Here is a 284044-nt window from a genome sequence, read left to right as displayed (position 1 = left end):
CTTCCTCGTTGGTGATATGACTCCTGTGGTGCCCTTGAGTGTACTGTATCCTTGATTTTTGAAGCCAAAGACAATCATTCTGTTCCTCCTAGCTCTTCCTAAACACCACTCTATTCTTATATACAATTAAAAATGGAGGACGTTATGAATTAATGCTCCAATATATTTTTAAATGCCTACTGCGAAGTAACATAAGCTGAGATACAGAAGGAGATATCACAAATGACAACATTATCAGCAATCAATGTCAGTTCAGGAAGAGACTGTTATTCAGGGTAGAAGAAAATATATTTATCTTTACCCGACTCAATCTACCAGAATGCTCTTTTAATTCTCCCTTTCATGTGTGTTGGTTTAACACGGTTGAGTAAAATGCAGCCTTTTCTTTTTCAGTGACACATTCACTCTCACACACACACACACACACACATTCACAAAAGCACATACAGATTATGGAACACGGTGTCCTTGCCTATATCCAACTCCCGGGATTCAATCCGGAAGCTAAATGACCAACAGAGGAGACGCAGCTCTCAACCTTGTGGTTTCAACCAGACATTTCTTAAACAAATGTCAGATTACAAAGCCTTTTGGACTGTAGGAACGTCAGCACACACAGTACAGTGAGTCAGCTGCAGTATATTGTCCAAGTTACACTAACATTTACAATTATAATTTAAATTTAAAGGTTCTCTGTACTAGTGATTATCAAAGTGGGATCTGTGGCACTGTGTCAGAGGGTCGGCAAAATAATTTGCTTTAAATTATGAACTTGTGATGCATCATTAAAAAGAACATATCTAAAGACGGGGATCATTGTGCCCATTACTCCCAGTAATATTTTGGACCAATAAAAACAGATATGCACCAAGAATATCAGAGAAAAACAAAGTGGTCTTAACACGATCCAAATAGTGTGTTTCTGTTTATCACTATCAAACAATAATTAGGTTGAAAGCCTTTAAAATACAAATAGTTCCAATGGCATCTAAGAGTACAAATGGTAGCAAGCATAAGTTTAATTACTGTTACGATTATGAGGGGGTCCTTGGGAAATGTTCTTGTTCTCCCTCTGTGTGTGTTGTAATCTGAACTCCTCCCTGCTATATTTACAGAGCTCTTCCGGCTACGCGTGCGTTTTAAGTGCATGTTACTGCATGTTAGTGCACGTGAGCGTGCCCCACTGGTTAGCTCACAGCCACTGCTCTGCACCGCGCTCATACAGCTGATCATCCTTCCGATGGTATTGTTGAGAGCCGTGTGGAGACGATAGAGATGCTCTGAATTTTGCATTCAGCACCATTCGTCGTGAGCTCATTCATTTGACTTTGAGAAGGGGTTTTCCATTCAGGGACACTTCAAGGAGTCGTTATTGATGGAAAAGGATCTGCTGTTTGCGGGAGCTCTCAAAGTATCAAAGCAACGACGAGGATTCAGCTGAGAGAACTAATTAACATATATGAACAAAAATTATAATCTGCAAATTAACAAAACGTTCATCACATAAGGAGGAGGTTTCGGTGGCAACAGCAAATGGTGTCAGCATGAGCGTAATTAGCAGATAATAGTGAAAAGTGCACTTTGCACCTACATGAATATGACTGGCTGTTACAAACCGCGCAGCTATGAATGACACAGTGTGACTTCTGACTAATGCGATGCTTCATTTTTGTTAAAAACTTTAATGGGCAGAATTACATGAAAAGAGTTTGTTCAAGGCCTTGAAATGCAGCGTTACCTAATAGTGGTTTACTTTGACCGAGAGTGGAGCCGTGGGGATCGTTTTAATTCTATTCGGATTTTAACTGTTCCAGTTGACAGTGACGGAAATAAGTCGATCTTCGCCGCAGCAGTGAAGAATAAAACAAAGGGACTCTCAGAACACACTCAGTGCCCCTGTTGCCAATTACCTCAAATGCCACAGTGATGTGTGTTTGTTCTTCAACTGACTCCCTGGAAATGTCACTTTCTGCGGAAATAGCAAGTAAACAGCATTTGACACAAACTTTTGCTTCCACCACTTTCAGTAATGACTGCAGGCCTGTTCTTACTCATAATGTGTTTCACTGATGTCAGGACTCCTTATGTGTACCTTGCTTTTTTTATGATGCATTGTCTCATGTTGGTTTGTGTTGTTTTGTATTATGCTCTGTTGTCATATTCTGGATTCTGGATGTGTGTCACGTCATTTTGTGTCAAGCTGTGCTCCTCACGCTCTCCTTGTGTGCCCTGAATACCAGCAGGACGCTGACAGGTCAACAGCCTCCCAGCCAGAGGCAAGCCGAACCTCGTCTCTAAAAAAAGGAACCTCTACATACAGTAACAAAGAAGGTGGCGGTGACATTGTGGGGTGCGATCCCACCTACAGTCGGTTGACACCGCTCTCATCGGCCCCTGTGGTACTAGAAGTCCATCTTCCTCGAATGTGGATTCACAAAATATTACTGTTTAGATGTCAAAGGTTTACATTCTTACCAGCATTTGCAGATGGTTTTCTTGGAATGCTTTGCACGTAAAAGGCCAAAACAAAAGCAAGGCCATAACTGAACGGGGAGAAGTGCGTTTTAAAGTTTATCTGCAGGAGTAGACATGGTCTTAAGAGTAAAATCCTCTGATCCTGCTCGGTGTAAACATGACCTCAGTCCTCTTTAGCAGAGGTGGAAAGAGTACTAGAAAAGTATAAGTACTGTTCGTTAACAAAAAATGTACTCAAGTAAAAGGTACTTAAGTAGGAATGTACTTAAGTACAAGTTTAAAGTAGGTATGTCAAATGTACTCGGAGTAGAAGTTACTGTGTCACATTTAATTATGGGGTGCAGAGAGATACTGTTAAATCAAAGAACATATTAAGTTTATAAAATAGATGCATGTGCATTAAATGTCAACTTATGAGTGGAGCAACATCCGCAACTAGACTCCTTATGATCACACCAACAGACTGGCAGTATGCAGTCTGTGCATTCAACTGATTATCTATTATATAAATAGCCTGTGTAACGGCCATCCTCAGTGTAGCCCCACAAGAATATAGCAGAAAAGAGAAAAAAACTCAGACAATTAAACCCAAATGATCGACAATAATAAAACCAGCTATGGACACCACGATGCCTGACACTTATTTTAGTATCGGCTGCAGCCACTTACACTAATATTACAGCAAAGGAGAGACTGCGCAGTTTTTACACACCGCGTAGCGCGCGCATATCTACGTTGTTGACGTTGTCATCTGGAGAGGCCAGCAGTGTGTTTGTTGTACTGACCTGTCTGAACGGCAAGTCCCCCACGATCTGCTCAAGGTTCAACTTCTCGTTCATTCACAAAGCACATTATCCAGTACCCGGGTCCACTCAGCCTCTCTGGTCCCAGTACAACCGGTCCACTCTCTGGTCTCACTGCGCTCCTAAAATTCAAAGCATTTAGAGCTGAATGAGGCTCTTTATCATATCAGGGATTAACAGTCTCAAACAGCAGGAAGTCCTCACACACCTGACTGAAGGTGAGAGTGAAGGCAGAAGTCACTGCAGGAGGATGATCCACCAGCATGTAGCATAAGCTTGACCCAGCCTTCTACTTTAACGTTACAGGTCCACAAACACTGTATCCCTAGCGTGTTCCCAAAGTGGTGCATTAAATCAGTCAATGATTCAAATACATTTGGCTTTTTTTATTTTATTTTATTTTTGCCGAGGTACAATTATGCTAATTGTCCACACCCACTATGTGAGCCTTCATTTGATTGATTGTGCTTAAGGTGGTACCGGCCGTGAACTCGGCCCCTGCGCATTTACAGCGTATCTCCGTGTTCTCTGCTGCAGCGAGAAGGGTCCGACTGCGACCTGTAGCGCCCACGATGCTAACCCTAACCCTAACCCGTCACCTTAGACATAGGTGGCACAGGCCGCAGCTGGATCATATTGGTCATTGTTGGCATATTGAGATCTGAGCCAAATCAAGGAAACTGCACCAAAATGAGCACTTCCACATGTACAAGGAGACATGTGGATATCTAAGCAGCAGCTCCTGAAAACAAACCTGTACTTTGGACTTCAAGATTTTCTTCATGTATTCTTCATTTGTTGGTCAAAACAGGAACTTCAAGCAGAAATAACAGTGTGGTTTCTTATTGTTTGCTATTATTATTGCTATTATTTTCATCATATGCCTTGTTTTTTGAGGTCTTATGTCAGATGAATGAAATGAAGGGCAAGCCACAATCTAAACTGATGGGATGGTGATTCTAGAATAACTAAATTAAAGTTGAATTTAACTTTATTTTAATTTATTACAGTGAATAATGAAACATTATGGAACTAATAATGTCCTTTAGAATGCAGAGAACCAGGACTTCAAATGTGAGTCTTGACATATTATTACTTTACAAATATGCCCCACCCCCTTTTTTAAACAGTGCCCTGTTCAAAGGTTTTTAAAGCCACCTCACCATATTTATAAAAATAAGCTGCAATTTAACAGAGTGTTATCCAAAGAGAAGTTTCAGCCGTAGCTGTTCCAACAATGCTGATAAGCCTAATAAAGCAAAGTGCTGGCTAAAGCACATAGCTAGTGCTTGAAAAGCAGCACAAATCCAACAATCAACTATTAGAATAAGTGTAACCACTTATTTTTCACATTCCGTCAAGCAATTATGAAATTTTAATGTGATGCAGATCTAATTTTGAAATTGTGTCCGTATGCTTTTTCTTGAAAGTCTCTCCCTGCTGTGCGTGACCTTCGAGGTGTGGTGTGATGCCCAGCGTGGTGTTTAGCATGAAGACGTGGGCTGACTCATAGAAGTCCACTTGCATAAATTAGTCCCACTCTCTCCCTGTCAGTGTTTTTTTTCTTCTATCCTTCCACAGAGTTAAACATGCAGGAACTCGACACTGTGCTCGGCTGAGAGGCTGGCAGGGAATGCGAGAGTCTTGGTAAACAGTACCGGGAGGTAACCTCTCCAGGGGACTGAGCGTGTGTGTGTGTGTGTGTGTGTGTGTGTGTTACACAGCAGCAGTGAGAAGAAGGTGTTGCTGCTCTGTGGTCCTGGGTCACAGTGGCAGTGTGGAGGAGCAGGATGAGAGAGCTGTAAACGGGGTCAGGGTCCCTGACAGAAGAGGAGATGTAGCTCAAACTGGTGTAAATGGGACCTCGGCTCGTGGTTGTGTTGTCTCCTGTGACGTAAAGTGTCGTAAAAGCCAATGTAGTTTTACAGCAAAATGGCTTTGTGTTGTTTTTTCAGTCTCCTTCTCCCAGGTCTGCTATGAAAAGGGTTTTCGAGTGGAACAACAAACATGCATCCTGTCTGAGCTTCGTCTTCATCCATGGAGGGCTACTGTGGCTAAGTGGAGAGCGGGGCCATCATTCAATCAGAGGATCGGCGGTTCAATCTCCAGCTCCGGCTCCACTGCTCGATGTGTCCTTGAGCAAGACGTCACTCCAAAATTGCTCCCGTAGCTGTGCCTACGGTGTGATAGAATCTGAATTGTAAGTCGCTTTGGATAAAAGCGTCTGCTAAATGACTGTGATGTAATGTAAATGGAGGTGCCTGTTGATCACTGCATACAGATAGACTTGACTTGGTTGTACTATTAGTTTCAATGGAACACACCCACTGTTAGACAATATAAATAAAACTAACTAGGTTAGTTTAACATGTGTGTCATCCAGTTTTCAGTTGGTCTGTCTTTCTGTTGATGAGTCTTTTAAGTCTGAGCTACACGACTGTGTAAAACTAGGGAAGGAAGAAACTGTATTTATGAAAGTCCCAGTTTTCAGTGTGTCTCCCTGTGTGAATTCTTATTTAGATTTTAATGACTCAACACAAAAACACATTTTGCTGCAGAGAAGACCGGACCATAAAAAAATACAGCTGCAGCTTCAGCAGCATATTTTGATGAAAAATGTCTTTGTCTTTTCTCTAACTTCAGGTTTGATTTCTGGCATTTTAAAGGGTACACCATTCAGGCTTTCAGACAGGCTTTCTTTTCTTTTTGTTGGTCTTTATCCAACATGCATTGGAAAAAGAAAATGATGATTCCTTTCAGGGCTATTTACAGCCTCTGTGTAGGGAATTGGGATATATGCTGCCGTCAAGTGCAAATGAGCATACAGTATGTGATCCTATTTCCAAGTCTGTTTCCTTCCCTCTAATTGTTGGTGCATTTGAGTTCATTTATTTGGCTTCATAACAGAGTGAACATAATTAATGTCTCTCTTTTCGGATATCCAGCAGAGCACTAACAGAACGAAATTGAGACAATGTATAGTTGACAATAGAAAGTGTTCCATTACAAGACAAGTCCTGCATTCAAAATTGTACCTAATTAGAAGTAAATCTAGGTATAAATGATATCGAAAGGACCATAACAGCACATTTGTATGATTTAGCTCTAAAACTCAGACTTTACATTTCAGCTAACAAATGTGCTCTATCATGCATTCACTGGTTTCCATTCATTTCCATAAAAAGGTAGTTGCAGAGCATAGTTACTTGCTTAAATAGTGTAATCTATGGCAGTGAACATCAACTTTCCATACATTTTTGTCAACATTATTGTTGAGAGTTGATGCAGTGCAGACCTCTCAAATCAATCGGCACCCAAACTAGATGGTTGTCCAAACCTTGTGGAACTTTTAGAAGCACATGGATACCTTGAATCACAAAGGGACACATACGATTTAATATGCTAAGTAAGCTGTTAAATACATTTGGAGAACTGCCCAATTCCCCATCAAAACTATCAAGATGAAAAGAAAAATAGACCAAAGACTGTTATTAAAAACAAATAGCCTATAATCTCAACTGTAAATGCAATTCTGCTCCCATGAAAGTGGATCTTTAACAAACAAAACCGGGTGACAGCTTGACTTCACCGTCACTTTGACACCAGTATTTGAGTATTAGACAGGTCTCCGCCCACTCAGCGTCACTTCTTCGCAGCTCAGCTGTCAAAGAAAATTCCGCTTGAATTTTACTTTGTTGAATCTCCCGGACTGGAAGCATCCTCACAATTACGACAGCACCTGAAGGCAGCAGTGGGTCCTGTTGAGAGCACAGGTGGAAAAAGACCGTAACATTATTTAGCCTTGGTCTGGCATGTAAGACTTTCCTAAGTGTTTTTTTAATATATATTCAACTTAGAGCAGATTCAGCAGAGTTTTCTTTCTCTTTATTTCATTTTTTAATCCCGACGTGAGTGGTCCAGTGTCACACATGGCTCCCCGGGCGGTCTGGCTCCTGGTCGCTCTGTCCGGTGTCCTGAATGTGCGCTCCTGCTGGGCTTATACCTGTCCCGCCATCTGCCGCTGCAGCGCCGACACTTTTCAGTGCAGCAGAGACACTCAGCTGGCCTCTCGGGCAGGAGCAAGGTTCGTGCCTCGACTGTAAGTAATCCAACTTTCCCCAGATTCAGTGTTGATTGTCGGGGTTAAAACCTCTGTAATCAGAGGGTCTGTGGGAACTTTTAACATTTTTTATCACACTAAAAAAACAAACTAATTTTAGGATGAATGTAATGTTTTTAAGGACAACCTGAATTGTTAACAACTTTACTTATGGATCTCACAGATGGCTCAAACATCTGCCCTTGAAAGAAGTCCCCACTCATGCCTTTACGGAGCTGATCAACATTACAGTAATGTAAGTCCCTTTATCTTTTTTTATGCTTTTGTTGGGTGAAGAAATATGTGTTAGGTCAGTTTAAAGTTGGGTTTAACTCAGGAGACACTTTAGCCTTGATGAAACAAGCAAAGGAGAATGCTGACTATTCAAACTTGAGTGAAACGTTTTAAAATGATCAGATAAAATGATCAGAGACATTGACACAGTGACACAGTATTGTTAAAGTTTGACAATGTTTAGACATTAAATTCAACTAAAAACATTTGACTGCCCCTCAATGAACATTGACAGATATATTATTAGTAATATCACGTGCTTTCCACTCTGAGGAAATGTAATGAACTGGACAAAAGAACAAAAAAATCGATAGGCCTTTCACGAGTCCTTGGCAAATTAACCTCCAAACACAGTTAAAGAATGCTCTCCCTGTAGCGCCACCTGTTGGTCTGTGTGTGCAGAGCATTCACAGGATGTCCATTTCGGATTAAAGAGCAAAACCAAACTACTGTAGCCTACAAATGATAAGATCAGATAATATATCCAATTACGCAGAAGCATATTGTAGCACCAAAATTTCATAAAACATTGTGGTACTAAGTATGATGTTTGTATATATTTTGCTATTAGAGAGTGCTCTTTAAAACCCATAAGTGTTTTATTTTCCACTGTTCCATTGTTTTTGTGATTTGATGTCCTTTTAAAACGACTCAAATTGTGTAGTGTCTAATGTTAAATTGTTAGAAACGTGGCCTCGAGCAGTGATATTGAACAATAAATAATAATAAAAAAATAAAAACAAGGTTTGAGAGTCATTTTTATATTTGAAACATATTTCTTTCAAATACATATATTTTTCTGTTATGACACAATGAACTCTGACTAATAAAGAATATACTATTACATCAGATATTTGCTAGATGCTTGTACAGAAATAACAACAATGGAAGAGGTGAACATTTGTTTGGGACTACTTATTATTCCCGAATATAATTGCATTTCACTGCTCTAGAGTCTACTTCCTATGAAGAATTACGTACGAATGCCAGTTATTTTCTTACAGTACTGTTTATTCTGCATGAGCAGCCTGCACTGTAGGTATTAGTCCCATTCAGTAATGAGAGACATAAGGTGAAAGTGAATGACCCCCCGTATCCAGGAATCAGATGGAAATTATTCATAAACATGATATTTTTAAAAGAAGGAAGCTGTAAAATACATCCCACAGCTGAATGATGTATCTTACTAAATAAACCGACAGTCAAGTGAAAACACAACCTCTATTCATCTTAATAGCTGATCTCATCTTTATCATGTTTAGAGCTACTAAATACTGAGTCCTAAAGCCAGCACATTATCCTGAATGGGTTTCACCATTTAATTAACATATCACTGACAGTTTGACGAGCAGATAGCGTGTGCTCGCCTGTGGTGGAATAATTTTGAGGAGGTTCGTGTTGAGTGTGTTTGACTTTGCTCCACTCCTCAGGGACAAGTCTTATCAGTCTCAGATACTCACAGTACCGACATAGTGTGTTCGTTAGGTTCAAATCTTGCCTGTATTTGCAAAATAGTTTAAAGCGATAAAACACGTTTGGGTTTAAATGAGTCCTAAAGTTGTCATCTCTTGAGCCCCTTAGCGAGTTAGTCATAACTCTTGTGTCAAGGTGGAAGGACATGCGTGTGTGGTTTGTCCCTGGTGACGCAAACCAGAAATCACTGCACAGCTTCATCTAGATGTAAAAAAAAAAAAGCTTTTAATGAGCTGTAAGTGGTAATTATGACACTATACATAATGCAATCAGAGGAGGGCATGAGAGAAACAGAATTGAAGCAGTACAGATGGAGTCATTTAATTGTCTGTTTTTTTGTTGTTGTTGCTTGAGATGGAAGCAGGGCGACGTTAACCTAAGAAAAGTGTGCGCTGATTAGGCCCACAGTAGAGTGGGAGAAAACGATGATTACAAAAAAGAAGATGGACAGCGGCTCGGTGAGGGAAGTCAGCCATGCCTCACATCAGAAAACAAAGTGTTCAAGGACGAACGGAGGAGTCTTGTTGACTTTGTTTGTCTCTGAACGTCTTTGTTTAGTCCTCCTTCTTAAACATCTTCACTTAGTCTCCCTGACCCAGATGCATCCCTGATGTATGTTTGGAGCTTCTCCACACATGAGGTGAGTCATATTGGTGTAGTGCCCTAGAAGTTTTTAATATTCCCCACATGGTTCGTGTCCCGTTATCAATCATCTCTGTCCTATTTCTAAAAGAAGTGCATTAAAAAAAAAGTTGGTAAGGAAGGAAATCCATAACTTGTGTCGCTAAAGCTCCATGTTTGCTAGCTTGATCGGAGACAGTTCAGGGGTAATTTGTTTACAGGCTGTTATTAATCTGTTGACTGATGTGGAGCCAACTCTTTGTGCCACAGTGAGATCTCCCAGAGCGACTGCATCACACAGATACATAGACATGCCTTCCTCTCCCTCCACAGCCTGGCTCAAATGTAAGTGATGCTTTACCTTCCACCATACGTCCAATTCAAGCAGCACGATGAAACCAGTTATTCATGTGAGCAGTTGGTAGGTGCACTCAAGTTTCACGGGATTTAGTCTCTCAATCACAAAGCTGTGTGTTTAATCCTTGACTCCCAGAGCGGCTGACGTACCCATAGGCTTTACCGTGTTTGATTGTTGACAGCCACTGACAGTAATATTGTAATTACTGATGCCTTTCCCTCAATTTTTATTCCCACAGTTTTGTGCGGAATATCAACAGTCTGAGGGTTATTGAAAAAGGAGCCTTTACTGACCTCCCCAAGCTGGAATATTTGTAAGTCATTCTGCTTTACATTGTATCATTACTCTATCTATCTAAACCCCACTGACCAGCAGGTGGGTCAGTCATTATAATGTGCTTCTCTGCAGCCATGCATTGTTCAAACTCACACAGCTTTACTTTAAATCTAGTGGACCGTTTAACCGTAATCCTACCAACTGGTCCCCAGAGGTATACGTTCTGTCGTATCTCACAGGTGCTTTATTTTTTATCTTTGCAATTCTTTTCACGACTTCCTTATGACTTCATGTCATTGTTTTCTGTTTTAGTTAGTGCTTTTTAAAAATACCAATGTATTGGGGTCCCGGGAGACTCCAGTCAAAAGCACCCAACTCCGCCAATGCAGTTTTAATAGATAAACAATTTATTGAGTTCATGTTTGCCATGGATCCTAATTCAAAGTATCAATCACTGTCAGTATTAGGGGCACTCAGATGTAGCACACATCTCTCATGTGTCTATTTTCATTTCACACAATATGCAAATTAACTAACTTTCCTCAAATAATACTCATGTTTTCTTTTTTAGATGACATTATTTGCTTTACTGTTTTGAGAATAAATAATTGGTTGTTTCTGACAGTAGTTTGGCAGTCCTTGTATGTGTAATATATTGGTAGTAAGGATCAAGCTTAGGCTATAAATGCTGCTGCATGTTTGTTGGCCCCTACTATGTACTTAAGCATCAAAAAGTAGTAATGAAGAGTTAGAAAAAGCCAATACAGAATGAATATGACACCGTCAGACAGAGTTGAATGAGATATTGTATAAACAGGGAAATTAAATGAGGAAAAGTGGATGTTGAGGGGTTAAAGGGGCACCCGAGCCAATGATGTCATCAGGGTTATCTTGAGTTTATACCTAAGACTTCAAATATCTGACAAAAAACCTGCGAGGAGAAACTGGGGTCATGGAGTTTGAAACATGAGCGCATTTAACAGGCAGGGAGGGTCTAGAGGAAAATGCTGTTGAGTTGCATTCTGGGATACGTAGGATCCAGCATTCCGAGTCGTTCAACCTGGAAATATTGTTTGATTTATCTAGCATTCATTGCTGCAAACGAAATGTGAAGAATCGTGTTAAAGGTCACGAGCAGACTGTGAAATGATGTGATAAACAACATTTAAGCAGAACTGGAAACATCTCTTACCAACTCTGACAATCTGAAACCCTGTGACATTCTGTGGGCACTTTGAAGATTTGTTCTTATCTGCTCACGATCATCTGTCTCTGCTGCTCGTCCCCACAGGAGCATCTCCAACACAGGGCTGATACACTTCCCAGACTTCACAACTATCTCTTCCCTGGTGCCGAATATTATCCTGTAAGTAATCATATTTAGGAAAAAGTGTGTTTCTAAATTGGATTAGTGTCTTCCTGCATGTTGCAAAAACGGCATGTTCTTCATGTTATAAATAATAACACCAAGTGGAGCTCAAGTTGTTTATTCTGAGCCTGGTTTTACTTTTATCTATCAATGTCATGATGCCACCTACCCCGCCGCAAACCCTTCGACTGGGTCACAGTTCATCAAAGTGCTCTTTTTTTGCGTGAACGTGCATCATTTTGTCTAACTGATAATTAAGCCAGACAGCCCGGGTGAATGTTATCTCCTCTGTGTACAGAGAAATGGCAGAAAACATGAGGATTGACATCATTCCTGCCAACTCTTTCCAGGGTATCACAGAGGAGTATGTTGTCATGTGAGTACAGGAGTCAAATTCTTTTTGCCACATTATCAGAGCTAAGGGCAACTATTTGTCACCATTTGTTCAAATGTTGTTGATGTGTCTCGATATGGTTGTGTCAGTCCTCAGACCTTGGTGCTTTTACAGCAAGCGTGTTACATTGTGTCCTTGACAGGAACCTGTTTAGAAACGGCTTCAAGAGAATCAAATCTCATGCATTCAATGGAACCAAGCTCAACACACTGTAAGACTTTTCCCTCATAATAAACATAATCAATTAACAATAACACAGCAGGTTTGAGGATGTTTCTTTTTCTAATCATAAAAAAACGGAGTGTACCCAAACGTTACGTAAGACCAAACAAAGATTGGATGCCCTGTTGTTTTCTTGCTCTGCCCCGTACCGCTCAATGTGGGACGGGGGACAAGATATGTGCAGACACCCTGTAGTCTAAAAATAATGCTCATCTTCCTCAGTGTCACGCTGAGGAAACAAAAACTAGATGAAAAATGGTTTCAGGGGCATTGTTGGCCATTAATGTGTCATCTTACATTTTCTTTCATAGTGCATGTTAACTGCCAAACTGCTGTTGGAACTGGAGGTCACTTGTTTTACAGTTGTTGTTTTTTATGTCTTGTAGGATTTTGAGAGACAACTGGTACCTCAGTGACATTGAAGAAGACGCTTTTGAAGGAGCCACAGGTCCGAGTTCTCTGTAAGTGGCAATAATTCAAGTTGATAAAACCAACAAAACTAAAGAAAATGTCATGACAACTAGCCAGAAGTCAGCTTAAAAATCTTTTTAGTTAAAGCTGCATCTTTGGGCTCATTGTTGTGGTTGTTATGACCAACAACTTTGCTGTTTTGGTTAACTCTCTGTGTCGATTTCGGCCACAGCAGAGCAACAAAATGAGCAACTAGCTAATCAACATCGTGGAGCATTTAGTAGCTAAAGGGACATTTATTTTATCTCAGGAGCTGGTGGAGAGTAAAACAGAGTAGATGTAATTAAAATGTTAAATTATTATATTATTATATATTATTATATTATATACTGTTGGGCAGTTTAATCTGTAGTAAAAATACATCATATTTTAGAAACTGAATATATGATTGACTATAAAACCTTCACTTGCAGAGTAACTAGAATCTGTTAAATATATGTAGTGGAGTAAAAAGTCTAATTTATACGTGAAAAGTATAAAAACGAAGATGCTGTTGTAAAATACTTGTACCTGACAATTGCACTTGAGTAGATTTCAAAATAAAGCAGTCCCAAAGCTAAAGAGAAGAGGTTCTGGCAAAGTTAAATACGAGAGAGGGCAACCATACATTTGCTATCTTTTGTTGTTTCAATCAACAGCATTTAAGGCGACCATATTTGAACTGGGACAGTGAAGCATGGTTAATATTCATAACAATGTTTATCATTTTATTGTATAAACATTAGGACGGTGACAGCCTGTCTGTGTAAACAACCAACAAGGAAGGCAGGACTGATGAATACTGATGAGTGAGCAAATAGCCCAGTCTGCTGTAGCTGCAGCTCACAAGGTCTCTGATTGCCGGCAACTCTGTATTGTAGATATGAAATGTCCTCTTATGAATTACAGAAGCATTTGTGGTATTATTCACTGACACGCAGGAAAAGACGGTCTTCCTTTTGTATGTGCGGGGTTCCACAGCGGTACTTCTGAATATTTTCAGATTTAATGAATGCCAGGTTACATGTAATGCAATCAAATCAGGGCGCAAAGTGGATCCTGAATGTTATTTTTTATTTTGGATCAAATATATTCAGTCCTTAAGAGTCAGTAATTATAACCTCCATTCTGTGATGAAGTATTCTTGTTGTGAATGAGCATCTCTTTAGAAACGCCTTGAATAAGAAAACTTTTAAATTTGCGCTTGGCTGCCACAGTCGCGATTCAGCAGATTTGCCAGAAGCAGCATTTCTTACCACCATCAACAAAACACCTAATGGTGGTAAGACTGACTTTCTATCCGTCCAACGGTTTAAATCACATGTGAATGGACTAAAAGCCGCTCCAGTGACTAGTAGCAGTCCAATGCCTTATTGATTCTTCACTAATCTTGACTGAAATATATGCCCGTGTTCTCTGCGTGTGTGAATCAGGGATGTTTCCTCCACCGCTCTGAGCTCCCTCCCCCCTACTGGGTTGAGGCAGGTGAAGTTTCTGAAAGCCAGCTTTGCCTTTGCTCTGAAGACCCTCCCTCCACTGGAGAGCCTGGCTGAGCTGCTGGAGGCCGAACTCACGTACCCAAGCCACTGCTGTGCCTTCCACACATGGCGCCGGAAACAAAGGTAACTGCTACCCAGAGACGTAACAAACATATTCACATCTGCATAAAGAAAGAAAGCTCTGTCCGGTGTCGTTTGGTAATTAGCAAAGAGTTCATTGAACTTTTGTGAGCTCTAACCTTTCCCCTTCTTGTTTCTTTAAAGGGAAAGTGCCTTAAAGAACTTCACAAAGTTGTGTGATCTCAGCGAAACTGAATTGTAAGTCACTTTACTGCGCACTGTACAAAATGATTGGTGTGTGTGTGTGACCGGTGGATTTCTGCTTTGTGCTGGTGAGATAGGAAAGACACTTTGACACCGGGGTCTCTTTATGGGTGGCTCTGTTGATCCTGATAAACACATAGGCAAACACAACCTCCATATCTACAGTCCGATCCTACACAAATAAAATGAATAAAACACGTATAAACTAAATATAAGTTGGCTTAGTTTACTGTAACTTTAAGCTAGCAGCACTCACTCTTTAAAGTATTTTTAAGTGCCATTACGTTAAAATGAATATATTGACGGGTTGGGAGGAAATTGTAGGAAACAAAAATGTAAACAAAACAAAAAGATAAATAATGGGATGGATTGGAGAAATAAATGTGTCAAAAGAAATGACACCCACCTCTCCCACATGAAAATTGTACGAGAGGGGACGGGCCTAAAGGAATTCATAGTAGGGACCACAGAAGAAGAAATAAAGGAGGTGTGGCTCTGAACTTCGACACATATTCTAACTTCTAAAATATAGCTCCAATACAGACACACAATATTTTTGTACGTAAAAATAACTCTGGGATTCATCCAAAGAAAAAGTAATCCCCCTCCAAAGAATATATGTAAAATGCAACATATATAAACCTCCCTTATTCTGGCTCCTCTCCTTCCAATCATTTTCACACTGTTCCTTACACAGATAATTCCCTCCGATCAATTGCAATTGTTCTGTGATTTTTATAGTAATCTCAATATCTGTGTATTCTTCAGAGAGCCCACTGCAGATGGCGAGGACCCAATCGATTACATCAACTTTCAGTACCCGGACCTGGAATTTGATTGTCTTAAAAACCCATTCGTCAAGTGCACGCCAAAGCCGGATGCCTTTAACCCCTGTGAGGACCTGCTGGGCTTCCCCTTCCTGCGCTGTCTCACCTGGATAATCACCGTGTTCGCTGTGACCGGCAACCTGGCTGTTCTCGCTATGCTGCTAATTAGCCACCACAAGCTAACCATCTCCAGGTTCCTCATGTGTAACCTGGCCTTCGCCGACCTGTGCATGGGACTCTACCTGATGCTCATTGCCTTCATGGACTCCCTCTCCCGTCACGAGTACTACAACCACGCCACGGACTGGCAGACGGGGCCCGGATGCGGCATAGCAGGGTTCCTCACAGTGTTTGCCAGCGAGCTATCGGTATACACACTGACTGTGATCAGCCTTGAACGCTGGCACACCATCACCAATGCCATGCATGTCAACAAGAGGCTGCAGATGCGCCACGTGGCGGCCATAATGGGGGCAGGCTGGGCCTTCTCTCTGCTGGTCGCCCTGCTCCCTCTTGTGGGGGTCAGCAGCTACAGCAAAGTGAGCATCTGTCTGCCCATGGACATCGACACAGTGGGCTCTCAGGTGTACGTGGTGGCTGTGCTCATCCTCAACGTCGCCGCTTTCCTGGTGGTCTGCTACTGTTACATATGCATATACCTGAGTGTCCACAACCCGGAGCACTCTACCCGTCATGGCGACACCAAGATTGCCAAGCGCATGGCCGTGCTCATCTTCACAGACTTCGTGTGCATGGCCCCAATCTCCTTCTTCGCCATCTCGGCAGCCCTGTGTGTGCCCCTCATAACCGTGTCTCACTCGAAGATCCTGCTCATCCTGTTTTATCCCATCAACTCCCTCTGCAACCCTTTCTTGTACACCCTCTTCACACGCGCGTTCAGGAAGGACATGTGCCAGCTGCTGAGTCGCCGCGGCTGCTGCCACGCCGACAATGACTTCTACAGGTCACAGGCTCTGCCGTCACACCTCAACTCTACCCAAAAGATTCCCAACAGGAATCCTCACTCGCTCAGCTTCTATGCCTATCACATTAAGATGAAGGATTGCTTTCTGAATAAGGGAGCCACATGACCACCAACACCGGGAATTGTATTCGGAACTTAAAGGCGGCATCTGCTGCTGGAGATGTAGCATTTCTTTAAAACTGTAGGTACATATAGGTGAAGAGTGTCTCAGTCTTGTACATGGCAGGCGTCAGATCAGATTTGATCTAGGTTAGTTTACAAAGTGAGAAATGTATCAGTCTTGACCAAGAGACCTCAAATTGAAGACAGCGAGTGCTGCAGCCTGTATTTATGCACAATAATGTGGCACAAAGAAGCAGATGGATGGAGCAGAGAATGGGGAACAAATAAAACAGCCCAGTTTATTTGCGAATCTATTCCGAAGCACTGATGGTCACTTGTGTTATCAAGATCCAAATTATATACAGCGGCCTTTGTGTAAGATGCTACAAGAAGAGACATTTAGTTCTGTTAAAGATCAATAAGTGGAGTTAAATGTGATCAAACGGAAGTCTTTGTTTCAGCCCGTCAGATGAGTTTTAGTGCCATCTATTTGGTTTTTGTACTCAGGAGACTTAAAGACTGAAGACATGCCAGAGCTAAAGAGTACTGCTGTTCAAAATGGGATTTGAATAGAATTTTAAGCGTTTATCAGCGTTTTACTTTTAACACTACTCAGCACCATCTTTCCGTCATCACGGCCGATTCCTAGAAATACGTTTGTGTCTACAATGGTCAACGTTATTAATATCTCTTTCTCATATCTGAGAAATATGCTGAACAGACATATTTGGATGATTTCAGTGTTCTCTAGGATCGGTGTGGTCATGCTCACCTTATTGATCACTGGCATAAAACGGCATCTGGTTTACAGAACCTGGTAAACAGAGATCACACTGAGGTGGTGCCACAAATCCTCCCACTGTGGCAGCGAGTTTTCATATTTCAAAATGTAATTTAGTATTTTCTTTTTCTGATTTCATATCCTGTTCATAACCGCCCATGTCCTCAGATTGAAAACGCATCAACCCTCAGGGGGTCCCCACTCCCCTGTTGGGAACCACTGCTCTAAAGCACAGTATACTATGTGAGAATGTGCACACTACACTATTTTGGATGTAATATTTGAAGCAGTTGTATATCAAATCGACTTTACAGTTTAATACGAAGGAAACAACAGAAGGACTGCAACAAAGACTGTCACTAAAAATAAATAAAAAACACTGACAATGTCAAAATCATTTTCCAAGGGTTTGTCACCGATTTGTTTTTGTGAATTGTTGCTGGAGCTGTTTCACCTCCCACGTGTTTTCTCTCCAGCTGCGAGTAGCTGCTTGAGTGTCTATCCAAAACAGTCAAACATTAAATCGAGTTTAGTGTCCATGCTGGCATTCATAAATGAATTTTGTCATGTTTCAGTGAATTTGTCCCGTAGTTTGGTTTAAATAGTGAAACGATTTAACCCTCATTAGAAAAACAATATGAAAACGACTGGCTTTGTACGGGCTTGCACAGAAAGAAAAGAGTACATTGAATGCAGCACAACAGTGCAGCTCGGTGTATTTGAAGCAGGATTAAAGGCAAGACATTACAACGTTTGAAAAATCAAACAGCACATTAGGTACCCTCAAAGCAACATGACCATGACAGAAGAAAACACATTCCAGATCAAATTATGTTTCGCTTCGGTAATAAAGAAAACTATTTTCAGCAAAATATACAACATAAATTCATGCCGTTTGTCTCAGCAGACTGGATTCACGAGCAACACCGTTAGTAATTGGTTGTAACATCGTAAACGACTTGCAGTATTGCTCTGATAATTACATAATGAAAGAAAATAAAAGTATCCGATTTTGCACAGAGGTGCTTTTGCAGGTGTTTTTAGACAAATTACACCACCAAGACGTCTAAATTCCCTCATTATTTTTCCTTTTTAAATCAGTTTCCTCTCTTTCCACATGATTATCTGATGCATTCAAGGGAACTAAAGCTCATCACCACTCGGCTTCCCCAACAGCTTTAGAGAACACATAGTCCCTGCCTCCGTAACACATCACTCCATCCTTCAAATGAAACTTCCAGCGGTTCTTACTGCGGTGAATCTGCAACAGAAAGAACATTTTACACAACATTAAGAGCCAGTAATCAGCTCATGTTGAGAGGCAAACAATGACCGACATAGAGGCAAAATGTTCTCACTTTGTCATACTGGCAAACAATTACGTTGTCAGTGTCAAAGAGATCTGGGATGTCCTGCTCAATCACATCATCACCCGAGTTCAAAGGGTCCTGATTGATAGAAGTGTGCTGTTAAAAACGTGGATCAAAGACATGCTGCAAAACATGACTGATAAATGTCATTCACACACAGATCAGATGGAGTTTTCCACACACAGATGTTTCAGTGGCATGACAAAATGTACGTCCAACTCGCTCTCACCTCATCCTCTACGTTGGCGAGTTCATCTGCTCCGTCGCTGTCGGAGGAGATGCTGTTGCCGTCACTGCTTCCGTCTCCTTCCTGCAGGGCCTTTATGGCCTCTGCGTTGATTATACCCAGGAAGTCGTTGTCTTCCAGGGAAACGGCCTCTTCCTCTTCCATGTCAGAGTTGTCTGCAGGACCATCCAGCTGAACGATGTCCGAGAGTTCGCTGTAGTTGTAGTCCAGGTCCAGCTTAGCAGGAATTGTGAGAAGAAATGCAACAGTTATGTCATGATCGTGTTCAGAGAATATGGAGCATGTGACGGTAAAATGTCTTCTTTGAATTGACCGCCTGAATTGGCTACAGCAGCCGGTTTTACAGCATTTAGGCATTTGAGATCTTGGGGACTTCGTGATCAAAAAATGTTATTGCGAGAAAGTTTGCCAACATGAATGCAGACTTCATCATGAATGGAAACAGTTATTTCAGACAAATTAAATTACCTTGAGACTTTTCGCATCGGTCCAAAAATGCAGGATCCTACACTTCCCAAAATGCAACTCAGTGTTTTTCATTATACCCTCTCTACCTGGTAAACATCCAAGTCTTTTAAATTCCGCACATTTCCTTTAAAGGGGCACTGGTAAAGTGCCCCTTTAAAGGAATAGTACAACATTTTGTTATATAGTTTGGCAAATCTAAGGCTAAATGGCTGCAGCAACATATTTAGTGTTCAGATATGAAAGTTGTTTTTCTCATCCAAGTCTCAGCTTAAAGCAAATAAGTCTATTTCACCAAAACTATTCATTCAACAATGGACATCTGCACCTCAACATCTAGCCTTTTCTGTTCGGGGTATTTGCTTAAGGACAGAATATTATTTTCAAATTACCCCAAGAACAGCCTCAGACTGGTTGTCAGTCTTAGCAGGCGCCAGATTGCGGGCCATTTCTGCCTTCTCTCTCTCCTCCTCAATCACTTCCTTCAGGATGTCATCGATGTCGCTGGTCTTTAACTGTCCCGTCTGTGTCAAAGCCTCCTCGGTGCTGCTCTGGAAGTCTAATAACTGACTCAAGGGTGAGGCGCTCATACTGAGGTTCAGGGGTTCGGGTTGTGGACTCGGCTCATTTTCTTCCTGCGTGACCTCCGGCTCTGGCGCGTGGGCCCCCTGAGGCTGCGAGGTCTCAGCAGGAGGAACTAGCGGCTGCTGGGGGAGGCTGCTCTCCTGACCGGGGGGGAAATCGGTCTTTGGATGTGGCGGCTGCTTGTCAGAAGTAGCCGGGACAGAGGGTGGCTCCGCCTCCTGAGGAGGACGGGAGGTATTTGGTGGGGCTGCAGCTGACTGAGGGACAGGAGCTTCTCTCCGCTGACTGACCTGTGTGAGTCGGGATAAAAGTGGCTGACCCAATGGGGCCTGAGTGACCACAACAGGAACATTGACCTTGTAAAGTTGACCTCAGGGAGACAAAAGAGGAAGAGGGACATGTTAATTCAAACTATTGGTGCACGCTGCAAACTAAAACAAAACGGAGGCCAAGCTAAACAAGTCATTGTGTACCAGAAGCTGTTTGTAGAGTGACTCCAGCTGGTATCTGCACAGGGTAAGTTAACCCAGCAGGTAGAGAGAAAGTAGGAAGCATCTCTGAATTGTTCTGCAATGAAGGAAAATATAACCCACCATATCAAACAGTAATGACTGCAAAATGTTGAGCTTATCAATTAAACATTGTCTGATAGTGCTTGATAGAGTTTGGCCTCATTAATGCACTGATAACCCTGCGGTCATCAGGTCTGTCTCACCGGTATCATTGTAAGCGTCAGACAAATTCAGTGAATGTTACTAATAATAGCCCTTTATAGCAATTACGAATTATACTATGACAGCAATCTAACTGAATATATGTGGCTTGAATTACCTGTTTTAAAAACACACAATGCATTTTCAAAAGTCATTTTTAGAGCTCACAAATTGAGATAGAAACTTGTGTCTAAATATATTTAAAAAGAAAAATCACTATGCTAAAAATGTGATTGGTTAAGTTTAAAACGTGAACATCCAGGCGACCAAGAATAAAATCTGCCTGCACGTCAACAATCAGACAGTTTGTCATATCAATGCGTTGATATAGTTTAGCTTTTTTTTTTTTTTTAAATCAGGAGAGGATGAAGTAAAGCCTAAGACGTCTGAAATGTACAAATCCAATTTAAACAACTTTTTTATCCCGAATGCAAACAAAATCTGAACTTTAAACAATAACTTAAAGTGAGGTTCTTTAAATTGTACCAGTGCTGATTTAATTAAGCGATAAGAAGTTCAGTTCCCTTCAAGATTGAAAGTATTATGTGCCCCTTATGTAAAGAGCCATACGAGGTCAGGGAGAAGATGTACTATAAGTCTCCATGACACTTGCCTTCATGGGGAAACTGTGGATATTCTGACTTGCAGGGATCACAATTGAGGCTGAGAGCAAAAAAAAATAAAAATTTAGAGCAGAGCAGGTGATCAAACAAAAATCAACCAAGCATGAAGCAGTTCATTTCAAGCAGAGCTGCATCACCTGTGAGTTCTTGATCGGTCCGACTGTAGTTGGCAGGGAGCTGCAGTACAAAGTTGGATGAGTTGATGTTATTTTTCCGGAAGTCTTCCATTGCTTTTGACTGCATCATCTTTGACTCCCAAAGCTGCACAGCAAGAAGACACAGCAGTCGGTCTTCCTGGTGTGGTGTATACTTCCTCACTAGATGGGTCTAACTTTGCTGTAACCGACGCCTTGAGTCAAGATGTGCACCATATCCATTTTTAAAAGATGAAGCAGGGCCGTGTGACTCACATGTCTTAAATCGTCCAGGACGCGGTCTTCAAGCCCTTCATCCAAGAAGAGCTCCCTCATACTCTCAATCACATCATCAATTATGGACAAGTAGAGTTTGGCCTGCAGTTGTTTACAGACACTGAACATCAGAAGCTGTTGAGCTGCTTGTTTTACAAGCAACATACACCATTCAAATATCGGCCTTTTCTACGTTGCAGACTGTTGGAAACTGCAGACTCATAGTGTAATGTTAACTCAGGATATTTTTCTAGACATATTAAAATCACTCTTCATTTTGGGTTACACGTCAGTAGCCTACAGTAGTATTTTTTAAGCTAAAATGTCATTTTCAGAATAGATTAAAGATGTGCCCAACACTGTTCATTTAAGTCAATTTAATCAAACAGAAATTCAAGTTAAAATGTAAGTGAAATAATATTTCTTTGCAGGCTTCTTAAGGTGACAAAACCATCGTTCAACTTAATATTAAGAGTTGGCAATATATAATGCCATGTGACCCAACTGATCGATTTTTTTTTTAATGACATTTGTCTTGACAACATGATTGATTAAACTGCACGGAGCTATTCCAAATGAATACCTCGAGGCTCAGAGTAAATCTAACATATTTGAATAGAAAGGGTGCGTTCAGGAGCACATTTATTAGGCTAGTTTACGCACAACCCGTTGCAGGCTAACTCACAGCACAAGTAGTTAGTTAGCATGTAGCAAAACAAGCTAAAAGCGGCTTTGCTTACCACCGGGCCTGTGTTGGTCAGCATGATTCAAGGCAGGAATCACTGCCGTCCGGTGGCGATGGACTTTGGGAACATAATACCGCGGATGTACTAAGCAAAAATACCTCCACCTAAAGGTGGTGAAGTCAGGTTGTTTTGCACCAAATTCATGGAAGTGGACACACAGGTGATAGTAATCAAGCTGCACGGAGAGATGTGATTGGAGCTGAGACCTTCATGTTTGTTTGGATGCATTCTCAGAAAGTAGAGATAATAGTCATTTTTTTCTGGATAATGCCAAACTTTAAATACGTTTGGAGTGGACATGTAATTTAATTGCTGCTAAAGCAAGTGCGTTTTTGCATTGTGCATCTCATTTATTTTACCATCAAAACAATTATGTGACTCATTTTGCATATACATGGCGTTAATCAAACGTTTGATGGCGTTGGTCACATTTCAATAAGGTGATGGTGAGAATTTCTCCTGCAGCTTGAGAGGCATCATGGCCGAGCTGGATGCCACCTGTTCAAGGATAGATAGTGTCCCTGCGGGCCACCTTACACCCACCCACAACTGTGATCTCCAATACATCCTCTTGTTGAATATGGCTTCAGTACCTTAGTAGTGGCTCAAATATCTCTGTCCAACACAGCTCTAGTTTTCTGGTTACTTTCAACAGAAAGGTAACACTGATGCACATTTTCCTCAGTGTCTGATCCCAAGAATGCACAATGCCAGGAGTTAAAAATATTTCACCCTTTACAAAACACTTTATTTTGATCTCTGTGTTCAATACACATCTGTAGCAGCAGCAGCAGGGACTGTGATCCCTGCTTCCTCAGAGCATCTGTTTGGTAATGCTGGCACTCTTTCAACACTGTAGGTTGACTCCCGTGATGAGGATGAGAGAGCTGTGGTTTAAATTCAGCAACATGAAAGTATCCACCTCTGTGAAGACTGCAGCCAATGACACCAACGGGCCCACTCAGCACTGCCCCCTATCGGGATCAACAGAACTAACAACTAATCTAAAACCGGCTCTAGTTACTGATCATTTTTGAGTTGAGAAATACAAAAAAACATCATTTGTGAAACCATTTTGATCAAAGTGCAACTATTATCTTTTTCGATAAAACTTTGCACTCACTTTTAGGGTTAAGAATCTATATTTGTGTGTTTAAGTGAAACGTCCTAAAGTATAAACCTCCAAAGACCATGAAAACTAATAGACATACAATTAATAACAAGAAACAAGCTAGTGAAGAGCAGGGACTCAAAGGGCGCAGGCTGCGGCTTCGTTATATAGCGTCTCATCACCCCAAAAATAATTGGATTTTATTCAACTCGTATGAACTATCAGTTAATCAAATAAAACAAATAACACAGCATGCAGCACCAGCTCAAAAATAGTTTCCTACCAATCACATGTCATTTATTGAGCAGCAGCAGCAGCAGCAGCCTGTCATTACTCACTGCTGGATGTCGCTCAACAAAACTGAGATGATGGACAACACGGAGTTCAGTTGTGCTGTTTTGACACTCATCAAGATGTTTGTTTTGCTCCTTTGTTAATAACTAATACATGGTGTTGTGTTTTGCAGTAGCCCTTCATTTAACACGGCATAAACGTCTGAAGAAATACCACGAGACACACAGCTTTAATTCAATTTTTACTCTTGACGTACATAATATCCAGCTCAAGCCAGGTACCTTATACATTAAAGTCATCACTGAATGCCTTGTTGTTCCCTATGAAGCTTCACCAGTCTTTTTTTTTTTTTTTTTTTTTTAAATCCAACCTATTCACAACCCAGAGGCAGAAAAAAACACATAATAAAGATTTGTTTTTTTGTTTAAATAAAAATTACAGTCCTCCAGAACACAACCTTAGTATAAAGTCAAAGGTCAATTTGAGGTAAGCAGCACAAGTAATGAGTTGTATTCCATGTGAAATAAAGAAGAAATATTAATTTCTCACTTTACGTAATAATAATAATAGTACCCTATGTTGCACAGTAAATTTCGGACCTGATGAGTTTGAGCATAGCTGCTACTGCTCTACAGCTTTTTGAAGAAACGCTCCAGTCCTGTTGGGTTAGTTTCTCACTGACACTACCGTCTCATTCTGTAAAAGCACATCATTTGTATTTGGCCAAACCTTCAAATATGACATTATTTTGTAGCCTTTTGGGACAAAGACGTTGTGAGGAAAAATAATATAATTATCGGTTTCTCTCATGTTGCTTTGCACCTTTGATCAGAGTGTCTTCACTGCTGAGAAATGGCTGCTAATTGGCTTTGAGCCGGAGTCATTTTAACCATAATTAAATGGGACACTTCAGACAAATGCTGATGGGGCGCAGCATGAAGTGACCCACCTTTCAATCAATGTATTTTTGTTCAACTATAATCGCATCACTCAAGTCATTTCCACATTGTTTTTGCACATTTGTTGTGACGCTTAATGATACAAGGGGTTACCTACATGGGGGCTGCAAAATACTGCCATGCCACTGCCACACAGAACTTAGTACAAATGTTGAGGATTTCAATTAAATGAATACGTTTGGAAGTATGTTAACTTTAAACGTTGCCGGGCAACAAAAGGACCTGACCCTAAACATCTGCTGATAATATTTATGTTTTTCTCAAACTCTGTGAATATTGCTCATTACTTAAGCCGTTTATCTCATGCAGCCCGTTCGGCGTACATTTATTAAGGCTGCGAATCATTCTGGAGGGCAGTGCAGATGACGCAAATGCAAGCTTATATACAGTACTCATATAAACTGTAGGCGCACAGTTAATAAATCTATTAAATGTAAAGTGCTAGGCAAAAGGACCACATTATTTTTTTTATTAGTTCTAGACTAATTCAGTCTCAGTTAAAGGATACAAAATCAGTTAACCTCCATGAGAAATACTAACAGGCTATGAGTAATTACATGAATTTGATACCAGATATAAGCAGAAAGTCCCTCATCACCCTCGTTTTTGTTCATTTTTTTTTGTCATTCCTTTTCACCGCTAAGAAGATTTTGGCAAATGTCTCGGACCAAAGGGAGCACGTCCTCGTCGGAGCTTCTTTGATAATCACTGTGTCATGCAGCCCGACTGCTTCTGTGACTCCGTTTCAATCCATTTCTTTTCCACCTCCACCTTAAAAACAAAACCCACAAAATGAGGTTAACTGCACTATGTTTTCTCACGAATTGACCAAGACATTATCACACTGGTGGGCCTTCCTTACCTGACAATGGTAGCGCGTCCAACTGGTTACGTGTTTCTGCGGCTGGATGTCGTTGGCAGTGCCCAGTGACTTCACCCTGGTCTGTGACACCACTGCGCCCATAATTTCACATTCCATGGTGACAAAAGGGTACCAGTCACTTGGAATGTCCTGGTCAGATCCCAGCTCTAGCTTGCAGGAAAAAGAATGGGGATGATCCACTGCTGCGTAGGAGAAAAACAAAAGGTCACTTGTAGTTAAAGAGTGTCACACCACTGAGCAGCAAATATACTGATAACATGCACAAGAAGCCGAGGCCGACGTGTTACCCGTATTCTTCGCGGGCAGCCTGTCGATCCTCCACACGACGGCTGAATATACATTCTCATACTTCACAGTTCCGATGGTCACCTGCATGACGGGCTGCGAGTCTGGCGCGCCGACGGCGCCCAAGCAGGCGTTTCTGTTCATGCGGGCCTTCAGCGACCTCTGCCGCAGCAAGGCCACCGTCTGCGTCACTTTGACCCAGTCGCCTGGCACCGGCACGCGGATCACCACATTCTCACACAGCGGGGACGTGTCAGACACCCTCGCTGTAGAAAGGAAGGTGGCCGACATGTTAAGAAAGGCCTGGAGCTCCACATAGGCACCTTGAACCGTGACGACAGCTTTGATCGAGAAGGGGATATCTGTGCAGCCCAAAATCGCCGTCTTGTAGCGCATCAGCTCCACCCTGCAGGCCTCGGGAGGCGAGAACTTCACCAGCCGGGTCCTCTGAAACTCTGTCTCGTTCACAGATTTGTGAAAATGGCAGTCTGCGATCTCCATCCAGAGTTCACCGTCCTCCTCGGACCCGTAGCTGGAGTCGCTGCGCATCAGCCCGAGGTCGTTGAGGGCGAGAAAACAATCCCCGAGTCCGTTCAGGAAAGCCAGACAGTGAATCTGGGTGAGGGCTGTCCGCTCCACGACTTCTCCGAACCTATCCAGCTGTACCCATATATGATCGGTGATCTGCAGGGACAGCTCCTGCTCCTCGTAGTGCCGCCTCTGCTGGTGGTGCAAACACAATTTGAAGATCTCCTCCTCCATGGAGACGACCAGGTCCTCCATGTCGCCGTGCACCGTGGAGCCGAACTTGAGCAGCTCTTCTGCCTCCGCCTCGTGACTGACCTCCAGCTTTGGGTGGTAGCGCTTCTTCTCCGTGTACGAGAAGTGTTCCACCTTCACCGAGAGGACTTTGCGGGACTCGCCGTAGCTTTCCAGTTTAAGGTTCGAGAGCCTGCACTGGGGGAGGAGCTGTATCTCCTTGTACGGCTTCTCCAGCCCTTTCTCGTAGTACATCTGCAGCACGCCTCCCGGCAGCAAGCGCAGGTAGATCGGCCCCCACTGTCGCGAGGACATGCGGTTCTTTTTCTCGGGAATCCTGAGCAAGACGGACCAGCCGTCTCTCTTCTGGCTACGGAACAGACCCCGGGGAACGAACTGAGACGCGCCCTCGCTCAGCACCTCGCTTTTGCAACTCAGCCGCCTCTCTCCATCTTTTCCCGTCTCCGTCTCCTGGTCCGATTCTGCTCGCAGGCCGTCCAGTTTGTGGCAAACGTAGGCGAAGGAGCTCTGGAGGTGGTCGCGCGGAGGCTCACTGCCGTCTTTGGTCCGAATAAAGAAACGCGGTAGGCTGTTGTCAGCTTCTGAGGAGTCTGAGGAGGAGCTGTCCACATCCGCGCTGTGTCTAGATCCATCCCAGAAGGGGTTATAGTGTCCTGAGCTACCTTGGAAAGAAGGGAACGGGCTTGGGCCCTCTGAGGTTTGATGCAGGCCCTCTGGTGCCGGCGAGGGCACAGAGGGGGTCGACGTGCTGGAGAAACTCCGGAAGAAGTCGTTCTTTTCGACCGCGGTGGAGTGGAACGGGGACGCGCTGTTAGGAACCCCGCTCACAGGAGTGCAAAAGGGCGTGTTACACGGTACACAGGAACCTCCACTAAGACTGGAGTGGCTTTGAGGGGATTCCAGGGAACTATTGAAGCTCCGGGAAGTGTCTCTGATTGGAGGAAGGACTAATTTCAGGCCGTTGGGACGCGGTACCGATGCTTTGAGAAGCCCCGGTGACTGTAGGGGCTTTTGAGGCGACGGGAGCGGCGTGCTGTCATCTTCAAATGTGACCCAGTTGGAGTGGTTTGTGGAACACATGGCTGGAGAGGGCTGATGGCCAGTTTCAAGTCAACAATTCCTCCTTTGTTGGGTCAACTGCCCCCCTGAGGCCTTCTCGTCTGCAAGAAAACAAATAGGTACCATTAGAAAATGTTAAATAAATGTCTTAAAAGATCAACGGATCAGTTTCCTGAAAGGCTGAGCAAGAGCTCCTCCTGGGAATATAAACGAAAGATATTTCCTTAAGGTACGCCATTAAACCGTAATGAGAGAGTGACCGTGAAAACCTGGAACATGTTTACTTAATTAATTATGTTAGCACCACAATTAACTGAGGCTCGTTTGATGTTAAAGCTGAGGCAAGCACTCTGCCATGCAGTGTCAAGCTGCAGCAGATTCTCCCTCAGTGACACCGCGGATTACAGCTTTTCTTGTTTCTTTTGCATGTGTGAGAAGTTTGACTAGATGCCAGCTAAAATATTTCTCCCTTTCCTTCATTTGGATCATTTTTGCAAGAACTACAGAGAAGGATACAGCACTGTGGCCTTTATTCTATACTGCGTTACTGCTTTTGTTATCGCGATACATGGGTGATAAAACAGCGCTGTGATTCTTTAAGATACTTTGAGATAATCTTCTCTTTAAACTTTGGAAAACAAAGATTAGTCTGAAGGAAAACTTTAACAACTAAATGTACTCAACAGGGGAACATCTTTTGTATCCATACATTCTGACAAGTTTGACACCGGGTTTCTCGAAGGATTGTGGTACATAAAGGTGAAGTGTTTTTAGAAGCTCCCTCTGGAGCCGAGGAGGAAATGCTCAGAGGAAAAAAAGGAAATATTCCTGTTTTCAAAAAGGGAAAAAGTTCTGGTGTTCAAAGGGTTCGTATTGGAAATTGGTGAGCTAAAATGTTATATTTCAGACGTACCGTGGCTTTGAAATGAGCATAGTCTAAATATTTCATCGCACGCCTGCTCGAAAATGCGTGTGAGAAAAGTTAGCCATGGCGGCAGAGATCCCGCCTCATTAACCAGCATGAAGTGAACCGTGAGAAGCAGGTATGATGTGGCACAGCAGCTGGTGCTGTGCGACGCTTCAGAGAGGAACAAAGGGTGGGGGGATATCGCTCAACAACAATGGCATTCAGGCTAATTGGCCAATGGGCGGAGAGTGAACACGCTGTAATATTTACACTATTCTTCTGTCAGTCCATCACAGAGCGTCTTTTGATGTGCTGGCAGCTCTGCTCTCACCAACACCAGGCTCACAGGCCACAGAGAAGAAGCCACTTTCAAAAATGTTGAAGCCTCATCTAATCCCCCCCCCTCCAATACAAATCTTGAAAAAAAAATAATTGAAAGCAGAGAGCCTCAATTACAGCCTTCACATGAGGGAGACATCCAGCGGCACGTTCCTCCAGCTATAGATAAACAAGGACGCGGGGGTTCTGGTTCAGGGTGGTGCATTGACGAGTCTTCAGTCAGACACTGGAGAAGATCTTTCTAATGAGGGGGATGTTCGCAGTGGCACACAGACACTCAATGGATTCATCCCGCCTCAGCGACTCATTGAATCCCTCTGCTTTGGTTCAAAGGAGTCGGGCACTGAGGAGATTGAGCGCTCCGCGGGGGGGGGGGGTTACCGACAGTCTCTCAGACGCATTCCCAGCCTGCCGTCTCCTCCAGCAGGCAGTACGGCAGCGAGACGCTGCTAAATCTACACAGGACCAGAAATTACATTCCACACATTCCTCGGGGACAAGCAGCTCTGCACACAGGAAATACCAGCCTGCTCTGTCCGTGTGAACTGACAACAAATATTATCTTAATGTCATTTTTAGCAAATGACCCCCAAAAAATGATAAATTCTGGGTCTTTCTGGTTGTTTATCACTATCAAAAAGAAACATAGGGAGGAGCCTGGGGAAGAAGATGGGCCTATTACAGTAACTAGGTACTTTGTAAACATATAAAACCAGTCTGAGGAATTATTTTTACAAGTTTAACATTACTTTTTATTGTTATTATCATGTCGAGACTTGGGGGAGGTGAAGACATCTCACACACCTCTAACTTAATGCAAAGACAAGAATAATCATGTCTCTCTTACAAACACTGATCCCACGCATTAGGCCCATCTCAGGTTTATCATTACTATCCTTACGGAAACAACTACCCTCCTTCACCTGGGGGTAGGCAAAATAATGTACACACCTCACGGACTATAACTTAAAGGTCTGCAGTCACTTCATTATAATGATCGGGTCAGAATTTGTAGTCAAATAGATGCATTCATCAGCTTTAAAAGAGGCCAGTCAGCTCTTTGACATGGGAGCTTATTCTCCAAACAGATCCATTTACAGGTGCAACTGTCCAAACTGCTGAAATGTAATAATGTGACAACTTATCACAAACACGCAGACATGTCCCTCCACAAAGAGGAACAGCAACCAGAAGCTGATGCTACTCAACGGGGATATGAGAAAACATATTCTGGGTATTCAACCTAATATGTATAATATCTTAACTGAAGCCATTTAAAGTCCATCATGAGGCGTTTTTGTTATTTGGCCTTTTACTGTATTTCCTGACTCCTGTGACAGAAAGGACAAATCCCTTGATGCCAGGAAGCAGGAACAGACGCCTGACAAATGATGACTCGGAGGAAACTATTGTGGTTTAAGAATAAAACTGCTGAGTAAAGAAAAACCCATTTGAACTTTAACTTAGCAGACAGATGCTTCCTGGTTAAATGAGACACGGTGCTGTAGGACACTCGAGATACATCCTGTGTGTTCACACTATAGTGGATGGCTTTCCTTGGGAAAGTATATAAATAAACTAGATGAGACGCAGTCTCTTTTTCGTTTGACGGGAGAGTACTACTGTTGTGACCACAGCGATTATGTGACTGTGTAATCTAGTGCAGAGCTGAAAATGTGATGACCCGTTTGCAGTGGCAACACTGGCGCTGTCTGCAGAGAGAGCTCTGTTCTCCCGTCAAAGCAAAGCAGGAGAGGACGTTTGGCTGCTGCTTTTGTTTCCTCACACCTTAAAACAAACAAATCAATAAATAAATGCTGCGTTAGTTATATTATATACAATCATTCCAGGGAATATATTTTGGAGTTTTTTGTTTTTTTCCCAGTTCAGAAAAGCAGGACTGGAAAAGAAATAAGCAGGAATGACAGATACATTTGTGTCAGCTGAAGCACTAAAAATAACACGTTTCCACTATATGCAGCTTATTCTAGCAGAACTGATTCATTTTGATCTCAGACACTTCCTGATAACTAATAATAAACAAATGGAAAATGTGCATTTCATTCATATTTTAGAGCACACTAAAAGCAAGACTTTTGACAGAAGTGATAACAAGAGTCTTTCCTAAGCAATACAATACACCATTACTTCATTCAAGGGGTTTTGCTGCTGCAGCTTTACTTTACATGGTCTGGCAGCTTTTGGGTTGTTAAATGTTAGCACACTTTAGCTAATCACTTGTGGCAACAGTGGCTAAGTTTACAAAGTCTCACTTAAGAGAGCAAACCATCGCATTGTTTCCTAATAATATACAGCACATTAAAATGTCCCGCGAAGAGCAACCAGTGTGCGTTTCCGATGAATGTCCTCTACAAAACAAACATCATTGTAGTTGAAACATTGTTGCGGAGCATTCTTGCAGCGCGGGGTCAGTAAACACCAGACAAACCCACGAGTCGCCGGTGGAAACGACTTTTTTTGTTGTTGTTTTTTGTCACCCATAACAACTCTGGCTGGAGAAAGAAAACAGTAGCAGCGTGTTGTCATCCACAACAACACAGAGAGAGAGAGAGAGAGAGAGAGAGAGAGAGAGAGAGAGAGAGAGAGAGCCAGGCCCGTGTCCCGGGACAGAGAGGCCCACTTCTGGGATCACTTCTACGCCTTTGTGCTCATGCGAAGTCTGCGTAAAGTTGTCACTCACTCTGCTTTGTGGAGCCAAACACACGCCATTCAGCCCCGAGATTACGACTGACAACACAGTCAACATTGACGAAGAGTACAGACCCCAAAAACGGGTTTAAGTCGTTTCTGACAGACATGAACTATCTCGGCTCTCTCGAAAAACAAGAGCTGAGCGCGACCAGAAGAGAGAGAGAGATACTCACACGTTCACAGTGGTGGTTCACTCATTCAGGTCATGACTTCTGTTTCATGGACGCGTCTGTACTCTTGATGTCGGCCGGTTTTCCTCAAAATGGCAGAGTGTAAATCCTGGGAGTTTGAACAGCGCAGCGCTTCCCCTCCCCGAGTTCACACAGACTGTCCTGCAGCGGGACACTTTGGGAAAGAGCAGCGCAGTGACGCGTTCACAGGCTGTGGGAAATGTCGCAATCAGGAGATGGGCGCGCATTTGCACACAGCAAGTAGCGAGTGAACTATTCAGCTTAAGTGATAATTAAGATAACAGGCCTACTGGTTGTATCCCCGTGTTTGGAAATAAACAATGCGCATACACTTTCAACAAATTAACCCATGTTCTCTCAAACGAATGATCAATTTAATACATTTCATTGTTTAGGTTTTGTAGGCTGTGTGTCAAAAACTGGACATTTACCCATAAACATTACATGTAAATCAAAGAATATGAATGCAGTAAGGAAGCCCATGGACAACATCTAATTACAACGTTGGCCGGATGGCAGTGTTGCAATTTTACAGATTCAGCAAAGGATGGATTTGAATAAAAGTGTGAATCACAGTAGCAACAAGAGGCTTTAAAATAAAAGATACAAGTTGTGGAATAAAAGAGGTTGTGCAGGAACCATCTGTTTGTCCAATCATTTTGTTGACTTACGCTATTTGTAGCGTCCTGTTATCAGTTTGCCTACCTTTAGAAGCATATATTTCAAGCTGGATATTTCAGCCGGCCACTTTTCCACCACTCTGTGCTTCTTGAATGGCAAAAATGCAAAATACCAAATTTGTATCACCGTCATCACTATAGGCCAAAAGCTCTTGAATGCACAAATAACATGACACAACATGGTTTTCCTTCCAAATAAAGTGACGGAATCAAACAGTAATCTTTCAGTCCTCACATGTCTAGTTCAGTGGTGCTGCCTCATTTCCCCGTGGTTAGGGTGTGTTATGGGCCGCTTTGTTTGTTTTTAATTACAGGCAATTTAAAATCCCAGTTTCCTCCAACTCCCAGAAATGCAGCAGGAAAAGATACAACAGGATCATCGATAGCAAGGAGACTCTGAATACATGAAGCATTTAAATGTTGAACAAGCTTTTTATTTTGTTTCACATGTTTATATGTGCTTTTGAAGAGGTTACATTGTGAGAATACAAGTGTTATTGTTCTTTAAAAAAAAAAAAAATCAGTTTATTGGTAAATCTTTCATGATGAAACAGTTTGCTGGCAGGTGTAGACTGGTGAACGGGGGTTGGAATGAACTGCTCATAACCACTGCTGGGCTTTTCTTTCCTTTTCCTCATGTCACTACGCGCCAAAGAACTTTGTACTTTACTGTAAACTTCAACTGCACCCTTCCGTGACTCATGCATCCGGTTATCTAAGCACCAGTTGCATTGTGGGTCAACCCCTCCATATGACACTTCCCCATTATCTAACCTTACAGGAGAAAAACCAGCTGAAGACTCAGTTTTCCAAATTTGGGAGAAAACCTCTGAATAAATGCCTTTGTATATATATATATATTAGAAATTATACAGTACAATTATATCATGATTTCAAATGAGTGTATATTCACATTAACCCTTTTTGTGCATACATATTACAACATGAATTTAGAGACTGCTGTGCCACACCAGGCTTCTGAGTGCACATCCACACTTACTTTGGTGAAAAAAAACGACTATTGTTACAACTTCACAGAGACAGACTGACACCATTTTACGAGCTCCGACTTGTCCATCCCACCCTTTCTCGTCTAGGTAAACGCAGTTAATCAGTGCTTCAAGGCAGACGTTTCTTCTCACCTTTTCTCCACTCTCACAGGACTGGACAACTTACAAAATGAGGAATGAATTCAAGTTTGTCTTTGTTAGTTCCTCATTCCGGTTTTAAAGCCCTTCTTTACAGAAGCTCTTGATTGTATTGTGCTGCATGTACACATACAGGCCCGTGGAATCACTTGCGAAAAATAATCTCTAATTTGATGTAAAACTAAATAATAAAATGTCAACGGTGTAAATCGATACTCGCGTGTTGTGAAGCCTGGTGCCACAGTCACACATACAGCCACACCAACGTTTACTCTGCTCCCACAGAGAAGCAGTAAGAGCGCAGTTTCATTTTCTTTTACACGTACGTTTAAAGCAGGGAAAGCACACACGCAGTTCAACAGGGTTTGGTCTTCAAGTCTTGACTTCAGTGAGCGTTGCCAACTTCGACTGTTCCCACTGTTTATCTTCCTCTGTCCCTTTTTTTTGGGGGGGGAACAGGGGATGTTTCTCCCACTCTGCTTTGGCCAAAAAGGTCAAGCAGCAGCTTCTTGTACAGTTTCAGTAAAGCATTTGTTGCAACTCGTGGTGTGTTATAACGGTGCTGTGACAAGGAAAAGGGTCAAAAACAAAGAGAAGCTTCTTCAGTCAAACATGTTCAAGCCTCCATACGAGTTTGTGTTGCCACTGCCTGACAGTGGAGGGATCTGAGGCTCGTGTAGTCGTCCTGTGGTTTGGTGACAGTGCTGGGAGGCTCCACAGACCAGATCTTCTCTCACGGTGCCAAAATGGAGCCAGAGTTTAGAGGGCAGCTCTAGCGACCTTTGTTCTTTTTTGCATTTCCCTAAAGAAAACGGAAAACAAGAGAAAACACAAGCTCACTTCTGCAAAGAAACAATCAAGTTGTTTCCAGATGTGGCACAAAACTTTAAGAACGGTGTTGCGTTTAAGTGCAGCAAGTTAAGATCGCTCAGATTTGCTCTACAGTCCGTTTCAAAAATCTAAAAACATGCTGAGGCTGGTCTCTCGCCTTCAAGAGAAAAATCACTACCTGTAACTCACAAACATGTTCTGTCCTGCAACTTCCCAACACACGGCCATCTGCGTGCACACAAGCAGGAACATGCGCGCTTAAAAAAAAGAAAACGGGCCTCCCCATTTCTGCTGCCTTAGCTTAACGACTTCTTCAGATGGCTCCAGCAGGTGCTTTTCCCATCAGGCCCCCCGATGGCAACCACAATACCGCCGATGACCTCACGGTTCACCTCATAACTGACAGAATCTTTACAATGTCACATTTCACCGCCAAACCTGAAATGATCCTTCACGCTCCCTGAAGCCACTGGATTTATTTATCTTTTTATCACCACTCTTCAATGACGGAGCTCTTAAGATTTATTCATATGGAGACTGACGGCATGAGACAGCTGAAAAGCAAGAAGAATAAAAAGCGGACACAAGGACAGGAAGGCGTCGTACCTTGCTGCCCAGCTTGAGCGTGTCGATTTCCTCCCTCTGCTTGCTCAAAGTCTCGTTCATACTACACAGGTGGTCGCTCATCATGCTGAGCTGGTCTTCGTAGCTCCTCTTCGTTGTAGTCAGCTCGTCCTGTAGGCGAGACACCACAGTTACAATGAGCAGGAGGCTGCCGTCTACACTTAGGACAGGAAGCTCTTTGGTAATGGCTCCGTCTTTTTACCTGCAAGCGTGTGACGTTCTGATTCGCCAGTTTGACCTCCTCGCTCAGAGTCTCCCGGGATTTCTCTGCAATGGCTAATCTCTTGGCCAAAGCTCGACACTAGAAAGAGGGGAGAAGGAGAGTGAACAACGGCATGTCTGGCGTACTTAACAGATCTTTTTCTAAAAGCTGAAAAGAAGGGAGATATTTCTCAGAGTAATGGGGATATTTGAGGACGGTGCCAAAGTTTTTTTTTTAAAAGTGACAGTTTAATTCCAGAGACACCGACTCGAGATCAGGTGCGTTGCTGTTGCTACGATACAAAATGTTGATGACTGACATACCGGCTAATCACAACCCGACCGGATGTCACTTAGAGAAGAATCTACATTCAGATCAAGCTTCAGCGTAACGCTAAAAATATAAGGTGCCAGTTTCTCACTTGGTGATAATGAATCTCAAAAAAACATTTCCAGAGCACAAAGAGGAAAGAAAAGAGAAACAAGGTTAACTTCCTGGTTCAGTGTCTTTGCCCTCCGTCTCTCAAATTAAAGAAGCAGACAAAAATAGTACACACGAGGGAGCAGGGCAAGTCACTGCTCTGCACTGAATGCATTTGGTTGTAAGAGTTTTTCCATATCTCTTCCCAGATGACATGCAATGTTAGGGAGGCTGTGCGCGATGAAAAGGTCAGTTCTTTGCTGTGACAAGCAGTGCAGTTAGGGCTTCACCTCGGAATGAAAATGCACAGCTTTGCTGTCTGAAATCTGGAGCTGGGTGGTGAGCTCTCCCACTCTGGCCATGTAGTGAGTCTTTATCAGCTGCTCCCGGGACTCCTCGTCTCCCCCCTGCAAAAAACACACACACACACACACAGACACAACAGCCAACTAGATCAGACTTGTTTCCTTCTGGAATTTAAATATGTCAATTGGTTAAATCTGTGACAACTCACGTGCTCAACTGTCGGTGTTGTGCACAGCATGCCAACCTGGAGACAAGGCAAAAGAGAGAAACACGTCAGGAGCTCGATCATAGACCGGATGTTATTGCAAGAGACAATAAGAGTAAAAGCTAAAACACGAGCCGTACAGAGACCAGTGAGTTAAGCTGCCCTGGATTGTGACTGCACTGTGAACTCTGCACCGACTTGCTCAAACAACAGTATTCTTCTATTCTGCAACAGTGTCTGTACCAGGCTGGTGCACAGCGCAGACTCTCTCCCCTCAGCCTGCTGCTCTTCCTCCGCTTCCTCGTGGCTTTCTGAGAGCGTGCCGGCTGCAGCTGGTTGCGAGTTTGGACTCCCCCCCAGAGCTGCTGCGAGCTGCGCTTCCAGGTCCGCAATGCGCTGGTTCTCCTTTTCCAACCGCACCTTCCCCAGCTGGGCCTCCAGGAGCCAGTGCTCCTTCTCCTGCTCCAGCCGAGCAATCTTCTCCTGGCTCTGATGCACCTGCAGGGACGAGAGAGGAGAGAGGACAGTGAGCCGATGAGGTAGGTCAAGACATTTATTAAAACACTTTTTAATAACAGAAAAGGTGTGAAAGATGAGGTCCTGTGGTCTTTTCATGTCATTGTTATGAGCAACTCTTCCATATCCCCGTCTTTCTCAGAAACCACTGACGGTGCTGTTCTGCAGTCACAACAAACATAATTGCGTGTGGAACCATTTTGGGCTTAACCTCCATGTTATTACATCACCGTCTCTAAGGCAACCACACCTGGCTGGCACAATGACTCACACATGGTCTAATTGTCCACATAACACTGGGTGTCTCTTTGGAAAAAAACAATCTTTTAATTTATGCACTTTCAATCGACAAAAATGGTTTACAGAAAGACATTTGGAGCCGAGTGTCCTACCTGCTGGGTGAGACCTTCTCTGCTCTCGGTGGAGCTGGTGAGTACACGGCGGTTTGACAGAGCGTCTCTGTATGGAACGGACTGCGGCCTGCCCTGGGAAAAGAAACAGGAAGTATAGTGGAAAAGCGGTCATTTATAAATAAAAATCTCTTCTTTTACTGCAGCAGTGTTTGACAGTCTGTCGCACTAAGTCCTGGTTCTGGTTCTCTTGGGCCTCCCTTCCCCTCGAGCAGGACCGGCATTTCGGCCTGGGCCTTCCGCAGCGTGCCGTCGGTGTTGTTCGACTGCAGTAAAATGTGGCAGTAAAACCGGACCTGGGTCTGTCCATGATTTCATGCCGACCCGATAGCACCGATGACGGGCATTATTAATAATAACTATATAGAAACAGCAAATCTTCTCGCTGATGATCTTGTTTACTCATGTAGGTCATAGAGACGCATCAGTATTAAATTGAGACCATTTCAAATGAAAATAAAAATTAAAAATTAAAGCAAAGCAAAAACAAGAAAAAAATGGCAAAAGAAGAGAATTAAAACCAGAGGAAAAGTATGAAATATTCACAAATTCACAGATTAAAAAGACGTTACAGATATCGGCTTTGTAATCTCAATGGGCACAATATTCCAGAGTCTGGGGCTTTAACTGCAAAGGCTGGGTCACTCTATCCTGAGCAAAGACCTGGAGATAAGCATTCGATTGGAGCGGATACTGACCTGTTTGATAGCATGTATATAGGCTGCTGCTTTCTTTTTGTTGGCTAGCATACTCTCTGCCTGCAAAGGGTTGAGTGCTACTGTGCTGCCTCTTGGACTGTAGCCCGATGACGTGAAGAAGTCCAAGTTGTTGCTGAAGAAGGTGGCAATCTGCAACAAAACAGTGGCATAATGTCTCGTATCATTCAAAATCAGAGAGATCCTCGCAGCCTCCTTATTTAAAGAAACACTAATTACGCCCGCATGTCTCAATGCAGATACTCAGCATTCTGTTTCGCCTCCAATTAACCAGTGTGTTTACGACAGAGATTATCAGACCACCAAGCGTCTAGGATGATAAACGTCGGAGCAATTAAGCTTTCGCCTGCAGAGATGATCACTCTCAAAGCGCAGCTCACTCCACACATCACATGCCAGCGTGGTATTCAGAGCGGCAACCCACCGGACTGTGCCGCCCATCAGCAGACACACCTCAGCCAACGCTTCACTTGATTCACAAAGAGAAATCTGGGTTTCCCCCCCCCCCCCCCCCCCTTTACTCTGACTGGGGAGCAGCTGTACACACTGCGAGTTGGACGGTATCTTTGAACATTTAACGGCTGCCCACCTGAGTCCTGTCGTTCTGCGGTGACAAAAACTACCGATTCCAGTTGCAGTGAAATCTCACCGCTACTTGCAATTAAGCTTTTTGTGCTTCACATCAGCAACAAATAGCATGCGGTATAGGGGACAATAAACCTGGCTGCAGCCTGCCCCCTGTTGGCCATACCTTGCCGGTGCTGCTGGTCAGAGAGCCCAAAGATCCCAGCAGGCACTCTGTGGTGGTGCAGAGCTTCTGGGTGATGGTGGGGAGCTCCTGCTCAAAGCTGGCCTTCTGGTTATAGTGCTTTGATATCTCTGGACACGGGGGGAGGGGGGACACAGAACAGCAGGGGAGAGCATTTACAGCATCTGTTGGCTCGATGCGATTGCATTTCATATCGTAAAACTGCATGACTTTAATGTCTGTTTGACCACAATCACTGTCCCCACAAGTACCAAGACAAAGATCCTCATTTCCACTCAGCCAATGTGTCACCTGAGAGCACGAAATTATACTTCCATGTCCCATCGCAGTGTGGTAGGCGCTTTTTGAATGGCAACAGCAGCGAGGTGGATACGTGAGGGAATCGCTGTGCTGCAACACACTGGTTGTGAATGGCTGCGGATAAAAAAAATAAAAAAATAAAAAAGGCTGGCGGTGCTGCTCACCTTTAATGACATCATGAAGACTGTGTAGGCAGGCGGCCAGCTGGGTGAAGACAGCCGAGGTGCTGCTCTGTGGCATGGCATCCTGCCGAACACCTGAGAAACATCGCACACATTTGTAAAACAAGCATATCGGATCACTTCACAGCAGCAACCGGTCTTTCCATAAATACAAGCTACTTTAAAATACTGCCACCGTTTCTTCTTTTTTTTGTAACCATTTAAATTTGAATGTTACTTTTCTAATCCAGCATTAACTGTGATAGTGGACAGAACGTATCAAATGTTCACCGGGTCCTGAGTAAAGCTCAGGGCCTGACCTGCTAAAAGCTAAAACAAGTCCCGCCCTCAATGCTTTATCACTGTTGACCTACTGGGTAAGGCCAAAAGCTTAATGTAGCTCTGCAGCTTCTCGAACACAGAAGTCACTCTCTTCATGTCACTCTGCAACTCCTGGTTTTTCGCAATCAGGGCAGCGGTGCAGAGAGGTGCGTTGCACTCTTCTTCTAGGCTGAAAAGAGAGGAGAAGATCAATAAAGCCTTGCTCTCACATTTTTACACAAACCCCCCCCCCCACACACACACACACACACACACACACAGAAGCACTGACCTTTTCAGCTGGTAGGGAAGAATCTTTAGCAGGAAGCCGGTGTATGAGGAGAAATTATCAGCAAAGCCCTTCAGCTTGACCACAGTCTCCTTCAAGTCAAGAAAACAAAAGGACACAGCTGGTGGTTGGCTGTAAGCGAGCATCGTGAACGAGCCCTCACAGTGTCCCTGTCCAAAAAACCCCACTCACCAGTACTGTGACGGTGTCCTCTGTGATGCTTTGGTGTAGCTGTAGAAAGCCATCCTCCAGGGGGCGCACATAGGCTGCATTCTCATGGAGATACTGAGAAAACTATGTAGACAAGAGGAATCATGCAGTTAAGCTCGTCTTCTATTGTTGACGTAAATGTACATCTGTTATATGATGATCTGTCGGCGGCCTCACCTTCTGGTTTAGGGGGGAGATGGGCTCAATGGAGGAGTCCAGGGGATAGATGTGCACTCTCTGTTCTGTGTACGAGTGGAAGTTCAGCAGAGCCGCCACCAGGTCCTGAATGAAGCTCAGGGCCTGACCCGCCACGTCCCGGGCTTTAAGCTGAAACCACAGGAAGAGCACACTCTGTTTTAATGGGGGAACAAATGTGTGACATATGGTATCAAATGTATTTCTGCCAAACAATTAGGTGATTAATTGATGAGTCAATCTAAAAGACAATTAATCTGCGACTATTTTGATAACCGATTCATAATTTATGATCAGCAGATGATTTAGCATCCCGCTGAGAGCGACGGAGACGAGGAAGAACGGTTCAAGTCGAACCGCAACGAAGAAGACGAGCGGGTTCTGAAGATATCAGAGAAAGAGGAATCCAGCGAGAGATGGAAGAGTGAGATTCAACGAACTACAATCATCCAACCAGATGCAGACGTTCAAAGAGGAACAGCGGTCTGCCCATCAGAGCCGTCAGGTGAAACAACACCATACCCAGATGTTGCCACATGAAATAATCTTAGATAGAAATATCTTAGACCTAATGATCATTATCGTTATTCATTGTACTGCTCGTCATATTCATTCAATATTTTTGTCGATCTTTTTGTTTATTCATTTATTTTCTGTTTAGTAGTTTAGTTGTGTAGTTAGTCTAATAAATGTTCCATTAATAAATAACTTAATCATTTGATTTGTGTGTATATGAAATAATAATAGGTCTCTGTACACTTTGAGAAGGACTCCGTAGCAACCCTGAGATTAAGATTGAATTGGTTAATATCAAATCTTGAAGTTTTACCTATTTTTCCAAAATTGGGTGGCGTCCAAAATTGAATCTTCTTTTAAATTCTGTTAGTTAAACTAGATGTGGCTCATGGCGTAAGCTGAGTGCCATCATTCCTTTATACTAATGTTTGGGTTTATAGCTTATAATTGAATTATTAATAATAATTACATATCTTGATATTAATTAACTATTATTTATTAGATCTGCTACCAGCAACAAGGCTACACTTTTATCCAATGGAATGCATGTGCACTCTAAACCAATCTAAAAATGGGCTTTGTCTTCTCCCTCACCTGGTGCCTTCGGTTGTGTGGTGGCACATTTAGGCTGTTGTAGTCACCAAATTCTGCAGAGTAGAAGAGAAAGGCAGTCAGACCGGAGCAGAACTTTATTAACACGACAAATATAGCTTTAGTAGTTCAGCCTCCTGCCTCATAGCGTGCAATATTACAGTTTGGTGCGTTTACTCCTGGGCAGACGTGAATGTTCTCAAATAGATGTCTGCTCTATGGCCCATCATGTTTGTCCAAGTGGCTCAGAGATACTCACTGGTGTCATTGAAGGGCACTTTCTCCTGGATAACACTGCTGCTTTGTTTCACCTGTCTGTTCAGCTCGGACTGGCACCGCCTCAACTGCTGCTGGCTGCAGAAAGAGAACAAAAAAACAACAACAGATGAAATGATGCATTTTACTTAGAATGCTGGTACGTGATAGTTTCACAGGTCTTTTTTTAACACTGATGTAGTGTTTTTTTTTTGCATGAATCCACTTCTGGTTCTCTGACACCACATTGGTGGATTAAATCTTTCTCAAACCGTGAATAAAAAGAATGATGTACCACTCTTCTGTTCGCATTCTGCACTCTTTGGCTTCCCTCTCCAGAGTCTGAGCTTTCACCTGTCAGAAGACAAAACAAAAATACACACATTGTAATAAACTTCCGTAAAACTTAAAATGACATAATGTACATCCTCCTCCTCCTCTTCCTCCTCCTCCTCCTCACCTCTAAGCGAGCCTTGTCACTCTGCAGACGGTCGATTGTTTCCATGTACTTGGTGGTGAGTCCGTCCACAACAGCCTGGTGCTGCCCGGAGTCTGTTTCCAGCTCCTGTAGTCGAGTCGTCAGCTCAGCCTCCTGCTTCCTGTGATGCTCGTCTGCTTCATAGAACTAATGCGGAGACGGCAGAAAACACACCCATCACATGCACGGCCCCACCAGCACATCAACCTTATATACAGAGCAATGAAAGACCGATCTAAAACAACGCGGCCGCTTACTTGGATGTGAAGTCGCTCATTTTCTTCGATCTTTTTCTGCAGGTCCTCGTCAAAAACACTCTGAGTCTCCAGGCCGTGCTGTGACGGAGAGTCTGCTTTGCTCTGGAGGAGGTAGAGGTAGTGTTAATTGTGATCTTCTGGCACTACAAAGATTAGGGTTTAATGATAATCATTATTGAGTTGGTGAATTTCATAATCACTCGTGCTTTTTGCTATTTCCTGTCCACATGAGTACATCCCGTTCCCTCTACCCAACTGTGTGGCCTCTCCCTTATTTCCCCTCGTGTTCACCTTCCCCTTTTTGCCCTTGGATTCACTGACAGCGAGCTCCTCTTGGAGCAGCTCCACCCTTTTGGCCAGCTGTTGGTTCCTGAAGCTGAGACTGTCCATCTCCTGCTCCTGCTTCCTAAGGCTCTGGTCCCTCTGCTTGAGCTGCTCCTGAGGAGGATAATGACAAACACATGTCAGCGTATCAACGTGCGGTACATTTCTTCACACCAAACAGCACACTGAGCAAATCACTAAATCGTGATAATATTATCAAGGAAATTCTGTCATGAGAGAGATTTGATGATGATTTTTCCAGAAAAGCTTCAAGTTTTCATTTGAGCAACAAACCAAAACCGCTCATGACTTTGTGGGAGAGACAGTTGGTCCAGACCCTCGTGGAGGGCTGGTGCCTGAAAGTTGGAGTCAATTTTGTCACAAACTGTGCAGCGTAGCAAAGTGCCAGACTGGACTGAAATAAAAATAATACTGCACTCGTGTAGAGCGTATTGTTCAGGACGACAGAAACCAACAAATGAAACAATCCAGAACAACAGCTGAGAAGCTTCTGATGGTTCAGCTGGCCGTTTATGCCCCACCTGGCAGAGAAAGAGGCCGAACCAGAGGCCGAAGCATAGGGCTCAGGTATTTTATTAACTTCACTTTCACAATGTCAATCTATGCAAAGCTGATATAAATAAAAAGGTTCCTGGCAAATATGGCGAAGCTGACATTGTGCAAGACAAGCAACACTGCAATAAGTACTCGTAAGATTAGGTGAACATCTGGATTTGTTTAGCAAATACAAAAATGTTGTTATTTACAACACTTCTCATTTAGACCTAAAGATTAACATGGCAACCTGATGATGGATCACACAGTTCATAATATGATCTGGAATCTCCAAAGCATTATAGTTGTGGCTTAATTATTAAGCCTGCATCAGGAGTAAATCATAATTAGGATTTTCTGTTGTTCTGAGTCACTTTACCTTAAATGAGGCGGAGTTGGCCTGTTCATCTACAACTGCCTTCTTTAGCACCTGGTTCTGGGCACGGAGCTGTCAGAGAAAAAACAGAGGATGAGACATAAGTTCAACATATGTATACATTTAATGTATGTCTTATATCTCAATATATACCAAATATCAGTGGTATATATTGAGATGCAAAGGAAGTTTTCAAATAAATAACATGTATGCTTAAAACACGTTTATCTTTACACAGAAAATCTCTGTCATATGCTTGTGTGAGGTTGCTGTTTATTCAGCCAACTCTGCCGAACACGAAGAGAAAAGTCACTAAAATAATTAAAACTCCGCGCTCTTCACTGAATGGCTCGTGGCCTTTAAACACAAACTTAACTAAGCATAACAGCAGTGTGTGTGTGTGTGTGTGTGTGTGTGTGTGTGTGTGACAGCTGCATAGTCAGCACTTCCTGAGCAGGATATGGTGCTTGGCTAACGGGGAGATAGAGTCAAACAGGAAGCAGCACAAACTCCCCGTGCTGTCAGCTGACACAGAAACAAAGGGCGCAAACAGCAAAGAGAGAAAACGCAGACTCACAGGCTTTACTGTCACTAGTTAACACATTAACCACATGTTGATAACTTGAACGCAGTGTGATCTTTAGCTGTTCAGTGTGTCACATTCAAGCTTAAACACCACACGAGAACCATCATCCTAAAACACCTGGTCTTGTGCTTTATCACAATATGAAATCAGTGTACACATACGTTTACACCTCTACCTATACCTACAGTACCGTGTCCAGTCTTTGTTCACACTGTGTCAGAGAGTCCTGTTGATTCAATTGTTTGGTGCATTTTGTAGTTTGCAGTTTTTTGCGTGTTGCATTCTATTGTATTATACTTATAGGTCCAAGTCTAAGAAAATACAATTCAACTCCACCACAAAGTGCATCTCCAAAAATGATCAAATCAACAGCTCTTTAAAACAATAGAACCTTCATGAAGATGGGATGTATAAGGTATTGTATTAACTAGTTTATACAATGTATTCGTTTCAGATACGTGTAATTAACTCAATGTTGAGTGCAATTCCGTGCACTGACCAGAGCTCTGCATGTTTAGCTTCAACTATGGATCGCACTCCAGTAAAGCCCAGTCTCGTATATGAGTAAATACGTTTAGGTAGCATTCGTCATTGATTACAGGTGCATATTGATACAGCATTAGAAGGTGGCTAATGCTAATGCTTCTGAGTTGCAGCCTTGTCAGTAGTTCAGCTAACTGTGTATTTAACAATAACATTAAATGTTTTACCTTGGAGTACTCCTGTGCCAGCTTGCTGTATTTTGTCTGGAGGTCTGTAACGTTAGCCATTGTCGTTGGACACGTTCACGTTATCGATAAAACGTTGACGCTAGTAAACGGTATCCTCGCTAGCTGATGTGTGTACAGTTAGCTTGTACTCTGGTGAGCTAGTTCACAGTTCTCATTCAGGACTTCAGGGCGGCTTGTTCCGTTACTTTGATAAACTAACCTAGAAAGCATTGTCACAGAGGGACGGACGTGAGTCCCGGTGAAAGAAGTGGTCGGTGGTCATCTGATTTACGCTAATTTCTAAAGCCGGATGTTATTCCGACTTGACAGCAACGGTTTTTTTAAGTTAGCACTATCGCCGGTAGCCTGCTAGCTAGCTGACTGTCTTAGCCAACAGCTAACTAGCTTGTAGCAAAACAAATCCCGACACCGAGTAACACATGTAGGTCATAACACGTGACAGCAGCCGTATAACACGCTGCGTCCGCAGATCCTATTACCGAGTGAGTGTATCTGCTGCTAAGCTAATCAAACAAGCATTGACAGCCATTCATCTGAAGGAATACATTCATTCTCTAAGAAGCAAATAGCTTCCTCCAACGAGACTCAAGCTCAGAGGTCAGAGGTCAGGAAATAGAAAAGGGGTGAGCTGGTGTAAACAGTGCGCCCTCTAGCGTTTGAATGAAGAGCAAATTAGATGGACAGACAGAGACAGATAAATAGACAGACAGACAGATATATAGACAGACAGACATATAAATAGACAGACAGACAGACAAACAGATAAATAGACAGACAGACAGACATATAAATAGACAGACAGACAGAGAGAGAGATAAATAGACAGACAGACAGACAGACAGATATATAGACAGACAGACAGACATATAAATAGACAGACAGACAGACAAACATAAATAGACAGACAGACAGATAGACATATAAATAGACAGACAGACAGATAAATAGACAGAGAGACAGACAGACGGACAGACAGTTCTTCATAATGAGTACTTTTTGTGTTTTTGTATACTTGATAACTTATGTACTTTGACTTGTAAAACTGTATATTTGACTTAATAATAAAGTATTTAATAATAAAGTATTTCAACACTGGCATTACTAAATATATTATATTGATTAGTGTGAGAGAAAATAGAGATAATATTATCTATGAACATCCTTTCCTCTCCGTGTAACTAGAACTAAGTGCAGTGACGTCACAGCTGAATTATTTACTGCTGGCTTTGAGTGTGGTATGTGTTGCATTAACAAAAACAAGGTCAGAAATCACAAGCGGGTTGTATCTTCTGTGAAAGACCCTTTAAAACGCACATGACCTGGTTTAGACTAGAAGTGAAATGACATGTTGCTAATGCAGCCATCGCAGCTCAAATCCTACAAGATTAATTTCACCTAATCCATAATAATCTCTTTAGATGTATTTCTCCACATACTATAACCATTTTCTTCTCATTTCTAAAGAAGTTATAACTGCCGACTTCTTATTTTATCAGCTGTTAAAATTGATAACGGGAAAATATTCACAAAAAGGCTCATTTGCTTGAATGTTTTGCATCAAAGAAAGACGTTTCCTCTGCTGCTGCTCCACTATTCCCGATCAGGCAAAAACACAAACTCTGACACGCACACCGCAGCCAGTGGCTCCAGCATTGTCTGGTTGCCTGGCAACTGTCGGCGTGGCGTGGTTGCTAGGGCCGTGTGGGAGGGGGGGGGGGGGGGGGGGGGGATGCTGCTCTGATTTCCAGCTGAATTGAGGCAGTCAGTAGGGAGAAGCCCCCACCTCTTCCACTCCACACACACACACACACACAGGACTCTATTGAACAATAGAGCTGTGCCAATGGGCCCGAGGCTAGTCAGACGAGCCCTTGTTCAGGGTCACACTGTGTTCATCCCACAGTCCTCCATGACTAATTAACTTACAGCGCGGCGTTGGGACATCTGATGATGCATCCAGCACTGGCACAGCCCTGGAATTTACATTAATGTGAGGTGCATTTCTGGCAGTCGGCCATGTTGGTGCAATCAAAAGACACAGAAGATGAAGAAGTGTGGATGGAGCCGCCACACGTAGTGCCGAGCACAGCTTGTGCAGTCAAAACAGCTCCGAACCGCTGGTGGGAAATATTTGCCAGCTGTAACATGGTTATGAGAAAAGCAGTCACATGGAGAGGTAGTTATTCTAAAGAATATTAACAAGAACTTCAATCTGGTGGCCTTCACAGCAGGTGGCAATGTTGATCAAAAGGTGTACTCGTGTAGGCTACTAATGTAAAGCGATGGCTGTCTTGTGTTGTGGAGGAGAGTTTGGAGGGCAAGAAAATGTGTCAAGTCTTATTTATTGTGATAAAGTGCTGCTGCTCTGACCAGAATAAAAAGACAGTGGAAACAAGAACAGGTTTTTATTAATATTTTGTAATACCATATATAATGCAATTGCATATCTTTGGCGAAAATAAATCTTATAAACATTTTATCAACAGAGGTTAGCATACAAAAACCAAAAGGTGTGTCGGTCCAACAGACGTGGCAGACAGCTGACACAAACTGATACTGGGTTGGCAACTTTGTCGAATGCAAACGAAAATGTTCATCCTACCCTTCAGGAACTGCAAGAGAAATTTTGAGAATCACACAATTATTATTCAAAAACAGCTGTGGAGCAGTGGAGGAGCTGGTTTCTTGTTAGCGTTGGACGCCTAAATGTTTAGGTGGCTCATCCACAGAGTCTGATCCAGTTTGTACTCCACATCCCGTAACAATACCCGGAAGCATGAGTCATGAGTGGCAGTCGGCTTTTTTTTTCTTTTTTAAAGACTCTAATCTGTGATGAGATCGAGAGCCAAAATTCAATTTGTGACAACTTAGTCACAATAACATTAACATGAGAGAAATGTAATAAAAAAAATAAAAAAAAGATTCAATCTTCGTCAATGAACTTCTGCAGTACGAGGGGAAAGAGTCCATCTTACATTTTACACCCCGGCTGTGCATCAATTTTGGCAACAAAAGGTTTTTCAGGATTAATGTTAATAAACTATCCAGCCTAACAAAAAGCAAAACAAAACATCAAGAGAACCTGGCAGTCATGGTTAGATTGAAAAAAATAAAGCACCCGCTCTAAAGACAATAGACATTGGCAAAAATACTTAATCACTATAACATAGTGAAAGAAAACAAAAGTGTATTGCTGTAAAATAAGACGAGGAGAAAAACAAAATACTTATTAAGTGGAGTTCAGAGGGAGAAAAATAAATGTGCCTAGTCACTCGTTTCAGATGACCAGTGTTTGATGGACTCTGCATTCAAGAATCCCATAAATTAACGTCATAAATAAGGTGATGATTAATGAACAATAACTTGTTCTGTTTTTTTTTTTTCACAGCTAAACAAGACCAGTGTATGCAAGTATTACTTCTGAGAACTGAAGCAGTTCCCACTCTAAAGCTACAGAAATAACCCGAGAGAGAGAGAGAGACGGGCTCAGTCACTGTACTGACCCGCGTCCTCTCTCTCTCCCACTTCCTGTCCCGATGATTCAGAAAACTGGAGCATTGTTACTCTCACGACTGTATAGTTACCATGGCCCTTTGCACTTCTACATCAGTGGCACAAGAACATGTTTGGCACTGACCACGCATGCTCTGCTAACAGTCACCGTGACCGTGTGATCTAGTGCTGCAGGAAGAAATATTAGGATTTTCTGTTTGTTGCCCCCCCCGTGAGCGTCCATGCTACCTTGTATTGTACGCTGCCAGTACACAGCCTTTAAAAAAAAACAAAAAAAACGCTCCAATGAGAAACGTGGCCTTTTACACAAGCGGCTCGCAACTTCCCCTCAGTGAACTGCATGCAATCAACTGACAATAAACTCCGTTTCACAGCTTGAGAAGAGAGCGCGCACTTCCTTATTTTTGTTCTAGGAGGAAGAGCGAGGACGAAACACTTGTGGCCAGAGCTGTGGGCACAACGTAAGAGCAGCGCGGGTCTCCAACTCCTCCGGTTCTCTCTGGCCGGCCCCTTCTCGGTCTTTACACTTCGATATGCACCAAACAGACACACCCTCCCTCAAGTTGTGAATTCACTTTGCCACAGGATCAGCAAACAGAAAATCAGCTGTGTCATTTTCTAATTTTCTAAAGTACATGGTTTAAAAACAGGAGATCTGCAAACCCAATTAATGGAGCGAGAAGCTGTGTGAGTTTACTGCCCGCTCCTTTCTGTGATTATAAAACAGCTCTGCATTCAGAAGCAAGCAGAGCACCAAGCAGCCCCACAACACAGCTGTAGCAAGGAGATCGGTCACGACACCGAGCGCACGAATACTTTGTCAGGAGAGGAGAAAGTGTTTGGCCATTTCAAAACTCTTTCAACAAGACCGTCATATCTCAGGTTTAGGCTGACATGCACTATGATACACACACACACACGAAATAAAATTAAATCTATGGAGGATAACCTATGAACAGGCAGTGAACATCTGGTGGCAGATGTTCCCTTTGCATAGGCTGTCACCAAACATGTGAATATATGTCTGCAAGATAAATGTCAAAAACACACCGATGAATGAAGGGGATGGACAGGATGAGCGGTTGATTTGCAAAAGAAAAAGAAAGAAAAGAAAACTTTCGTTCGTATAGCACTGTAATGGCCGCACCGAAGTAGTTTAGCGAACTTTGCAACTAAATTTGGCAGTGGCAGAGTAATACTATTTCCACATAATCCTGAAATAGAGCCAGAGCTTGTGTGTAATACGGTTATCGCAGAACAAGATAATAGTACTACTCCATTCATTTGTCTTAATTGTAAAGTTGAACTAGCGTACTCAACTCTGAAAAAAACGCCACCATGAAATGAAGAAAAGTTAAGGTTGTGGATAATTATTGCATCTCTCTTACAAGAGGATTCATGGTGCAGGGACTCCTTTCAAAGCATGTGGCATTTCTTTTTTTCTTCAGCACAAAAAGGAGAGAATGGTAACACCAGGAGGTTCGGTTTTGTCTGTTACAAACATGCACTCATTCGCTTCATAAATAGATTCACTTGGAAGAGGATACAGGTTTGAGGAGGAAGCATGCAACGCTTTGAGTTATAAAACCTTCAGCTTTTTCCCATCTTTGTCTTTTTTTGAGGAAAAGAATCTTGAATCACAATCTTCTAATCCAACAGAAGCAGGCAGGTCATTTTGGATAGGGGGTTTCTTGATGGTTCTCCATAAGCCCAAACACCTGCCCCCAGCAGTCACCCCCCCCCCCCCCCGAGGTACAGAAGTCTCTATATGGCTTTGTTCTCCTGTGTGAACGATACTATTGCCATTTGTTTTGTTGGACGGGGATATTCCCAAACAAAAAAAAAAAAGGCTCAAAATGGCCAATGAACGATCAGATAAGGAGAAGGAGGCACACTCGGACACACGATCAGGGGTCAGAGGTTAGGGTTCACAGGGTCCGGAGTCTGATGAGGGGGAGGGGGGGGCAAAAATAATCTTCATTTCCTGTTCAGTTTTGTGCTCTTGACAGTGCGTTTGGAGCCCTCCGTGCAGCTGCGTATACCGGCGAGGTGCAGCAAGGACCCGGCGGCTTCCTTCAGCTCCTCGTCCAGCTCCGGCTTGACCTCGCGCCGCGCCCTCTTGCCGGCGGGCCACTTGATGGCGGGCGGACGCCGGGACGTCTGGTGGACGCCCCTCTCGTCCCAGAGGTCGGAGTCCTCGTCGCTGTGGAAGCCCTCGCTGCCGGCGCGGTGGGACTGCCCGCGGTCGCAGCCCCCTTCGTCCAGGGAGGAGAGAGACGAGGAGGAGGAGCGGGAGGAGCAGCGCTGCAGGGCCACGCTGCTGTAGTTGTGGTCCTGCTTCGGATCGCTGCTCACCAGCACGGAGTCGGGTCGGGAGAGGTCCAGAGGGCCGTCAGAGTTGCCTGAGGAGAGTGTAGGATTAAGAGAGTGATGAGTACACGTTCAAATGCAAAAGCATATATTTTATATCTTAGTTACAGAATGGCTAATGCGCTAAATATTGCATGTCGTGTAAAACTAGATTAAAAGTTCCACGCTTTAGTTGACAGACACCAGGAAAATCCTGTCCTATGAAAGTTCTTATGTAACTTTACAGTTAACTAGGTTTTGTTTGTTTTTAAGTTACAGTGAACCATATGCTGTAGCTTTGGCTGGCTTTGTTTACAAATATAAAGCAGACGTGATACTTGTCACAGCCCAAGAGGGAACATCCGGATTAAAAATATATTCTCGTTAAAGCAGAACATTGACGGGGAAAGTAGAAATATTAGCAAAACCCAACCGCACTGAAATAATCCTGAGAGGGCTCCTGCCGTCATTGAAACAAGTTAGTTTAGTAAAGGTTCAATAAAATTATGATCTAATGTAAGATATAAGCAACAGCAGCCAGTAAGTTTGATTAAAAAGAGCCAGACGATCCGTTTCCCCCTATTTCCAACCTTTATGCTAAGCTAACTGGCTGCTGTGTCTAGTATTTCCCAAATGTCGACCTAGAGTCTGCAGGAGAAATTGTATGCAATCATGCAATCATGTTCTGGAAACAACATTTTGCCTGTAACAACAGGAGACTTGCACACAAATTAAAGCACAACAAATAAAAAGATGACATAAGCAATGGCAGGGCGGTATGTCGAGGGTAGGAAGACAAAGAGTTGGAAGTATGAAAGTATGGCTGCTTGTGGATTCTCTTACATGGGTCAACGTGGTGCCCGGGGGCAGAGTTTAAGAGCATCATGGCAGTGGCAGCATCAATGTCAGACTCTGGAAGAGGAGAGAACATGCATGATGGTCAGTCCTGAGCTGTGAAAGCATGCTAGCATGGCATCTCTACTCGGACCGGGCTCCTTTCGATCATTTTAAACCGGGGGGGACAGAGCGGCCCAATCAAACGCTCACAGAATGGACTGGATGTGCAGGAGGCTCCCCCGAAACAAACCGGAGGATGAATTGAAGCCACTGATATCGCATCCGACTCTTTTTCAGACCTGACACAAGTGTCTAAAAGCCTTGTAGCTCACTTCTGGGGCTCTAAATTATTAATGATTACAGTGAGACTGAGTGCTCGACTCAGCACCAGCAGAACCTCTGCCTGTCGTCAAGGTTACAAATCCAAGAGGCAGAGGGGGGTGGGGGGGGGGGGGGCTGATGCATCGACTGGGAGCTCTCTCTACATTATGGTCTACATGAGGCATCAATGACTCGAAAGCAACAAATCAAACCAAGAGTTGAGGATACAAGCACGGTGATGTTGAATGTTCTGGGACTGAAATGTGAAACAGGCGACACAATCAAAATACCACACAGACACAAGCTAACAGAGACCGCAGTGATTGGAATTTCTGCTTTTAATGTACATGTGGAAACTTAAAAACACCGAGCTGGTTCGTCTTCCGCCCTCACCTTTGAATGAGCAGCCTTGTAGAAAGAGATGGCGAGGGGGCGAGGAGGCACTGCAGAATGTAAACAAAGAAAAAAAAACACACACAAAAAAGGTCAGATCTGGAGTTTGTGAAGGAGATGTGAAGAAAATGAAAAATGTCACCCTTTTATTTAAAAAGGATGAAATGTTGTGATATGCCTCGCTAACAATGCCGAGTCCAATAAATAAACCGAGCACGGTATTACCGACACAAATATATAGTTCACAACGTCCAGAGGGTGACTGGGGAAGGTTTACCTGGGTGGGGAGGCGGGTGGTGTGCAGAAGGCATGTGCGGCAGGGAAGTGCTGCTTCTTAAGGGCTTGGATCAGGTTGGGGCGGTACTCGGGGTCAACACACCAGAGAGAACCTTTTCCATTGGCCTGTGGAACAGAGCAGGGACATCAAACCTCTGACCCGGGATACAGAGGCAGACACTTTCAGCAACAAACTGTGAGAAGAATTGTGATTTTGTAAATCAATGATGGTCTTGTATAGTTTGTCTGGAATGTATTCCGATTGGTCCTTTGATTGTGTTTAAACAAAGGTACCCTGTGGATTTTCTTGTAAACAAACAAAAGTCATGTTTAATTTGAGTGTTTCTCACCAGAACTTGAAACGATGGGAACATTTCTCATAATACATTTGCAAAGCAGGATGTATTATTTGAAATCATGCATTCTTTATATTCACGTCTTTTGCACATTGTTGATACGCTTCTTTGCACGTTACCACTACTAGTAAGTACACATTTTACTTTCTATGAATTCCTGAAAGAATCCTCAGCTGACAATATCAGTGAGCAGTGCATACAGCAGCATAGTAATGTAATGAAGGTCTCCTTTCTCACAAATGGCAAAGAATGTCAAGGCGACAGCTCTTCGAGGAGCACGACATCACAGACAAAGCACTGGAAACAGCAAACGCATAACTGAGAATTCCTCAACGGCCTGAACAAAAGGAGGAAATAACTGCTTCTTCAGCGCCGTGCGAGGAACAAATGTGTCCGTTAGTGATGTGTGTGTGTGTGTGCGCGAGTGTGTTAAAGTGTCACTTTATCTGATGGCGGCGCATTGCCCAGTCTGGGAGGAGAGTAGAGTGAGGGAGGGAGGGAGGGAGGATAACCTTGACTCAGATTACCAACCAGCCCTGATGCAGGAAGAAGGAAATGTCTCCATGGCAACGGAAACCACCAGCCAGTGTCATGTGAAACTGGTCTCTCGGCAGATGACGGGGCTCACGCTGTGCACCTGCACACGCTGAGCGGGGCCCCGCGCCGCACCGCGTTGCTACTCGCCGAGCGCTAACCGCTACCGCCTCCCACGGTGGGAGAATACGAGGTCCTAACAGGCACGAGCCTCGGCACCACAGGCTCCACCGGTCCAAATGCATATTGAAGCTCAATATGGCTGCCGCCGTGTCCTCTGGATCAGCAGCATGCAAATCAGGTTGAAGTGTGACGCAGGACTGTACTGGTGGAAAACCTCTCTGAAAACTTGAGCAACAAATGCAGGCTGAACTACACTGATGGCAGGAACTTTATGCAGGATGTGCAGTATGCGTCTGTCCTTTTGTCACGAGCATGAGCACATGAGAAGGTCAACTTCTCTCTTTTCTCCCCCCCCCCCCCCCTTCCTATACAGGAACAGGAATGAGTCACACGTAACTCTGCCAGGAGCAGGCGGACAAAGATTCCTCCAACAAACCCATCTTTGCACTGCAGGTCACGCTGGCTTCCTTTCTCGCGAGTGCGACGTTGAGGTCTTCCAGAATGTGGGATGCTTCTCTCCTCTGCTTTTTTAACAGTTGCACTACCTTTGCAGTGCTTCGTGGAGATAACGTCCTAGCTCAGTGTGCTGTGTTTGCATTTCCTCAGAAGGAATATGTGTGACCTTCACTGTATTCCACCGTTATCGCAGCAGCAGAGTCAGAGGTCCCTGCGGCTGTGTTACACACCGTCACATGAGCCACAGTGCAGCTACAAATCGTTACCATCACGTCATCAAACAATGCGATAACAGTTTCCTAAGCTTAAATCTGTGTGAAGTGCATGAAAGTTTAGGAGAAAGTTAAATAACCCTACCTTTCCCAAACTCCTCTCGACCTTGCGGAAGCATTTGTTCAGGGACAAGTTGTGACGGACCGAGTTCTTCCAGCCGGTGGGAGCGTTGGAGAAATAAGGGAAGTGCTCGAGAATCCAGCCGTAGATTTCTTTCACGGGCAAAGATTTGCTGGGAGACTGCTCGATGGCCATGTAGATGAGGAGAGAGAAGGAGAACGGGGGCTTGGACTTCAACGAGTCCCGCTCCCGGCCTCTGCCGTGTGACGAGGAGGAGGAGGACGACGACGACGGGCCCTGGCTGGACCCGTAGTCTCCCTCTATGTCGAAGAGGGGGCTGCCGCTGGGCTGAGCCTCCGGGCCTCCCAGAGCGAAGTTCTGAAGCAGGTTCTCGTGCAGCCAGTTGAGGTTGGTGAGCTCCTCGTCCTCGGCGCCTATGGCGCGGTCCACGCTGGTCGCCAGCGGACTAGACGCGCACTCCGCCTCGGGGAGCGTTCCCACGCCGCAAACGCCTCGGAGCCCCGTCCGCTCCTCTTGCATACCCGGAATTTCCGTTTTCTTATCTGGTGACATCCCAATGATTGGACCCATTAAATCAAAGAGGTCTGGAGAGAGAGAGGAGAGGTTGTTAATGTTTGACAGCATGGAGACAACAATCACAGTTTTTGAACTGATTTCATCACAAAGTTGGCAGTATGAAGTAACTGGATGCGACATGACGGAATGATGTGCTCTTCCAAGCGTTGACCTGGTTTTCTTAAGTCTTCCCTGGAGGCTGAGCTTGTCTGCCTCTATTGCACCTTCTCACTGCCCCTCTCCCGCTCTCGGCTCTCCTCCTCCTCCTCCTCCTCCTCCTCCTCTCGACTCCGGCCGAGGACCTTCGAGGAGGTCCTCTCAAGCAACTGAACTGACTTAAGGCTCCACTCCTCGACGCCCACCTCGGCCCCAGCTGCTCATTACGTGTAAATGAGCATGAAACCGCCCGACGACTGCAGGAATGAGTGGAAGGCCTCCATCTTTACAGAGTGGATGGCTCTTCTAGACTGATCTGCATGCAGCCAGGATCAAGTCTCAATTTGTCACATGCCAGATTAAGTAGTGTAAAGAGGCTACAGGCACTAGGACATTCAATATTGCCAGAAGCCCTGTATCATTAAGTAATCCCACCCAAGTACCATTATTAATAAGACAATCATTACTGGCATGTCATCAGCAATGATCCTGTCAAAGAGTTTGAATTGAACCCAAAGCTGAGCAACGGTTTCAAGTACAGGCACAGAAAAACACACTAAAATAAGTAAATATGAAATCAAACGGTGTCCAATAAATCTGAATAACTGTAAAACCAAACAACACAAGCTATGGCTGGTGAGGCCAAGAGCACAAAGAGATCTCACAACAACAAGCTTTATGTCCTGGGTGTCACCATGACAACCATGCCATCCCTTCAATAAGAGCAGAAAAAAAAATCCCCACAAATAAGATCCATAGATACAATAAGAAAAATAATAATCCACGCTGGCTGGCTCCGCCACAGACGAAGCTCCCGCTGCAGCCGGTGGGTGGACACGGGGGGGGGGGGGCAGAGATGGACGCATAGAGAGATGGACGGACAGGTAAAGGAGCACAGAGAGCGGTGGTGGGGGGGCATATCTTTTCATTTCTGCGATAAGATAAGAATTAGGTCAAACTCGAGTGTATGCACAGTGGGTGAGACAGGAGAAGGAGTGTGCGCGCACACACACACACACATAAGTTTGTCAGAGCCAGTGAGGACATGAGGGGGAAGGCGGAGGCATCAGTTACAAAATGACCACTCAACCCTCAACGAGGGGATAAACATGTAGCAGACGGACCCTATTGTGGTTTAGATTGACTTTGAACATCTCGGGTTGTGATTCCTTTAGACTTTAAAGTATATTTGTTTTAGTTTTTGTCAGAATTGTACATCCCGTCGGCTCTATAAGTGACGTCACGCCAATCCTCCATTGTCTGCGTTTCAATTCGTCAGCACCATTGATATTTACTTGTGAGCCGCATATACAGTTTGCGGCAAGAAGGAAGTAAGGGGACAGGCAGAGTGGACATAGGAAGGGACATATCAACAGAGACATCCTTTTATGTAAGGACAGAGGATGCCGGAGAGAGGACCGGAGAGAGTGAGCCAGCGGTAGTGCGCTAGGCTACGTAAGTTATCCTCAGTCGAGGATGAATCACGGCTCTAAGCGAAGCAGAGCAATCAGACTTGTCAGGCAGCGAGAGAACTGCCCATTTGTGTTCAAGGGAGATCTCTGCTCAGGAGACCAACACACAGAAAGAGATCTCTCGACATGACAGCTTCCTACTCTGAATGAATTTAAAAATAGAAAGAGAGACTGTGCAGAGAGACGAGCCTGCAGTTTTTGAAAAAAAAAGAAAAGAAATGTAATTTATCCCTTCCAAATATCATTTCTGAATTAGGCGAGCTGCGTGCACAGGCCAAATATCCAATGCTTTTAAAAATGAAAGCGTTTTTGTATTTGTGTTGATGCCAGAGAGAGGAGTGGAGAAGAAAGTGCTGAGGATCCCAGGCTGTTCTATGAAGACCTACTTTAGGCTGTTCTTTTGAAGTTTAAGTCGAGATCAATGACTGCGTTGGCCGATAAACGCTGATGACAAACATCCTGGACTGCATCGGGTCTTTGGTTTGATTAAAAGGTGTAACTGTAACACATGGCTGTCCTGTCTTCTTCAACAGGCCACGAATGACTGCCTGCAAACTTGATTCTGTTTTGTGGCGGGAAGATGAGAAGAAGTCACCGCCTGGCTGAAGTGTCCGACCACTGATTAACCTTCAGCGTCACCCCAGTCTCGTCTTCACAGCCATGACCTCTCAGCTGGGCCCTCGGACGCTCATCCTCTTTTGAGCATCTCCTCCAGAAGACCGGTCATGTGAATACCAACGGAGGGCCGGGTGCACCATCGCGAAGGCTGCCTCGCATCCAGCCAAAACACAGGAAGTGTTCCACCATAAATGCAGCTGGTCAATTACCACCGTTGTTGCAATGATCGCAGCCGTCATTGGTCTTATGAAAAAAAAAGGCATCAAAGAGAGGCGGCAGGGACCGCCACGAATAATGGGACACTAGTGTGCAGAGGCGAGAGGGAGCTAATAAGCCGGACCGGCCTGTTGACTGCAGCATCCTTGAAAAATACACCAAAGCTGCAAATGGCGCTGACCTGGTGTCTCATCTGCAAGTTAAAATAGCCCCGCGTACCGCCAGCCTCATCATATTCATGTGCAAACAGCCACTAACAGCAGGTGCCAAACACCCCCCCCCCCCCATTTCAAACTGCTCTTTTATCCTGTTAAGCACTTAGCCTATTCAAAACTACACAAAGACATATGGAGATAGATTTAAGTGGCGAATTCAAGCCGTTGATGTGTCAAATATATACGGGTGCGGATGTAAAGGAGACGATGAAGAGGTGTACCGCTTTGAGATGTTTTCTGGGGAGTGCATCTCACCAATCTGGACTCAGTTGCCACGGCAGCCAATGTTTGTAAGGGAAGCAATTGTGCTCATGTCTGTGCATGAAGAGGGAGCTAATGTGGGGAGATCAATACAGGCGGAAAAATGCTGAGGCCAGCAGTCTGCTGCTGTTCTTCACAAACCTGTTTGACAAAGAGCAGCGGTGGGAAAGGCCACCACGGCCGATCTGGGTGTCACGGCCCCGCTGACTAAGTGCCACTAAGGCGTACTTCACAATACTATGCGCCAAGAAGCTATTTTGATCAGTAAAAAAAAAAAAGAAAAAGACAAACAACTTATCATGTCGATGTAAACAACAGATTTCAGAACAAAAATGAAAGAGGTTATGTTTTTAACTGCCGTGTGCGTTCATGCACAGACGAACTCCCGCCACACCCTCTTCACGAGAAAACAAACCAGTTTGACACAAACCAGTTACACCTCTGTGTCATACATACACAAAGGTGTGTCGCAACGGCCCCGTGGCCAGGGGTGTTATTTGAAACCCTAACTGATATTTAGGTGACTACCCAGGCTGGCTGGAGCTCTAAAAATGTGAATGAGACAAAAAGGGGGGGGGGGGGGTCTGAGTTAGAGAGAGAGAGAGAGAGGGAGAGGGAGAGGGAGAGAGACGCTGATCCAGAGCACCAAGTTGCAGTCTTCTTCTTTTCTTTCCACTGGGAGGGTCAAATTATGTCAGAACAAAATAAAGCATCCATTAGCGTCAAAGCTAATCAGGCTACTGTTAAAGCATGTCTAAATGAAACATTTTCAAATCAAACTACTTCAATGGATTAAAGCGATCTCGTCAGAGCCCCGAGGTGAAAGCGAAGGGACAAAGCTTCTCACAAAGCGTTACGATTGGCCCCACACTCGGCTAATACAAAGGAGCAGTTGTTTTTTGCTCTCGTCATGTTTCAGGAGTGCTCAGTATTCACCTCACAGTCTCAAACAGAGGGACCGGGGAGGGAAGGAAACACCTCCTGCCTGTTGAGGAAGTTCATTTTCAGAAAACAAAAAATTCAGACAGTCAGTTAGCCCCGCTCGCCACCACAACAGTAGACTCGAGAGGTAACGCTCATTCGAGCAGCAGCGGTGTGTTTACTTTGGCAATCTATGAATTCCACCGGCATGAAGCTTATAGACGGCCGACAAACAACCGGGCCGAACCCCGACGTATTGACTGATGCAATCACTGGAACAGTCAGGGGGGAACGAGTAAACAAAACACGGGGTGATTATTGTGATGTCCGTCGAAGACATTAACTTCAAACTCAAACACACGGGACTGCACTTTGACTGTCAACAGAGGTGAGGCCTTCAGAAGTCCATGCCGGCCAACGCTGAAACCTTATCTCTTGGGTCATGTGGCCTTAAGTTCAGTGTGCACACACTGACCACCAATCAGCGACGCACCAACCTCGTATACTGTTGAATACCAAAAAGCAGCATTGACTGACAGTTCATTTGATGGTACACTTCCAAATACTTCTAATAAATGATTAAAAAGGGGGATATTTTTCAAGTTTCTTCATCTTTTAAAGGCACAATGTGCCTTTAAAAGTTCAGTTGAAGTTTCGACATAAGCTCTACCAGGAATGTGCTCTGTCTGAGATTACTTTCCAAGTAAATACTACAAGTATTTGCAAATGGGATTTTGTAGGAACACAGAAAACACCAATGAGGCCTTACAGGAGAGGCAAACGACAGAAGCCGTCAGTTCTGAATTATAGGGACTCTAATGGAGTCCTTCACAGGTATCCAGGTGAAGTACAGCGAGAGAGACCAGCACGAGGACTCTAGTAAACACATTTACTAGAGCTTCTGGCTAAAGTGCATACACATCAAAAGCTGAACATGCTTTAAGTAGCGGTAACGTTTTCTTCTTCTGGCAGCACTGAAGGTTCAGCTCCCTACACCGTTGTTTGCCAGGAGTTCACCACTCGCTGGCTGTTGTTGTATTCCCTTAAATGTGGGTAAAGGAGGATCTCCTCAAAACAAGCCATTTTGTTATCTTCTTCTTCCTCGCGGACATGGGTGTATGGCGACTGTTAAATCCACGCGGAGCAAAGCGGACCCTCGTGGACATGCGGAAAGTATGAATGGGCTTCTGGGTAACAGCCTTTTCTAATTTGTCTTTTACTCACTTATGTTGGTTCAACATCAGCGGCTCCTACAACTGGAGGATTACCGTAGAACAAAAATCAACCATCATTTTAAATCTTTCTTTGTTTTTTTAAGTCTAACCCACAACAACATTTCTTGTTGGCCCATTTGTACCAATTCTCAGTAACAATCAGTGAAAAAAAAAGTAGATGTGATAGTACTCGTATAGTACTCCACAGACCGGAGAGAACATGAGCTGTAATTATCAGAACACGTTTTAGTTTACCATAAAGAATTCAAACACATTTTGGTCCATGGCCTCCGTTACATCCTCTGCTCGAATTAGGTTGACTTTAAATCCACTTTAAACTTTTTGTTTTTCCCCCAACATATCACCATGGTGATCTGATGACAATGTAAGACTTTTAAAAATAGCAAAGCTCTAGACATGCTCTAGTAAACTGAGCTGCGTGCTTATTCCTGGACTGAGCTGCTTCAAGTACAGCGCCCCGTATAAAACATTTAATAACACTGTGTGATGCGTCAGTTACACTTATATTATTATATATTATATATACATCATGGACAAACAGCTCACCGGCCCTTTACCAGCTACAAAATGTTGGTGAACCGACAATACAATCTGATGATTTGCACACACACTGGTCAGCCCGTGTCGTCGCTGTCACACTGCCATCAATTAAATAAGTCCCTGTTAACTCAGCCAGGGGTGACGGGACAAAGACCCATTGTGACACGGGACACAGGCCCACTTCCCTTCTTCCCTTCCCTCAGCGAGGAAACGGTCGCATCGGTGTCTCCTTCGCTGAGGCCGGCCCTAATGGGCTGCGTCTTCAGTCCAGTCCGTCACAAATGAGACGGGCACAGTCAGAGGGGGGCGGGGGGGGGGCTGCTCACTATAGAGTCAGTGCATAACCACTGTGACCAATCACGAGACCTAAAACAATAACTGGAGCAGACGGAGGGGCGCCACAACAGGAGTACATTTCCCATACACAACTTCTGTAAATACACACGCACACACACACGCACACACACACGCACACACACACGCACACACACAGGGGCAGGCATAAAGAGGAAAAAGTGAGGCACTAACTCAAAGCATTCACATTCAAATTATGTAATTTTCAGATTTTGAACCGAATGTCAACCTGCTCTGCCTTTTTGTTGATGTCATGACATTACCTACAATAGTTGGCCACAGTTTGTAAAATAGGGACAGCTGTTAAGTGGGAGGGGATATAAATAGATGCCAATTAGCTGTACCCTTATCTCTAAATGATGTGAAACGTCACCGAAAAAAACAACAACAGACAGACAAGTTGAGAGTCAGGAGAGTAAAACAAAAGAAGGGCGGTGACGCATGCCTCGACTGAAGTTTACATTTGCATCTCAAATTCAGAGCCACCACCTCTGTTTGATGAGCAGAATGTCGGGGATACCCCTCCTTTAAAACACGGGCGTGAGCAGGTGATGAAACGCACATGTGCAGCTTTAATTATTCAAGCAAACCACCACAAAACTGCACGAAGCAGTAAACTCCAGCAGACGGACGGGACCGATGTCAGCAGTTAGCGCTGGAGCTCACTGATTGGTGACTGATCTCAGATAGATATGTGGTTGTTCAATGTAACCACCTCCTTCCACCAGAACGGGAGGTAGAAGGAGACCAACATGTTCTTTATAGAAACAAAAATACTTTCTTTGGCTGATAATACAAACAACACACTGGCTAAACTTAAGTAGCACAGACTTGTAGACTTTATTTCCACATGCTGTTAATACATTTTAAAATCATTTTCCAGTTTAAATGTGTAAAAACACTGCAATATGCGCACACCATCCTAATTATGGGAATACAGTTACCTCAAGGGAACAATGACTGCCGACTACCGTATCCTGCCAATCATGGAATTATTCAACCTCTGCCATTACGACGATTTTAAAATAGTCAAATCGGCGTCACAGAGGACGTGGTAATCACAGGGTGTTCGGGAGAACAGTAGGTTAGAAAGCTTTGATCTTTTCTGTTGAGCCAGTCCATGAGAGACCAGGTTTAGACTGCGTTGAGCAATCCCAAAACGGTTCTGCCACACGGGTCAGCTTTCGTAACAAATTTAAAACCCACAGTCACCCTTATGGCAACAAGAACACGCTGGATTTTTTTTTTAGAGGACGCAACCTTTCCATTTGCTCTAGGTCAGAGTACACAACTCCGAGATAAGACTGATTACACGGCAACAACCACCATTTTGAAGTGCAGATTCTTCACCACTGCTTAGATAAGGTGTCACAGTAACAGCTACGAGCTACAATGGAGCACCATGCCACTTCCTTGTTACGGTGTTTTACTTTACATTCAGTCTGTTGTGCTGTGGTGGTCTCTTTCTTGTCACGTTGCGTCAGCGTGATCGTACATCCTCGGAGGAACATCTTCCTGTTCTGTCACCGGCACACAGTGAAATGGAGCAACTTCTCAGAAAAGTGACACCTATGTGTTTGTACCAAGTTGTAAAAATGAAGCGTGGCATTCAAGGGAGTTCTAGAGGAGCTTAAGATGCATTTGATAGCACTGTGTCTATTGGTATTGAACATGAACATGGAGCAATGTAAAAGAAGTGTGTGACTGTCAGGGCATTACTCTTTTGGAAATTGTTTGAATGAATTTAAAAAGCAGGCCAATACTTGATGGTTAAACGTGAACGTAAACTATACTGTGACTGTAATCAATTGTCAAATTCACTAATTGTTGTGTCAGTTTCAAGCTATCGTCAGTAAACGCATCTGATTCTCTCAAGTCTGCCAGTAACATTTTCAAACATCATGCACTGTGAGCTGACCCAGAAAAATAAAAGATAATGATATTCACAAAGACTGTGCAGTGTGCCTCCTCGTTCACCTGTACTTCACCTCTTCCTGAGGACGAAAAGAACTTCAAACCATGGAGTAATGCTTCATATGGTAACTACAATGTCTTAGTCTTCTTCCAACAATTCAAATAACCCGTATGATGGTGCACAACTAAGTCACATTCAGCTCCACTACAATGCTTTCCATCCCCGTGTTTATGAACGCGGTTTCACGTCGGCAATAACAGCATCAGTGGGTTACGACAGGTCTTATTTATAGTAATGAATGTCAGTAAAGTTAGAAGACCCAGGTCTATTCTGGGAGGCAACAGTACTTCCCCTTCAGAGGCTCCTGTACATACAAACATGTACAGGAGCAGACACACGCTACACGACCACAAACAACAGCAAAGACAACAGATGGTTTGACCTACAAACATGACTATGGAGATTCTGTCCATAATAATAATGGCAGATTGACAACATCTGTTTCTTTTTTGTCTTTTTCTGCCCCTTAAGCTCCTGTTGCCTTTGTCTCCTATTTATCACTGGGGCTTTAACAACTGTCAAGCAAGAAGAAAAGGAACGTCAGCCTACATTAATGTCATAACCTCACGAAAGATAAAGACATTTTTCCTCATCACTTTTTCCCAAATACACACAGAAATCTCAAGAGCACACAACACATTTTAGATGAGGTTTGTCCAGTAAATAAAACGCCAACAGGCAGCAGGTAGAGAGACCACAAGGGCACCAGACACGTGGAATAACATAAAGAACATGAAGACCTATTCAACAGCAACATATAAACTATATCCAACTGGATTAAAAAGGGATATTTTTCCTTCCCTCTGACAATGTTTGTGGAGCACTCTGTATCTGGGACAATCTTGTGATAATCCATTACATCATGTGCTTTAGCTAGCCAGTGTAGCCTCCCAACCTCTGGTACCGTCGATATATATATATATACACACCATGAAATATTCAACAATTTATGAATATGAGGAGGAGACATGCGTCTTAAATAAAACAACAACTGATACTGATTTAATATCGCCGTCCACTAACATACCACTCGAGAACTACGCGACAAGCAAAGGCACTGAATGGCACAGAGTCGAAGCGAAGTGGAAAACGTAAACTGGAAGTGCTGTTAGCAAAGAAAACTAATATGCTTTGTAGCTAACGCCGTGTAGACGGTGGCATTAGACAACACAACCACAGCCAGTCACACAATGAGCAATACAAAGTTACACGTAATGGGCAGGACTATTGCACAACACTTCCAGACAAACGGGACTCGTTACAAAGTAACGCATCTCCCGGTTAGTTACACATTTGATTCCGCTTTAATTAAAGTAGGTTTACGAGCCGTAACGTGACGTTAGCTCACACAGCAGCACAACCGTGAGGCAAAGTAGCGTTAGCAGTAGCTCCGTGGGTCAGTAAACCTACTGCTAGCGTTAGCATAACATTTTAACTGTGTAGAATGTTATATATATTTCCATATATCAAAAGACAGCCCTTCTTTGGTGCTATGAATACGAGCCCATAGAGCAGAGAGACGCACCGTTCATATGAACTAGCTAGCTGGCCACATGCTGTCGCTGGCTCTGCCATGCTGGCTCTGCTCTAAGAGAAGTCACTTGACCACATTTACTTTTCGCGTGTTCCACACATATCCACCCAAAACATATTCAATTATAAATACATATTTACAGGTTTAAATACTCACAATCATGCACGGCACGTGCCTCGGTGCGGTATGTTTATAGACACGTCCGCGCGCAGTTTTATTCCGATATCTGTCTCGCACAATGTCAGAGATCAGATCAGCAGCTGCTTCCTCCATACACGCAGCGCGCGGATCACACAGCGCACGGGCAACGCTACCAAACCCCTTGCCGTCGCCATAGCAACAGGCCCCACTTCAGCCAATCAAAACCCCTCCCCTCCTATCTCCCCTGGCAACTGCCGCAGCGCAGGAGCTCCCGTGAACGCGCACGCCATCCTGTTTTTGCATCGTGTCAGTGTGTGCTTTCACTTTTTTATCGCCAGCTGCTTGTAACGTAACATAAGAGGAGGGAAATACGTTTTGTGAAAAACATTTTATGAATGATAGGGTATGCAGTGAAGCAGTGATGGGGTTTATTGCAATTTGATAAAGTGTGTGTGTGAGTGGATCAAGCCGGACGGGTCCACAACACAACAATCCCGCGTTATTTAGGCTACACAAACACCTCGGGGCGGAGAGAAAGGATGTGTCACCACACCCAGCCTCGTGACGATGGCGGACCTTCAGCAGGGCCCCTCCCAGAGTAAACGATGATACAAGGAGCTAACGTGACGTGTATACACACACACAACAGACACATGCTGTTTGAGGCCTGAGCATTTAGACAAAGCAAAGACAAGAAATGGGAAGAAAAAGAAAAGCACGATTATGTAGCCTACTTTCCAAGTTGCAGATGAAACTCATTCTCTGTGAATGTGTTGAAAATCAAAAAAAATGCACAAAAGGGTCTTTCACGTGATCGTACAGATGTGCTTGTAGAGCCACGGGAAACCCATGCAGGCTATCTGTTGTGTGCAGCTTTACTGGCCAACTGACTTCACACCAAACTGTAACTTCTCACATGGCGGTGATACCTTACTCATCTCAGCCACTCCATTTCATAAGCGTACACGAGTAGCTCTCAGTGGACTGATCTAATAGCCTCTCTGTTTGCTTTTACTGTGTCTAACCAAATACCGGCCATGCAGCAAGGGCTGTTCTGTACTGGTGTGGATGCACACCTATGTTTTCCCCCTCTACTAACTGGACAAACAGGCTTTGCAGTGGCGCAAAGGTGGCTTTGTGTCAGAGTGAATACCTGAGTGATACTCTGGAAAGTATTTTTCTTGATCTGTGGCTTGGTACTTATCATTAACAGGCTGCTTCAGTGACTTCCTTGTTTATCTTGTCTACATTGCATGGAAACAATGTATATTTTATGCCAGAATGGTATTAAATGTTGCAATATTCATTTGTCTAACAAAGAAGCACATAAAGTGATTTATCAGTGGTGGCAAAGCACTCTGGGTACCATTACATTCATTCATGATTTTGAGCCTTCGCTCAGGTTTCTGTGGCATAATTTTCCTGCACACACTGAGCTATTCTTAGGGCCAGCACGATGCGTAGACTCTGCCCCATTTTTCCTTCCAGCATCACTCCTAGGGATGGTGAAGTTGCAAAGCTAGCAAAAGAGAGAGAGAGAGAGGAGAGCAAGATGCATTAATAACAGGTAACCGTGGATGCGTTAAAAAGACAGACCCATTAGTCTGTGTGCCTGCAATGTTGCTAATCTGATTGTAAAAGCTGTTAAGCTAAAAAAAAAAAAAACATGCCCCGCTGACCACCATCAGAGATTTTCTTAACAGAGCGTTTCCTGGTCCATATAATGTGTTGCCTGCACAGAGTGCTGATGACTGACTTTAGGAATGATCCTTCTCTGTGACATGAAAGGATGACAAAAAAGTCTTTGTGAGAACTGTGTTAACTTAACAATGGGGGAGAATAATTACAGTAAACAGCTCACTTTGTATCAAAAGGAGTGCGGTGAAGAATAGCAGGATTACAGACTATGAGAGGAGTTCATGTGAGGCAGTAAAAGTGGTCCTGATGGAAGGGATGAACAATGAGGAAGCTAGCCTGTGATGGAGAGTAGTGGCCGAGCGTGAATGAGGGTGCAGTGTGTCTTAGCAGCCAGCCTATGGTGGCACGGCGGTCAGGAGGCCTGCTGCTTTAATGGTCCATAAATCTGTGTGGACTGGCTGGTCTGATGCCGCCCCAGTGAGACCCTCTCATGCGGAAAATGAATCAGACCGTTTTTTTACGGAGCGCAAGTGTGGAAGCTCTCACCCTCCCCTTACTGCCAACGAGCCGATAAGAGCTGCTGCACACGCACGGCACTCCATTTCAGCAGGTCTGGAGCTCATAAAACTCTCTATTAGTGACAACCCCTGTTCGTATGCTGCTCTTCATTCAATGTGTCCTCTTGCCTTTGTTGTCCCCGCTCCGTTTTCTTTTCTCTCATTACAGCTCGCTTTGGTTTCTGGAGTGGGAAACACAGATGTTGACACTTTGGTATGCAGCCAGCAAAGAGGTAAAAAAAACTGTAAAGATAAATCACATTCCAGAAGAAATTCAAAATAATCTCTCTTTTTTTTTTGTCACTCTGTCATACACACACACACACACACGTACACTGAATAATACATTTAGCATATTCATTAGAACTATGCCAGGTATCTCTGCCTCTTTCTTTCTCCTGCTTACTCTCTCACATACATTTAGAACAATAGATACGGTTGTGTAACGACGTGCATTCTGGGACTATGATGTTGCACAAAGTCATTTGCCATGCAGACTGTATCAAGTATTTTCTCTGGTTATTTCAACTTCATGTATACCTCAGACAGGTGAAGACATGGCGTGCACTGAACGTCGCTGTCCTGGTTTGACATGTTGGAACAATCACCTGCAGTTATTAAGGGACTGAGACCTACAGACAGCCGGCACTCTGACCTAATTAGTTTGAACCTCCTTTGAAATGCGAAGTGGAAGAGTCATCGAGAGAATTGTGACGTAGATTAAAGAGTGCTAACACACATGCACATATGCATGCAGAAACACGCGCAGACGCATGTGCACACACACACATGACATGCACTAAGGCTCTAAGGCATTTAATTTTCCCAGATACGTATAGTCAGTGGGGTTAGTGTTAAACAGGTAGTATTTGCATTCTCTCCAGGACGAGACGACAACCTTAACTGTGGGTGAAGCTGTTGTTTGAGAAGAGAGAGAGAGCGCAAAACAAGCACGACAGACATCTTATTTCTATAAGTATTCCTAAAGGCTGTACATTAATGTCTTTGCAGTCAAAATAGGGTAAATGTTACTTGCACACACCTCTAACTATTCGCAGAGCAACCAGGCGTGGTCAACTTGTTCCAAATGCAACACTTTCTTTGTTCTCCAGGTTTGTTTTCCCTGGAGGTTCTCCCGGCTTTTGCCTGCAGTTATCCTCAACTGAAGAGCGTGTTTGCCTCCAGAAGCCTTTGTTTGACAATCCTTTCTGCTGAACGGGTTTCATGAATTGTGTCAGCAGTGTGCTGATTGCCTGTTATCTGTCAGCTGATAAGTGCCTCCTTTAATGCACAGGCAATAAAATGCTCAACATGTAGGGCAGAGGAATGATCCTTTCAACAGTCAAACAAATATCCCGTAATTCTGTATTGATTCAGTATATTTGTTCAGGTTGGATTGGGCATACGCTTGTATAAACAGGCCCAAGTGTCAATTTGTTCCAGCGGAGGATTAAGCATGCCAATATGAACTAAGGACAGTAAGTTAAATTTTACTAGGGCTTAATGAAAAAGACCTGTTTAATGAGACAGGACTGTGTAACTAGCTGCTTAGTAAATATATTTTTACCTGTTTTGACATATACATTTTAGCAAGCAGCACTCAGTAAACAAAGAAGTTAACATTTATGTTGTAATAAAGACAAGACTCCTATTCACTACGCAACACAGACATAGCCAAAAGCACTAGTTTCCCTCATGCGACACTGCCTCGCCCACAAACCTTGCTTAACAAAACATTATAAAAGGGCTGGGGAGGAATGGACTACCCACGATGCATATCTGCAGTAATCTGGCATAAAAGAATGATGGTCACACGGTTCATCTCTCAAAAGGTCAAATAAAGCCAAAAACTCCCCACGTGATAGAAAGAGTCATCATGAACCTGCAAAAAAACAGTCCTTCGCATTGTCAGTAAAGTCTGGAGTTTGAATATTTCAATCTAAAATAAACAAGACATTCTTCTGTTTGAGTTACTGATTGTAGTTTTAAGCAGACATTCAGTAATGTGTAGGTCATTTTACTGTATATATGCAATGACAGCACTTTACCAGACTTGACTGTATCAAGCGAAAGAAGGACTTCCCTTTCAACCGTCTGTATTTACCTGACTAGTTGCCACCAAACACAAAGCGCTGAACTTTGATCTTTTTTTATGTCGTTCCCTTCAGTGCTGTGCTTTTCTCTCTTTATTGACCAATATCCATGCTATCTCTTTGCACTTTTAAGCACACTAAAACTGTATGACTCCCTTATAAAGGACCTTCAAATGGCCCTGCTTTACAATACACCACATGCAGAGGCAATTGAATTAACCCATTGATCCCTGGCGGTTCTATTGCCAAGCTAAATTTTGTTATTCAACCTTAATGACTGTTCCTTGCAGGCAAATGAACACTTGTAGTCAATTAACTGTGAAGCAGGAGGAGGATACAGGAAAGACAACCCACTCCGACATGCACCTATAGAGTTTAAAATCAGCGTTGTGGAGTCGTGGCGTCTGTAGTAACATTCAACCGATGACTTCTTCACTGTAAACAACAACACGACACCAAAAGCTTTGTTCTTTGACACTCCCTTATCTTTTCACAGCATCTGATCCTCCCCGCATTGCCTCGGTCACAAACGCACTTTATCTTGTGGGACAATGGTGGTGTTGTGCCCGGCAGTGTTGTCTGGCACTACCAGCTCCGTGGTGGGCTATGACACGTATGAGGGATTGCTGATGCTCTTCAAGCAGTTTGAATAAGCGTGTGTTGGGTTTTTACATGTGCACACACTCCAGTAATCAGCCACCCGCTGTTTTGTAATATTATACACAGATAAACAATTACACACAACTGTTATCTACAGTTTCAAATGACAATCTGGCAGTTGAGCTGTGAACTTCCATGAAACCACCTTTTGGTGTTTGGGGCACTTACCTTATCACTGATTCCCATCACTGTACCTGCTGCAGTTGCAAAGGGAACATTGGGAATATTTGGATGTTGGATTTTGGAGCTCAACTGATTTAAAATAAATAGAATTTACAATTACATTTTTAGAAATATGTATCCTATATTAAATCAACTGTAACACCTGAACAATGTTATGATCAAGATGAGTGGAAAACCATATGGTGAAAATAGTTAGCAAGAAAGCAGTTTAGTTAGCTACATTTTCGCTGTTAGCTAAAAGTAATGGATAAAGTGTTTGAATACATAGCTGAAATAAATGGATAAACATAACAAAAAACCTGTTCGCTAACAGGATATTGATATTTATTTGAAATAAAAAAACTAGAATTAAGGATAAATATTTAAAATTTTGAGCCAAAAGTAATGGATTCAATGTTTAAGTTATGATAAATAGCTAGCTAAAGGGATGAATGGCTGAAATACATCAAAGTAACTGATATATGGTTGAAATAGTTAGCTTTAACTAGCTTTTGCCAGTCCTGCCAGTAGTATGAATGCAAAAGTAGACAAACTCACCTATACATTGACAGTTTAATTGTATGAAAAACGTATTGTGAACATCCGCTATTATGTCCACTTTTCACTTTCATCTGACAAAAAAAAAGGTTGGTGTATGATACCAGTGCAGACCTCCCAATGTTGTCTCTGCACTATGCATTTAAAATGAGTGTGACCCGAGGCCTGAGGGGCATTTTATACCCGGCCTGGGTCTGCGGGGAGCCTGGCTGTGAGCGGGCACACGGCTGTAGTGTGGAGAAAGTGGTGCAGTGCCTCTCTGTGCCTGGCTGAGCACTGTGTAATGAAGCGTGGCAGAGGAGAGAGGAAAGGAGTGTGTCTGCAGGGTAGGCATGGCCCTCGTGTTCCTATGCAACCAGGGCGGATGGCGAGGTGATGCAGGACCGCCTCTATTCTGCTTACTTGTCATGCTGCTGCCACGCTTTCTTTCGCTCGTTCTGGTGAGTTGTCCTTTTTCTCCCTCTTCTCCCATCCCTCTTCCCTCCCAACACATACATGTGATGCTGTCAAACAGCCTGCCCCGTTCCCCAAGGACAATATGCTAAATGTCCCAAATCTAATCTATCCAACATTAATTATCACGGCAAATGACAAGGAATTAAGCAGATTTCTGTGTGTAATCTCAAATCAAACTTTGGCAAAACAACCATTCAATACGTGTTAAGTATCTCTATGCATTTCTTATTTACTTAGATTAGACTCTCTTGTTTTCTTAATTGATTTCTCCTCCTTCCTGTCTGTGAGACAGTTGGCTGTTCTCGACCTTTCAACCTTATGTCAGAGTCATGTTGGGATTTTGTGTGTGTGTTTGTGTGGGTGTGTGTATCGTTTTAGAACTTCCCCATGTGAGGAATGACCAAATTGTTTCCATTCATTGTTTAGGAAGTAAAAAGCAACAGTAGAGAAGCAAGATACAACCCGTGATTATCCTTGGTGAATGATTTTCATCCCGGGGAGAGCATTACACTACTACAAAGACAAACTCTTGACATATTATCATCTATTGTGAAGCCACACATTTCCTGCGGGCAACAAGTGTGGATCTATTCTTATGCTTCAGCCCTTTCTGCTCCGGCTCCTCATAGGTTGGACAGGAGGAGGTGTGATTCAGTCCTGCCAGGTCTGACTGTGTCACTGTAGCCTACTGTGTCACTGTAGCCTGTGTCCAGCTGTAGAGACGTTGGGGCCCATCGACCATCTGTCCCCGACCAGCAGATTCAAGGCTCGGTCCCCAGAGCGGGGAACAAGGGGGTGGGAGCGAGATGAGGTCGGATGGGGGAATCAGCTTTGTGTTGCCATAAAGCTGTCTTTCCTCTCTCCTAGCAACGGCCTCCCATTTCCTTGGTTTTGGGCGGCATGGTCCTGTTGGTCGGTGTGCACGGCCCCCTCACTCACTCTCTCTCTCTGTCCTATTTATGGTAATGAGCCATCTGCCCTCTCTGTAACAGCCGCCCGAATAGAGGAGAGGCTGGGAGGAGGGGGGGGGTCTCTGACAGACAGGAGTCTCTGAGACAAAGACGCTTGTCCTGTTGTGTCTGCCTCTGCCCCAGTGGATGCCTTCAGATGTGGATGGAGCTCAATGATGGCGAAGAGCGGAGACAATCCTGAAACGTGTTTTCATTTGCATTAGTGGAGATTATGTAAAGCAGAGATGTTGTTTGAAATAAGGACTTAAACATAAACTGTGTTTGTATTTGTATGCATCTGATAGAGAGACAGATAAAGTAACAAGAGTGCTACAGCCTGCAGGCCAGTAGGCCTACGTTAAGTGGTTGAGCACAAAGAGTATTTGTAATATCAGTGCTTGGATGACCCCTCCACGATCACACGCACACACACACACACACACACACACACACACACACACACACACATTATTGACTCCTGAGCTGAATATTACACAACCCCACTATTATTCAGAGCTGCTACATGGATGTGCCTCTGTCACTTGGTGACACAGGAGAGTGGTGGGCACACCAGCCAATACAGAGCCACCCAGCATTCAATAGACCTCTGTTGCCACTGGATACTAGATTGGTTACCAAGCCAACACATGTGCCTCACTGTCATATCTCCAACAGATTACTGTTGAAAACAACGGATATCTTGACAGTTAAGCTCCCCATGCTCCAGGTTTAGGGAAAGTCATATTTATTTAGTGTATTATTCTAAGAGGACTGGTGATTCAGTATGAAAAATAGAACTTACCTAATGACTTACCGAAATAAAGATTACATAAATGTTCCTTCTGGCCATGGCAACATTGAGTCTAACCATTTTATCATCACAGGACAACCGCTAGTGCATTACAAACACAGAGCCTGTTTGTTTGTCATTCACATTTAACGCTGACAAAACACGTCCATTCACAAAAAAAAGGATCAGCTTGATTCAATATTTCATAACCACATAACTTCAGATTTAACATTAAAAGACACAAGACTAAAACCAAAACAAGAACTCCTTCAGTTGGTGGCAAAACAGAAGCCAATGTTGGCTAGAGGTACTAAGGGTTTTGTTCAATTCAATGTCCGACACGAGACTCTCAGCTGACTCCTTTCATGAGGTCAATCACCATTAACCTCATCAGGCAGACAGACGGACAAAGTCACCGATGGGTCAATGACCACGGCGCAACAAATCACAGATGGTCCTGCTGATTGGCCTGGAGTTGATTGTAGGCATAAAACAATCCAATATGACAGCAAACAGATGCTTCAACAGTTATTATTAAAAACTACAAATGTGTAGGAAAACTAAAGATGTTGCATCAGTTGGGATGATGCTGCCACCTAAAGGCAGTTGCAGGGTAGTTTTGCAGCTCAGTGTGACTCATTCACTGTAGGAAGTTAATTAGTCTGTGGAACAGTATTCATTTAGATCAGCCAAAGAATATGCTTATTAATTACCATGTCGTCTTCACAGGCACATATTGGTATCCTACAAGGGAAATATTTACACAATCACAAGGTTCAGCAGTGTCAAAAAGACTGAGGTTTGTCAGAGGGGAGATTATTCTTCAGTGCATTTGTGGCAGTTTGACACTTTTAAGTATGACAAACAGCAGCATCCTGGGGCAAGGGGTGTGGAAAGAAAAGATAGTGACTGCTCAGAATGTATGTGAAGAAAAAGTCATATTTTAGCGTAAAAAACTGTGAAAGGTGAAGCAGCGTTCAGACAGGAGAGACAAAAAGACAGACCAAAGGCAAAGTATCATGGGAAGCTCATCTTCGCACAGCATGCAGTGAATACCATGAGGTAGAGATGAAGAGACATCTAGTGGTCAACCAGGCTACTGTGCAACAGTATGCTCATTTCATGTAAACTGAGGAGAGCAACAATAAACCCAAACTTATCATAAAAAATAGAAAGATAACAAAAATACTCTTCTACATACACATCTTATTTTCTCTCTTTTTTTAAAAACGTTTATCACAGAAGCACAGGTGTAAATAATTACATAATAGTGACAAAATTCCATCAATTTCTCATATACTGTGTGTGGTGTTTTTGGTTAAGATGTGACGCCAATGGGTCTGACGAAGCGTCAGTATGTGACGAGTTGGAATGAGAATGTGTTGGTGAGGCCCTTTCCAGTGTATGGTGCTGAACAGCACCACCATCATATAAAATACCCAATTTTCAAATTGCAATAAGTCAGGTGTCATTTCACCTGCAGTTGAAACACGTTTGTGAATTGTCAGATAAGATAATTTGCTGCGTAGGTTTGGTATGTGTGGCTATATTATTATTTCCACATTTACACTCTAGCATTTGTTCTGTCAGATCAAAGTGTTCAATTTATTCACTTCATGATTGTTTGCACCAAATCATAAAAACTGGGAACTGAGGGGTAAAATGTTGACATGCTGACTTGGGAGGCCATGAGGTTTATTCCTCCTCACAACCTGAACAAGGACTCTGAAAACATGTTTTTTTCTGGTACCGTTTGAACAACGAAAAGGAGGAAATATGTGAAGTTTTATTCTATACTCAGCCGTCATGAGAGAAACGTCTCAGCATCCAGCTGTCAATTCCACTAAAAAGTGAGCATCACTACAGTCTTCTTCTTTGCTTGGTGTGGAACACACACACACAGACTCCTCCCAGCCTGTTGTAAAACCTCAGAGCATCCTTAACAGGTGCCAAATCACTTCAACAGACTCTTCTTAATGTGACAGAACAGTGGATCAATACTAAGGTGACCTCAAAACACTGAGTTTCTCATTTTCATTCAACAATGTTATTATCTGAGACACTATGCAATTTAAGATTACGTGATTGACAGCTTTGCTTTCTAACCAAGCCCGCTTCTTATCACTTCATACAAAGTATGCATGAAAATAATAATGAGACACTTTATTGATCTCTGTGGAGAAATGATCTTCTTAATTGCCTCTTCTCTCAGCTCAAGGAACTTTCAGTAGCCTAGTATGGTTTTCGAATTGGACAAGGACAGCTTTCTTATCACTGAGGGACCGATCTGTTCTCACAGATCAATCTTGTATTTTATTTTCAATGTATTTTTGCAGATTATGCTGAATTAATTATGAATCAAATGTTATTTTATAGGTCCCAGATCAAGCAACACACACATCGTTTAATAAGATATACATTTTGTTGGATAAAGAGTGGTCAACTCTATCATAGCATGACAAAATAATAATATGATGTGTGCTATTAGGTATTTTGGTGTCACTGACAGCAATCATAAATAGATGTCAATCTGTTAGATTAAACAATGTGGGAAAGCTCACATTCCTTGATCAACTGGGAGATAAGTAGGATAAGGTTTGTCTTCCTCTACAAGTAGGAGACTGCCAATGTGCCCTTTAGCAAGACACTTTACCTCCACCTACCAGGATTATTATAAGGATTGTTCAGCTCAAACGTGTAGGCCTAAATGTGAAGTAGAGTGCTGCTGCGACGGACAGCTGATTCTCCCATGAATGGTTCAGATCCTGTTGAGTTTCAAACGTAAATACAAATCACCGTTGAATAGACCGCCGTGAACGACTTGACGGCGAGAGGTCCTCCCATGTGATGTGACTGAAAGGCCTGACGGACTGTGCCTGTCTGATATGGCTCCTCCTGCTACAGTAGAACGGGGCTAGACGTAACACCAGTGCAGAGGAACGGGAATAACACACGGCGATACGTTGTTTTCTCCAGGTGCCACGGCTAAAGATGGCAGATCGTGCAATACTGAAGAAAAATACATAGATGATGTGCTTAGAGTCGCCTCTTCTGCTGTGAAGGCTTCGACGTTTCTTTAGGATTACCAACACCGCAAATGAACTCCGTCAGAGCAAGTAACGTTAGCAGAAGACCTAGACGAGTCTCGAGGCCGCGCCCGGTACAGCCGGAGAGGAACCACCAGGAAAGAGGTGATGTTAGCTTCGTTTAGCTAGCGTTAGCATTGCGGAACGGCTTGTCAAACAGCTAGCTTTAGGGTGGAATTGTGTTATATACTTGAACATTTATATGTAACGTCATTATTTATGTTCGTATGCAGTGTGTGCACCCCGCCAACGTTAATTGTTGCAATACAACACTATGGGGTTAACGTGAACAGCAGTCTTAACGGGTCTCTTTGCAGTCAGGAAACGCCGATGCTTTTATGTTTGTCCCTAGCACTGAGGCCGCGCTTTGTTTTGCTTGTTTTTTGCTCCGAGACGGCCTTTCTTTTTCTTATCTGACCTCATATCTTTGCTGAATTTCGTTTTTGGCAGCTAATGTTACATTACCGGTGAAATGACAGGCGATAGACAATGGTTAGCTACATTCATGGGTGTCAAACGCGAGGAAGGGTACACAAAGTGGTTTCGCCAGTTGTCATAGCATGCTAACTGGACCTAGCCTGTGCTAACATAGCTGTTATTATTAGCATGTTTGGCTAGCTATCTGCGCTCTGGCGTGTTTTATAAAAGCACCAGCCCTTAACGTTGTATTTGGCAATATTAAAATGAAAATGCGTGGATATCATGCTTCTTGTTAATGTAACCACGTCACTGTTACGATTCAGTCCCATTATGTTTTTTTTCCCTACTGAACCGCTGTGTGACAGCAGACGGTGCAATGAGAGCGATTGACTGCAGTGTTTTAAAGTAAACACTAGCTAAGGATGCTCTGCAATCATAGTTGCTATCTCAATCTGGGGAGCATTAATCGGTTTGTTGCTGAATCTGATTAAACGATATTTGGCGGACAAGTGACAGGTTGTTCTGTTGGATCTTGCATTATTGAATTGCAATTAGCAGCAGAGGGTTATTAACTCTTGTTTCTCACAAAAGTGATAGTAAACATAACAAAACAACTAAGGTAATCATGTGATTATGTTGCCAAAACAATCTATTGGAGAATGACCTGTCGTCCAAATAATGATTTATCAGCTTTTTTTTTTTAGTGCTTCACCTTGCCTCAATTCATCTATCAGTCATGAGCTGCCATGGGACCTTTCCCTCTGCCCAGATGTCCACAGTATAGCTGAGTTGTCATTTTAAGGCGACATTCAATAAATAAATGATATTGTGGTCGGTAACAGATCGACAACAGTATCTTTGTCTATTTCTTATCATATGGTGTAGACTTTGATATACACTTCTGGTCTTAAATGTGTTTGTTTTGGTTAAACAAAGCAGGAGAACCTATCCGTTATTTCAGTTTACAGCTACAGAGTTACGTCGTTTGTAGTGGTTACTGGCCTCGTAGCCGAGGAGAGTCATCCTTGCAACCAGAGCAACAAGAAGACAGAGTTTGTATCTCCTATTTGGGGTAGCTGTCCACTCAGTATGCCATGGTGAACAGCCTTATAAATAGAGGTCTTCTTTAGCTCAGGATTTATGCTATGGTTGTTCTGTTGAGTGAATCCTCTCTTGATGGGATCTGTGATCAAGTTGTAGCATACAGAGCAGGTAATAAAGAAATCTACTTTTTTTTTTTGTACTTATGTTCTGTGACCTGCTGTCAAATACTGTTTATGCAATTGCCTCTGGTAATGTGTTGTTATAGTGTATTGATTATTACTGACACATTTGTCTTTGAAAGCTCTACATCTAATCAATGGCAAACACAACAAGTTGATTGTTAAAATGTCTTTTGTTCAATTAAAGTACTGAAACATACACACAAGTAAACAAACATTATTGCAAATCAAGCTATGCTTCATGGGCTCCACAGCAGTGATTATAGGACACAAGTGAATACACACTGTGTGTTTAGACATAGTGCTTTCTAGTGTTAGCTCAGGAATATCCAGTTGCTGTTTTAATAAGCATATTTGAAATGCTACATCATGTGTAAGTTGTTGGCAACACATCAACAACATGTTTTGTATTTCCCACTGCTGACTATCGTACCATATTTTAGATTGATTAAATTAATAGGATTGGAAATTACCTTTTTTTTTTTTTTTTTTACCCTTTTTACGCCATTTGCAGATGAGGACGTTCCTGCAGATATGGTCGCAGAAGAATCCGGTCCAGGAGCTCAGAATAGTCCCTACCAACTTAGAAGAAAGTCTCTACCCAAGAGAACAGTGTGTCCGACAAAGACTAACATGGAGGTACATCTACCAGGAATCCTTAAAAGATCGCCTAAAGATAATGATCTATTTTAAGAAAACACAATAGTTAAATGTTTAAATGTCTCCACTGACTTTTTTTTTCTATCTGCAGGGTGCTTCCACTTCAGCCACAGAAAACTTTGGACACCGACCTAAGCGCCCAAGAGTTTCAGGAAAGTGTCAAGACGTACCAGGTAATTAGGAACACGTTATTCGAGAGGTGGAAGGCTGTGTATCTTCCTCAAGGGTGCATTCATTGTTGTGATTTCCACAGGGTGTGAGGGGCAGGTTAAGGATTAATTACTCTTCCTTAAGTACAATGACGGCACTGAGGTGACCCATCAAATATCAAATCGGGGACATATATATTGGACAGTTATGCATTATACAAAGTGTCTTGTAAAGACCTGTTTTTTTGTTCAGTTTTCTTGCAAAATTGTATGTTTCGCTTTCCTTTTTACAACATGATAGCTGTCTATTGCATAAATCCTATTTCTGTAATGTGATTTGTATGCATGTTGATACAGTGTTGCACACGGTGGTGTGCAGCAGGTATCAGCAGCACGGCCCTGTGATGCTGTATTCACTCTGTAGTCCAGGCGTAGCTTTCTCTTAGTGTCGACTTCTGGGATGGAAACCTGGGGAAAGTAGAAGTGTAATGGATCTTCTCTTTAAAAGCCTCGTTGGTAAAGACATGAAGTAGCACCATGAGTTTAACAAAGTATAGTCTGTTATTTGTGGCGTTTGGAGTCTTTCGCGTACGGTGCAGCGCTTGCCAAAGCATCCGAAATAGATGTTTGTCTAGGTGGCATTTGGTTGTGGCTCTCCTCTCATCATACATGGCTTTGTGGTGTCCGAGTAAACGGTCACATCGCCTCATGTTGGGCTCTCCACTCAGTAGTTCAATGTGATCCGTTTCTAAAACAAAAATGGCTTCCTAACAGCAAATATGACTTTTTTTCTGCACATTGCATCTTTTTGTTTCATCTTCTTTAAAGTTGGAAACAAAAAGCGACACAAATATCAGCGTTTTGTTTTGTTTATGTACGTACAAAAGTAAAGGCCTCCATATAGTCCGCACAGCCGGCACATGTGTGAGGAAGTAGTGTTTTTGTCCATGAATTGAAACAAGCGGGTTACCCCTGAAAGAGAAATGATAATTATATGTAATATACAAATAGCATTTAAAAGCTTCACTTATTGAAATGCGTCTCGTCGTAGAATACAGTATTCAGTGTTTTAATTACACACCCTGAACTTCACTAGGAAGCAGGACTAAAACGTTGTTCATTGATTCATGTTTCTGTAGCCGGGCTGGTAAAGCAATGCTCACTCTGGTGGAGTAAACGAAAGAATTGTTGTAATTAAGCTGTGACTGAGGGTCAAGTGTTGACTTTTAGCTTTTATGGTCTTTGAGGGGGTTTACATCAACATTGGATCAACACTTTGTTTGTACTTGTAGCCTTGTATATACATCCTAACCCCCCAAAAAATGTGAACAATGTATTCGGACAAAGCTCGGGCAATTCGGATTGTTATGCGCATTCATCCTTTTTGCAGAGATTCGTTGCTATTGTGACTTGAGGGTTAGTTCTGGACCTTGCTATAAATACGCTCCTATGGTTGCAGCTTGTCTAACCCCACCCAAAACCCCGTTCTTTATTCTAATTCCACGGTCCTCCTCCTCCCAGCAGCTCCAGCAGAGCAGTATTTGCAGGAAAAGCTTCCAGACGAGGTGGTGCTAAAGATCTTCTCGTACCTGCTGGAGCAGGACCTGTGCCGCGCAGCGTGTGTGTGCAAGCGCTTCAGTGAGCTGGCCAACGACCCCATCCTCTGGTGAGACTATTATATATATATATATAAATATACTCTATATCCTCTGGTGAGACTATTATATATATATATATATGAGTGTACTGTGCAAGAGCTTCTGTATGTTAGACTGAGACAGAAATGAGAGCAGGATGGTGTTAATTGTCGTTTTTTTCACCTTCACATTTCAGGAAGAGGCTGTACATGGAAGTGTTTGAATACACGCGTCCCATGATGCACCCTGAGGCGGGGAAGTTCTACCAGATCAACCCAGAAGAGTACGAGCAGCCGAACCCGTGGAAGGAAAGCTTTCAGCAGCTGGTATGGATCCTCCTGTGGGCTTACTGAGCCACTGACAGTCTGAAGTCTTGCCCTGTTGTAACTTTAACAAACACATTTGTCCTCCGAACCATCTGATGTCACATTTTATTATCACTACTCTTTATAGATGTTATGGTCTTTATGTTAGATATATGTCGTAACGCTGACTCAACACTAGAAGAAAACCTACTCAAACTGTTCTAAAGTGCTTTGAAACCTAATGATGTGAAAAAGAATCCAGAAGTTGAGAGATGTGGGGTGGGACCATTGAGCACAAGTTGCTTCTGCACTCAGCAAATTACAGAATTGATCAACTTTAAAAGGCAGTGTTTAGGAGACAAGATCCACTCTGCTTTCGTTTAATCTTTACATTGATTTTTTTGTTGTTGCCAAAAGTTCCTCCAGTGTGACTTTAAATCCTCGTGTGTACAGAGAGCTAATGTCACGTGAAAGGGCAACACCACAGGCCATAATGGTGACATTCAGTAAGCAGGGGATGGAGGACAACTACGTTTTTAAACTGTATTCCTTCGTGATATATTGACCTTTTTAGTATTGTTTTCCGTGGACAACATTGTCTCAGGCATTTTTCTAGTGATGGTTTCCCCGTCTTGTCCAAAATTCCACATCAGTGCAATTTCTTTGTCTCTCTAATTGCTCAGTATGAATTATTTTGTTCTTCAGTGTGTGAATAATCATGTGAATATTCTTTATGTTTTAGTATAAAGGAGCACATGTGAAGCCGGGCTTTGCAGAACACTTCTACAGTAATCCTGCCAGATACAAAGGGAGAGACAACATGTTTGTATGTCCACTCTTTCCACCATTTTATTTTGTCCTTTTTTGATGCTCCAGTCATTGATCTCAGTTTCCATGTTTTACTCCAGTACTATGACACCATTGAGGACGCTCTGGGTGGGGGTCAGGAGCCTCACTTTGATGGCCTGATATTCGTCCACTCTGGCATTTACACAGACGAATGGATCTACATCGAGTCGCCCATCACAATGATTGGAGCCGGTATGTGTGTGTGTGTGTGTGTGTGTGTGTGTGTGAAGTCGTGGTCACAGATCCATTGTGCATTTGTTTCGTCTCTAACTGAACCTTTCTGATTATTTTTGCAGCTCCCGGTAAAGTAGCAGAGAAGGTCATCATAGAGAACACCAGAGACTCAACATTTGTATTCATGGAAGGCTCAGAAGATGCTTATGTTGGATACATGACCATCAGGGTGAGCGGGCTTTCTCTCTCTTCTCTCTTTCAGGGTTACATAGCCAACATGTGCAGCACTGTACGTCCATCCTTTTGCAATTGTCATCTTTAGATTCAGTGACTATTGTCCCAGTTGTTGAGAGCCGGTTTGTTTCTGCTGCAGTTCAATCCTGATGACAAATCCGCCCAGCACCACAATGCACACCACTGCTTAGAGATCACAGTCAACTGCAGTCCCATCATCGACCACTGCATCATACGCAGCACGTGCACAGGTAAGGCAGCTGCTCCTTTGGTCCACTTCAGTGGTTCCCAGCCTTCAAAGGGGCCACAGGACGCATAAGAAGAAGAAGGTTGGGAATCACTGCTCTACTTCTAAACACTGAATATGTTTGAGCTGACATTAAGTTTAGAGGAATGATCGTGTTTGTTGCTTTTTGATGGTTGCACATTTTGACGTGGGTATCGGTGCACTAATGCGTCTCTGTCCTGCTCGTTCCAGTGGGGTCGGCTGTCTGTGTCAGCGGCCAGGGGGCGTGTCCCACGATCAAGCACTGCAACATCAGTGACTGTGAAAATGTCGGTCTTTACATCACTGACCATGCACAGGTAACGCACGCATTTCACCCACGGTACAAAGCATGACACTGAGACTGATTGACCAACAGCTGCAGAGCTCATCGTGATAGCATGATAAAATAAAACAAATTGGTAAAAAATAACTGTGAAGTGGACATGAACGTGTTCAAAGCTTTAAACTGTGTTTCGTTGTTCAGGGAATATACGAAGACAACGAGATCTCGAACAACGCTCTGGCCGGGATCTGGGTTAAAAACCACGGCAACCCGATCATCAGACGGAACCACATCCACCACGGCAGAGACGTCGGCGTCTTTACATTCGACCACGGCATGGTGAGATAGAAAATACTTGTTTTTCTTTGTGTTCAACTGTGTTCACTCAGGTATGATTAGACAGCGTATGGTGTAACGACGCAGCACTGCAGTTACTGTGGAAGTATAAAAGGGTTCTTGTTCTTTGGAATGCAAAGTATTCTGATCGGACGTACAGTAATGTCGTGTTCCTCTGTACACCTCCAGGGTTACTTTGAGAGCTGTAACATCCATAGGAACCGCATAGCCGGCTTTGAGGTGAAGGCGTACGCCAACCCGACGGTGGTTCGTTGTGAGATCCATCACGGTCAGACGGGGGGCATCTACGTGCACGAAAAGGGCCGCGGGCAGTTCATCGAAAACAAGATCTATGCAAATAACTTTGCCGGGGTGTGGATCACCTCCAACAGTGACCCCACGATAAGGTCAGTGTGGCCCGGCGGTCAAAGGTCAAACACTAACTTCAACGTGTCATTTAAAACGGTATCAATTTGGGCTCTGGTCCATCCACAGTTGTGTGGTGTCCTAAATGAGTTGTTTTGTCCTAATACAGGGGCAATGCCATTTTCAATGGCAACCAAGGTGGCGTTTATATTTTCGGGGACGGCCGAGGCCTCATTGAAGGAAATGACATCTACGGTAACGCCCTGGCAGGAATCCAGATCAGGACCAACAGCTGCCCCATTGTCCGACACAACAAGATCCACGACGGCCAGCATGGCGGCATATATGTGGTAAATATAAACCCACGGAGTCACAATGTTTTTTTTCTGACATCTTGGACGGTTTTCACTTGTGCAGCTTTCTTCTGCTGCAATTTGGAAACCTAGCAGTGATGCTCGGCTGCTTTGTGTCACACAGCATGAAAAGGGACAAGGCGTCATCGAGGAGAACGAGGTGTACAGCAACACGCTGGCAGGAGTGTGGGTGACCACGGGCAGTACGCCAGTCCTGAGGAGGAACCGGATACACAGCGGGAAGCAGGTGAGATGACAGGCCAGTCACAAGTCAACTGATGAGAAAGGAATGTAAAGTGGAAAATACACCTTCGTGAGGTGTATTCTGGTATATGGTGTGATGTAGTCACACTGGCGTATTTATGTCATACTTCATATATGTCACCACAAAATGTCAAACTGGCTTACTTGTCTATAATTTTAAACTTATGATCTGATGTTGGTAGCTCCGTCATATTGAAAGAAAATAATAATAAAATGCATTTTGATACCAGGAATAAATCTGAGCTAATTCATATTCTCACTGTTATTTAAACAGGTCGGGGTCTACTTCTATGACAATGGCCACGGCGTGCTGGAAGACAATGATATCTACAATCACATGTACTCTGGAGTTCAAATTAGGTTCGTGAAATACTACAGTAAAAAAAAATCACCTCAATGAAACAAAGTTTGCATCATTGTGTTTTTGTCCTGGTGTTGAGTTCAGCAGTGAAGCTAACTAGCTAGCTTTGGATCATCTGTCCCTCGTGTGCCCTCTTTTGACAGGACCGGCAGCAATCCCAAGATCAGGCGGAACAAGATCTGGGGAGGCCAGAATGGAGGCATTTTGGTTTACAACTCAGGTGAGAAGCAGAGACGTCTTTTCTGTTTGTTTGTTTTTTACCCACATCGCTTTACAACAGTTCTTCCCTGTTGCCAACATGAATGTGTTTTTCAGGCTTAGGCTTCATTGAGGACAATGAGATCTTTGACAATGCGATGGCGGGAGTGTGGATCAAGACCGACAGCAACCCCACTCTACGGAGGAACAAGATCCACGACGGGCGGGACGGTGGGATCTGTATATTCAACGGAGGACGAGGTAACTCCGTTTATTTAATGGATACTCATCACAGTCTGCGAAACAAAAAAAAGTTGTGTTTACATTTAGTGTTCCTCTCCAAAACGAGAATTTAAATCGTTAAATAGATTTTCATAATCCTGACAAATAACGTCAGTTACGCACTTTGTACCTCTAAGACATTCGTACGGTTACATTTTCACGTCAGTGGTTTGTGTTTGTCTTCAGGCTTGTTAGAGGAAAACGACATCTTCCGAAACGCCCAAGCAGGAGTCCTAATTAGCACCAACAGCCACCCCGTGCTGCGGAAAAACCGAATATTTGACGGCTTCGCGGCAGGTAAGTAACACCTGCACCCCGTCTGTAATCTGTCATCACGTAAACGTCCTCACAAACACTTCTTAATGAGGTACAGTATGCCTCGCTAATGGGGACTCTAATATGAACTCTTTCTTTTTTTTACTGCTAGGTATTGAGATCACCAATCACGCCACAGCGACCCTAGAAGGCAATCAGATCTTCAACAATCGCTTCGGCGGATTGTTTCTTGCATCGGGTGTCAATGTTACAATGAAAGGTGCTCTCTTGGTCACACACATTTTTGACAAACCCTGTAAACGGATCACAACGTACCAATTTCCTCCTCTGCTTTCTTTTCTTCCAGATAATAAAATAATGAACAATCAGGATGCCATTGAAAAGGCTGTGAGCAGAGGTCAGTGCCTGTACAAGATTTCAAGTTACACCAGCTACCCAATGCACGATTTTTACAGGTAATTTATGTTCATACTCGCAATCTAGGTGACTCGCGGTCAACTGTTTGCCTGTTTTTGCGATCGTGAACAAACACAATTTTGGGTCCCCCCCCACAGGTGTCACACCTGTAACACAACAGACCGCAACGCCATCTGTGTGAACTGCATCAAGAAGTGTCACCAAGGGCACGACGTGGAGTTCATCCGACACGATAGGTCAGTCTAATTGACCCACATTAGTAATAACCAATGATGTGGTTTGGGTATATTGTTTTTTTTCCCCTCTAAATGGAGTTTAACTAACATCATAATTTGTCCTCTTGCAGATTCTTCTGTGACTGTGGAGCGGGGACGCTGTCAAATCCCTGCACATTAGCTGGAGAGCCGACTCACGACACAGACACACTGTATGACTCCGCTCCTCCTATAGAGTCCAACACACTGCAGCACAACTGAGCTCCAGACCCGAGCTCCTCGTGCGCTTCAATGGACAAAAGACACTTTACGTTGTGCAGTGGAGGAGGAGATCCAAACTACAATACAGAGCATATTAAGCGACTTAGAGAAAAAAAAAAAAAAAAAAAAAGACTTGGACATGAATATGCTTAAAGGAGACATTTAAGAAAAAACAAAAAAGTCTTGATTTTGGACACCTCGCTTTTTTTCTTCAATTATTTGACTTTAAAAAAAGACATCGGTGGGAGAGAGCAGCTGACTCAGGGTTTGTGGGCGTGTCGGTTTGGTGAAGCTGGTGAGAGATGGACAAAAAGCCGCAGAGGCTCACCTGCTTTTAGGAAACAGAACAAAATACTGCAGCCATGTACAGACGCTCCGTCAGAACAGGCACAACTTTTCTCACGAGGAGGCAAAAAAAGGCCCCAAATACAACAATGCTTCCATCACTGGGCAACCGACGTGCTCGTATGATATGTACGGCAAAAATGACCTAGCACTTCAGCTTTTTTTGTTTTCATCAAGACAACTGTTGAGATTTGATTTTAATGCTTTTTGTGTAGTTTTGTATTTTCATGCAAAAATCTTACTGTACTTGAATGTCTTTATTTTATGTTTTTTTTGTTATATACCTTTTAGAATAGCTGTAATTCTACATGTCGCAGTATCCAACTTCTTTCTGTGAAAGAGAAAAGAGGAAAACACTAAACATTTTCTCCAGCAATGTTGACTCATTTACATTTGCAATACCGATGCTGAAATGTGCTTTCACCAGACTTGTATATATATATTTTCTTTTTGTTTGGAGTAGCACCATAAATGTTTGTCTGTATGGGAGCTGAACAGGTTTCTGTTCTTTTACATAATCTATGCATATTTTGTTTATTCTGTTCGTATTGGCCCGTCACGTTAAACCCAACTTACAGGAAGAGAGACGTTGTTTAGCCACATGACCACATGACATTCTTCTGAAGATGCAGCCTTTTTCTTTCCTCTCTTCACATAAGAGAAGCATTATTATGCAGCCGTTAAACATTTGGATGGTTGTAACTTCTGTGGTACATTGACTAACTATAAAATCTATATACATCTTAACCTGTTTTAGAATCAATGTGGTTTTATTTTCTTCTTTTAATAAAAGGCACAAATGCTGCTTCTTGGTCTGTTAAGATACTTTGAGTTATGTCAAAGAAGCGGAGACGAGTCTTGTGAAAGCTCAGCTCATTTTGATGTTTTCCCTTGTTTACCAATGTTGCTGGAGAATTTCAAAGGCTTTCACTCTGCTGAAGCTGAAACAAGTATCCATACACAGCGCTATATGGTTTCATCGCCCCTCCCCACTCATGTGTACTGGTGATTGTGGGTTCTCATACAGACTGAAATGTATGCATGTATCATAACATCTAGACTTAATATATTGTGAAGTATTCAATAACCGTTATGTAGGCGCTAGCGTGAATTAAAAGGGTTTAATTTCCTAGATGAAACATTGTCATTTTTTTTAAAATAAACTTTATTAGATCATTACAGTAGTGTTTTTTCGAGTGCTGAGGAAACAAACATTCAGCGAGAACAAAGCGTGTTTTTAAGCTACAGGGCGTTGAGCATCTGAGCGAGGGAAGAGAAGTGTGTTCCTCCCGGTGTGGCGTCTTCAGCAAACTGGCAGAGCTTCCTGCAAGACAAGAGGCGAGGGAGGAAAAGCTCGTAACTAAGCTTTCTGCATTTATTAAGACCCCCCCCCCACGACCCCAAATACCAAAACATACTTGAAGAGTCGGAGGCTGACGGTGCTCTTCTCAAACTCTCTGGCCTTCCTGTGTCCTGATTGGATGACCGCCTCTGGCAGGCTGGCGAGTCGAGCGGCGTTGAACCCGTAACTCTTGGGACAAGCGCCAGTGATGAACTTGTAGAGGAACGTGATGGTCTCTTGACTCGGATCCTCACATTCGTTCTCCACCATGCACGCCTGAAAAGGGACGACACAGGGACGTCATCCTCAGCACCAGGGCTCATGGTTTACACTCAGGTTAAAACAGACAGGATGCAATGTTCAAATACAAGTCTAATGATAATTGTATAATAAAAGCTTTTTTACATTTTAACATTCCAAAGCTGCCTGTGCAGTATGTACTCACCATGTGGCCCAGCCGCACAGCGGGGTTGTTGGCGTAGTCCTCCACCAGCGAGTGGTAGTGTGTGGAGAAGAGGGTGCGACAGCAGATCTTCTCAGCGAGCTCCTTCACGACAGCGCTGGCGATCGCTGTGCCATCATATGTGGCTGTGCCCCTCCCTGCAAACAATCACAGCTGAATGGCTGCACTCCGAAAAACACCACAAAAACAGTGCAGACTGCCCATAACGTTCCCCCGTTACTACGAATAAGCAACAGAGACCAACCTAATTCGTCCAGAAGCACAAGCGAGTGTTTAGTGGCGTGGTGCAGGATGCTGGCAGTCTCACTTAGCTCCACGAAGAAGGTGCTCTCTCCTAAAGAAGACACAGATAGTACAAGCTTAGACCACGAGATGAGAGCTTGAGACGTATGCGTTACATTGCAGGAGTTCATGGTGTTACCAGCCATGATGCGATCGGAGGCTCCCAGCCGAGTGAAGACCCGGTCGACCGGTGTAAAGCGCAGGCTCTCGGCGGGAACATGGCAACCCAGCTGAGCCAGGATGATTACAAGTCCACACTGTGCAGAGAGAGCAGCACAGTGTCTTAATATGAAATATAGATTGGGTCTATCACTTGCTCCTGTAGTTTCATACACAGCATATAGATCCATAAATGATTTACCTGTCTCATGAGAGTAGACTTTCCGCCCATGTTGGGCCCCGTGACGAGGACACAGGAGGCGTGCTCCTTACCCTCGTCGGTCTCACTGCTGCCGGGGCAGCCGATGAAGACGTCGTTGGGGATGAAGTCGTCGCCGAAGAAGGTCTTGGTGACGCAGGGGTGGCGGGATCCGGTGAGGTCGAGGAAGGTCAGCACCTGGTCGTCCCCCTCGGGGAGCACCACCTGTGGCCGGGTCATCGGCCCGTCTCCGCCCTGACTGTAGCGGGACAACGCCAGCAGCACATCTGGAAAACAGTTGACGATTCATTAGTAAGAGAAGGAAGAGGGGTTAAACAGAGGCACTGAAACACTTGAAAACTACTTTTTTTTTGTAAATTAGCTACCTGCTTTCTTAATATTTTATGGCATGATTTTGCAGCTCTGCTCATAATACTACATAAATAAAACCAAACATAACCCGTGGCAGCGCGATGATCTAGTGGGAGGAAAAGCACACTACAAAGCACATTATCTCACTGCACCAGAGATCAGTGATAAACTACACAATCATCTCTCATTCTGTCAGGACAAAAAAACACAAGTGCACAATTTACACAAGAGCGAAAAACAAACTAATTACTGTTAAATTTGCCAAGTTTCAATAATGGAATAGTTACTCGACGACAGCAAGCACTCCGACTGGTGCATCAGCAGCAGGTTTAGTGCACATTATGGAGGCACATCTGTAACATCTGTAGGAAACTTATTCAGAGCAGAACACCTGCTACGCAAACTCGTTATCTAAACCCCCGACGACACACTTTCTTTCCTGAGAAACAGTTTGTAAGACAAACAATACTTTGTGTTTTGTACTGCAGTAATGTAGCTGCATCACTTGAGACATTTCATTGATGCATGCAATAAAAAAATAATGCGGATTAACAATAACAAAAAGAATGTAGTTACCAATCACCGCCATGCACTCCACGGCGGTCTTCCAGTCTTTGTAGTTCTTGTCGAAGTTGAAGAAGAGCCTCCTCATGCAGTCCTTCAGGGCCGCGTCTCTCTTCTCCTCGAACCCTTGCAGCTCTGAGAACAGCCGCTCCGTCTCCTTGGTCACGTAGCGCTTCCAGCCTTTCTTCGTAGACTTCACATCGTACTCCTCGGGAACGGTGCTCTTGGAGAAGCCGTCCGGCACCTCCATCTGGAAGCGGTTCCGCCCGGTTCCCCAGTACGACATGTTCTTGCAGCCGAGTCTCTTCTTCTGTTGGTCCAGGTAGTCCTGCAGCTCTCGCTCGCAGCTCTTGATGGAGGCCAGAGCCTGGTCGAACTCCGGGTCAAAGCCCGCTTTGGGGGTGATGACCCCGGTGGTGCGGGCTTTCTGGTGGTCGAAGGCTGTCTCCCAGCGCCTCAGTTCGGCAGAGAGGTCGGGAAAGAGGCCGTCCTCCTCACTTTTCGGATGGCCGACTTGACGGAGCAATGCGGATTGAGATTCACCCGACACTGGAGCGAGGACGGTGATGATCTCCTGCATGGTTTTGAAACCTTCCAGGGCCGAGAGGAAGTCCGCTATCTTGCGCTTGCTGTAGGTGACCTCCTCGTAGAGCACCGCCCGGCTGTCGGGGTGATCCGGGCCCTTCAGAGGGGTGCCGATGCTGTGGATTTTACTCAGGAGACGCTCCAGATCTGGGAGCTTCTTCAGCAGGTCTGAGACCTCGGTGGCCTGAGCCGGAGCGCTCATCAGGTCTTCCACCGCATCCAGCCGGTCCTTGATGGACGTGGGGTTGCACAGAGGAGCGCAGAGCCACTGCTTCAGCAGCCTCTTGCCGAACGGGGTCGAGCAGGTGTCCAAGCGCTCCAGCAGCGTCCCTTCAGTTCCTCCCGACCCGTTCTGAAAGATTTCCAAGTTGGCCAGAGTCACTCCGTCGAGGACCATCCGCTGACGGGTCTGGGCAAAAAAACTGGCCGGTCCGGCGGCTTTCTCCAGCTCCACATCGACGGGGACGTATTCTTCAAAGTTGGCCAAAGAGAGCAGCTCTTGGTCGACCAGACACTTCTTCAGGTAGAAAATGCATCCGCCCAGTGCCGACAGTCCCAGCTCACAGCCCTCTTTAGGAGTGAGGCACAGGGAATCGCTCTCAGAGGTCATCGTTCTTAGAAGAGGGGGTAGGAAGTTGGTCCCCGTCTCCTGATCCGTGCCAGTAGCCTCTCTAAAGTAATCTTCTTCTGAGAGGGTTTTCAGAGTCTTCTGAGCGTCCCAGAACTGGGTGCCTGCATTGAGTCCTTCCTGCAGAGCAGAGGACAGAGAGGCCTTGAGTATTTTGCGCGTTTCGACGGATGGGTTCCCCTTTTCAAAGAGCACTTCGGCCGGGGCAAAGTGTGCGATCAGGGTGCGCAGGCGGGAGCAGTGACGATCGTCTGGGAACTGGCCGATGTGAAAATAACCCACGGAGGTGTCGACGAAGCAGACTCCGTAGGTGCGGCAACATCCCGAGCTTTCTTCTTCGGCCTTTTCCTTTAAACTCAGCAGGAACTTGCTCTGACTCTCGGAGGGAGCGCCGTCCAACACGCTGTAGGTTTGGGTACCGCGAGTGATAATTCGGCACACTTCTCTTCTCACCACGCGGTCGAACTTCGTGGGCCTGGCCATGCTCTTGCAGCGTGCCTCCATCATCTCTGGAGTCTCCGTCTGCTCCACGCGGGCCACCTTGTAGCCTTTCTGCACCAGGACGTCAGAGAAACGGCCAAAGCCGATCTCCGGGAAGCCCGAGTGCGCCCAGGTCCCCTTCATGAAAGTCAGTCCCATCTCATTGACTCCGATCACGGCGTCCATGTGGTAGAGCTCGTAAAACTTCCCCACCTTGAAGAAAACGACCGTGTCGAACATCTGAGATTTGAGCTGCCACCACCGCCGTATACCGGGACTGAGTCTGTTGAGGAAGTCTTCCGGCACATACAGGGTGGTGGGGTCGTAGTCGTCCTCGGTCTGCCGCCGCCTTCGGCTGTCCTTCCTCCTGCCGTCCTGACACCACTCCAGCTTCTCGTGGTCCCAAACTGTGGCGCCTCCACCGGTGCCGGATCCGTTGGCCTGGCTCTCAAAGCTGTCGGGGGCCGAGAAGGCCGACAGGCGAGACTTTGTGTCGAATGTGACGGCTGCTGGAGCTCGTTTTGGTGCGCTGGACGGGGTAGCGGGCGTCTTAGGTTTGGCAGCAGCGGGCTTTTCTGCCGGACGTTTGCGCTTCACAGGCTTGATGGGGCTTTCTGCTTCTGACTCGTGTGTGCTGCCTTCTTCACTGCTCACCGCTGCTGCTGCTTCCTCCTCCTCCTCCTCCTCACTGCTGGACGCAGCCTTTTCTGGTTTGAACTCCTCATCTGATCCATCACTGTCGGAAGCTACGATTATGCGGCGGCGCTTGGCCTTATTTCCCTCTTCTGTTGAAACACGGGATGAACGGAGACTGACTTTGGATGACTTCACTTTCTCATTTTTCTGTTCTTCCTCATCACTGCCCTCTTCATCACTCACCGTTGACCCGTCAACCTAAAACAAACAACAAAATGGAGGTAAAAATAAAATAATCCAACCTGTAATACTGACCTTTTAACTAGTGTTGAAGAGTTATTACACTGACTATTGTAATTACATAGTAAATACAGACTTTTATGTCCATATTACTGACATAGACATCAATTATTATCACAAAGTTACCTCCATTTCTTCCTCATCATCTTCCTCCTCCTCCTCCTCTTCCTCATCAGACGGATCCATGCAGACAGGCATCTTCAGTCTTTTTTCAGGGCTGTCAAACATAACTCCATCAGCAAGCTCCATTGAACGACGGATTGCAGGCTTGCCGCTGAAGAACACCCCTCCTGTTTTAGCATCGCTGCTGTCGGAGCCTGCAGAACCGTAAAAAATGACAACTTATCATTAAACTATAGCAAATACTGTCATGTAGCTGACTGTGAGGAAAAGCACATCTTAGTTACAGCGTTAAGATTAGAATGGTCATTGATTAAGGGATGAATTGTAGCCCACCGTGGTACTCTCTGATATACTTGGTGCTGACCCATCCTCTAGTAGTGGGTTCATCAAAGAAGTGGACGTGTATGCGCTGGTTCCGACCGCGGCCCCTCATCTGCTGTCCAGTCAGAGGTTGGGGTACCACCATGCACGGCCACCAGGGGTGTCCCTCGAGCTTCGCCCACACAAGGGCACCAGCACTGAATGTGCATGTGTTGCTGCTGAAGGAAGGAGAGTCAGTCAGTACATTGGTTTACACCAATACGTGCATATCATAGTCAACTAAGTAAGAGTGTCAACCCATGTGTAGAACAGTCAACAGCTCGTCTTACTGGCATTCGTCTAAATAATCCTCAAACTACTCCTGCTGGTCATCGACATCTACGGTAAGATTGTGTCAAACGGACATAACATTGCAGCTCTGGAAAGATGATGTGTGATCAACAACTGTTTATGAAACTGGAAAACATCTGCACTTCTACCAGTAAAATTAATAAACTACTGTCCTTTGAATATCTCGACTAAACTGATTTATGACTAAAGAAAGCGTAGACTATGCACGGGAATTATACGGGAATAAGTGATACAACATTTATTTCAAGGTGCCAATTTAAACCCCACAATATAACTTAAAAAAGCAACAATTTATAAAAAGGTAAAATGGTGATATATAGGAAACTTCAAAGCGTAAGTAGGCTTAACATCAAAAATATTATTCACATGCTTTAAGTATACATTTGTTTTTTGCGGAGTTATTTTCCATTGATTGAGTTGATGTGAAGCATGATGTTACCTAACATGCTGGGGGGGGGGGCAGTAACCACCAGCATTAGCTCATGTGGCTTCAGACAGTCCACATTGCCACACTTTGACAAGTGACAGTCATTGGTATGTTTAACATTTCATCTCTGCATCCTGCCTTGTTAAACTGGAGACATTAGCAGAGATTTAAGCACTAAAAGAACACTCACGCGAGCAGAGTCTGCAGGACTCATCAAGTCGTCTGTGATTAGAAAGAAAGTTTAACTTTCAAGTACGATTGAAAACATGACCAACTTAACCTCTCAAATGAAAACAAAGGAAGTTAAAGCTGATTCTTACGATTAACCAAACGCATGTTTTGGGGCCTTGCAGGATGCAGATAATCTTTAGCAGAAAGTGAACACAGTGAAACACGTGTCTCCAGCAATTACACGGCTCCCAGCCTTATCACGGCTAACTCACCTTTGTTTGGCTGCTGGGGCATTGTCGCCAAATAGTTTGTTGAATCCTCCTTTCGAAGACTTGTCGTTGCTTTTCGGTTTGACTTTGCTGGTCTTGGTTGCTCGCTGCGGTGTCTGATTAGCTTGCTCTTTCGGAGAGGAGCTGGACTTCTCCACGGAGGAAGGCAGGTCCGCCTCGGTCGGTGAGGGGCTCGGCTTCGGCTTGGAGACCGGCGGCGGAGACTTGGTGAAAAAGTTGAAAAGGGAGCTTTGCTTCGCCATGTGTGCGAGTTCGAAACCTGCTATTACTGTACTGTTGAGATAATCCGGACGGCGACACCTCCGTGCGTCTTCCAACAGCTAGCAAGACAGCGTCAGGGCGCGAGAGCATCCACCAGTTCGCGGGAAAGATACACGAGTGTTGTGTGAGTGGACACGAGCCTCCGCCAATGACAAGCGAGTACAGTACAACGTGAAGTCACGTGGTGTCAACATGACTTCCTTAGCGTTCAGGGCGGGGTACTTTTTCCTCAAAACTGTATTTCTAATACAGAGGATACATACATTACAGGGCTGTTGTTGCATTTCACATCACGTCAGCCTCTTTCTGACCACTCAGTGTTTCTTAAGCTGCATTCATGGTCCAAAAAACGTATCTTGTTCTGTTTAGTGTTGCTTCATATTGAGAAGTATATATAGTAGAGTAACAGTCCAACATTTTGAGAAATTAACCACATAAAGCAGAAATATACACATGGCATGGCTTGATACTAGTAATATTATTTTATTCTAGTAATATTGTGTCTGATGAAGACAAATGTTCATGCAAGAGTTTGGATAAAACTGCTGGAACTCTTCTCTGGCTGAAGGGAGGAGGACAGCACACACACACACACTGTTCACTTCATCAATCTCTATTTATTTACGTTTCCACATGTGTCTTCTTCAGGGGGAGCAAGAACACTTCTTCTTCTTCTTCGTCTTTGGGGTTTACGGCATCAATTACGTGGCATTGCTGCCACCTCCTGGATCTAGATCAATACTGTGCTATCTGCATACCACAACTTTTTTTAAATTAAATCCGTGTTATCTTCACACTAATGTGTATGTGCACGCCGTTTGTTTGTATTTAGTATTCTTTCCTTTTCGTTTATTCAATACTAGTCATCACACAGCAGCAGGATCGATGTGTCTCCACATTGAAAGAGGCGTTCTGCGCATTTTACGCACGTGGCACAGCCTCGTAAACTTCATTAATTAGGCCTTCATTAATTGTTAAATCTCTCATCAAGATCAGTGAGGATCTAACGGTAGTGACTTGAGCGTAAAAACATCTGGAAGACAGCAGCCGTCCTCAGGATGAGTCCATCTCCACCAGAGCTGTCGGGACATTTTGATTGTAGCTATACCTAAAAATACTCAATTTGCTATGGATAAAAAAAATGAATGTTATATCCTGCCGATTGTTGTTGCTGCTTAAATTAAAAATCGTTCAATATTTGCAACAGAGACAACACTTTTACGTGTGTTATTTTACCACACGTGCTACAGTATGGCTAGTCGTCTCATTACACAGATGAGACGATCATTACACACAGACAAGAAACACTGAAATTCATAATTCAATTCACTTAAACTGAAATTGAAAAACACCATTAAATCAACACACAAGAAACAACAACTGAACATGTATTATTATAGTTTAAGATACTCAGCAGTATTCTTTAAAAGTAGCTCCACGTTTAGCTGCAACATTAACACATTATTGCATTCAAAAATAAAAAGTTTATCATTTTGAAATGAGCCTTTCTGCATAATGACAACTTTAGGTATTATTTGATGCTTGTACTTTTTACGTAAGTAGAATTAACTTGTAACAGATTTACTCTACTACTTCTACTAAAGTACTTCTTCCAGCTGGAAACATTTGTCAAACATCAACATAACTTCCTCCGTTTCATTACAAGCAAATAACTTCTTCTTCTGCTTTAAGCTCAATATATAAACGCTGCCATAATAAAGGTTCCTTTTACTAAAACACTCGAGTCCTTTACGGTCTTCCATCTCGAAGAAATCCTCAGAAATTAAGTTTATTTTACTATAAAGTTTCACCCCTCAAATCATCATATAATGAACATTAAAATATGAAATATAAACACCAACAGATTCAAGTTTTTGTGCTGCAATGAAAGGTATTGAATGAAACGATAAAAACTTAACTACAGAAGCATGGTACATGATACTTTCAGTGCCGGGGACTTCGTGGTAAGAAGTACTATTTGTTGCGTATGTATTTACGTACTCGTCTTTCCTTGCAGGGGTCAGAGTGAGCTGCCGTCTCCGGTGGTTCGAGACGAGTTGACGATCGCTGCACGGAGGAGGAGGAAGAAGGTGGCTTGTATCCTTCAGCTGGGGGAGAATGTGTGTGTGTTTAACTTCAAGTAGGATGTAAAAAGTTATTTGAAGACGTCACCTTGTGTTTATATATTTCTTTCTTTACATTTTGTGTTCTTTGACTAAAAAATTGAATGCTCAAATACAACAAAAAGTATTTCTGTGTGGTGGAAACCTAGCCCAAATATTCCCTTCCCTTTTGTAGTCTCCTGGTCCTTCTTTGTATAAATTACGGATGCACTGTGTATATATGGTCGGTTACGACAATATACATCCTAGTCTTTGATTGCACTATGTATATGACTGTACTATTTTTATTTTCTATTATTTTTACTATTCTGATTGTAGGCCGACTATTTTAACTGTTTGTTTCACGTCATGTTTTTGGATGTTTTGTATTACGTTTTGTCCTTTCTGTGGACCCCAGGAAGATTAGCGGCCGCTAAGGCGTCAGCTAATGGGGATCCAGTTAATAAACTAAACTAAACTAAACCACCAGCATTCATTAATAATATCAGAGTTGTCAGTGTTGTTTTTTTCCTGACTGTTTGTCTCAGTCCTGTCGCCCGGCGGCAGCCCCGTCCTCTCCACCGCAACACCAGCACGCTCGCTGCTGAGGAACACTCCGGCTTCACTGTTCAGACAGGCTGGTACGACACACACACACACACACACACACACACACACACACACACACACGCACACACACACACGCACGCACACACACACACACACACACACACACACACACACACACTCTTAGTTGTCATTTTTAAAACTGTGTTTATTAATCTTCTGTAAAAGCTCCCAGCTGATGAGATGTAATAATTTAGTCACCTAAAAAATATTTTAAAAAACTGTATATGTTGCCCTCATCAGACCGCAAAGATCCTTAAAATAAGTTTAACAAAACTGAAATGTATATATACATATATATATATATATATATATATATATATATATATATATATTACAGTAAGGGAAGCATCCTACTTGGCTCTGTAATCTGTGCTGGTCTTTTACCACCAGCAGAGTGCAGCAGAATACTGGAAGCTTTCTGAGCTCGATCTTAAAATACAATTCAACTTTGAGATGGCAGGACACATACTCCAGTTTCTTTGCAACATGCTTTCACTGTTACCAATTAGAATAGCAAATAAATGTTGATTTGGCCGTTTTGTAAGCATCAGAGCACGAGTCCTCATTTAATATATACAGTGGTCTTGTTTCAGCAGAAATCTTCAGCTAAAACATTACAGTGTACCTATCTAGTAATGTTCTTCCCAGTTGTGCTGGACAAAAAAACGTACAATGGCTAATTTATGTTACTCGAGTAAATAAATCCTGCGATAAACACCGGAAAACGAAACAACCAAACATCCACCCACATACAGTATGACTTTTTGGCATACGGTGTGTGGGTGATCGAAAGCATCTAATTAAGACAGCATTATGAAACCTTACAAAGCAGTTGTTATGAGGAGCTTCTTTTATTTCAGTCATTCAGACTAAATTCACCATCATTAATAATCAATGAGTAAACATGAGGTTATCATGGCCTCATTAACATCCAAAGGGTACACATTTGGATGGTGTTAGGTGTATCAAATATGCATGTACATATTAAATATAAATACCTATGTACTATAAACAGAGTATCTCTTAGCAGAATCAATTCAGTTACATATGTTTGAAGTACATATAATTAAATATCTTTTACTTTGGGGAAAACATGGCAATTCACCATCTCTTCACTTAGTAACTCTCGTCAGCTTTCAAGGAAGCAGCAGTCTGCTGAAGAGCAGCTAATTAAGAACGCCATAGCAACAACGTAGCAACTCATCAAGAAGAAAACAAGAAAAAAACCTAGAAACCACCGCAATCTTCATTTGTCAACTTGTAACAGCTAGTAACCACCTGGCAACACCTCAACTATACCACTAGAAATGTTAGCAACCACCGTTAGCGCAGGCAGAAACACGTGTAAACAACCTTTTTACACAGCAGACCTTGTGACATGTCATAGTATGTAAAGCACATTAATAACATGAATCTGTTCTTTTCAAGTGTCCCAGTAAGCCATGCTAGTGGGACAGCGTTCATTCATTCGATTATTTACATCTCTCTTTTATGTTATCGCTTCACAAATGCAAAATAAAAACGACAAGAAAAGACAATTTTCCGACCAATTAAATGATTTCTTCCAACAATCTACTGCATCCTTGGCCCCTTGTCCCTGCAGACTTCTTGCTTTGCATGTGCATCCTCCTCTCTGTGGTCCACAGTGTGTCAGAGAGCGATAGAATACAAGACACAAAGTATTTATATTCCAAGGACCTTCGGATGTGTCCTTAGATGACAATATAAAACATTTTAACCTTCATTGTCATCACCCGGTCTTAAACCTGCTCCAGCCAAGATGAATGTGTACAAATACACCCACCTCAAACCTAAATCATGAACTAGGGCTGCAAAAGGGACGGTCCACCCACCTCATTGAGATGCTTCAGATTAAAGATCTTGTGCCGGGAATGGTTCACTTTGTAAGCTTTTTTTGTACACGGAAAGTGACAAATTGAACCTCGTGAGCAGCAACACACAGCGGCAAACAAGTCGGACTGTGCATTGGCAGATAAACCTGCAATACAATTTCATTATTTCCATGCATATGGATTAACAAGAAGAGGATGTTGAAATATCAACTCTTTACTGTCCTTCACTACTGTTATCGGCTGCTGTCTATAGGGGACACCAAATTACAAAGTTGTGTAGTGCAGCTTTGAAAGATGAAAATGTTTTTTCACTGTAGATTTCCTTCATCATTTTTTAAAATGAGAGAAATGGGCTGATTAGCTCTCTTGCCAAGAGTTCGAGGAAAAGTTTCTTATCTAACGCTCTGCAGGAAAGCGTGTTTCTCAAAATGTTGAGCTATTCTTTAAACAAAGTGCTAAATATTATGATGACCTGTTATTACCAATACTATAACTGGGGATGTAAAATGGAGTGCTGTTCTAGTCTTTCTGTTTTTATCATCAACATTAAGGATCCAGCACCCGGTGTTCTCACGTAACACACTTCCCATATATTCTCCCAGGGTGTGAGTGGCAGATCTCAGTGGGCACCAGTTTACTGGGACGCTACAGTAACTGACAGTGTTTGAGTGGGATCCTGTTTGTTAGCCTTCATTGCATCATTTTCATCGGTGCAGGAAAGGCTGTGAGGAATTTATCAGACACAGTAATGTTAATATTGTACATTAATTCAACAACCTTCTCTATGGACATCTCTACAGGGAACCGAGCAAAAGCAGCAAAGCTGATCAGTGAACAGAGACTCTCTTTACATCCCTCTTGTTTTTATTCCCATTTACCTTTAATGGGCTGCACCGCCGACACCTTACCTGTTATTTCTTTCCTTAACCTTTTTCGTTTCTCCTGGGTGTCTTTACTCCTCTCCAACCATTCCTGAAGCAGAGCTATTACAATGCAAGTACTATGGGACTCCTCTCAGCGTAATGAGGAGGGCGCATCAGGTGTGCAGGGTGATTCCCTAAGCACTGCCGGGACTGTATAGAGAGACACAACATGAAATAACAGCTCAGCCCTTCTTCTCTTCCTTCCTTCTTTCTTTCCTCTCATCTTCTCTGCCTCGGCTGCTTACTAATAGGGCGACCACTTCTCTCTTTGTTGGTAGTGTTACACCATCATAAGACAGACTTTATGATCACAGAGTTTTCCTTTTTTTCCTTCTTCATTGTACAGACCAATTAAAAGCCCTCATGCAAATGTGTAATGCCTCTTGCCAGTTCGCAGCTATCCGTTCAGTGTGTCCCTCCACTGCTCTATTCTGCCACTGAGGCTTAAAATACCATAAATGTGTAAGGTTCAGTCACATTAATTCAGCTGCCTCTGGGGGAGCTGGAGTGGGGGCAGCCACTGATGGTGGAGTGATAGTGCAGTCAGCAGAATAAAACTCCAACTGCAGAACTGCGGTATCTATTTCTCTAGATAGAAGGAAAAGAGAGGATCTGTGTAGATGCGAATGGGAAAACGAGAGAGAGATTGAGAAAGATATTGTAATGGACAGTGTATTGTCCCCCCCAATGGTGCAGTATGAACAATTCTGTCTATATTTAGATGCATTTAGTCACTGAGTCTTTGCAAACAAGGTTATTTTCTGAGCGCCCACACAAATAAAACATGCAAAATGTAAAAGATCAAGAAGAAAATACCTGGTGTTATCGGGTTTTCCATCATCTCTATAATTTCTACTCTCCTTGGGATGCACCAAAGATGTGCACACTGATTTTCAATTCAAAAGCAATTTAACCACCCCCTATTTAAAATCCAGTTTGTTTGTTTCCTCTCAAGAGATTTAGAAATACTTTACTGTCCATCAAAGTGATGGAGATTTTTTCTGCGCATCTTAAATAAGTAAAAACCCCAGAGTACACACAGAGGAACGTTGGTACGTATCCTTCCCAATCCCAAACTACAGCGTGTTCTCTCAAGTCCATCATTTAGTATTGTTCATTTTGTATTTGTGATATAGCTTCTTATAGCTCTTGCTGGAGCTGCATGTGCATCTGCAAATACATGATAACTTGGGGTCATTTCCACATTTATTTTAGACATAAATGTCATCTTAACTAACTAAACTCTTCAGCTTCATTTCTATTAATTATTGTTGTCCTAATTACAAAATTAAAGTCATGCATTGTTTAGTAATATGTGGGATCTGGTGTTTTCTTTAATGAAGAATATCATTTTCTTTGGCCACCTTCATTTGGAGCCAGCTGATGAACCTCTCTTTGCTATGTTTTGGTCTCCACCAACTAACTGAACCAAAACAATAGAGTTGCCTTGGGAAAAACCCAAATAATGAGCTGAAGGAAGCTAGAATGCTTCAGAGTGATAATTCTGTGTGGGTTTGACACTTTCACATCAATCCATTCCACAAATATCAATCGTAGCTGCTTTAAAGTCTTTGACTGCCTTCAGACAGACCAGCAGGAAGATCTCTTGTTGAAACCAAAAAGTGAACAAAAGTTTATTTTCTAAAATGAGCTGCACCTGCAGTGATATAATGAAGGTAATCTGTAAGCAACATCTCTGTTGAATTTGCATAATCTATTATTGTGCTGTCAGACTTTCAAACACAGACACTCAGAGATCAGATGTTGATTTTACGAGCTCAAACAGTTTTTCTTTTGTGTACGAATATAGTGAACTACACAAACTTCAAGCTTTTAAAGTGCTAAAACATTTACTGTCTTGGGCTGACTCCAGTTTTGCCATTTAGGGTAATTTGTATTTTCCCAAGGAACTGCTAACATTTCACAAGAATTTAACCCTCTATGGCATGGTGTTGAAAATTGCTTTACATAAAAATATATGCACGAACATGAAAGAAGTATGTTGGATTGTTGTTGTTGTATATTTTGTTTTTATATATATAAGAAAAGTGTCTTTTCTGTTTGTTGCCTCAGGGCAACGTTGTGCACTTCGACCACTTTGTTCCGGTCGATATGCTGGAGTGTGGAGATGTGCTCGGATTATGACCATAGACAATGTTTTTACTTTACTGATACTTACAGAAAATGGAATATTTTATAACAAGATCGAGCAGACAGCGTCCTTCCCTCTACGGACAGTAAAGAGAGTCGGGAGGAGTTGATACCCAAATCCCGTTTGAGAGACAGTTCGGATGTCAGGGGGTCAGTGGGCAGAGTAACGTATGTGTGCTTGACTGTTGACAACGAGACTGAGGAGGAAGATGAAGACGTTGCTGTTCCACGAGAAACCACCTTGCACACTGTGAACCACTCAGTGACCCTATTGAGTGATTACACTGGAGCCCACCCAGTCACCAAGGTTTAGAAGCGGAAGATGATCACCAAAGACCCCTGCACATGCTGTGGTGAAAGAATACAACAATAATATGTGTGGGTGTGGATCTGCTCGACTCACTGATTGCACTGTACCGGAACAAAACCGGATGAAAGAAGTGTTTCCACCAGCAGGTGTTTCACTTCCACTTTTGGGGACTGGACTGTGTTGCATCTTTTGTTGATCTGTTTTTTTCACGTTATTCATTCATGTTTAATGTTTCCTGCTTTTGCTTAGTAAGTTCACTCTGTCCCCGTGTCATGACTGGTGTTTTACTTCCTTGCCTTTGTGTGTTTTCCTGCCTTTGTTAATCGTCTGCCCTGATTGGTTTCACCTGTCTCTCGTCAGGCCTGCAGTCACCGGAGCTCCTGCTCACCTGTTCTTCCCCATCCGTCCGTCACTACATAGACCAGCCTCTTTGTTCTCTCTCGGGTTTGTCTTCATTTCTGTTTGGAGCTCTGTTCCAGTTTGCCGGAGTTGCTGCCTGTTGTTTTATTTCCAGCCTGTTGTGTTGGTCTCGAGCCTGGAAGCTGTATACAAATAAAGGATTGCAGTTTCTGCTGCCTCCTCATCTGTTTCTGCATTTGGGTCCATCCCCTGTTGCCATGCGCTGCCACCGTGACGATACAGGAGGTGGTAGTTGTAATTTTTAACATTTTAGAGCTTCTAATTGTGATTAATTGGAATTGTTTGTGGTTGATGTTTTTGCACTGCATTTACTGCTTGCTTTTTCACTTTCCACTATCGTATGTAGATAAACTTGGTGTTTCAGTACCTCCAAGCAATAAGACAATAGCTAATTATCAGGGACACCGAATCTCTCCTAAAAAAAGATTCCCCTCCTCCCCACCAACATAAAAACTCAAGCCACAGGTTATGTGTACCAGGCTCTTTTTATTTAACTTATGTGAGTATTAAACCTGGATGCCACTTGCTGTATAGATAAAAACACTAAAATCACTCTCTTGGTGCACAGAAGGAGGTGGATTTGCCGTAGAGTTTGGACCCATTTCTTTTCCACTAATGATAATGAAAAAACATTCAATGTTTGCTTTATATCTCCACTTGATCTCAGTCACCGAGGTGTTCAAAGCTGAAAGGTTTTCTTCTCACCTCCAGCTTGATGAGTATTCGTCTAACTTTATCTGCTGTGAATGATGTGGTTTCTTGCATTTAAGCAAGCTGACACTGAATAATATCTGTAAACACCACTGTATTCGAATCTGAAGAAGAGATCATATTAAACTTCATTAGCTGAAGTGGTGAGTTTCCCTTATCTATTAACCCCTCCCCCCCTCTCTCTCTAGCTCTCCTCCCATGGTAATGGAAAGAGCAGATGTTATAAGGTAATTGCCTCATCACTCAGGCTGCTCAGCCCCTCTACATGTAAATGTTGCATTTCCACAATGACTTTTGAATCTCACACTCTGCCTTTAATTCAGATACGCTCATGGTCTCTTCAGATACTATTAGAGCACTGCAGGCTATTTCAGCAGACGTCCCCATGTGCATTCTGAATAGATTGATGGAACAGCGGCCACTCGACATGAAAGGCATGTATGACAAGAGGTTGCTGGGTCGAAAGTGGTTCTGAATGCGACTAAACGTATTACGTCTCCAGGTTAAGACATGAATGAGTTAAGAGACTGGACGATATTGAAGACTAAAGCAATTAACTGCCAGTGGTTATTCAAATGTCTAAATTTAAAGACGTACAGGTCAATTCTCTGATATAAACCTTTCAAGAGTCCTTCGTTTATCATTCAGTTATTTCAAACAGTCAATCACTATAAAGAGTCATTTCAGACAACATTATATATTTTTGGACATCAGTATGTCTCTGCTCAGCTGTTTTGTTTTCACTCATTAATTCTGAGAACATCGGATTTATTTTTATCTCCTAAAATCTGAATCTAGATCTAAATTCTGATTTTAATGACTTAAGTTGAGCACCAACTAAAATGAAAAAAGCCCTAAATGATTTGCTGCCTTATTTCTGATTAAAGGGCAAGGCTGATAATTTGTTATTGTCAACAATAACTATTGTTCTTCTGACTTCTCTACCCCAACTGTAGCTGTAAGACCCAACTAAGCCCATTCATTCCTACTGATTAATTAAAAGATTACAATCATTTTTATTTGATACAGTTAGTTTGTCCATTTGAAAATAAAGGCTAAATAATTTGGTAAAACAGCCGGGCACTGTATGTGTCAGCAAAGGTTACACAAACAGGAGGAAATTGTATTTTTGTTCGGGACTATTTTCAGCTGTGGATGTGGCGTGCTAGTGTTTACCGCTGCAGGATATGTGGGATTGACGACAGTGCCCAGGTTCATCATAATGAAGGGACAGGTTAGCCAGAGCCAGAGTGGCTCACTGATGTGTTTTTTTTGGTGTTTGGAAAACAATGGAGATCTATCACAGAGGAATAAGCTATGTATTACATAAGCTATGTTATGTAATATTATTTACCCTTTTGTTAAAATGTCAGGCTACACAGACGAGGGATTTTATAACAATAAAGAAAATATTGAATGTCAGACTTATCCTTTACGGTAGTATTTACGTCAATAACTCCAATTACAGTATAATCTTTCTCTTTATTTGAGCCGGCCAATCTTTTTTTCCCGGAAAGTTGAAAAAGTCGTGATAACTCTTAAACGACCCTTTTCCACAGATCTCACTCTGACTGTATTCATGCACACTCTCAAGACTGATTGAACAATGTATTCAATTTGACACGGTTTCAAAGAGAAGCATATTCTCAACTGCTTGCTAACCAAATCACTTGTGACAATCTTAAAATGAAGATAAATGACATTTCAACAGTGTGTCTGTTGGGATTTGGTGGAGTCCAATTTGTCTCTATGTCTATCTATCTCCTGCAGTTTCCAGAAATCAATGTTATCTGATTGCAGTTGCAGAAGGAGTGTTTATATTTAGTTAAGTGAAGACTAGGTGAAAAAAGGGAGCCAGATGCAAAAGGAGACAGTGAGAACAGTCCCTGACAACAATTAGAAGTTTCTGCCGCAGTGAAGGAATTGAGTCACATGTCTCTGACCAAGAGGAAACACTTCAGCCTGCTGCTTGAAGTTGAACTGCAGTCCTGTCTCCCTCTGGGACAAGCACGCTCTTCACACTGTACCGGTGCAACAGAGAGGTTTATTTTAAAATGCCTAGCAAGGGGAAACAAAGAAAATATTTAAAAAAAAATCCCCTCATAAATGATTAAATCAGGGAACTCTTTTATGTGTCAAAGTGTTGCAGTAAATATGGACTTGTTTTTTAAATATTTTTTGTGGGAAACAGACGCAGTTCCATTTATTTTGTACAAGCCTGGCAACATGCAGATATTCCAGCTAAACTAAAACTCTGGTGATCAAAAGTAGTCCAGCAGAAGGAGAGGACAGACATTCAGGTGGGTGTTAATTCCCGCACCAACAATATTGGGCTGTTCAACGTCCCTAATGATAGCAGAAAGCCGGCTTCTTGCTTAACAGAGAATTACTGATGAGCAAAGACTTTGTGGCACATTTCCTCCACACAGACTCCCATAACCCCCGTGCAGTGAGATAATATATGTTGTTTTTCAGCATAATTTTCTGGGATCAGACTCATCTCAATAATGAATGCAATTACAGGTCCAGCTTTATGACTAACATCCTGATTGACCCATTACTGAAGAGCCACACTGTTTCAAGGTCCTTTCAGAAGGCTGTATGTGTTCTGGTGGAAATACATGATGCATGATACAATTTGTCATACATGCTGAGGACCACTTTTAATTAATTAATTAATCAGAAATGCGATGACGAGACAAAGCAGGTCTGTAAAAAGCCAAAGGGAACATTGGCTGCTTTTCTGTTAGTGACTGTTTTGGAGCTTAACAGACTTTTTGCAGTTTTGCAGCATTGCTTGAAATTTAGTTGTGAATTTTCACATCGTCTGCACCTTAAATAAAATTGATTGATTGATTGAAACAATGTTTCTACCAATTTTGGTACCACTTTCTATGAAGTTACTTTTTTATTAAGGGCTTACAAGTTGGATTTATAAATGGTTAATAAAGAATTCACTGTAGCATTATAGATTTGTTAACAACCATCAAATAGAACAAGTTTGGGGTTGCCAGGTTGTGGAAAATATCTCTCTGACTGGTGAGTCATTAAACAAACATTTCAATGTTTTGGGATATACACTTATTTGCTTGTTTTTGGCGAGAGTTAGATGAGAAGATTGAGACCACTCGGCCTGTATGCTAAATGTGAAGCTACAGCAAGCAGCCAATTAGCTTGGAAATAAGGGGTATTTTAGCTCTGTCTAAAGGTAATAAATTACCAGCACCTCTAAATCTCACTAATTAAACCGTCACATCTTCTTTCTGAAATAATCACAAAAGGCAAATCCGCAAACATTTCAATTATGAGTCATTTATGAGAATAACAATTAAGAAAATGAAAGAAATATCAGTAAATATCAGTGTTTAATGGAACCCTTCTTGTTTCATATAGGTTTTACTTTTAATTACATAAATATAAAAGTACAATCATTTGTATAAATGTGCAACTTGCAAACAGAATGACTTTGCATACATTAACTGCATGTTACACCACAATGCAAGCAAATTGAGACACACAGCAAGGTGTATAATTATGGTGATGTTGATAGAACCAAAGGTCAACATAACTGTGGATCACAGTCACCTGAAGTAACTTCCAAATTGAGATCTGAATTAGTTTGTGTCTCCAACAGTCTTCATAATACAACAAACATCAGGCACACGTTCTGCAGATTTGGAAACCAAGCTCCAGATCAAAACCAACAATGTGATCAGAAGCAGCCAAGCAGAGAAGTCATCATTCTGTTACCAAACCACTCAGCTGTTCACCGCTTGTGCTCCAGCAAAATGAGTGTAAATACATTTTGTTCCTGAAACTAGCGGCTTTAACAGTCTTAAAATACAAAAGCAATCATGCAATCGTCTTCAGATGAAACCGGAGTGTTATGTATCGTACTGTGATCACAAAGAAATAATGCCATTAGCACCGTCGACAGCCTCCAAGATTAACACTAACAACATCTCCAGTCTCTGCTTATTTAAAAAAAAAAAAAGTTTTATTATGGGCCTTGTAGTGGCTGTGGAGCATGACATTTTAATGGGGCTATTCAACAGTCACAGTGTGCTTGACTACAGGGCAGATTTTCCTGTGTGAATACATTACATTATGTGTTGACTGGAATAAACACCGGCGGCGTTGATTTGAACAATTCAAGATTAAATTAACAAAAACAACTTAAACTGAGAATCATGCAGCGCTGTGATCCAAGTCTGCTATGTTCACCCATATTATGTACTAATAGTGTGGGCTTGAAAATGTTCAATCTAATTTTGAACATTACACAAATAAATTACACTAAAAGAAAAGTCATTGGTATGACATTTGAGTGGCATTTCTGCTGATAACAAGTACAAACATACAGCAAATCCTAAGACCACCTGTCTCCTCTTACAGAAGATACAGAGGACAGCGGGACAGTTAAAACCATTGCAATCAATGGAGATCAATTTTGCAAAATGCAAAAGGATTGTAATGTACACCACACAAACTTTACACACTAAAATCTTTTAAATAAGGAACCTTTTTATAATAGACAAGGACTAAAGTAAGGCAATTGATTTCAAGCCACACATGCGTTTTAGGTGAGCAAACATTACTCTAAATATTATAATCAGTGTCGTCTTAAAAGCTTGATGTGTTTCAGTCTTAAGGAAAATACATTTTAATCTATATTATATTGAGTCAAATACCTTCTGGGGGACTTATATTTAAGGAAGCATTTAAGATAACATATCACAGTCCTTTAATTCTCAGTCCTTTACACACACCGGTTTGAACACACAAATGCACACACATGCTCCTTGTTAAGGATAAGGTTAAGGATACAATGCAGCCAGCTAGACCCCGACGGCTACAGGAGCTTTTAATAATCAGTCAGCAATCCTGGAACCTCTTCCATTGTAACCTCAAGCCTCAGAAGGAAAATGAAGGTTCACATACAGCATTATGGCAGCAAAACGTTTCCCCAGGTATATTGAAGCAAGGGGGACATCATTGAATTCACACCATAGTATGTCATTTGCTACAGCATGCCCATACTAATGCTGAAATGTCCTGGGGTTTGCCACTTTTCTATGCCTGCAATGAGACTGCTAATAGTATGGCAAATCCCCCCCCCCCGACACTGCAAGCTTAACCGTATAATCGTAAAGCCTATTTCTTGCTGAGCGTTATCACTCTCCCATCTATGTGGTAAATATGAAGATACAAACAGCAGCTGCTTTTCTTAGCTTTGCATAAACAGGTGGAACCGCTATTTGTTTTACCTCTTGGATTTAACAAAGGAGATATCATTTGTTGATTAGTGAGCTTTAGACGTGCCAATCGATAAGCTAGAGCCAGCAGCTAGTTAGCTTAGCATAAAATAAAGACTGTAATAGGGGGGATACAGCTGGCCTGGCTCTAAAGCTTTCTAATTAACCTTTTACAACTCGACAATTCGCATGTTTTCAGGGGGTAATGTGGCAGACTATTTCTTTAGCCGGCATCAGTTGCAAGGTAAACAGCAGAGACTCCAGGAAGGTACTGGTCCTGTTCAAGAAAGATTAGCCAAGCTAGTTTTGCTTAGCATGAAGACTAAACAGCTAGCCTGGGCCTGCTCAAATGTAACAGAATTCCAGCACATCTAAAACTCAATAAATAACTTGTTTTATCTTGTTTGTTAAATCTGTACAAACCCCACAGATTAAACAAGTATTTGAGGGTTTTAACAGACTGCTAGCACCACTCGAAGCTAAGCTAAGCAGCTCCAGCTTCATATTTATCTTGCAGTCAATCTTCCCATCCAGCTTTCCGCAAGAAAGAATACCGGTATGTGTATTTTCCAAAACAGCAAACTACAAAGTGTTCACATTTAACCCTAGCATCCACGTTTTGAGAGGGTAGTTAAGTTCTGTATGGTGCAGCTTATTAATCTGCTGACTGGCTGTGTAGTAGACATGAGACGATGACTTATTCAATCATCCACATGTACAAGCTATATGTAGAAAAATAGACTTTAAAGAGTCCTCTGTTTTATATACAGCTATCTTGTATGGCTTTACTATAATGGCATGCAGGACAAACTAAGACAAGCCTGAAGATTTAACTACCTGAGTCATTTTCTCTATTCCTCTTGGTGAGACTGGGGAGTAAAGGAAATTATTCAGATCTATGCACGAACAGGATGAGAATCAACAAAGAAAAGATTCAGATCCAATTCACGCCTTATTGTAAAAGCGCCTTTTAAGACATTCCAATATATATATACTGTATATATCTACATCTATGGCATGTCTCATCGTATTCACAGTGTAAGGGTGATGAGCGTGAGGAGAGAGCCAAGATCTGTGGGGAAATAGGAGGCAGGATGGTTCTGGTGCAGTGTGTGTGAAGTGAATGCAGAGATGACAGAGAAAAGGAGGTGAGCGGCCAGGATTTTAGATGTTGAAGATGGACGCCAAGAAAAGTTGAGCCCTTGGCTGAGATCGACCTTTTTATTTTGATTGGCCATGAATTTGACACCACCTTCTCTACCTGTAGGCCTCTCTATCTAGTTCTCTTCCTTCATGGCCGTCTCCTGGACAGGTTAACTATCACCGACTCCTCCTCTGTCGCGCCGTTGACGAAAATCAAACCCACATTACACGGCTTTAAATCTTTAGATGCCCTGGAAGAGATAGTTACCGGCAACTAGGACATTGATCGCGTGGCTTGGTACCACTGCATCCTTCGGAAACACCGTCTATCCAAACTTTGGCTACACATTTACACCAACACCGAGGAAAATCAACTTGTGCAGGCTTTTGGATCATGCTTTGTTTCACAGAGAGAACCATGTCTGTGAAGAAGTCTCCCTTAATCAAAACAGAAAATCCCTCCAAAAAACAAATCGATGCTCAACAGAATCCTTCGGGGTTTTGTTTTCAACTCCAGCATCTGAGATTAACCCGGCTACTTTCAATCTGTATCATTTAACATAATGTACCTACAGGATAAAACCATCCATCATTTGCCTCCTTCTCCACCTCCCCTCCTCTCCCTTATATTTCACTTCAAACAAACATAAACTTACTCCTCATTTATTCAGTTTTTACAAATACATAAGTCTACATTCTGCATTCAAAGAGTAATTAATACATTGCAAGACGTTATCATTTGTTTTCCTCGCAGACAGCTGTAGGTTTGAAAAAAAAGAGAGAGTGGGTGGTGCCTTCTTTTACCCTTCAAGTCAAAGTCTTTGGCCACAGAACCATTTTTTGGGCTGATAAGAAGGCCAGTTTCTCTCTCACAAGAAATGGATTTTCATTTTTCAACTCTGCTCTCTTCTCCATCTTGAGCAATAGGAAATTACTCTCTGTAGCCCATTAGTGTGCTACACTCACCTCTCACTACTGCCCTGTCGAAATCAGCTACATCACAGCCATGCTTAGCGAAACTCTACCGCCCCCAGAAATGAAATCAATCACCTGAGGGTAAAACTTGACTCATGTCAAGAAAAACATGGGGTTTGCACAATCAATGGAAGGAATAGAAATGGTGCAAAAAAAATGCATGAGACGTATAATGCATAGATCGGTATGTGCCATGTCATTCAGTGAATACACTTGTCTTGTTTGTATCAGCACTTAATATGTACATTCGAATAAACTGGCCCAAAACAATGAAGATTGCATTGTATGCCTCCCTTGGCTCTACAGCACATTTCAGTCTGATATATTGAGCATATATAACAGACCTCTGCAGAATAACTGACATTTCAGTGATTTGTTCTGGGTTGGGTTTGAGGTTAATGCAATGGGTGATGGATGGTGCCCAAGCTTCCGGATGTTTTTATGTTGACTTTGCGGTTCTCTCTTCATACCATCATTGCCAAATCATCACTGAAACCGTCGCCATCATTACCGTTATTATCTCCACAGCCTTGTAATTCCAACCGAAAGTATCCCAAAAAATCACGTGTGTCATGCATAACAAGTTACATTGCCAATCCATCTCAGAAGCCGTGTATTTTTTCCATGGCCGTCAACCTCAGCGTTTGTTTCGCAGTATAAGAATCAAGAGATCCCACACTTCCTGTCTCGCTGTGTCCTCTACCTGGAGTTGCTCGTCTCTGCCAGCCTGTTGTTCATGATACCGAGTGCGCCAACCCCCCCAGAGAAACCATTATGGCGTGAGCTGCCACAGACTGTCCTGGGATACCCGTTGGCCGACTCAGACAGCTGCTTCTGCATGATGGCCAGCGACACCTTGTTAGAGGCTGCCAAGTCTTTCATAGAGATCATCTCCCCTGATAGTCTGCGTCCCTCAGTATCACTATCACATGGTCCGTCTGAGTCGGGTTGCTGGCCGAGTCGACCCTGGCGACCCTTGGAGCCCGGCCGGATGGCATTGCGTCTGCCCAGGAGGACGTTGGCCTTATTGCAGCGCTGGCAAAACAAGCAGCTCATTTTCTCCAGAATCCAGTTGAGCACCTGCTTGATGACAATAGAGATGACGTTGAAGAGCGAGTAGATGCAGCACACTCCCATTAGCATGAAGAGGAAGTTGGCCACCCTGTAGAGGCTTTGATATTTGTAAGCTGCACCCTGGCTGCTGACAAAATCCCCAAATCCGATGGTACTGAAGGTGACAAAGCAGAAGTAGAGTGAGTCTAAGTAAGCCCAGCCCTCCACTGGGGTGTACATGGCTGACGCACAGCAGGAGATGGTGATGGCTGAGAGGCCGAGAATCAGCATCACGTGGTACACGGAGGGCTTCCAGCCGGGGAGGGAGTAGGCTGAGAAGTCATGGCGGATGCCTGGCGGGAGTATACCACTGTTCCTGATTCGCCGCTCCCTCACGGCCTTCATCACCACGGCCAGCAGTGTGATGATGCGTTCCAGGAAGAGGTTAAAGAAGAGGATGGTGGCAGCACAGCCCAAAAGCCCATAAAAGATCAGGAACACCTTGCCTGCCACTGTCACAGGCGTTGTCATCCCAAAACCTGCAGAGACAGAAGAGAGATATCAGAACACCGAGGCCACGTTTTCACCTACAAGATGCAAAATAAGTTATATCTCTGATTCTGAAACAAGTGAAGCGATGCCTGAAAGTAAAACAACCTCAGATCTAAATGTTGCGGGGATTGAGTGCACAAGTAATGTGCAGAAAATAGTGCATAATGATTTGTTATGATGCTGATACAAGACTGTAAGCTTTCTCTGGAGGATGAGACTATCTTAAGTCCTTCTGATGCACAGAGAGGACGATAAAAAAGTGACTTTGGGATAATTTAAATAAACAATGTTTTGCATTGCAAATGAGGTTGCATGTTGTGAAGTGGAGAGATAATAAGGGAAAATAGCAGAATTAACACAAATGTGTAATCAGCATTACATTTATTAACAATAAACCAGTATAAAAAAATAATAACAACAGTCTATTTGCACTCGGGTGAAAATAGTCACATGGTAGCTATTTGTTATTTACAGCCAGCCAAGTTGAATATGCTATTTAATTTAGCAGTAGCTAGCTAGCCTAAAGGCTTTCTGCCAGAGAGAAGATTTAGGAGTAGTAGTACAAGGTAGTATATAGTATTATAAAGAGTGACGATGTATGTTTAGGGAAAAGGTTGTGGAGGATAACTTTCACCCTTGGAAAATGGGGTTTGAAACTTGTGAGAAGCCTACTTGCACACTTATTAGTTTCTTTTTTTTATTAATCGGATTTTCAGTTTTCAGTAACAGTATCAGTGTGCAAATAGCATTGTTGACACCTTGGTGCTTGTTTCTGCCATGCTATATACACCATGGTGTAAAAAGCTAAATAAGAAATTGGCTATTCTGCCTGCGTGCAAATAGCATTGTTGGCTTCTGACACCTGGGTGCAAATAGCATTTGCCAAAAAACACCATCTTTTGATGAACGCATAGATTTAACTGTGTCTTATGTTATCATCATTTATTCAGGAAATTAAAAAAACAAGGACATTGAGGGGAGGGGAATGCCAGGAATAAGCTTAGGTAAGCCTTCTGAATATTCTTTCTCTCTCTGCTGTGTGGTTTGGCTCCCTGCTCTCTTCTGATTTCTTAGTCAATTAGACTGAGTGTTCAAGCTGAGGAAGGGGTTATGAGAGGAGAGGCTGTTTATGGATTCTGCCTCACGTTGAAGGACCACTTCTCAATCTCGACGAGCATCACAGGTGCAGCACTGACTTTGCAGCTACGGTGTAGCTCTGACATTAACATGTCTTGGTATTTCAGCACAGAATTGTTTCCTCTTCAAGATCAAATCTTATAAATTCTGTCAGCACAACAACTGGTTATTTGTGTGCACACAGTCGTGTTTTTATGATTTTTGAGGACATTCCATTGACTTACATTCATTTCCAGAGTACTTATGGCGGCTACCAGCCTAATCTTATCCCTTACCTTAACCTTAACCGTAAGCTTACCCTGACCTCAAACCAAGTCTTCATCCTAAAATGATTTATGTTAGATTTATGTCCCCAGAAGACTGGTAAAACACACAGACAGACAGACACACACACACACACACAAAGCACTCATACTTGTATCCCAGGGCCAATGCAAGCACACACCCTTGAACACACACACAGTGTCATTCCCCTTATCCACAGAACAGCAGATGGTAAATTTGTCAACAAATCAAATCGTGTTGAAATATCAACCAGTTCACTTCCAGGCCAAGGTTAATTGATTGTTCCATCATGGCTATCCTCCATTTCAGAACATTAAGGCAGCGCTTTTCCACCCTTTTTTCACCAACCCGTCTATAACCATCCATGTCAGGTAATAAATGACATCAATATCTAGACAATACTTCCTTTATGACACCCAAAATGGCTTTTTTGACCTTATCTCTCGCCCTGAAAACCACTCTCCTGTGGGTTTGCTGTTGACACGCCAGGTCATTTAGATCAACACTGATTGATACAGATTGTTTTATAGAGACAAGAGGGAATATCACCCACACATATCCACACATGTATACACACCTTATGGCCTTACACACACAGAGACATACGTGTTTAGGCTTTATGCGGTACCGCCAGACGCTGAATTACCGGGCTTTGTCAAAGATAGACAAAGTTCAGTAACAGACAATGAGGGACAGTTGGGTGACAGGAAGGTGATGTGGTTACCCAAATTAAGCCCTTTAGTGAAATCCTATTTCAGTGTTTCATGGTTAATTAATTAGCAGACCAAGTCTTTTTAACCCGACTGAATAATAAAAAAAACAGATTACATCTACAGAACGCGCACAGAGACAGTCTTCCGCACCGTCTCTCATTACCAAGTAAATTACCTAAGAGAGGAAAAGGAACCCAGCATTGATTCAGTGTAGCATTTCAGAACCATTACTCCAGACTACTGTGTCAACATGCATTAGGGAAAACAGAACAACAATAGAAAGCAAAGGACGGGCAAGCTAAAACCAAACAGTGTGACTTTACAGACAAAGAGAATTTAAAAGTCTTAATTGTTAAGAAGTCTCCAATTCAGACCAATGAGCCTGCTGCTGGCCTCAGTTTAATCTTTCCACTGTGTCCGAGCCAAGATGAGTCATTTAATTCAGCAGAACTTGATAATGCAGGAAATCATAAGTGTGCTAATCCAATTAAATCAGAGCCCTGGGAGACTATTTAATCATTAACATTAAATACAGTATGCTCAACTCTACATAAAATGATGCTATATGCTCTAATGGCTAATGATGCTTGCACACATAATCACACACTAGAGCCTTAACGAGAAGGAACGTGATGGAAATAGGGGCATTGGTATCCATTAATTACCACCTGACAGTTTTAAGAGAAGAAGAAGAAGAAGAAAATACTCTAATGGTTATCAGACTGTGGGAAGATGAAATGTGGGGGAGATGAATATAGATTGTTACTGACCTGCAGGGATTGAAAGGTTAAGGTGAGCTTTTATCTCCAGCGGTCAAGTTTACATCACATGTACTCAGCAGTAATCACAGAGTTGACACGATTAAGACTGAGCAGCTCTCATTACAGTCCAATGGCAAATTACTATGGCCCATTAAGTTGTGTAGTAAAGTCAGCAAACAAGCAAAGCACAAATTACTGAGAGTGTTGCTAATACAAGTATTGATGGTCTCTGCATTTGATTTGCTCCACTCAGTAGACCACTCGGCTCTAAACAGTAATCAATCATCAGATTTGACACCAAAGAGCCGCTCTGAGATAAGGACACCTGTTTAAGATCTTCACCTCTCAGTAGGTATTATCTAAAGCACAAAGGAACTAATGCAGCTATTATATCTAATCCGATAAAGTGCACTGTTCAACCTCTCCTCGGCTGGCATAGGGACATTTTCCATTGGCAAGATATATTGAATTGTACTATTTTATAGCAGTGAAAACAAGGAGGCACTAGAATTTCTTTCACAAAAATCATATTAACATACAACAGAACCATACTGACAGATTCTAAGCCATTTTTATACGTGGAAACTAAGTAATCTATGTTTTTATTATTGTCGAAAAATAATTCCCTTGACATTAGACATTAGAAACAGAGCAAAAAGAGAGTGAATATTGGACTTGCGTTCCCCAGGTGGCCAGAGACACAACTCCAATTAAATCAAAATGATGCTCTGTGTCGGCTGGATGGGTAAATAAGTAAGTGTCGCATATCAACTAAAAAAAGTCATAATATGTCAGTGTTCTGTTCACAGTTTGTTTCTGCTGTCCCCGAGTGGCCCAACAAAAATCTGTCACATATAAAAACAGTAATTTAAGCTTTTAAACAAGCTAACTAATTACCTTAAGTGTGTGCTAGTGTGGGATTGATTCAAAATAAACTACAGTGCCCATGTTCCTAGTAACGGTGTGTGTGCAACAGTGTGGAATCATTAATGTGTTTTTTAAGGTGTTATAAACGTTATTCATAGTCTGAGCCGGGATTTTCTGCACACGGCTCTCACCTCTATCGTCACAAGTTTACGTGGAGGTGGCTGAGCTGAAATGGTGGTGACTAGCAGTGCTAATGGTGCTAACGGCGCTAACAACGGCAGCAATGCTGACGGAGCTAACGGAGCTACCAAAACAAAGAACAGAGAAGCTCGGATAACAACGCCCACAGAGGGAGTGTGACTTCATTCTCTGCTCAGGGCGCCATCACTCCACCACATCTTACAGCAAATAGTTGTTCACTGCTATATTAATGTTCTGAATGTCGTAGTAGGCTCCTTTAATTAATAGATTTTGGACAACACTGGAGCTTGATGGCACACAGGAATAAGCAACATCAGGCTTTGGCTACACAGACAATGCAGTTTAGTGGGACCTTTGCACAGGATTTTCTGATCAATTTATCCGACAAATTGAATCCATTATTTTTCTATTTAAAAACAAAACAAAATCTATTTAATGCTTGGTATGTGTAGTAGAGTCATTGCTGTTTACAAAGAGCTCACTCTGGAGCTGGTGGCAAAGCCAAATTGACACCTTTTGCAAGACAAAGTATCCCAAAAAAGACATATCGATTCACTTTCCTGGAAAACGGCCTCACAAGGCCAACTGTCATAAAGCAGAGCACATTTCCGTCATGTTGGAGAAGTCTGCTCATAATGTGAGTGAATTCATCTGATAATTGAGGGAAAATAAGGACCTTCAGAACTAATCTAAAAGAACACAACACAAGAGAAATATACAGGGGGGCCAAATCTCTAAATGGATACCCACATGAGAATAAGGGGCAACTAAAAGCACTTAGTCATGTTCCCGTTTCTGAAAGGACATGGGCAGTATGTTCACCTGTCTCTCTGAGCAGTATTGAATCTGAAGGTCCCCGTGTGTCCTTGAGGACAACAACATCCCCCCCTCACAACTCCCAGAGGGCCTGAAAATGGACCCAAAGATCCATTAAGTGACTGTTTTGCAAACCAAAGCTCAAATCTCGGCCTCCTCTGGCCTCCCCATGTCCCCAATTATGAATGCAAGCTCCACGTCAAACTAACTGCATCCCACTAGTGGGAATACACTTAAATTGGCCTGATAGGAGCGGCAGCAGAAAACGCCACGTCCCTTTGATGACTGTGTTTCTGTGACGAGCAGGAAATAATTTGTCATGGGGTGGCGTGGCGGGGGTCTGCGGAGGAGAGGACAGAGGGCCGAGGAAGCAACAACATGGCCAGACCTATCACAACAACATTTGCTGAGAAGCTGCCAGGATTACTGGCAGACTGGATAATAATAGGAACGCTCACGCTATTCTGCCAGTTTTACACAAAGCAGATGATAGAATAGGTCACATACTGTACATCATTGATATGCAGCTATATTGTTGTATCCGCGCACTGTATGCACAGTGTAAACAAAGGCCAAAGAAATACTAATAAAACACTTAAAGCCTGCACATGCAACAATATATCTATATGTGGCAGAAGCAAAATAATGTGGCTTTGAATTTCACACACAGTATAAGCGGTATGTTAATGGTTTATCTGTTCTGCGTGTCAAAGCATTGATAATGAGCGTTTTGTGTTAATTGTCTTACACATCGCTGTGCAATAATTAGAAATAATGGACCGAGGTGACACGTAAAAGTTGTTATAGCAAAGTCGGAACAGATATAAATTGCGAGAGAGAGCTCAGTCGTGCACTGTTAGAAGTAACAAGGTAACATCTACAGAGCAACACAAACCTGTGCAGCAAAACACAACTTATAATACCTATTTTTTTCAGAATTTGTGATTCGTTTGGCTCCTCCGTAACTGAATCGAGTCTAGCTGTTTAAATTGTATCTCAGTACTTAATTCACTGGCAAAGAGAGCCGGGAGGATTGATGGTTCTGCCGCTGTCTGTATTGATTTATTGTCAAAAAAATATGCTGCATTGTCTTTGGATCTGCGCCAACATTTATTATTTTTCTCTTAATTTTTCGATCTGTTTTTCATCTTTGCAGGGTTTAAAAAGAACTGTAAAGACTCAGACATGCATGGGGTCCACTATTGTGCAGTTTGTAAGAGTCAGGGCTTCAATGAGCAAAATTAAAATGAAAAGATTCACGTGGTTTCATCATCCATCATCAAATGGTAACACAGATTTTGTCCTTTCATGTCACTGAGGAGTCATTCTCTCATCAGATTAATAGCTTCTCCATGAATGATCTAAAGGCTGAATGTCCTTGTGTTTCCTCGTGTCTTGCTCTGTATGAGTCAATGTTTGAGTAAAAGCTTAGCTACATAAAGCCCTCTTGTATTATTCCCAAAAGTCAACACACCTGTCCAGGTGGAGCTTTTGAAACACTATCACCCTCAGATCAGTGTCATAAGCCATGTTCACCATAATAGATCATACAGATTTGGCGCTCATACAGTATCATGGTAACGCTTCATTAAATGTACGTCTTCAGATCATGTGTTTCATCACATGAAAACAGTCAAATCAGATGCCGGCAGGAAATGAATGCTTGAGGCTCAGCAGATATTCAATTTAATGGCTTTTCATTACTGATAATGTAAAAGCACAAGTCACTAAACCCGATTCCAGACTGCTAAGTAAGTGACAACTGCAATAATGATCCTGGATAACACATAGACAAAATCACAGCAAGCTGCCTCAGAGAAATGAAGAGGCAATGCTTTGTTAATCACAATTAAATTATGTTTTACATTCTATTGACTGAATGTGCCTACTATGAGTCTGAGACTCTGCCAGAGGCTGCCAGCCTGGAGGTAGCTGAATTGTTTGTGGATGCTGGCATGACGACAAAATATACCGTATGCATTTTGACGCTTTCAGCTCCGTGTGATCCTGGTGTTTTCCTGGGATAACCATTATTTCATAATTGTCCAAGTGGCAAGAGGCTGAGTGTTGGAGAAGTAGGTCTGTTTCTTGAATGATTTAAATTCTTGTGCTGGCAGCTGAGCTTCACAGTGGCCAGTGTGTGTGTGTGTGTTCACAGACAATCTCACACGGTTTTGCTGAAATAAAGGAAGGGATCAAGAGTGCTGTTTCCTCTAATCCAAACAGATTGTGTGAAAAATTCCAACATGACTGAAACTGCATGTAGTCCAATTTTAGACAAGCGCTACTGTTTGAATTCTCCTTTCTCTCGAAGGCAGATGTGCAATACGCAATGGCCGTGACTCCCACTAGTATGCGGCCCATGATCTCAAGCTCCACGGATGACGTCATCTTGTAATCCGATCATGATGACCAACCATCTTAATGATTCAAGGTCATGCTCAAAAGTCACTCATGAGTTACGCTGTTGTTGTGTTTCCTCTCTTTTGACCGAAAGCAATGTGATTTTATCAGCAGGCGTGAGAGGATGTTGATTCATCTCAAATCTGAAATGTAACTTTTTTTTTTGCAAGGAATACTATTTCAGCATGCTGCTTTGCACGTAAGCAGTTGAAAGATACAATAGTGCAGCATGTCCTCCTGTGTCTCTCTGCTCCCGCACAAGTAGCCCCTCCTTCACACAATGAGACGGATGGACGGCTGCCAAATCACGCTGTTCGTTAACTTGCTGTTAGCTTATTAACATTGAAAACTATTCATATACATGACCCCAAGATGCAGATAAACGGTCTGCTGGTGCACAAGTGGAATCTGCTATGCAGGCTATCTGCAAACATGGCGACACTTTTTACTGGGGCTTCACTGCGTCAAAGGTTGCCAACCAACACAAAAGTTTCAAGAGAGGGACTTTTCTGCTTATGGGGGAATTTTAAAGTCTCAGAGCTGTGAGTCAGCATTGACGTCAGCGCCAGAGCAAATTTGGTCAAACTGATGATAGTCAAAAATATTAACACCAGAATATAATCTAACGTGTCTGTTGAAATGAGCTCTGATAGGAAGCAGGGCAGAGGACTGCAGGGTGCAAAGAGCACACAGAGAATAGTGTCTCTTTGCCTTGGCCGGTGCAAAGAGCAGAATCAGTGAAATGCTAATCAGGTTGGAGGAGGAAGCCCAGCAATTCTGCTGCGTCCTCTGAAATGATCTCGGTATCACTTGGCCATGATAGCTTGAGTCTGTGAGTTGCTGTACGTAGGCGAATGCGCACCTTAGCAAGTCAGGGCAGATTTATGACCCGCTGTGACAGAGTGCAGAGGTGTACAGCCATCCTGTACAGCAGTAAGTATGATGGGGATTTATTGAAGCCAGTCCCTCACAGCAGGTTTGCCCAACACACACACACACACACACACACACACACACACGTTTCCGCTCCACACCAGGAAGCACCCAGTGAGGTGAAAAACTGGGAGAGGGGGAGAAATGGTGGGATAAAATGTATTTCAAGCAGCTGTGTGTTATCTGGAGAATAATATTTAAATTTTTCCGTCTTTGAAGTCAGGCAATTTGAGTGAGTGATTGTCTATGGTCTCAATTATTTTGAAGTCTTCTTCAATACAGCATGATGTTCGTTTAGTAAATGATGGTCCCATTTAGAGTAACATTAAAGCAGGGTATGCTTTAGGGGGTGGCTACCTTGTGATTGACAGGTCGCTGCCGTTGTCAGGTCTGGGAGATTTCCATGTTTTCGTCTTACATTGTTAACTCTTTCACAGCGTTGTTTAATTTCATGAAACATGTTTGGTTGCCTAAAAACGTCTTTTTCAGCGTTGTGTTTAGCTCCCCGCTCTTGTGTCACTTATGGTTGCAAAAACCAAGATGGCGACGGCCAAAATGCCAAACTCGAGGCTTCAGAACAGCAGTCCACAAACCAATGAGAGACGCCACGGTTACTATGTCCACTTCTTAAAGACATTGTGGACCGTAAACCTAAAAACAATGATTCGAGGACGCAGAAGCGCAGAATTTGTGTGGGTTTGTCATTACGAGTGACACCTTCCGCCTTACAAATAGTCCTTTTTACAACGTTGATCTAAAAATAAATTTGGTATATTGCACAGCAACACGATTCATTTAGACACAGTCTTCAGGAACGTCTATGCAGCAGCGGTGCAGTTTGGCTCCACTTCCTCATTGGGGACACAATTTTTGTGCTGAGCATCCGGACTGCACACAGTCCAAAGAGACCTCCAGTGCCTTTCATGTGACTGAAGGTCCTCTGTTTTCCATTTTTAACAGTGACATTTCCTCTGAGTCTGTGATTTCACAGAGCAGCCTGGAGATCTAAAGAGAAGAGAGGGGAGGTAAGGAATAGAGAGTCATACTGACCAGCTTCAAATGGTTCTGTAAAATAAACTGTAAAGTGATCTTCTTCTCATTATGTAATGCACTGCTTGTGTGATATGAGCAGACTATTTTGTAGCACACTGTATAAGGAGATCAAAATGATTGAATGAATGAATGCAAATAGGGCATTAGAATTAGTTAGATTTGAGATGGATGTTAGACAGGAGTCCACACGTCTTGGACAGTGAAACAGTGCTGAAGTGAGACACAGACAGCAAAAACAAACATCGCTGTGCATCGAGGAATCTTATTACATAGATTTCAAACCTTTTCCACCCACCTCCTGTAAGCACACTCGTAACATACACCAACAGTAGCAACAACACAGATGTTTTGTTTTTTTTCCCAAGCGAGGCAGCACCGAGCGCCTCATCTAAATACTAAAGCACGACATCAAAGCAAAAACACAGCCAGCCTCCAGGAATCCACGGAGTCCGTCATGTGACATTTCAAACTGCTTAAATGCCAAATGCATGCTCTGCCAGACTGAGGTGATATTGTCTTGGAACCTCGGAGACTCACAAAATACAAGGGGCAGTAAAGTACAGAGAACATATTTGATTTGCAGTTTCATCCAGATGCATGGGCCCTGGTCATACAAGCGTGTAATAGGCCTCACAAGTGTTCCTCAGTGAGACTCCGCTGCAAAATCAGCACTTTTTAAATTGGCACGAGAATACAAGGAAGATAACACTAAACTAAACCATTAGGCCTGATTGTTTACTATCACAATGACGGAGAGGACATGGGCAATTACGATTTCTCAAGATCATGACATAACAAGCTTGCAGTTTTCTTCAGTTAACAAAAATATAATTTCTTTATCACAACACACTCACTTTAGGAACTGAAAATAATGTCAGAATGCATTAATAATTACTTTTTTTATGACAGCAAATATGTGCTAATTCTAAAAAATTATTTTGTAATAACGAAAATACAAAACCTGACAAACAATTACGTGCATGTCTTCTCTGGCCTTCTGATCTATTGTTCATTCAAAGGACTCTGTAGTATGTCTGCTGAACATGAAGCATCTGTAGGGAGACACTGTGTGGTATCGAGGTTCACTAAATTCAGCAGATGGTGCACCTTCACTGTGGGGTAAAATGGAATTGCCTGATGTGGTAGCTATAAAATTAAATCAAATTTGACACATAAACTTGATCTTTTTGACATAACTGGACAAAGTCTGCAAAGTTATAGCTTTTGGCCCTGTGTCTTGGCTTTTACAGTAGACTGTGTATGATATTTAAATCTCAAAAGTACTCTCCCTGACACTACTAGCCCAGATTTGGCTCCATTTGAAGGGAAGTTACACTCTTGCACTGTGATCTGAGGTTATAAACCGTACATATATCAGCCTGATGATGTTGCTATGGTCAAAGGTCAAACTAGGCTTCTGTTTGACAGACTCACTCCTCCAACTCGATCTATTTAATACAGAACTAAATGGACAAATCCAGCCACAGGAAGTGTACTCAACAACACCTGCACAAAGATACCATAAAAGCTATATGTTTATGATGTTAATAATGTTTATACTGTATCATTTTATGAAACTGGTTATGAAACAGTCTCAATTTAATACTGATGCCTTTATAGCTGAACCAAAGTAAAGCTGTGGGCTGTAAAACCAAAACAATGAGCTGAAAGATGCTACAACATGCTGTAGAGCTGAGAAGAAATGCAGATTTAGGTGAAAATAGTTACTTCGAGTGACTCCTTTCACACTACACATAGTATAAGTTGAAGCCATTAGTCTAACGAGGCCACTTTGATTAAAATATCGACCTGGAATCAGAGGTTGGTGAGGGAAGAGACGTCGCTAGAGCGCCCTGTCATTCTGCTGCAGCACAGCTCTGTACAGCCAGGGTTGAGCATGATTTTTATCTTCTCTCAACTCCACTGAAATGTACCCTCATTTTGCAAGTTTTGGACTGCATGGAGGTTAAATCAGGCCTCATTTAAACGACGAACTGCATGAGGGTCTGGATTGTGCTGTTTTTGTTCAACTGTCCTATTTGCCTTGTCTGCCTTCGTGACTTCTCTGAGTGGGTGGTTATGAGTGTGATGGAGCTGGAAGCCACAGTGGCTGCCAGAGGCAAAGAGAGGCAGGACAGAGTCTATCCCCAGGAATAAATATCCCTGAATATTATAACTGCAGAACAACTGCTCCAACTGGCCTGTCCCACTCAATCTCAACAAGTTGAAAGTCTTAGATCAGACAGCCATCACCAAGTACACTCGAGCCACAGACAAGTATTACCCCTGTGAGCGCTTCAAAGCTGACAAAAGTATTTCTCAAAAATGTCACCGTAGCACCTTAGAATGAGACCTACAGGCCCACAAACAGCGACAGAGAGCTGTCCTAATTGGCAGTTGGCAGCTATCAATCAGCCTTGGGGGTTATGAATAGCTTTCCTATTAATAGAAATTCTGTTTACGGAGCAGACTCTTGTGCCCTCTTCATTGAGCATGCAAACAGTAAAGCTGCGTCTGCAAATGTAGGGCAGGACAACAACACCAAGAGTTGGATGTAGACAAACCTAAACTTTTCAAAGCTTTAACAAGATGAGAGTCCACAGCCACACTAGCGGCTCTGTGAGGCGGTACTTAGACACAGCGGTGTTTTGATCTAGATGCTCACGTCAACATGCGGACACGGTCACAGAGACAATGATAATGCTATGCTGTTGATGCTTACCCATGGCTGTACTGGATACCGGACTCAAAGATGGTACCCACTCACCCGTGTGAAAATTGATTGGCAAGTGCAACTGCCAAAAAAGTTACCTATTGACTTTCCATTGGAATGACATCAAAAAAGCTTTTCTAGGCTCTGGGATATTTTACAAAAGAGTAGTAATAGACCTTATTTGCAGTTTGTGTTTGATTGTCCACCTTAACATTTGCTAATTAGCATTAAACACAAAGTACAGCCGAGACTGATGGGATTGTCATTCGTTTTGCAGGTATTTTGGTCAAGTGTTGAACAATTAAAGTTTGGCCAATCGTTGTTGGAACATTTCAAACGTTAAACTGCCATTTCAAATGTTAACCACCGACAGATCAACATTGCCATCCATAGAGCCACGCCACCAAGATGGCTAAAAAGTTGAGGTTATTCTGTGACCTCGTAAACAGCTGAAAACTTTCTATGTCAACTTTTAAGCCAATATGGACAAAAGGACAAGAAGAAAATTTTTTTATTGAAACAACTACAAATTCCTGACAATGGGGCAACTTAATTTGCTGAGGAAGATCCTGTGATATGATGGAAAGCTTGAGACCAGCTACTGATAAACCTTGTGATGAGGTTGTCTTTGTCAATAAAAAAGTGCTTAGGATGTAAAGAAGAAAAACATCAGAAATCGGATGCATGATGTTGTTGCAGTTGTTTACACCACGAAAAAGCTGCAATGTACTATTTGTTTTTCCTGCATCATTCCCAGAAATTGGGAAACAACACGGTGAGTCTGGCCAAAACTTTAGGTAAACAAGCACCTCAAGTGACCACGGCTTCACTTTTGTTCTTCAAAGTGATATTGTGGAGGCACATCAAGAGGAGCACAGTGTCACTGCTGGTTTGAAGCCTCTGCCACAGCACTGAGGTTATAAGTGTTTGGGAGGAGTGTCTCGAGTGCACAGGGGGATGCCACTCTGAATTGTGTGGGGAGACCCCCAAATCCCTTTTATATCAGCGGCTCACAAGCATGCAGAAAAAGTAGCACACGAGCCGGGAGGGAGGGGGGGAGGCGGTGGAGATCAAAGCGAGATGGAAATCTAGAGAGAAATCCAAGCAAGCATATGAAACCGACAAATACTGTAGAAAGATATCACCGTTTCCTACCCCCCCCCCCCACCCCCCCCCCCCCCCCCAAGGAGCTGAGTCAGTGTATATGATCTTGCTTGACATGACAACTGGAGCACAAGAGGATTTCAACCTGCCAGACATGTACACAAACACAGCTGCTGTGTCCCCCTCCTGTGACTAGGTGAGCTGGGTACGCGGGTTGCCTGAGAGCTGGAGGTGCTGGAGTCAGTAAAGCTCTCATGACAGGTCTACAGTTAATAAACATTTGACAGGTTTCCTGCTCGTATGGATCCAATTGTCTGTGCCGATGCACAGCCATCAGTTTTTCTTATCGCTCTCCTCGCCACAGTTTTCAATTAATAAGAAGGCGCTGGAGGTATCACAGTGTACATATGTGTGTGTTTGTGTGTGTCGAGGGCAAGGTCAGAGATAGACAGCAGCTGTCAGCTCAAATGACTACATGGAGTGTCTCCGTTTGCTTGTTCACCTGTTCACACTCACTCACTCACTCACTCACTCACTCACTCACTCATTGTATGCTGTGGCTCCTCTCTAGCCATCAGTGAGGAAGGGGCAGAGGCGGTGGAGCCATCAGGCATGCAGTGCACCACGCCGTTGGCCCTCGGGGTGCCCTGCGAGGGACACTTGCTCTTTTCTGACCTATCGCACGAGTAAATGTTAAATGAGGGGGAGCAGACGGTGCTTCTCATTGACATTCCTGTTGGTTTGAATGGGAATGTGGCAACAAAAAAAAAAAAAATAGACTGCACCCATGGGTGCTGTCCTATAGCCAGGGATGAGTGTGCCATTCCTGGCAAGCGAGTCAGATGTCGCCCCCCATTGCCAAAGTCCCTCACAGCCAAAAATGTAACACATGACTGGAAAAAAACCCCAAAAATGTTAATCTGTTATTCTGTATGTAAGCCAGTGGAAAGATAGCAGCCTGCAGGGATGGCAGCTCCTTTTAATGTCCAGACTGTCAGTAATTATATGATTATTTAACAAGCAGAGGCCGTATTAATATTAAACATTCTTCAACTTATTTGTCTTGATGTAGCTTTATCAGGGCAGTAGGTGCCAAATGTGTTCAGTATTTAGCCTCCAATACCTCCTAAATAGAGCCAATAATTACTGACTTAATGGTGTGAGCTGACTGCATTCACCTGCTATTTGTAAGGCTCGATGTGGGCCTGGCTACACATGGTTTTACTTGGAATAATGTATGCTTTTTTTTTCAACAAGTAGAGGACACCGTTGATCCAACAACATGGACGCAAAGGTCAGTGAATGCTGCATAGATCACCCACCTATAGTCGACACCACAGTTCCAACAAAATAAAAAGCCCCTGTAAAATCCCATCGTGGCCTCAGAGCATCAGCCCGGATCCCGGCGGCGATGGCAGCCTCGTACTCCCGCAGGAAGGAGTTGAGGTCCTGTAGGCTGATGTTGAAGGTCTCGCTGAAGTTGAGGAGCGTCCCGTTCCAGCGGCCGTGAGCCCGCAGCTCCGACGGCCTCTCGATGGCCGAGAAGACCGCAGCGCCGCACAGTAGGTAAAGTATGATGAGGACGGCGAGCAGCGCGAAGCGGCCGTTGTCCTCGTTGAGGTGCAGGGAGCGGCAGCCTTGCAGTCGCTGGCCAGGCATCATCCGAATTTCAGCACCACGCGCGCGTCGGACAGCGACAAACTCCACATCGGAGGCGGCATTCACTCGTCCGCAGGTGTCCTCTGGAAGTCACTGCCTTGCACTCTCACCGCACTTCTGCAGGCAACATCTCGTCCACTTAGCCCATCACGTTGTCCCATTGTAGTTGGGAAGTGGTTTTATCTGTAGCTGAAAGGCAGAAAAACGCCCCACTTGTGGATGGAAGTCTGTAGAAGCACGAAAGAGTTCATGAGAAAAGCTGCCGGCGCATTGTGTCATGATGGACACATTCTCTCCCACAGTTGTGGCAATGCAGTTGGCGTGAAGTGGACTGCAGCTTGAATCCAATCGGTACGCGCCGAACGCTTGTTTGTGTAAGTGCAAGCAGCAGCAGTAGTAGTATCCTCTGGGTCCCCTGCACCAAAATGTTCCTCCTCAGAAAAAAAAAGACCACAATCACGCTCGAAATTCTGCAAGTTACAGCTGATCCGCAGGAAAAGCCCGCTCTCAAATAAAGTCATCTATCGCAAGGCTTGCTTGGGCTGGAGAAGTGCGGAACTGCATCAGCTTTCCTGTGGACGCTGTAGTGGAACATTGCACATGCATAAGCATCAGTGCATATATGGTGAGATCACTCTCCGCTGCAAACCAGAGACTAGGCATCCCGCCACAATAGAAGAAGGACGGCAGATTAAATTAGACTTTTAGGTCGTGCAGTTGGCTGAGGTAAATGAGCGTCCCCGTGCGTCTTTATCGAGTCCTTACACAAGATTCACATTTTCACTTGAGTGCAGCCGTGCTGGCACGTGCCATGCGCACTGAGGATGCTCCACTCACTAGAAACTGTTACTCACTTTCTGCAACGTGGGAACGGGTGACTAAAGGTACACTCCTGAACTAAACTGCTAGAAAAGTTTATAAAAGCTTCCACACTGAGCCAAGGACAGTGTAACACATTCTCAAGAACAAATTATTCAAAGTATTAAAAGTAAAAGTACTCCTCATGCGGTAGAATGTCTCCTGATGGAATTATATTTTCAATTGATTATAAATTATCACTGCCGATACTTGTAAGAAATAAGGTTTTAGCTTGCAGGTGGAGGCAATTGTATGCATTGCATTAATTGGTAGGCAATTTAATACCAATGCATAAGGTTTTGGGCTGAGATTATTTCCATTGATCAAAAAATCAATAACCTAATGGTCTGTGAAATGTCAGAAAATAGTGTTGGTGACCTACAATTAAAAAGACAAAGATTATGTAATTAACATTGATATAAAACTGGGGAAAGGAGCGAATCCTCACAATTGAGAAAATGCAATTAGATAATGTTGAGCTGAAAAAATGTAGATTTACGGATAACCAAAATAGCCATCAACTAATCTATTTCACTCCAAACCTATTGTACAGTGGTCACATCTCAATCCTTTTGCTGCATCTCTCTCCCCTTTTCCTGTCTATCTTTAAAAAAAAGTTAAGAAAATGGAATGCAAAGAACCTCAAAATTGTACTGAAGTAAATTGATTTAACATACAATAATATATACACACAGATATATACCAGAGCATAATTCTAAGCATTTATGTATGTGCCTGTTGCACATGTGATACTCAAAATGCATTAAGAACACAGTTGGAGACAGACATGATCTCACTTTGCTGTCATCGCTTGATTTAAATGAATAACGACCCACTCTGCATGCTTTTAAGATCCAACAGAGGACATACTGGTAAGACGGAGAAATGCAATGCACTGACTGACTGCCAGAACACACAAAAAAGAGATTTATCTTATTTCTGCTGCATGTTTACAGCAGATCAAGACTTCTTATTGGCGGTTCTCATAACTATTAGGACATGGTTGAGTGATATTTACAAGGCGCGTAAGGCTAAATTACTGTTTAGAAAAAAAAAACAGCAATATCCTTTTGGGTTGTTGGACACACAGTGGAGATTCTAACAAAATCAAAGACAATCTGGAGCTGCTGATCCATGAAAACACCTTTTAAAAAATTGACGGGTGCTTTAAAAAGACACATTATCCAACAGATGAGGAACCAGTGATTCAATAAACTGTGACCGTCAGAATGCTTAGTTGCATGATTACACTTTAAACACTATTCCACAAATGCCTAAACAAATAGTGGGCCTTAAGAAGACAAGATTTCCTATGAGAGTGGATTGAATCCACATTATTGAGACAGGCAGTGGATATTATTTTTCTCAAGAGAAGGCAATACCGGGCTGCACAAAGTGGCTGTATTGATTGTGCTTTCTAATCGGGCTGATTGGCTTACAAATATCAAGTCAGAATGTAGAACAAGGGCATGCTCAGCAGAGTCCTCTCAGCTGCACACAGTCTGTCCTTGTCAAGTCTAATAATGAGTTCAGAATGTAAGAAAGCACGGGACGCTGACGTAATAGAAGAAAACATCAATGAAAAGTTGTGTCTGAGGCATTGGCAGGCGGCCTATCCATTTACTGAACTGCTTGAGCTTTTTGTGTTTGAAAATGTGCGCATGTACCGTGCCTGAATGCCCAAGACGTTCAGAAATACATGAGCAGAATTCAATCTATCAGAAGCAACATACACGGCACCAGTGATGGTGATGAGCAGCAGCATGGGGGAAATACTGATCAGTGGAAATGAAGTGAAATATTCCCCCTTTTCAAATATTTATATTCTCCAACCACTTATTTCAGGATCACGGGGGAAGACTATCCCAGCATGCACTGGGTGGAGGGCAGGGAAGACAGTGCCGGTTTCAGACACATTCATACCTCGAGGTAATAGAGTCTCCAGTCCACCTGTCAGTGGGAGGAAACCAGCACTGCTGAAGCAGAAACTAATCCTGGGTTCATTTGCTTTCAGGCAACAATGATATTAACCTGAGACACTACATCGAACATTTTTAAACACCAGCATCGCAATTGGATTTTATTTTAACCTTGCCTATTTTAGATTCATGCGCAGTAGATACACATGTAATAATAACACTATAACAAAGAATAATGTAGCTGTAAGATAATTTAAAGACATTTTTCAATGTATTTTTCAGCTACTTTAAATCCTCATATCACCCATTTACACTGTTCACCTATAATTCATGATGAGCAACATAAAGAGTTTGACAATGTTTGATAGTATAACATGCAGTCATGTTGCAGTAAGTGTTAAATGGAGAAAGCACTCCAGCCACAGCTCGGCACACACCTTAACGGGCCTATTACAGTAGAAACAGAGGACGTGCGGGCATGACAGAGGGGAGACAATCCTTCAGAGTGCAGCAACAAGGCCTCCTGCGGTGAATAAAGATGAGGAGACAAGGGAGGACACACATCCGCTTACAGTGAGAAATGAAACAGCCAGGGAAGCGAATGAGGGATTTCCTCTCAGCCTGCTGAGCAAGCGCTGATCCCAATGATTGAGAACATATGGTGAAATCAATCCTTTTGTCATTTGTCAAAAAAAAAAACACTCTGCACACAGCCTTTTAAATGGTAAATGTGACCTGAAGCGTCCAGTTCTTGTGCGTGATGTTGACGTGAGAGACACGATAGTGTTGCAGGCAGTGAGGGTGTATTGATTTAGATCTGGCTTGACAAGGACAATTAAGCCAACGCAGTCCTCTGAGATTTCTGAGGATCCCTTCAGAAAACTTCTTTGTTGTGAAAGGGTCTTAAGTGATTGACAACACTTAAATGCAACACCTGCACACCGGGTCAAAGGTCAGGGCAGTTAGATTTGTGTCCATAATCATTTTGTTTTAAAGGAATAATTCAAATGAAGAAAAAGGAGCAGAAAGTAAACAAGCCAAGAAGGTAAATCCCATTTAATCCCACTAGTTTTGTCCAAAGTGCCGATCTGACTATACATGCTGAAATGCAGTGGTTCTTCAGTATGTCTGCAGCTTTAAAAGTACAACTCTCTCTGTTAATTAGAAGTTTGAATTTACCTTTATAACATAAAATAATGTGTTTAAGTCAAAGCTACATGGAAAACCGAAGCTGCGCGTAGCTTTACTCTCCCATTCTGAATCGGAGGTTTTCTTTTGAAATAAACTTCTGTTGCAATCTCTGACACGGGCACTGGCAAAAGTGCACGTCAATCTCTACGTCTGTCCCGCAACTTTAATCCACTTTTTTTGCTATTCTTCAGCCTACTTGATACCTTCATGCAACACATTGATTTTACTCACTCTGCAGAGTGAGACAAACACTCTGTATGTCCTCTCACTCGCAGCCTTTTGAGAGGATCCTCTTGTGTAGAGTGCATTTCTCTTGGTGAGAACAGCCCTGGCAAAACCTGGAGGAGGCCCACAACAGGTGGTTGGAGTTTGCTGCACTTATTATACCTTTCAAATCCACACACCTTTACAGCAGCTTGCAGCTCTCAAGGGGCTGCCAGAGGAGTGGAATTAAAAACTACAATATCACAACTTTCCGACAAGCCAAACGGTACAGGGAGGAGGGAAGCAGACTTTTTAAGCTTCCCAGGGATATTTCAGCCAACACATTGCCGGTTCTTATACTGTCATACTCTTCTTATCAAACACCACTTCAGAATGGAAAGCTAATGTGCAGTGCAGAGTGCCTGACCGTAGTTAAGCCTGCTTTGGATGCTTATCTCCCTGAAACATGCTCATGTTAGTAATCACTGTCGGCTGCAGTGTAGTGCTGCAATGCTCCCGACTTTAAATATTCAACACACGAATCGTCGTGTTTGCCTTGTGTGTTCATGACTTCAGTAAAACTAACTATAACAAGTGAACGACAGCCAGCACCATGAGACATGTGTATTGTTTTGTTTTTTGTCTTTATTCTTTTAAAGAACACAAAATACAAACCTACAAACCTGCAAAAGGCGACAGTAGTGTAGCGAGGGTCTGTTAATTACTGCTTGTATAGGCTGATCAAACAGCCTCACGCCCCAACAGGCTGCATCCCTGGTATCTGCAGATCCCTTAAAGCAGCAAATGTCACTGTTTAGTAGTTTCTTTCAAGTGAGCTCTGGGAGCAATCCAGCATTTCAGAAGGGTCCCACAACGCATCTTCACTGTATGTTGATTTACCCACCAATGCCAGTTCTCGAAACCCATATAAAAGATATGAGTTATGGAAACAGCAATAACAGCCAAGACTACAGCAGTTTTTTTACAAGATGACCATGCCCTATCCACAACAGAATAAAAAAAGAATTATCAATTGATCCCAGGATAATATAGTTTCCTGTTCATCTTAGAGCTCCTTTAAAGCTGAATCCCAGTGAGACTTTACTGCACAGTAAAGGAACTCTGACTCTCCCCACGATTCATTCATCATGGTGACAGCCGCCTATGGGTTCTCCCTCTCTCCCTGCGGGCTCTATCTCTCTGCTCGACCATTCCTCTAACTTTCTATTTAGATGTGCGGCCATGATAGCGCCGCAGCATGATACACATGAGATACATCGTGTTACATGCCTGCATATAAAAACATATACTGCGACACGTTTATATTACACTGGAGACATTTTGGTAGACAAGAGTGAAAAACCTAATGGACAATACAGACACTTAAAGCTGCCTTAATCCCTGAAGGAACAGGCACACAAATAATGCCTTAACTATGCTTACACGCCAAATAAAAGCAACTTGTAAATTTTAAAAAATGTGGCACTGACTGTGTTTTTTTATGAATATTTTGGCATTTCACAAAATGACTCATAGTGACCCCAGCACCTCAGAAACATCACTGGATGTTCAGCAGGTGTTCGGAGGCGTTGGGAGAGTTATACAGCATGTTGAATTGTTGTGGAAGAGCGACAAAGAGGAGGAAAAGTCTTGTCGCAGTGTATTAAAGTGATTAGATAAGGTGTGTTGCATTCTTAGCAAGTATCTTAGTCAGCAGATTGTGGAAGTTTGTGCAGGCCCACAATGCTGTTTATAGAAAAAGGATTGGAAGCCTCTCTTTCAGACAGTGGGATGCTTTTATTACACTGTGTGTTGATGTTATGGATCCAGCCTCCTATAGGTCATGGCCTAGTGATGTGTGAATATCACACGCCCACGCATATCAAAATAAATGTTTTCCTCCAGAGTTTATACCAGTGAGACAGGAAATAAACACCAGCATTATGATGCTATAATGTAATGGCGTGAACCAAGTCACTGAGCACATTGAAAATAATGATCCAGTTCTCATGCAATGCTGAGATAATGTGCATGTTGATACGCTGCTGAAATAGTACTTGAATGCCTAAAACTGTCATAAGAAATGAAACGTAAAGCACATTAACGCTCCTCTGGACAGCTTCTATATCCTCATCCTTCTCTGCGGATACCGTGACTACTGGTGAATAGTAATGTTGATAGTAATGTGACATATAGTAGCGTTAGTAATACAATTCTTTATTAATTTTTAATTAAGTTGTCGCATATCATAGGAAAGTACATTAACAAAAAATATTTTTAAAAACTTGAAGGAAAAAGAAGATGAATCATTTTTATTACATTTTCAAAGGGCAACAATGTGGAAAAATGTGATAAAATGAAAGTTATGGTTATGGGATCATCATCAGCACAACTTCTAAACTTGGAAAGCCTACTTTTAATTATTTTGCCCTGAGATATGGGACTGTTTATCTTGGCGACGTGCACCTTACACTATTATTGTTTTTTTTAAGCCTGGGTTCAAGAGCGCAAACCTTTTCACATTTGTTTGCCTAGACCCTTATTCATAATGCAGGAAGTTGTTTTAAAGCTATGCCCTTGATTCAAGTGGAGAAGACAATCATGGTAAAAAAAAAAAGAAGAAAAGTTATTTTTTGTCAAAGCCACTGACTTCTTTTCAAATACACTTGGAAAATGTATCGGGAAGTGTTCAGGAGTGGTGGAGTTCCAAAACCTGAACCTATAAATTATATTGTCAAATATGGATTTAGAGCAGTACTGGAACCAATTTAGATAAGCTAAACACAAATGGACGAACAGCCTAGTTTATAAGTGACGCCTTTGTTTTGGCACTCATCCAGCATGTAATTCACTTTGCGAGCCTAACCATGCGTTTCCCTGCAGTCAGGTGAGTAAAGACATTATCGTAAAGATACAGACACCAGAATACGACAAGAAATGCGCAGATGTCATCTGTTGTAAACACAGAACGAACAGGAAATTTATGTTTGCTCCGAGGCAGAAGGTTGACATAATGGCACATTCGACTAATGCCGCATCTGTGCCTATACGACATGATCAGATTATTGCCTCTTTCTTTGTCTAATGGCCTCTCTGTCTTAGGCCGACCTCCAGGGGCTCAGGGGGGGAGGAATCCCAGCTATCAGCAGGGTTGCTTTTATTCTCTGCCACAAAGCAGCATTTTATTACCACTGACATGGTGATGAGGGGATGGACAAATAACCCCTCCTGCCATTACCCAAAAGAAGCTTGTCCCTGCCAGTGCATTATGGGACTAAACCTGCAGCCCCCCCCCCCCCTCTCTCTCTCTCTCTTGGATTTATCAAACGTTATTCACGGTTGCCACAGTAATGGCACACTGGAGACATTGTAATAGGCTAGATTGATGTTTGTCTGATCATTGTCAACAGATGAGCTTCTATCTGTGGTGCCAGATGCCTTGTAGTATTCCAAAAACATAAAAGTGTACCTAATTCGACACATAGTCATATCAGCGTAGAGGCTAATTGGAACTCACTTGATGGGATTCACAGAGATACGTGTCAAGTTTCAGCTCACCGGTTATTATGCAATGCTGCTTCCTCCTGTCTGATATCCATACACAGCGGTGCTTATTATGTCTGCATAATAAAGTTGTAAAACAAGCGGAGCCATATATACATACATATAATATAAAATATGGTGTTTGACTTTATGAAAATATTAATAATTCTACATTTAAGATCTAAATTATGTTTCCAAGACTTCCAAAACTACATATCTCGTGGGAAAATATTGAACTTTTAGTAACCTTATAGTCAAACTAGAAAAGTGCACTCAGTAGAGTGCAGATCTCCGCCAGGCGTATTTGCAATGACCACTGCTGTATTGTGTTAAGGTTAGGTTAGTGGTAATGAGCTGTATGGCTTCGTAAAACACGCTTCATTCAAACTCAAAAACAAGTGGCGATGTAATCAGCTCACAGTCGTCGTATAAGACACTTCATACAGTCTTGCCAAAAACAAAATTAAACTCCCCCAAGCAGTCTGCTGGCTTAGCAGTGTGGAGGTACAGCAATAAATGTATTGGTCATTCTTTTAGCTGTCAGCTGTTAGAAATTTCCCGAACACACCATCCAAAACATGAGAAGTGAGCCACAGAGCAGTGGTTGCGAGGTACTGAGCATTGTGTGTACTGGTAGTTCTGTTAGCTTTTTGCCATTCACATCGTCCATTCCTTTAAATGTTCGCCAAACACATGCGATGCACTCAGCTGTATTATCACTAGCAGCCCCTTGAGCATGCAGCCATGACTGGGCACCCAAAATAGTATGCGGTTTGCTGCAGCAGAATGCAAGATTAGCTGTGGACAGAGCCATAGGTGCACACTTACTCACTCACGCACACATGCAGCTGATGGCATGAACCTCCTGGCGGAGATAAATGTAATGAATGTAGAATGCAAACTCCAGCTGGGTTGCTAAAACCTTCAAAGTGGTAGATGAGGGCAGTATCTCAGTTTCCTCAATGGTTACTACAGCCCAATGTACAAACACAAAATATTATATGCAATAATAGGGATTTGCTTTTCACTATTTCTGCCCTTTCAAGCAAAAGTAACGAGAAGTAAGCATTACTAAGCTTTGTAGGTGCGATAAGACTGAGATGAATATTCTGTTTTATGCACCAGGGTGTATTCATGCCATCTGGAAATACCAATGGCTCCAACCACAGAGACTGATGGAAATCCAACTGCTGAGAGATTATAATATCGGGACCAGCGCAGCCTTCTGGAAAGATATTCTTGTTACATAAAACATGTTCATCCAGGTGTACCCTCCTCCCCTCAACAGAGGGGACTCATCAGGCAAACACAAATCCAACCAGTCCCCAGGTGGAGTGTCACAGAAGCCTGAGCAATTACCAGTGCACCTTTCATCATCCTTCTATTTTATACCCCGGTGTTCAATTTTCCTTTTTGTTGTTTATTCGTGTCATAGTAGTACGGCAGCAAAACAGTTTGCAGCCGTGGAGTCAACACCTCCAATGAGTAATATTCATCTTTACTTTCTTCCCGAAATAATTATGAAGAAAGTTACGATACACTGAAACTGAAAAAGCAATTATATAATCGACGGTGGAGTGTGTAGCTCTGTGTGAATTCCCAACTGTGGGAAATCCCTTGAAAGACTGCAATTTAACTGCCTAACATTAGATGTTTGGAACTAGTATTCATGACCACACCGAGAGACTCTGGCTTGTTGTGCAGCTGCCTGTTATCTATGTCGAATCCCATCTTAGACATAACTCATGAGGTGAAAGAAATCTGTGGAAAGTTATGAGGGGGGAAAAAACATAACTTACCTTGAGAGTGAGACTTTCAAAGGTCTTTCATTGGCATGTTTATCACACTATTCCAAGATCCCACATATCTTTTTGTTCACGATTTATAAGCAACCTGCGCTGGCAGAAAATTAGATTGAACTGTGTAAATAAATACAGCTTTTATTTCTTTAAAGTAGTAGTCTGGAAAAAATCTGTAAAATGTCAGTACTGCATGAATTCATCACTCATATGGCAACGGTCTCGTATATGGTATGGTTCAAGCCTGGGAAAAAGGCCACCATGACCTTTGTTCTGTTATCATTAAAGAGAGAGCAGTGCAACATTTGCTGTAGTGGCCAATGTTAAAAAGTGACAATTACAGGATAATTCTAAAAGTAAGTGTATTGGATCGAGAAATGCTGTATTTTACTGCTTAAGAATTTCACTTTTCATCTATAAAAGGAGGAATGTGTTATTTCTTCTTTCAAACGTTAGACTTGCTTTAACCTCTCATGTCACTCCCTGCATAGCAGTTCTTAGTGTGTTCTGCTCCCAACTCCCTAATTAGCCTGCTGAGTAAGGTGGGTGTGTTGCAACGCAGGGGTAGCTCCATCTAGTGGATCCACTAGATTACATTAAACCACAGCAACAATATGCAGCAACGTTCAAAAGATACCGAGATTATGGGTTCACAGAATTACCAGATATGCCACATGGCAAATGGCACCAATGCACTCAATCCACTACCAGAACAGACAAAAAATTATTTTCAGTCAACTTCAAATGACATTTTGAAGAAGAAAAAAAAGTGTTTTTAGTACTGACTGAACCCTAACCCCTATCATCACACCTTCATCATTATCAAGTAAATTATCAAGTAACTGCTAACCTAATGCTCATTAAAAGGCTACATGAAAAGGGTTGCAAATCATCATGTACTGCTGTTTTGGACAGGGCACGAACGAGAGACGATGGCTGTGCAATGCTTTCCCCCATGCCAGTGACAAAGCACATGGAGCTGCTTCTGAGGCAGTCTGGCAACACCTCACTGTGACAGAAGGCACGGCACAAAACAACCAGATGATAACACCACGGGAGGTGGGAAAGGATGGCCAGAGCAGTTGTTACATCAACCTCGGCACAATACCGAGACCATTTTAACGTACAAAAAAGGGAATATAAAATAATGCTTGGCCAACTTTAAACATATAGTGTAAAAATAAATAAATAGCTCATTAGCATTTTTGACTAAAAACTGCTACATTTACATCTTGTTGTATTGAACATATGCACACACACACACACACACACACACACACACACACACACACACACACACACACACACACACACACACACAGCATGGTAAATCTGGCCCGGGAGGCAGATTGTTAGTGGTTTGGCAAATTTATTGCACAACTTAATAAACTGCCGTGCCATGTGGAAAGATATAAATCTATACTGTATGTCAAGGCTGGGCTGCCCAAACAGTGACAGTCAGCTAGTTGTCTGTGGTAAAATCTGCTTGAATAAACTACATGGACATCATCAAACATCTGTTTAAAAGAACATGGGCACAGATTTTAAATTCACGTCAGTCACTTAAATAGAGACCCTCTATGAGACTGTTTTTAAAGACACTTTGAACAAGTCAATTGGTCTTTGGTAGCATGGACACCAGTTGGAGTCATTCAAATTGTAGTGGGGATTTTACCACAAGTAAGCCCTTGATTACCAGCTTGACCCCTCGTAGAGGAAGGCAATGCTTTACTATAATGTTCTACCTCACAATTCTAAGGAAGGAGAAATAATGAGGAGAGAGAGAATGAGATGTGAGACCTCAGATGACCGTCCTTCAGGCCGGGAAAAGAGGTGCAGCCAGAATCCAGTCGGCATTGTGCAGAGGATTTTGGAGAGGAAGGAGGTGAGAAAGAGCCGTAACAAGCAACGCCAATTCGGGAAGTGCATCAATATTTTATCAGTTTGGCCCATTCTGTCAGGAGGGAGCCTCCCCTAGAGAGACAATTATGTGTGCAAATCACGTCTTGCTTGTAGTCTTCATTTTAATGGATTTAAGGCCCAAAATGGCATGCCTTGGATTCTTTCTGCATCAGTCAGCAAAGTCGGATTCAGAAATGGTTATTTCAGATATCGGTACACCGCCAGATCCCAAAGAAAGGAAAATACCACATATTTGAACCATGACTTACATCCACAGTGTTATCTTTTCTATCAACTTCTGTCTGTTAAAGTTGTCATAATACCCAAGGACACTATGACTCACCCTGATGAAAAGCAAGCATGCAGACTTTATTTTAGATATGCATCGTTATAGAACACATCAGAGTCCAGGGACTTCACCACAGATCATCACATAAACAATAAACAAGAGCATATTGATCTTTTTATTCTACAATATGTGTTATTGTATAATCACTGCGGCTCAGTATGGGCTCAAACAAAGGTTCCCCAAAGATGATATGTGTTGGCCCCTACACGATGGGTTCTTCATCCCCTTTGCAGCAGAAAATAAACCCAATAAAATATTTTCTATTGACACTGGAACCGTTAAGGTGTAGCAGCACAATTAATTACCAGAGGAGCTAAATTGGCAACACTGTGTGACTCTGCAGCTTTTCCCTGTGACATTCAGTTTTAGGGATGCCACCAAAGAATGAAGGGAGAGTAATTAATTGTCTTTTAGCAGGGGAACGTAGTACCGACTATAAAAACTGGATAGCACATACAGTATGACACATTATGTAAGTCTTGGTATTTTTGCTTTGAACTGGCCTGTAGCAACTTATTAAAACGCATTGAAACAGTGTCCTCTTCTGTCCAAGTAAGGACCCTGCAGTAGTTTTTATTTAGCTTTCATATTCATTATTGAGGCATGCAGGGTTGTTTTTAAAGTTTAAAGACTTGCAGGTAGGTACTAAGACAAATCCGATGAAGATAATAGAAGGGTTAAGAAAGAGAGGTATTTGAGGTATTTTAACTGATATCATGATATACATATATAGGCATGTAATATACATCCTATACAATTTTGCATGAGTACAACAAAGTATGTAGCGCCATCACTAAACTTTTGAAACAGGATCTTTCTGAAGCCACTGCATTGAAAACTCCTGTAACCAGTTAGGTCAACTATGTTCTAAGTTTCCCCCATATAAAAAAATATGTTATAAAGGCATGTTCATACGATACTGATGTGTAACAATATTTTTCATACCAGCCTATGACATCAAGGGTTTTCAGGAGTTGCTTTGCCTTTAGTAAATAAAGTGCCACTTCAAACTACTAATGGGCAGCAAAATATAAAACATTCACTTATGGTAGGCTAATACCAGTAAGCCAGTTTCCTGGAAAATCACAGGAGCACTTGTCCTCTCTAAGGGTGGCGCTGTAGCTAATTTAGCCCGGACTGACCCTTTAACTCTGACGTTTCAGTTTTCCTCCACGTTGGCCGCACATGCGCAGAGAGCTCCGTCACCTGCTGGATATCAGAAGCGAACAAGGAAGTCTAGCACTGAGGACTTGCTGTCCGGCTAAGCTTAACAAAATACATCTCCGCCGGATAGAAGTTATCGGCTCATCAGCTGTCAGCTACACCAGCGTGACAAGATGTTTAAAAAACTTAAACAGAAGATAAATGAGGAGCAGTCCCCGCAGAGGAATGCGCAGTCGCCCCAGCAGGCCCAGGTTAGTTGTTGTGTTGATAGGAGCTAACGAGCTAAGCTAACGTCTGTTTACATTGCTGAGGGGCTATCGAAGGAAGCTAGCTGTCGCTTCGCAGACGTCATGGTTCACATTTAGAAACCGATTCTTTGTAATATCTCATTGACACATCTTAATAAGGTGTCAACGATCGTTTAACAGTTACTTATATTCTCAGTTGGCCCATTTGTTCTCCTCTAAACGTTAGCGCCATGCTAAGTAATGTAGCATCCCAACTTAGCTGTCATCAGCTGCTGTTAGTAAGGTGCGTTCAAGAAAACTTGTAACTGGTTCACCACGTCATCTCGGGTAGAAAATAAAACAAGTCAGCCAACTGTGAACCTCGTTGTGGCCAAAACACGAGTCATGATTTCTATAATAGACACAGGCAGTATGGGCGGGTCTGTTTTATGTTGCTTGCATTGGCTGAAAGTGGATGTTTGCTTGCAGCTTTATTTGACATATGCAAATCCAGCCAGTGCCAACACCAGAGAAACGAGGATTCAACGTAGAAGTTAAAGTAAATAATAATTGTTTCCTGCTTAACTGCAGTTTCCAGTATAACTTACTCTGGGTTCATCAATACCCTGCTGGTCAGGTTCAACCTGTCCTTAAATGCAACTGCAGCTTGTCATTATTTTGCATATAATGACACAATTTATTGAGTATTCCTCTGTGTTTTGAACAAAGATTATTTGGCCTCTTTAGAGGTATAGTGTATGATTTCAGTGTTTTTTAGTGGCATTGCTCTGTGGACTTTCTGTTAACGGTTTGGTTTGCTCTTTATGCACCGTGTCCCCTGTGTGGACTTCAGTTTGCTGCTTGTTTTTGTCTGCAGGTCATCACACTCATTGTCTTGCCGAAAAATGCAAAAGCAGATTGGGTTCAAAGGTGAAGATAGACAATCAGTTGGGTACACTGACAAGAAAAGTTAGATTAGGCAAATATAAAGGGGTCAATCAAATAATTGTATGTCAGGGAGCCAGAAAACTTGATTTTCTCAAAAAGAGCATAGATGTGAGTGTGTAGTTTGGGGATAGGGATGCTGTGTTTTTAATACCAACACTATTTTATTTATTTTAACAGATGGGCAGTGGAGAGCGGCGCGGCAGTCAAACCCCCCCGTTTCATTACGATGGCTCTCCCTCTAGCGGTGACAGAGAGGTGAGCATGGGGTCAGCTTCTGATAGATATGTTTTAATATCTTTGAGCTCAAACTGCAGCCCGCAGAGATGCCATGTTCTCTCCCCAGCTTATATTCTAATTTTCAAAAAGCAGAGTCATGTTTCTGTCTGTCATGTGTTTTGTTACGCTGAATGCTCCCTCAATAACAAACCAGTCCTTTAGTGCAAGTCAGTGACCTTTCAGTTTTGTAGGCTTGTAGGCAGAGTGTAGGCTACTAATGTCCACTATTCGTTATCTACTTTCAAATAAAATACTCTCAGCTCTCTGTTCCAGACTGAACATAATTTGTTAATATGACAAAATATGCACATTAGTCAACGCACTAATTCCCTGAGCGCATTTCCTGAATCGCAGCTGTTGGAATTACTTCAGGCAACAAATGACAATCTGTCCACACAGCGTTCTTATGAGCCAGAATAACATCGTGATAACGGCTTTTGTAGAGTGATCAGCACTGCAATCTCATCATATACAGGTATGGTCTCATCATTACATGCGACAATGACTTTGAAATTTTGATAAAATTCAGGACATTTTGCTGTTCATCTTTAAGAGCACACACACACATAAATATAGATCTATATATATATACGTATATATACGTATATAGCTTTTATTTAATGACACCCGAGTCATTTTTCTTCACCGTACTGTCAAAAGAGATTCTCATTTAGACATATTGGGAACAGCGTTTTAATGGTGGAGGGCAGACCATAATGCAGCATGTGTATGAATAATTGATGTAACATTCTCTCCGTGTTTTTCCTTTCTCTGTTGATTTGTTGTGATATGTTTCGCCAGTGGATATGGCCACGGTTATACAATACGTCTTTGATTCACCAGACGGAGGTAGACTGGCACTGAGTTACCGACCGTGACCGTAAGATTGATGATGCAACAACCGTGAATCTATTTTACAGCTGAGATATGGATGTTTACAGTCATGCCCGTTTGATCTTCAGATTAAAACAAAAAGGCCTTAATTACTCATCCATGACACGTTTTTTTACATTTCATCACTGCCAGACTCCGAGCTGGAATAGTGCCAGTGCCCCTTTATATCTCAGGTTTTTATCCTCTACTTTCTTCCTCATCCTTTGGAGGCACATGTGTGTTGTTTGTAACTCGGGCCCATGATGGGCCCTCAACTTCTTATCACCGCAGCATATTTCTTCACCTCACAAATCTTTAACACTTTGACATCTCTGAGAGTGTTTATTTGCTTATTAGGGGCAGATTTGGCAAATTTTTTTTTTTTTGACAACATCATAACTTACGTCTACATGCAGAGATGTCAAACTGTTATTCACAACATTAATGTTGATTGAGTGTTTCACTTTCCCACTTTTCTTATTTTTCTTCCTATTCCTTGTAGTCTCTCTCTCTCTCTCTCTCCATCTCTCTCTCTCTCTCTCCCTCTCCCTCTCTCCCTCTGTCTGTCTGTCCTTCTCTCTCTCTCTCTCTCTCTCTCTCTCTCTCTCTCTATCCCTGTATTTCTCTCTCCTTCTCTCTCTTTCTCTCTCTCTCCATCCACCCATTCATCTCAGTCTCTCTCGGCCAGCCTCGTCTGGGCCGTCTGGCTGGACACTCCCTTCAGCGCTGTTTCACACTCATGGTGTTGTTTTTCTCATTGCTCTCTGTGTTCCTCTCCTTCCCCCACCTTTCGTCCCGTTACTGCACTGACGGGGGTCAGATGCTGGCCGGGATGATAGCCGAGCCCGCTTTTCTCTCTGAGTATACTATCTTTGCTCTGGACCATTCAAAACAACCCCAAACGGCCCAGGTAGCCAGTGTGGTGAGTTTGTCCTCACTTCGTGTCTCCTCCTCCTCATCCTCCTCCTCCTCCTCCTCTTGCCCCGTTCCTTCCTCCCGTCTCCATGCCTCTGGGGACTCGGTAGAGGACTGTGGCCCAAGTAGGAACAGCTTGTTCCCTGCTCTCTGTCTCCTGTTTCCTTTGGATTTAGCAACAAGAAGGCATCTCATATCTAGGCTAACCGTGCATCCGATGGGCGTTCTGGTTTACATTGTGGGATAGAAGCTTGTGTGCCTTCTGCTGTATGTTGGTGTATCGCCCTACCTTTTAGTTCTTCTAATCTGTCACAGAAGGAAGTATTGCCCCCTTGTTTTTAGGTGTCCTTAGTTGCTTGCCTTATAGACCCCCAACACCCTGTTATGTTGCCTGATGGCCTTTGTTCCCTCGCCCCACAAGTCTGTTTATTTGGAGAGTTGCCGTTTTCATTTGACAAGCTATGGGCAGGCAATTTAAGCAGTTGAAATGTTAAATTGTTTGTAACTTTTCCAAATAAACAAAAAGACCAGAGCACGTTTTGTAGATGCGCTTGTGGAGCTCTAAAACTAGATGATGTGTGTTCATATGTGGAGGCAGTCAGAAGACTAGAAGAAAAGAACATTTAAAACAATTCATCACATTCTAAATGCAGACACTAAAATCATTTTGCTAACATTTCATATGTCTATTCAAATGTCCAAGATATATTCAATGTAACTTGTAATATGAAGTGTAAAAGACTTTAGAGATCAAAGGATTATTGCTCTGCAGTCTGGAGAATTTGAATGTGTTGCAGCTACAAAAACCACCAGTGTCATTATTATCACCACAAATATCTTAAATATGTCAATGTCTTTGTCGTGGTCCATCTACATCTTATTCAGGTATTATAAACATGTCCTCACTCCGTCCAATGACAGTAATCCCATCAAACCATCCCATTCATTCACTCATTTTGTTGGTTTTTACATTTTATTTTGGAGGCACAAACTTGTTTTGTCATTTGACGAGCTAAATTTAAGGAATCTCTCTGTCTCTTGGGATTATGTTTGTGTTGGTACTTGATCAAGGTTGTAGTAGTCGTAAATACTATTGTGAGTAACATGATCTTGGATCCACAACCACTTTGATTTTAATCAGTTGATTGTTGTCTGTGAGGATTGGGACGTGGTGTGCTTGGTACTGAAAGACAGCAGAGAGATTCAAGTCTTCTACGTAGGATTAGACGCGTAATGAAGTAGTAGCTATTCACATAAACCAGTGAGAATGAAGTGAGCAGTGAGGTATAGGCTTGTTTAAATAAGGAGTTTACTTAGAAACTTCATCAGTATTTACCCTTCTAGATAGCATCACTTACAGTGAAATGAGCGCTTCCTTTGTACTCATTTATCTCTATTGACACACATTTACACGCTCATTAAACCAAGCAGCTGCCCCTATACACAGCAGAATGAAAATACGTTCAATCATTTGCTTTTAAATCTAAATCCCTGACATAAGAAACACTACAATGACCATTGCTGCTTAGTAAGCGAAAACAGATCCTGGACGATACATCTCATCAAGAACTTTTCCTCAAGAAACAGGACAGACGTGTTGACTGCATTGCACAGTAATCCAGAGGAAGGAGTAGCTCGGAGCTGGACAAGGGAGGAGAACATTTGCTTATCCTGATCCTGCTTCTAACAAGTCGACTAAACCAACTAAGCTGCTAAACGTCCACTTAAATTACGATTCTCTTGTAACACAAGCTGCACACGGCACTGCCAAGCATCTTTAATTCAAACACCGGCTGTCCTTCTTGACTTTTAACTGTCTTGTTTGTTCTGACCTCATGGCTGTTCTGTAGTCTAGTCTTAACCCTTTTTGTTTGATGTACGGTAGAGATGCCTTCTTTTTATGTATTTAACCTCTCTGTTTTTTCCAAGTTGCATGAGGGTACCCATTGCCCCTGCATTGCTCCCAGCAATTCTAATATTGCTTCCTCCAGAGTAATCAGGGAGAGCCCCGCTGGGTGTGGATGACTAACTGGTCCAGGACAAGCCCTCTGGCACGGTTGTCCCTTTGTCTCATCATGTACTTTATCTGCAGAGCACCCCTAAAGGAGCAGCAAGATCTCCCAGAGGTAGCATCAACGGGGATGGAAGTGCTTCTCCTCATGTGCGTTTGTCACCCATATGATCTTCGTTAATGTTCTAAGGCTCTCGCTCGTTCTTTGTTTTAAAATTAGCTTTGCATGCGATGTCTTGATCCTCCCAACAGAGAGAGGAGACGTCATTTGCCCAGAAGCTACAGTTGAGGGTTCCCTCGATGGAGTCGTTGATTCGCGGTGGTGCCAGTCGGGCCGAAAACCTGTTCCGCTCTCCGTCTAAAGAAAACCTGGTCCGAAGCTCGTCGCGTGAATCCCTGACACCTTTGGGAGAGAACGAGTCCCCGGGCGCCCCCTCGTACGATCCCCCCTCGGATATCGAGAGCGAGGCTGAGGAGCCACCAGGAAGTGCAGAGTCCCTTTCCAAAGAGCAGCTGTTGCACCGACTGCTTAGAGTGGAGAGGAGCCTGGGGAAGTACAGAGGGAAGTACTCGGAGGTGAGCGGCTCCCAGAAGACTCGGATGTTAAGTTGTCAACCTCTTTATCGTGTAGCCATAGAAGTGTATAACTCTAGTTACTTTGATGTATCCTCATTCTTTCTTTCTCTCTGTTTCTTCCCCCTTTTTACTAACCTCCACTCCTTAACGGCACAGCTGGTTACTGCGTACCGAACGGTGCAACGAGATAAAGAAAAAACGCAGGTAATTTCTTCAGTTACTTCCACGTCGGCTTCTATTTTATTTTTGATATGATGTTCAGGGGATTGAAGATATGTGGCATCCTGAACTGATCAGATTTCTGTTTCCTTCCCTTCAGGTCATCCTCAGTCAGAGTCAAGATAAAGCTCTCCGCAGGATAGGGGAGCTGCGGGAGGTAATGGCTCTATGTTGTCATCTCTCTAGGTCGGTATCTGTGAATCATTTACGCGTTAGTGAGCATATTGAATGACTTCTAGGAGCTACAAATGGACCAGCAGGCCAAGAAACACCTACAAGAGGACTTTGATGCTGCGCTGGAGGAGAAGGACCAGATGATCACTGTGCTCCAAACACAGGTGAGTGGTGAGACACGGATGGAGGCGTGGAGGTGGTGATGGTTTCTTACGAATGTATAATTATTATTCTTTGTATGGCCTCTCATGTGATTGTGTTTTTCAAGCTCAATAAAAAACAGTGTTGGAAAAAAAGACATGTACAAGACTTTGATTAAACATGGCTGATTAACGAAGAGATAGAAATGTTAAAGACGTCAAAGAAATTAATTGCTTTGAAGGAATTCCATATAGTAATTTTTCTGCAGTGATCAACTAATAAATGTGGCAACACTTTACATTAAATCCCAGACACAATTTAACTTAACATTATTCTTTGTTGTGACATAATAACTTAAACCATAGAAATTGGCTCGGCCTCTTTTGTGCACTTGCAATATTTGCAAAACAGTACAAATAAAAACATAAACGACAAAGAAAAAATAAGTGGTGTTATGTGTATTAAAAGTTACATTTACAAAATGAAATTGAATAAGACCGGATTTGTTCGAATTCAGACAAATGTTTATTTCACTTACTGTTTTTTGCTCTTTCTAACAGGTTGCTCTGTTGAAGAAACGAGCCACGGTGGTCTCTGACGGTGCTGTGCCACCCGAGGGTGACGTCCCTCAATCTGAAGATGCAAATTCAGACTCGACCTCCTCCACACAAAGTCCTCTGAAGGAGCAAGGAGTAGAGCCTGAAGCCACTGAAGGCAAGCAAACTCTTTATGTAGATCAGTATTTTGGTTAGAAGTAAGCGCACAAGTTAGTGTTTCTGAGAATTATGTCAGAACTATTTCTGTGTAGGTGTAGTATTATTTCCTTTTTTTAACGAGTGCATTTTATGTTCTGGGCAGGAGAGGGCAGCAGTGATCCAACCAAACTTATGGAGACGTTGCAGAAGCGAGTGAAGAGGCAGGAGAACCTGCTGCAGAAGTGCAAAGAAGTGATGCGAACACACAAGGAGCGCAGCGCCCAGCTGGGCATCGAGAACGAAACTCTGCAGCAGCAGCTGCAGGAGAGACTGCAGGAGCTGGAGAAGATGAAGGTGGTTAACCCGTGTTCAACAGCAATGATACTGGAGTGTTGACCATAGTCATGCAAGACAGGGTTGATCAAAAATGAGGCTGGGCTGAGAACACTGTCGTTACTGTTCAGGGTAATTAATGTTGTGCTGCAAAAGTCTCTGCTGGAGTCTTAACGGTCCACTGATAATGCGAGTCAATTATCTCAGGGACACAGAGGCTTGCTCTGGTCTCTCAGAGTCCGAACATCCAAATTCTCTGACGGAGCTCCAGGGCCGGCGGTTCATGTCATGTCAGCGTGACTGAACCGCTGTTTTCATTGATTTCAAAAGATTTAGATTCAGCAGTATGTAGATCTGGCAGCGTCTGATAAGAAATGTTTGTTGTTCCAAAGACACGGTTTGTAATAATAGACAGCTTGCCCGTCATGCGTGACGATCGACTTGTCGTCATTTTTTTTTTTTTTTGCCATAATTGTTGCGTTGAATGTGCTGTGTGTTTGGGAACAGAGCCTTTCCTGTGTCAGGAAAAGCAGAGGTTAACAGGCGTTCAGCCCTCTTAAGCAGCATGAAGGCATCCTGGAACTGCTGGGTGGTGCTGTGCTCATCTCCTTCCTCAGACAAATATCCCATAAAACAGACCATCTGTCTTAAGATTCCAGACCTTCAGCTCAGGGACTTTTGAATGTATCGTTTACAGTCTGGTTGAGAGAGTATTGTACGCTGTATTGTCTTTTTGTTTTGTATATTTACAGTAAAACTTCATTTGTGCAATTCGTCTGCATAGACACTCATGCCTTGCAGCACACACGGATCAAACGACGGAGAAATACAGACAGTGCAGCGTTTCCTGTTCTGTAATCATTGGTTACACAGCTACTACACGCCGCTGCTGCTAAAACTGGGCTGTAATTTGGGCCGACTTGTTGGTTTAGCTGGGCTTGTGTGCACTCTCTGGTTATTTGGCTTGTGGGTGAGGCATCCTGGGTGGTAGAGAAAACATCTCATTTTGAAGTTATCTGAGCAAAAAGCCGACGCTGGATCCGAAATGGCTCTGCGTGAAGTTCAGGACATTCTCATTTGTAATTTTGTCAAACTGTTTGTGTTTCTAGGAAGTGCACACAGCAGAAAAGACGAAGTTGATCACTCAGCTGCGTGATGCCAAGAACCTGATTGAACAGCTGGAGCAGGACAAGGTGAGTGAGCGGTTGTTCAGGCTTTAGTCACATCTTGATTGATGAAGGTCCTGCTGATTCAGACATGACTTTTATTTTTTGGGCTCTGCCACGAAGTAAAGAAGTCAGACACTTTGTCGTCCAATAATGTTTCTCTTAAACTTTGACCCCAGCTCTGCAGGATGGACAGCAGCTCATGAGATCTGTGTGAGGAATGCTGAAAGCACTTGAAGTCAAAAACAATTAGAGACACTTGAGCTTGCGTTCGAGTGTAAAATACCGAGATAGCATTCATCAAATCAACATCAATATCGGTGTGTCAGTTCATTTGCTCCGACCGTACAGTTGATAATGTTTGATGGCTTTCAGGGAATGGTGATCGCTGAGACAAAGCGCCAGATGCACGAGACCCTGGAAATGAAAGAAGAGGAGGTTGCACAGCTCCGCTCCAGGCTGCAGCAGACCACCGTCCAGAAGGAAGAATTACAGGAACAGAAAGAAAAGGCTGAGAAATCAGGTGAGTGGAATCCACTTCTGTAAGTGAACATGTAAAGGTCTCGTCTGGAAATGCTGATGATATATATTTTTATCAAAGCATTTGAAGAACTTGAACGAGCGCTGGGCGTGGCTCAGAGGGCGGACGAGGCCCGAAAACAGCTGCAGGTTCAGCTGGAGGAGCGAGTGAAGGACGTTGAAAGAGCCAGTGAGGAAGAGAGGAAGAGTCTGCAGCAGGAACTCACACGAGTCAAACAGGAGGTCGTCACCATCATGAAGGTCAGAGACTGAATGTCATTACCACATCAGCTGTCGTAGTCACTTAATAGAAGTGTTTACATCAGAAAAAATAATAGGAAACAGCAAACGCTTATTAAAAACATTCAAACTTCTGCTACTGACATGGAGGAAACTGCAAGGCAAATGTATTTTGATTCATTTTATAATGTATGTTATGCTGTAAAGTGTCTTTGATAACACAGTGAAGCACATATAAATCCGATTTATTATTATTGGCATTATTAGAAATCATCGGAGGAAACGGTCGCCAATATGGAAAAACTCCACAGTGAAGCTTTGGCTGCTAAAGAAGAAGAGACGAGTGTCAGAATCAACAAAGCTGTGGTACGTGCCAAAGGTTTTCATTCATCTAATTTCACAACATAGTCAACTAAATCAGATGATAATCACTTTTGAATGTTGATGTGATCTGTTTGTGCTGCTTGTGTGTTCAGGAGCAATGCAAAGAGGAGTTTGCCCAGTTAGGAAATGAGCAGGAGCAGCAGTCCTCTCTGGCTCTGGAGGATGTAGAGCTACAGAAGGTAGCTCTGAGGACTGAAGCTGATAACAAGGTTAAAGAGATACAGCAGGAGCTGGAAGCTGCAAAAACTGTGAGTTGTTGTTGTTACTCAAATCTTTGTTAATTTCCATGTTAATTGTACAAAAATAGCATATATTAAAAGTATTTTCCCATGAAATAGGGGTAAACACAAGTGCTATAATACTTTAAAAACTGTGTTTTTTTGTTATGTACACACCTCCCTCATTGCCCTTGAAACTTTTAATATTGTACTGTTAATAAATACTGTTTAAAATATCTTAATTATTGACTATTTGTTTTTATAGTTTAACTGCAGTGACTTCATCGAATGATCTTGTGTGCTTGCAGAGAGTATTGGAGCTGGAGAGCACTCTGGAGAAGATCTCACAGGATGGATCAAGTCTCTCCCAGGAACTTTCCAGTCAGCTGGACGAGCTGAAGAATAAACACACAGAGCAAATCTCTGCATTAAAGGAGAAGCACCGGGAGCAGCTGGAAAAGCACAAGGGCACCCGAACCCAGCTCAAGGAAACCCACAGAGTTGAAGTGGAGACCCTTCTGAAAGATAAAGACCTGCAGCTCCAAGCACATGTTGAAGACATGAACCAGAAAACTTTGGAGAAACTGGATGCAAAGCAGGCCGAGCTGGAGGCAGTATCCGCTGAACTTTCTGAGGCTTTGAACAATAAACAGCTCCTGGAGGGGAAGTTGGTGGCAGCTGAAGATGCTCATAGTTCAGCCCTGCAGGAACACGAGAAGAGTTTTCAGGATCACGTGGAGAAGCACAATGTAGAGCTCGCAAATATCAAACAGGAGCACGAGCAGTCGCTTGGAGGTATGGAGAAAACTCTGAAGCAGGAGCTTAACGCGTTGAGGATTGTTCTGACAGAGAGGGAAAAGGAAATCAAAGAACACATGCTCAGAGAAAAAACACTAAACAAACAGTCGAAATCCACTGTACAAGAATTAAATGTCAAAGTCAAGGAGCTGGAGGAGCTGCAGCAGTGTTTGTCACAATCCCAGCTGGAAAGTGGGAGCCTCAAGGAATCTAATGCACAGTTAAGTAAGATGTCCGAGGATCTTGATCAGTGTCAGAGGGATTTGACAGATATGGAGCATGAGTTTGAAGTAGCAAAGAACGATTGTCAACAAAAGGAGAAGGCGCTTCAAGAACTAAAGGAACAATTTCAACAGACCAAAAAGCAGCTTTCGGAGCAGAAGAAGTCATTTAATGCAGAACTCGACACTAAGCAGGAAGAAGTCGCTCGCCTCAAGAAACAGCTGGATGACGAAAAAGCTGCCCTCGAGAAAAAGATGAAAACGACAATTACTGAGTTGGAAGACAAGCTGAAAACACAGGAAACAAAAATGGAAAAGATCAAACACAAGGCCAAAGAAATGCACGAGAGTTATAAGAAGAAGCTGCAGCAGAATGAAGAAACCATGAAGAAGGAACTCGCAAAGAAGGACCGAGAGCTTCAGCAGACGGAGCATCAAGTACAGGAGAAAATTGTAGAGATGTCCCAAAAAAGTTCCCAAGGCCTCAGCAGTGCGATGTCGGAGCTGCAGGCCAACCACAAAGAAGAAGTGGAGAAGCTCAACAACACGCATACGCATGAGGTTGAGGAGCTGGAGCATCGTTGGCAGGAGAAGTTGGGACAGCAGGAGGAAGAGTTAATGGAGAAACACTCGCACATACTGCAGGAGAAGGCTCAGGAACTGGAGGACGTTTCTCAGCAACTCGGCAGAGGCAAGGAGGAGAACGAGCAAGTGTGGTGTGAAATAAAGGATTTAAAGGAGGGCCTGGCTATTCGAGAAACCACTGTGCAGAAGCTGCAGGAAGAGCTTAACGAAGCGGCGGTGAAGCTTGAAGGTTTGTCTCAAAGTGAGGCGTTGCTCAAGGAGCAAATGGAGTCAGTGGAGAGGAACCTCAACCAAGCTCTGAACGAGAGAAGCTCCCTCCAAGACGAGCTCAACGCGACAAAGGAAGAGAACAGGGAGAAGGTGAAGACCTTGTCGGGAAAGTTGAAGGAAACGGAGAAGCAGTGTAAAGCTCTGAAAGGCTCCAGATCTAAGGAAAGCAAGGACTTGCAGAAACAAATTGAGGGAACTGCGATTCAGCTACAAGCCAAGGAGGCAGAGTTCCAGCAGCAGTTAATTACGATCACAAACCAAATGGAGCACTACTGCAAGGAGGTTCAGTCCAGAGTGGAGTGTGGATCTAATGAGCTGTGTCAAAGAGTTGAATGTAGGTTAAAGCAGCTGAAAGACGGACTGCTCTGCAGTCAGAAGAAGGTAGTGAATCTCAAAAACGTCATCCTCACCAAAGTAGATAGAATCCGCACTTTAGAGGAGAACCTCCGCCAGCAGACGGAGGAGAATAAGAATCTATGCATTTCACTGGAACAGATGTCCGCTCAGGTAAACGCTCATCTGGAGCATGTCAAAGCCTTAACACATGACCAAGAGAATCGTTCTCAGTCCGTCCACGAGAAAGCTCTGCAAATTGAGGAGCTGAGTGAAGCAAACCGACTCATGTCGGAAAGTATGAAAACAAATGAGTTGCATATCCGTGACCTGGAAAGCATCGCCGGTGACTTGAAAAATCAGCTCGCAAGTAGTGTAAAAGAGAAGGAGGAAGCCATAAATCAGCTGAGTCAGCAGTATAAAGAGGAGAGACAACAGGCGGCTGCTCGAACACAGGACGCCGTTGAGAGGTTAGAGCAGGAGAGAAAGTCTGCTTTAGAGGAGGCAGAAGCACTCAGGAACAGTCTCTCTGAGTATGAGACCACGTTCACCCAGAATGACAACACTATCGCCTCTCTGCAGACCAGGCTCGACGAGCTGGAGCGAGAAATCTCTGAGAAGAATGAAACCCTGCGGGGGCTCACGGCGAGCATCGACAATCAGTCCATCAGCAAGTCTGAGATGGACCAGGCGCTGAGCGAGAAGGAGCAGAAGGTCAGCGGTCTTACCTCGGAGCTGGAGGGCAGCGTCCGTCGACTCGGCGAGCTCCAGGAGCAGTTAGCCTTAAAGACGAAAGAGTGCGAGCAACTCACAGCTGACCTCAAACAGCAACACGGCGTCAGGGAGAATGAGAAGAGAGAGCTGGTGGAGCAGCTGCAGCAGACCCAGATGCAGTGCACTCAGAATGGCAGTGTGGAGCAGGAGATGGTCGAACAACTCCGCTCCCTCGAGGAAGACAACCAAAAGTGCAAACGCCAGCTTGAAAGTCAACGGGAGGAATTTGAGAGGGTGAGAGATGAGATCCTCAAGAGCAAAGAGGAGAGCGTGAAGGCAGCTGAGGAGAAGTTGTCTGCAGAGAGCGCCCGGAAAGTATCGGAGCTGAAGAAGAAGGCCGAGCAGAAAATCGTTCAGATTAAGAAACAGCTGACCTCGCAGCTCGAGGAAAAGGAGCAGGCGGCGAAGGCTCTTCAGGCCATTCTGGAGGAAACCGAGAGCAGCGTGGCGTCCGGCAAGCAACACGCAGAAACGTTGGAGGAGAAAACGAAAACACTGGAGGAAGCTCTCGTCAAGCTTAAGGAGGAGCAGCAGCAATGGCTTGAGCAGACTCTGAGTAATGAGAGGCTCGAGAAAGAAAAGTCTTTAGAGGAATTGAAAAACTCGTACGAAGAGAAGTTGGCGGCGCTTCAGAGAGATGCAGCGCAGGAAGGGGAGCTCAAAGGAACTGAGTCGGCGCTCCACGAAATTGAGGCAAAGCTGAAAGAAGCAGAAGAGCGGAATGGAAACCATCTCGCAGAAATCAATCGCCTGAAAGAAGAAATATGCGAGAAGGATGCCCAGCTTGAAGAACATCAGGCCGCTATTAAGCAGCTTCCGAATCCGTCGGGAGCCGAGGCTGAGGTGAGGGTGGAACGTAGCAGCGTCCAGGAAACCAAGAGCGTGATGCAGACCGAGACGGGAAACCACTCATCGATGCAGGAAGTGGACGGCGATTCTCCGGAGTCTCTCAAGAGCGACCTGAGTCAGCTGAAGAACGAGAAAGAGAGAATCCACAAGGACTTCGTCCGGCTACAGAAAGACATTCGAGCCCTGAGGAAGGAGCACGAACAGGACCTCGAATACATGAAGAAAGAGCTGCTCGAGGAGAATGAGAAAAAGCTGAAGTAAGTCTACGATGACATGTTATTAATGAATTGTATTTAAGCCTGTGGTGCCCAAAATGATTTATTGCATTTCCTTTGCTCTCCGCTCTAATAGACTGGAGCTGGAAGATGTGGAGATGAAGCACAATTCTGCTCTCAAGCACTTAATGAGGGAGTTCAACACGCAGATGGCTTTGAGAGAGCGGGAGCTTGATACGGCAGTGAAGGAGACCATCGGTGAGGCGGCAAGAAAGTCATTCTGTTTTCATGACATGAACCTTTACTGCTGTGTCGTAGAGCATGGGACATAAGTGCTTGAGACCGCTGTGTTTTGCTGTGGTGAAAGCATTTCAGTATACGACCAAATAACAATGGAAAATCTAAGTGAATATGATTAACTTACGTGTATAACAGCAGGGTGGAATAACTACACGGACACATGATGCATTTTTAATCACCACACTGGGCGGAAAACAAAAATGAACGGATCATTGCATCTGAATTGCCGTGTTTCCTTGTTTCCTTAATGGTTTGAATCGTGTTTTTTTTTTAAGTGCTAACTCTGGCTTTCTCCCCCCCCCCCCCCCTTTCCTCGAGCCAGCGAAGGCCCAGACTGTAGAGGCAGAGCTCATGACGAGCCATCACGAAGAAGCCACTGAGCTGAGGAAGGTGATTGGCGAGAAGGAGGATGATTTGCACAGAACTGTTCAGAAATATGAAGAGGTTTTACAGGTACTCTAAAAAGATGAAGCTGGAAAAACATTTTATACAGTCGGCTTACCCTGAGAAATCAATGAACCCCACCAACCATTTAGAAGCTATCACTGCACTCGTCAGCAGTCTAAAGCAGAGGTTCCCAACATCTTTTTGTCAGACATTTTTATTCATCTCAACTGTTATAACTCCACTTCTCATGTGCTAACTAATTAAGATTCTTAATCACGTTGTTAGGATGTTTTAGCTGAATTAATATGTGGTTATTAAATTAGAAATTAGATAATAAATTCCACTACTTTACAATCTGTCTACATTTCCTCTGGCAGCGGCCTCCTTGGGGGAGTCACTGGTCTAAAAACTTGACTCAATCATCAATGAATGATTTATATTTGGAAACTGGTCAAGTGATTTCTGAAGAACAGCGTCTGGTATAAAATTGTCTCCCGTACTGTCTCCAAATATAATTCGGGCTGGGAGGTCTGAAACAAGGCAGTGGGCGATCAGACCGACATGCTTGAGCTGTGACGCTGAGATGAAACGTAGGAAATGACTCAGCCGCCGTTCTTTATTTTTTTTTCCAGAGTCGAGAGGAGGAGATGGGAAACAGAGTGTGGCAGGTTCAGAAAGAACTGGAGGAGTTGCAAGCAAAGGGCAACGACCCCGCTGAGGTACAAACATTTGCATACATATTCACCGGGTCCAACATCTGCCGATGCATTGGGAACATTTTTGCGTTTACACAGATGTAGACAATCAAAGCGGCAGCCATTAAAGTCCATTATATACGAGACTGGAGGTTTAGATTAAATTCATACAGCGATGCTGTTGAAACCATCAGTCATTGTGGAGTCGCTTTGTGATGGCTGAATGAAATAACAATGGCTGTTTAAAATCTCTTCCCTCCTCTGGGAAGAAGCTGTCTGATGGAAGAATTACTCGTTTTCAATGACTTCCTGATCCGGACGTATTTTTATGCGAGGTCGTCCCAGACACCTTATTATTTGAAAAGCTCACATCCATGTTAACAGACTTTGGCAGTGATCGGTTATCTTCCCCTTCGTCTTGCCTTTTGTAATTGAAGGATTCCGCCTAAAAGCTCGGGGACGGTTTGCTCGCATACTTCGCTCTGATCACGCTCTGGCTCCAGTCGTGTGGCTGCTCTCCAAAGAGCGCCGGATGCCGTGGAGCTCGTTCGAATCACTCAGGAATGTTCCCCTCGAAAAAAAAAAAAAAAAAACCAGAGATTGTGAGGCAGCAGCCAACCTCAATCCCTGTTCTCAATTATCATCGTACGAGGTGATTCCGGGCTTTAGATTTATACTCCAGCAATACTCACGGGCATGATGTGCACACTGGAAAGGGGCCAGATAGGACAAATGTACTCCAGGGAGACGTTTTTTACCCAGGTGTTGAGGTGCCATGAGACCCCGGCACAGATTCTTCTACCTTTACATCGTGTCCAACACAACGCAAACACAAAGAATTATGCTGCTCTTTCTGTTGCATTCTTCCCCGGTGAGGTAATAACTTTGAGTGTATTGTATGGGTTCATGCTGCGGGAGGCCTCTCCTTACTACAGGCCTCACAAACCATAATTCATTCAGATGTTGGGTCAGTGTGTCTCTCCAAAGAGACATCAGAGCAACACGCTTTCACAAGTACAAGTCCAGTTTAGACTGTCTGTGCAGACGCAACTGGGTCCTTTTTGATTGTGCTGTGCAATTAAAGATAAGACAGGTGTTGTTCTGTACGGTCGTTAACATTTCACAGACCAAAAACCAGCAGTGTGTCTGTCCGTCTCTCAGCCCTTTGGGACGTCTTCATATTAATATTAATATTGTTCACTACACATGTATTTGTTTATTCTATTGTAACATACAGTATCTTCCCTTTTTTTTCTTCTTCTTTTGGGCACAGATGAGCGCAGAAGAACTACAGGTATGTTCGCTGGCTCCAGTTTCACTGCTTTTACTGTCCCTATTATCCCAGTCCATTACGACTGTAAAACAATTGTTTGGTTCATAAAACATGTGTCATTGACAGGCACATGTGTTGGTGCTTTGCATTACTTGTTCCACCATAAACCGTCCAGTTCTCACCGGCGGTAATGTTCCGTCCTTCTCTACCTCAGGCTGTACTGGCCGAGAAGACGACTCTGCTGAGCGAGGCTCGTCTGAAGGAGCAGGGCTTCGTTGAGAGGGTGAGTGTTGGGCCTCGGGTGTCCTCTTCAAGTGAACAGCAAATCCCATGAAGTGTATTCCCAGGACTTCGGGTGGCCTCCAGCAAGAGGAGCCACTGCTCTCCTGCTGCATCAACTTAATTACAAAGCACATCTGTTTACATTTGGTTTAACCCCATAAACAATCACAGCAATGCCTCCCACAGTTTTTCTCACAAACATCCCCCGAGGATGATAACAAAATGCTAAATTAGGCTAATGCATAGGATGAACCCACTGGGGTCAAATAGCTTTTTTTTTTTGTAAATGATTAATCTGTGCATGCGCCGTTTGTTTCTCCACGGTAGATTCACTCGCTTGAGGACAAGATTAAATGTTTCCCCCGGACCACTGTTGTAACTCACCTCGGGAGCACATTTACAGGTAACGTTAACACCGTGAATCACTTAGTTCTGCTTCTTGAGCCAATTTCCTGTTCGCTCAGCACAACAAAGATGCCACGCAAAATGCTTAAACACGGTGCCATACCATGGGAAACATGGATTGTGGTATTGTAATGGGGATTTTTGTTTTTAGAGTAGCTGCTCTGTAGGATCTCAGAGGTGGTGTTTTGATAACACTACCAGTCTGCCTGATCTGCCAGCCCCCTCATCGCTTCATGGATCAGAGATAGGACAAGAGATGGTCTGGTTTAAATATGCTTTTGAGAACATTTAAGCCAACTTAGCCCGGTAGAAGGCTTACTGGTTAAGAGGAGAGCTGCGGCTATAATTAGGGTTTGGTTAAGGTTAGTTCAAAAGAGAGGTGGTCTACATCTAGTGAGGGTTAGGGTGAGACAAATAACCGCTGTGGTTAAGGTAAGCCTCTGGGTGCTGACTGTAAGTCGACGCAGAATCCCCAAGTACATCATAAACCGAGCGGTGTGTGTGTGTGTGTGTGTGAGAGCGAGATGGGGGAGATTGAGTGAGTTGGACCCTCCTCTTAGAGCTTCCCTGCTGGTGTAATGAAGAGAATCTGCTGTTAGACAAGGGGGCGGTGAAGACCCCATCGTTGGATTTAATGGTTTTTGCAGATTTTGGTCTTCACGTTTCCCACACAGACTTTTACTTCTCAAATCCACTACTTACAACACACATACGGTACCTACGCTGGCCTGTGTTACTTTGGATTACAGTACTCATCAGTGAGAGCATCTTTCGCTCGTTATGAATCTTCTTAAAGAACAAGAGGTTTTCAGGTAGAAGGGCCCTTCAGAGGGCTGTTTAGAGATGGGTTCATGTGGGGCGGTCGGCTCCGCTGGATCAACATGGGGTCACGAGGACAAAGGCTGTGGGATTTATTGGTGACCCAGTAACCTCACACAAGACATCAAAGACTTCTCTATCACCACTTCCTCTCCTCTAATCGCACGGTCTCTCCAGGTCAATGCAGCGGCATTCAGCTTCGTCTGAATGATAATCCCAGATAAGCGCAGACCAAGTGGGCGTTGTTCTGTACTGAAGACCCGATGGGGGTGTTTCAGTGGTAGAAGCAGTCGTCTTAAGTGTTACCAGCCCTATAGCACAGTTTCCCATTCATAGTTGTTAGAGGCATGGTGGCGTTATAGCTTTGGGCGTGGAAGTAGAGCGTTCATTCTTTGACTCTTGTGGTATTAGTGTGATCATGCTGAGCGTTGCCGTTCTTTCCTGTGCTTATAGTTGCTGCTTAATTTGAGCCCATACCTGTGCAGAAAGTGGCTCTGTCTATATGGTTGCTAACTCAAACATGATGCTCTGGGTTGTTGTTCTTTTATGACGTGTCAGAAGTCAGCTGGAGCGTTTGACAGTGACAGGCATTGTTGTATGTTTGTCTGACTTTAAAACTAGACAAGTTTTAAAAAATGTGTCCTGATTTAGATCTCTTAGCAATGTTTTATTTGTATTTATTTATTTGTTGCTGTTGTTATGCAGTAAGTCTCATGAGTTACAGCATCTCTTTTACCAGAGAGACCTGTTGATTATGCACCATTGTGTGGCTGACCAGGTCTCGGATGATTAAATGGCTGTTTTTGCTTGTTTTCACAGAACCGGCATACAACAGCAGTGCACCTACAGAGACGGAGTATCTGAGGAAGGTGTTGTTTGAATACATGATGGGACGGGAAACAAAAGTATGCCTTTTATTTTCTTGCATTATGATACTTTAAAAACGTGCGATTGTTTTATATGCTTCAATTTTCTGTTTTTTTTAGTTCCTATTTTCTAATATTACTGAATGTCAGATATTGAATATCTGTCTCCATCTTGGTTGGTTGACTGTGAAAACACCAGGAACTACATTAGCAATAAGTCAACGCTCAAGCGCTTGATGCTTCTTCAGGAAATGTTTAAATTCTGTTTTTCATGTTGCAGACGTTTAGCGTTTAGGACGTCGTATAAAAGTCACGTTGTGTCCAGTCTTCTTGGGTATAACGAACAGCGATATCTATAATTAACAGTGCTTGACCTGGTCCTAAAGTCAGCGGGACTGTCCCAGCTCCTCGGCAAACAGTTAGTCTTTATGGCAGCATGGCAGACCACCCCGGCGTGGAGGATGTCCCCCCAGGCTGCCTGCTAGCATACACATCTTGCATGACGCAGATTTGCCATTTAAAGACATGCTGGCCTTGTTTAGTGTTGGGCGGTTAGGTTTCCTACACAGCGGCCCTGTTTCTGATTATCCCTCGTGTTTATGGGGAAAGGCATGCACCCTGGTAGATAGGCCTGGACTTGATTCTTTTTAAATGTTTCTTGGGCTTTAATTGTCAAAGAACAAGCTCCATTGTTACAGGTCATGGTGTCAAAGGTAGCTAGTCTCTTCTTTTCTTTTTTTTTTATATCGTATTGTCAAGCTTATTTATTTATTGTTTGTTTGTTTGCTTGATCCTCATCCACAGACGATGGCCAAAGTGATTACCTCCATGCTGAAGTTTTCTCCAGACCAAGCGCAAAAGGTTTTGGACAAAGAAGACTCAAAAGCGGCTGTAAGCATCCGTTTACCTTATGAGGATACTTCCACTCGCTAAAGTCCTCTTGCCCTTAAACACACATGACATACGATTCTTCATCGCTGATTGGATGATTAATTGATTTCCTATCTGTACCTCCACAGCCTTGGTTACGCGTGTGAATGATTCGGGTATTTATGGATGAAGATCTGCTGCTGCTGAATGGGAAGACTATCATGGATTTGATCAAGCCCTTCTTTCTGCATTTCTTGTTATTTTATGTGTGTGTGTGTGTTGGTGTTTGTATGTATGTGTGTTTGAGCACACAGGGGCATAAGCCTGGTGTGTGTGCTTGTGTGTGTGGTGAGGTATGCTTGAGTATAATCTAATGGTATGAGGGAATTAGAGAATATGCCAGAAACACAAATCTTCCATGAATCTACTTTTATTCTGAAATTAAGTTTGTTAATTTATACGTTTTAGATGAAGTGAAAGTGTTTTCTTTTTGTTTTAGAATATCTTTATACAGATTGGCTTGTGCAATAAATGATATAATGATCACTTATTACTGCTGAAGGGTCAGTTGATTTCTCGGTTTCTGTGTTGTGCTGTTGTCTGAATCACTTCCTCTGTTAAACGACCCTTTAACTGTGCACCCGCACCACACTAAGGTATACCTGCGGACCCTGTTTGTTTAACACAGCTTTTCTATGCTTTATATTTTGTCACTACACTGACATAGAGACACAAAAACACAAACTGTAAATTGTACTATGATAATTAAGACTGTACTACAGGGCACTATATGACTTGCTATACATTTTCAGACTAACAAAATAAATCTTATTTACTGAACTCCTTTTGTCACTCCTGTATCTTTATTGCCATTCAGTATCTTAAGGTACGTGTTAAATCCAATAGCGTATCTCATTACCTGGTTTTAATTGTTTGGTCTGTCTGACAGAGGATAAACTATGATAACATCCTGTAGAAAGAGACACGTGCATATTTTCACATGAAGGACACACACGTGTGTTAGACCATTGAAACCCTCATTTAATGGGAATCAGAATAAACTTTATTGGTCAAGTGTGTTGACAAATACAGGGAAGTTGACTTGAAACTTTGAACACGTATAGCCAGCCTGTTACAGGTCAGATTGTTAGTATCTACTTCTAGTGGACGATTTTGCTAGATTATATATAGTGTGCTTAGCCATACATGTGACAATAAAATGATATGTACATGTTATTGCACAGTGTATATATTAGTGTAATAGTGGTTCAAACCTTAGGGCTCGGGACCCCCACAAGACTTTGCAAAGATAAATTGAGAGGTTTGCCAGAAGATTAAGAAATGAGAGAAGCAGAAACAAAAATGTTTCCACCACACAATATTCAGACTCATTTACTCTTTGCCTTTTTATTGTAAATCTTGATAGTTTGTTTCGTGAGGACTGTAAAAGGTATTTAAATTAAACAAGGAAATTTAAATCAGTATTTGTTTGACCGGACACAGCTGGTGATTGGGTTGCAAGTAGACATTGATTTTGCTTTAAAGGGACACCCGTCACACACGTATTGGGAAGTACTGCTGTTATATATAATGTATTAAGATGATTTGTCTCCAGAAACCATATCCGAGTGGGTTTTTATTTTGTAAAAGTTTGCAACAGAAGCTCTATTAGAAGCTTTGAATTCCTTATATTACAACCGTTTACGCATGTCTTTTTCTAATTGTGCTGACTTTAAAAAGGAATTGCAATATCCCTGGGGATTTTTGTGCCAATAAGTAAAATCAATAAACTTCTCATTGAAATGAAAGCTTTAAAAAAAATATACTAATGAGGGCGTTACACTGTTCATTGTTACTGGAAAACGTTAGATGGCAGCAGTGCGCCCTCATCGCTCAATTGAGGTGAGTGGAGTCCCCAAAGCCCACGGATGAAATGTGATGCTTTGCGCCTCAAAACCATCCGCGTCTCCCCATGACCGCGTTACTAGTGTCAGGGTACCAGAGTGAAAACACGCGTTCCGGTTTCACCTGTCACATTAAAACCCTCGCTGGCCTCCAAGACTTGTTTAAGCAGTTTGATCGGCGGTGATGCTTTTATTTTGACTAAAACTTGGTTCATCCGGTCGTGTCCCGGCTACCCCTTGCTAACTTGACGCAAGTGACCGCATTTATCTCCACGGCGCAGGGAGCCTGCGAGCAACAACTTTCTCAGATTGACACAGAATGGAGAGAAGCTGACGCACCGTTATTTACCGGACCGTTAACTTTCCTCCTGCCATCACAGCCTTCACGCTGCGTTAGACCAGGGAAGTATAACTGAAAGATAGTTTTGTAACAGTTTGAGCACCGAGGAGCTGACAATTTCCCCTTATTATTTTTTTTCCCCCTTCTTCTTCTTTTTGGACGCTTTCACCGCGTTATTACGCATGATGCGCCAAGAGATGGCTACTCCTCGGAGACACAAAACGGGAGTACAACATGTTTTTTATGCTTATCTCTCTATTTCAGTGGCTTATTCTTACAATATAGATCTAGAACATCCTTTGGTGTTTCGCGGACCAAATTCAAGTTTTTTTGGCTACTCTGTGCTGGAGCATTATCATGACAGCACACGCTGGTGAGTCCCATGTTTTACAGGAAATGTTGAAATATTCTGTCAATGATGCACGGAGTTTGTACTTTTGAAGCAAATGTCTGAGGGTCTCTGGAGCTCAGGCTGCATCCACATCCAATGCATGCAAAACAATCATTCTTACTATTCTCAATGAAACGCCATTTCTGTTGGCGCTGTGACTTTTTCTGCTTGCAAAAGATTTTCTTTTATTTCCAGGTTTTAGTGGCACATTTTAAAGACACTGTAAGGTGTTTGTCCCATCCTCTATCCTCTCCTCATTTCTGCAGGCTTATAGTAGGGGCTCCAAGGGCAAACTCAACCTACAGTAGCTCTGTGCACTCTCCTGGAGCTGTATATAAGTGTCGAGTTCACAGCAACCCAGAGCGCCGCTGCACAGAGATGGATCTGGGAAGAGGTCAGTCCCCACTGCCTGCAGCATAAATATGAGAGCATTGACAAACTCTACTGCAACCTCAGGCCAACACATGCACCCTCAAACAATAGAAAAGTTCACTATCTGGTGGTACAGTCCACACACACACACGCATTGAGCCTTCCTGCAGCTTTTTCTTCTCTTTGCCTAAACTCCCCCAAGCATCTGTTTTGTTTTATCAGAATAATGCGGCTTTATACTGCTCTTAACAGTGCGACATTTGTTCTTCTGGTTCTGAACTTGCTTTTCGGAGACATCCAAAAGACAAGAGGGCTCTGTGTGCAGAGGTCCATAAATATTTTTGATAAATATGATTTAGCTTCTACTAATATTTTCCAAGCATGTGAGCCAAAAATTTGAGCTTCAAACCCCCCCCCCCCCCCCCTTAGCCTCGGCTCTGTTCTTGTGGTCAAGAAAGCCGGGGTGCAGGAGTAGCTTTAATATTAACTCTGTGCTCAGTCAGTGTGTCACCATAAAAAACATACATCATCACAGTGAGCGTGTGCTGCTTGGTGCTCAGTGAGCCACATGGACCAGAGGAGCTGAACTCTGACGGGCCTCTGGGAACACACAACACACACTGACACACTACATGCTACACAGCTGCATGCCATTGTGCTGAATCAGTTGTCTGCAGGAAGAAAGAGAATAAACTCGGGGAAGGGAAACAGTGATCTATTATGTCAGAGTTGGACTGTTAAAAAGTTGTCCCTGACATTTTGAAGTGTGATTTACTTTCTTTTGGCTTTATTCTTCTAACTATGCACATATGTAAATAGCATTACAAAGCAGTATGCATCTTTGACTTGTTTAACACTTAAATATTAATATTGATAGCAACCTAAAAAGTCCCGTGTCTTTGGTCTCTTCCTTAATGTAATAACAGCTTTTTTTCCTTTGAGTAAAATTGACTGCTGACGGCTGTACAACCTATACAGCATTTAAACCTGTGTAAACATCCCACGCACATTAAGCAGAAGTGAAGACTGAAACACAGAACGCAAAGAGCTGAAAATGGCTGACAAGTTAACAAGTTATTTGCTCCAAGAAAACCTCCGTCCCGATGACTCAACGGCTGCAGAAACTGCTCTCGTTGTCTTTCAGGAAACAAGCCGAAAGAGTCGTGTGGGAAGACGTGCCAGGGAGACAGGGACGACGAGTGGATGGGGGTCAGCCTGGCCCGCCAGGACAGAGCCAATGGCAAAATACTGGTGAGTTCAGGGACGCACCGCCGCACTCACCTCCCAAAATTGTTTAATGCGAACCACGTACACTCGTAAAAGCAGACCATATTTAGACCGACATCATTGTTGCTCATGTCTTACCGTGAACCACACTGTTGAACCACAGCTGGTCTCAAGATTACAACCCTCCTTCAATGAAAACGGCCTTTCCTTCAATTCTGTGTTACATGCTCACAAGCTTTGACTTGCATAAGTCAAAAATGAACTTCGAGTTCTTTTGCATATTCAAAGCTGGAGTAACAGCTGAAGTCAGACAGATTTGGAAACTGCTGAGTGGTTACATAATACTGTGAAACATCTACCTCGTGTTTGGGGCTGGAAGAGTCAGTGGAACTGGGTTTGTCAAAAGTGGAATGTTGTTTATAACAAATGGGAGAGGGATTTAGAGAAACTAAGACTGACTAGTGGTGCTAATCCCAGAGGTGCTCGGCTGGGTATTTGCACAGAGATCATAGGGCAGCTGGCAGAGTTTGTTTAGGCTTCAGTCCCTCTGCGGTGGTCCCGTCCAAGGGCAGCCTTTGATTAAACGTTAACCCCCAGTCCCCTGCGGTGGGTAGCGAGGGAACCAGCAGCCTTCCTGAACGGTTTGAAGGCGACTGCGGGCCGGGCAGCTCTTGAAACACTCAAGACAGGTGTGTGTTTGAATACCTGTCGTTGATTGACCTCCTCCTACGGGAGCCAAGCAAATCACAATAATTCCTAAAGACGTCCAGATAACTGCTTGGCCTTTTAAACCTCTATTATTTTCAATATGTTTGTCTTTAGTCCATTTTTTTTATACCTCAGTGGAATGTATTGGCATGATTTTCAAACCATGACCCCAAAGTTCTTGGAGTTGTCAGTCTTTGGAACTTGAGCATAGAGTAATAGAGTAACATGATGCTTGTAGCTGCACACTCTTTGGCCTTTCAGACGGGAATATGATAAAAGAAAGGTGACTTTCTGCCACGTTTTTTTTATCTCATCTGAAAGGACTCAGGTTTCTGTGCAACAGGAGGGAAATGGCTGCTTGGCAGATGTGTACAGTGGTGATTTCATCTGCGCTTTCAGTGAAGGCCTTGTTTGTGACCAGTGAACCCTTTAACTGAACAGGAACAAGACAACAGCACGGACTCCAACCATAAAAGCCTTCTTTGCTCCTTCGACAAAACAGTTGCTCCGAGAGCTCCTTCTGCTGTGTTTGTATCAGCTGATTGATCTTTTCTTTAGTTCATGCTGGTATTGCTGCTGCTGTTGTCCAAGCCGTCCTTTGAAACACAAGTGTTTCTCAACGCGGCATCTTCTGACGCTCTGTGTGTGCCCACAATCTGCCGAGCTCTTGTATTCATTTAGATTGGCTATGTGCGTGCGTGGGAGTTGGGGGAGTTGGGGGGGGGGGGGGGGAGTTAAACAGTGCGAGGGGAAATGAAGTGAACTTTGTCTGCACAGAGGCGTCCAGATCTGTCCCCAGAGCCACAGGAGCTCCACCACCATCCCCCCAGGGTGCTAAATTATTACCACATTTACACATTTATGTGGCCTGATTTGTGCCAGAGTTTGAAATCGAGTCTATATTATCCTGTTTGCTTATCGATCTGTGGAATGTTTTATTTTGAAAAACACAGCGGCAAAATATTGTTTCGAGAATTACTCACTGTCCGTTGTAGAAATGTACCCCCACGTTTCAGCAGCGGCATAATAAAGTGGGAGTTTGTTCTATGTCTTTTGATCCGCTGTCTGAACTTTTGGCTTCTCCAGCTGCCTGCAAGGAGGAGCCTGTTTTTGAAATTACAACTTTTAAAAGACAAATGTCGAGGCGAAGATCTTCTTGCTGCATGTTAAATGATGCTTAGGAAACACAGATCTCACGCTGCAGATGAGATATTCACACCACAGACCATGGCTGTTACGGTCAGAGCTATGGATGGGCTTTACTACCCCCTCTTATTGACGATCATTTGACAGCCGCAGAGACACACTGACTCCAGCCCAGCGAGGAAGGGGCTTAAACAATCAGCGTGGCTGAAGGAACGCCTGCATGCAGTCTGAAGTGTTTGTGTTTACTGCATAAACATGTGTCTGAATTTGATCTCCGTTCCTGCTTTTCTCTCGCAGGCCTGTGCTCACCGCTGGAAAAACGTCTACTACGAGCACATCCTTCCACATGGATACTGCTCCATCATTCCTCCCACTCTCCAGGGCGGGACGAAGCCGCTCATCCCTTGCTATGAAGGTACAGTCAGCGCACACATTTGAACCCATATCAGCCTCTCACATTAGGCAGACGCAGACACTGGGAAAGATCAAATGCGTTGCTGGTTATGGGTTTAGTCCAGTGGCTCCCAACCCTTTCTGCCTCGTAACCCCTTAAATTTAAGCAAAGACCAAGGTTATAGCCTCAGTGTGGAGTTGTGAGCAGCTAAAGTGTAATCTTCCGTCTCACACTGATTTTTAAAAGCCTGGAGATTTATTCCATAACAAAAAAAAGAATAAATTGGTCTGTTTATCCTTTTACATATTATCAGCACGTGATCTCTCTGACCTCTGATTGGTGTGATCTCTCTTCCTCAGTCCAACACAAGTACTTTGGCAAGAGCCAGCTTCTGCTATTGATGGGGTTTGTTAAGCCAAATATATGAGCATGTGTCCGGTGGAGATGGAGAGTTTGTATTCCCTACGCACCTTTTTGCGAAAGAAAAACATTTTCTTGAAGCACAGATTTTTTGGCTTTTCTAGAAATCAGGTGCTTTTAAGGAAAGATTTGCTTGCAAAATAGAGAAAGCTCATTTTGTTATGATTGTAGTAAATCCAATCCATTTGTGCTGCAGGTAACTTTCTTCGCGCACTGTCTACAACACTAAAAATCAAGTTCCATTAAAAAATGAAAGTACTATATAAGCTGACTCATGCCAATGTGTTCTTAATATGTTTTGATATGTGACTCACAGCTATTTATCAAAGCCCGTTTTACACCTTAATTGGTCTCCCAGGTCAGGATTTCACTTCCTTGTGTCTCTCGTTGCCGTCAGTTGTGGAGAAGCCAGGCACGCCGTGCATGGGACCGTATTGATATTGCATTTTGCACAGATCCAAGCTCAATATTTTTGTAACCTGAGAGCAGTGTGTCCCCCTTCCAAGTAAAAGGTCTTCTTGTTGAATGTGGTGTTGCACCCCTTCTCCCAGTCTGTGTTCTAGCCCCAGACTCCTCGTGGATAGGACTGGGACTTTGACTAGCTCCATATGGAATGCAGGAAAAACTCCAGTAAATGCTGGCTCAAGCACACAGTGAAATAATTTGTGGTTTGTTTTTTCTTACAGACTATAAGCAGAAGTATGGGGAAGAGCACGGCTCGTGCCAAGCCGGGATAGCGGGAGTTTTCACGGAGGTCAGTAACAGTCCTTGTTCGTCTTCTTAATCCGTGTAATACTCTTGTTGTGTTCGTCGCTGGTTGTCATCCAAACTCTGTCGCCTGGACAATCATGGCACCTCATCGGTCAATTCACTGTTTGGTAAACTGAGCACGTCTTCAAATGCAATAACAATTGCAGTTCTTTGCATTTTGGCAAACCCCTCCCCGTGCTCTTGAAGCGCTGGAAGACGGCTTGTTCAATAACCTCTGACCTAGGTAACGAACGCACCCCCCACAATCTACACGCAAGACTTTCTTAGCCTGCTTAGGGAGGCGAAAACCAGGATAACTTAATACCACTGGCCACCGTCGTATCACTTATTTCAGGCTAAAAACGTCGGCCTTCACGACTACCGGATATCAACGGATTTAGGTGTGTGTGTGTGTGTGTAATAGGTGTGGGAGGACTGGATGTACTCCAGGGTGAACCCGCTCTAAAGGGCCACCGCTGGATGAGGAACCCCGTGTGGTTGGGAACCTCGCTCGGTTATTAAGGGCAGCTTCAGGACCCTGGCCCTAACACCCCTAATTTAGATACCAATCTAACCCCTATTTTTTCCTAATACACCTCAGCTAATGTCTAAACATTATCAACCAACACTGCAACATCACATAATGATACATTAGCAGAGCTTCAAAATCAATCTGAGCCAACCAAGTTAGTAAATCACAACGATGATGAACAACACCATCCTAACCTTAGCTTGTAACATGAATGTCATTCAGATCACATGTCTAGTACATGTGCTGCTGTCAGCCTATCCCAGGGGAAGAGCACCCTTATCTTGAGGAGACTACGAGGGCCCCATCACAGATGAGCAACACTGGACTTTGGTTGGAATGCACAAAATACAAACCAGTTTTATTTGTTTTTTTTTACAAAAGGTTATAAAAATGAAATAATAGATCATAAAAGATCTCAAATGTACCAAGTTCTCAAAAAGCTCAAAAGCACCCAAAAGCTCGTCCAGAAGCCCCAAGCCAAAAAAGTCCCCGATCCTTTCTTGTCTCCTCCTTCTTGTACCCTTCTCTTTTGCGCTTTCTGCAACCTCCGGGTCCATATAAGGTATACAACAGATCGTTCTTTAATCATTGGACAACACAGTTCTCATAGTCGTATCCCTTCTGACATACCTACTTTTTAAGTTTTAATGCTTCTCTGCTGTAACAATAGATCAATAGAACTCATCATAGAAATAAAAATAAAAGGAGAAGTAGACAACTCTCATAAAATACAAATAGCACCTTGAGATAGGGTTTCCTCTTTTTCTAAAGGCCACAGGGGCCATCTTCCCTATATGATATGTAGGTGTTAAATTATAATGCCAGATGCTCAAACCACATGCCTTAACTCTATTTGGGAGCTGGCCTCTCGCTCCTCAGACAGAGGAGCGAGAGATACTTTTTGCACGTATTTGTTTAATCCATAATTTCAATAAATTGATTAATCAAATGGTGTATCAATTATTTTAATAGCAAATAGGGAGATAGGTTCTTAGGGTGTAGTGTGTCTCGGACATTCATGGTGGATACCTTAACAAAACTATTATTATCTTATACTGTCTCTCATTTTCTCACTTAATTGCATGATATCCGTTAACATCATCACACATTTCAAAGACCTTTTTTTTTTTTGACTCTCTAGTAGATTATATATGTGACTGAGGGGGAAGTTTCACCCCAAATTGATTTAGAAGTTAAATGATGTGGAACATTCTTCAGTCAGACATACATGAGTACTTGTGTCAAAGCAGCCAGCCCTCTGCTGACTAACTGCTGATAACTGTTAGCTTATGTTTCCATAGGAAGATACAGCAACCTCACCTGACCTGGTGTGGTTCCACAAGATAAAACGTTTAAGAAAATACAAGTTTCCTTTACTCTATACTAGCATAGATGCTCGAGAGTTTTGTATCAACATATGACATCATCCTTGGGTTAACAATACATTTTTGTATCTTACTTATCTGTAAGCCGTCTAGAAGCCGTCTGCAGTAAGCAGGACAAATAGATTTAACATGTAAATGCATTTGAGCAAGAAATCTATATTCACAAAAATGTGCAAATGAGGAATACATTGAAATTTGAATTTGACCAGTTTAGACAGTTTGTTTGCTGTACGCTAGCAATATAAGTATTTCCTGATGTTGTCCGTGAGCGGCATGTTCTGCAAAGGACCTTTTCAAGTCTCGAATTACAGTTACGCTCAATTTGGCACATACAGTTAAGTACAGTGGACTGTAACTAACTTAACAATGTGTCTTTGGAGCACAGCGGCGCCCTCAGGGTGAAACCATTCTTACTGGTGAGAAAGAGTCTGATGAAAATTTTTGCTAAATAACATTGTTTCAGCTTTCTAGTTAGACTGGCGCAAATCACAAGCAACTCCACCAGAGCCGCAAACAACTTATCGATTAGTCAGTCAACAGAAAATTATTGTTTTGAACATTTATTAATCGTTGAGAAGTGAGAAACTCCAATCATTCTGTGGTTCGTTAAGGTGAGGCCTTGCTGCCTTTCTCGACTGTATATCATTGCAAACTGAATATCGGACAAAACAAGACTTTTGAACCCTTGAGCTGTGGGAAACTGTGATGAACATTTTTTTCACTATTTTCTGACATTTCCCAAATGTTTTTCCTGTCACGGATACTAAAATGGGATCATTTCACATGATCTGCCTGCTAACTTTTCTTTGACTTGTGTGTTTCCAGAGCCTTTGAAAATGTTGTTCACGGCTATTATGAACACTTAAAGCAGTGTATGACATCATGTTTTAGGAATTTGTTTCATGATTTTATGAGTAAACCCAGGTAAGAAACACAACATTTAAGTTGGAAAGAGGTGTGAAGCTTATAAGTGGAGCCTTATTGATTTTTTTGTGTGTGTGTGTGTAAGTTTTTTTTAGTCAGCATCATGTGAAAGCTTTAAATAACACTAAAAGGGAAACCTTGTGGCTTTAGCCAAGAAAATATTCCATTAACATTGGATTCTACAATAACGCTACTGTTTTAAAACCTAAAAGAACATCATCAAACCCACTTTTTTCACAGACTGAGGACGTCAGTGTTGATCTGTTAAAGCAGTTGAACAACCCTGCTTTAAAAAATGTGAAGAATTTAAAGAAAAGATGTCCAACTGTTCAACCTTATCCTTGTCTGAACCATGGTGCCCAGATGTTTGAGACCACAGCACAGGGGCTATTCACTGCTGAGTGAGGTCCTTACCATGTCAGGCGACTACACACATCCTCTGAGACAGACGACACACTGTCAGGTTTTGAAAACCAGGACTCAGCGAACAATGGCTACACTTCTAGGGCAGCAGAGCGTCTTAATTGCCGTGCTCTGGTCCCTTTAATATCCGTGGAGCATCACAACAAAAAGCTGTGAACAACTCATTTTACAGCTGTCAATTCTTCCTGGACTGTGAATTCCTCATCACATCAAAGGAGGCCCCTTCAGCTGGCACGCCATCTGGCTGTGTGGTTGAGAGCAGATAACACAAACCAGTCTGTGGCCACTGGTTAACCATACGTTCACCCAGCAGCACTTTTTTTTTTCTCTTTTCTTCAGCAGGCTATAGATGTGCAGAAGAGGGTGAATCACAGTCATGTGAATGAATGTGATTTTTTTCATTTTCAGGAGCTGGTGGTGATGGGGGCACCGGGGTCGTACTACTGGACTGGGACGATCAAGGTGTACAACCTGACGTCTGACTCTTTCTACAGCCCGAACAAAGAAGACGTTGACTCCCACAGATACAGCTACCTTGGTAAGAGCTTGTTAATGAGGGTTATTGTGTTGAATGTTAAAAATACAAGTGAAAATGTGCTGCAACGGATGATTGTTTCCAGGCTACGCTGTGACTGCTGGACACTTCTCCTCTCCTAATGTAATAGACATCGCTGCAGGGGCGCCTCAGCACAGCGGCAGTGGAAAAGTAGGCACTTCTTCTTCTGTCTTATTTCCAGCTGTTTGAATTTAAGTCATCTCGTGTTGCTTGCTACACTGATTTGCTTTTCTCCCGCACAGGTTTACATTTTCAAAATCGACGGTGGGTCTTTGGTGAAGAGCTTTCAAGCCTCAGGGAAAATGGTATGAGCCCGGATGTGGTATTCTTCCAGTGGTCTCTGGCAGTCCTGTTTTTAATCATTGAATTACATATAATGCTTTGAGGCTGTTGTTATACTATTCAACCATATTTGATTTAACCTGATCTGCCTCAGGGATCGTTGTGATTCGTTGCAACCGGCTACTCTGATTGCTTTTGTTGTCAGAACTACCCTGTTTATGTCTGCCTGAAGTGTTTAGACAGCAACAGCGATTTTAAAGAAGGAACACGCTTGCCAGAAAGCAAAGCCAGGGAGGTAGCTAATGCTTTCCATTCAGAGTAAACAAAAGGAAGTCAGGGTGGCTTTAATGCTGGTATAGATATATATAAAAGGGGAGGTGAATCCAGTCAGAGCGTGAATCGTATGTCAATGGTATGAACTGAAGGAGTGTCTGTGATCTGACCCATTGCTCTGTGGCTCGGCTTGGTTCCAGATGGGCTCTTACTTTGGCTCCTCATTGTGTGCAGTTGATCTGAACCAGGACGGCTTGTCGGACCTGCTGGTGGGGGCACCCATGCACAGCCAGCTCCGGGATGAGGGCCAGGTGTCTGTGTACCTCAGCAAGGGCAATGTGAGTGGGATTCGTGGTTCAGCAGGAACATGAGACCATAACCTGCTGATATATTTTACTCCAGTGTGTCCGCTCTCTCTGAACAGTTCCATACTGTTATCATTGTCTGTAGTGTCAATTTTCAGATTTGCTCATGTTTGATTTCTTTCTGACCATGTTTATTATCATGAAATTAGAAAAGAAAAACCAGTGGAGCATTGTGAGACTCGGCTGTGAAATTATTTAACCGACCAAGACTAGGACCTCTGTTTGTACGTTTTGTATTTATGAGTTACTGCGAGGAAGTTGACTGTTTGGTTGTTAAATTGTTTTGGATAAAAGCCAACTAACTGCAGTCGTGGCCAAAGAATTTTATCGGAGCGCTGCAATAATTTCACTGCAGCAGTCTACGGTAGGACATCTCTTTACTGACGTTATCTGGCCTGCTTCTGTTTTCAGGGGGTGATGGAGGAAGAAGGAGTTTTGAGTGGTGACAATGCTTTCAACGCACACTTTGGAGAATGCATTACCGCAATCGGAGACATAGATGATGATGGATATCAAGGTCAGTACAGTAATAACAGAGTAGTGGTAACATTTAGAAACTGCATGCATGAATCCATAAAGATGTTTTATTACAAACAGTGTCCACTTACTTGCTGGTTTTACCTCTCTATAAATAGTCGCTGTAAATAGTAATTCAATAACACAACCTGAGAAGTTGAACTGAAAGGCATCTGAAACTTGTGACAAGAGGTCACAAGGCACTGGTTTCCGTTCAGGGGTCAAAAACCATAAAAGGTTGGGAACCACTAACATACTAGGACCACACTGGATGTGTAACGTGTTTCAGTCCATTAAACATAATTAACTTGTGTTGTCCAGTTGTCTTGACCATTTTTTACAACCGTGCCACAACTTCTTAATTTGCATGGCAGCCACTGTTTTTAATTTAGTTCACTGTGATGTGAAACTTGCAGTAAAACCTGCTTGACGTAGTATCCACTTGTTATATTGTTATTTTTGAAGTTAAATTGTTTTTGTGTATAGTGATACATTAAGAGAAGAGTCTTTAAAATGATCCTTATGAATCAGCTTCTGCAATGCAAACCAAAACAAAACATATTCATTTCCTCTTGTGCCTCAGATGCCAGAGAGTCCTGAAATGCAACAAAAAGGAGGTCTTTAAATTCCAAAGTACTGGTTTTGTCCTTTAACCACTTAACTATCTCTGTGCATATAAACCGTTTGCAACACTGGAGCCCCTAGTGAGCGGTCATAACCCATATGGGGGTCTTGTAATGGTCCACAAGTGGTCAATCATCTAAAATCCAAGCAATTGCAAACCCTTTAAATAGCATTCATTGCTCTTAGAGTGACATTTTGCTTTAGTCATGAAACAAAACTTTCCTCTGTCATCTGGTGAGTAATAAAGTCACACAGTTTATGTTCCCCACATCAGCACACAAGCAATCGTTGGCTGTTTGAGAGTCTCAGTAGGTGCAACAAAACCCGTCATTTTCACAGACGCTTTGTTTTCATTACCCTGCGGCGAGGGGGCTCTTTAGAAAGTATTGCCCTCTCTCACCCTCGTGTGCATCGTGTGTCATCCAGATGCAAACTAAATTATCCACACACACACACACACACAGACATTTACACTGTCTGTTTTCCTGGCACTCGCATTGGCTTGGCTTTGAGGGCTCGACTTGGCGTCCATCTCCCACTCGAGGCCGGGAGCTGCTGCCTGGATTCATCTCCGTGCAAGATTCGCCTCGAGGCTTGCAGCCTGGCACAACGTCTCTATTTGTGTGTGTGGGTGTGTGTGCAGAGAAAGATGGCAGCTGGGAATCATAACTCATCCTGTAACTCGTCGCTGTTTGAGTGACGAAAGAGCCAGACTTGCTCGCCGACTGACAATCTATTATTTACAACCTAACTGCTACAATTTCATTTGAAAGAACTACTGTAGAAATCAGAATACACACAAGAAAACATTACTTGTTTAATTCTACCTCTACATAATGAGTTAATCATTGTGAGATATTTACAACAACAAAAAAAAAAGAGTGCCATTTGTTTACCATTTCTGCTTTGGTATGCTGCACCACATGGCCTGGAAGTGTTTTGGTTTATAAAAAGAAAGTTTATATGTGGAGTTTCTGTGCAAATGGGATAAGGAGACATTGTTTCAGTGCTCTTGCCAGCACTTTATAGGCTTGTTTCCATTCTCTCAATGGTCGCACAAGTCTTTATGGCCACTAACGACACTTAACTGTCTATTAAGGCACTTACTGTAACAGCTTGTTTCCCAGAGTTAATGAAAGCTTTTGTACACATTCACAAACACACACAGTCACATACATGCTCATTCATTTCTCTGCCATCTTTTCACAGAAACACTTTTGTCCTCTATTTGTCTCCTCAGATGTAGCCATAGGAGCCCCTAAAGAGGATGACTACGGAGGAGCCGTTTATATCTACCATGGGGATGCCACAGGAATCATCAGAAAATACTCCATGGTAAGAACTCCTCCGAGTGTCACATGACATGACAATATCATGTCGATTTATTTATAGAACTAAGCAAAGGATTACATTTTGATTATCTTTCCCCTCATTTCTAGTAGTTCCACTAAAGGTTCACCTGCAAATGTTACATTTTGATGAAACCCATGCGTTCAGCTTGTGTATCGAGCTGTTGAAATAGCGGATTGTGGTAAGGTCGCAGGTGGTGATGTTGCCTCGGGAATCCCCACATAGCTCTGAATGAAGAGCAGGCCACTCTTCGTGGGCTTCTTTTTTATCAGGGACTACAAAGTATTTAAATCTTGAAATTCACCTGTTTAGCCGCCACATCATCACTACTGAGCTGTTTTGAAGTATAGAGCGAGAACCTGGAGGCGACTAGCTCAGCTTGGCATAAAGATTGAGGGAAACAGCAATCCACCTGCCAGCATCTCCAGGGCTCACTAATTAACACAATTTATCTTGTTTAAAATAAACTTGCGTTAAAAGGACTAGATGCAGTCTGACAATGAGCTGAGAAAACGAAACGCAGAGCAAAAACAAATCATGCAATGTTCTCTTTTGTCCATGTTGGCTCACATGTATAACTTGAGGGCCGGTATCATCTGTTACAGAAAGTGTCTGGGCGCAGTGTAAACCCTGGTCTGCAGATGTTTGGCCAGTCAATCTCCGGCAATGTGGACATGGATGGCAATGGATACGCAGGTAAGGTCGTACCAGAATAGATGAAGGCTTAACCACATCAGGGAGATGAAAACATCAAATAGGAAAGGATGACAGTATGAAATGTTTGTTTCTGACTCTCATGCTGATTGTGCAAAGCAGTGCACAGACTCGTGATGGACATATCTGCTGTTTACTGCATTCCACAGCTGACATTCAGACTTAGCCAGCATGACAGTTAAAGACCTCTGTGCATTGTTTGGGATTTGCAGGTGTAATGAGTGCTGTCAGCAGATGTTGCATTCCCATCATATCCTCTTTATGGCTTTCCAAATCAACCCTGTTTATGTTTTTGTTGCAGATGTCACTATTGGAGCCTTCATGTCAGATAGTGTGGTCCTGCTGAGGTGAGAAACCGGATCGGTGACACTGCACTATTTCTTTCTACTTCTCAGTGGTATTAATGTCCAGCCTTTCCCACGCTGTGTTCTTGTGTCGGTCAATGTGGTTGTAGAACTCGGCCTGTCATTACGGTGGATGTGTCCATCTTCCTGCCCGTCTCCATCAACATCTCTGTGCCGCAGTGCCACGAGGGCCAGCAGAACCTGAACTGCTTCAACGTAACCATCTGCATGCGCTTCAGGGGAAGACAGCTGCCAGGACAGATAGGTGAGGACAAATCCTGACAAGAGAAACCTCACCAAAGTGGAAGTCCACTCTGAAAGGGACACTGAACTGTGACTGGTATTACTTGCGCAGTCCCCACTGGAACAAAAACACATTTCCACAACACCGAATAGTAAGCAAGCTAAGTAGATAATTGCTAAAAACAACAAAGTTCATCTACCACAGATTTGCAGAATTCAGAGTACTTGAATCATAGTTTAGTTTTTGTGGCTTAAAGGAATAGTTCAATATATTGGAACATTTTCATATTCGTTTTCTTGCAGAGAGCTACAATATTAATACCACTCGTATCTGTGTGCTGTAAGTTGGAGCGAGGGCCAGGAGGAGGCAATCACCTAAGCCTAGTATAAAGACTTGAAACAGGGGAAACAGCTAGCCTGGCTCCCTCCAAAGTGAAAAAAGCTCCTACCAACACCTCTAAAACTAATAATGAATACGTTATATCTCATGTGTTTAATCTGTACAACCAGTAATGTAAAAACAACAAGCTGTGGTTTTACTGTGAGTTAAGCGTTATAATTCTTGTCGTCCAGCGCACTGTGACTTTCTTGAGTCTTGACGTTGCTGTGAATTTTGAAAATGAATCTCAACAGCCATAAATCTCAGTCATCATGTGTCACTCAACTGGTGTTGATCATATTTAGAGTATATTTTAGTCATTTAGTGTTGTGAGGAAGTGAAATTCATACTCCTTGAACTCATGGTGGTCATCTAAATGGGGAGAATTTGTAAACATGCTCATGCTGAGTAATTCTCCCCGTGCTCGGAGACGGTCGGTGTGGTTAGCCTTTGGCCTGTGAGGGCGTTTGGCCGATGGTTTACCCTCCATCCTTTGCTAAGTCGAGTGCTGAGGTGCAGTCCTGTTCCAGTGTTTGGGTGTGGTCATTCACAAACCCCCCAGGGGAGCAGGAGCCCTGTCGTTAAATAAAGACTGCGTCCTGGCTCGCAGCAATAAAGCCTCTCTGTTTAGGCGTCTGGCAAACGCCATGGAAAGTGTAGCACTATGTGTTTGGTGACTCCCTTTAATGAAACCTTCCTTTGCCTCCTCTGGAGTGAGCTCATGGCGTTCCTCTGTTGGATGCAGGAAACAGTAGGCTTTGGTCCGACGAGGGTGTGTTTGCCACCTTTCTCACTGTTTTTACCAGAGTGACACCCTCTTAAAGCAATTACTCCAGACTGAGGGCTGATTCATTCAGAGGAATGGGTTCTTAAATGGCCAGAGGCCCATATATGGTCTTCTCGGAAATGTTGTTTATGTTTGCTTCAGGTTTATGATTTCTCAATTCAAAAACTTCAAGATTTGAAGTTGTTCAATCAGTTGAAGTGTCTCAATGTCACTAAGACCAGGGGTGGAACCAGCAGGAATGTTGTTATTGAATGTTGTCTTTCACAGTAATGCTGCTTCTGCCCCACCAGCTGGAAAATGACATCCTGTTTTTGTTGTTAATATTTGTTAATTGTTAAATATCGGCACACAAACCTCGTTTTTATTGTATAAATTGAGTTTTAGCTGACACGAATAAGTTGGTTAACGTCTTTGCTGGCTTGTGGATGAACGATAAATTCTCCGTCTAGTTTCAAGATGAAATTGAAATTCTTCATTGTTCAAAGCCATTGCTTTTCATTCAGTTTTTCATCGTAGTAGCAAACCTATAGGCAGATCTACTGACATTAGCTCTGTACACACCATGGCACAAAAGGCTCTTGTTAACTCAAAGTAATATCAGATGATTAGACCAAGAAATGTCAAACATGTTCCCATCTTCCCTCTGACTCACAAAAATGTTGCTGCAATAAGCGCTAATTTATTTCTCCCCATGTTTTGCTGGCCGTTAGCAGAAAACCAAACCCTGCATACTTGAAGTGTTTTTCAAGATTATCTTTACTCAAAGAACCGTCGCTGTCAGTTGATGTTATGTGTAACAGTGCTGTTGTCTCTCTTCACAGAGTTGATGTATAACTTGACAGCTGATGTGGATAAGCGACAGAAGAGCCAGCCTTCCCGGGTCTACTTCACTCAAAGCGGATCTCAGATCAGCCAGATGAGCCAGCAGATCAGCTTGGACATCAACAGGGAGGAGTGCCAGCGCTACACCGCCTACGTTAAGGTAAGGTCGGATTGTCCGGTCTTAGCGCTGGCTGTGTTTGTGTTGGGTTGTCCATGTGCGGCTCATGTCCTCAGCTGAACTCTCCGCTGCTTTCACATAACCTTGGGTGCTCTCACCCTGCAATGTTGATGTGTGTTGTGAGTTATTTGCTTATGTGGTTTGTTTTTCTTTCTTTCTTATCTGTTTTTTTTGGCTTTTGGTGGGAGCATCAAAGTCTGTATGTTTCCAGTTAAAGTGTTTAGACAGATCAAAACAAGAGGAAAATTAAGATGTCAAGATACTGTAAGGTCCATCACATTATCTCATAGTGTTGTAGGAGCGGCGGCTGCTGCAGCTGAAGGCTACGGATCTGCAGGCATCTGCTGGGAAGCTCTTAGTGTCACCCTGCTGGGTTAGGTTAAAGGTAACAGTCAGGCTCTTGATGGTTCGTGAAACCATGCTGCTCAAGTGTGCGTCCGCAGAAACTGACAGAAACAGGAAACAGAGTCTCCTTTGTCATCGCATAGTCCCTCTATTCTGTCCCTCTGTGATTTACTCGTGTAGCCTCAGAGAGGGTCCTCGTCCTGAGGGCACCATCCATGTTTCACCTCCTCTAATGCGGAGGCCCACTGCAGGCCTGTCAATTTCACTGGCATTCTTCACTCTGCTCTCCAAGCGCTTTCACCGTGGGAGGCTGAGCTGCCGACTGAGGGGGGCTGTCATTACCACGCCTGCCTCTCTTCCTTCAACCCCTTCAGACTGTAATGAGCGTATATTACACAGCAGAAGCAGCAATAAGCTCACTTTATTCATCACAACATGCGCATCACACTTATCAAGGTTTATTCAGTGACATCTGTCACGTCTATATTTAGGCTCTTTAGTAAAACCCGGATAGAAGAATTCAAATTGAATATTCACTTCTCTGTCTTAGTTTCAACACATAAGAGTAGGGTAAGTAGGGTGTTTCTTCCCCAAGTAAATCAGACATTTCAACACTTGTACCAAACTTCTTTGTGTGGGCGGGCGAGTGAATTATCACTCAGTCGAAGCTCGTAGCTGCCACATATCCATAGCATCTCTCTGGCTGTGAGATAAACATACTTATACTTTAAGTGCCATCCATCAGGCCAGATGTTACATCAGGGGAGAGCCGTATTTTGCAGCTTTAGGCCCCAATGTTGCTTGATGAAATAACACTTTGATGTTGTTAAAGGTATAGTTCTTTTTCGGGAAATTTTGGAAAACATTTTTGCAGATTTATGAGGGATCATGTGCCGACATTTTTCCATTGCCGAACGCAGTAACTTATTTAAGTATTCAACTTGTTGTTTTTAGGTTTCAGTTTTTGTACGAAGCAGCAGTAGTAGTTGTTCCCCTGTTTCCAGCGGTTATGCTAAGCTAAGTTTACTGTCTCCTGGCTCCAGCTTATTAAAGGATATAAGAATTGTTTAACTATTAACACATATTTCAGTTTACAGATGACGCAGATAACATTACATCTTTCGTCTGTGGGAGTATTTGGATTGGCTTGACTGAGGTGTGAAGTGCAGCATGGTTGCACTCTAGCTGTGTGGATTGTCGTTTTCTTCTCCATATGTAAGAACAAATTCCACCTGCTTAGCAGCTAAAAGAAGAGGTGAGATTCCCAGAGTTACCATAAGCTGAAAAGCCACACAGGACGGTAAAGGCGTGGTGCCCAAATTACCACTTTGCCAAACTGTTTACAGGCTGAATGACCTTAGATATGTATGAAAGGGGGCAAAGATTACGACCTAGCAAGATAAGTGTCTGCCATGAGTCCTCATCATCATAAAGTATGTGGTTTTTATTGCAGAGAAGAGCTAAAGAATCACCATAATCAGATGTGATCTGGCTCCGCTCTGAGATGAGTAAAGTCTCCATGCCCAATCGCATCATTTATCTTCCTCATGTGTCTGCCCACATGAGCCAGTCCTCCCATTCCCCAGAAGAGGTATGCTAATGCAAACCAGCTGGTTGCCTGACTGCATCCTTAAGGGTGGGTGGGGGGGGGGTGGGGATTGTGCACCCCCCTGCCCCACCCTTCCCTCAGCTAAAACACAGCAGGGTGCTGGGCTGCTGTTGTGTCAACAGGAGCTGTGTGCTGGCGCTGCTGATGGAAAACCCTCACGTCAGAGTTGATTGCTCAACCCCTGGTGCATGAGGGCCGGTGGAAGCGGGCCATGAGCTATTCTGAGCCACTCTCACGTTTGAAACTACGCTGACCATCTGTAGACCCCATTTGTTGACTTTACGAATTATTCAAACACTTTAAAAGGACCTCAGTTAACAGCTTAAATGAATAAGGCACTGTTAAAGTTGGATTGTTCTGTACTGTACAGGCAGCAACAGGAATGGAACAGACACGCTCAATTTTCACCATCTGAAATCTAGTAAAAAAAGCTTGACCGACCGGTAAATCATGTGGTGTTGAGAACACAAGGGCATAGTTGGAGTTATTCAGAGAGCACAGAGTACAGAAGCTAATAATTCATTAAGTCTTTTCTAGTTGATCATTTTAAACTTGTTTTCATTGGCATGGGCTAACAGCATACCAGTCCTCCAGATGGTCTTTGTTTGGTTATTTTTAGCTAAATAAACTCCATGCAGGCCTTTCCTTCAGTTGTACCTCACATTGAGGAAGGATAAACAGTTCCTCATAGTGATGACTGATGAATGATTAGGGTTCAGATGACCAGAGGTGCTGTGTGCGTGAGACGGCAATGAGTCGTTTAATAAGAGAGCCACCGACTTTAAGTGGGAATTCTTCAGTTTGATGTGTTGCATTTAGTCATTTTGTACAATTGGCATGTTACCCTTCTGCAGTATGGTAGTGTCTCAAGTCTTAGTGAAATAGCTTCACTTGAGCCCTCAGCAATTAAACTTCATTATAGTGGCGTCAAGGACGGGAAAACTGGAGCAGTTCAAATGTGAATGAAACAGGTAACTTATTTGCCTGACTTTTGATATGCATTTAATGATATATATAACTGTATACCAATAATCGTATGTAGGTTGGGGATAATATGGAGCACCCTTTAGTAGTTGGAGGAATGGCAACTTAAAGAGTCACCAGGGAAGACATTTTAGTTTTCGGAGTCTACAGCCTCTAGCGACTCAGTTTGCACTAAACACAATATACAGCTGCGGCAAATGGGAATGTCATTAGTTTTGCAGGTATTTCATCATAAACTAAACTATTAAAAGGTTAACGGATCACCAAAGTCGGTTCAATTCATCCTGATGGAGACTCGCTATATGTTAAATGAAGGACATAAGTGTCTGTAGATTTAAAATACTACAGGTGTAATGTCAACATTACATTGTGACATACGTCTTACTATAAACTACAAAGCATTCATTATTTATAGTATCAAGTACTATTTGGTTGGAGGCTGGCTGTTACTGCTCACTTGGCTTTGGTGTATTGCTTGTCTTATAAACACATTTAATAATAAACACGTTTCTTTGTTAGATGTCCTGCACTTCTTTTGCGATCTACTCATCTCATGGCACGTTTACGTCTCGTGAGAGTTTACCTATCGTCAAGTACATCTTTTTACTCCAGCAGTCCAATCACAGCGCAGTGCACGTGAGCCTTGAAATCATGCCAGGAGCCAATTCTATTCGTGGTCATGAGTGGTGTTATGTAGCTCTGGAGAAGCATCGCAGTCTCCAAGGAGGAGCTGAAATAGGCATTTAAAGCCCAGCCTGTAACAGTTGTCTGTTTTAATTTAGCTTTCCCCACCTCTTTCCTCTGGCCTACATCCCACTGTATCTCATGTCCCCATTACATTAGCTTGGCACCACCGGAGTATTTAAAGGTCCACCATACTTTACTCTGTTGAGTGCTGCTGTTAGTGGGGCAACTGCAGGATGAACATCTATCTGTCAAAGCTAAATGCACTGAAGCCCTCACAAGTCTCTTATGACTGAACGGAAAAACTAGATACACGTTGGATTTGAGCAATAGAATGCAGGAGATTATCAGACCGGCTAGATGAGCTGATGGATGATGGTCTATGAAGTTACAGAATCAACCAGCTTGTCAGAATTATTACCTCTGCAAATGCAATTGAAAGGAGCTAATGTTTTAACCTGCCTGTGAGTCTGCTTGTTAGCATCAAAAAGCGCCTCATTCATATCTCATATGGCTAAATTTGATGGACAGATCCATCGCTGACATGCTATATTGTGTTAGAAAACAAAGCCAAGAAGACAACAACAAACATATACTGCAGCTTCACAAGCTTCATTTACTGCAGCTAAATAATATGTCAACGATTGTATTCTATTGATTTATGCATCGTAAGCTCTACTTGTATGTAGTTGTACCATATACCAAGCTGCCTATATCCACAAATGACTGACTTGTGAAATTCGGCTCTAGCAAATGATAAAGTCAAAATAGTTGAACAAAAATAATTTGTCAATTTATTGATGTGGCTAATCCTTAAAAATGTCTGCATGTTTTCTTGGTCTTCTTCGACAGTAAACAGAATATCTTTGGGTTCTGGGCTGTTGGTCAGTCAGAAGAAGAGATTTAAATATGTCAACTTGGATTTTGGAACAATGGGGAGAAAAAAAAACTAATTTCAAGCCTCATAACATTGAAGTGTTATCTTAAGTTTCTTTAACTTCATGGATATAGTGCCGGACATGAAGTGTAGTTTTCAAGACTTGAATTTGGCTCCCACAAAAGTAACTGGCAGACAGTGTGCTACCCTGTTCTGTGATTGGCCACTTACCTGACAGTATTTGAACTACATTACGCAGTGAAATCCACTAATCTGTTCCCTCCAAAGACGTCAAAACAAATGTGAAAAATGATTTACGCTTACTGTTTGACCTAAGTCTGCTCTGCATAGCCAAACAGGACACCCTGGAGAGTAAAGCAAAGCGGGAGTTCCTGTCGCTGGATCCCAAAGAATCTCCAGTAAGACAAAGTCCCTCAACACTGTCTGGCACGTGGAAACCCAGAGCGGAGCCGCTGCCACACTGCCTGCTTTGTTTGCCTCTTTACAGTTCAACAGAAACGTGCAATCCCCTTGATGCCGTTCCCCCGGTTTCATTTACCTCCGGCCAAGAGAGCTGATACAATGAAAGTATATAGCAGGACGGTAATCATATCCAGCTGTCTTCTGTTACACATGGCAGCAAATCTATTTATAAAGACTATAATGAAAAAAAAAAAAGGGTAAAATATACGAGCAGTGCACTGCGATAATAAATCGCGTGGAAAATGACATAGACACTGTCATGTGAATAAGTTCAGCGGAATGCTTTTTCTGCAAGTATTGTACTGGATGTACTGGATACCAAAGAAGAGCTATTCAGGTTCTAGCTCAGGGTAATATTTTGGTCAGGATTTCCCTACATGGTCGTGTCAGAGTGAACATTAAACAGTTCTTCTCCAGGCTTGTTTTGGGAGTGCACAGCCGACAGACTTTTGTTCCAGTAAAACAAGCCAAATTTTGCATGAAGTTCCTTTCATGCGTGTGCAGAGAAGATGTAAGTGAGGGTTTTTTTTTTGTTGTTTTTTTTGCTATGGCTGCTCATTAGACATGCTCTGTGTTGTTGCCATAGTAAATGCATCGCTGTTACTCATATCAAGACTGACTAAAGGTTGGGCAGATTTGATGATTTGTTGATTTTGGCAGCTAAGCACGCTGGGCAAAATGTTTCCGCAGTCTTTTGGCCGCGGTGCTGCCACACGATGCTACCGCAAGGCAACGTAATGGGTGGCCAAGTCTGACCACAATGAAAGAGCTTCTCTTGCCATGATTCCCACTTCCACTGCAGAGGAAACGCGTATGTGTGTGCGTGCGGGTGTTCAGTGTGTGTGCGCGTCGGGTCAAAACGTGATAAGTGTGATGGGGCCTGTGCTTCACCACGCCAGGATAGGACCTTAGGCCGTGATTACTTCATCACTTGGCATCGTCACCACGCTTCCTTAGCGACCCCGTTGTCATTTCCCACTGCTTGACCCGTTTGTTAATATTAGTGTATATTCCTGACGTGGTGACGTCCACATCAAATTCTGCTTGCCGTGTAAACAGGCGAGATCCGCCACAAAGGAAGTGGAACAAATATATACACAAGACGTTTATTTATGTCCAGGGGAGACTGTAACCTGCCTTGCTCAGGTGGATTTGACGAATTAGTGTTGCCATGCTGCAGTTTTATCAGGGCTTTGTCTAAAAACAATGGCTCCAACAAGAACAGTGAACTAAAAGTGACCCAGATTTTGTGCACAGTGACGAAATTGGCTGCAGGAAGCATCTGGAGACCTCCTCTATCACATGGATGAAGCAGACACACAAACACTCTGAACTCCATTTTGAAAGCGGCACATTTTGAGTTGCTCCTCATTGCTGGTATCTCATCTATCAGCGGGTCAAATAGCAATTGTCAGCAAACGCACGCAATTACAGTGTTGCATTGTTTAAACTGTCACGACATGGGGCATAAATCAGCAACTGTGAAATGTATTAAGTGATCTTCATTCTTTTGGGAAATGTGAAAAGAGTTCAGATAACAAACTTCCTGTTTATGCAGAGATAACGTTTATCAGGACGTTGAGGGGAGTTAATCTCTCAAAGAGAGGAAATCTTCAGATGCTTGTTGTTGTTTCTAAACAGCAATGACATTTCACAAACTCTGGTGCTTTTAGTTAGATGAGTAAAACCCAATAAAACACTGTCTGAAATCACTCCTTACTTGCTACCTAGTGCATTATATTCTCAAGACTCAAATCTGCTTCCTTAAAAGGATCTCATCTGGATTCATTCCCCCCCCCCCCTCAGCACTAAGTTTGTTCTGCTTCTCAGGAGAGCCGTGCATTTGTCCTTGTGGTGACTCCGAACCTCGTCAGTCAGGTTACAATAGAGATCAGCGAGGGGTTAAAGGTAGCTAGACGTGACGGGTCGAGAATTTGGGGAATGAAGAGGTCATAATGCAGAATCCGTTAGACTAATTCCCCATCAGTTCTGCTCCTGTTGCTGCTGACCTTCCAGAGCTCGGCTTCGGGGTCATTTCAAGAGTGAAACGCCTTGTAATGCTCTCAAATGAGACGTAGAAAGATACTGAATATAGCACAGAAACAAATAATGTGTGAGGAACAGAACAATGCGGGAGTTGAGTGAGGAGCAACTGTTATATGAGGGAACACATCTGTGTATTTATAGGTGGCTGGCCCAGATCCAGATATGAAACAAATCCAGCTATAGTTAGCATTGGTGTTAAATCAAGTCGTTGTTGATGGAATGTGGTATAAAAAAAAAATAGCACGCTGAAGAATGTGGTATGTTTGAGCAGTAAACCTCTTCCATCTGCCAATTTCCAACGGGGAAGTGAGGCACCTTTCTCTCCTCCTTTATAAATCCCAGCTGTGGTTTTAACTGTCCAAGGGTCAAATGTTGAATGCCTTCTTCATGATGCATGCGAGACCATAAAAGTTTCCTGTAATTTGTGTTTACGTGAACGTTGTTTTAAAAAGCAATAAATTCAATAGACTTGGATTCTCCAAGGCGAACGGGATGTATATCTCCTTGGGATCTTTATCTTTATTGAGGGGGGCATTTTACTCAAAGTATGATGCAAAGAGCTTCATGCTTTTGTTTGTATGTTTTAGGGGAAAGGTTTTGAAGAGCATGTACTGTTGTGTGCAAGTGGATGTTCTTGCTTGCATGCTGCGTTAAGAGCAACATGGTATTTATTGGTGTTTAGTCGTGATGCAGCCTCGTGCATGACAGTACACATGGTGTACGTTTCCTGTCAGTTCAGTGATGGTGCTCCTCTGTTTTAAGCCAGAGGGAAATGCTTGTTTGCTCATGGGAGACATTACACACCACCGCCTCTAGCAGCACTCAGTCTTCTTGCTAAATGTTAGGATTTGGTTGATTTATGTTTTCACTGAAAGAGCATATTTGCTTTTGTACTAGACACAATGTGCGATGAGCTCTGAACACTGCCGTTCTCTCTTTTGTAAATCTTGTCAGTTTTCTGGGAAAAGTGTGTTTTGATCCACAACAGGTTGTGGAGTTGCAGTGTGTGATTTATCAGGTTGGTGCCTGAAGCTGGACAGACATCTGAGAATCACTGCCTACTGCTAACATCAGACGGGTTGCATTATATTCCAGTGGTTGGAGTAAACATGGCTCATGTTGAATGGGAACCATTTTCAAAGGCATACTACATACAATTGGTATGACTGGTAGTCTGGCCTTTTCGGATTACTCAGAATAGTTTGGTTTTGGACACGGTGAAGGTATTAAAACCTAAGTGCATTTTTTGTTGACTTGTAACTTTCCCCCAGCACACGGGTGATTCAGAACATGGTTACTTTCACTGATTCATGTCATTGTTTCAGACATCTTGCTTCACAATGCAACATATTTTTATATTAAAAATGGATTAAAGAAGTTCCGCCAAAATACTCTAATAACCCGCTTTACACTACCTGCTCTGCACCAAACAACAGACACAGTTAGCGACTAGCTGGTGAATAAAATTGAGCATTTAGCAGCTAAAGTAGTTCCCTTATGCGTCGGAAACCAAAAACAGCGCTAAAAGAGATATTAGACCTCACATTCACCAGAAACAGGACTCTTAACGAATGATAACGTTGCTTTCTGGTTCCCTCTCACTGGTCTCATCAGGTTCGTTTTCAGCAGCAGCAGGCAGCTGTTTTCAGTGAAAACGCTGATAAACTACTGATCCGCCAGATGCCCATCACCAAACAGCAGACAGGAGCATTTAGCAGGTAAACAGCCAGATATTTCCCTCCAGAGACAAAAAATAGAGCTTCTAGGAGAGTTAATAGTGGACTTACATTCACCAGATGGCCAGAAACACCACTCCACATGAATGCTAATGTCTGCCTGATGTGTAAATAAGCAACTATTTGCTAATACAATATAACCTTTATTAGGTGATAATGTGTCAGTGTTGGGTTAACAGCTTGTTCCGCTGCCCTGAAATGTCCAAAGATAAATCACATAATTCTAAAATAAGACCAGAAACATGACAAAAATTCATGTAAATTGACAAAAAAGAACCACAAAAATGACAAGAGGCAGACAAACACCTCATTTGAAATGACAAGGCTATGAGGGCACAGTGGTGGGTGCAGGAACTGAACAATCGAGGCACACTTAAAGAAAACAGCAACAGGAAAAGCACATAAAGAGCATAACAGTAAAAAAAAAACAATCACCAGGTTTAGAGGCAGCTGCACTCATTCTCATACTCATAAGAGGTCCTTGACAATGTCCTTGAAGGAAGTTTTTCACATTTTTTGAAAATAAATATCGCGTCACTGACAACAGAAGTGAGAACTGAGGAGCTGCACCTTTGGGGATTTCCTCTGTATGTGAAGGACGCTTGTTGTGATATGAGTGAAGTTCGTAGGAGATAAATCAAGTCTGAGGAGATTTAACGAATTCTGTTAAATATGAGGAGGAGTCATAGGATTTCTTAATAGATGTGCAATCTGTTCTGGTTTATGAATAGAGATTGAGATTGTATGGTGCCAAAGCAGGTACACAGTCTGATCTTTCTGTCATGACCCACGTTACCAGAGAGATTTAGGAGGACAAGGATCGTTTCCACAGACAGAATGAAGCTGTTCATACCTGACAGCTCTAAAATGGTTTAACTAAAACAACTGGACGACACTCCTTCCTACTCCTACGCAGTTTGTCATTCTAGGCTTCTCAACATCTGCTAACCTATTCTGAGCTGAGCAGCTGCTGTAGTTTGACCTGAAGTCAATCTGGCAGAGAGATAAAATACAATAAAAACTTAAGCAATTGTCTCACTTCTCGACATTTTTCCAAGGACAAACTGAGATAAGCTGCCTAAGTGCATGTCTGCCATATGCTGCAGGCATTACTGTAAATACTTTTAATTTCAAGTTGTCTCCGTGTGTCTCAGGACACACGTAACCCCAACCTTTCACAGGCTGAATCCATTCATCACTTAACTAAAAAGCTTTTTCCATCTAAACCAAGATTCCCGGGCGCTTCGCCCTTTAATGAAATGGCCTCAACCTGCAAATCATCCAAACATCCATTGTCCTTAAAAGGAGTGCTGTATGCTGCGTTTCACTCACAAGTTAATAAAGACTTCCCATGACCGGGCTTAAGCTATACGCTTTTGAGGCGATGGAGAGAGGCTCCCGAGCGTTTCAGCCAAGCACGAGGCGTTTAATCTGAAGATCAGAGCCTTTTTTGCAGCCTGACGTCATCCTCCCCTCACCCACCATTGGCGGAGCTGCTCTGTGAGCACGCAGGGCCAGTTTGGTGCGTTGCCATCTTGTTGATCAGATTAACATGCGAGATGTCAGAGCTTGCAACACAAGAGTATAACTGGAGTAAAGCTCAACCAGTGTTCAGGGTGAAATCTATATGTTCAGTAAAGTCAGATGAATTCACACGGTAGCAGTATTTTTGCTCCTAAAACATGCATGCATGGAGCACAGATGTGTGGGAAAGAGTCATACAGGCAGCAGAAAGGGAAATGAAGGGGAAAGAATGGATGGTAAGGTGGGAGGCATGCTCTGCGGTACCAAATAAATGGGTCCTGAGTGTGAACATAAACACCGAGATAGTATATTGGCAAAGACCTTGTTCCACAGAGAGGGGCTGTTGTAGGTGAAGGTTTGAATCCCAGTTGTTTTCTTTCAAAATATATACGTAATGGCCAGCTGTCCTTCGTCCTGTGAGTTAATTGGAAAATGCATATCAGGGAGGAAGACTTTGTATCAAGTGTGTCATAAAAGATTGCAACTGCTGTAACATGTAGTTTCTTTTGGTCCTATAGTTGAGAATTTACAGTTTCCAAAATGTGGTGTGAACTGCTGGAAAACAGTTGCTTCCTGCTGAGTTCGCTGGCATCTCTGCAGCGTGACTGAAACCATTAATAAGAGATTTTGTCCATGGGATGATGAGAGGGTTCAGAATATTTTTAAGTGGCCGTGATGGAAATTTACCTTTTCTTATTGGCAGTATTTCCGACTCAAAGGACACTGTGAAAACAAAAATCCTTCATCGTGTTTAAAGCCACTATGTTTAATATTTGAAACCTCCCAGTATCAAAACAGACAGAAATACCCCCGTTTACTAAAACTACCTGATAATCAGACTAAATGACTGATCTATTCATCTTGCTGACGTACTTTACAGTCACCGTGGAAGCGAGGAGCAGTTCTCACAATTATCAAAGAAATATGCATATTGGGTGTGTTATTTCTCTATGCCGAATGACAGCAACCTCCAAAGCTGCATCCATTTCATTCACGCTTGTCGCCATTGTCCTGTCAATACATAGGTGTATCTATGTAACTAGCTAGCTATAGGAACGTGACATCCACAATGTTCAGGAGTGAAATAGACTGAGCACAGCGTCAGACCTGTTTGAAACTCTTGAACAACTTGTGTTGGACATTCAGAGATCTGGAACCATCTGGAATCAGAAATAATGTATTAATCCCGGAGGTGAATTGGTACGTTACAGTTGCTCTTATTTAAGAATAAAGAAATATAAGAAAATTAGAAATAAATGATTTTTGTAAATGTAAATGAAGGACTATGTAAGATGTAAATTATGTACATAATGCTAGAATATACAACACAATATATGAAGAGAACACAAGTAAATAACAAAACCAAGCAAGGAAAAACACAAGAAGTATGTGCATCAAACCCACACAACATACAACCACTGTGTAAATAAGTGAAAACATGTATTTGTATTTTATTTCATTTCTAAGAGGACAAATGTTTTATTTCTTCTTTCAAATGCCGTATACTATTGCTTTAAAACACGCAGAAACTGATATTAACCTGTAGTTTTATATGTCCACGTTCATTGGCCCACCCTGCAGCCTCTATATTTAAATTAACACAGTGGAAGCCTTTGCTTCACCAGCATGTAAGGAACAGTTGTTGCGTTTCTTTCCATAAAGTTATAGGTAGCAGGCAGTAAACACAAGCCTGTGTCTTTCTCAGCTGGAGCGCAGGAACTCCTCTGTTCCATAAATACAGGAATTAAAGGCAGGATCAGGAGTGAGTAGGTGACTGGGCCTGGGGTGTGGACACGGGTGGGGCAATTGGCAGCATTGATCAAGGGATAGTAAAAGCTGAGGCCAAGTGTTACCGGACAAGCCTCCGGCACTTCTAATGTGAGCTTGCTGTGAGTCCTGAGAGCTCTCCAGTCAGTCAGCGGTGTTTCAAGAGGAAAGTGACCCTGTACGTGCACAATAATAGATGCTCTGTTTAAAAAAAGAACAGAGCACACTAGTTTAATGGAAAGATTATGCCTGTTTACTTGCATAAAAGACACTCTTTAAGCATGAGATTGTTCAAAAACGCCGCGTTTGATTTCAGGTCGTTATGTCCCCAAGTTCTCCTGTGGCTTTCTGAAAATGTGAGATAAGCGGTGTGAGTTTGTGGCAGTCAAGTCTCAGGGGGTCAGTTCACTCAGAGGCCAGTGGACAGGGGCCATTTCAAGCATTCTGCTTTAATGGCTGTTGAGGCCGAGGGCTTCGCTGGTGCCTCACATAGTATTCCAGCACTGACTACAACATTGTGTCGTGTTACCTCCCAGCTGAGCCGACATACTACTGGAACAACACGGTCTCTATAAGTTTAATGAGGCATGAACTGCAGTCCAGTGAAGGATGTGAGGTCAACCTCCTGCCTCAGCCTTTCTACTGACCAATACTGGCCAAATAATGTTGTCATTTTCAATTAGAGCTGAAAGCAGTTTGTGGATTATTTGATTGACAAAATGATTCTCTAACTATGTGCTGTTTTTCTTTGTTTTTTAATTGATTAGTCACGATTAGATGATATTAAAAATACATTTTCAACTATCAGTGGTAGAGCCAATCAAAGAACGACAGAATATCTCTACAAACTGATTTTTTTCTGGTCCATGTCTTTATCTGTGCGCAGCACCATTTCCCAAATGTCTATTCATGTCCTGCACTAACGTCGACTCTTTCCTGCTCTAACTCTCTCACTGTTGATGAGTTGGGTGTGCGCTCAACTGGTGATGTATTCAAAGCCCAGACTGGCCCAGTGCCTGCCTGAGGAAAGAGGATGGGTGGGTGCCCACTGGAAAATGCTGCGATAATGGACCGAAGGGAGAAAGTGCGAAAGAACGAGTGGCCTAAGTGACCACCGGAAAACACAGGGAAGCCCTTTGTGTTTGCATTGTGGGTTTGTCTCCATGTTGGTGGACATCAGTTGGGCACAGGGATACAGGTTGCATGGAGCTTGTGTGTTTCTGCTGCAGCTTTTAGACACTAAGATCCCACCAAGCCGCCTTCAAAGAGTTGAGTTTAACTGCAATGGACAGAAGAGATCAGTATCTGCTTTTCCCATGTACGTCTTTCAGCGCTGTCATCTAATGAAGATATGGGATTTGAGCACATTTAGCTCTCTGTTTTCATTCCGTCTGTATTGTTTCCAAACCTGATGCCAAATCAAACTCTTCATTTGTGGTCTCAGATGGAGCCGCCAAAAACGCAAAGATATCTCTCAGAGGCAGTGCCAACAGGTTAAAAAAACGATCCATGTGTTTCCTTTGCTGGAAAGCTAGTGGTGGCCCTGCTTTTACTACTTTCAGCATAATGACAATAAAGAAATTGTAATTAATCAGAGAGCGTTTCTCTCGTCTATTTAAACCAATTCAGATAATTTTGTGGTTTATCAGTATAATTACATCTGCGTTTAACCCTGTGGATCTTTCGCACAGTGATTACAGCGATAACATCACATCCAGACTGTATGATAATCTGCAGTGTAATCAGTCTTTGTGCCAGTCGTCAATTGGAGAAAGATGTTCAATTACCATAATCGCCCAGGCTGTCGCATGACACTTATTTCTTTGAGGTTTCACATTAGTTTGAATAGTTTTGTGGCCTTGTTGTTTGTGCTCTGTGCAGAAAGATGTGAAGGACGTGTTCACAGCCATCACGTTCGAGGTGGCCTACAGCCTGGGGAGGCATGTGCTGTCGGGACACCAGGAGCGAGACCTGCCCGCGCTCACTCCTGTGCTACGATGGAGGAAAGGAAACGAGATCGCAGCGAGGAACGAGGTAAAACTTTGAGATGAAATGATATGGTGTTTGGGATCAATATTGTTTAAATAGATGTAAGTAGTAATTATCTTATGTTAAGGTGCCAAGGGTTTCAGGGCTTCTCAATGTCTGATTTTCTGTGGTGACAGTAAGTTACCAGAGAAAAAGATCTTAATATGGTGGTGCGGAGGAGGGTGATAATTCAAAATGTACACTGATCATTGGACTTTTATTTTCCTGTGGTTGGACTTTGATATACAATGGATGATTAAAGTTGTTATCAATGAAGAAAAATAACATTCTGGCCCCACAATGAAGTACATAATTCATTGTTCTGAGCAAGAAAATGAGCATCACGGAGAATGTGTTGCTGTTTCATTTAAACCTCTTTTCATTTCGTTTTGATTTATTTTGATAAATTGTTCAGATACCGCATCATCTTTGATGGTAATGCTTTGGTTCAGGCGTGCTGCAGCTGATGAGGATAAAAGGATGATCACTCTAACATAGCAGTTATTTTCAACTAATTCAGATTATAATTCATCTCTTCAATTGATTATAAAGAATACATTTTTTTCTTCCCTTAGACCACGGAAGAAATGAAGGAAATAGCCCAAATTGAGGTTATAATGATTTGGTGTGGGTTACCAGCTTATTATTGTCTGTGTTAGCTTTTCTTGAGTGAAATCCAAAAAGACAGATTCATTTATTTTCTTTGCGACCACCTCTAACCTGCCCCACATGTGTTTCCCCACTGTCTGCACTTCTTAAAAAACGGAGGGATTTGCCCCTTTCAGCACCTACAGAATCCATTTATCTGAAGCTCATCAACGTTACATCGAACTTTACCGCTTGACTTAAGTTTCCTTTCATGATTTAGCCTGAAACCAAAGACCATCCTCTGACTGATTAAAGAGAGACCAGAAAGAGTAAAGATTGCGTCCTTCCCAGATAAAAGAAATCTACTGGATAGCTTCATCAACAACACAATACTGCCCCCTAGTCTGAATGTGGAGTTAATGTGTTGTGTGTGTGATGTCAGATGAACTGTGTACTTTACTGTTTCCTCTCTAGACTTGGTTCGAGAAGAACTGCCTGTCAGACGACTGTGCTGCAGACCTGAGGCTTCACGGGAAACTGTTGCTCTCTGGGTAAAAAACGTCGACTTCCTCAACAGTTTAGATTCATTCTCTGTCTGTTTCTTCAGTCCTGAGGAAGCAAGCTGTCGTCATAGGCCATGTGGGTGTGGGTAGTGGAACCATGACGCATGCTTGGAGGATATCCATAGGTTTTTCCATACTTAGGGAGTTCCCTTTCTTTTTATTGTGTATCTTTTGCTCTTTGTACATTTAGTGACAGCATGTGTGTGTCATGGGGAGCAGTAGTTTTACATCTTCTTTGTTTTAGCCTGAAAAACAAGAATTGTAAGGCCACTCTTTGTTAACTTTTAAAGCAAAGATTTCAAAATAAGACAAACTTAGATTTGATGTTGATATAAATCTTTGCTTACTGCTCCTCCTGTGACATGCCACAGTTGTCATAAGAAGCTTGTTTATTCTCTAACATGCATTGTTTATTTTATGTTCCCATCAGGTTTCATAGCATACCCCATTTGGCCCTCGGAGGAGTGAAGAATGTCTCTTTGAACCTGACCATCTCTAACGCTGGGGACGACGCCTACGACACCAACATCTACTTCAACTTCTCCAGAGACGTTTTCTACATCAACTTCTGGCAGAAGGTCTGTTACTCTTGTTGCTGTTGAAGTATCGGCTGTTTGTTTAATGAAGTGCACAATGTTTGTTTCTGAAATGTATTTGGCTGTTTGGCTGAAAAGTTGTGGATGAAGTGGACCACATTTATTTTACATACGTATCGGCTGAATATCATCAGTTTTCAACTGAGACGTACATTTTCCGAAAGATTCAGACTCCTGATTCAATGTCAAGAGCGCAGTCTAAACAGTGAAGCATACAAAAAGACAGGCCTGCAAGAGGACAGGATGAAGAGCAGGAGAGGCCCAGCAGCAGCAGCAGCAGCAGCTGTCCCATCTCACAGCTCCTCTGGCTGACCTGTCACACGCTTCTCTGACTTATTCAAGGCAGACACACCATGTCAACAACGTATGAGCTGTGTGCATGAGAACAAATCAGAACATACATACCTCATATTCCCATAAGCTTGACTTATGTGCCGTTCAAATCGCATTACTCATGTAAAAAAAAAAAGGGGGGGGGGGGGGCCATATTTAATGCAGGTATGTAAAATGAGGATTTATGGCTGACCTTCATGAGGATACTGATCGGGTCTGCTCCTCCCACTCTTTGACCTCGAGCAGAAAACTATTTCATCATTCTGTCTCTGTTAAAGAAATGTCTACCCACTGCCATCCCCACATTATACCTGGGAGATTTTCCACGCCGTGCTGCATGTGGATGGGTTTCACAGCGGCCACCGCTGCCTCTGCACACGTCTGTTCGCTCGCTTGTTGCAAAGAGGCCAGCGGGTCCGCTCGCAGCTGAAAAAAGACGCCACGTCAGTCAGAGCGCTCTGACACGAGCTTGCACAGGCTCAGCAGATGTTAGGGAGGACAACATCCATCATGAAGGCTTTTGCCCTCATAATGGACCTTGTGTTTATCCTCCAGCTGGGTTTTGCTCCCCTGTGATGGATAAGATCATCTCTTTAAGGCACATAACCTGTGACATGATTTTTTTTTTAAAACAACAAAGCTGGAATTGAATTAAAATAGAACACATGCTGCAGGCAAATATTAGAAAAACAGTGTTTCAGTTTGAGTTTCATAGCTAATCTAATGAGCTAATTAAGTATCAGGTTACCAGCAGCCACAGAGGCTCATTTTGCTCTGGAACCTGATAAGTCAGGGTGGCCCACTGCACAAAGGGAGCAGGAAGTGAACAGCATGAAGAGATGACAAAGAGGAAACCGAGCAGATTTACTGCCGTATGCTCTTTGAGACACTTTTAATTACTACTGGCGAAGTCCAAGGTGGTGATGTGACCCCTTTTTGTAAAGTTTAGGTTAAGCTTCCAATCCTCCCCTGAGGCTTTTTCTCCAGTGAGCGAAGCGTGAACTTGTGCTCCCCCCTCATATTTGAGAGTGGGGTGTGTTATCTGTCTGTTGTTCTTGCAACACAAGCTGTCAGAAAGCTGTGGAGGTGAATTGGTGTCAGGAGCACTGCCTTCACTCCCGTGGGATCCACAGACACCGGCTTCTGTTTTTTTTTCTCTGAAATGCTTGAATTGTTAGTTCTAGCTCTTTTTTTTTTGTAGCAGATGTTTTGTGCCAGTGGGTTATACTTCTACCCCACTCCATTTCAGAGGTCAATATCGTACCTCCACTTCCACATTTACCTGAAAGCCATAGTTTTGCTTTACTTTGCAGATTATGACTTTACACACAAACCTACCTGCCTCTAAATAGTATGATTTATTAGGTAAAACCACACTGCAATCTAATTATAAAGTTCGTAGTATTAAAATACGAGTTTTTGGGTTGTTAGGCAGGGTGATATTTGAAATCAACACCACATTATTTATGGGTGTTTGTACAATAATGACATACACGATGTCACAATTTAACAAATGTATGCTAAATTTCACATTTTATAATCAGTGTATATATCCACCACTCTGAAAGGGGCCATTCTGCAGAATGAATACTTTTTATACTTTAAGTACATTTTGCTGATAATACTTCTTTATTGTTAATTAGTGACATTTTGAATGCAGGACTTTTACTTGTAATGGAGTATTATTATTGTTTGGCATTACTACTTTTACTTAAAAAGTGGATCTGAATACTTCAGTCCAGAGTCCAGAAAGTGGGAATGCAACTGTGAAATGTGTGAAGTTGTGAATTGTCAGTGGTCCTTCAAACCTAAGAATATACGAATCACTGGCTTTCTTGTCTGAGGGGATGCAGCTTTGCACATGCTATGTAAGCCAATGGTAGATCTTAATCTTCATACCTATGTGGAAAGCAGGCAATGACACTGACTTGGAAAAGGTAGACCAAAGTAGAGCCAAATGTATAAATACCAAAGTGGATGGCGACATAAAGAGACATGGAGAAAATGGGCTTTCTGTGTGTTGTCATCCACACTAATGTTCTACTCCAGCAGAGGCTTCAGCTGACACTAAAGCACGGTAAACAATCCTGGTGATGTTTAGTGGGCCTGCCATTTGTGAAAATCCCAGCGTGTATTTGTTCCCGACAGAGAAAGACAAGAGAAAGAAAGTGAAGAAGTGCTGAACAAACACACTTTGTCACTTTTCTCCCCGTGGAGGCACAACAGGCCATATGTCTGAGTGCTCTGCTCTCTCTCAAGAGCTGCCAGGTGGATGATGGGTAAACAGGCTGACTTCCCCAATCCTGCCCAGCCCCATGGGGCAGGCAGTGTTTGCGCAGCTTCATGAAGGAATACAGGAAATAGAGGAAATTCCATCATTGCCAGTTGTGCTGGGGTCCCAACCTCCCCCTACAGGGCTCGCCATAGTCTCCATGCAAAGGGCAGCGCTGCTTATTTAAGCTGACTCAATGAAGATGGAGGGAACAGCCACACCCTGGATTTACACTGGGAATTTGCTGAATAAGGGGCATGGCGGTGTGGATGATACTGTGGATGGATGTCTACCTTTAAATATGTCAGCAGAGACACAACCTTCCCACCTCTTTTCTTTATCTCTTTTGGAAACATGTTATAAACACAAGCCCAAACTGGACAGCAGCCGACGCATGCAGACGTTTTGTATGACTTACCTTAAGCCCCCTGCTGAATGTTCCAGGAGCGCTATAGTCTGTCTTTTTTTTTCAAAACTTAGTCGTGAATAATTTCTGCCCTCTTTTATGCTCCCAGCACACGAGCTCAGCCGACAGCCTCTTTGTGAACTCTCGCTAAAAGAATTCTTACTCCTCGTCGGGTCAAGGCCCGAGTGTTTACACAGCGCAGCCGGTGAAGCTCCATGTTGTTTAGACAAGCTTCCAAACACGCAGCCTGGAGGTTGTCCAATTACCCACCCGCTCAGATGTGTGTGTGCCATCACTGCTTTGTACATTCTTCGTTTAACCTAATTTAGAACTTCAATAAAAAAACGAGTACCTATTCTTTTACATATAGAAGGTCTATTTCTAACAATACACTTTGATCTTGCTGTATATGTTGGCAGGTGTGTGTGTGTGTGTGTGTGTGTGTGTCCCTGTGTGTTTTTAAAGCTGCAGTAGAGGTTATACTGTTGCTTTTCGCCGTGCATATGTAGTCAATTACGTTATCTATGATATTTGCATTTATTTTACCACCCAAAGCCTTTGCTGAGTCTTTTTTGCTCGGTAACTTATCAAAACTGAGTGTTCCCTATCACAGTCTACTTTGTCTTCCTCTTTGTGACTTGTATCACTGTGACTGTCTCCCACTCTGTCTCCAGTCTGTCTGACTTTATCTCCTCCTCTCACTCTCTGTCTATCTGTCTTTTTGCAGGAAGAGAAGGGTATTTCCTGTGGACTTGTTGATTTGGACTTCCTCAAATGCAGCGTGGGATTTCCCTTCATGAGAGCGCAGACTAAGGTAGCTCAAAACAAGAGAGAACTAATTGCATAATGTCAGAATTGCATTGGTTGCAGAACCCCTGGTTTATTCTCTCTTTTTCTCCCCAGTATCATTTTGCAGTGATTTTTGACACGAGTCAGCTCTCTGGGGAAAATGACACATTACAGTTCTTAGTTCAAGCAAAAAGGTAAGTCTTAAGAGTCTCACATGTTAGTGCATAACAATAGTTTTTTTTGTTACCTGTGAATTAAATTATGAATCCCCTTAAATGTGCCCAACTTTATGCCCTGTAGAGCAAAATGCAGTTTTGTGGAGTTTCATCTTGTATACCGTAAATGAATTGATTTACAAAATGACTGAATAACTTACGGTAACTGTTCCTTGTTTGTTGCAGCGCCAATCCTGAGCACAACCTCTCTGACAACAGCTTGGATCTGTCCATCCCTCTGGTTCATGAGACCGACACGACTATTACTGGGTATGAACAAGACGAACCATAACGGCGTCGTTACTATTATACAAACTTAAAGCTGAAACCAGCTTGAACTGGTTTCCCATCTGTTGGCTGTTGGGAGGAGAGGGAGTGTTTTTTGTCAGTATGGAGCATGTCAACTTGAAAAGCCTTATCTCTGAAGGCTTTATCATAGCTCTGCTCCACAGGGAAGGGAAAGAGATGTAAAACAGCCCAAATCCGGCACAAGTCTGACATCTGATAAAGCTGCTGTGTGTGCTGTCTGTCTTTGTGAGGGGAGGCTTCAGAGCAAAGCTGGACTCATCTGACGCATATCTCAACTGCTAAGTGAATCTCTGCTGTTCAGCTGATAACATGACTGAAGCCAGAGATGTTCATGAGGCTATTTTTAAGGTTATTGGAATAAATAGTTAATGTGAATGCATCATCTTTCAATCCCTCCGTTATCTGCAGGGTGGTGACACCGAGCTCCTTTGTGTACGGAAACTACATCGATGCCTCTCGCTTCGTCCAGTTGGAAGACATGGAGTGTGACTTTCAGCCTCTTAATCTCACTTTTCAGGTACTGCTAGCAGAGGCCATGTAGGATTTTTAGTATTTGGAGATGACTCTCTATATATTCACTTTTCTTTCCCTTTGTCTCCATCTTTTCTCGTCTCCTTGTGATGTGGTTCCAGGCCATAAACAAGGGGCCCAGCAGGTTGCCTGGCTCCACTGTGGACATCAGGATACCCAACCGGCTGGCTGGCAGCGGAGCCGACATGTTCCACATCATTGAAACACAGGTGGATGCCAACAGCAGTCTATCTCCATTATTTATCTAGACCAAATCATTATTTATTAGTTTATTCGCCTGCAGGCAGCCGTATTTTTAGCTCATTTATCCTGCATACTCCTAAGCTTCTCTTCATGGCACAGCTGCCTGTGTCCACCTCAGAGGACACTTTTATGTAGAGACAGACGGCTGCTAAACCCTTGGGCTTTTTGTCATGGCGTGGCCAATTTGCTTAGTGTGAGGCACCGCTGGGGCAGTGAAAAGCAAAGCAAACGTGTTGACGTTGCTACTGAAGCTAGCCAACCATTTAGTTTCACAACATTTTGCATTTAGATAAAGAAACACAATCCTCCCACTGGGTTTAAATGTTTTCTTAACCCTTGCATTGCTCCTTTCATAGAGGTAGATCATGGGGGAGCTCAAGCTGATAATTGTGTATACTGTGAATGGGCAGACGGGGTTCACTGTATCCCACCCTCCTTGAGCCCATCTGGAATCACTTTCAGGGGATCAGACAGCTTGCACGAAATGGGAATGGGACACCTGCAGAGCTGGCTACTGCCCAGTACCATCCCCAGCCTGGAAATACACATCATTAACGCTGTTAACACCGTGTCTAGCCTGTGGCACACCGGACAGTTGCACACGTATATTTTATAGCCAGATATTCTTACATTTTATACAGACCTCCATTTGTTCAGACATGATATACAAGTTCCCGACTGTTGCTCCATACGTACAAGTTTTTCTGCACAAAATCCCTCAATCGTCATTGTTTAATGTGAATTTTCTGTTCTCGTGAGGGTAAAAGTTAGTGCAGCCTGCGATTCTTCACACCAGCAACGGCAGCGGAAAGACAGGACATGAGAAAACACCGCAATAAAAGCTCAGACATGCTGGGTGGCAACAGAGCAGACAATGAGGAAGGACAGAGGAGATTTCCACCTCCCGAGCTTCAGGTCGGACTGAGGAGAGGGGAAAGGGGAAGTGTTCCCTGGGGGCTGGGCAGTAAACCAGACACCTCTAAATCACTCCATATGGGAAATCTGGCTGGGGGGGGGGGGTTACGGCTTCTTTTTGGGGAGAACTTCCTCTGAGCCCTGGAGGCTCATAACAATAGTGGGATTGGGCCAGTTTAGGTGACTGAAGAGCTAATGTTTACATTTTTGCTTTCAAACCCCAAATCTTTGCAACATTAACATGACAAACTCCTGCTTTCCTCCTCAACAATGACACGTATCCTACGTTAACTAAACTCTGTTATACCTAAGTCTTCATCAGTGTTCATCAGATTTGATTCAAGATGTAGTCAACACAACTCTCCCACTGTCCTGTTTCAGGTAGCCGAGGGCCGAGGGAACTGCACCCCTCACAGGAACCCGACACCGTGCACCGTCCCCCAGGACAGAGAGAGCATCTTCCACTCCATCTTTGCCTTCTTCACCAAATCAGGACGCAAAGTCTTAGTAAGTATGCAGCCCCCGCGGTGCACTTTGACATTGCAGAGGTCACTGAGAGTCGCCCCATGTGAAGGTCCATGTTTTTTGTTTTGTTTTTAGTCAGTGCAGCATCTGTTCATCATACATGCTTCTCTCTCCCACACACTTTCCCCTGTTCTCTCCCACTCTCTGTTTCATCTTCTCTGTCTTTTTTAAAAAGGACTGTGACCGGCCTGGAAGAGCTTGTATGACGATCTCCTGCAGTCTGGGCCCACAGTTAAAAGAGGAAGCTCTGAGCATAGATATGAAGCTTCTCCTCAACACTGAAATTCTCAAGAGGGTAAGAAGCATGTCAGAAGCTTGTTAAATTCAGTTGCAGGTTGTTGTGATTCTAATCGTAACAGTAATCCACCCTCTCTCAACCCACAGGATAGTTCCTCTGTGATCCAGTTTGTGACAAGGGGCAGCGTGCAAGTAAATGACGGGGCAGTGGAGGTGCCAAATGGCCTGCCAGACGACATTTCTGTGAGTACATTATTAACAGTGAATTCACCCTCTACCGACATTAATTGTAATATTTCAGTCAAATTTGACAGAATGCAAAAAAGGTAAATTATGGCACATATTACATTACATTACAATCATTTAGCAGACGCTTTTATCCAAAGCGACTTACAATTCAGATTCTATCATACCGTATGCACAGCTACAGGAGGAATTTTGGGGTTAAGTGTCTTGCTCAAGGACACATCGACTTGCGTCTAGTGGAGCCGGAGCCGGGGGCCCTGCTCTCCACTTAGCCACAGTCGCCCCATAAAATAACTACAGTTAACATCACAATTACGTGATATCTAGCCGAGCAGCTTCCGGTACCAGGTGTTCTTTTTCTGTGTTTAAAAACTACTTAAAGGAGCTCTTATCAATATTTTTATTTTAACAGTTGGTCACTATTTTACAGTAGTTGCTTACAATGACAAACCCACAGAATTATCGCCACACCCGACATCAGCTATTTCCCAGCCGGGGCCCAGCAGTGGGCCTCAGAGTGCCATCTAGTGTGCCACGGATGTACTGCCGAATGATTTCGATAGATTAAGAAAAAAAAAATATATATATATACAGTATATATATAAATATATATAATTATTTTTTTTACAAAGCTTGTCATTTTTATATCTAAATGTGCTCAAGAATTCACATAAATAAAAAATGTTCAATTAAAATGCATAATTTCAATGACGAGTGAATATCACCACGCCAATCACCAGATATCATCAGGTAGAGACGAGCGTGTTGTGCCACTGTCAGCTAGCTAACGTTCCTTCAGATGCAGTGACACCAAATCGATCGGTTTTTGAAACTAAAAAGTGATGTGGGAGACAACCCTGTACCAGTAAAAGCTCCAAAGCATGGGGAGGAAATATGACCCTGAAAACATTAAATCTGGATTTATAAGGGCAGGCAGTGAAGCGTGAGGCTAAGCAGAATATTTATTTGGTCATTACAGACAGTGACATAACACATATTTACAGCCAAATTATTTTTTTTCATGCATATATATTTGTATCTTTCGCTGCACAGTCCATTGTGCTGTGGTTAGACAATGCGTGAGCCGCTGTTGTGAGCCCAGAGAACAGCTGAGGACTGTGGGTATACTCTACGGTGGCACTTCTATCGGCCTCTTTTCGGGGTCCTCAGCTGTGCTCAAGGACAGACCCTCCCCCCTCTGTTGTTTGCTGAGTGATTGAATGGCCCACCAGATCACATGTGATGATTATATTGAGCACCCAGCATGCTCGCAGTGGGACCTCTCAAGTGATTAGGCTGCTGACCGGGGCTGCAGCCCTGCTGACCCTGAACTTCAGACGTGCTCGGAAAATTCAGACCTGCTATGAATATGTCCATACCATGCTGCTCTTTCAGCACTTACTTTACCCTCCCCCCCCCTTCTAGGTTTTAGTAAACACAGTTACCTTTTCCCTCAGGATCCCTGCTGGCTAGAGTACACACTGGAAAGTATGATTTGTGGTCCCTGGTTGTATCGCTCACATCAAGCCGACTGGTTGTCAGCAGAACGACAAGCTCACTTTTTAATCTCCCTTGACATGTAAACAAACTGACATAAATCTATAGGATTCTGTTGCGAGTACGCAAGTTACAAACTTAGTAACTTCACATTCAATTTGACATTCCTGGAATTATCTGATTGCGCAAGTTAAACTGGGAAAGTCAGAGTGCAACGACCAGTCGATCTTTCATCTGTCCTGTACACACAAGCGCCTCGGCATGCATTACATGGATTCCAGAGCTACGAGTAAGGGGGAGGTGTTAATTTGGGAAACTATTCAACAGAGATTAATCTCCACTTGTCCGCTTGGTTTTGTCTTGGCTCACAGCTGGCGTCTCATGCCACATTTAAGTTCAAAGGATGTTACAGCACTGTCCACTGAAGCAGTGAATTCCTCAGTCATTTCTGAAATTGTCCCAGCGTTGTTTGCAGTAACAAATTAGGCAAGCTTATCTGACATTTGGGAGATTACACATGATTTGCCTTTGTTTGAGACCATTAGTAAATATCTACATCTATTTTATGATCCCTGTGAATGTGATGTTTTCCATTTAAGGCCTGAATGCTGACAGTAAAGCAGGCTTAGCTGTGGTGCAGAGTAATGCAATATTTCACTAAAGTCAAACCGCTGTTGATTCAGTGCAAATTATTTCAAGCGATCCGTGTAATTGTGTTGGATATGACCAGAAGTATTGAATAAATTCAAATCAACTTTTCAAAGCACAAAGTCAAAGTGATTATTTTACTGTCAAAATAAATGAAAGTCATGATAATCAAGTAAGAATCAAAATACTGGAGATAGAAAATGTAATGGAAAGAATTCCTATACCCGCTTTGCGTGAGTCTTTTCATGCTGAAATACAAGATACCAAAAACCAGGTTGTCTTTTAAGTATTTATTCTCTGCGCAGAGAAGGTTCAATCATCACAACAGAATGCGTACAGTCTCAGTGAGGAAGAACCAAGAAAAAAGTGAACAAGCTTTCTTAATACAGAATGAGCAAAGGTGGGGGCCGATGGCCAATGTTACAGACATTTCTGTCTCAGACTTTTGGTCTCAGACTGATAGGAACAACATTCAAAAACAAACGGTCAGCAACCAAAGCAAGCGGCCCAAAGGCCTTGGTGGTGGAGCATTCTCATACAACACAGTTAGTTATCTTTGTGAACAGGCAAGGGAGAACTCTTCTTCTGCACAACAGAGACACGGTGAAGTTCAACAAAGTTCAGAGCAAAATTACTTACGCATGAATACGATATACTGAGTAGAAATATATACTAAGTAAGTAGAAATATATACTACATGAAAAATTACCATTACAATAATGATTTTAAATTATTATGTTTTTGTCAGCGGAAACGACTTCCCTCCACTTTTAGCTAAGCGTTACAGTGTGCATTGGGTTAAGTGAACTGAGTTTGCTGTCAGTGACAGATTATACAGCAGGTCAGTGTTCATTCATGTCATGGGAAACAGCCTAAATAGCTCTTATTTATTGTGGAACCAGGCTATTTTTTTTAAGAGTTGCCAAGCCTCCCGAGATTTCTCTCAGAACCGTTTAAAGGCGTGACGCTACAAAATGAAAAAGGGGGTGGATGATTTTTTTTTTTTTGAATAGCACTGACCTAATAAGATAAAGATGTGTTGAGATTGCACACACAGAGCAGTGTATTATGAAACAGTGATGGTCAAGCTTACTGACTAGCTCTACGATGTGATGAAGACATAAAGGGCCTACAGATATGCTAGCGCCTTTATTAGGCTGGACTAAAGCTAATGTCAGCTTGCTAACAAACAATGACAATGATAACATGCTTATGTTTAGCGGTTATCATTTTTTTTTACCAAATTTACCATCTGCAAGTCAGGAGGCTAACATTTGTAGCAGTAAACACACAGTACAGCTGAGACTTTTAGGGGTGGTAGTTTTACAGGTTTTTGTCATAATCATAGTACTGGGCAAAGTCAGAGGATCACCAAAGTAGGTAGGATTCGTCCTCTGGAGACCATGAATGCCTGTAAAATAAATCCATGACAATCCATTCTATTGTTTGGATATTTCAGTGTGGACCAAAGTGGTAGACCAGCCGACGGACTGACATTGCAATCCATTGAGCCTTGCTGCCAGCTTGGCTAAAAATGAGCACTTACCATGTGGATGAAAAATATTTTGAGCATATTTGTCCAGTAAACACTGATTCTGAATCTACATTGACTTTGACTGTTTTTGTCTTTTCTACTGAACGACACGACTGATTGATTGAATGCGGTCTGTGTAGAATAAACTCACTACATGCAGCGACTCTTCAAATCAAGAGTGACACAGCTAAAGCGACTGAAAAACGATGTGTCTTGGTAGTTATTGTTGCACTGCATTGCATCATTAGCAGCACATGACTTTATGATTACTCTTGTGTGTGTGTGTGTGTGTGTGTGTGTGTGTGTGTGTGTGTGTGTGTGTGTGTGTGTGTGTGTGTGTGTGTGTGTGTGTGTTGTATTTGAGTGTGACTCACTGACTGACTACAGTGTTGTGTTTCAGCTGGTCTTCGATGCTCTCCACAGTCAGGAGCCGAAGGGTTACGTAGTCGGCTGGATCATTGCCATCAGTCTGCTGGTGGGAATCCTCATCTTTTTGCTGTTAGCTGTGCTACTCTGGAAGGTAAACAACGCATGAACACAGACTGTGATTTTTCATTCGTCAACAAACACAAAAGACACAAAACTGCTTGTTTCTCGAGCAATATTTGAAGTGCGTCAGAGATAGTTGTCACAAACTTGTCACAACCAGAGGCGTTGTGTCCGCACAGTATCCAGTTGTACAGAGACAGCTGGAGGGAAGAGGTGGGGGGGAGAGCTCGCTTTGGGCCTTTAACATCCATGAAAATGACAAATCACAGACTGGACAATCATTCACATCATACCACTCACATGAAAGAAGACTCTAAAAGGGAAATGGCGATTACACTGATGTCTAGAGGCCCTGTTAGCACAAAACATCTTTTCTTTTTCGCTGCTTCATTTTCCGGCGGGAATACCACAGCGAAACCTTGGAATGTAGGTCCCCCCCCCCCCCCCCCCCCCCCTGATCCCCAGGTCCTCAGACCTTGCCAAAATAAACCCCACTTACAAGAGCAGCACATGTCCTGTATTGCTCATTCCAGGAAATGCCTGAGGAGAGTACAGGTCTGTATCAATAAACGTAAGTAGTGAGACGCAGATAAATGAATGGAGTCATAGTGAGAGAGGCATCATCCCAGTGTGGCTGCCTTGTTTAGATACACACTAAGAATCTACTGCTCTCTCCAGCCTTTCATATCTCATTTACGTTACGCTGGGAAGTAAAATGTAAATTTGGGTGCAATATTACTTTTCCATAGAAATAACACATTTCTAAAGGGAAAGGTTTGATTTGCTTTCATCCATGCCTGTGGCTTTGTGTGGTTTAGCCTGTTAACTTCAAATTGTGAATGTTTTGCAGCAGTGGCGGCACTTTTTCAAAGCATACCATCCCATGGTGGTTTACATTCATTTCCTATCTATCAAACATCCATTGTTTTCTATTTGTTTCACTGCAGGATACATTTCCACCTCCAGATGTTTTTAACTCTAAGATATGTTGTAATCCGTCGTGATGAACTCAATTTTAACTCAATAATAATAGCTCAAACCACATGTTATTATTGTATTAATGCAGCTTGAAGAAGAGACTGTTTTTAATAAACTCTCTCATTGGTGATGCGTTCAGTGACACTCCTGAGAGTCAGCTGCTGGATAACGCTGCGTTCACAAGCTATGTGAAATCAAATCCAGAAGTCAAGCAAGAAAATCCATTTTTGTTCCTCTCGTTCTTTGACAGATGGGATTCTTCCGCCGGCGCTACAGAGAGATCATTGAGGCTGAAAAGAACAGGAAGGACAGTGATGAAAGCTGGGACTGGATGGAAAAGAACCACTGAGACTTGTAGTGGGGGTCCCACAGGAGCCAATGAGATTAGGGATTGGGTCGAGAAAGATCCAATAGCACGTGGTCTCGCAGCCCAGCCGCCCCAGTGGCACCAGGCCCTTCAGTCTTCCATATGTGGAAGAGAAGAATATTCTCCATATTTGTTGGAGACTTGATATTTTTTTGTGGGTGGTGGTACAGGAAACAGGCTTCTGAAGTGACCGTGTTGCTTGCCAGAGGACACTTGCTGTGGAATTCAGCCAATCTCAAATGAGGTAACTCTCAGCCAGCGAGAGCGGAGCTGTTGATGGAGACCCACATCCTTACGGGGGTGTGGCGACAGCATGAATACTGGTGGACAATAAAACCCTCAGGGCTGTGTTACATAGCAAATTTATTTTTATACATACACTTTAAGCCATATTGTATAAAACCGGGCTTCAAGAAGAGATGTGGTTTTGACGGCCATTATAAACATACTGTATCTCCAGTATGTTTTTCTAAAAGCACTGATGTTTGATAAGAATGAATGCCTTGGCTCCATAGATTCACTGTTTATGCCAAAGATATGTCCTGTATAGTATATGATTGGAGTCGTTTGTATATTCAGTTCTTCCTGGGAGTGAAAGATTGTATCTTTTCTGTATTATTTCCGCCTTGTGAATATCTGGTTTAAACATCTGACTCCCGCTCTCTCCCACAGATAACAAGCCGGAGCTAATTCTGTCTTTCAGACCCACACACACACACACACACACACACACACACACACACACACACACACAACGATTAAACGCTGTGTCCTCATGTCATCCGCTAGTGTTGTCAGGGTTGTCGCAGAGGCGCTGAGGGCCCAGTAAAAACGCTCTCTGAGGCCATTAGGATCTAGCTCAGGATGTGGTAATCAACCGCACAGTTCTCTATTAACACTCTATTTGCCATGTTTCCTTTATTATCAAGGGTTGTGAATTATACAGTCACATTTCAAGCTTTGAGACTTTTCATAAGCATTCCATTTGTTATGGTCTGGCTTTTAAACAGTTGTTTGTAGGTGTTTAAAAGTGGATGTAACAAAGTGATTTTGTCCATTTTAAATTTGAATGAACAAATGCTTTGAAAGTGCAATGTGTGTGGGGAGTAGAGTGAATTATCTGACGCTGTTTTTGCCAGGATCTGTTGCTCAGGTTATGCAGCTGACTTTTTAGATGGACCGCCAAAGGTTTTCAGGTTCAAGTGAAGACTGAAATATTGTACGGTATGACATAAGTCCTGATCATGTTTAATTTCCAAAACATTTCCAGACATCTCCTAAGCAGACCATATTTAATTTTACTATTATGTTATTAGTCATTGGCTTTTAGTGTGAAATATGAGATACATTGCTCTCCACGGCCAGATGAAAGTCTGCGATGGGAGTCCACCTTCAGTCATTTACAGGGGCCCATGGCATGAGTAATGCCCTAAGAATAGGTGGGAATGTGCTGCACTCAATCACTTCTCATAAACGAGCTCTTTGGGGCTCATGGGAAAAGCTCATTTTAAGTCAACATGAAGGAATGTCAGCTCCCAGAATATCTGCCACCATTAAAGTTCACGGCTTGTCAGTACTCAGATTTGACCCCACATGTACTAGAGAGTCTTTTAAAAGCTGGGTTTGATGCTGAATGAAAGTTTACAGAACACAGTGAATTTCATTTCGTATTAAAGGTCCCTAAAGAAATAAGAATATTAACTATTTTATACATTTGTAGAGCTTAATGTTTTGCAGAATTTATCAGTGACAATGGGATTATAATTCATGATATCAAAACAGATATTTTTGCAGTAGTCCAGAGTCAGATTCAAACATGCAATGCCCGAAAAAGAAAAACAAACAATATTTTGATATGTTTCACTCAGTGGTAACACACTTTATGGCTCACTGTGATTGCTTGGCTTTCTGTTTTGTGCTGTATGAACCTTTTATTGATCCGATAGGGTTTATTTTATCATTTTATTCCACTGGCATGACAGCATATACTGTACACATTCACGTCCTCCCTCTGATGTTGTTAAACCGATGCTATATCTATATGCAGTGAAACCGACACTTGACAATTTTTTGAACTGTGATGTTTGTGGACACAGTCAATCACACCGTTATTTGGGGGTTTGGTTCTGAGTCTGTCACAGTACTGTCACTGAATATCATTCTCATTATAGTGTGATGTAGTGTGTATGTTTGATGTAGTAATGTTGGAGTTGTGTATTTATCTGTTGAAAAAATTTTGAGTGAAATTTCATGGCTCTGTATGCTGTTTTTGTCCAGTGCGGTTGTTGGTTATAGTTCACTTCTTTTTTTTTTAAGGTGTGTGGTGCTCTCTGCTGGCTGCTTTGATATACATGTACACACTACATATAAACTACATATTCAAAGTTTTTTGAAAACTCTTTAAACTGTTTTTATATTTGGTTGAACAAAAAAGTTTTTTTGTGCAAAAACAGCATTCTAATTATAGGGGTCTAATTTCCATCTCCATCGAAGTGGCTAATGTACACATTATTTATCAGGCTCACAATATAGAATGCTGCAGGAACCAGAAATGATATATATATGTCAGTTAATGCCGCTGTTGAGTGTCTTTAAAAAAGCGGTTGCTAACAAGTGGCTAAATGAGACTACACATCCTTATTGTTCCGACTAGTCCATCATCACTGCCCTGTTGTGCATCCATGCTTCAAAAATCATAAAAGTGGTGTTCATTTGTGAGGATTATCTTGCTGAACTAAATTTGGATGTATCATAAACGTATGTTGGCCACGGAGCTTATTTCTGCAATAATCCAAAGGAAAAATCACATTAGCTTTTATCAAGGGAACCAGTGCGATGCTAACTGTTGGTCTACAGAAATATGTCATCCCTGCACCACTCTATTCTACTCATTACGCAACTGAAGTCTGATTATTATTCCTTGAATTGTAGGAAGATGCTGGTTCTCAATGTCTCTTAAATATGCAATTTAGTGGTTCCTAAAAACACACTTTGATACAGGCTTAATTATATTTATTTATATTTAGCATGTCGAAAAGCAAGTGAAAAAAAGTTATATTATAGTATGTCAAAACAGTCATCAATGTATAAATAGTATATATTGTATGTTGATAAGAGTGATAAACAAGACATATAGTATATCAAAAAAGTCAGAGTATAGTATGTCGAAACAAATCACCAAAGTTATAGTTAAGCACGTCAAAAAGTCATGGTATGGTATGTCAAAAAAAGTAATTAAAAGACAGGGTATACTATATTTTAAAAAATCATCGTAAAGTATGTCATTAAAAGTCATAAAAAGTAGTAATATAGTAAGTCCAAAAAAGGTCATAGTATAGTGTTTTGAAAAAACTCATAATGAGTCATAGTATCGCATGTAGTACATTACCTCGCTACAGAGATGAGTCCTATTTCTCTCCTTACTGAACAAAAAACTAAAAATAAAACCTGTGCATATACGTAAAGAAAGAAAGGCAGTTAAACACTCAAGCTGGTCAGGTGACAGCAAAAAAAAGCGGTTGCAGTGTATGTGTTTGGTCAGGTGACCCCCAGTTGCTATGAAACACTGATACCAAACACAAGCTCCTCTGTGGAGCACATTAATTATAAATTCAGCGAACGCAGCACACTTTCTTTTGACTAGAGAGAATCCTTCTGATAACCATGTCCTCTTTATTTGATCATGGGTTGATCAGGACTGCGGTGGTGGAGCAGGTGGTCGCCCCAATTGCAAGTAATTTATGCCACTTGGTGCTGCTGTGTGACAGTGCAGAGGAACCTGAGCAGTTCCGTCAGCTGGAGGGCGCAGCTCAGGCTGTGGCTAAAGCTACTGGGAACATGGCAGCAGTGGCCTCCAGGTGCGTACATTGGGGAGTTTCCCGAGGTGTAGAAGAGACCGATAGGTGTAATGTATTATCAGATTAACACCATGGCTCTTTACTTCCAGGCAAATAAGTGACACAGAGGATGAGGTTTTTCACATGGAGATGTCGTCCCTATTGGAGTCAGTCACTGTGTCTGGACAGCATGTGCTGCTGGCAGCCCAGAAACTCAGCATTCAGCCCGGTTTGACTGAGCACAGAGAGGAACTCATCACTGCAACACAAAACGTCTTCCTGGGAGTGGCCAAAGTAAGTCCTGGTTTAAAATCGGACTGCAAGTGTGTTACTAAAGGCCGACCATTATACAAGAACCTACACATTTAAAAATATACAGACATAGGGAGGAAGCAATGGCTGCGGACACTGACTGATTAAAAGCAAAAAAAAGGTTTCAATTGATTCCACAGCTGCATGCTTTATACTTTCCCAGATGTTTGCTTAAATGGGAATACTACTCAACGCAGCAATAGGACAAACTGCCGATTCTTTGACATCTTTAAAACTTTTTTCAGTGCTTAATTTGTGCACACAACTCTAGTTTTCATTTCTAGGTTTCACCTCAGTCGTTAAATTTGATCAGTGCCATTATTGCCTGAATAGGTAATAATAATATTCTCACAGGAATACAGTCAACAGTCATGTGTGAAATATGAATAAGCGGCTCTACGTGAGGCTAAAATGTCCGCCTGCTTACATGTTCACAATGATAATGACAACATTTCAGTCAAAATGGTAGACTGAGCCAATATTGCCCTCCACAGTTCTATGCTGGTAGCATGGCTAAAAAGGCAAAGCAGTAACAAGTCCCCTTATCCGTCTTTCCTCTTAGGTTCTGTTAGTGGACGACGATGCTCTTGTCAGGAGAGTGGTAGCTGCTGCTGATCGGGTTTTGGAGTCCCTCTCTGAGCTCGGCTCCGCACCAGACATCAAGTCTCTGCTCAAATCTTTCCGGGTGTTTTCTGAGGCTTTGCTTTTCCTCAACAGTCTGACAGTTGAGAGAGCAAATGCCTTACGGGACCCCAGACAAACGAAACAGCTCCTTGATTCCCTGGAGACCCTGAGGAGGTGCATCTCCATGCTGCACACGGCCACGTGCACAACCATCAAACACCCCACTAGCGAGCAGGCGAAGCAAGCCAAGAGGTACATTCTGGACAAGGTGCACAGCACAGTGAGTGACGTTATTATGACTCTGAAAAGTGAATGCCACAGTGGATCACTGGGTCCTTGCGGGTATTACACAGGGAGGAGGAACAGTCTGTTGCAACTGCTCACTAACTCCCCCGCCTCCTCACTCCGAGGCAGTGGCTTTGACAGTGTGGTGAGAGATCTTGTGTTTCACTCTATGGTTGTGGCAAACACTTCTCGTAGAGAGCTTCAACAAATAGTGGTGGGTCATTGTCGTCACATCCTGCAGTTCTGGTCAGACACAAAAAGGATTTTAAAGTCCACAGAAGATGATTCGGAGCAGAGCCTTGAGAGTACCTGCACTTTGCTGGTGCAGCAAATACAATTGCTTGACAAAGCTATGACGACTGCTGTTCTTTATCAAGTCTTGGACGCATTTCCCACAGCATCGTCGACAGTTGAGGAACTTTTAAGTGCGTCGAGACAGATCCTGGGTGCACATTCCTCTACAGAGACGGATCTGTCCTTTATTCAGTCACAAGTCGAGGATGTCATATCTTCCACTGATAGAATAATCAAAGTGACAAATTTCATCTCAGCCGTCGCTGTCGATGCAAAGAGTTTGGAGAGCGTGGAGAACTCACGAGTGAGCCTCGCGAGGCTCAGGGCTCGGCTCGCACCTCTGTCCCTGGAGCTTGCCGATAACTCAATGCAAACTGTTCAAAAGATTCATGAGGGGTGTGAAAAATGGGAGGAGGAGACTAGTCAGCTTCAGGATGCTCTCAGTGATGTGATGGATGTGAGGGAGTTCACCAGTGTTGCTATTGATGAGGTAGTCAATGATCAGCATGGATGTGACTCAGCGTACAGAGAGCAAAGCTTTCAACTGTTTAATGAACATGCTGCAAACCTTATTTGTCACATGAAGCTGGTGGTTCACTCAGTGAGGAGGCACTTGGACAGAAGCGATAACCCCATCCACAGGAATGGTCTGCTGGTCCTGCTGAAACAGGTTCAGTCCTCTCGAACCAAAGTGAGTGAGTCAGTCAGAGATATGCTTTTAGGTTCCAGTCTAAACGTGGAGGCATATTCTACTTTTTCAGATAATGTTTCCGTGGCTATTCAGCATTTGAAAGTGCTCAGAAATGGACTGGACGGCCAACAGCATCCACATCTCCTGAGCCCGCTGCGAGAAGCAGCACGTCAGCCTGAAATCTCACGGCCATGTGTGCCGGTCAAAGACCCCTGTGAACTGAGCCCGGATCATATGTTAAGAGGCTGTCCTGTTTTAGAGGTTATGGAGAGGGATTCCCAAACCGAACATGAGGAGGAACACTCACATGAGGAAAGCATAGAAGCAGAACTGGCTCATAAATGTGACTTTGATGATTTACAGATCCCAGCTGTCTCCGTTGAGCCCAAACTGATCCACAAACCTCTCGAATTTGACCTTTTACCCCTCTTGTATGAAGTTGTGACTGTGACTAAAGGGAAAGACGTGACAGCACTCAACCGGGCCTGCACTGGTGTTTTTGAGCTGTCGAACTGTTACGCCCAAGCTGCAAAGGAAGCCGTGGCCATTGTTGATGCGGTTGATTGTCAGACGTTGGAAAGTTTTAGGGCAGAGCTGGTGTCAATGACTCCGCTGCTCGTCCAGACAGCTCAAGAAACGGCGATGAGCTCCGCAATGAGCACGGAGAGCGTCTACAAACACAGCACGCAGTTTACTGACCTTATCAACAACACCCGAAAGGTTTTACTGCCAGTAGCTGGAACCTGGTATACTGCTGTTTACACTGAGCTGCAAGGAAATCTGACGACAACGGCGGCCACCGTTACGCAGCAACTAAATGAAGTGATGACTTTATGCGCTGAAGTAGTCCAGCTCTTGACATCGTCTGATTTAACCTCCCAAACCTGCCAAGAAACATTCAGCGTTTTACACAACAAGCTGAACAAAGCCCAAAACAACACAAAGTATCTGATTGAGTTTTCCACCTCACTGGAAGGACAGGTGGATCAACTAGAGGGGCTCTGCATCCTCTGGGGCCTGTCTATTCAGGTTTTGCTGAATTCTCTTGATAAGATTTTGGGAACGTCAACTGCAATGAACCAGTTGAGCCCTCAGAAACAGCTAGCGGTGTTGTCGGAGAACTCGCTTCGAATCCAAGAGGCGGCGAGGTTGACCAGCCTGAGTTGTAGAAGTGCTTACAAATCCAAACAGTTAACAGGATACCAGGATGAGCTAAAAACCCTGACTCAGGCCTATCTCAAAGCTGCGGAGGAGCTTGACATCATGCCTAGTGTCATGCAACTTGCAAAATCAGATTTCTTCCAGAGACACCTTTTGATTAGAATCAGAGTGCTTTCTTCTCATTTAAGCAAGGCAAATAATGATTACGGCGCGGCACTTCAAAATATTGTTAGCATTGCTTATTTCGCTGCTGAACACTTCAGGGAGAACAACACAGAGGATGTGGAGAGAAAATTTGACAACGCAGCTCAAACGCTGTTTGGAAATGTCAAAACTGCGACCAAAAGAGTCGAGGACTGCTTACACTTCATCCGCAACCCACACGCTCGTTCCAACCTGAGGTCTATCAACGACCGCCTGTCTTTTCAGATCTCAGATATAATCAGCAGGGCGAGGCTCGCGGTAGAGACTCACTATAGTTGTGACACACTCAGTCTGGACGTGCAGATACAGTGCTGGTCAGCCAAAGCTCACTATGTGGTGGAGGAGATCAGGAAGCAGGATGGGATTCACCGAGAGGCAAAAGAGCACATCCGGGCTGGTCTACGGGGCAGAACACCTGAGGATATCAAAGAAGTGTTGGCCACAGTCCCATCTAAAGTCAAAGAAGTGGAATTTCCCTCTGACATGACAATGACATCATGGCAGAGAGGCAACACAGAAAGCACAGATGCTGAAGAACCAAATATTAACGTGGCAATCGTGGCAAAATATGGACCTGGAAATATTGAAAATGTAGGTATCTCATAATTAACACAATTTTAAATTCAGTTTCCTTTATGTCACAATAAACCATGTCCCTATATTTCTCTATAGGACGCTGTCGGATCTGGCCCGTACAAAGAGACTCTGTCGCTGACTTTCACGTCCCTTTCTCTAAAGCAAGAAAGTGACAGCTGGGATCCCAAAGACAACAAAATTGTCCAGATGACCAGGAAGATGGCTGACACACTGTGTTACATGACCAAGTACCTGAAGAAGAAAGGCCCAATACCGGTAACGACCACTAGAGGGCACTTTAACTGCCTTGCTCTTGATATTTGCAGGCACCCTCATCCGCAATCATTCCATCTTTTTTTTTCAGAATAAAGAGGCATTTGTCACTGCAGCCAAAGATGTGCTCTCAAACTGCCAGTCGGTCACTCAGTTCATCAGAGTAATTGCCAACCACTGCCTGGATAAACAGTGTGCAGTTGAACTCTCCTTCATAGTTGAGCAGATTCTCACCATCACTAACCAGCTCAGCATCATCTCCAGGTAAGAAGAATAAAAGAGATAAATCACACGCTGAACTAAGCTAGAAAATAATAATGAAGAAAGTTCCTCATCTCTACTTAGTGTCAATGCTGTAACACCTGGGTGCAAATCCTCTGATGAGATCCTGGTGAAGAACGCGCAAAATCTGCTGCAGACGGTCCTGCGTGGGGTCCGCGCTGCAGAGACGGCCTGCATCACAGTAAATCTAACAACAAAATCAAATCTGTAACGATATGAGGTCTTTTCCATGTTCTGTATATAGAAGACACAGCTCTCAAACTTATATGTGAACCATCTCGTTGCAGGGTTTGAAGCAGCCAGAGCCAAACTCAGATGGTGCAGAGGCTACAGCTTTGTGTTTCCAGTGGAGGAGGAAACTGGAGATCCATCGAGCCCAGCAGACCTCTAACCCAGAGACTGATGAGCTGGGTTTGAGGAAGACCTCGACCCACCCGGCAGCACCCAGTCTCGCCCCGCCAGTTGGCTTTAAGTGACCCCTTCAAAGCACGAGTAGTATTTGTGTCTCAAGAAATAAGCATCACAGATTTAGTTTTCTATTTGATATAATAATGTGAAACCCACTTAATCCAGACGGAGCATTTCACAGACTGTCATGTTCAAGGACATTATACAAGGAAGTATAAAATATTTTGTGTCGATGCTTAGATTTGATATAATGCTGGAGATGTCACTGATTGTGTGCACGCTAAAATGAGACGATGCAACTCGATGTGTGACTTTGAAATAACATATTGTATGTTTTATGTCTTTATTTCAGTTATTCATAATAAAATCACTGAAAAGTGACAAGCATGTGTTGTTAAAATGCCATATAGTATTATCACAACCATAACAATCAAACAGACACAAAAAAAAGCATTATTCATTAAAACACTCAAAAACAGGCTGTACATGTGATACAAAATAGGTATATACAATGTGAAATATGAAAATGATTTTTTTTTTGTTTTTTTTTAAAGTACATAGCTTAGTTTCAGTCCGACACGGCTCATCTTAACAGAGACAGGAGCGTCAAATAATACAAACCGACGAGCATTACGCCACCTTAAGCCCACAATATTCACCTCTTGAACACATAACCTCATCTACAGTCAACTCCAACAAAATGCAACATTAAAAAATAAAGTCTCAAAGCAATGCAATGTGACCAAGATAATATTGTCTTGCTTTGTATAATAAACTTCTTATTCTGATGAAAACTGTTTACTCGCTATTTACAAGCTGGTCAGCAGTGAGTGTTTGGAGGAATGACTTAAATTAAGTAACCAGTATTAAGATACTTAATTAGCTGTCCTTACTGCTGGGTTAGCGAGTGAGAAAAGCCCACCGCAGTAACTTTACATCCACAAAGCATTTAGGCCACTTCTAATCAGAAAGGTCCGACGATGTACAAAAACCCAAGTTAAATGGCTGCAATGTTTCAAAGTGACACATTTCCTCTCAGCTGAGCAGGGAACGGTCTCATGTTATGATTATCTGACCTGCTCATGTCAGAGGTTGACAAATCACAAACTCATATCAGGGTGTTGAGTAAATACAAATGTAAATATTCAAGAAAACATCTGTGGACTTATTGTGAAGAAAGTCAAAGTGAGCATAAACAGAAAGATCTCATAATATAAAAGTGCCTTGAAATAAGGAAATACAAAACTTAAGGGAATTCTTGCAATTTTTGTTAGATGGATCATTTTGGATCATCTCTCTGAATGTATAGTGAGTGCAGATCTATTCTACAGGGTGTGTGTTCCTCGTGAAAACTATACAGGTTCCCATAGTTTATTTTCTTCGGATTCGTTTAAAACACGTGAAAATTACACAATGATAAAAAGACCTTAACATACACACAACAATATCGTGGTTCGGTTAAAAGTATACACTGAGTCCCCGTACTGACAGATGTGTGGCACACCAGACCGTGTGTGAATCTATACAGAAATAAATACGTTAATGTAAAGCTAAATGAAGATGAACAGACACGTCTCTGGGTTGTTTACTGACAGAAAGGGGAAGCAGTGGGATCAAAAGTCTTGAACACGTCTTTAAGTGTCCTGTCGTCTGCCTCCTCCTGTCCATCTTCCTGTTTTGGTTCTTCCTCCATGGCCTCCTCCTTGTCCTTCTCCTCCTTTTTCTCTTGCTTATTTCCTTCCGCCTCCTCTTGTGCTCCCGTGGAGCCCTGTCCTCCTGGTTTGGCCTGCCTCGGGTCAGTGTACTGGGGTCGGATCAGCCCGGCCAATGCCTGGATGGGGAGGTTATGAACTGCAGGGGGTTTGACCGGTGAGGCAGGAGGCACTGTGGGAGAACTGGAAGGTGGGGGCTGATCCGAGGCCACCTCTGTGCTTTTGGCCTCTTCTAAAGAGCCGCTCCGTTGGGTTGGTGAGAGTGGCGGAGTTTTGTCCTTCTTAACTGGGAGTTTCAGAATCAATATCTTTTTGGGAGGCTCTGCTGGCTCCTTCTGACCCTGCTCGCTTTGATTACGTGGATCGTACAGACTGATGCCCCCCAGGATCGTAGTGGGACTCTCTAGCCCTCCACCAGAGGATGCCAGACGAGGGGCATAAGGTGGCAGCCTCTCAGGCTCCGGCTTCACTAGGACAGCATGAGGGGAGGAGCTAACACTGGCCTTCTGTAGCCTCGGGTCCACGACTCCTCCCACAGAGAAGGGCACTTTCTGACACAGCAGCTTGGAGTCCAGACTCCCTGTGCGCTTGAGTCTGGGGTCCAGAGTCTTGTGCTGACGCGGATCTACAGGTCTTTCAGCGGAGGATCGGGACTCTAGAGATCCAGAGGGCAATCGACTCATACGCTCCTTCAAACGTGCAGCGACCAGTCTGGGGTCAATAGCTGGAGGGCTGGAGACGGGGGGATGGTCAGGCAGGCTTGTTCGGTTCATCTGAGCATCTGCGATTAGAGGTGGGAGGGGCAGGTTGATGGAGTTTTCCTGTTTGGGCACGAGGGACGGGATGAGGTCCTCAAGGCCCCACACCACAGTCTGTGCGAAGGCCGGGCGCTGGAGCAGGATGTCCACCCGTATGTGGCTAAACTGCTTTAACTGGCAACGAGGGTCTCGCAGCACCACATCGGGGCCAGCATCTAGCGGGATGAGAGCAGCTTTGTCCCTGAGCTCCCTCTCTCCCTCATCATCCTCGTCTCCTGTGGGAGGCTTCTGAGGAACAGCATGGCGATAGGAACTCTGCTCCATTGGTCTCACCTTCCTGGGGTCTCTGGAGAACCGCGGGTCTGCAACGCCATCGGACTCCTTTTTCATACCGTGGGGTCGCTGTCGAGGGTCTGTCTTCACGCGGGGGTCGCTGGGTGGGGCCCTCTCCTTCACAAGCCGAGGGTCCCCCAGTGCTGGAGCCGCTGGGGCAGTCGGGGGGGGCTTGGACTGAGACTGCTGCATCTCACTCTGCTTCTTGAGGGATTTAAGGATGGAGGAAACACAACTCCCATCCTCCTCGTCGCTCGAGTACCAGTTTGTAGTTTCATCTGCAAAAAAAGATCAAATTATAATTTAATGTTTGTAAATTGTCTGTGTATAAGCACCTTGTTTACTGACGTGATTGGAGCATTTTCTGAGGGGGTTCTGGTTTTACCGAGTTTTGTTTTATCTTAATTAAGTCAGCACACCTGCTTCTTGCCCGGAGCCACTTACCTCTGTTTGCATTGTTCTCGTCCTGGCCCTCTGCTCTCTGGGGCTCATTTCCCTGTGGATGTGACTCTTGCTGTTGCTGCTGAGTCAGGTGTAATAAAATGGCCTTCTGTACAGCCGGTGGTAAGGACTGAAACTGTGACTCTGCACCCATCTGCTGCTGGAGGTTCTGCATGAAGGCCAGACCAGGGTCTACTACAAAGAAACACAATTTTGCAATTTCAGCGAAGCTTAAAAGATAATTAACCTTTTGCATAACGATATTAATATTACACTGACCTCCTTGTGGAGCCATGGCCTGGTTTCGGAGGAAGTTGCCGAAGAACTCTACTGGGTTCTGACCCAGCGATGGAAAAGGGAAGAGACTCTGCAGCATCTGTAGATCTGGTGGAGGAGGGAACGGAGGCCTCGGCATATTATTCGGAGGGTTGAGAATGGGTCGGTTTCCATGGAAGGGTGGGGGTTGACCCGGGGGCATCGGTGGTGGCTGCATTGGAAACCTGTGTGGTGGGTGCTGCCCTGGGGGGCTCTGTGGGCCGGGTGGTCCAGCAGAGTGACCCATGGGAACAGGAGACCCAGGGGGAGGAACAGGAAGCGCAGAGGGGCCTGGAGGCACCATATTTCCACTCTGCGTGTCCTCGGAGCCTCCGCTAAACTGATTGGAGCCTTCCCCCTGATTCTGGGAGAAGTTGGATCCGCTGAAAAAGATAATGTGCACAATGAGGTTGATAAGAAGCTCTTTAGAGTTCGATTTGAGTTGGATTACAGATGATTTTAGTTACCTCAGACCAATTTTTTGTGCCAAGTCTACAGTAGGTTGAACCGTGATTTCAAAAAGGGAGGGGATCTTCTTCCCCGCTTGGCCGTCTGTAGGACTGCTCTGACCAGGAGTGGGCAGCAAACCCACCCCAGGAGGAGGCTTCGGAAGGGGGGCGATACCCTGCTTTCTCAGATCCTCCAGCTCCAACTCGTCCTCACGGGCGTTCTCCTCCTCGGTGTTAATTATCTGATAATTGAGTCACAAAGCAGAAATAAGACAACCGTTGGCCATTACAGCAGAGTAGCAGTTGGCATAGAAGGTTTAAAGATAACGTAAAACACTTTATTTTTGTTTTTACCTTATCAAGCAACTCTTTGGTCACATCGTTCAAAGCCTCGTGGGAGAATTTGCAGTTGTCCCCTTGATAACATTTGGCTCCAGTATGAAAGAACTTGCACGGGTATTCATGTGCACTCACCGGTTAAGGAATAGGACTAATTCAAAAAGGTGTAATGAGCTTTCACTGAATCATGCGACGCGATGACACAAATGTACTTAAAACACGTGTGCATAGTGAAGGATATTGTGCATGTAGATGCAGTTATCTCCTTTACTGCAGTACCCTTGGAGGTAGAACTTACAAAGTTCCTTTTTCTTATCCGGTATGACGAGCTCATGTTCAAACTTGCACTGTTCCCCCTGTGGGAAGAAAAAATATTTTAACTTTCAAGTAGAAAAGTGTTTATATATATATTTTTTAAATATTTCAGCGTACATTGTTAAAGCGAGTAAAACCACATTAGCGCTACTATACCTTGATGCATCTGCCCTCCAGGAAATACTTGCAGATGTATCTCCCGTTGTGCTCAACTGTGTGCTGATTGATGAACTCCTTGCTCATAATTGGCCGTTTCTTCTGAAATCCGCAGGAATTCTTTCCTTCCTGCGACACAAAATAAACAACAAGATGTGGTCTTAGTTTTGTCTTCTTCTCAGCTCGTGTATCAATGTACGGTACAAACTGTGTGGTACAAAGCTGGACAGTACGGTCAAAAGCTGAAACCCTGGGAAAAATAAAAGAATGGTGAACAATATATACAGTACTTTAGCTTGATTCCTCATGACTAACATTACATTTTATTTCCTTAAATATTAGAGGGCAGTTGTTTCTAAAATAATATATAACACTAACACATCTGGCTGTTTCAGGGCCACTTACTGGCATCATGTCTTCCATGCCCTGGTCTCCTCCTCGGCCTCGTCCTCGCCCCCCCCACGGTTTGCCCTTCAGCTTCTTGTTCTTGTAGAGCATCCCACGTCCTCTTCCTGGGCCGCTCCCTCTGCCCCTTCCTCTCTGCCCAACTGAGAATGAAAAGTAAATAGTTAAATCTAGTTGATGAATTACTACACGGGTGATCTGATTTGAAAAGTGGTTGATTTCATACACTGCTGTTGTTTCATCCCCCTCATGCTTCCTCTCTTCATCTGGTCTTTGGCATGGCGTCCCCTTCCACGACTCTGGGAGACGCAATCCTTTGACTGCGGGTACTCGGACATGTCATCTTCATAATCCTCCTCCTCTTCCTCGTAGTCATACTTGTCATCGCTGTAGTCGCTGTATTTGTCAAAATCACTGCTCTTGTGCGGCGGGGACTTCTGTGAGTTGCCATGGCCGCCCTTAGAATCCCGTCCGTGCTGGCAAGTCAAACGTCAAAAGAGGGAAATGTCACACAATAATGCCTTCATGAAAATGACGTGTCAGCGTGCCAGCGGCGGTGAACTCACCTGAGAGGACTGGCCATCGGATCCCTGGCTCTTCCGGGTTTTGGGTTTTTCCGGTCGGTCGTAGTCGGAGTCATAACTGTCCGAGCTGGAGCTGCTGGAGGGGGAGTGGTGCTGAGGAGAGTGCAGAGGGGACGAAGGAAAAACACAATATTAAAGTGAATTATCAAGAGTAGTTCAAACTCATGCCTTCATGAGGTATTATATCTTACTTTCTGTCTGTCGCGCCTCCTCCTTTTGGACCTCCTCTTCTCTCTGGTCTTTTTGTATCTTTTCCTGGAGTGCCTGTGAGTCTTCTCTTCTTTCTCTTTACCTTTGTCCTTTTCCTTCTCTTTGTCTTCATTCACCACTGCAGCCTCTTTGTTCTCCTCTTCAATTCCAATCCCTTCATCATCTATTTCTCCATCTTCCAGTTCGCCGTCCTCTCTGAAAAGAGGGAAACAGTCAGTAGAATGAGTATAAGTGCATTTATCAGCCTGAGGCATAATTCAAAAGTTGTTTACTTCATGAGCAAAACATCTGATGAGCAAATAACCCAGAATCACCTGCTGTAATGATTTCATAAGAACTTTCATAATGTATTTTCCCTTCATTTGGAGTAAAGTACTAAATATCACACCAGACAGTTTGCAAATTGCCGAAGCCTTTCCTGCACCAAAACATCTCGTCAATAATTAAAGGCTTAGTTTTAATTTCCTGTGAACCAGTGTGTGGTTTTTTTCATGAAAGCCAATTAAAATTCTCTGATTTATGAGTATGATTTAGGCCCACATAAAACCTTAATGACAAAAGGTCCATAATGAATTACTGCAAAGTAAAAGCAGGTTATTCTTATTTAAATAGCTAAATGGAAAATATTTTGATGGGATGTCCAACAAACACCGTCCTGTCTGGCTGAAAGGCCTGAGCGCTCCTGTAGGAACATTTCGAGGGCATAATTGCAAGAATTGTAAATATTTAATAGGCAGGAAATCTTCCCAGGAGCATCCGATGCTGGACACTGCAATACAATGAAGTTAATGTTTGAAGACAGAAACGTCTATTACTGTGATGAAAATGTTGGCCTTTCTTTCTATGACTTTGCTGCTGCACCCATGACCCCTGTGTCTCTGTCTGCAGTACTACAACGTACTACAACGAGTACTACACATCCACGCCGTTTGTCGTCATGTGTCAGACAAGAATGCTCAACACCAGATGAAGGTCACCAGCTACCTCTTCCTCTGACACCAGTGCAAATCAGGTTTCAACCGGGCACCCTTCATAAAGCCACCTGATACCTCAAATTGTTATTTACTCCAGTTAAAGCAGCGGAGACCCAAAGATTCAATATGAAACATTTGCCAATTTAGATATCTTTGGGGAAAACTGGCATAAACGTACTCTTTCCTGTTGTCACATTTGACCAAAACCATGTAAGTGAAGACTGATAAATGTAGGAAACTACTTCATACTAGCATCACTGGTAGAATACGTATCCCAGCATACCTATTCAACTTGTAGGTGCAATAAAACCACAGTTATCTTTACTGAGCACAACTATCACAGTCCAACCAAACACTACACCAGTTGTTTCTCCTTCTTTGCTTGAACTTAAATCACCTGGTGACATATTTGCTTTGACACCAGTAAACTCTTGACCCTCTTTTGTTAACATGGTCTGATAACCCATCAAGTACTACAGACCAATCCCAGAGGACACAGGCCCGTGTTCAGCAGAAGCACATAATAATCTCTCCATCCTGCGTGAACCCTGTCAGCAGTACCGCCAGGTGCCCGGTAGGGGGAGTGCAGTACGGAGGATGGGCGTGGCTGTGCCGTTAACATCGCAGTCGCAGTTGGCAACAATGAAGCCATGAATTCATCCACAGAACCACGACAACACAAACGATGAGGTCTGCTATCTTGCATGGAAATGATCGTGGATGAGTCTTGTCGACACTAGGCTATTTGGACAGCGATATTCACTTGCACCAAAGAGGCATGCAGAGATGTTTTTTGAGGGGGGTGGGGGGAGAAACCGTGGACCCTAGACCCCTGCAATTCATGGTTAAATGAGGAAAACAGTAACACAAGCACGTAGACCCACCACAGCACTCAAAACGCACAGATGAGCGTATTAAGAATATTGCATAAGAACGTTACTCGACCTTTCATCCCCTGCAAGCTCAGAGTCTGTCATGTTTTTGTCAAGAACAGGGGCTGGGGGACTGGAGACAAGGCTCACAGAAGCCATTGGAAAACGGATCTGCCTCCCTTCTCTCCGGTACAAAGAGTGAATTAACTCAGTCACTCAAGGAGACGTTGGGTTGTGAGAGATGCTGGAAGATTTCAGACTGGAAAAAACTCACGGTGTTACATGTCTCGACAGAGACAGTAAACGGACACTGTCCTCTTTCATTTCAATGACGTTTTAACTCTGTGAGCACAGCTTGATGCCCCGCTTTGCTAATGTCCCGTCGGTTGACAGCTGCCATGGTGAAATAGAGGAGACGGAGGGAGGAACAGACAGAAATGTAACCATGTTCGTTGATTTCAGCATCTTCATAGGGTTTCTCAACAGGGACATCATCTCAAAATGGCTTCTGAGGTCTGCAGCACATTCCTAAATCATGTATTCCTCTACGTATATATATAGTCCTTTAAGGATCAATCTAACTTGGTGGCAACGGATCCTCGTCTGCTATTGGTCAGACATTACGCGGGTGACGAGAGCTGCGATTCTTATTGGTTCAAAGTAATGTCAGTTATTTTCAACATCTGCAACAATGAAGCGGATACGACGCACGGTTTTGTCCTTTGTCAACGTTTTAATTTATGAATGTGTGTATTACGCAGTTACAACAGCCCGAGTTTATTATGTTTTAGATTGTTTTTATTTTAAAGCAAAACCGCTGAAGTCAATTCCCTTCATCGTGTTTTTAGTGGCTACGTATTTCGTCCGTTGTGTGAGCTCAGCTTCACGCGCTCGTGCAGTCCTGTCATTGACCACCAGGTGTCGCTCCGAGTCTACAAGCCAAACCTTAAAAGACTTGCTCGTAAAACTGTGACAAATGCACATAATGTACGTCCGGTAGTGTTTATCAACAGACCAACACTAGTCTCAAAATGAGTGTTATTCTTGATAGTCTACAAAACAATGTGGCCTTAACGGTTATCGTTAGCTCTCAGTCAGGCTTACCTGATCTTACGGATACATAACCGGTCATTTTAGGTGTGTATAGCCGAGTATGTCAAAGGCTTAACGACCTGTTTCGTAATGAGCATCATACAAGTCCCAGGAAGATCTTATTCTGAAAATATCCAGTCATTTGAGTTTGTAAGGAAAAGGAAACAACTTTTTTTTTTTTTACCCTTTACGACAGAGTTAAACATAATTAAGTTCATATCATACTCGTGATATTTACCAGATATAGCTGACTCTGTGGTCAACTTTCCTTGACAGCAACGTGGAGATGTAAAGAGAAAAGCATACAAATATGTGGGAGCATCTCGGTGGGAGGGATTATTGCTGCAGGAAACAGTTAGGTGGCGTGCAGAGCTCAGAGGCTGAACCTTTCCAGAGCGCAGATAAAGAGACGGGAGCGCATCTCTGTCTCAGACACCTGATGAGCATCCTCCAAACTCTCGTAACAAGGGGACAGAACTCGTTTTGGGGGATTTTACCGAAGCACCAAATCTTGGAGAACACCAACAGGGAACAGCATTACTTTATTACCACTGGACATTAAAGAGATGGCACTGTCTTTTCGACGCAGGTGTTTGCTGCTGCTGTGTTTGACAGCTATCCAGAGTGGTCATGCTGCCGTTCAGGTAACAGCAATTTACTTTGCCTTAAATGCAACAACTCACTTGTCCAAGAAGAGCTGCCGTCATGGGCAACTTGTCTCAACAAAAGTGTGTCAGGACATAGGTTACTTTAATCAAATCTAAAAAATCTGAGCAAACTCTATTTGGGAAATATTCATAAATTTGATGAAAAGTAATCCATTTTAATATCTTAATCCTATTATTTAAAAAAAATTCACCCCAACTAATAATATTGTGTTTTATTCTGTTCAAGCTCTTTATCCAGCTCATTGTGATCGTGTAGCTTATGTCAAGTTTTGCATGGTTTGTGATCACAGTCTCCAGTTTCCACTGGAGAAATAGCACGATACTTTTTGCTTTTCCCAAAAAACGTCCCGTGTAGCATCCGGATATGAGTCCTCTCTTGTCTTGTCTGCTTTGCCTGAAGCAGAGCACTGTTTTAATTACTGCACAAGTCCAAACTATGTACACATTGAATTTTAATGTATTGAAGCTAGCTGTTTTTGTGCAAGGCCCTCCAAATGCAAGTGCAGGAATTTAAGGTATGCTGCACAGAGAAATTGTTCCAATGAGCATGTGATTAATAAACCCTCCTGAAAGGATTAGAGGCATTTTCTCTGAGGAACTTTGTAATGGCTTGACAAGCTTTCTCCCTCAAGTAACTGTTAGTGGCACCCATGCTATTTTGAGTTTGCCCATTTAGGATTCTCCAATGGACGTGTGCCTTCCTTCCTATGCAAAATATACAGAAGAACAGCATTTTGGGCTTAGGTCACATTGACATCTGCCAGACAGCTTTTGTCCAGCTGTGTCTGCCACACAGCTTTTGTCCAGCTGTGTCTGCCACAAGAGTTGTGATAGCAAGTGGAAAAGGGGAGAAGAAGAGAGATGGTGGGCCTAGACTATCTCACGTGTGAGTGCAATGAGGTTTAACGGAAAATAGATGTCAATAGAGAGCAAATAGAGTTTAAAAAAAAGAAATCGTGGTGACTGCATCATGCAAATACAGTAAAAAACATGTTACATAATGTATTCTAATATCAATGAAAACTCTTTGTAACCGTAACAAAGATGGGTTTAGTTTCAAATACATCATGCCCCACAGCTGCATATTCATGTTTATACACAGCTGTTTAATATTTTATGACCGTCAAACTGAGGTCATTTTTATTCCCGAGCTCGTTTTCTGCTCATGGTGCTCATGCTTTATCCACAGACATGCATGGACAAGCACCAGGTGGTCGGGGTGCTTCGTCAAATGGAGAAGTTTCTGAAAGGCCAGGAGATGCGATTTACGGAGGGCCTCAGGATCATGAAGTCAAAGCTGGCAACGCTGCAGAACTCTGTCTCCAAGTTACCTCAAGCTGACCAGTCAGCTGGTGAGTAATAAGCAGACAACAGCACGTATACCGCCACCCTCGTCATCATATTCCTCATTCAATTGATATTTGCATCTGTGCTTTTCCCACTGTCACTTGTCACAATGTCTGAATGTCTGAAAAAGGTCTTTTGTCCTCAATCATAATCTGTATCAACTTGTTCTAGTTGATAATTATTTAATGCAACTGACTCCCTTGTCCTGGGTGATGAGACCTCTGCACAGGTTGAGGTTGGGCAGAGCTGTGCAGGGATGTACATAATGTCATCATAATGTTACAAATATCCTGTATGTATGAATTCATTGATTCCATTCTGTTACATCAGCCCATTTCACAAATAACTGGGTAATGGAACATGGTAAAGATATTTTAAAAAGCATGTGTCTCATTGCTCAGGTCAATGGATGTGTGGTGTTTTTGTTTATAGGAGTTTTAAACTTCTTAAGGCTCTAATGGAAGCAGGATTTATTTTTACATTTAGTATAGTAAAGTAGGAAATAGATTTATAGTCATAACTTAATACACATTCTTTAGGTATATGCTGTAAAATCAACATACCACGATGAGAGGCTGCTAAAAATACAGAATATATGTCTTTCTTTGCTCCACTGATCATGCAGTATATAGTTGGCTGTAAACCATAAACTGGATTTAAATTTAAAAATAAAAAAATTCACAAAGAGTTTACCAAATGAGTGGATATTCAATTGACAATCCATAAACTTCCACATGCATGCATAATGGTTTGGTAATTCAGTGAATGATTGTTCACTTAAAGGCAACAGAAGATTCTAAAGTATAAATTTACAACATTTTGGGAACATTCAATTGTTTGAAGTTAATCTTCAAACAGATTTCTTGTTAATAGAGGGCCAGATATCGCTTCTTCTATTATGGAATTACATATTCATCCAACAGCGCGAGGTCATCTCAGTTTCAGAGCTGGGTACCTGACAGGGGAAGTGGATTTGTGGAATTGTGTTGTTTGGCAGCCGATGCTGAGCCAATTTGTTAGTGATGGACCAGTGCAGTCCATAACTCTGGAGAGAACTTGGCAGGACAGGAGGAAGCATATATTTTACATTTATACCAATAAAGCCTCAACAAAATGAAAGGACAAAAGTTAAATTATTGCACCACCAGCTTTAAATGCTCAGATCTGGATAAAAATCCAAATATACACATTTAAATAAAAGGGAATATATTGTTGATTCAGATAAATATACAATAAATGCATTGGTAAAATACAATAGATTATAATCTGATGATGATGTAATAATGTGGTTTAGCATTCCCTATCTTGTTCTAGCCTATTCTACATGATATGCTTCCCTACATACAATAGGTGCAAAAACAGCATCTGTCATATCCCTTGACACGATGCTTAAACTTAAAGTTATTAGAAAAAACAACACAATGGGATTTCATTATTCAAGCTGGACATGATGGAGGTCTGGCTGTGTGAGATTGATTCATCATAAAGTAAGTGGTGGTTTTCATTTGAGGTTGAAAGCATAGGAAACATTTGTTCCTACTGGGATGAGGCATACATTCTCATAAAAGTCAAAAACTTAATCCATTCACAAAGTTATGTAGTGTAATTAAGTTCTATATTATACAAGCCTTAAACTTTCCAGAGCATGCAAAATAGCATAACATTTGGCTGCCGGCGACATTCTGACTCATAAAAATGTCCGGTGCCGTGCTGGCTGACTGTAAACGAGGCATTTGAACCGTCCTCTCCCATGAAGGCTCTGCGCTGCCCAGTGACACGTGTATATCCCCAGGCAGGGAATGCCAGAGGATGTCGGGAGGCTTACTCCACATGTGACCAGCTTCCTCTCGTGCTCTCTCTCTCTCACACAGCTCCCACCACCTGCCCCGCGCTGGAAGGCCCTGCTCACGGAACCAAGTTTGGCTCAAAGTATTTAGTTGGACATGAGGCCCATTTCACTTGTTCCCAGGGCTACCATCTTGTCGGTTCTGCCACTCGTGTCTGCCGGGACAACGGCACCTGGACTGGCATCAGTGCCATCTGTAAAGGTGAGCTACATACAGGAATTCCACGCCCATTGCCCTTCCACAGAGCCTGATTTTTAACCGTGTGTGAGACCAGTGTTGCATTTGATTCAGGTGAGGAATGCAGTCTCACTTCAGCTGCTGTATGTTTTCATCACAGGATTAGGAGCTTTTCAGCCCCTTTGACTTTCTCCACGTACAAAACACACATCCACTACTTTTCTGATTTGGCGGAATGTTTTGGGCCAGGAAGTGCTATGTCTGTGCATTATTCACTGCTGGAGCAGAGATCCCCACGCCAATTTAGGGCGACCTCGGCTCAGCGGTGCCTGAATGCCAGGCTGAAAGAGACAGCAGCACAGAAGCCAAACTGAGCTCCACACACACACACACACACACACAGATAACAGGCAAAGAAAAGAGGCATTCTTTAGCGTGGCTGGAACTCCTCGGCGTACTGAATGAAGCCCTCGTTAAAATGGCATTAAATGTCTCTGAACACAGAAAAACACCTGTACTGCATTCCACTGTGGGGTGCCTTACCCTCCAGGTTTCCACTCCTCATGAACAGCAGTGGTTGGGCTACTGTAAGATGAACCCTACCGCTCTTGCTCATGTTTCCCTGGTTCTTTGACAGTAGTCCCACTGGACGGGGTTAGGTCCAGACATTATGTCCAGACCATGGTCTGATAGCACAGAAGTATGTTAAGCATGCTATTGATTGCCCGGTCAGCCTGCGCTGGTGGCACTCTTCCAAAAATTCCTAGTGGCGCACTCAGTTGAACATGTGCATACGTTTATTGACATTCATGGTTAAAACAACATGAGAGGGCTCGACTCCGCACAGTATCATCCCTGTTCATGTTTTTCAGCCCGGCATAAGAGGTCTAAATTTAGTCATGCTTAAAAAAGCAGTATTGACGTAGTGTGAAAACTTTAAAGTTAAGAAAAGTTTAAAAATATCTAGCAGAGTGAAGTGGGCCTTTTCATGTTGTGGCCCTGTGGTGGCCCCTGGGGAAGCCAAATAAACATGAAAGGGATTGGTTGTCATCCAGTATACTGTGGGCTCAGAGAGCAGAGGCCGCTTCATAATTTTAACATCTGCACAACTCTAAGAGCTGACTACAGAAACAAAGATCATAATGTATTTTTCTTATCTAGTTTGTTACCCTTGTTGTTGTTGTCAACAGTTTGCGTTTTGGAGTACTTATGTATCGAGCGGTCGTACTTACTACACATGAATATCATCTTCAGGGGCCACTGTTTGATGAATAATCAATATACTGTATATGCCACAACAAAGACAATAAGTCTGAACTTTGGTGGGTAAATTAATAGATCTTTGCTATACCTACAGAGATGTCTCCAGTGTGTATTCATAGGGACAAGTATTTTACCCAGCTTTTTTTGCATCCCACCATTCCAAACGCTACTTTACGCATACTCACAGTCGAGGGCATTTATACCAATTTGCACTCGTTCATGTTTAGGCGATAAAATGCTTGTGAAGAAGTATGAATGAAGTCAGGTACTTCTCAACTGTTTGTTTGGCAGAGAGGTAAAACCTTCACATTTAAAAAGTATTCTCATGTGTTTCACAAAGCCTTAAAGTTATGAGTAAAACATATGTCCATAGACTAACACCAACAATTTTAACATTGAAGCTGAGATGGATTTTATTGCCGTACACTTTAAGAGTCCTCCCTATTAGATTTGATTAAGATAACTACTACTTTTCCACAAATAGAACAAATAAAAGGGCACCAGAGACATACTGTGCCCATAATGACAGTACTGGTTTGTCATTTTTAAGCATCGGTTATCAAACTGGGTGGACACTTATTGCCGCTCTTTGGATGGAGAGTCGATGGGAAGGGCTTACAGAGGTTCTTTCATTTTTGTTGACCATTTCTTTCTTTCAGGATCTTTCTTTCAGGACCTTTGATCTGCATGCACCAGACTGATGAAAACAAGAGATTCGGAAGAAGCTGCACGTTTCTTTAAAAAAAAGCTGACCACTGTGATTATTCTCTCCTGCACCCACAGATATAAGTGAGTGTGCAAGTAATCCCTGTCAAAATGGAGGTACCTGTGTGGAAGGCGTTAACCAGTACAAATGCACCTGCCCCCAGAACTGGAGTGGTTCTCACTGTCAGCATCAAACCCAGACAGGTCAGTGCCACAAACGTCTGAGACTCTTTGTTTAGTTGGCATTTTCTTATCAGTCAAGACTAGGATCTACATGTTTACAATGTGTTCAGCTCGAGATCAAATGTTAGGTCTTCAACTTTCATATTGTCTCCCCCAATGCAGCACCACCTGAGTGGAGTGTCATGAATGATCCAGCATTCAGCCGGAGACCTCGCTGTGCGCAAGTGAACAGAGCCCAACACTGCAGCTGTGATGCCGGCTTTCACATGAGTGGCACCTCTGACAGCAGTATCTGTCAGGGTGAGCTGTAAATGATGTGTTCCTTAATTGATCCCTGTGGGGAAATTATCCTTTCACTGCTCCTCCTCACAGGGAGGCAAGGTCAGCTACGGTTCCCTGAAGCTGGTTGCTCCGCTCAATAACATCTCAGCAGCACAAATAGCACATGTTAAAGGGACTTTGCTGCTGAAATGATCCCAGAGTAACCAAATCTTTTACTCCTCTTGTGATTAATATGGTTGCAAATAAGAGAAATCTGAGGAGCCAGTCTGTGACAAACAAAACAATCCTCTTGGGAGGTCACAAGCTGATTAGCATCCATTTAGGTCACAGTTCAGTTGCTTTTAAGATGTAACTGGTTGAGTAACAATTCGAAATTAGTGTTTTCAAGTAGTTGCCTCAAATGTGTTGATGCCACAATACTGAAAGGGCAAACCTGATGGACCTCAATACTGACGATAACCTGAGGGGACAGGAACAACATAGTTTGGTTCCTCGGTGTGTGTTGTAAACTTTATGAGGTACCTATAGGCTCCCTCCTAGTTACTTTTAAGTGCACAATGGCCATGTGATGCATGTTCACGACATGCGATTCCTTGTCTGTTTCCTGACAGATGTAAACGAGTGTGAGGTGTATCGGCTGGACAAAGGAGGGAAGCTTTGTGTCCACGAGTGTGTGAATGTCCCGGGCTCGTACCACTGCTCGTGCCCCAGCGGCTACCAGTTGCTCCCAGACGGGCGGAACTGTGAGGGTGAGTGACAAGAGGGAACAGAGGACAAAGGCTCATTCACAGAGCCCTGGCTGGGTATGTAGCTCCAGAGAGGAATACCTGCGACTTAAGGAGAGGAGCCTTTAAGCAATGCGCTTTTAGTTTCTGCAGAGGTGTCTGTCGGCCCCAAACCTCGTTTCCACTTTCATTTGCACCCCTGAAGCTTGCAATGCTTGCCAGTGGAATGAGTGACCTCACCCTTTCCCAGCAGAAGGGATCTTTAGGACATGAGACTAAACTAAGAACCCAAATAAACAATCACAGCACAGCACCCCCTCTGACTGTGGTAACCAGGAAGCAGGGAGTCAGTCTGGCAAGTCTCTCTGCCCGCTTCTCATTCTTACATGCCTCTGCTGTTTTGTCTTCCAGATGTGGACGAATGTTTAAGCCAGCAGCACAACTGTAGCCGAGGGACAACTTGTATCAACACGGGGGGAGGCTTTCAGTGCGTCAACCCAGAGTGTCCCCGTTCTCATGGCAACATCAGCTACGTCAAGACGTCTCCCTTGTAAGTGGATAGACCCCGATGTGACCCCTTTGTCATTTGTTTTGTCAGTGAAAAGCTTTAGAAAAAATGAAACCAGGATCACATCTTCCACGTGCCAGCAGGAAATTATCATCAACTCTCAAATGACCATGTGAATACTAAATCAGACTCGACTGTGAGACACGAATGGGCCCCTGGCGGACATTTTGACTTGGAATAGCAAGAAAAGCAGAAATAAAACAGATCATTCCTGTGTTCATGTGTGCAGGTAATCCATGCCAGTGAACCCGCATGCGCAACTGGAGGTTAAAATACATGTATCGACTGTCATTGACGAGGTGCACTTGAGCAAGGTGTTACAGCGTTAGAGCTCTCTAGCTGAAATTCATGAAGGGAAATTCAGGTTTCATACAACTTGAGACATAGTTTTGGTCATATTGCTAATGGTAGAAATAACAATAATCTTGCCATGGTGACTGCTGAGCTCTGGCTATGCAGCAATACAACTAACTGCCAAGCTAACCAAACCGATGACAATAAAACATGAGAGATGTGGTTATCGCTGCCTCACAGTGAAACAAATCGTTCCTGAAAAAGAACATGTATCAGCAGAACTTCACTCGACCAGGTTTTTTTTCTTTTTCTTTTTGAAAACCATGTCGAACGTCTGTGTCTGGCCAAATGTTTGGAGGATATTACAACTTCCATCTCCATGTTCGCCAAGTCATCAGCAAGCTGCCTCATTTAAGAGCTTGAAACAAAGCTCTGTTTGCTTCTACTGAACCATCAATGTGGTGAAATACTGCTCCGCTGCCAGCGAAGGGGATGAATAAATGTTTGGGAAAATACTTGTAGCAAGGGAGAGAGCAAGGAATCGAGAAAAAGGCAGTAGCTGAGTCCCCATTCCATAATTCTATGCAGGTTTTGAGATTGTTGTGCACAGAGATGGAATTTTGGAAGTACTTCACAGAATAAAAGGTCACAGCGTTCTATGATCCAACACTTCGGGGCACATGACTTCATATGTACTGTATGTATGTGTGTCACTTCTCTTTAGTCACAAAGAAGCACTTATAAACACTATTATATAATCGTTTTCTCAGCGACAAAATGGCTCTATTACATGACAACTGCCAAACACATAGAGAATGGAAAACATGTACCACTTTGTCCTGTAACGCCCCCTGCTTATAACATTTGCTGTCTTTCTGTCCGGCAGTCAGTGTGAGAGAAACCCCTGCCCCATGGACAGCAGATCCTGCCACCTGGCTCCCAAGACCGTGTCCTTCCACTACCTGTCTCTGACCTCCAGCCTGCAGACTCCCGCGACGCTTTTCCGTATGGCGACCGCCGCCGCCCCAGGGCGCACCGGGCCGGACAGCCTGCGCTTTGGCATAGTGGGCGGAAACTCCCGAGGCATCTTTGTCATGCAGCGTTCAGACAGGCAGACCGGTGAGCTGATACTGGTTCAGCAGCTGCGCGGGCCGCAGGAGATCAGCGTTGATGTGGACATGTCTGAGTACAGCGACCGCACCTTTCAGGCCAAGCATGTGGCCAGAGTTAACGTTCTGGTTTCCCCTTACAACTTCTGAGAGCGTGCTGGCAAAGGAGGACGACTAGAGACAGACAGGGGAAGAGGAGCAAGGAAGAGTGTGTGATGGGCACGAGTTTACTGATACTGTTTCTTATTTCCATATCAGAAATTAATTTGCTTTAGTAACTGGTCAAGCGACAACCCAATATTATAATAAAACAGTTATATTATGAATAACAATTTACGGCAAAACACATCATAGATGCTTCTTTTAAGTCAGTATGAGCTTTGACTGATGTTTGACTGAGTGTGTTTGAATGCTGAACAAGAGCATAAATGGGTTGGGAGGGATGCAGAACTGATTTTGTCATTGCTGTTGCTTTATGTTTGTATGTTTATGTCCATCATAGATCATGTCTGTAGCTCAGGGTCCAGCCCCGGGGCTGATGCACTGCCCTTGCTTTGTTGACGATAAATCCCTATAAGACATTAGTGCTCCTGAGGCTCTAATTTATTGGAAATATTATTGCTGGTTTTTACATTGTAACATACTGTACGCCACATGTTTATCTTCCATCATATACTGTATATTTGTTTTGTTTTTTTTGTACTAGTTTGCCTTGTTTAAGCACCATCCATTATACTAAGGGAGTTGTTGTTTTTTGAAACAGTAGATGCAGTCCTGTACCTGAGTATATTTCCTCTATAACTCATATTCTGTATGTTACCCAGAAATGATTATATCTGGCAAGCTTGCAAAGCACTACGCAATTTATCTGGGATTTTAATTGTCTCTACATAACTGAAATAAAGTCGGTCTAACATTTCAGTATTTGTTAAAACTACTTGACTTGACGCTGAACAGTGTGCTATTAAATATCCTTTTGGCTGTGCTGCCATTATGAGTGAGTTTTAATGAGTGGAATTCGAACCAACGCATAGTTGATGAATGAACGCTGGACGGCTATCAAAAGTTCTCCAACTGGATGGATGAAACTTAGGTTAGAGAGGAAGAATGTGTTTTTTTTTTAATATTACCCGTGAGGCATACGTTCACAGACAATACAAGTCAAAGCAGCATTTCCCAGAATGTCTCAGAAACAAACAGTGTTTCTTTTTGACTTCAATACAAGGAACAGTAACTGTCACATTTTCAAAACATATCTTCGTGTGTCTACGTGTTAGAGAAAGAAGAGACTAATGTCCACCACATGTGTTCTCTTCACTCTGTCCTCCTCTCTCGTCTCCATCTAGGGGTTTACATTGCATTAAAAGAGCTGCATGCTTCCAGGAGGGAGTGGATGGTGAGAATCAAAACACATGCCCCGACGGTACACGCTGCTCTGAAAATGACAACACGCCTTCATGGCAGTAATTTCCTTCAGTAACCGTACCGGGAGGGCTCACATTGCAGCCTTTGTGTCCAGGCTTGTGCTCGGGCTATTTGATGTTCACATGTTTCATCCATTCTGAGGCGGCAGGACTTATTGCCAGAGACAATTGGAGAACACTGAGCTACATAACACAAGCCATTTGCTGGAAAGTAACAATAAAAATATACAGTAAGGGCCTTGAAGCAAAGCCAGCACATAGTGTGGTTTACGTCGGAGTCACAGAAACATAGTGACTTTGGGGCTCTGTGGAAGCTTCCTTAGTGCTTCTGGTGACTTTAGTGCGCCATTCATAAGGAGTGGACAAAATAACAGAAACACACATAGATACCAGTGGTGTATAGTAACGAAGTAGAAATACTTCGTTACTGTACTTAAGTCGTTTTTTTGGATATCTGTACTTTACTTTACTATTTATATTTCTGTTGACTTTTACTTTACTACATTTTGCAAAGAAAAATGATACTTTTACTCCGATACATTTCCCCTGAAACCTTCGTTACTCGCTACAAAATCAAATCTATCTTTAGAAACAAAATGAATCATGAGACCAACGTCGGGGACTGTGGTGGAACAGAGACTGCAAGCAAGCAGGTTTGGTGAATCAGTGGTCCTAGCTTGCAAGTTAAATCATTGGTTAATCACGTTAATGCGCAAAACAAGTGCTCTCAAAGCCGCGGTGTTTTGATTCCCAGTGATTCCCAGGATGCTACATGCTATAGCTAGCAAGCGACAACACACACAGGACGGGTGGGATGAGGAGAGGTGGATGGGTCAAACAAACACTGGTGTTTCCTCCAGGAGGCCGCAGTTTGTGCCGTGTGTGAAACGAGAAGCCAATGTTGATTTATTTGTGACGTGACTTCCGTACTTAAGCAACGCCACTTCCGTAGATATTTTAACGCAAACCACGATCTTTTCCTAAACCTAACTAAGTAGTTTCATCGCCTAAACCTTAGTTGTTTCCTGTGAAGATGGAAGTTTATTTTGAAAAGACAGTATGCGTGTAACAAGCGAAAACAGACTCATGTTGCTGGACTTTTGCAGGAAAAACGCACGAAAAGTGAGGAGTAACTTTTCGTAAGATATCAATAAAACGGGGATGAATTTATATCATTGTATAAAGAGAGTGACATGAGAAGATCAATCTCATGTCTGTAAGTTAAATCAGCTATAATCACTCTTTTAAAGTGATTAGTGATCGTCTAAAACATTTAAAAAAGGAATAACTTCAATAGAATCATTCTATACACTGTAGCTTCTTTACATTCTAATAGAATGTAGCTTCTGTACATAGAATGTAAAGAAGCTACATTGTATTAGAATTGTCTTTTGAAGATGAACAGGACATTTTTCAGTTTCCAGTAATGACTGGGTTGTTACTTTCGGTGCTGCTTTAGTATTGATCATGTTTTGATATTTGAGTCATTTTGTGGATGATCAGATGGAGTTATGATGGTAGCAGTCGCCCAATTGCAGATTCAGCTTCAGCAAAACCTTTGCCTATTGTGTTCAAATCAGGCCCAAAGGAGTTTACAAGGCAGGTGTCCTTTCTCAAAACACTGACCTGATGCATCAAGTGGATAATTTTTGCTGAACACAATATTATGCATTTGCCCTCTACATCCTCTAGTCGGAATGAGCATACTTATAAACGCACTGTTACAACTCCTTCATAGTGTCATATTGCTTTTCGGAGAATTATGATGATAAGTTCATAGTAGATGCAAAAGTATACTTATGTACAATATATTATGTTGAACATTGTTGCTCCTGGATGGATCACAGCCAACCCAATTATTGTCAACACAGCTCCATGTCCTTGGTCATGGTGCCACAGCACTTAAAAGAATAAACTTCATAATTCTCAAAATTCTGACCCTTTGCTTTTTTATTAACAGCATTTACTTGTACTTTTACTTTCAATACTTAAGTACATTTAATATCAGAAAATTACTTTTGATACTTAAGTACAATAAATATCAGATACTTTAAGACTTTTACTCAAGTAGTATTCTAATAGGTGACTTTTACTTTTACTGGAGTCATTTTCCAGTAAGGTATCTTTACTGTTACTCAAGTATGGCTTTTGGGTACTTTATACACCACTGATAGATACACACAAATATACAGACGCCAGCAGTAAATACCAATTTGACGAAGCTTTTGATAATGTGTTTTTGAAACTTTAAGAAGTGATGCCGTACTAGTTTACTATAGATTTTGTGTCCTCTGTCTTTGGTGTTGGTAAGGATCTGTTTCCTGTGCCAATGCTGAACCACTATACATCTACGTATGGCTCTCCATCAAAACAGAGGAGTCACGTGTGTCACTGGTAGGCTAGTCCAGAAAGAAAAGCACTGTAGAGGAACTTTACTGTACTTTTACTGTCCAGGATCCATGTCCATGACTGTGGGTCATCTTTCATGTGGGATAAATGTGAAGGTATAGGAAAGCAGAATGAATGCCTCTGACTTTAAAGTGGCCTATAAATCTACCATAGAGTAATAAAAGGACACTTTTTTTCATGGTGTAGATAAATATCATACTGTTTGATTCAGTCCTATTATCAACTAAGATATAAAGCATGCACAGTAGATAGATAAGAAAACTGGTTAACAAAGAGACAAAATGAAGGTAGCAGGTTGCTCAGATGGACAAACCAGGTCTCTCTGGTGTTCTTAAAACGAGGCCATGTTTTCCTGTCTGTCTCCACAACGAAATCCTGATGTTTTATTAGTGATTTCATAATTGCACAGTTGCAGTTGAGGTATTTTGGCTGTTATTGATTGGTATTTTAGATTCAAATACTGCAGCAGAGGCCTATGACAGGTTTGTCTTCTTTCATGGAAAAGGGTACAAACAAACCCAACGTCTGGTATAAAGTTCTGTCCATGTTGGACAATAGAGTGTCATTTTAAAATGGCACTCTAATGTCAAAGGTTTAACCAGTTTGGGTTACATAGAACAACTTGTATTGTCAACATGACAAATACATTGGATTGCCGGTAGATTTATTGTTGTTTCAGCGTTCTTGGTCACAGTGAAAACTCAGGGCTTATATTTTCAACAAGTGGGCTTCATGTAAACTGTCTGTTTCATTATCATTTTTTACAATTTTCCTCAAATAGCCCATTTCCTCTTGAATCTGGTATTTACAAGACAGCTTCAGAGTAACATTTGTTTAACTAATGCAGCAAAAATCACAACCAGAGTAAAATATGTATTTTTATTTCCAAATTAATACTGAAAATCATAGACTAAGAAACAAACAGTCTCCTGTGGAAGATTAATATGTAATCTGAGTGGACACACTTCCTGAGAAGGAAGAGTGAAGAAAACCGCTGGTATGAAATGTTTATGCCCAGGTCTTTGTGACGCCCATGAGAGAAAAAGAGGAGTCATATTATCCAGACACCGCTCTACTTGTGGAATTATGCAATAACAGGATTCAGCCAATACCCATCTGTACAAATAATCGAGGTTCACTGCAGGTGTCTGCAGTTTTATATAACAGGACAGCTTGCCACCAAAAGCACAATCACTCCAGGTTTCCATCCAACATAAAAACAGAATAGTGACATTATAAACCCGGCTGATCAGCTTTTGCTGATGCCAACCATATGACTTGTCAAATATGTCATACGGGATGGCCCAAGTCCTGCTGTTACATTTACTCAGAACAACACGCATGAAGACAGCGAAAGTGTTCCAACTCCAAAACTACACTGACAAAAACACCAGGGCAGCCTATTTCAGAAAAAAAAAAAATATTAAGACGTATTTGACGTGTTTTCATGGTGTCTGCGGAACCACAATGATTTCTTTTTTTACCAGCAAACACTGCAAAGCAATAAGAAACAAGCTGCAGTTTCACCAAACACATTGTGAAACTGTTCAGGGTCCAAATCAATCAAGAAAATGGAAGCACACATTGTAAACACACTCTAGAGTAAACATGGACGAACACACTGTAACAACTTATAAGTACACTTGAAACACAAATAAATAAGGAAATTACTGAACTCCAGATTAACATACATACAGTATATTGCTCCCTAATTCAAACACCTGCCCACCCACAAACAGAAGATTAAAATCATCACTGCAAACCCCAAATTCTACACTTCTGAACCTACATTTCAATTCAAATAGTTTGTGCTTCACCTCCCTCCCCCTCACACCGGTACTGAGGATGCCAGAGACATGAACACCACTTTCATACATGTTGTTCTCAACCACCTGAACAGTTTAGGCCTCAAACAAGAACTACATGTAGGCAAAGATTTGAACTTCAAAGTGCATAAGAGCAAAATGTTCTAGTCAAAGTGTGTGTGTGTGAATTTGTTTTTGTTGGCAAAAAATAAGTGTGCTTCAGATATTTATATATAAATACAAATCCTGTTTGGGATTAATTAAACAAATTAAAATTAAATTCTGTTTCCCTCCCATGGCTGCAAAAAGATCTTAGATAAAACATTCTCGGTGTTATTTACTGAGTAAAAAGGCTTTTTAATTAGTTCCCCATCATAAATAGGCATCTTGTTTTATTACAACCAACCAATAATCTAGATACCCACAAAAAGACACTTAATGTATGTTTGAGGGTATGTTCATGCATCAGGCCCACTGTTCTTAATTCTCTGATAAAATAAATTCTCATTAACAGAACAGAAATAAATACAGCACTTAATATAAAATGAAGAATTCTCTTTGGAAAGAAAGGCTCAAAAACTGATCATAATCAGGGAAATGGTGAGCCAGTTGGTCAGTGAAAAGACAGTTTTCCTCTGGTAGAGTCCTTTGCTCTTGACAAGTTGAGGAAATGAGACCTGGACCACCCTGCGAAGTAGAAGCCGTATGGGAAGAGGCCCTAAAAACAGTAAACGGCACTCCACCACCACCACCACCACCACCACCACCCGACTGGAGATCCTGGAGGAAACCCTGCTGCAGACGCAGAGTCAGAGACAGCTGCTATCTTCTCCCTCCATGTCTGGAACTCGTTTGCCTCACTCCAACTTTGACATCTCATATCTGGTCGTCATGATTTCCTGCGAAATAACATGCAAATATAAACTAAACATTTTTGTCCAGGCTGTCAAGAAATCCCCTGAACACCAATGTTACTGCATGTTGTTATTCAGACACAATGAACCATTTGACTCCCCCCCCCCTTAGTTACTTTTGCTACGCCTGTCAAGCTTTCCACTCTGGCTGAGCACATGTGCAGTTCACAATAACTGTACCACCCGAAATTCTTAGTAATTTATTAAACAACGGGTCCCTGATTTCAGACGGAGGCAGACAAAAGTACAACGGTTGCTGGTAGATTTTAGAAGATGAAGCTAGCTAGCTAGTTACTTGTACTCATGACCACACCCAGCTGTGATATCGCATGGTGCTGTAGGGTTAGGGGCCACGAGACACCACTGCAGCACAGGCTGTGGAAAGAGCATGTTGTCACCACTAGTTGGCAGGGAGAGCCAACTTGTTAAGACTGGGTGCAGTCACTCTTTTAAGTGCAGAGCGTTGCTCTCACTACAGCGCCATGCACACCATTTCACAAGTGAAGAGATCCAAAGCGTGACAGGCCTGTGGTGCCTCGTTTCAGTTGCTAAGCTATGATTGGACAATTGGTGAACAGTCAGCAAGAACAAAAACGTATTGACTGCAGGTCCCATCACTGAGTCCTGAAGTCAGTCCCCATTACGTCACCGATACAGTAACTCCAAAATGAGTTTCTCTCTTGGTGCTTTTGGACAAAGTTACTCATCTCCACATATGTAGACCAGCTGTTTCTGGTTAAAGGAAATAAGGTGTGTGAATCCTGTTATTATATATATATATATATATATATATATATATATATATATATATATATATATATATATATATATATATATATATATATATATATATATATATATATATATATATATATATATATATATATATATATATATATATATATATATATATATATATATATATATATATATATATATATATATATATATATATATATATAGATTGTAAAGTAATTCATACCTCATCCGAGTCGAGCAGGACTGGTAGAGCTCTGCAGCAACAAACAGAAACTCGGTTAGATTCACACGTGTCTTATATGAAAACATCTTGCTGGATTCATAAATATGAATTTGATAGGATGCTTACATATCCGTAAGAGAGCTAGGAATGTTATCCTCCACCCACTTCAAGTCTTCCTCCTGTAAAAGTGGGGGGAAAAAAAGTGTGAATAAGTGTAAATACTGCCATCTGCTGAAATACGGGACACTTGTACAGCTGCCTTTGCTACTTTTTTGCCATTTATTTTTAATAAACCGTACTGAATTACACTAATCAACACTGAAATATTCCAAACCAAGAGTGCAGTTGTGTTACTCACTGTTTTTTTTTCTGTAGGCTTCACTGTCCCATTCGTCTCACTTTTAGATGTTCTCAACTTTATACCATCAGCTGTGAAGAAAAAAAGACGTAGGAAAGAAATATTAAATGAGTATGAAAGCACTAGTAGACACTCCAAATGTTTGCAGTGTACTGGATAAAGGTTTGCGCTCCCATGATCTTATCGTACCAAGGTTTGTAGAGGCGACGAATTCCTCAATCTCCTCATCGTCGGAGTCATCAATGAGAGGTGTGAAAGCATACCTGTGGACATGAGAGACTGATAGATTAACAACAAAAGGGTTCAGTTCAATCAGGGTTCATACACATTTTGACCAATGGATTTCCATGACTTTTCCATGACTCTAAACCAAATTTCCATGACCAAACATTTTGTGAAATCTCGGTGTATACATGAAAAAGTGAGAAAATGTAGTATTTAAACTAACAATGAGAATTCCAAAGCATACAGTATACCTTAAATGACACAAACGAATGAGAGACAATAGTTTGATTAAAAGAATAAACATTTATAAATATACTCTGGTTGACAGGCATTCATAACACTGACACATCAATAAGAGCTTTAGTAGGTATTAGCATCCAGCTAGTGCACATATTGCTTTCCCTTTTGTAGTACAAATTATTCATTGAACCCTGTTACTGTATGGCTTAATATTAACTCCCACTGTTACTGTACAGCTGTTGGAATTGTGGCCTATCTTCTATTTGCAATTAATATGCATTCAATCCAGTTCAATTATTTAAATGAAAATGATAATCTACCCTGGCTAAGGTAGTTTATCAAGAGTAAAATAATAGCTGTGATCTATACACTCCTCTGTATTAGCAACCCGCTGAAATGAAGGTACAGGCACCTTAACCCTCTCATCACTTCAGGGTTCTTGAGAGCAACGTGGGACTGTTGGGACTGTTAGTACACTGGCTGTGGTCATTACAGTGAACGGTGTGTACAGTGTGATGAGAGGGCTGCATGTTTAATCACGTTACGTTTTTTTCCTTCTAAATCGCGATAATGATGAACGTCAACAGTCGACAAAGTTCCGCATGCAGTGGACGTTAACTTAACCCAGCAAGTCCGAACTTTAACGGAACATGACGTAACTTAAACTGTAACGGAGGGAAATGAAGACGCTGTAGACATCTGAACGCTGATTGGCCAAGACATGTCACATCAAAGATGTTCTATTGTGAAGATCACGACATCACCTTTTCTCCTCGTCTCACTCCAATCTGAGAAACGCTGGCTGACAACTCACCGTAAATGAACGACATGAATATATGAATACAACACATTTCCATGACTTTTGGGATTTTTTTTTCTTTCCAATAACCATTTTAAAATTCCATGACTTTTCCAGGTTTTCCATGACCGTACGAACCCTGTCAATTCATGTTGGTGAATTCAACAGTCCCCAATGCACTGCTTGCCTTTGGTTGTTTGCAGACGGTCTCCATAAAAACATTATGACGAACAGAATGACGGAGAACAGGAACCTCCAGAAGGCATCTTCCACCCACAGCTCAATCCAATCCTTTACACACAACAAGAGGGCCAATAATCAATCAAATGTTAATCTATTAATTTTTAACGCAACTGCTGATGAATGTGCCGAACCATACTCACAGACTGGCAATCTGCAAGCCGGAATTTCTTTGCTATCCAACCCATGAAAATGATGGAAGCTGAGGGCAACGTTTGAGACAACTAATCAGGACTTGTGTATGGATAACAATACAAATATCTAGAAATCATGAATGCTGATTTTCAATATTACGATTGAAAGTGTAGTCGTACCACTCACCAATGACAGCGAATATAAGTGTGTTTGTAAAGTGCCTGTACAGAGACAACTTGACGGGGTTTTTCCTCAGCTTCAGAGTCTTGATGGTTTGAGCCAGGCTGACGAAGATGTTAGTGGCAGTCAAGGTAAACACGTGGAAGCTATATTACAAATGGTCAATGGGCCCTTATAACCTTTACATGAGTACACACACTATCTCTCTTTACCTTTAGAATAAAGTAAGTGTCAACACACTCCTAACTAGGTTTACTTAATAATGTGGACAACTGAAATATATGTAAACAGTATTTTTTGATTTTACGAGCCATTTACTTATTGTCTAAAAAAATAAGTCTTTGTCAAAGTGCTACTTAAGATTGGGCAATATGACAATGTATACTGTGAAGAGATAGAAATAATAGTAATATAATAATATTGTTTTTTTAATTAACAATTTTTCAATTGATGTTGCAGAAAATGTGCTATGTTCAAATTTTAAAAGACGTTACAATAGAGCATTTTATCCATATTGCCCACCCTAGTAGTGCACTTTATACATTCTTTAAACAGGAACACCTGTAAAGGGAGGTGGGTAGGCATGCACATCAATGGCTTCTATACCAACTCAGGCTAAGACCGTCCATTAATAGAAACATAGCGTCTGATGTCACCGATTGTACAAGAAAAGAAGCGGTGAGAATGGAGGATTTTAAGAGCAGTTAAATATCAACCAGAAAAAAAAAGGTTGTTAGAACTTTCAGTGGAGGATGAATGATGAATGCAGTGCTGTATGTCTCTCTCTGCTAACTTGTACTTTAAGTGCTCTTTCACTGCTAATCATGGGAAAGGGCTCTAATTTGGGCTCGTGTGAAGGAGGTGAGGAGCAGAGGGGGACCACACAGGGAAAGGTTGTGGGTGCACTAAAGGATATCCACCAGCATAGAGAGGAGTCAAGCAGAGCCAGGGGAATGTTGGCCAGCAGGGCCAAGTCAGAGTCTTTTGCCTAGACGGGAGGACAAAGCAGGACCAAAGGGCACAAGGAAGAGGAGAAAGACGACAGCAAGGCCAGTAAATTATAGAATCATTCACCAAAACGCAAAGACGAAACTACCAATAATACAAACCAAGAAGCAAGAAAACCCAGTCCCTTGGGCTCAGTTAGTTAACAAATATGTCCACTTTGTTGTTACATGAGGGTATAATAACCATTCATTATTGATGCTGAAAGGATATGAACCAGATGGCGCAGGAGTCAAAAACAGCCAGAACAATTGCTGTAATGAGAGCGGGGCCATTGTCTCGACCCTTGATTTTTGGAGCCCCAACAAATCAAGAAAATACACAAATTGTGACGTCAGTTTTACTTCAAATCACAATCCGACAACAAACCACAACTTTAATACTAATTCTTAATTACTTATCAATGACTCGATTCAGATACTTTATCAAGTTCAGTTTTTATCAGCGAATTTGCCAACTAACACTAGCTGAGTGTTGCACAGAAAAAAGCAACAGTGTTGCTGCAAATAAGGCAACAGAGGAATGCTTACAGAGAATTGATAAATCGTGTACATTTGTAGGTTTATTTTACCACTCATTGAACTCTCATTGCCTACAAGACAGCTGCACAGTCTACAAATGTACAGTAAACTTGATGCAGCATATCTTAACGTTAGAATTGTATTTAGATCTGACACAGTCCCATTATGACGGATACATGGAACTCACTTTAATTTTGACCAAATCAAAGTGAAATGAATTCTGCTGATTGAATATTATCTGTGATAAATACCATCAGACTCATCGTTTTCTCCACCAGACTACACAACCGATGCCGTGACAGGATGTCCTATTAACAACACTCTCATGTTCCCCTAAGGTTCCAGTGATGGGGGTGCAATCTAGTCCACTTATGACCCTAGAGAACCCCATGAAGGAGTTACACAGCATTTAATATGCAAGTAAACATCACACCGATTCAGAACATAGTGAACTATTAATGTCACACAATGTGATGCACACAGTTTGAGCTTTGTTAAGTGGCATAACTAATGTAACATAACGTTACGACTCAACAGGTTTTGTGTCATATGTTATTGTTGACATCTGCATTGACTGAGCTCCTACTCACCCCAGTAATCCTCAGGACACCTTCAATGCTAGCGAAGGAAAAGTAGAGGATTCCAAGCCCGACAACTCGGTGCATTACTTGCCCGAGTCGAGGCCTGAAATTATACAGACAAAGAGAAAATATAAAAAGTGAATCGCCCGTTTGTACAATAATTTGTGGTTTCAAGTAGCAGCTTTGTGCTCAAATACACGGTGACATACTTTACAATGCCATAGCCCAGGCTGACGATGATGACGAGCAATCGAGCCAAAGTCCTCTTGAGGGCAGAGACCAGCTCGGCGAAGATCAACAAGCCTGGAGCTGAAGGCAACAGAGACGGGTGAACAAATCACACTTGCAAAACATTTTACGATCTCAATGGTAACGATGACCTGGAGACACTCACAGGCAGAGCCTACAGCGTTGGTGTTTTCATATTCGGCACAAAAGACAGCTTTTTCCACCATGCCGAGGAATATGACCCCCGCTATCCAGAACTGGATCCTCAGCAGATCCTTCCAGTAGCACGCTGCCCAGATAAACCACAGCAGGGCGTAGAAGATGTACACCATGCACATGACCATGTAGAACTACAAACAGACAGTGAGGGGTTAGTGTATAAACACATATGGAAGCAGTCATCCAACATCTTTTTTATTTTCCCCCCACAGAGTGCGGACTACTTGTACAGCTTCAGCGTGATTTGCTAGGATCACATGTTGCTCTTGAGTTTATGAAACAAAATCTTTTGACTCCATTGCATCACTACTAAGATGCACAAACCAAAAACAGCATCTATTACAACCCCCCCCCCATAATAGCTAGGAAAGAATCATAATGTACATATATTTTGTAAAAGGGTAAATTCATGTTCATGCAACATAAATCACATAAAGTCATGTACTTACAATCATGAGAGGCCATTCTGTGACAGAAATGTAGCCATGGGCGCCTTTCATCGCCACGTTAACTGCAAAATAAAACCCAAACATTAAACCAATATTCACAACACGTTAACAGTATTTTTTTTTCTGGTTGTGATTAGGGAAGTAAATTCTGCACATTCATGCACCACCAACCAACCGACTCATGCTTTCAACTGTATTCTATTTCTATGCAGAGTACATGAATACAGGGTGTTGAGGTTCCTCTAAGCCAGTCACACAACATTTTAGTTGCACATGAAACATATCTCACCCGTTAAATTCCAGTTGGCTTCCGGTTTACTGGACACAATCTTAACAACCAGCAGGTACGGCCCGTCCTTCCACGTGGTGGCTATGACGTTGTCTTGGATATTTACACTGCTGTTGCTGTCATATTCCTCAGTAATCCATTTGGGGTCTTTTTCATCCTGCAGTATCACAAAAGTGGTGCAGTGTTTATCACCAATTTAAAAAAAATGAATACTATGTTTGTGCAAGCCGTGTAAAGAAACACACTAAACAAAGACTCTGAATGCTGTCAGGTTCTGTTTATTGTTACTTTTCAGGAATATCTTTTTCTTACATCTTTGCCTACTTTAACTTACACTATTCTACTAAAAATAAAGAGTATTTATGTTTTCTTACAGGCACTTCGCTCTTAACAGGTGGACTGACTGGACGTGGCTCTGCCTTGGCTTTCTGAAAAACACAGACAGTTACCGAATGCTGAGAGATAATAAACGCCATGATGCATGCGTGTGTGTGACCAATGTCACAAACCTACTTTGAGCACTGATAAGGAGTGCAGGCCATTGTTACACGGTATGGGGCTGTGTTTGTGTTCGATGAACTCCCCTTGTCCCAGGAGATTTGGATCCAGGCCCTCCCCACGACTCTGTGTTTTGCCATACATTTCCTTCAGACAATGACAGTCACAACTCAGCTTTCACAAAACACTCAAGGCTAGATAGACAAGACCGTCAGATGATTAGCATTTAAGCTTATGTACTTACGTCAATATTGTTGAATTCATTGTGACAGGGGTAGTATGTTAAATACCAGTGAATAGAGAAGGTCACCGCCTCAGGACAGCCAAAACGCACAACTAAAAGATGAGGACACGAGGAGACGATAAGCACAAGGGACAAAAAGGAGCCATTCTTTAATGAGTCATCAGCACTTTTTCCATGTCTTACCTTTCAATTCAATGTCTGTGTCTTTATACATGGATTTTCTTAACAGCAGTGGTATTGAGGTCTGCAGGATGGATCATTAAAAAAAAAAAGATTGTTTTTCTTATTGATTAATACATTCGTTTATAATAGGTTTGAACTGATTCGTCATTGAGGTGGGATGGGGGCTCAGTGGTTAGTACGGTCAGTGGTTCGAACGCAACCCTCTCTGTGTTTGTGAAGCAGAGAAAAGGCCTGCGGGTCAGGTGGATCAGAAACTTTAATACTGTCCATAATGTCTGTCTCAGGTCTGTCACAGACTGGTAACCTCTCCAGGTTGCACCCTGCACACCTAATAGTGCGACTAGAAACAGAGACAGCAAAAGAAGGAATCTGAAACTTCTCGATACTTAAATTATTGATCGAGGCTTTCTAGTTCTCCTTGGATTGAATCTGGGAGCTATGTCTTAATACTGAGAGAGAAGAGGAGCGACTGCACTGTGCAAGCACTTGATTGTAATGCAACTTTCAGGGTGTGTATCCGTGTATATTACAGCAATAATGTGTTGAAAGTTGGTGATAAAAGGAGCTCAGACCGAGATGAGGGAACTCAGTTGAACTACAAAGAGTCGTTGGACAGCTGTACAACATAGCTAAACTGTAGCCAGCTAGTTAGCCGACGGCTAACCTTCTCCATAAGGTGCATGCTAATTAGCCAACAACACACTCTGCTCTTTCGGCAGGCACACTTTATCCATGTCTATTAAGGACAAGAAGTCCTAGTCAAGAGTGGTTAACGCGATTAACGCAGGAAGGATTACACTGTACCCACACTGGCAGCTCATAGCGAGCGAGCATAACAAGGCTAATGTAGCTAACGTTAGCTAACCGGTGCTGCCGTTATCCAGTGTTTCCGCTAAAATACTCACATTTACAACTGTGATTTTCCAAAGCCCCGTCTCTGGCGCTGCATTGACTGCATGTATGGTACTGAGTACAACTAAAAAAAGGACTGCCCAAGGGTAGAAAACTCCTCTGGTCGGACAGCTCCACGTCCTCATCCTGACAGCAGCAGCCATGTCGGTGTGGGAGTGAACATCACTTCCCTGCAGGCGGCGCCGTGAACCACCGAAGGAGGGTTTTCACTTTTACACATTGAGCACCCGTCCCAGCGTGGAGTTTGACTGCTCTTTTTTATTACAAAAACACATGCCTGCTAGAGCCGCAGGTTTACTATTAGCCTGTGGATTTATATTGGAGACAGAAGGATGAACTATACTTGCTCCTTGTCAGCTAAACTTCAAACCCAGTGACCTAGACCAGGAAACATAATACAAACAATAACCTCAACTTTTTTTTACAATACAGTTTACAGTACATCACCGTTTTTGAAGTGCTGGCATTTACCTGATTAATTATAATTTTGTGACAATTTGCTTTCAACTCAAAACAACTAAATACTACTTAGGTCTACGCCACATACTTAATATGTACACGACATACCCATACTTACTGGGGATTACATTCCAATGCATGTATAGATTAATTGCATAGTTGTTCTCAATACTGATCTATGCAATTCCAATGATCACCTACACTTGCATTTTACCAGGCACTATCATTGAATTATATTGAACCTCGTTCTTAGTTCAGTCTAGTTGGAATTAACATACGTTCTTGCACTTAAATATTTTAGTGCAGTTCTTTTCATAGCATATTTGTTGTAGCTGCCACCTTTTACTTTTACTACATTTACTTGTATTATTATTATTTAGCTTTACATGATAGTATAGACACCGTCACCAATGTGAAGGAATCTTTGAATCTTGACAAAATGTATCTTGAATCTGAATTGATGAGTCTTGAAGAAATCTTCAAATCATATATTTCTTTACAGTAGATAAGATCACTTTACAAATCTGTATATTTCTATATTTACATTGCAACACAAAATCCAATACAGTAAATAATTTCACAGTTCAGTGTATCTTGAGCTTAGGGCACATGCATGAACATGTTGGATGTTGACACACACGGACAACATTCCTAACACTGACATGTAAACTGGCCATGTATGGCACGAACTGCTTGTCCAGTAAGTCCACATCAGGAAATGTCAAGGTGCTCGCAGTGCAATGAGGCGTACTGTTTTGTACTGACGAACCATGGTGATAGTTTTATTACAGTTTTGATCTGCTGGGTACCAATCTTTACAGCAGGAAAGAGGTGTCACTTGAGCTGTGATCCATCGCCGTCACGTCAGTAACCGTGTCTCCATTTCCTTGACTTAAAGCATCACTTGACAAAAGAGGAGTGTCCACTGTAGGAGATCTCATGGAAGGATCAGAGGAGATCACCACCACATAACGATCATCCTCCTCATCCTCCAGGCTCCCGTGAATGTCCGCAATGACTACGGATTCTTGATGGCTGCAGGAAGGTGACGAGTTGAACACAGGATGTTCTGCAGGCGTCCCTCCATCGGGGTCCTCTTCAGGAAAGCTGGTGTTGATATAGATGATGTCGTCCTTGCTGAAAGACTCCGGCAGCTTTTCTGTGAGCTTTTCTAACATTTCTCGCAGTTGGGTAAAGACGGGACGGTCCAGCGGATCGGCCCTCCAGCAGCTGTACATGATCTCATACCTGGACGCAAGTAAATAGAGGAAATAACTAATTTCATTTCTGTAAAACCTCAACTTTGAAAAAAACACCTTTTCAAGTTGTATATTCAGTTTCTAATTTCACTACACATGTCAGTGGTGAGAAAATCAGGCCAGTTTTAAACGTTTTGAGGACTGATGTTGTTTGCTGGACTGGATGTGAGCCAGAATAAGGAGAAGTGAAAAAAATGATGTACTTTACATCAGGACTTTAAGTGCAAAACAACTTGTGATGCAACGTAGAAAATAAGGGAGGACTGATATCAGGTGGTTGTATAGTGGGACCTTAGCTCCGACCCATGCAAGAGACTGCATTTTAGCTACAAATAATTATCAAAACATTTTGGGGGTAATTTTAAGGGTGAAAAAGCTTGCAAAATAAATTTTAATTGTTAATTTATTAAGGTCCCCAATTCTATTCCTTAAAATGATCCCCATTCCTGCAAGGTTTAGACAAACTGTTCACCTCCAACACAATCAATAGTCAATACTTGTGTGTAGAAAAGAGACAACACTCACAGCTCATCCAAACAGTCTCCTGGCTGCTTCAGTCGCTGTCCTTCAAGAAGGTAGTCATAGATTTCATGGTTCTGGATGCCGGGGTACGGCGTCATGCCTCGTGTAGCGATCTCCCACATGGTAACGCCAAATGCCCACTGCATGACACAGAATATCAACTTCAGATGATATTTCATTATGTGAAAAACTTGTTTTCTGTTTTTTCTTCTATCTAGAAATACTATTAATATCCTAGAATACCCCGTACCCTCAAAATGTGCTGATGAAAGTATGCTGCAAATGATCTCAAAATGATAAACTACATTTGTATTTGTAGTCCACTACAATTGTGTGATTTTTTTTTTATGTATTCAGTTTCTCTTTTCATTTCCATTTTTCATAAACAGATTTGTGTTTTACGTTACAATATGTGGTGTAAACATATTTTTTCCCTCTTCAGTTGCATGAATTCAGATTTTTTTGCCAACAACACAAAATATGACACTTCATGAAACTGGGTTTCAATCTACAATGTACTACTTTTAAAGTTCTAACATTTCAAAAGCAGGGAAACATTGCAAAAGAAGGTAACATCCTAAAATCACCATGATTGATAAATAGTGCAAGAAAAACTTTACCACAACTTTAAAAGGAAGGCTGAGTAATCAGAGCTGCTCTTGTTACTGAGACAGGAGCATATGGATACTTACCACATCACTCTTTACAGTAAAAACTCTGTCTGCCAGACTCTCTACTGCAATCCATTTCACAGGCATTTTGGCTATTCTTCCCTGCCTGTAATAATCTCCACTGTAGATCTTCTTAGATAAACCGAAGTCTGCTACACACACAGTCATGTCATCACGCAGCCTGTAAGACAAACGAGGTATGGACTTGAGAATAAAGAGGAACAGCAAATCACATCAGCCTCCTAAAGAATCAAACTGACCTTTACAAGTTTCGGCTTTAATCTAAAAGGGACTATTAAAAAAAGAAAGTTTTGAATTTTCAACCTACATGCAGTTGCGGGCCGCCAGGTCACGATGCAGAAAGTTACGACCACTGAGATACTCCATACCCAAAGCAATGTCGACCATGAACTTCAGGAGTGTCTGAGTGGGCAAGAACTGTGTAAAAAACACACAACAAAATAACAATTATAGGTTTAGTCTTTCAATGATAATATATCATATGAGCTGCCGGCAATATATTGTCTGTTTGGCAGGAATCGTACCACAGGCCTTTCTCCCAGGCGTGAGCGCAGCAGGAAGCTATGAAGATCTCCATATTTCATGAATGGCAGGATGACCATCGGCTTGGGAAAATGTCCTGCGCCTACTTCCAAGCACACACCTAAAGTAGACAAGTCAATAGAGAGAAATAATGTAAGGACGGGCAAGCAGGTAAGAGAGTAGTGGGATTCTACAATACTTTTAAGAGGTAATAATATGTCACTCGTACCGAGCAGTCTGATGACATTAAGATGGTTAAAATCCTTCATGCAGGCCGCCTCATTCAGGAACTCTTCAATCTCCCTTTGAGAGAAGCTTTCCACTGTTTGAAGAAAGAACATAGAAAATGATCTGCCGTTTCTACCTGTTTTAGTTTATAGATGACCAAAAGATGTCTTTTAGTAATAGAAAGCTCACGTTTCATCGTTTTCACTGCAACTTTCTCTGATCTTCCATCTGGTCGTTGTAAATGTCCCTCCATCACGGAGCCAAATTCACCTGATCAAATGGAGTCATAAGTACTTCATACTCTGCACAGTATGTGTTGTTATCCGTATTAACCGAGAGATAATGGCTGAACAAATGTTCACTCACCCTCTCCAAGAACCTTCCCTATGGAGAGCAAGTTCCTCATGACCATCACGTCCTGAAGTTTGGCCTGGAGTTCATCACTAATACCAAGGTTCCCAACTGCAGACAGGACCCACTCAAGTTATTGCGTATTTAGAAATGTGCCTTTAGCAGGACAACATCAATCTCTGCATACATGTTAATTTTCCACAATAATATTCAAGAACATACATGTGATTCCTATGCCTGATCGATTGTAGGACCTCTCGGGTGTGTACTGCACAAAAGGCTGCTGCTTTTCTCCACCTCCAAACACTCGCCTGCAGGGGGGGGGGGGACAGGGAAAGAGAAGAAATGAGAATGCTGAACAATGAGCTAATTCTCTCACTAACGTCATGAGAGCTGTAATCATGCAAACACAGGCTGAGATTCAACTGAAGAGGTGGTCATAGTGAGGAAACCCTCTGAGTTGTTGCTTTCCTGACTTTGAGGTCACATACTGTTTTCCTATCTGGGTGGCAGCCTGTGACACATTCCTATCCATATCCTGATTGGCAATACTGAGTCACAGACTTCATAATAATGAACTCCAGAGAATTATCAGCTGCTTGTTGTTCATTTCTCCAGCTGCACAGTTATTACAGGACTCAGGTGCAGACAATGGTGATTAAGAGGAAGCAATGGCAGTTTATTAGTGTTCACTTTTTCAAGTCTTACAATATTGTACCATTGCCGAATATCACTCAACTCCAGAGGCAAGAAAATTAACTACAACATCTACAATTTTATGTTTTTAAAGCAAAGTCAAACCATGTAGACAAATGGGTCAAAGACAATAACACTTGGAGCAAGGTTGGTAATGACATCCACATTGTGTTTGCACAGAAGATAGTCTGCATACCCAAACCAAGATGCAGAAGTCCTGTTGTGTACACAGATACCCGCCCAGATGATAAACAGCAGAAGACAGATGCTACACATCACGCCCAGCACAACATAGAAAGAGTCTGGAACGCTGGTGTCAGGGCTGGACGATGGGGGCACCACTGATTCTGAGATAGGAATAAAAAAGGATATGCATGATCAAATTTTAGTACACAATATTCAGCAAATGGGACATCCAATGTTACAATATGTCAGCTCATGTTCGTTTATTTTTTCCACAAAATTAAGATTATAGTAACAAGTCAAGAGATAAGTTGTTTCAATGTGAATCGATGAGGATATGTGATTGATCCCAATGTGTAACTGTAAGCAGCTTCAGTCTTCGGTATTTTCTGCCATAACTGTTTATTATTAATAAATAGAGTGCTGCAGGAGTGAGTCCTAAAAGCCGGAAATTATTCAGCATTTTAGCACTTCCGTTCCCGTGTCTCAAAGTCAATGTGTTTTTTGAATGGAATTTTTGGTTACATGCCTGAAATAACGTCAGTGGTGTAAAATACGTCAGTAGATACCTCTCGAGATTTTTTAGGCTTTTATATGTTTTAAAAAAGGCGGTTGCTGAATGAGACTATAAAACTTCTTCCATACCGACTAGTCCGCCTTCTCAGCCTTATCGTGTTTACTCGCACACATGCGACTGTGGTGTAATTTGTTTATAGCCAAAGTTAAATTTGAACTTTAATCATAAATTTGTGTTTGCCACAGTTTATTTTCTGCAATAATCCAAAATCCAATGGAAAAATCCCATTGGCTATTTGTCGAGGGAATCAGTGTGATGCCGACGCCCCGGTGTGGGCCAACAAAAATACGTCGTCCCTGCAGCACTCTATTACATCTTGAAAACAATTAACTAGTTTCCAAACTATTGTTTTGAAAATGTCCAAGATACTCCTGCCTGATCAAGTTGTATTTATTTTAAACAAAACTTTATCCCAAACTTAAACAATAGTCTACAGCAATGTTAGTGGCACTATGAGGCACATAGGCACAGCGTTGAGCTAAATGCTAAAATCACAATGACAATATCAGTATGCTAATTGTTCTAGAATATTAAAATACAACAGCTGAACTTGATGAGGTAAATCAATAGAGCAGCTTACTGTCCTCTGGCACAAACAGCCAGACTCGTGGGCTGACCATGCCGCTCCCTGCCTGCGTGCACGCAGCCACCTCCACACTGTAGGTTGTGTTGAATTCCTGCACATCTACAAAGGCCACGGTGTTGTAACTGTGGCTCTGAAATAACACACAGCATAACAACAGAGGCAATTTAAATGTGTCGAATTTTAGATTCCTCCTAAAAACATATTACAAAGGTTAATCCTTATCTTTGTGGAGTTCAACTTGTTGTTAGAAGAACATACTGTCAGTCACAAGCTAAAGCAAGTTTTAATGGGACAGTAAGGTAAATCATTAAACTGAAGTAGAAGCCGATTCTCCATGAAAAGAGATAGTATTTTGGGGAACAGCATGCGAAGGAACGTCTTGTACATTTGTGCAACATCTCAAATACGGGTCAATAACTTTGCTGCATGTCATGTCCTTTCTCTCACCATGTCTTCTTTTACCTCATTTCAACTTAGAGCTTAGAAACTTAGAAAAATTAAAGCTTTTTGGAAAATACCAGAGAAGTGTATAATGGACATCTTCATATATATAATGAAACTGCCTACAAAAAGGGAAGGAGACCAACTTTCTGGAGGGGCTCATGTGCTGCAATGGGAAAGAACATGTGACGGCGGTAGTGCTGTATTTCACAACACCACATGGTGGTGTTCCTCTCTTTACCAATGTGCTGACGGGCCGGACTGGGCACACTGAACCCATGATTAATGATGGATTAATTAATTCATGTCTGTGGCACCAAACAGAGCTCATCGTGTCAACATTAGATTCAAAAGAAGACACCAAGACTTCAACCATGAAACACACATAATTATGAGCAAGAAATTGTTATTTCTCTAACTTAGTTCACCATACGGCGGTTTTAGGGGCAGGTGGGATTGACGATTGATTTAGCAGCATTTGCTCACATTTACAGTCACTGCTAATATTACAAAGCCTATGTGTAATAGCACATCACCAACTGGACAACGCATAAGGGTATTTGGACCTATAGTACACATCCCGTTGTATTCATAATCCATTCACTCTAAGATGACTCAAAGCCACATGCTGAACAAAGAAAAACACAGTTTTCACACCATCAGCTTCCTTTAACCACGACACAGACAGGAAGGACGGGAAACACACTATTGTACCAGAGAGTACGTATGCAATGACAGAAGAGCTACTACTCACAAACAGCATCATGGAATAATGCACCGGACAACTGATGTACTCAAAAGAAGTTGTTAATAAACTGTGAGTGTATCTAAAAAAAAAAGGCACTTCTGGTAAATGACTGTTGTTCAGAGATAACAGGGAAGCTGACGTCTGGTTCAGTAGGCAGGACAAAGGGAAGATCACATATTCCCAATATGTGAGAGGCATTCTTTTCATATTTGTCATAAATGAGTCATTGTTATCAGAAATGTTAAAAAAAACATCAGCATTCTCAAAGAAGAGAGAAATATGCGCACATGTAGCCTTTGTATGTGCATATGTATATCTATAAAGAAAGGGAAATATGAAAATGGTTACTTACGAACTAAACAATTTACATTTGTCTTCAGTTCGCTTGGTAAGTTGCTACTAACTTTCTGTGTTTTAAAGTCATTGTTAAAGCTACATAAACCAGGATGAACCTAAGAAAACATTCATCACAAAAAGGGCTAAATCTTTAATTACCATGCTGTCGGCAAGCTTACCTTGTATATGTGTGTGCCATGTCTGACAATAACATCATAACCACGCAGGATGCCATTTATCTTATCATCCGGAGGAGGTTTCCACCTGATCACCAGCCAAGACTCATTCAGCTGTGCGGTGACATTTCGAGGATAAACTGATGGCACTGAGAATGTGACAAGAAATGGGAATCAGAGGGATTAAGACGCTGTCAAGAGTGGTAAAAAAAAAAAAAAAATCAAGAGACTAACATATAAAATTGCAACCTATAAAACAAAATTGAAAAAGAGAAAGTAAGACTGCCCCACTATAAAAATCTTTGATTACAGTTTGGTATGTGGTCACTTCCTGGCACAGCATATCAAATCTTTCAACTAAAATATCCCCTGCGGTGGCTTTAGGAAGGAAATTGAAAGCAGCTCCACCCAGTTGGAGCTTTGTGTTTTCTCAGTGAGACCATTCCTATTTCCTATGTGACCCTTCAGGAAAACAACAGAGATTTTAGTGGATATGACATTTTTTCTGAAGGGGACTTGCCAACAGTAGAGCAGGTAGTTGTGCAACGTCCGTAAATTCCAGTTATGACATTCTGCTACTGCAGGGAGGCTTACATTAAGCACATTTTGGATGTGAAAGTAGGCTAATTACATAGTGCTACGTTCCTCAAACCTAAACAGAAAAGCTGCTATGATGAGAAGGAGGCAGCAGCATAACACAGAGGTTCTTATTAAATAGGCAATGTGGTTCTTATAGCAAATACAGTCTCAGCCTTGTGAATTCAAATGTGTGTATGTGCTGGGATGGACTGAATTCGATTTTGGTTCATTTTGCTGTGTTGCAGGCCAGTATCGACGGCTGCACCCCAGATCTGCTGGTGTACCACTAACTGGCAACGACATTCAACCTGTAAATTGTCCCAAAGTTCCTTTAGTACTAACACACCTCCCTCTGTGGTGTTGCTCTGGATCCACATGGTGACCGGAGAGGCTCCCACCTCATTGCTGCACGAAACGCTCATGTTGTACCAAGTCATCGCCTGTAGCCCGGGGACTTCGCACTGGAAAGGCGGCACTGTGACGTTGATGTACCTGGTAGTCGTCACTTCCCCTTTCCTCCGACTCACCTCTTTAACCTTAGATGGAACAAAGAAAGGGTGAGGATCAATCGGAAGACATTTAGCGACAGCACTGTTTCTGCAGATGTGGGGCTTACCCTGATGTGGCATTTAGTCAGTGGAGAGAAACCATCATCTCCGGGGATCCAGCTCAACATTAACTTATTGGACTGCCTCTCCATCACAGTAACATTAGACACAGGGTCAGGAAGCACTGCAAAACACCATTAAAAAAATGTATTGACTCGCTAACATGGAGGCATATGGTCAGCTTGCAGGGCATGAAAACCTTGTGGGATGTCTAACAGTCCCCCAAAAGACCAAGTTTTACCTTTGATGTTGACGTTGGCTTCTCTGGAGGTGGTGAGACCCTTCGGATTGTGAGCTTCGCAGCTGAACTGAGTGTACTTGTCCACACCTGCAATTGAGACATTTCAAAGCACAATGTAGTACTCCAATACGGTATGAATATGAAACAATCAGTCATCAAGGTCAAGATGGAGCTGAATATTTTGATAATGGTGTTATTATACTTCAATACTGTGGGTAAAAACCTGAAGAACAAGGCAGCCAGAAACAGTCTGGTTCTTTGTTTGAACAAACAAACCGATTTATCTCTGTGTCAAAAGCCAATCTGGGGCAAAAGTTCAATGTTAGCCTCGATAGAGAGGCTAGAATGAAACTGATAAAAAAAGAGACATTTGGGAATGACTCACTCCTTTATTATACCTCAAATGTTCACACAGTAGCACCTAATGCAGTAAGCTCAAATTGAGCCTCTCCAGTGTGATGTACTGTGGTAACCATGCTTTTGCTGGGTCCCTTTTCCTGGATGCACAATTACTGTCTTTCAACAGCCACAGATCTGCCCAGCTAGAATAGAACTGGGACAGCTGCTAAATAATGTCCCTTTTGTGCTCTGTTTTCCAGCGTCTCTATCTCAGAAACCTTTCCACAAAGCTAATCACAGAGCAGCCTGTGCGAGATGACTGGAAACAAATTGGGATGTTTTGTTTACATTCTGCGGAATGCTACGTCTTCTTAAGTTTGCCTTCGTCTGCTCGGGGAGCACCAGGGTAAAGAGCGCTTCACTTTTCACACAAACATTGACTGCAATCTGCTTGTTTGCACAAAGATAGAGCCGGACTTAAAATAGGTATGATTAAGTCATTCGTGACATAAATCATTTTCATTCACATGACAAAAACATCTAAAATAAATTTGGTATCACATGGATCAAAACTGAACGTCAAAACTAAGAGAAATGTGCAAATATATCAGTGCATTTCCAGCCAGGCTGTGCAGATGTAACTACCACATGCCTCATTTTAAACTGCATGGCAAACAAAGTGACAACAGGAAAAAAAAGCCAATTTAGTAAATGTCACAACACCATTTACTTTAAAGTGAAAAAAATCTAAAAGTCCTGAAAATTCAGCAGTCCCTATCGGGTTGAAACATTGGTGCATATAGTCTGTCCTGCACTGCTTTCACTTTACTTGGCAAGGAACTGAACAAAAACAAAAAAAAACAATGCAATAAAAATAGATGGCTTGGCAACTATAATGGAAACATCACAAATTACAGAGGAAAGCTCTCCAGCTTACTGAGCTGCCTATTTTTCCATTTTTCTGCTATATTTTTCAGCAAATAGAGTCAAACTACTCCGTCGGGTTACAAGTAAGCCTGTGACTTTTCAGTCTTGATTACTGTGCACCACATTTATGTTCATCAGTATAGTTTGTCTTCTCAAAGCTAAAGTGGCAAACCTGTGTTCACCTGCTGTTCTGAGATTGATAAACAATATCATGTTGATAAGCAGTCTTTCATTAACCCAAATTAAATCCCCGTCGCCTTCATATCTCTTTAAGAAGGTATAATATCTCATTTTCAAGCAATCTGAATGATGAGTGCATGCTAACAAAATCATGCACCACTTCACATCACAAAAGCACTCTGATAATATCATGGGATCCAAGCTGTTGCGGAAAAAGGGGCCCTAGACTCATAGCATGCATGAGGTGCTTAAAAGTGGGGTTACACTGTTCTGTTGTGCCAATATTTGATCCTGCAAAGAGCTCTGGAAGCCCGCAGCCTGCCAGCCTCTGTGTCCAGCCCCTCCCTGCTGGGTAGTGGGCCGTCCCATGAATGAGGTCTTTGTCCCCGGAGCCAACCCCCGAACACACTCCCTGTGCAGCCCCCCCATACCCTTACTGCCCAGGCCCTTGCACATGCTGGACCAAAGCACAGCTCTGAACCTTTAACCCCTCAGCTTCGGGCTGACTACAGCAGCAGGGTTTATTCGCCTGTGGCGCACTGAAAATGAATATACAGAACAGAAACGTTTTGCTTCTAATAACAAATGTTTTGGTTTTAGAAGAGGGCAGCTGAGGGCATAAAGGGAGAGTCCAAGTTGAAAAGAAAAGTTATATAATTTAAAGAAAATTCCATGGTCATGTTGCCACAAACAGTCTAGTAATTATATTCATTAAAAAAAAGTCACATATATCACATGAGAGTGATATATCAAACTTCTCATCTAACTCTCAGCAAGAAAGTGAATAAGCATATTCCCTAAATATCAAACTATGGCTATAATTAGACAGTAGGTGTTGCATTTCCAAAGTTTGGTTATTCTCTACATGTCACATTTTCTTCAGTATACACCAAGCAGAGTGGCGTTACAAAAAGCTCTGACCATGCATGAATGACTGCTGTTAACCATTCAGCAGGGCTGCAGGAGGCCCTTGTGACACTGACCCCGGTGATGAATCTCATTGCAGTAAGCAGGCTATAGATGCTGAGGCAGCAGAGACGAGGCAGAATAGAAACCACATACAAAGTGATACTAGCCGAGTGAGATCTGCGCTGCGGTCTGTCACCATCATCAGAGCCAAATGTCCCTTTGAATGTGTCCACATTAAATCACAGCAGCAAGTTAGCCAAAGTGAAACTAATTCATCTGTTTGATAAGCCATAACTTGTGTGTTCCTTCTAGTTTCCTACTTTTACAACTTCTTTATAAGCCAGAAGTTCCTTTATGAAAACAACACAAAATGTGTCTCAGATGTGTGGTTTCACTTTGATGTAACCACAACTCTGATGTGTCAGTTCTTCTTTGAACATTTAGTTTGTTGGTAAATGACCTTGGACAAAGGACTGTTAGTAGAACTGTTATGGCAGGAAAGATTGTCAGGATGTTGATGATGTGTTTTTTTATCTGCAGCACATATTATCAACCAAATACAGATATATTTCAGATATCTCACTGGTGTAAGATGAACTGCAATAAATTACACCTCTCTTTAGAGACCACCTCAACAGGAACAGGCAACAAGAAGGAAGCAGAATAGCCGTTATTAAGTAGATCACTGTGAAACATCTCTGTATGTGTGAGAAAGAGACAGAGACTTTGTAGTTGGTTGTCTCACCTGACACAGAGTAGTTGCTGGAAGAGTCATGAAAGTCACTATAAGGTAATCCGTCGCGAAGCCAGCGGATTTTAACGGGGTCCGGAGGTCCGACCGCATCACATAACAATGTGAAAGGTGTGTTTCTTGTTACATTTCTGTCCTCCGGTTGATGGATAAATGTCGGCAGACCTAATGGACAGATTAAAGACGTGTCATGAAAAAATGTGGACGCCCTGAAAAGCACCCAATTTTGGCACCATGTGGAAACTCACCTTCCACCTCAATGGTGATGGGCCGAGACTCTACCATTGTGGTGCTGATGTTCAGTCTGCAGTGATACTCCCCAGCATCCACTCGCTGCACACTGTTAATGCTGTAATACAGTACACAAAGACACTTGTCAATCTGTGTATTCAGCACCTCACACTACTTTTCAACTCCATGTATTACCTACCTGACAGTGGAGAGGAGAGTTATGACCACGTCTGTGACGGTCTGGAGCTCGTTGATCACCACCTGTGAGTTTGCCGCCAGGTCCAGGCCGTTCTTCATCCAGAGGATGGTGGGCTCCAGCCTGGCATCGGGGATGTCGATGGAGCAGTTGAATTTAGCCTCATGGCCCTCTGACAGCTGGATGGAGCCGATGGTGGGCTTAAAATGCAGCCGTCTGAGCTGATCCGGGTTCAGATAGACCCTTGAAATGCGGCCCGGTATCACCAGAGGCTCAGAGGTCCTGGTGGGACGATGGAACCGGCCCCTCAAATGCTGAGCTGTTTACAGACAGAGATGTTAGGTCAACACAATGTTCTACCTGCATGGGAATTGAGGTCGGATATGATACACATCAAAGATTTGACACCAAATGGGACAGAACTGGGCATGTGTTACATCCAGAATGCTCACAAAACCACCATAAAGTAGCATTTAAACATCATGAGTATGTGACAGTTTTAGGGGTGCATCAAATTATAACTTTCATGATAGATGAGACGACCGTGGCTAAGTGGAGAGCAGGGCCATCCTTCAATCAGAGGATTGGAGGTTCGATCCCCTGCTCCGCTAGTCGTATGTAGATGTGTCCTTGAGCAAGACACTTAACCCCAAAATTGCTCCGGTAGCTGTGCCTACGGAGTATGAATCTGAAATGTAAGTCGCTCTGGATAAAAGCGTCTGCTAAATGACTGTAATGTAATGTAGATTTATCTGTCTATTATTTTTTCAATTAATCATTATAAAATGTCAGAAAATTGTGAAATTGCTTCTTTTGTTTAACCAACAGCTGTAAACTCAATAAAGCAAATATGCAGAGCAAAGCAGCATTTGAGAAACTTGAACCAATGAATGTTTGGACTTTGTGGCTAAAAAGAATACTCGTAAATCCTGCCTCAACTTCACCAATCATTGATCAACAGAACTCCACCATCGATAACCTATCTCCCTCAACCTTTTCGTTTACATGGTCAGCTTGGAAGAGTTTCCACTACTTCCTTGACGCAACCAGAACATCATAACCGTCCCGTCGTTCAATCTCGTCCCATTACCTGTTTTCGTTATATCGGCCCATTCCCAAAAACTCAAACTTACCTAGGTGGAACAGGCTTCTTCTCTAAACTCTCATGCAGTAACCCGAGCCTGGCCTCCAGCCATCCTTACTATCTAACCTATTCCATAACATCACTCTCACAGGTCTTCTGCGCAAAGAGCCTGCTCAAAAATCCTATCCGCGATCGGATGCAATAATCCTCACATTGCTCGGACCTTAGCAGCAACTTTCTTGCCCGCCTATTTCACCTGCCTCAGATGTTCCGAGTTCTCCGCCTCATACCATCACTTCGATTAATGTTGTCCCCTTCCTTTGTGGAGGTTGGACAAATAGCTACCTTCACTGCATATGCCCACATCATAAAGATCTCAACTCCGGTCAATCTAGTATTAAGTATCATGGGGTTCTTGGGGGTTCGCCGTGCCCAGGTGCTACTTCAAGTTCAAGCCTCGCATCTCAATCACATCCACCTTTAATACATCTGTTAAACGTTTCTATTTGATGGTGTGGTCATGGCTAGTAAATTGAAGATACCTATCAGAATTTCAGGAGCAGGACCTCTCCTCAACCCTGGCAGTTCTTGTACATCCACAAATACCTGCCTAACCAGTACGCTCTCTATCGTTTGTATAACCCCCCCCCGCCTTCGCATTTAGTGCTATGAGACGAACTCAGGAATGTGCTGTATGTATACTTTGTATGTAGGTCTACAAAGAATATCTTTAACGAGTATGTAATGTACATGAGTATTAAAATATATTGCAGCTGAGAAGAGAACACCTCTCTGCTGCTGCACATTGAATCGAGTTTAGACTGAGATGTCACTGTGAACGGCATGAAGTTAGTGCAGGAAAACCTCCAAGAAAGTAAACAACTCACCGCTGACCGGACTCCCCACAATAACGGCTATGATCGTCGTAGAGAGAAAAACTCCAAACCAGCCTGGAGTTGACTTCTTTGCCATGACCTGTCTGAGCTCTTCGCGGCTGCTTTCTGTCCCGCAACAGACTGAAAATGTGATTTATTCTAGGCGGATTGCGCGGGACGCGGCACTATATCACCGACAATAACCAACATGACCCGCTAGGCTTCAACGCAGCTTGTGTTGACCAGAGATCACGTCCAGCTGGAGGGAGAGAAAAAAAGTGAACTTTTCTCCACGTCACAGGAGGGATCCCATGAAGGCGGGACTGAATGCACCGAAATACTGAAAACAACCAAAATACAAAACATGCAACAGCAGATCACAGACACTCAACACAACTATTGCAAAGTCAGACTAGTTTATATTTTTTTATTTTTCAATATCTTGTTGTCTTCTTCTCCTTCTTTGAGACAGAAATATTATGTTACAACAAGCATTATACACAAGTGTGTAGCCTATAACAACACATACATTAGCACGGCATGTGATACATTTTATTTTCAACATGTTCACAACAACTATTAAAAGAAAAACAAAAAACCTGGTGGCATACTTAAATTGTCTGCCCAACATCTCCACCACGTGGTCAATTACTGCGTAACTAAGCATTCCTCATCATACGGCTGTAGATAGGCTATTCTTCATTTACATTCAGCCAATCGCATACATGGCCAACCTCATAAACCAAACAATGTATTTTACATAAAGCAATTGGATTGAGATTAATTGACATGATCAACTACACGCGGTCACTCATTAACGTTAAACCGGAACACCGGCGGATCTGGTTGCAGGTTGTTTGTTTTAACTCAAAGTAGAATGAAAGGCCCAGATACTGATGAGATGATGAGGTCAAAGAGCTTCAGGAAGAGGACGCTGTTTGTGTAGCGCAGCTTGACGCAGGTCTGAGCTGGGAGTGGAGCTGGGCCTGGATAAAGGTGGAGGTCTAAACAGACGTGAGTACAGCTTCCCGCTGTCACAGTATTTTAAATACATTGATAAGGCAGGGTGTGCTGAATGCAGCCTCTGCTCCAAGGAGATAAACTACAGCAACAAGGGCTCACGTGCCCTCTCATCACACTGCCAGACACTGTAATGACCACAGCCAGTGTCCTTCCGGTCCCAACAGTCCCACGTGCAGTTAAATGAAAGCTATTATTTTACTCTTGATAAACTACCTTAGCCAGAGTAGATTATTATTTTAATTTAAATAATTGAACTGGATTGAATGCATATTAATTGCAAATAGAAGATTGGCCACAATTCTAACAGCTTTACAGTAACAGTATAAGTTAATATGAAGCCATACAGTAATGAAAACGAATCACTTTATTTGTACAGGCGATGGTTCTCGCTACTCTTGCTATCTTTGTTTTTATATGACTACAACTTTTAAAGGTTAATAATAATAGAGCTGAAATACTGATTAATAACTGAATAATAAATTAGTTTTTTACTTAAAGTAAATGTCTTATCACTTAATTTTCTTCTCAGAGTACACCAGAATGCTACATTTTAAAGCTCATTTAAAATAAAATTATGCTCACACATATCTGCACTAATTTTGTTTTGTTTTGCACAGGTTGCACGTTATTGTTGTTTTGAAAAGATACGCAGTGTAAAACTCAGTAAAACTCTTTATTGCCAAATATTTGAACTTGTTTTGTTTAGTTTTTCACAGGTTGCACTTTTTGTTATTATCTTGAAAAGATATTCAGTGCAAAACAGGTTAGTTGCAGCCACAATAAGCAATTTTTTGCCAAATATTAGTTATTTTTTGCACAGATAGAACTTCATTTGCATTGTTCTAACAAAGGGATTGCACATTGTGTTTGTTTTTGTCTGATGGAGCAATCTGGTTTACTTGAAAGTGATTGCAATTTTCTTTATTCTATTATTTGAAAAAGCACAGATGGAGGAGTCACAAAATGTTGTTATTTCAATAAAAGTTCAATATGGAGCATTTTGTTACAATTTTGTTGGGGCGGTGGGGCATGAACATTTTTCTTCCTCCAAAGTGGGGGAGTGACAGAAAAAGTTTGAGAACCATTGATTTGAACAATACGTGACCACGTCCAGCTCCAACAAGAGGAATATATTTTCACTTTTGGCTGCAACTGCAGTCTAAATATGTAGCAGTCCAAAAATAAATACATTTCCGCAAATAAAACTAAAGGTGCTGCTTAAATGGGATGCATATCACTCGACATGTTGTACAGAGTAGTAGCTTTCTAAAAGAATGTTAAAATACAAGCACAGAGGCTTAGGGACTATCCCAGTAAATTATGGGATGAATGGTATTCTCACATGTAATGTAATGTAATGTAATTTATTCACAGAGGTAAGTGTTGTTTTATGAAACACTGTCCCCTAGTGGGGACATGTTTACTTCTTTATATTCATCAGACAGAAAAATGCATTTTCAAGCTTTCATTTAATGGCAGAAGCAGAATTTGAAATGACAACAAATGTATTGTGTCAATGATACATATTCGTTTTTAAGATTGTCTAACACATAGTTATTGAGTTTTGAAATCAACTAAATATGTATTTTTATAGGTTTTGTTCATATTCGCCATACATTCCCTAGTGTGTCACTAAATGTTGTCTTTCGATAGTGTTTCTGTTGAGATACAACACCACTGATCCAGTCTTCAGCGAATGATCAGGAGAGATGAATTAGATGGTACTTTGTCAAAAGTCATGGATTATGTCATAAAAAAGTCATAGTATACCATGTTGAATAAAGTCATAACAAAGTCAGTATAGTATGTCGAAAAAATTCATAGTAAAATGCAAATTGGGTTTCTTCCAATCAGAGCAGTGAAACGTGCTACGCAACCAAAAAATAATTAGTAGAAAGACTTATTATTTGTCTTAATAACTATTATCCACCAAATAATTCAGTTCAAAACTGTTTTAAGGTCTTAAATCCATCAACGGACTAATTCCCAAACTCAGGTGCAGGTGATATTTGGGTGTGGATATAGTTACCATACAGTACATGGGATGCAATATACAGTATTAGCATTTGAATATGAATTCGCAAACATAGACAGCTTAACGATGTTAAAAGGATAATTTGTGGAGTTATTTGCAACAGTTTAAACTTTTGTTGTGACTTGTTGTATGTATGATTTAAAATATCTGCAATCTGCAAAGCAAGAGACAAAAATATTTTTTTTGTAATATACAGCGTTATGTCATTACTGCTAATGGGTCATAATGTGTGGAGTTTTGTGAAAACTTTGCCATGGAAAACATAGTGAACGCTGGACTAGCAAATAGTGAATTCATAAAAGGAGACATTATCTGCCCTTGAGAATAGAACAGAATAGAACAGAATAGAACAGAATAGAACAGAATAGAATAGAATGCTGGATGGAATGTTGGGATTAGAAATTTGACGTGTCATTTTATGTATAAAGCCAGATGGCTTGTGCCAATTGACCTCAGTATCTTCAACCACTCAACACCCAGGTAGTAGCCCTGGCTTCTCTGAGCCAATGCTGACGGTGAGTGTTTGAACTGTGGGAGCTGACACAGTCGCGCTCTTGAGTTCTGCATGGTGACAGGAGTCTCTGTGTGGGGCAAGCCGCAGGCTGCCGTCAGCAGAGGTAAAGATGGTCGGCCAGTCTTCAATGCTACCTGGGGGGCAGGACGTCTGCGTGCCAGAGTAAAGTACAGTAAGACTTAGAGAACTTTGCTTATAGGAGTGCTATTTTGCAATATAGTATTTATAATCATACAGTTGTAAATTTATTAACTATGTAAAAGTTTTGGATTTACTCTAACTTCCTACATTAGGACAGTGTTGTTATGCTCTCATTCACTCACAACTCTCTGGCTTTTATTCTATCAGCTGACAGTGGGCGATTTTGCTACGCCCTCCCTCAGCCAATCATAGTCAAACTTTAAAGACCTGTTCTCTTCTCTGCAGTCAGCTGTAATTTCAGAATCGATGTGACCCTCCTCCCCATTCATCATCCGGTGCTCAAGGTTTCTCCTACTGAGCTCATTGAACTCAGTCCCACGCCACATGCCATCATCTAGATCTTCAACCTGCCCCTACTGTCTTCAACAACCCCACCAGTGTCGACTCTCCAAAATCTTTACTTTGCACAATTTAATAAATGTATTTGTTCACTGTAAATTAAGTGTCTCCTGATTGAACAACCTTTGCCTGTATAAGTGTGTCAATTATCTCCCGTTTGTTTCAGTTCTCATATTTGTTATGTACGTTATTTTATTTCAAACTAATTTGCAATCATAAGAAGGTTGGTCTCGAAAATATAGTAGAGTAAAATCTTTTAGGTGTGTTTTCTAGACTTACACTGGTTATGAAAAAAAGTAGGAAAATAATCCTTGTGTTGATTTTGGAAGTTTGACCAAGCTTCAAGATCTGAGAGACAATCATGATTTAAGAGTCTGCTTTTGAACAGCAACCTCCTGGCTTCCGTGTAGTATAACTCAACCTATCCACAAACATTTAATTAAACGTTGGAACGCCTCACCTCTACTGCAATGAGTTCGGTGCCATTGTGCTCCGGCAGCCCCGGTGGCGTAGCCGGGTGGTATGGGAAGTAAGGGTTGTCTGGCCCGGTACAAAGGACGTAGACTAAAGGCTATAATTTCTGTATTAAAGGATTGTGAGAATAACTTGTATTTGTTGTGTTTTTGGTGCAACCCTTTCCTACTGATTATGTTCGCCAACTCTTGTGTCTGTAACTGCAGCCCATTTAAGGATAATTAGAGTAAAGGTTTCTGCTTGCATACTCATAAAAAGTACATGATGACTATGTTCCTCAGGAGGACACTGATCCAAAGTCAAAAGCTTCACATAACTGTCATTTGGCACCAGTTATGTTGATGCTAAATGCAAGGCAAGCCTTGAGACACAGAATCACATTTTAACATACGTAATGCTGAAAGACTATATTTAATTTTGAAGTTAAAAACATGGCATTCAAGCCTACAAGATGATGGGAACCTCAGGTAAAAACAAGGCATTAACAAACCTTTGTGTCATTTCATTTTAGCAATCATGCCAGATAAATGTTTCGACATAGGCTAAGCCCTTCTCATGGGCATTATCAATAATGGTGTTTGACAACCAGTGTCCTTTGCATGGGTAATGCTAAAGTTATGCATTGAGTTAGACAAAACACTCTCTGCAGTCTGCACACGATAAGCTCGTAAAACTACCAAGCATGGTCATGATAGGAGGAGGACATAGCGAAGTAGCCCAAAGTACTGATAGTGCCAACTGTTTCTTTCCTTTTTGCTGTACTTCCACTGGATGGCGGCAAAGCGAGATAAAAGCAAGAGCATAAAACTGTATTTACTTTATAGGTTTCCACATAATTAATAACCATGAGAAATAAAAAAGTAAATAGGACAAACCATGCAAATAAACACTATTCTATAGGGCAATTTTCAGACCTCTTATACAGGTTATATTCATTTGTCTGTTGAAGCCTTTAAAGATTGAACGTAGAGCCAAATATATCATCGAGTGTACAGTCTGCTTTGCTTTAATAATTAGGCTTTTCTCGTGCAAGGCACCAACAGCCTATCACACCCGAAATGCCAGCACGTTATCAATACAGTCCAACAAGAGCACAACATTTGTGCTCGTTTTGTTCGTACGCCGTTCATTGAGCAACACTAGTATTTCCAACAGCACAGGAAGGCAGCAGCAGTTCCGAGGAAGTGGGGGTTTTGAAGCTGATCTGCAGTCTGTTATTTAAACGCCTCCCCGTAGACGTTGGCCAACACTGGCTGCGAAAAAACCGATTCTAAGTCAGCACTTACAGAAAGCACCGTTTAGGAAGTCAGGAAGTCAAACTTGTCACTTCTGCGATCACAACTTTCAGACATAAATATCAGACGTGCAGTTGGAAATATAGACATTCTGACTTCTCCCGCCCTTCTGCTCGCTAACAGCCTGTAGCGATGGACAAGCTTCGTCGTGTGTTAAGCGGCCATGAGGAGAACGAAGAGCTGGGTCTCACTGACCAGGTAACTGTATGACAGTTACACGCTGCTAATGCTAACTCTGTGTCACGTTACGTGGATAACATGTAATAAAAACATGAATTGTGCGAGTTGCTTTTCCTGTCTGAGATTGGACGTTACCTCTCGGATACCTGCTTTCAACGTTAAAGTGGTTTGTTATCTTACAGCCAACGTTAGATAACTTAGCTTACGCTGGTTAGCTAGCTATATTATTAAGTAGTGATAGCATTTCATAGGCATTGAGTTAGCTAACATAGCACTTTCGTTATCATGTTTCCTTTCGGAGTCTGTTTAAGCATACACTAAAGCTAACTTTAACTATCATATGTTTCTGGCAGCATTCAATAAATTGTTGTTTGTTTATTTGCACTTTTTACACGCGTTCCCGATGAGGAGGACACGGGGTAAGATGCTGACTTGAATACTGTGTTTTTATATTGTGTTACATGATTGTAACTCTAACTTTGCAAGAGGTTAAAAGTAAAGAGTTACAAGTTTCACCCTGGCACACCATAGTCTGCCAAGTTTGCAATTCTGCATTTTCTTGCAGATTATTCTGTATAGTTTGGTACGGATCCCTTCTGGGGTCACATGGTGCAAAAAAAGAAAAAAAACTCAATACACATGTAGTTTCTTTTTCTATCATATGACCCAAGAGGTGCTCCGTAGTTTGGTTGTGTTGGTTATTTTGCCAAAATTCAGTGTACAGAGTAATGCTCTCTGTCTGTAACGTAGACCTGTGCCGTGTGTGTTTGTGTTTAAAGATATTATTGTCGCTGGGTGTTCTCTGTTTGGCTCTAGCCAACATGGCTAAATCCCCAGTAGAAAGCCTGTGAGTCTTTCTGCAGGTCATTAGACTCGTCTTGTGACATCCTCCCATTGTTCTCACCAGGTCCTCGATGCCAGCACTCTCAGCTACAGCACCAGGGTCAAATGGTTTGTCATATGCTTTGCTGGAGGCATCCTGTGTTCAATACTCGTGAGTGTCTCTGCCTTTCATGTTGGAAAAAGGCATCTTTTATGTTCTGTTGGACTTCATACTGACATTAGGAATGCAGAGCATACATAACACTATTACTGTTGTTGGGTTATGGTCCAATTTATTTTTTTCTTGTGCTATGTTGGATTTATAGGCATTATGAAACTCTCAAACTAACATGGCTCAGCGCAAATACCATCTAGACAAATTCCTGTTCTCTTGCACACTTGCAGATGATAGTGACTGACACATGTCACTTACACTAATTAACACTTAAAGGTTGCTTGCTGTCGGCAAAGAGCTGAAAGTTTCAGTTTGTAGAGCATAGTCTGCAGTTGAAATTACAGGAAGTCTTGTCACTGGCTGCACTTGCTGATGACACTTTGAAGCCACCACATAGGGATTCACTCTGACAAAGCCCCAACAGAACCCATGTAGGCCTGGGTGGTGAAAGTCACAGAGTCGGGCGCAGAGCCACAAGGCTGCCCCGTGCTCCCCTTTTTCTGTAGAAATAAGCAATGTCCAGAATTTGCTCCTTCTGTGAGATGCAGTTATTATCTGCAGGTTATTTAATTAAATGTTCTTACAACCAACACTTGAGTAAAAAGCTCCATCTTTTTAAAAGCTTAGTCTAAATGTTATTCCTCCCACGGTGAAATGCACACTCTGTTCACACTCACAGCGTGACACTAGTCTCTTTCACTGAAAGTGGTCCAGATAGTGGGCATTCATGACACGCAGGCAGCGAATCATAACAAAGCCTCCAATAGTATCTTGCCACTAGGGGGAGCCCATCGTGTGTCAGTGAAACCTAAGGACAGCTAGCAGAAGTCCTTGTTGCTTTTTGTTTGTTCCAAGAAAAATAAATGACATAGATGTAAGCCGTCAATCATATCAGAATCCAGGACTCATTTAGATACTTTCCACTTGTCCCTATTTTAAAGTTTGGTGACATTTCTGTGTCGCTGACGTAGACTTCTTTGCTGTGTTGTCAGGGTTCAGCACTGCTGTTCCTTCCCAATGGATCAAAGCTTTTCGCCGTCTTCTACACTATAGGGAACATCGCAGCTCTTTCCAGGTAAGTCCAGCTCAACCTGGCCGGTCAGATGATTGTAATGACTCGACGTAGTGAGTATGGCTCACTGCCAGGAATACAACAAATGCTGAGCATCAGGCTCATAAACTCTGAAACTTGATGCCTTGATGACTGACACACTACTCTGTTACAGTCATCCTTGGCACAGCTACACATTTCTCCCAAGTTTTTGCTTGTAAACTGTTAATAAAGAAGACGACACATCAAGTACTGTAATTATGGCAGTTATTTACCGTCTTACCCTCAGTGCACTCATCACCTGTGGCTCAGAGTTTGGAGCACAGTGCCTGAGGAGCCATGAGATGTTTCTGATTTATATGATATATTTACATGATAAAGCAGTGGTGACTACTGGTTCTGCACCAGACTATAGGATTATAGCGAAAATTATAATCTCCATCATTTAATCAGATTAGCATTAGTATAATTGTACTTTTTTTTTTTTTTTTTTTTTTTAGTAGAACGACAATCTAAATGAACAGAGAACTGCATTCGCAGTAACATGGCACTTAGTAAACCTAAACATTTAAGTCTCCTGACACCTGTAATCACTACATGCATAACAAAAAATGGTTAGACACTCTGTTTGCAAAGGGTTAATACTGCACCTAATCTAGTTTATTTAATTGTGATCTGTATTATTAGATAATTAATTCTGCCCTGCAGATTATTTGTATGTTGCTTGAAAGTCAGTAGGAGATTATTAAGGATAGACTGGTCAGTGTGAACAGACTGACTTCCTGTCTCCCCAAACAGTTTGTTTTCTACCTGTCTCTACCGTGCATTAGTGTTGGTTCTCTTATTATTATCTGTATAGGAGCATTGCATACCAGGTTAATTCCATCCCAGTGACAGGCCATACTCTCAAGTCTGTCATCACAGTACACGGCCAATATCTGATCTTTCTTTGTACATTATTCTTCTTTACAGAAAACTAAACTTGTCGCTGAGCCACAATGAAAGTGTAAAAGTTTCCTTTTTGTAGTGTGACATTAATTCAGCCAGTATTAGTAGGATCTGGCTGTGTGCTCTAATAATGCAGCAGTATTAGAATGATATTGTCTATCACTAGATATCAGCATCCTCCTGGATTTTACAACATTTTTGATTATTTAGTCTCGATAAGCCACGGGCTAAATCTAATCAAGATGTCTTTGACTTCTCTGACAGTGAACGATTGACGGGGGGACTTTTTAAAGACGGGGTCCATCTATTGTCAGGTATCATATGTCCAGAGGGTTTAGGTGCATCAAGACACCGGGTCACCGTCTGCTTTCATAGCCCAGGTTACCAACCCAAACCAAGCCAGTGTCATATTTGAAGGAGCTTAATGCAATTTTCATCTTTATGTGATTTTGACTGCAAGAAGATAACACTACAGCATTGGTTTCATATTGTCAATGGTATCGTTGCTCCCTGTACCGCTGTAGCAGCATGTGCGTGGATATCATTAGTGTCATAATGAGCGGTTGATTAAAAAGCATCCATCCCTCTCTGCCGACCGGTAGAAAGAGTCTGCGTCAACACGGAAGGCTCTGATGTCTCACCTAACAGACGTGATGCTGCACAGACTCCCTCTGCCCACTTGGCTCCGCTGAGCCCAGAGCTGCTTGACTCATCGGCAGGGAAAGCCTTTGTCTTGTTACATTTACTGACGTCACGCATGCATCATGTAGGAGGTCTGACATGTGTCACTGTGGTGGTGTCGGGCATGAAATATTTACCCCTGATTAATTGCAGCACGGAGTGTAAATTTGGTTATGGTGGCGACACTCTTCTGATGTCAGTCGGAAGAGATTTGTTTGTGTATGAAGACTTTTTACTGAAATCCACCGTGACCAAAAGTTTATATTATAAGATTTTCATTTTCTGATTTTTATGGAATAAACACAGATTTTAGACCCTAAATATTCAATATTTATGGAGGCGTAACGATATGTGTGTATTGTGTCTGTCACAGCTGACCACCAGGATAATATTTGTAGTTCATCACTTTCAAAAGTGCGACTGAAAACACTAAACAAATTCCACTTTAACAATCTAAACACACACACACACACACACACACACAGCCTCGGCTGCACTACTCTCTAAAAAGAGCTACGAAAATAAATGAAAACAAAACATGATGGTAAAAAGATGATTGATTCATCTTTTAAACAACTGGTCAATGAACCTTTTTGCTGATGTATAAAAAGTGTAATTATTTTGTTTCTTTGTTTTTGTTCGTGTACAGCACCTGCTTCCTCATGGGACCACTAAAACAGCTGAAGCGCATGTTTGAACCAAAGAGACTGATAGCCACCATTGTCATGCTGGTAAATACCGTGTGCTTTGCTGTTACTTTACACCTGAAGTTGAGCCGGATGCTTCACTAGGTCCTCATGTTTTATCTTACTTACCTTCTTATAGAAGGTAATACATTACGTGTTCTCTCTGATTCCTTGTTGACATGAGGCCACGATGAGTTTACTTTGTTTCTGACTTCACAGATTTATATTTTTTTGTTGGCGAATTCATTGGCTTTTGTTGTTGTTAAGAGAAGATAACCTTTCCTCTCTCCTTCCTTCAGCTCTGCCTTGTCTTAACTCTTTGTGCAGTGTTTTGGGTAAGTAGTCAACGCGTGGTTTTTAAAGCCACTTCCAGTCTTTATTGTTTTAGTGCGGCGTTTTCAACTATTCTGATTACCGTTTTGTGTGTGTTTTTGTTCTTCTACAGTGGCATAAAAAGGGGCTTGCTATCATCTTCTGTATTCTGCAGTTTTTGGCAATGACATGGTAAGTGTGACCAGCCACCTCTCCGCTGTGGCACAGTTTGAAATTCATTTACTCATCACTCACACCTACTCAGTTGAAGCCGTCTTTCCGCTTCAGCTGCTTTGCCTCACAAAGTCTGTGAGTCGAGTTAATCACGCTGCTCTTGTGGCACGTGCACAAGTATCTTTTCAGGGTAGTTCAAGCTTGATTTTACTTGACTATAAAGTGTAAATGCCATGGAAGGGTCGTATGATAATATTAAGATGCACACATAAGATAAAAGAAAACCTCTGACTCTCCAGTTTCCCTGAGCAGTGCGTGACTCACCTGTTGAGTCAGTCCTGTTGTAAGAAGACTGGTAGGTAGGCTGCCAGGCGTTGTGGTGCAGTAGGTCAGTATATTTCTGGCCTGTAGAGGAAGAGGTAGTGCCAGTGTGGATGTACTTGGAGACGTAGAGACAGGCGGCTGTTTTACTGCCTGTGTTGTTTACACAAAGTCTCTGGCAGCTGACTCTGGGGTCATTACTACTGCTAAGATCACGGGTAAATGGTTCATTGAGAATACATGGCACCCCTGGGTCCTCAAGTACGTCAAATATAAACCTGATTAACCGTAAAGATACAATAATGTAAATCACTTTTAGTTGCTAGTTTTAAGTCTAGCTGTCTGGATGCTGCAGATAACTCTGACTAGATGATTCAGTAAAGAGTGTCGTACTGTTAGCAGTGAATAGTAAGACCTGTGAGTGATATGCATGGGCATGTCAGCACTTGTATGTACATTAGTTTGAACATATTTGCGCAGCAGTAACACAAGACATAGAAACACAACCCCCCCCCCCCCCCCCCCCGCAGCTCAGGAGGAAGGGAACGGACAGATTCATTGCATCACTGAGCAGCACAGTGTGTCCGCCTCATAACCGGACTGCTTTTGCGCCGACATGTTGTGCGATGTTGATGCGTGCACTTGCGCTCTGCCAGCTTTCTCAGAGGCGTCGCCATGGTAACCACAAGTCACACATCTCGAGCTCATTCTTAACAGACGGGGGGGAGCATAGTGCACTCCCACGCAGGCACTCAGACGTCTGTGTGAAGGTGGTTCTGTAATAAGTAGTCGACACATACCACACACACAGTGGGGCAAGGTCCAGTCCTCAGGCTGAGTTGTGTAAAGTGACCGTATGACACTGCTGACTCAGCACAGAGCGTGGCAGGCAGTGGGAAGTTGGTACAACACAGCTGCACTTCTAGCTTTTTAACGTGTTTATTTTAGATATTCCGAACATTCACGTGAGAGATGTTTGCAGCACTTCTAATAATTGTTAAAGCTCACAGATGAGGGCTTCCTGCTCACCGGTGGTAAAATACGATGGCGGTCAGTTAATCATTCAACTGCTGTACCAGATTCCTCACATATTTCAAATATATTAGGTGTTTGATTTGATTTTGCTTGTGCTTAACTTCAGCTGTAATCATTTCCAATACAGGATGTTGTGCTCTGTGTTTGGCTACCAATCTGTCTGAACTCATTAGTCAAAAGATTACAGTGGATCCAATTCATTCACAATCACGTTTTGTTAATCCCCTCGACGTCAAAGACCCTTCAGTCCAATGCTGACTGCTTACATTTTAACATATTTTACATTTGGGTTTTCTGCCGTTAAGGAAACTGTTATTATGCAGCTAATAAGACTTAAATGTACTTCAAGACCTGCATTATTTGTGGTGTTATTTTATCCTTTTAATCTATAATCTCTTTGACATCACATCGTTACGAACGCATGACATCATTCAGACGAGCGTTGTTGATGAAACGTGTGAACCGTAAGTTAAGATCCATGTTGGATCACAGGAACATGTGTTTGCAGTCGTCTACAAGACGTCGTGACCATCTATGTAATGACAAAGCTTTTGAAAAATGAAATGTCTCATCTAAGGGAAACATTACACATTCATCACATACTATGCGATATGAATACTAATAGTAATGTGTTTTATGAATATCTTTCTGTTTAGTTTGACCTGCTCAGTCTCGTATGTTCTATCTAAATGTCTTCTTCTACAGGCAGTAACTTCCTTTGTGTTTTTCTCTTTCAGGTATAGCATCTCTTACATTCCATTTGCCAGGTGAGACAACTTGATTATATGATTAATGTTCTGTCTGCGTCGACTTTAAGGTGTCCAGTTATAAGTGTTGCTTACCGCATTCACTCAATCTATAAGAGCTTCCATTCTCAACCGTTCCCTGTCTACAAATGAAAAACTAACTGGAGAGAATACTGTGTGTGACCCTTCAGTGAAAACATGTTTTCATTTATCTCTAAACACTGTTTGCCCCAACCATATGGCTGTAATCCCCCCCCCCCCCCAAAAAAGACTAGTGCAGGCACTTAGTGTCAAGCAAATGGCAGCTTGTTGTTTCACGCTCCTCTGTGCTTTAGCTCTGTGACGCTATTTTGCTTTATCCATAATAATCATTAATTTCCTGTGCAATAATGCTCTTTCAGCCAGATTTACCTCAATATTTATCTCCTAAATGTAGCTTTTATACGACTTGTGATGAGCTTATGTTAAGCTCTATAAGGTCATTGCAACATTTTGATTAGATCAAGAGCCAAATAGCCCGTCGTGCATCAGAGAAGAGGATCAAAAACGTACTTGCTTTGTCTTTATTCTAGACAATGTGCGATATAGAGCCTAAAAGCACTGAAATCGAGATTTATTTTGTCATTTCTTCAGAGTGCACCGCAGTAAAGAATTTGAATTGAAAGAAAATACTCCCCTATACTCGGATGTTCACTTCTCAAATCGTCCCATGCGGTGTACCACCTCAGTGCTTTCCTCAAACCAAGCACAAGGTGTGACGTTGTTTTGTCAGACCAGCTGTGAGAAGGGTTGTGTCTCATTTGGTGAGAGGTCCAAAGCCCCCCCCCCCCCCCCCACCACTCCCAGCCCAAATGTCTTGTGTATTTGGGCGACCCTATAATCCATGCTGACAGCTGAGAGATGTCCCATAACCACCCAGAGTCCCCCCTCCCCCAACCCAAATGCTAATAACAATGCAAAGCTGGGACAAAGACCTTTTTGCTGTTCCAGCCTTCCAAAAACCAAATTCCTCCAGATAAATTCTACTCTGACTGCCAGACCTTGAGCTGAATATTGAAATCCTGACGATCACTTATTTATTTCTTTGTCCTTTGTTGTTGTATTTTGTACTTTTTGTGTCAACACATTATTGTCCTCTCTCTCTTTAAGCTTCTTCCTTTAATCCATTTAATTTAGATTTAATCATGTATCTCTTTATTGTTTGCCATGTTGTAACGGAGCAGCATATTTTGATCACAGATCTCAATCCCTCTGAGTTGAAGCATTAGACTGCAGTCTCTCCCTATTCCGGTCTGTGGTCAAACAAACCGTGATACCTGGTGAGCCACAGCACCACATGGCCGATGGACTTGATCTTTTAATGTGTTTTACTTTGTTGCCTATTTATAGCCTCTAATACCAAGGTACTGAAACCTGCTGCATGTGCACTTCCCACAGTGCTTTAAGGCTACTGTTGCGCTCGTGTTTTATCAGAAATGGGGGGAAAAGTCCCTGAGACTGATCATCTATTCATGACGTTTTTAGGGAAGCAAAATAGCGTCACGCCTCAAGTGATTATATGAAAAACAAAACTCCGGCTGTACGAGAGGAAGAGGATTCTGGTGTTTAATGTTTATACATCAGAGGGACGAACCAAATTATTTGAAGGAGCAGGTCTCCTGTCTGACCTCCTTCCTCCCTCCTTCCTCCCTCCTTCCTCCCTCCTTCCTCCCCTCCTCAGACTGCTTATGATCCCCCATTCTCCTTTTAACCTTGACTGGTCTCACACCTCCTCCACTGAAACTTGACTGTGGCTAGAGGCAAAGTCTGCATAGCAACACACCGATGGCAAGAGTAAACGGTGGTGGGGGTGGAGGGTGGAGCAGGCAACGACTGTCTGTGGTTACCATGGTGATTGCTCGTATTGCATCATCCCTCATCGTACCTGGAGGACGGGAGCCCCCATCACTCTGAGCGTGTGGTGCTTCCCCGCCAAAACACACTCACTTATTCATGACGAGCCCAACCCCGAATCATCTCAACAAAGGGCGGAAGTGCTTTTTGTGTCTCTCTTCGTTTCGTACGCATGACAACATTTTGCCTCCGCTTTATTTATTTCTTTAAAACGCTCTTTTCTCCTATTTCTTGTCGTCTTTGCATTGTTGATGATGCTGGCTGTTTTTCTTTTTTTTTTTTCTACAGGGATGCTGTGATGAAATGCTTCACAACCTGCCTGAGTTAGGACTCCTTAGTCCACTCTTTGAGAAGACTTGTATGCAAACTGTACGAAGAGTAGCTCTGTAAAATATACATCTGTGTTGTTTGTACCCTATATCTCCAGATTTTTACTATGGCTTGTTTCATACTGTGAATCCTCGCTTTTTAAGTCCAGCTGAAGGTCGATGACTATAATCTGATTACAACATCTTTTGCTTTTGATGTGGAAGAAATGAGTGCGTTTAGTGCTTAATCTATTTAAATACATCCCTATGTTTTTTTGAGGATTTTAAACCAAGTAAATGCAGGGAAATTATTTTGAATGAGTGCCTTTACATTATTCATATATATCAGTATTTGGTATATGCAGTAATGCTGTTCTGACTTCTCACACACAAGCGTTATTAAAACACGTTGACGTTCTGTACAAGGCACAGATGTCTGAGGCTCTCGGATGCTGTTCCATGTTTATATGATTACTTTCCCTTTGGCAATTGAGACACTGCTTCATGGATCATGCACTGGAATATATAATATCTGCCTTTTTTTGAAGTTTTATTTCCCCCCCAGCTAAAGACAGATTAAAAAAGCAGCTCCTGTCTAGTCTGTCCATCTGTGTGTATTTGAACACACCTGCTCATCGCGTTACATGAACATCGCTTCTTCTCTTTAAAGTTGCTTTCCTGCCAGATGTAGCAATGACCCCCGTTAATTACGCTTATCTGAGCATTGTGATTGTGATGTGACCTAATAACCCAGAATAGCTGGCGTCTAGCTCCCTATGTTGCTTCGGCGTGATGGTGTAGCCTTTGAGGATGTGGTTGTCATGACAACCTCCTCCAGAAAATTCATAAAACCTCAGCCTTCCCCCCCCCATATCTGTGGTGCAGATGTTCACATTATCCTGATGAGGAGGTGTGCTTTGTTTCTTACTGTATAGAACACCTTGGACTGGTGGATTTCTGGCTGATCTATTTTAAAACCGTCTTGTGCATCAATAGCTACAGAGAGTCCCAGCACCCCGTCTCCTTGTGTGTAAGCTGCAGGATGTGCCCGAGGTATAACAAACATGCCTCCTCGTCTTTCTGCTTGATGCGACTGAATAACAGCATTGCACTTCCTGTTGTGCAGCCCCCACATAGTTTCATTAGACGCTTTGTATAATGCTACGTGGTGGATTAGCGTGGACAAAATCTCCCCTCAGTACTACTTCTTTTCCACCAACTTGGCAGGGACCCAGCAAATCCTTGAGCAATTAGTCAGAGGGATAAAATGACTGTGTGGTTGTTTTTGTTATCGGTTTTCTTTGCCCGCTATTTTTGGATTACAACGAAGTTTGAGGATGAAGGGGAAGAACCCTGACCTCAGAAATCAGTTTCTGTGTATCCCAACTGTTTCCTTTTTATTACATCTAATCCATTATGTGAGGGGAGAGGGATCCCACGCCACCACAACACACACGATATAAAAACAAAGTCTGTGTCCCCTTCAGCTTAATGGTCCAGCTCATCTTTTAAAGAACTCTCCATGCCATTTCTTTTTTTATTCCAATAGTGAGTCAGTGGCTGTTGACCTAACTAGATTTTTGGTTTTGTTGGAAAATATAAACAACTCTCATGTAGAAAGTTAAACACAAAATGTTTAAAGTAATTAACTACTATGGGCCCAATGTTTTTCCTGCCTTTACAGCAATTCATTTGTACACTATAATGTAAATTATTTCTTTCCTTTAAATCCCTCATGTTGATATAGTAATCACCAGCTAAATAATATATGGCCAAATGTTTCACAAACTGCAAAAGTATGTATTCCTCAGGCAATAAACAGTCTAAAAACTATAGATTTGGAAGGAAGCATTGATTTTTCGCTTACACCTACACTGATGGAAACAAAATTACATTGAATCAATTGTGTAACGGTCTGCGTGAAAGTGCAGATATCAGCAAAAAGGAAGAGGAATCAATATTGTCGACCGTCTGTGTATTCCTCTGGATGTCTTTCATGGCTGAAAGAACAACAACAGACCATCTACATACATCATTTCATTGATATTTGAGATATTGACTGACTGAAAGCATTGAGCCAATGACATGGTTTGTTAGTTCAAGGACAGACGGAGTTATCTTACAGCAACAAGGACCGAACGGTATTTTGCTTAAATTGATGCAGTATTTTCTGCATTATTTCTTATTAAAGTTAAAATGTAATTACTTGAAATAGACAAGCTATTGTTCCCCTTTAAGAACCACATATATCTTCACCTTTGGTCACTTTTAAAATATATCCACCCACTCACTATATCACAATTTATTTTGCAGATGAGTGATATTTTTCAGGCTGATTAATATTAAACGATTTGAGCATGTGGGTCTAAAATTACCGTGAAACAGCAGAGAGGCGCTGTGAGAAAAGATGAGGGGGGCGGACCGTGAGGTGGATGTCGCTCATCGCTTGAGGAAGTACTTCGAAATTATGAAATGACATCACCACAGTTTTTGCCTGGCTTTGTTTGGTGCTTCTCGTGACCACGCCTTCCTGCCAGCCCCACCATAAAGCAGCCAGGCCGTGTGCGTGTGCACCAGTTGAACTCCAGTATTTGCGGACAACAGGTGCACCACAGCAGCCCCTCTCCACCCCGCTGTTGGATAATGCCCGCAGAGCGCCGCTCGTCGCTTTGCGCAGGGCTTCCCTCATCATCTGCACTTTGAACATTTGCACGTTTTTGTATCCCGATCACTTCCAGCCACAAAAATGCCTTTTCCGCCCATCAGCCTCCACCAGCGGATCTCCTCTCCGGGCAGGGATCTATTCGGGAAAAAGAAAGCCAACGCAGTGCCTCCTCACACTGAGCACACCAGCAAATCCGGCGGAGAGAAAGGATCCGATAAAGAGAAGCAGTCTACTTCCTGGACGTCGGCGAATTTAAGGAATTTGGGGCGAAGAGCCCAGCAAGAGAAGCGTAAAAGCTCGGCTGAGAAGGCAGGTGCCGGTCAGGAGACGCAGGAAAAGAGCTCCTGGCTGACGGTACCAAAACCTCAGGACTCGTTCGAGAGAGTCAGGCGCTCCAGCTCCATGGACTCCGCCAGACACCTCAACGGCAAAGAGGAAGGGAAGAAGGAGATTCAGTTCACCCTCAGTCTCACCCCTGAAGCCATTCTTGTCATCCAAAAACGGAATCTAGAAAAGCAGATGATGGCAAAGCAACAGAAGTGTTGCGCCTCCGCGGACTTTCGCCACAGGCGAGTTTTTCCATCCAAAAAGACGCACGGAACGTCCAAAGGCTGCGCTCCTGTCGCCAAAGTGGAATGCGCCGAGCAGGACATCACCGCCATCGTTAAGATATCGCTGCTGAATGATCAATACAAGTACGACGACGTGGAGTATGAAGAAGAGGATGGAGACGTGGATGAGACTGTCGTGAGGAAATGTAAAGAGTGGCTCAAAGGGGTCGAAAATGCCGCTGCTTTGGGACAAGTCGACAAACTTTCTGCACTCCCGCACCTTAAAGGCTGCTGACACCTGACTTTTGAACTTTCTTTTTCTTTTTCTTTTTTACACTGCAGACTGAAGGAATGATGGACTCGTGAAAAGCGTGTGCCGATGTAGGCCCGCTGCGATGGCATCTTACATTTGAGTATTGTAAATGAAACGTTCGCAAAAGAAAAAAAAAAATCCACTCCAGAGGAATGTTAATTTGTTTCGGAGTAATATGCTTAGATAGATGTCACAAAAAAATTACACTTATTGAAGAAAATGAAAATAAGTAATCTGCATTGGACATTTGGCATTCAACAGAAATAAGATATTAAAGCTGAATTGCAACCAACAGTGCTTCTTATGGTTCACAGGGACGTTGCTTTTGCGAGTTTAATGCCTGTGCAATGTTACAGTTTGAACTGAATACCTTAATATTGTTGTCCTTTGCACATGGTTTTTGTTTTCAGTGGGGCGCCTGTGGATTGGCAGTGGGGTTTGCGTAAAGGGACGTGAAAGCGTTCCTTTGTGCTGGAGAACAATATGCGCTGTCAACAGCAGGGCTTTACATGCTGCTGAAACCAAACTGGACTGTTTATTCTTTCCTCTAGTAAGAGGGTTATATCCTTTGTAGGGATTTATCAGCGATGTACAGTATTTAATATTTACTAAATATTTGTACTGTCAAACGTTTTCTCAATTGATGACTTTATGCCATTTGAAGTAAAATTGTTGTTTTTTTAATTATGCAAGTGTCACCGACTCTTTTAAATCTTTTTAAACTTGTGTTGTTGCTCTTGGATCATTCTGTTACATGATGCTGATTGGCTGTCAGAGTTCGGTTACCAGACTTTTTATTTAAAGGATCTTTTGTTGCTCCTGTACCCGAGGCCATTTAGGCATTAGTGCTGTAAGCCTCTTAGATCTTTAAGCAGGGTTGACCAGTGTACTGAGGGGCCCAGGTGCATGATCCCTTCAGGAAATTACCTCCAGTCGGATTTACTTTTATCATATCAAACCAAACGATGCATGTAGCTACCAGAGATAAACAGTATTGGTACCAAATATCTGAGGGGACAGTTTCACCCAGAGTGGCAGAACTATGTTTTGCAGCAAAGGTATTCCCAGTTTGAATTTAGGGCTTAATCCTGACATTCCCATGCTTGTGTGGTCCTCTCTGAGCTACAAAGAACCATGTTTTAATTCTATATGTGGTAATAAACGTCATGTACTATTCAGGGAGAAACAGCAGGTCAGGGACCAGTTGAGGGATTAGAAACAAACCAGTATGAAAAACAAAATAAACCAGAGTTAATAAAGAGAAATGATGCCTTTGTTGGTTCTCTTCAGCTGCCTACGCTTTATTGATTTGACCATAAAACCAGTCAAGGGAAACTTTAAAGGAAACAGCAATCACATGCTATAGCCTTTGACACAAATTAAATCTTCATGCAGGGTCACAAACATATTTAAAATGTGTGTACAGTGGGAAGGTCCCCCGCAATAAGGCTTAACTCCATTGTTCTCGGTAACTTGGTAACCAAAGTTTTACACAGTGTACACTTTAAAGTCCCAAGTTGGACAGAAGACTGAGGTTTAAGACATAACCGTGTGTTTGAAAAGCCCATACACCAACAACTGGTAAGCTGCTTTTGAAATTGTTTTTAGATATTATTTTGGAATTTAATTTGCCAATAATCCTTTCTCTAAAGGTCAACAGAGGAATTGCCATGAGATCTGAGAGCAAAGACCTTCATCGATCAAGCACTCTGCCCTCTATTTTGGATGCACACTTATTACCTGTTGGTGTCAGAAAGGTATTTTAAATAACCCACTCATCAACTCATGAGAGTTTTATATTTTATCCTGCTGTTATCCTGTTAAATGGCATTTTAATCAGTAATGGATAAACAGATCAGGTGTCAAATATTTGTCCTAGTACAAGTTTTTGTAGTGGTCCAGTACATGACATTACCGATTTCTCTTTATGTGCAAACACACTGGCAGAGTAAGGCCAATTGTTCCCATTCAGTGTCACAAAGTGGTTTTATTGTCGCATGTTGCGGACTGAGATCACGGGTCTTGGTACAGTGTGTACCAAGACCCGTTCGGTTCTCCGTGCCTCCTGTGATGATATTATCCACTGGCTCTGTGACCAAAAGTTTGGTAATCCTGCTCTATTGTGTCATTTCAATCGTGTCCTTGTTCATGAGCCTCTCTCTGGTATTCACTGTTGTCTGGTTTAGGCCTGAAGCCGAGCTGTTCATGACTGTGTCTGTCCTCGGGGTGAGAGCTGCATTATTATGTCTAAAGTAGCTCAAATACTTGTATTCAATAGGATAAGTCGAATTTAAAGAAGCAGAAGCTGCCAACAAGTTGAGATGATTGCAAGCCTCTTGGTTACAAGTGGAAACACTTTTTCCAAACTCAAGGTCTTTATCATTTGGAGTTGCTAGCTCTCTCTTTCTTTTCAGCTCTGCCTTTTATCATCTTCTGACACAAACTGCTTCTGTTTACACCTGCAGCATCTCTTGTCTGCATTTTCTATTTTTATCTCCAATGTCTCAGTCTCTACCCTGCTCTTTATGGATTAAAAAAAGAATAAGAAATGGCTGCAGGCTTCTGTCCACCTCGCTGCAGTATCATGATCACTGTCTGGCAGAGTGACGTGTTACAGCAGGACAGCTGCATTATCCTCCACTGATTTATAGTGGCAGGGGAGCACAGATGGATGCCGCCTTCGCCCCGTCACTTACACTTTGCACACAGCAGTGAGAGCTAAAGAACGGCGTGTCCCTCCGCTCTGCCACGACAGTATTACTGTGGCAACGGAACAGATAAATCCCTCGTTTCCAGCAGCTTTTGTGAGAAAAGACAAAGCAGACACTTCCCGAACTGACTCAGCCCATAAACTTCAGTAATGTGGTCATTCGGGGGCAGCCTGTTAAGAACAAGCCATTTCCCAGAGACAGGGCGACCTCAGATATAAGACTTGGATCAGAGAGTGCAGTCCTCCCATGAAACTTCAAACGTGTTACATTCTTCAT

The 284044-nt window shown here is 42.7% G+C and overlaps 17 protein-coding genes across 34 annotated transcripts; 8 read left to right on the top strand and 9 right to left on the bottom strand.

The window, feature by feature from the left end:
* The first annotated feature begins 7198 nt into the window (after positions 1 to 7198).
* lhcgr (luteinizing hormone/choriogonadotropin receptor) lies at positions 7199 to 16575 on the top strand. Its single transcript, XM_076076860.1, has 11 exons — positions 7199 to 7377; positions 7562 to 7633; positions 10036 to 10110; positions 10362 to 10436; positions 11691 to 11765; positions 12067 to 12144; positions 12305 to 12373; positions 12771 to 12845; positions 14268 to 14456; positions 14598 to 14651; positions 15426 to 16575. Exons 1-11 carry the CDS (start codon positions 7208 to 7210, stop codon positions 16573 to 16575), a joined length of 2082 nt encoding a protein of 693 aa, XP_075932975.1. The 5' UTR covers positions 7199 to 7207.
* A 1930-nt stretch (positions 16576 to 18505) lies between these two features.
* Positions 18506 to 22529, bottom strand: gtf2a1l (general transcription factor IIA, 1-like). Its single transcript, XM_076077062.1, has 9 exons — positions 22506 to 22529; positions 21766 to 21867; positions 21493 to 21616; positions 21346 to 21395; positions 20493 to 20586; positions 19827 to 20389; positions 18952 to 19185; positions 18711 to 18800; positions 18506 to 18613 (listed from the first exon to the last, which is right to left on the bottom strand). The coding sequence occupies exons 1-9, from the start codon at positions 22527 to 22529 to the stop codon at positions 18506 to 18508; spliced, it is 1389 nt and encodes a 462-aa protein (XP_075933177.1).
* Positions 22530 to 24144: 1615 nt separating this feature from the next.
* Positions 24145 to 32181, bottom strand: ston1 (stonin 1). Its single transcript, XM_076077061.1, has 4 exons — positions 32014 to 32181; positions 26046 to 27983; positions 25738 to 25940; positions 24145 to 25646 (listed from the first exon to the last, which is right to left on the bottom strand). Exons 2-4 carry the CDS (start codon positions 27901 to 27903, stop codon positions 25581 to 25583), a joined length of 2127 nt encoding a protein of 708 aa, XP_075933176.1. The 5' UTR covers positions 27904 to 27983; positions 32014 to 32181; the 3' UTR covers positions 24145 to 25580.
* A 942-nt stretch (positions 32182 to 33123) lies between these two features.
* On the bottom strand, positions 33124 to 45589 carry ppp1r21 (protein phosphatase 1, regulatory subunit 21). The gene is made up of 22 exons (XM_076076935.1): positions 44983 to 45589; positions 43690 to 43758; positions 42723 to 42869; positions 42432 to 42533; positions 42157 to 42321; positions 41992 to 42050; positions 41701 to 41795; positions 41445 to 41497; positions 40317 to 40466; positions 40122 to 40223; positions 39933 to 40021; positions 39694 to 39830; positions 39323 to 39415; positions 38841 to 38968; positions 38072 to 38221; positions 37356 to 37448; positions 36691 to 36945; positions 36451 to 36486; positions 36227 to 36343; positions 35517 to 35615; positions 35297 to 35425; positions 33124 to 34661 (listed from the first exon to the last, which is right to left on the bottom strand). Exons 1-22 carry the CDS (start codon positions 45040 to 45042, stop codon positions 34632 to 34634), a joined length of 2358 nt encoding a protein of 785 aa, XP_075933050.1. The 5' UTR covers positions 45043 to 45589; the 3' UTR covers positions 33124 to 34631.
* A 1804-nt stretch (positions 45590 to 47393) lies between these two features.
* Positions 47394 to 64872, bottom strand: foxn2a (forkhead box N2a). Its single transcript, XM_076076737.1, has 6 exons — positions 64724 to 64872; positions 54519 to 55099; positions 52694 to 52818; positions 52417 to 52466; positions 51709 to 51777; positions 47394 to 50918 (listed from the first exon to the last, which is right to left on the bottom strand). The coding sequence occupies exons 2-6, from the start codon at positions 55083 to 55085 to the stop codon at positions 50494 to 50496; spliced, it is 1236 nt and encodes a 411-aa protein (XP_075932852.1). The 5' UTR covers positions 55086 to 55099; positions 64724 to 64872; the 3' UTR covers positions 47394 to 50493.
* Positions 64873 to 75469: 10597 nt separating this feature from the next.
* Positions 75470 to 86711, top strand: fbxo11a (F-box protein 11a). 4 transcript variants are annotated; one of them, XR_012947513.1, is made up of 22 exons: positions 75470 to 75763; positions 77816 to 77940; positions 78053 to 78134; positions 79632 to 79776; positions 79944 to 80073; positions 80795 to 80878; positions 80961 to 81093; positions 81198 to 81304; positions 81449 to 81560; positions 81788 to 81894; positions 82062 to 82199; positions 82386 to 82603; positions 82732 to 82912; positions 83040 to 83162; positions 83454 to 83539; positions 83684 to 83760; positions 83856 to 83999; positions 84207 to 84317; positions 84448 to 84555; positions 84643 to 84693; positions 84851 to 84949; positions 85060 to 85199. XR_012947513.1 is itself a non-coding variant. In XM_076076725.1 (22 exons), exons 1-22 carry the CDS (start codon positions 75670 to 75672, stop codon positions 85187 to 85189), a joined length of 2640 nt encoding a protein of 879 aa, XP_075932840.1. In that variant the 5' UTR covers positions 75473 to 75669; the 3' UTR covers positions 85190 to 86711. The 4 variants fall into 4 exon arrangements, 3 of the variants coding, with proteins under 3 accessions (XP_075932840.1, XP_075932839.1, XP_075932841.1); XM_076076725.1 differs by having other exon boundaries at positions 75473 to 75763; positions 79635 to 79776; positions 84643 to 84751; positions 85060 to 86711; XM_076076724.1 differs by having other exon boundaries at positions 75473 to 75763; positions 84643 to 84751; positions 85060 to 86711.
* Positions 86660 to 93607, bottom strand: msh6 (mutS homolog 6 (E. coli)). Of its 4 annotated transcripts, none has more exons than XM_076076722.1 (10): positions 93210 to 93607; positions 92001 to 92206; positions 91671 to 91861; positions 88928 to 91502; positions 87983 to 88266; positions 87761 to 87878; positions 87584 to 87673; positions 87322 to 87476; positions 86953 to 87152; positions 86660 to 86858 (listed from the first exon to the last, which is right to left on the bottom strand). In XM_076076722.1, the coding sequence occupies exons 1-10, from the start codon at positions 93467 to 93469 to the stop codon at positions 86777 to 86779; spliced, it is 4161 nt and encodes a 1386-aa protein (XP_075932837.1). In that variant the 5' UTR covers positions 93470 to 93607; the 3' UTR covers positions 86660 to 86776. The 4 variants fall into 4 exon arrangements, with proteins under 4 accessions (XP_075932837.1, XP_075932838.1, XP_075932835.1 ...); XM_076076723.1 differs by having other exon boundaries at positions 92001 to 92203; XM_076076720.1 differs by having other exon boundaries at positions 87584 to 87878.
* Positions 93608 to 110660: 17053 nt separating this feature from the next.
* On the bottom strand, positions 110661 to 126214 carry kcnk12 (potassium channel, subfamily K, member 12). Its single transcript, XM_076077202.1, has 2 exons — positions 125875 to 126214; positions 110661 to 111553 (listed from the first exon to the last, which is right to left on the bottom strand). The coding sequence occupies exons 1-2, from the start codon at positions 126212 to 126214 to the stop codon at positions 110661 to 110663; spliced, it is 1233 nt and encodes a 410-aa protein (XP_075933317.1).
* Positions 126215 to 139176: 12962 nt separating this feature from the next.
* Positions 139177 to 159547, top strand: golga4 (golgin A4). Of its 7 annotated transcripts, XM_076077216.1 has the most exons (25): positions 139177 to 139391; positions 140493 to 140570; positions 142285 to 142386; positions 144472 to 144540; positions 144643 to 144966; positions 145123 to 145170; positions 145286 to 145342; positions 145425 to 145523; positions 146061 to 146214; positions 146359 to 146549; positions 147638 to 147721; positions 148070 to 148217; positions 148296 to 148474; positions 148721 to 148819; positions 148930 to 149085; positions 149364 to 153142; positions 153237 to 153358; positions 153723 to 153853; positions 154420 to 154506; positions 155756 to 155776; positions 155970 to 156038; positions 156365 to 156440; positions 158081 to 158166; positions 158932 to 159018; positions 159147 to 159547. In XM_076077216.1, the coding sequence occupies exons 1-25, from the start codon at positions 139314 to 139316 to the stop codon at positions 159162 to 159164; spliced, it is 6342 nt and encodes a 2113-aa protein (XP_075933331.1). In that variant the 5' UTR covers positions 139177 to 139313; the 3' UTR covers positions 159165 to 159547. The 7 variants fall into 7 exon arrangements, with proteins under 7 accessions (XP_075933331.1, XP_075933330.1, XP_075933332.1 ...); XM_076077215.1 differs by having other exon boundaries at positions 139177 to 139382; positions 158932 to 159547; XM_076077217.1 differs by having other exon boundaries at positions 153723 to 153790; positions 158932 to 159547.
* Positions 159548 to 161214: 1667 nt separating this feature from the next.
* On the top strand, positions 161215 to 207961 carry itga9 (integrin, alpha 9). The gene is made up of 28 exons (XM_076076666.1): positions 161215 to 161614; positions 161899 to 162026; positions 163149 to 163255; positions 165383 to 165500; positions 166586 to 166653; positions 170322 to 170451; positions 170534 to 170619; positions 170712 to 170774; positions 171225 to 171362; positions 171801 to 171906; positions 173770 to 173864; positions 174485 to 174575; positions 174895 to 174940; positions 175048 to 175202; positions 177168 to 177328; positions 191283 to 191435; positions 192492 to 192568; positions 193011 to 193158; positions 196915 to 197001; positions 197091 to 197170; positions 197378 to 197461; positions 197909 to 198017; positions 198133 to 198240; positions 199571 to 199696; positions 199890 to 200009; positions 200099 to 200194; positions 204277 to 204396; positions 205594 to 207961. The coding sequence occupies exons 1-28, from the start codon at positions 161424 to 161426 to the stop codon at positions 205690 to 205692; spliced, it is 3090 nt and encodes a 1029-aa protein (XP_075932781.1). The 5' UTR covers positions 161215 to 161423; the 3' UTR covers positions 205693 to 207961.
* Positions 207962 to 208229: 268 nt separating this feature from the next.
* LOC142932672 (alpha-catulin) lies at positions 208230 to 215454 on the top strand. Its single transcript, XM_076076667.1, has 7 exons — positions 208230 to 209567; positions 209657 to 209840; positions 210421 to 210762; positions 213856 to 213969; positions 214058 to 214230; positions 214312 to 214429; positions 214536 to 215454. The coding sequence occupies exons 1-7, from the start codon at positions 209374 to 209376 to the stop codon at positions 214722 to 214724; spliced, it is 1314 nt and encodes a 437-aa protein (XP_075932782.1). The 5' UTR covers positions 208230 to 209373; the 3' UTR covers positions 214725 to 215454.
* zc3h6 (zinc finger CCCH-type containing 6) lies at positions 214965 to 223057 on the bottom strand. Of its 3 annotated transcripts, none has more exons than XM_076076665.1 (12): positions 222794 to 223057; positions 220655 to 220868; positions 220446 to 220556; positions 220106 to 220355; positions 219880 to 220022; positions 219475 to 219603; positions 219245 to 219359; positions 219019 to 219128; positions 218683 to 218906; positions 218180 to 218598; positions 217904 to 218095; positions 214965 to 217737 (listed from the first exon to the last, which is right to left on the bottom strand). In XM_076076665.1, exons 1-12 carry the CDS (start codon positions 222841 to 222843, stop codon positions 216242 to 216244), a joined length of 3453 nt encoding a protein of 1150 aa, XP_075932780.1. In that variant the 5' UTR covers positions 222844 to 223057; the 3' UTR covers positions 214965 to 216241. The 3 variants fall into 3 exon arrangements, with proteins under 3 accessions (XP_075932780.1, XP_075932778.1, XP_075932779.1); XM_076076663.1 differs by lacking the exon at positions 222794 to 223057 and adding an exon at positions 222593 to 222787; XM_076076664.1 differs by lacking the exon at positions 222794 to 223057 and adding an exon at positions 222593 to 222787 and having other exon boundaries at positions 217904 to 218092.
* Positions 223058 to 223737: 680 nt separating this feature from the next.
* fbln7 (fibulin 7) lies at positions 223738 to 233700 on the top strand. The gene is made up of 8 exons (XM_076076766.1): positions 223738 to 224255; positions 225469 to 225631; positions 227498 to 227674; positions 229697 to 229822; positions 229964 to 230101; positions 230695 to 230832; positions 231220 to 231358; positions 232557 to 233700. The coding sequence occupies exons 1-8, from the start codon at positions 224178 to 224180 to the stop codon at positions 232927 to 232929; spliced, it is 1332 nt and encodes a 443-aa protein (XP_075932881.1). The 5' UTR covers positions 223738 to 224177; the 3' UTR covers positions 232930 to 233700.
* Positions 233701 to 237477: 3777 nt separating this feature from the next.
* tmem87b (transmembrane protein 87B) lies at positions 237478 to 247779 on the bottom strand. 4 transcript variants are annotated; one of them, XM_076076763.1, is made up of 19 exons: positions 247613 to 247779; positions 246708 to 246768; positions 246525 to 246616; positions 246296 to 246427; positions 246157 to 246210; positions 245783 to 245939; positions 245494 to 245555; positions 244992 to 245175; positions 244807 to 244906; positions 244607 to 244700; positions 243710 to 243780; positions 242497 to 242606; positions 242319 to 242377; positions 242123 to 242226; positions 240861 to 240934; positions 240672 to 240742; positions 240440 to 240492; positions 240314 to 240344; positions 237478 to 239316 (listed from the first exon to the last, which is right to left on the bottom strand). In XM_076076763.1, exons 1-19 carry the CDS (start codon positions 247760 to 247762, stop codon positions 239275 to 239277), a joined length of 1701 nt encoding a protein of 566 aa, XP_075932878.1. In that variant the 5' UTR covers positions 247763 to 247779; the 3' UTR covers positions 237478 to 239274. The 4 variants fall into 4 exon arrangements, with proteins under 4 accessions (XP_075932878.1, XP_075932877.1, XP_075932880.1 ...); XM_076076762.1 differs by lacking the exon at positions 243710 to 243780 and adding an exon at positions 243407 to 243478 and having other exon boundaries at positions 242497 to 242605; XM_076076765.1 differs by lacking the exon at positions 243710 to 243780 and adding an exon at positions 243407 to 243478 and having other exon boundaries at positions 242497 to 242605; positions 246296 to 246474; positions 246571 to 246616; positions 247613 to 247637.
* Positions 247780 to 248556: 777 nt separating this feature from the next.
* mertka (c-mer proto-oncogene tyrosine kinase a) lies at positions 248557 to 262419 on the bottom strand. Its single transcript, XM_076076969.1, has 19 exons — positions 262328 to 262419; positions 260360 to 260675; positions 260178 to 260278; positions 259924 to 260094; positions 256824 to 256910; positions 256591 to 256706; positions 256321 to 256510; positions 255399 to 255544; positions 253689 to 253824; positions 252545 to 252695; positions 251875 to 251963; positions 251668 to 251763; positions 251491 to 251571; positions 251303 to 251395; positions 251076 to 251194; positions 250859 to 250968; positions 250552 to 250711; positions 249863 to 249999; positions 248557 to 249326 (listed from the first exon to the last, which is right to left on the bottom strand). The coding sequence occupies exons 1-19, from the start codon at positions 262410 to 262412 to the stop codon at positions 248894 to 248896; spliced, it is 2817 nt and encodes a 938-aa protein (XP_075933084.1). The 5' UTR covers positions 262413 to 262419; the 3' UTR covers positions 248557 to 248893.
* Positions 262420 to 268150: 5731 nt separating this feature from the next.
* sft2d1 (SFT2 domain containing 1) lies at positions 268151 to 279361 on the top strand. Its single transcript, XM_076076805.1, has 8 exons — positions 268151 to 268394; positions 269284 to 269370; positions 270366 to 270448; positions 272703 to 272784; positions 273039 to 273074; positions 273185 to 273243; positions 275319 to 275348; positions 277509 to 279361. Exons 1-8 carry the CDS (start codon positions 268329 to 268331, stop codon positions 277546 to 277548), a joined length of 483 nt encoding a protein of 160 aa, XP_075932920.1. The 5' UTR covers positions 268151 to 268328; the 3' UTR covers positions 277549 to 279361.
* Positions 279362 to 279476: 115 nt separating this feature from the next.
* Positions 279477 to 281750, top strand: prr18 (proline rich 18). The gene has a single exon (XM_076076804.1). It carries the CDS (start codon positions 280275 to 280277, stop codon positions 281037 to 281039), a length of 765 nt encoding a protein of 254 aa, XP_075932919.1. The 5' UTR covers positions 279477 to 280274; the 3' UTR covers positions 281040 to 281750.
* Positions 281751 to 284044: the final 2294 nt, after the last annotated feature.

This window comes from Anarhichas minor, unplaced genomic scaffold (assembly GCF_050575085.1).
Source record: "Anarhichas minor isolate MPS153535 unplaced genomic scaffold, ASM5057508v1 ptg000058l, whole genome shotgun sequence".
Taxonomy (NCBI): domain Eukaryota; kingdom Metazoa; phylum Chordata; class Actinopteri; order Perciformes; family Anarhichadidae; genus Anarhichas; species Anarhichas minor.
The sequence above is the reverse complement of the archived record's forward strand: the minus strand, read 5'-3'. Positions and strand labels throughout refer to the sequence as shown.

What these genes read in the sequence shown, in the direction of transcription:
- zc3h6 (XM_076076663.1), bottom strand. Translation starts at nt 222,678, where the DNA reads ATGGCTTCTGTGAGCCTTGTCTCCAGTCCCCCAGCCCCTGTTCTTGAC. An exon ending in TGGAGGGCAGATGCATCAAG is followed by an intron (nt 219,360 to 219,474) that starts GTATAGTAGCGC and finishes TTCTTCCCACAG; the next exon opens with GGGGAACAGTGCAAGTTTGA. An exon ending in TAACTGCATCTACATGCACA is followed by an intron (nt 219,129 to 219,244) that starts ATATCCTTCACT and finishes CGGTGAGTGCAC; the next exon opens with ATGAATACCCGTGCAAGTTC.
- prr18 (XM_076076804.1), top strand. Translation starts at nt 280,275, where the DNA reads ATGCCTTTTCCGCCCATCAGCCTCCACCAGCGGATCTCCTCTCCGGGC.
- ppp1r21 (XM_076076935.1), bottom strand. Translation starts at nt 45,042, where the DNA reads ATGGCTAACGTTACAGACCTCCAGACAAAATACAGCAAGCTGGCACAG. An exon ending in ATGAGCGACTTCACATCCAA is followed by an intron (nt 42,322 to 42,431) that starts GTAAGCGGCCGC and finishes TCTCCGCATTAG; the next exon opens with TTCTATGAAGCAGACGAGCA. An exon ending in AGGACACCGTCACAGTACTG is followed by an intron (nt 40,022 to 40,121) that starts GTGAGTGGGGTT and finishes CTTGACTTGAAG; the next exon opens with GAGACTGTGGTCAAGCTGAA.
- fbln7 (XM_076076766.1), top strand. Translation starts at nt 224,178, where the DNA reads ATGGCACTGTCTTTTCGACGCAGGTGTTTGCTGCTGCTGTGTTTGACA. An exon ending in TCAAGCTGACCAGTCAGCTG is followed by an intron (nt 225,632 to 227,497) that starts GTGAGTAATAAG and finishes TCTCTCACACAG; the next exon opens with CTCCCACCACCTGCCCCGCG. An exon ending in TACGTCAAGACGTCTCCCTT is followed by an intron (nt 231,359 to 232,556) that starts GTAAGTGGATAG and finishes TCTGTCCGGCAG; the next exon opens with TCAGTGTGAGAGAAACCCCT.
- golga4 (XM_076077214.1), top strand. Translation starts at nt 139,314, where the DNA reads ATGTTTAAAAAACTTAAACAGAAGATAAATGAGGAGCAGTCCCCGCAG. An exon ending in AGCAGGGCTTCGTTGAGAGG is followed by an intron (nt 156,039 to 156,364) that starts GTGAGTGTTGGG and finishes TCTCCACGGTAG; the next exon opens with ATTCACTCGCTTGAGGACAA. An exon ending in CCTCGGGAGCACATTTACAG is followed by an intron (nt 156,441 to 158,080) that starts GTAACGTTAACA and finishes TTGTTTTCACAG; the next exon opens with AACCGGCATACAACAGCAGT.
- tmem87b (XM_076076763.1), bottom strand. Translation starts at nt 247,762, where the DNA reads ATGGCTGCTGCTGTCAGGATGAGGACGTGGAGCTGTCCGACCAGAGGA. An exon ending in GGCTTGCAGATTGCCAGTCT is followed by an intron (nt 242,227 to 242,318) that starts GTGAGTATGGTT and finishes TTGTGTGTAAAG; the next exon opens with GATTGGATTGAGCTGTGGGT. An exon ending in AGCCTACAGAAAAAAAAACA is followed by an intron (nt 240,493 to 240,671) that starts GTGAGTAACACA and finishes CCACTTTTACAG; the next exon opens with GAGGAAGACTTGAAGTGGGT.
- gtf2a1l (XM_076077062.1), bottom strand. Translation starts at nt 22,529, where the DNA reads ATGCTGACCAACACAGGCCCGGTG. An exon ending in TCCTGGACGATTTAAGACAT is followed by an intron (nt 21,617 to 21,765) that starts GTGAGTCACACG and finishes CTTGCTGTGCAG; the next exon opens with CTTTGGGAGTCAAAGATGAT. An exon ending in CACTCTACAAACAGCTTCTG is followed by an intron (nt 20,390 to 20,492) that starts GTACACAATGAC and finishes TGTCTCCCTGAG; the next exon opens with GTCAACTTTACAAGGTCAAT.
- lhcgr (XM_076076860.1), top strand. Translation starts at nt 7,208, where the DNA reads ATGGCTCCCCGGGCGGTCTGGCTCCTGGTCGCTCTGTCCGGTGTCCTG. An exon ending in GCAAGGTTCGTGCCTCGACT is followed by an intron (nt 7,378 to 7,561) that starts GTAAGTAATCCA and finishes TGGATCTCACAG; the next exon opens with ATGGCTCAAACATCTGCCCT. An exon ending in GGAACCAAGCTCAACACACT is followed by an intron (nt 12,374 to 12,770) that starts GTAAGACTTTTC and finishes TATGTCTTGTAG; the next exon opens with GATTTTGAGAGACAACTGGT.
- sft2d1 (XM_076076805.1), top strand. Translation starts at nt 268,329, where the DNA reads ATGGACAAGCTTCGTCGTGTGTTAAGCGGCCATGAGGAGAACGAAGAG. An exon ending in TAGCCACCATTGTCATGCTG is followed by an intron (nt 272,785 to 273,038) that starts GTAAATACCGTG and finishes TCCTTCCTTCAG; the next exon opens with CTCTGCCTTGTCTTAACTCT. An exon ending in TCTTACATTCCATTTGCCAG is followed by an intron (nt 275,349 to 277,508) that starts GTGAGACAACTT and finishes TTTTTTCTACAG; the next exon opens with GGATGCTGTGATGAAATGCT.
- kcnk12 (XM_076077202.1), bottom strand. Translation starts at nt 126,214, where the DNA reads ATGATGCCTGGCCAGCGACTGCAAGGCTGCCGCTCCCTGCACCTCAAC. An exon ending in AACTGTGGTGTCGACTATAG is followed by an intron (nt 111,554 to 125,874) that starts GTGGGTGATCTA and finishes CTGTCTCTGCAG; the next exon opens with GTTTTGGGATGACAACGCCT.
- itga9 (XM_076076666.1), top strand. Translation starts at nt 161,424, where the DNA reads ATGATGCGCCAAGAGATGGCTACTCCTCGGAGACACAAAACGGGAGTA. An exon ending in GAGCCAATGGCAAAATACTG is followed by an intron (nt 163,256 to 165,382) that starts GTGAGTTCAGGG and finishes TTTCTCTCGCAG; the next exon opens with GCCTGTGCTCACCGCTGGAA. An exon ending in AATCAGGACGCAAAGTCTTA is followed by an intron (nt 199,697 to 199,889) that starts GTAAGTATGCAG and finishes TTTTTTAAAAAG; the next exon opens with GACTGTGACCGGCCTGGAAG.
- msh6 (XM_076076720.1), bottom strand. Translation starts at nt 93,469, where the DNA reads ATGGCGAAGCAAAGCTCCCTTTTCAACTTTTTCACCAAGTCTCCGCCG. An exon ending in GCCCCAGCAGCCAAACAAAG is followed by an intron (nt 92,207 to 93,209) that starts GTGAGTTAGCCG and finishes TCCTTCCTTCAG; the next exon opens with CAGCAACACATGCACATTCA. An exon ending in CTGTGCGGCTGGGCCACATG is followed by an intron (nt 87,153 to 87,321) that starts GTGAGTACATAC and finishes GTCCCTTTTCAG; the next exon opens with GCGTGCATGGTGGAGAACGA.
- ston1 (XM_076077061.1), bottom strand. Translation starts at nt 27,903, where the DNA reads ATGTGTTCCACAAACCACTCCAACTGGGTCACATTTGAAGATGACAGC. An exon ending in GCTGCCCGCGAAGAATACGG is followed by an intron (nt 25,941 to 26,045) that starts GTAACACGTCGG and finishes TCTCCTACGCAG; the next exon opens with CAGTGGATCATCCCCATTCT. An exon ending in GGACGCGCTACCATTGTCAG is followed by an intron (nt 25,647 to 25,737) that starts GTAAGGAAGGCC and finishes TTTGTTTTTAAG; the next exon opens with GTGGAGGTGGAAAAGAAATG.
- foxn2a (XM_076076737.1), bottom strand. Translation starts at nt 55,085, where the DNA reads ATGGGTCCAATCATTGGGATGTCACCAGATAAGAAAACGGAAATTCCG. An exon ending in TCGAGAGGAGTTTGGGAAAG is followed by an intron (nt 52,819 to 54,518) that starts GTAGGGTTATTT and finishes TCTGTTCCACAG; the next exon opens with GCCAATGGAAAAGGTTCTCT. An exon ending in CGGGCACCACGTTGACCCAT is followed by an intron (nt 50,919 to 51,708) that starts GTAAGAGAATCC and finishes CACTCTCCTCAG; the next exon opens with GCAACTCTGACGGCCCTCTG.
- mertka (XM_076076969.1), bottom strand. Translation starts at nt 262,412, where the DNA reads ATGGCAAAGAAGTCAACTCCAGGCTGGTTTGGAGTTTTTCTCTCTACG. An exon ending in CAGCAACTACTCTGTGTCAG is followed by an intron (nt 256,911 to 259,923) that starts GTGAGACAACCA and finishes TCTCAATTGCAG; the next exon opens with GTGTGGACAAGTACACTCAG. An exon ending in AGGGAAGGTTCTTGGAGAGG is followed by an intron (nt 251,572 to 251,667) that starts GTGAGTGAACAT and finishes CCATTTGATCAG; the next exon opens with GTGAATTTGGCTCCGTGATG.
- LOC142932672 (XM_076076667.1), top strand. Translation starts at nt 209,374, where the DNA reads ATGTCCTCTTTATTTGATCATGGGTTGATCAGGACTGCGGTGGTGGAG. An exon ending in ATGGCAGCAGTGGCCTCCAG is followed by an intron (nt 209,568 to 209,656) that starts GTGCGTACATTG and finishes CTTTACTTCCAG; the next exon opens with GCAAATAAGTGACACAGAGG. An exon ending in AGAAGAAAGGCCCAATACCG is followed by an intron (nt 213,970 to 214,057) that starts GTAACGACCACT and finishes TTTTTTTTTCAG; the next exon opens with AATAAAGAGGCATTTGTCAC.
- fbxo11a (XM_076076724.1), top strand. Translation starts at nt 75,670, where the DNA reads ATGAACTCCGTCAGAGCAAGTAACGTTAGCAGAAGACCTAGACGAGTC. An exon ending in AACAGTGACCCCACGATAAG is followed by an intron (nt 82,604 to 82,731) that starts GTCAGTGTGGCC and finishes GTCCTAATACAG; the next exon opens with GGGCAATGCCATTTTCAATG. An exon ending in ATTTGACGGCTTCGCGGCAG is followed by an intron (nt 84,318 to 84,447) that starts GTAAGTAACACC and finishes TTTTACTGCTAG; the next exon opens with GTATTGAGATCACCAATCAC.